Source organism: Hetaerina americana, unplaced genomic scaffold, assembly GCF_022747635.1.
Source record: "Hetaerina americana unplaced genomic scaffold, ioHetAmer1.1.p SCAF_1, whole genome shotgun sequence".
NCBI classification, from domain to species: Eukaryota; Metazoa; Arthropoda; class Insecta; order Odonata; family Calopterygidae; genus Hetaerina; species Hetaerina americana.
The window spans coordinates 7,318,371-7,606,728 of record NW_027286069.1 but is presented as its reverse complement, the minus strand read 5'-3'; the positions used below and the strand labels follow the sequence as shown (position 1 = coordinate 7,606,728).

General features: G+C 39.8%; 2 protein-coding genes across 13 annotated transcripts in view; both read left to right on the top strand.

Moving 5' to 3' along the window:
* Nucleotides 1-77,444: 77,444 nt before the first annotated feature.
* On the top strand, nt 77,445-180,569 carry Mhc (myosin heavy chain). Of its 12 annotated transcripts, XM_071585087.1 has the most exons (42): nt 77,463-77,535; nt 90,704-90,865; nt 93,495-93,732; nt 95,928-96,071; nt 98,131-98,287; nt 98,805-98,832; nt 101,354-101,459; nt 102,114-102,206; nt 102,367-102,430; nt 103,501-103,599; nt 112,618-112,721; nt 113,636-113,773; nt 114,051-114,170; nt 114,528-114,677; nt 115,681-115,851; nt 127,933-128,112; nt 128,675-128,831; nt 131,686-131,738; nt 132,944-133,031; nt 133,603-133,720; nt 134,697-134,814; nt 140,287-140,423; nt 140,985-141,111; nt 147,380-147,589; nt 163,193-163,321; nt 163,810-163,953; nt 164,340-164,440; nt 166,014-166,215; nt 166,676-166,732; nt 167,306-167,559; nt 169,214-169,292; nt 172,107-172,352; nt 172,616-172,812; nt 173,165-173,372; nt 173,755-173,896; nt 174,188-174,428; nt 174,753-174,894; nt 175,337-175,648; nt 176,130-176,570; nt 176,968-177,120; nt 177,983-178,049; nt 179,045-180,569. In XM_071585087.1, the coding sequence occupies exons 3-41, from the start codon at nt 93,526-93,528 to the stop codon at nt 178,007-178,009; spliced, it is 5,844 nt and encodes a 1,947-aa protein (XP_071441188.1). In that variant the 5' UTR covers nt 77,463-77,535; nt 90,704-90,865; nt 93,495-93,525; the 3' UTR covers nt 178,010-178,049; nt 179,045-180,569. The 12 variants fall into 12 exon arrangements, with proteins under 12 accessions (XP_071441106.1, XP_071441137.1, XP_071441163.1 ...); XM_071585036.1 differs by lacking the exons at nt 115,681-115,851; nt 177,983-178,049 and adding an exon at nt 120,664-120,834 and having other exon boundaries at nt 77,462-77,535; XM_071585062.1 differs by lacking the exons at nt 134,697-134,814; nt 177,983-178,049 and adding an exon at nt 137,804-137,921 and having other exon boundaries at nt 77,462-77,535.
* Nucleotides 180,570-270,672: 90,103 nt separating this feature from the next.
* The window catches only part of LOC139694527 (diacylglycerol lipase-beta-like), a 211,106-nt gene continuing 193,420 nt past the window's right edge, over nt 270,673-288,358 (top strand). The window contains exon 1 of the mRNA XM_071593054.1: nt 270,673-271,026. The gene's annotated coding sequence lies outside the window, so the exon portion shown is untranslated. The remainder of the gene's footprint in view (nt 271,027-288,358) is intronic.

The window sequence follows — 288,358 nt, the reverse complement described above, 5'->3', positions numbered from 1 at the left end:
TCAGTGTGGCTCGGGCGACCTTTCTGTATCCTATTCGATGAGACTGAGAGCAAAAATAGTTTCCCTTGTTCCACTACTTCTTCTGAACGCACATTCATCCTCACTCTAATGCTCTTCGGCTTTCCTTCCCGTTCCTTATGAAAACATTCTCCTCATAAACTTTGACACATGGGATGACAGACCTACTTGATACCCATCGGCATATCTCCTCTCATAAACAGTCATGTCACCTTTTAGGTTTTATAGTATATCAAATGCTTTACCTGAAAATTTCAATCGCTTCGAGAGCATCTGCTTCCTGCTTTAAATCCAGTCTTCCTTTCAATTTACCCTTCTAACGTCCTTCGGTGGAAATCTGTCAATCGTGAGAGAATGTCTGCATTGGGAAAGGATTTTGCATAAATTTTAAGTCGACAACTTTGAGTTTTACCAATTTTTACAAATAGGGGATAGTCAGGTGACCAAATTGAGCACTCTGGTTAGTTTTTCGTAATTAATTTCTCTTCATAGCTCACTGCACACTGAGTATGATGAACGACACAAGTTTTTTGTGGAGATTATTGAATTCCAAATATCATCGTCAATTCCCCCGCTTCACGATCGGCATAACTTCCGTAGCGTCATCTGATTCTCCACATAGATCTTGTCCTTTCTTTTCACTGTTACGTAACCTATAATCATTTGTTTCTATAATTCGTGAAAATAATCTATTACCCACTCAAGAACGGATTTTTTAAATTTCCACCAGCAGCTGTAGTTTGTTCTTTCAATATTCATTTTTTAATCGACGCATACACCCTTGATGTAATTGAATAGGTGTATGCATATTTGATACAATTGAAAGTTTTTGCCTTGGTCTTTTCAGAAAGCTGCGACTTATTTGGTATTGTGTATCTTAGAATCCCTTTGGGTAAATTGACTTGAAAATTTGAAAAACAGTGAAACCCAGCTGGTAAAAAATTATATGTATCACTACTTCTCCTAAAATACGCCATTTACGGTTGAAATGTGCAACCAAAATCATGAAAATATATTTTCGGAATATAGCTCCGGAAACACACCATCCTTTGATTCCATTCCTGTAAAAAGCCGTCTCGGATTTTTTATTAGCTGACGTGTTTCGTTTGTTGGTTACTTCAACAGTGTGGCTGGATATCTTCAGGATATGTTATCGTTGCCGCCAACGTTAAAAATTTTAACTCAGTGAATTAATGATGTAAATAAATTATTATAAATTAAAAACAAACCCGAACATTAGGGCAAAACCTCGAAAATATTTAAAACTCAAAAATAGTAAGAAATATTCATCCAAGAATCATTTTACAAAATCTAATTTTATTTATGAATCTCTTTTTAATTTGCATTAGTCTGGCCCAAAGTTAAACTCAAAAAGTTCTTTTTCGCTGAAAGATATCCTAAGATCGTTACTAAAAATATAAAGGTGTGATGCCGAATAGATTACAGAATCACCAAATTAAGTGACGGTCCCCTGCGAATGGATTACGTACAACAATGACGTGGTGGAAGAGCTTATGCATTCTCCAGACCCCTTGAGCTCCAAAGTTCTCAGGTACCGTAGGCAAAGTAACTGTAATTGAAATGATCTACATTATTTGAGTTACTTAACGACGCTACATCGTGCAAAACTACATACTTTTTTCGAGCTAATAAATTTTCAAAAAGGCATATCCAAGTCGAATCTAGCCTATGTTATTTTGTAAACTTTAACCTTTATTATTTTTGCGAAATATTAGAGACCCTTTCTTTGTGCCGCCTTTTGCGTGAATGCTCTTCGTAATTTGAAATACTTGACAAAGCTATATCGTTACTAGAAAAAGAGAAAAACATAATTTTTGATGCTGCAAGTATAGTGCAATCATCTCCTGGGTGGCTTCTGAGTACCAGGTAAATAGATAAATAGATTTAGCCAGGAAAAATGAGCACTGAAGTCGACAAGGAATGGAAAAAGGTTTTGCACATCACATAAAATTACAAAAATATGTTCCATTTTCTTCTTGGATCTTTACATCATGTACGTTGCCCTCTAAAGGCTCAAGAAGACAATACAATATGGTTTTCTAATTTCATGTGATATGAAAAACTTTTTCTTCTGAAACTCTAGCCCTTCCTGTCCAATCCAAAAACACATTATTTCACTCTCCGTGGTAAAATGGCTATAACTACAATAAATGTTAGTCCAAATGCATGGTTGGGAAGTGAGTAGAGGTTTGGTAGCTGACCTAAGGGATCGGGGTTCGAAATTGCTTCTTGTCTCCGGCACCCTCAAAATTCACACCCAAGCTGGACCGCGAAATGGGACGATGCAGGCGGCAGGAGGGTAAATGGACTCCTCCCCGTTCGGAATGTGAGAATTTCATTCTGCGCAGGGCACAACATCTCGCCAGGGTACGCTCCTATTGAAACGGCCTTCGGGATAAAAAACATTTCTACATCTACGTTATACCATACGGATCTACATGGAGATCATAGCACGGGGTGTTGGGGTAATCTTATGTGATGAAAAACAGGTGAAATTGATGTTCTTGTAACCGCGTTTAAATTGAAATTCCTTACCTACCCTGTATACGGGGCTACTGGTTTTAATGAAGGCTAATGATTGGTTCATATGCATTTATTAACATTTTATTTTGTCATATTTATGACGGGCTTATTTATCTTAAATAAAAAAATACCTTATATTCTCATTTTCACTCAATTAAGGACATATTTCTAAATTCCAAGAAACCTGGGGAGATGCCGCGACAGTAACGTTTGACGGAGTCAACCGCTAATATGCATTACAATGCAATAACTTCAGAGTGTAAAATCATTCACCTTGACCGGGATCCCGGGCAAGGCGAATAATTTTAATGCTCTGAAATTGTTGCATTGTGAGACATTTTTCTATATATTTATCGCCACTATGTCCAGTAAACCTAGAAAAGAACGTAACTTTAATTTTTGACTAAAGTGTTCGTTAGTTAATATAAAGTAAATGACACTGATCTAAAAAGTAACTGAAAAAATAGATATTCCAATTATTTCTGTCTTCATACGCTTTTAAGGAATGCCGTAAGCTTCTAGATTTGTGCATCGTGCTCAGCCGAAGAAGTATGATATTTGACCGACATTTTTTTCTTAAAAAATAAAATCATCTACGCCAGAGCATTTATTACAATCAATAAACTTTTTCAATGTTCGCTTTCGTGTTAATATCTGCATTGTGTATAATATTGCTTTCGAGGGACCTACCCTTCTGTTGCCCTAATGCCCTCCCCGGAATATATTTGAAGCAGGTTTTATTTGACGAAAACATTTGGAAATATTACAATGCCACTCATGATCGGCGTATGATAAACAAAAGGAAACAAATTTTAAATTACCTTTGCGATGATGTTCATCACACAATGATGGTGACCGGATTAACAGTTATTTTGTATTCGTACTTTTTAATTACTACTAGTCGTGGGGCTCAAATGGCGGTTGGCGTCGTGTCGATAGGCGTTAGTGTACCACCTCGACTGCAGTCATATTTTTCGGTTGGAAATGATTCCGAGGCGGTGACTCGAGGTGCGTTTTAGGTTAACGCAAAAGTATTCGCGCACTTGATTCATTCCCCGTGCACCCTCTTGACGTCCCCCATCTGCTCCCTTCACGCCGCTTCCGGTTCCCCTCCTCCCCCTTTCCCCTCATCGCTCCCTCTTGCGTTCCCCCTCGCGCATCATTCGCGCCTCGAAGCGCAGAACTTAGCTACGACGTGATGGGGTCTAGTTATCTACACTTTGTTCATATATTATGTCCAAAGAGCCACCACGATGGCGTACGAGAGGGAGTGTTTGAACATAAGCCGTAAAAATCGGAAAAAAGGAGCGAGTCCGGGAAAAGAAGAGGAGAATTAGTTTGCCAATATACGTGCATATCACTTTCTGCATACAAGTAATTCGTTGATCGGCAATTGTAGAAGAGATAAAAGAGAATACAATACCCGAATATTTTAACGAACTTAAATTATATATATATATATATATATATATATATATATATATATATATATATATATATATATATATATATATATATAATATATATATACATTCAAACACGAAATCCCGCCAAACGGCGAATAAATACTCATATATACAGAAACAGATATAAGGAAAAGGGATAGGAACACATATAAAGGACGAACACAATAGAGGTGGGGAAGGCGGAATCGAACGGATCACAAGAGTAAAAATATTTCCTCAACCGGGACTCGAACACCGGATCTTTCCACTTGCCGGGCGGATGCTCTTAACCACTTGAGCTATCGAGGATAGTCAATTTACCCTGAGATCCGTGGGTCTAATATGTCGCCAAGCGCCCCGATTCTTTCAGCCAAGAGATGGCGTCAGGGGGCAGTTTCACCCACCAAAGGAGAAATAGACAATACACAAGGAAAGGAAAGGACAGTGGGTTAGAATTCATACAACATCATACAGGAAAGGAACAGTGCGTTTCGTGGCACGCATAGCCAGAAGAAAGAGATGAGCCACATTGGCCAAATACACATTCAAACACGAAATCCCGCCAAACGGCGAATAAATACTCATATATACAGAAACAGATATAAGGAAAAGGGATAGGAACACATATAAAGGACGAACACAATAGAGGTGGGGAAGGCGGAATCGAACGGATCACAAGAGTAAAAATATTGCATCCGCCCGGCAAGTGGAAAGATCCGGTGTTCGAGTCCCGGTTGAGGAAATATTTTTACTCTTGTGATCCGTTCGATTCCGCCTTCCCCACCTCTATTGTGTTCGTCCTTTATATGTGTTCCTATCCCTTTTCCTTATATCTGTTTCTGTATATATGAGTATTTATTCGCCGTTTGGCGGGATTTCGTGTTTGAATGTGTATTTGGCCAATGTGGCTCATCTCTTTCTTCTGGCTATGCGTGCCACGAAACGCACTGTTCCTTTCCTGTATGATGTTGTATGAATTCTAACCCACTGTCCTTTCCTTTCCTTGTGTATTGTCTATTTCTCCTTTGGTGGGTGAAACTGCCCCCTGACGCCATCTCTTGGCTGAAAGAATCGGGGCGCTTGGCGACATATTAGACCCACGGATCTCAGGGTAAATTGACTATCCTCGATAGCTCAAGTGGTTAAGAGCATCCGCCCGGCAAGTGGAAAGATCCGGTGTTCGAGTCCCGGTTGAGGAAATATTTTTACTCTTGTGATCCGTTCGATTCCGCCTTCCCCACCTCTATTGTGTTCGTCCTTTATATGTGTTCCTATCCCTTTTCCTTATATCTGTTTCTGTATATATGAGTATATATATATATATATATATATATATATATATATATATTTATTTATTTATATGTTTGTCCTTTATATGTGTTCCTATCCCTTTTCCTTATATCTGTTTCTATGTAAATGAGCGTATATATATACACATATCCACACGCACACACACATATTTATATATATATATATAATTATATATATATATATATGTGTGTGTGTGTATTTGTATTTGTATAATCATTTGCATAAATATATATATTTACACACATGCATATCTACGATGCGAAGGAAGAGAAATATTTTCCTGTATGTCTCCTCCGGAGAAACGACTTTTATTGATGAAATGAAAATTTGAAAAAAATAAAACGGCAGACTATACATATACATATATATATATATATATATATATATATATATATATATATATATATATATATATATATATAAGAGCAGGTTAACTTTCTACTTTTAACATTTTCGTTCAACTTGCCAATGTAGAGTGGGACGAGGGATAATTTCCCCAATGCTGCAGTAAAATCACGCCATTGCAGTTATGTTTTGGGAGTCTCATTTCCTCAACGTATCTCTTTTCCAAGGGCTTAATTCCCTGGTCAATGGGAGCAGATTTGTGTCACCTTTTAGCCATTTTATAATAGTTTTACACAAAAGGTAGGTTGCGCTTTACATTCTCGAGTCCTTAGAAAAATGATAATTTATTTATGCCTTAATATGGCATTAATCAAGCCGTTGAATGACTGGAAACAGAAAGACAACGCAGGAGATAATGAAAATATCCAGGTACCCAGGGAGAGGGAGAATTTTCCCGTCATATCAACACTCTGGCCAGGGAAGTCCTCCGACGCGAATTTAGTGAGCGCCTAACATTATCCGCAGCCGCAAAGGAGCGCCGAGTTGTGGGGGGATTGCATGACGGTGGTGTTGTAAGCACGAGCGGGAGGACGTATGAATGCGTGCGTCCGGCAATGGTGCGCCTACTCGCGTGCCACGCTCGAGTGATGGAAGAGAGTCTTAAAACGGACGCGATGGAGAGAAGAGGAAGATGGGGGATTGCGGAGGCCGGGGGGGCAGAGGGACGGAAGGGGGAGGGGGAAGAGGGAAGAGGAGAAGGTGGGTGCATCTCGGGTGGAAGCATGATGTAGAAAGCGGATAAGGGTGTTTCATTTTCCATTCATTTCCTGGCAAATGGATAGCGTGTAATGAAGGATGTTCCGCGTTCGTGTAAAAGGGGAAGAGAGGCTGGGGAAAAAGTAGCAAGGAGCAGAGTGTGGGGGGGGGGTGGAGAAGTACGGGCTGCGGAAGACGAGTCGTATATTACGGTGGGCACGCGGGGAAGGGGGCGCGTCATGCAATTTCGCAAGTTGCGACGGCTTCTGGGGAGTTGGCAAGGCCGTGCAGACGCTTCTTATATTTTTCCGGCACTTTTTGAGGAGTGGAGTGGACGTGTGTTATGACTTGATTCGAGTATTTTCCCTTAGCTCCGGGGGAAACGAGTAAATGCGTGCGTGTGTGTTTATATATATATATATATATATATATATATATATATATATATATATATATATCTTATGTATGTATAATTTGGACGGTAAATAGAACACAAAATAAAATATGTAAAACGGGAACGGAAACTAACATTTTAGATTCTTTGACCTTTCAGCCTTCTTTGAGGCCTTTCTCAGGTCAGACGTGTTATCTATTTTATATTGTGTTCTATTGTGCCGTCCAAATGTTATATTTCTCTCGCGACTGCTTCTAAATCATGTGTGTGTGTGTGTGTATATATATATATATATATATATATATATATATATATATATATATATATATATAATATGATGATGAGTCAGAATGGACTCCCTGATTTGACAGGTAAATTGTAAAAAAACAACCAAGATAATTAAAAAAAGGTTTTATTTATGAAAACTACATTCAATTTTATTTTCATTAGGGTTTAAAAATTATTTAATCCGGGTGGCGACCTTCGAGAGCGATGCGAATGTTGAGTCGTTGAAAAAGGTTTTTGAAAACCTTTCCCTGGATATCTTACGTTGTTCCAGCGATGACGTCTGTAATTGCCTCCTTAAGAGCTTCCAAGGTCCTTGGTTGAAATTTCAAACCTTAACTTTGAGATATCCCAAAGAAAAAATCACATGGGCTCAAATCCGGAGAGCGCGGGGGCCGTGGAACATCCCCTCGTAAAGAGATTCCGGTGGCCGGGATATTGTTCTTGCCGGATTTGGCGTGAATGACGGGTAGTATGAGCCGAAGCAACATCCTGTTGAACCAAAAGGCTTCTGTGTCATATTCCTCACCATAATCTTCCATTCTAAGGAGCAAAAATTCTTCAGCATCTCACAATAGCGCACAGAGTTCACAGTAACAGTTGAACCTTGAGACCCAAAAAAGTAAGGGCCAGTAATGCCCATGGAGGACACAGCGCGCCAAACTGTTATTTTAGGACCATGAAGAGGTCTTGGGTGAAGTTTGAGAGGGTTTTCAGTCGCCTTGTAATGAAAAGTTTGCTTATTTACTGAGCTGTAAAGGTTAAAATGCGCTTTATAGCTAGACCACAGTGCCCTCTGCGTCGTCACCACACTATTATTTTTGTTGAATAACGTATCTACGACAAAGCCTCGATGCTTAATTGATCACTAAATGGTAACCAATAAAAATGACGTAATTTCCCCTAGCTAACGCCACTACTTCCATTTCGCTAATTTACCTGATGTGTATATGTGTGTGTGTGTGCTATGTGTGTATGTGTGGTTTGTATGTGTGTGTATAAACTCTTCTACTTCCACCGTAAATTCCAATTCTCCCGTGGGCTTCTCTCTTTTTCCCTACTTTGTATTTTTCTTTTGTTTTTTGTGTCACACCTGTTTAATCAAACATTTGCATCGCTTCGCAAGTCTTTCATGTACATTTATAGAAAGGAAACTTGGCTATTGTAGCTATGCAGGACTTTTGTCCTCACAATAATGCGACACACCGAACAATTAATAAAAAATACAACCCACTTTTCATATATTTTGATGGCCTCTGTAAGTTTTGACCTCGTTGATTTATATTTCCATAAAAATGATTGGGAACAGAGAAAGGGGGAGAATACCACAATACCATAATTGTCAAGACAAAGTTTAGAGGAGAACAAATTAAGAGAAAAACGAGTATTTCAATCCATTTCTCTTATGTGATCATGAAAGAGGGTGAGGTTCTTCAGCTTAAAGCATCTCAGTTAAAAGTATTGCTGGTAATGAAGTGCGCTATCTCTTTTCTCCCATTCAAAAATAAAAATACGAATTTACTCACTCTACCAAAGTATCTTAACTAATTTGTCAAACGTCGCCACATATATTTATCTAATGAATAGAAAAGCATTTAATTTCAGTGCGTTCTTTTGCTTCACTGAGCCTACCCTTCCCTTTGACAAATATAGTGGACGTAAATGAAGTACAAACAAACTCATTTATGCAAACCGCAAATACTGACAATCCAAAAAAAGAGAAACAGTGTTGAATTAACAGCCGACATATTACGAGTCTAAAATCCGACGTACTAAGAGTCAAAAAGGCACCTACCTTAATAAGAGTATTTGAGGGCAAATATTAGTGTTATTTAATTTAGTGTGCAGTAATAATTGTCTTATTTAATATGAAAGTCACCGATTTATCCAAAACCCCTCCAGTTCCCGGATCACATAGGTGTGCCAAGGCGCCTTTGGGAAGAAAAAGAACCTCGGCGGCATTCTGCCCGAGATGAGTCCAGCAGTGTCTCACATCTTGCATTTTATTTTCGAGCTTTCGTAGAATGGCCCATTTATAGTCCCGGCCGCTGCCCGCGCTCCCGGTGAGGAGGGCGCCGAGGAAACAAAGCGACTCCTCCGATCTTCCCTCGGCAACGGCACAGTCCTCCTTCCCTGCCGGAAGTCTCTCTCGAGCCCTTCGTTGGAGGGTGGGTGAGATTCACTGTCGGCGGGTGTGGGAGACGGGTGACGCCGGAGCCACCTCTCCAACGTAAAAACACATTCCCCTGCTGATAGATTAACGAATTTCAAACCTTTTAGACTCCTCAATTCTCACCCCCTGCATATCCCCAGGTATGCAGGTTAGGTCTCTCGGAATGGTTTAGTTCATCCTAAGCAATCGGACGGAAGAATGACTATCGAACCACGTGACTTTACAATTCTAAATCAATGCTCTCGCCACCTGTCATGTCTCATCTCAAGCAAATAAAGGTTGAAGCAAGAAGCGTCTTCTTTTAGTGGGCTAAGTAATCGGCGTTAAAATTACGCAAAATCTGAATTTTTTCGAGGTAAAGATTTTTGTTACGTTCTTAGATAGTTTGAATAGTTTACAAATGGACTGGGGTGTCAAAATAGATGGTATTTACTGTTACTTATTATATATATATATATATACATAGATATGTATATATATTTTATATATAAATTCGTATGTACACACGCACTTGTGATGCTCGTAATGTATATGCTTTTACATATATATATATATATATATATATATATATATATATATATATTTATTTATTTATTTATATTTATATATTTATATAATATTATAATATTATACTATATTTAGGTAATCCAGAAGCAAATAGGTATTATCTGAGTTATTGGTAGATGTTATGAGCCTTGTGGAATTCCCGTCACTTAGTTGCTGTTTGCCATGGGATGTACTCGCCATTTTGCTCACCTAATCCTCTTCGCCAGTTTGGTTAACAAGGCTACAGATTTCGTAAGCCAATGATTTTTGGAAAAGAAGAAAATTAAGTGGGGCGATAAAGAAACTCATTCTCAAGTTTGGGTAAAATTGGTGATGTCACTGTCTATTGCTCCATTTGGATTTGGTTCCTAGCCATCAGAATACCATTAGAAATTGATTTGTAACCAAAGAGACGGTTTTAATAAACACTTGGCAGAAGATGCAGGGAGGAACACGCATTTGCCAGTCCTCCAACTTATAACACCTAAGTTTCCAGAAAGGCTGTCGTAAGTCTAAATGACGAATTTGAGAGTGATTTCACCAGAAACCAATGAAGGAAGAAATGCTACTTTTTCTTGATAAAGTTACACTTTTAAGAAACTGTTGTTAACTGGATTGGCTATTAAGTTTTCGCTGAAAATCTGCCAACTTAGCTCGTAGGTGTTAGACAAAATGGATGCATTTTTCATGAAAATCAGACACTGGCCCACTATGAAATATGCGTCCATAGAGGATGTTTTATTAGATTGTAAACACCATTCCAGTTCGATTTTGTTAAGTCGCTCAAAATAAAAGCCTAAAATGTAATTCATGCTAATTGTGCGTGCTTACGAAATTGAAATTTTCCACTGACTCTGGTAAATATTTCTATCTTAGATTTTTTTCTGATGCTTTCTCGGCATCAAAATTTATGTTACACGTACTAGAAAGAATCCATTTAGGGTAAATCAAATGTCATTATTCGCATTTACCTACACAAATAATTACCACTAATGAGGCATGTGTATTAAATCTTACACCATTCTCATTTCTAATTTTTTGTCGCCTTTGCTGTGGGACATAACGGTATCCTAGGGAAATTAAGTTGATCTCAATCTCGTACCATCAATGATTGCGAAATAAAATACGTGACATAAAAATTATCTGTAGCACCTTGCTGCTTCATTTGTCAAATTACTTTGGTACACCCTAGATCTGGGATTCAAGTTCCACCGGGGACCTTGATTTCGTGTTGTGACGTTCCTTTCTCACCAAGTAGAGATAACTCTATCCCTTGTAGCATCTAAAAACACAAATACTACTAATAATGTTTACCAAACAAGGTTGATTTGGTTATTTTGGCAAAATGATGCTTACTTAGGTGAAATTTTGGTCCGTAGGATGGGACGCAAACATCTAGGATTATCTAGATCAGGGACATTGATTTATAAAGACTCATGAAATCTTTGGTACTCATAAATCCTATATCCCCCACGGAAGTGCCGTTCGTGAATCATAAACAGATGCACCCGTCCTTTTGTGGGACAAATTTATTCCGTCTCACTTTCATACCTCTCACATTGCTATTGTTCTATTTTTGTAAAGAATTTAGCTTTAAATCACTTTGTGCACACGTTTTTTTCATGCTAGTTACAGAACACTATATACAAGTTGGAACTTTGAAACAAATACTGATCTATAGTTAACAAAAGTTTTGAGAGCGATGATTGGAATTTGTGGCATATTATCTTTTATTTTTTATTTACGCATTTTGCTTTAATGACGTCAAAATAAAGATTATCTTCTTCATTGCAAGTAAAGGGTTGGGAGTCAGCTTTTAAGCCAAGTCCAATGACATCGGCCTTCCTTGTTGAAATTTTAGTTCATTTATTTTTCTAAAAACTACATTTTTTAAACTAATTTTTTTAAGTTACGAATTTTGTTTTAAAATGAAACGGTCAGATTGCATTTTTTTATCGTTTTAGTTCAAATTGTCGCTGAAATCTTTTCCAGCAATTACGATTAATCGATTCGGCGATTTTTTACTGCGTAAAGTTTGTTTCATCCTTTATTTTACAAGTTCAAGACGTTCTTAGACGTAGTGCATTGTCTACTCAGCGGTGAGCTCGGGTTCAAGTCCTGGTGACTTTGATCACCCTAAGTTTCCCCAAAACTTTATTTGGGTATTTGAGTATTGGATCTGGTTGGAAAACTGCAGGTGTCGCAAGAAGACGAACTGGCGCACCTGTCCGGAACAGATGTGAAATTGTCACTCCCCGCGGGGCAGTGAGAGGTGCTTTCTGCCTTATCATATTAAAACAGCCCTCAGACTACTATTACGGTTTGAATTTTTGTAAAATAAGTTGAGCCTGTGTTCCTAGGCTATGAAATGATTCCTTTGGCTTCTTTTTATTATCCAACGATTTCGTGGTCACCCCTGCGATACAGAGAGGCAGTTTAGACCTTAAGCATTGTGAAATATGGTTTAAAGACGGCCCTATAATTGTTTTTGCGAATTATATATATATAATATATATATATATAGTATATATATATATATATATATATATATATATATATATATATATATATATATATATATATATATATATATATAGTTAGAGCATCGGCCCGCCATTGGCAATTGATCCTCAAAATTTACTTCTGACGGCCTCAAAAGTTGTTGATTTAACTCCACGGTGCTAAATTGAAAATTACCACTGTGACCCAGATTATAGGATTTACTGATAAATGTATGCTCTCGACTCTAAGTGAGAAGGAAACAGTGGAATATCATTCAAGTGTTACCGAAGGAACATTCAAAATTCACCCATGGTTTGCACTTAATAGTTTATGCCATCGTGGAAAACGATAAGTATATATAGAACATATATTATGCTTTTGTTATTATCTTTTTCTTTTGTTTTTGATTTTATTTTATTATGTGCTTTTTCCAAGAAATGGAAAAGTTTTCCTCGAGAACTTCCTCATGCTGTATTATTGGAAGGTTTTTCTGCTATCGCTGTCATTTCGACTCTCCTGAGTCTTTTGAGTTTATTTTCGTATAATGAGTGAATAAAATCAATAAGCGTTGTGATAGTCTTCGTACCTAATGTTTCCATATTAAGTTATTATAATGAATTAATTTCCTCTTGTTAATGGCTTCAAAAAATAAAGATTAAAATCCGAAAGTGAGAAAAAAAGCAGTAAATCGTGTTTTAAAATGAATTTCTATAATTTATAACCTTTGATCAATGTATACCTTTGATCTGTCTATGATAGGAAGAAATTATATTTTACAAAATTAATTTTCCTTCGTTCACTTCGGGTACTCGATGAGGTAAAATGACAGATAATGAACCTCCCGACCTCTTTCCAACAAGAAGCTTAATGGTATCTCCTTTTCTTCTAATTCTTACTTTGCCCAAATATCCCACCTATCACGCGTGTGTCGCAGACAGCTCCAGAGTGGAGCTATTCACAACGTGACACCTACTTTATTAGTATAATCTATTTTTGGAATCGGCTACAGGTGTTTAAATCTCTGTCAATGAAATAATTACGTTAAAAAAATGTGGAAATGAGATTTCTTTTGGGATAATACAAATGATTTGTTCCATTTCTCTGTCTTTATCAATTATTTGTGGATATCACTTATTCATTCATTCGCATTAAGTTCTAACTCTAAATTCCATGGTTGAATATGGTAGAGTACCTCTTATTTTTTTGAGTATCGGCATTGAGGAGGGTTCACTAATTGATGGAATTCTCTTGATAGCCACACCATATATTTTTTCACTTATTCAAAATATAAACCTATTCGGCGTTTTTAGGCCTTATTTATCGGCCCGCGATAAACATATTTGTTTTTCCATTTCCTTTGCATGAATTGCCTGTCGTATTCTCGTGCCAAATAAAATCGAAAAATGACGACCATGTGAAGAAATTAGTTGGTTAATAACTCCTCAGGCACGTATTTCGAGGGACATTATCTATATTCGGCTTCCTGCGTCATTCGGAAGCTAATTCGCCACAAGCACGTGATTGAGAATCCTGCGAGGGCTTCAGTTTGTGCTCCGTCGTCTCCTGCTTGTTTCAAGCCTTCTCATCTGAAACTCCTTACACATTTGATTTTCGTTTCTTGGCTTGAAATCTGAAGTTCAGCATACGAAATTTAATTTTCACTTCCAAATGAGTGAATTAACACTGAAAATGCTAATTATAAAAGTTGAAAATATTCATTTTCAGGTCGCTTTTTTCAAACGTTTATATTATCACAAATGAATATAGCAGCCAAAAAGCACATAAATATCATCAGAATAATAACTTCAGTCATGGTTACACTCAAATAAAATGGCTAAAAGATTGGAAAAATGATATAATGATGCGTATTGGCGGTTGGTTAGGTTCTTAGCCAAGCAACAATATCCGCCCGCCATATTAGAAAGAAATCCTTCCTTGAACGAATATGCAGACTAGCTGTCTCAGTAGAGACTTTGAAAATGGAATTTTATGTAGAAGTGAAAATTTATAGAAAAAGTAACTGTATTTTATATACGTTGAGACTTGACAGAGTAACCTGTGAGACACGGAAATATAAGGTTGGAAATCTGTGGAACTAATCTCTGTATCAGTTGTTTGATGTCCTTTCACAGTAAAATATTCCATTTTTGTCGCAAAGAGTTCGAAGAACTGCGGAGAACGTACGAAACGTATTACTGTCACCCTCTCAAATCGTATTACTCTTACAGCTCTCACTTGCTGCTCGCTATAACGATATCAAAATTTTCCCTTTTTTCTCCTTTAAATATTGAATATCAAAATTGTGTTTAATATACTTTCATCGCATGTCGATAGGTGCTTCTATGCACTTATCTACATTTTCATTGCATATATCTTCTAGGACGAACCTATCTTATTATAACATATTTCCCCTTGAACTAATTTCAGATGCTAATTATTTTGATAGGATCAGACCAAATTGGTTAGTTTTTACTGACTTGTTCGTATTATCTCCGTGTGTAATATCAAATTTCCTTTATGATAAAATTATATACATTCCAGCGTATGTGAGTGATGATAGTCATGGCTGCCTGTTCACATACTTGCGCCGAATTTTTAATTTGAAAAACAAGGCGCACTTTAAGGCTTGTAATGGTACTGGTAGCATAACAAATCTGCGGTTTAACGTATCGGATGTACACTCTAAATTAGTGACGTCATGATTTCATAGCCGCAATCCCGTTATCTGTGTATTTTTTCACAAAAGGAATTTCATAATATTTTTTTGATTTTGTCCACGTTTCCATCAGCGGGCCGTGGTATTGGTACATATGTAAACCTCGATCACATAGTGAATCTTCTTACATGTCAACTGAAATGATATTTTAGGCCTTAAAGGGAATAAGAATATTAGTGTAAGCATCGTAAAATACTCTTAGATAGGGTTCAAACTTGCAGCTGGGGAAAGATAGAAATTTTCAGCCCTCTTTAGATGTATCGCCGTCACTGCATTAAAGGTAAAATAGGCTTTGAAGAGCATTTCCGTTCCAGGCGAAATTTTCACCTGTGCGCAAATCATTTTATTCTCGAGTAATTTGGAAATTTTCCTAATGCCGATCATATTTCCTATACACATTTTTATATACAAGACCATGTTATACGTCCCCAAGTTGCATTTCCAATCTAACGATTGCTGCTGACAATTTGTTAGCTTTCTGTTCACAGTGTTTTAGGCAGTGTGGGTAGGCTTTTTACTCTAAAAACTGCGAGAAATGCCGCAATAGTTACTTTAATCAAAGCCATCCGGTGATGTGCATACAAATGCGATTATTTTCACGCGCTTTGAAATATTTTTCCCAAGTGACGTCTAAGTCGTAACGATAATCACGAGATGGATGTGTCTCTTTTGATATTCATCTCATCAGATTCGATCCTTATCTCAAATAATCGTTATCTTAAACATGAAGTTGACTATCGAAAGGAAATAGCGTGATTGTATCGATCAAAATGAAATTTTGCTCCGTTGTGATTATCTTCACGGTATTTTTTTGTTGTAATACATTTCTCCGGACGTTAATTTTTGTTAATTAAAGTATTCGTCAAATCATAAAAAGGAGCTGGAAGGTGCATTTAACCGTCATGCCACCGAATCCCTTCAAATATTTTCTTTCGCGGAGTTGCATAGAACCGAGTTATAGTGTCGGCCAATGAAATTTTTACAGAAAGTAGTTAGCAGCTAGAGGGATGCGGGTGATTTTCGGGGGACCCTGGAGGTGGAAAGACCCTCGAAGATCTCCCGCTAGATGTTCCCTTGACATTACGGTTTTTTGAATTTTGAACGAAGGCAGACTTAGGCAGAAGTCTATATTGAACTTACTTTAAGCAGAATACTACCTTAATATTAATGATATTATGTAATTAGCAAATTATTCATACAGGGCCCACTCTAAAAGCAATGCGCATTTTCTGGGAAAAAAAAAGATTTTTTGCTTTTTGATGTTTTCTATGGTCTCCCAATGCTTTCCTTTCAGGGAAAATGCTCTTCAGTCAGGGGAAACAAAACAAAATCGCACGGAGACAAGTCGGGACTGTAAGGGGGCTGGAGGACCACAATGCTCCGGGTCAGGAAATTGGTAACGATAAAAGACGTGTCGTTGGAGGCGTTGTCATAGTCAAGCGTACCCTCGATCGCGTCGTGTCACAAAGACAAAAAACACTTCACGCGGTAACGCGTCTTTCCGCTCAGAGCAAACTGTCGACCGGCTTCGTTGGAAAAGCATACCCCACACTACTTTTCCCGATCAGTTTTACCGCACTTCCAATGCATAGTCTTGTCACAATAAAATCATGCGCATTACTTTCACAATAGAGCATGCGTAATGATTCATTCATTGCGCATACTGATCCGTATTCTGTTAATACATCGGTCAAAAGGCGATCAAAATTATCTTTTCATCTTTATTCAACAGAAGATGTCGTCGATCGCTTAACGAAAGCTAGTGTGGGGATAGTTAGAATTAAATGTCTCTTAAAGACGATAATTAGTACCTTAAATGAGCCTGCAGTAATTCTACTGTATATTTATGTCGACCCAAATAAATGGGCACGTGCAAAAATTTGATATGACATTTCATGTAAACAAAACCATGATAGATAACCATGATGACGACGACGAAATGCCTTGCCGTTTTTTAAGCGGCTTTATTTTTCAGAGGTCACCTAGTTGGGCTTATGCTCTGTGTCACAATATTTAGTTCCTATATCTTCCTGGAGCACCACCAGCGTCGTTTTATTTCCCTCTTTTTATTTATTTAATTATTTTTTCGTATTGTTTAGGAGTGTAACATTATTTGGTCTCTTATGTTTGTCATAGGGGACGATTTTATTTTGTTTGGTGTATGTCATAGCCCCATTAGTGTTTTATTTTAATTTATCAAAGTATATTTTACACTTTGTCAGTAAGAATACTGAAAGTTTTGCTACATTTGTTTTTTGGTATACCATCTCGTTTTCTTCCCAGGGGGGGAGACCAAAAGCCAGCCTCAGCGTCTTCCTTTCTGTACTATTTAATTTATCCATCAGGGATCTACTGAGTAGTCCCATCCACGCAGGTGCCGTGTTGGTCAATACTGGTCTTATTACTGTCGAGTATATTAGTACTTTTATGTCTTGAGGGGTGGCGTTTTGTCTGAGAATCGGGGCCAATTGCGACCTTATAGCGGCCGGCTTATCTCGTATCTGTTTAATATGTATTTTGAAGTTCAGTCTGTCATCTATGTCCACTCCTAGATATTTGATGCTTTTACTCCATTCAATAGGCCTCGGTGGCGGCCTCCATTTGCCGGCCTCGGTGGCGGCGGGGTAACGTCCTGGCCTACCAGCCCAAAGGTCGCGGGTTCGATTCCCGCCTAGGTGGATTTTCCTCCACCTAGGGCTTGGTTGTATGTAATTGTCTTCAATATAATGTCTGTAATGTAGGGTTAGGTGGAAGAAGGGACAATTAGTCTCAACCTCGCCCAATTAAGTCGATAAATAAATAAATAAATAATAGGCTGTTGTCCAATCCTGATACATTCGCAAGATATTTTAGGTGATCTTGGGTGGGCGAAGAGTATTGCTTTAGTTTTTTTGTGTTTATCTGCAATTTCCATTTTCTGTACCATGATGTTATCTCGTTCAATGCCTCTTGTGCTCTTTCTTTGGCTTAGTTGATATTTTTCCCTTTTACCAGGATTGCGGCATCGTCAGCGTAGAGGGCAGTTATACTTCGCCAGTCATTTCTATGCATTGGGAAGTCGGCTGTGTAAATGTTAAATAGCAGTGGGCCTAATATGGATCCTTTTGGGACACCAGCTTTGGCAGTTGCACTGCCGCTTATTTCTTCTCCCCATTTAACTTTAAACATCCTTCCATCTAAGTAAGACTTCGTCCAATTTGTCATCCATCTAGGGAAATTCCACGACTGCATCTTTTGAATTAGGCCCCCATGCCAGACCTTGTCAAAAGCCTTAGACAGGTCAAGGAAGATTCCAATGATTTTTTCTCTTTTATTATAAGCATCACTTATGAAGTCTGTAACTCTATGAATCTGTTGTTCGGTTGAGTATCCCTGGCGAATTCCGAACTGTTCTTGCGGTATGACCTCCTTTAGCTCCGCATTTCTCTTGATGTGCGGTGCTACAACCCTTTCGAAGAGCTTACCCAAGCTTGAGAGGAGGGATATTGGTCTCAGATTTTCCTCTTTAAGTGTTTCCCCCCCATTTTTTGGGGATACATTTGATTAAAGCCTCCTTCCAATTTTTCGGATAGTATCCAAGGGTGATTGACGCGTTAAAAAGTTTTACTAAATATTGGCCGGCCGCTTCCAGAAGTCTTTTTATTATTTCATTCGTGATGTTGTCCTCTCCCGGGGATTTCGAATCTGGGAGTTTCGCTATTTCTTCAACAACATCATTTAGCGTGATTATTAGTTGCCCCTCCGGTGACCCGACGTCATTTTCGTTTTGTTGTTTAATTTCAGCTTTTTCGGCCCCCGGGCCGTAAAAACCTTTTCATAAAATTTTGCCAAATGTTTGGCTTTTTCCAGGGACGTCATCAGGGTCTCCGTTTTTGTTTTTATACTTGGGTCACTGGGTGGGAATTTCCGCAGTTTCTTTGTTAGCTTCCAGATGGAGTGATTGTTTTTATTTAGTTCTGCTAATTGCTGATTAAATTTGGCAGTCCGTGATTCCTCCATTGAAGTCCTGATTTTTTTGTTATGATCTTTAACCCTATTTTTAAGTACTCGGGTGCCTAGGCGATAGTATCTAAGCGCATTTCTTTCTTTAATGAGGATTTTCACTTCGTAGCTAACCTTAAATGAGCCTGCTGTAATTATATTGTATATTTATTTCGACCCAAGTAAATGGGCACGCGCAAAAATTTGATGAGGTTAAGATGATGATGAAGGTCAAAGTTGACATATCAAGCTATAGTCGTCCTTTGAATGCGGGTGTACAAGCTTGATATTTACACAATATTGGGGACATGCCTTGGGTAATTTTGTAATAATGAGCTTTTCTCACTGTTGATGGATATTAATCGAGCCGACCTTTATCGAGATAGGCGCGTGGCATGGCATCTAATTTGCCTCGAGATGAATTTCTTTTCCTCACCGGCACGATATCATGTGCTGACCTCCCGCGGCGGTGAAGTTAAACATGCAGTGGAAGGGAAGTGCATCCTCGGCCGGCCGTCGGATTTTCAGCTCGTAAGACCCACCGCTCTCACCCCAGTAAGTCCGGTTGCAGGCTGTGAAGGAAAGAAGTAAATTAATATGAGTGCCTTCTGACGCTAAAGCCACAAACGCTAGTTATTTCATAGTGATCAATCACTTTAAATCCGCAGGAATTTTAATTGCGCGCGACCCGGGTTTTGCTGACGACTGACTGATCTGACGACGTCGCACCCAAAGTGAAAAGAAGTGCTTTCCATTATAAAGTTTCCCGGTAGGACACAAAGAACTTTTTCATCATGAAGAAATATTAACGTGTGTTGACTAATACAATTAATTTTACAACTGGTTGGATTTGCAATGTGTCCATTCAGTCCCACAGATTTTAGATGGTCAGCGAAAAAATTTAACTTTCTTGTTCCCCCCCCCCCCCCCCCCCCTAAAATTCCTAAAAGACTCCAAAATGTTTCCGCGCCAACTCCACCCCCCCCAAGGTAGTGATGACCATCGACCGTACTGTAATGTGGGTCAAATAACTGCGGACAAATACCCCCCCTCATTAAATGAACAACAAAATGATCCAACTTCGTGCGGATCCCATATACTTGCAGCATATTCTAACTGAGGCCTAAAAAACGACAGATAACATTTCTCTTTGACCTTTTCATCACATTAACCATTCTCTTCTCTAACTCTTCTAATTAATTCTCATTTTTTGTTAGCTTGTCCGCATATTCCCCGTTTCGCCCAAGAGTGATCGTGAGTGAGGGTAACGCCTGGATGTTGGGTCTACACGTTCCATTTCGGTGTTCCCAATGCAGTTCCCCTTCGGGTTGGAATGCTTTTTTTCCAAAAATTTCTGACTACGCACGTGACTAGGGAAGGGAGCAGGACAAACTGGGAAGGGCGAGAGGTGAGACAGGAACGGTGGAGGCCGGCGGCAAGAGTAAAACGAGGCATTCAGGAGGGACGGAATACTGAGAGGAGAGAGGGATTGAGAAGGGTAAGGAGGCTTTCGAGCCGAGGGTGGAGAGGAAAGGGGAGAGGGGAGAGTCGGGCGAGAAGAGAAGGCCGGGATGAGTGAGTGGGGGCGGTGGAACCAGGAGAGACGCGGTCCACGTCACCTGAGGGGGTGGACTTTGGGATGGGTTTTGGAAGGGTTCCTATATTGGATAGCCACATGATCAAACAATGGCCTCTCTGCGGACTAATGAGATTATTGGAGAAGACTCTATTTTAAAAAGGCGAACGTCTCCTAAAATGAGCAGATTGGGATGGATTTGCGGAAGTTAAAGTTTGATTTCGAAAAATGTTGTGAGAATAATTTAGTCATTCGGATAATTTGTTCACCTGAGTGCTATGATGTGAAATTGAGGTTTGTGTCACAGTGTCATTCATTGGCTTTCAACTCCAAGGACTTGGGAGGGATATTTCCTACCGTTCCTTCCGGGTTGGGTTGTTTCATATTGTTAGTTGGATCACATTTCCTTCTAATGATGTCGTTAGGAAAACAATCCAAGTCCATAATACTGCCCAAATTTTAGGAGATAAAATTACTGCGTGGCATTATTTCATTCGCTATCACCTAATTTTCTCGCCTGAAATTAGTATCTTCCTAGTTTATCTTCTTTAATTTGATTGCAGATATGACCTAGTGGGTACATGGCTTCCACAATTGCTGCTACCATTGCTGTTGATGTAATTAATACCACGTATTTTACATGTAAATCTCTTGCGGCAGAAGTGGAAAATTCACCTACTATGTTTGCAGTCAGCCACAAGTAAAAAAGTTACAGTATTGTTCCGAAAGGCACCCTTGAAAACATAGGACATACTAGAAAAGAGTACTTACTATGAAAGGCACTAGCGCTCATGGACAAACTTACTGATTTTTTCCACTGTCACGAATTTTATAATGTCCTTTTTTATCATCCGGTAAAATCACAGAGGAACTTGGAGAAGTAGAAAAGTTGCCTTCAAATAAAGAATGGGAGATTATGGGGGCATAGCGACTTTAAATAATAAATAACTCCCACCCAATCACCTTTACTTTGAGCAGAAAAAAGGGATACAGAGCATTTTGACTGCAATAGACTTTTGTGATAGTGCTGGACAGTAGTGAAATGTTATGTAGACGAAGTAGAGGCAGAAAAGGAGTGGGCATGTTGGACGGAATGAATGGAGGCTGGAAGTTCTGGGATTTCAAGTAATTCAAATTATTTTGGTGGATGGACCGAAAACTGTGGTCAGATTGATGAATGTTTCTCGGGTCCTCCTCCATCAGGTCAGGGGTTCCATATTGACCGAAATTTCGATACTCGACTCATGCATCGTCCTCAGGGTAGGGGAATGCCAGTCTGCATTTGGCAGAGAAATCTTAATCAAGCGAATACGCCCGGGAAAGCACCAAATCTTACTTAAGGTCAGATTGCCACGCCCACAGGTCTATCACTCGAACATGCACACATTGCAAGGAATTACATATCGTAATGCAGCTTTTTAGAGTATTCGTTTAGTCTTGGGTTAGTTGGGGCTTAGAAATGTAGTCAAGATTGGTTGTATGGATCCGTCAATTACCTACCTTGACCGATACATTTGACAGGTAAAAGGTGAGCAGAATAACAAGACATGAATAAAATTATAATAGATGGATTCGGACTCTTTAGATTGATGTAAACTCCTGAAGTGTGCTATTTTGTGTGAACAAATAAGCATTCGTAAATTTGTTGGGTGCAGGATCATTTCTCTTGCTATTGCTACCAGTATAACCCATTCGAACTGATTTTCAGATCAAAATCAAAATCTAACCAATTAACATCATTTATCGAAATCATAGCCATAATATCAGGTGCTATTGATTATTTTCCTTTGCAGCTTAGAGTTCCTACCTGTGTAATATTGTCAATGATTATTTTGTTATAGTATTCATTTATACATTTTTTCATTTTCTGCTGTTTTCGAAGAATTGTCTTACGCTAATCATAATACAGGATTCATCAAGCAGATGTAAATCTATATATATATGTGTAATTCAGTCCCCCAATGCGTCTTTGATTCATGGAGATATTGAGGTCGTACTGACTCGTGCCAAATCAATTTTCCTTTAACTTCTTATATTTTTTTAAAATTGGCAGTCTACCGTATAAGGGAGGTTTCGACGGAGGCGCATGCATGACTGCTTACGTTTTTTAAGCCTCCCCTGAGCGGACACTACCAATACCAACCTAAACTACAATCGCACCCAATATTCCACCTCATAATTTTTCAATTTCATGCTTCATTCCGTTTAACACGCCTATTCTTTTCCTTACCCTAACTCGCTTGCTTAACGTTTTCTCATGTATCACAAGTTTCAACATTCCACAGCCAATCAAAACACTCTGAATCCACCTTTATAGCCCCCTCCAGATTCCTCCCAACAACCCTCTCTCCTTCCCCACATTAACATGTAATTCTTCTTTTGTATTTATTTCCGTTCACTTTATTCTACCCAGCCTCGTCTAAATCTACATCTCTAAAGTATCAATTCTACGCCTAACTTATGGCTTCAATGGCCAAGTTTCTGTGCCGTAAAAACCACGCTCCATATTAAAGTTTTCACTAATATTTTCTTAACTCTCCCTAACATCAATTTTCTTCTTTTCGCAAAAGTTCCTTTGCCTAACGCAATTTTTCTTCTGATGTCCCTATTACGAAATTGATTCTGTTTGCATTCACACCATACTAATTTCCAACGCGTCCAGAAATAGTTGTGGACTGTTTGGATGACTGGATAATTAAAGCCGGATCATCCGCAGTTCTTTTTTTATGCATTGCCGGACGACTATCATTCCAGTCTCCATATCTTCCCGTGCCTTTTTCACCCCTTAACCCAGCCTTTGAAAGGATGAGTTGATAACGCACATCCTGTCTTACTCTCTTCCGATCACTTCCCATCCGACTCTGCATCCATCACACGTGACTGAACGCTCTGTGGCGTATATAGGTTCCCTTCCTCAAATCTATCTAATCTACTTCTATCTGCTCTAATACTAATTTCTCTTCAGTTTACTCTATAGGAGCCTTTTCAATGAAATCCACGAAGCAAAAAAATGCATTCCGGTTGTATTTTGTTTCTTTCCTTTAATTATCGGTTATAGTATCACGCGTGCCTCTCCCCTCTCTGACCCCTCACAACTGATCTTACCCTAAGTAAATATTTTACCTCCTCTCTATTTTTAAATTGGTGGCTCTAAGTTGCCTTGGCTATGCACAGAATCAAATCTATTTTTTTTCCATCTTGAAACTTAATGGAATGTATGGACTCGATTAAATACTTAGGCGTTTACTCTAACCTCACTCACGACCTCTCCTGGGTGAAACATTCACGGGGAATATTTGGGCAAGCTAGCAAAACATTGGAGAAGTACTGGGTTAATGTGATGAAAAAATGCTATCTATCGCTGGTTAGGCCTCATTTAGAATATGCTGCAAGCATATGGCATCCTCACGAAGTTGGATAAATTGCCGAATCGGATCGCTTGCGGCATAGAGAATGCCTTAGTGGCGTATCCAAAATATTAGAGGACCTAGGCTGGAAATCACTCGCAGTTGGTTGGTTAAATGACAGATAAAATCTCTTGCGTTAATTGGAAGGGTGTCTCTTTAGCAGTGAAGTTAAAAATGTATTATTTACTCCATCGTACTGCAGCAGGAGAGATCATGTCAATAAAATTTGAGGAATTAAGTGTAGAACAGATAAATTTAAGGTGTCACTTTTTCCACGAACGAATGGACAAGAATAACATTGTCCGACTGCGGTAGGGGTCATGTTCGGATCAAAATTAGTCTGGTGTGTATTCACCCCTTCCCATTCACCCTAGCGGTGGCTAGCAAGGTACTAAAATAACGTATCTAGAAAATATCTTGCGCCGATTCAGTTGAGTCCTCTGGCTAATTCTCTCTCCCTCATAAACGCTACGAATTAACCCATAGAAAACTCTCCTTTCCACGTTTGCGTATAGCCTAGGGATTGTTATCTATCCCCGCCGTCTAATTTGGTTTCATATCCTTAATGCCCTTTCCATCACGCAATCAAGTATGCTTACATCTAAGCTATCCTCGCTGTTAATTTTACTTTGCATATGGCTGAAATTCCTGACCTAATATAAATTCCTGTACATGTATATTCCATCCATCTCTCCAGAAGTATTGCGGGGTTGATTAACAATTTAATAATGTATCCTTGATAGCAATTATGCCAACGCGGATTATATTTAACATCCTATCAATTTTGAAGTTTCTTCCATAATATAGAATAATGAATTGTTTTCAAAGAACATTAAGTAGCGAAGAAATAACGGTAATGGAGCAAAGTGCAAAGAAGTGACACATTCACCCTCAAGAACTTCGAACACGCATTACGAATTCAGGAAAAATAAGGAGACCACTGAAGATAGTTTTTTTTAATTTCAGTTTTAAAAATCAAAGGAAATTGACCATTCTCACTTGAAATTCCTCCACTTTTGATGCTGCCCTGGTAAATAATGATACTTCCCTCTTATAACCTTGAAGGGTACTCAAATTCTTCTGGATTCCCAAAATACTCTTTTGAAATCGCAGTGAGATTTCTCCTAAGAGATCAACTTAGATCGCGGTCCTTCTACATGTTAAAGTATTAGCAGTGGGTCATAAAAATAAGCGTTCTATCAGGTAGCCTGGTTTTTTCGAAAAAAAAACAAAATTTTGAAATGAGAATAGGCCCAAAAGAGGTCCTCGGACCCTATTACTCTACTTATTTTTCTGCGAAAATGCATGAATTTCCTAGACATCAAGTATGAGACACAATTTTATTAAAAATTGCCTCAAAGTTACCCTTTAATTATGCCTCTGACTGAATACCAAGTGTGAGTTGATTTATTGAATAGTATATTTCCAGGCAAGCTTCGCCAAGTTTTCTTTTACAATTCTGTAAATATTAATATGGGTACAAGTTAATATAATGGGCATAATTTAATATGGGCGAAACAATTGAGCATTAAGCTTACGTATTGTTAGTACTGTAATAAAAACTGTATCTTGAGAATTTGAGGACAAAAGTAAGAGCCACGGGAAACTAATATATCTGGTTGTTGTTGACGTGCTTTGTGAAAAATATTAAAATTACCTTCTATTATCGTAAGTATAATTTGTTGTACATGTTTTATTCTAACCAGTGTTACAAGCGCAAGTTAAAAAATGCGCTCCTCCGTCTCCATTAAAAAGATTCTGTCTTGGTTGAAATTTTATGGATTGAAATATAAGTTTATACGAATAGGAAGATAAAATAAAAATATCAATGGCGTTAAAATAACTCATTTGGAAGATCCGAAAGGTTTTCACTCCTATTTAGATATTTAACTTAGCTTTTGGCTTTCAGGAACACCACATAAACTTTGTTTTCTTTATATTTATCCTCATTCTACATCCAGCTTACTGACTTCTTTCCAATGCACTCAGCATGCTTTCAACGCCTTGGCTGACAGACAAACTAAAGCTTGATCAACTTCAAACCCAACTGATTTCATGACTTGTCCACTGACTTTCATTAATTTCTCCAATTCTTCCCATAACTATTTTACCATTTCTTTGACGGTGAACAGCTCAGGTGATAATGGACAAGCCTGCCTTGCTCCTCCTCTTATCACTGCCCATCTATCTATCTCTCCATCCCACATTCGAACCTGAGCAGCGTGAGACATGCATAGGCTGCCGATAAGTCTCCTATCTCTCCGATCTACCCCTGTTTTCTGCGTAACATTCATTAGGTTTTACCAATTCTCTCGGTCAAACGCCTTTTCGAAATCTTCACAAGAGGCAAATATATTCTTATTGTATCCTATGTTTTTCTTTATCAGTGACCTCATAACTGCATCACGGTATCACGGCATAGTCATGGCATCACCCGCGCCTCTCTCCTTTCTGAACCCAAACTGATCATCCCCATAGCAATAATTTGCCTTCCTCGCCATCCATTTATCGATGATCCTTAGCTTCAGCTGATTGCGAAATTTGACTTATGATTTTGAAGTCCTCACATGAAGTAGCCTGTACCTTTTTTTGGAATAGGAACTTACAGTGATTTGACGAAGTGCGCTAAATTGATTCTATCATCTATTGACTCCATCCAAATTGAATATGTAATGAGGTGTCTACTTATCCTTTAATACATCAGTGATATCAGTCCTAAAAAAAAGCATCATTAGATTTTTCTCTGACGATTAAGAAACTAACGAAGAAATTACTATCCATGCAGAACGTAAAATGCTTTCCAGTGAATACCATTATGGTAAACATAATAGTTTCAGGCTTAATTGTGAGGAATTCCTTCATGAAGAGGGCAGAAAAAGAAATTTTGCACTCCCACATAAAGATTCAATGCTCCACACCACCATATTTTCGATGTTGCGCATCATCATCAGGTGACATGCATGGAAATTTTTCAACTTGCATATAGCCTGACTCAGAGAGGGGAGGAAGGTAAGGGGGAGGGGGTAAGTTGAGTACTGGTGTAGAAACCTATTAGCGGGCTAGGGGAGGGGGGATTGGTATTCGATGATTTCTGGCTCAACTATTTGGAAGTTCATGTCCACTAAATGAAGAACGCCATGTATCCTTCAAATAATCTTTAAGAGGACAGCGGAGAAACCAAATTGTAAGCTTTATTTAATGAGGTGGGAGGGTATTCATCCGCAATGTTTTGACCCTCATTAAAGGAGGATCGATGGTCATCACTACCTTGGTGGGGGTGGGGTTGGTGCGGAAAGATTTTGGAGTCTTTAAGGAATTTTAGGAGGGGGGAACGGGAAAGGTATATTGTTTCGCTGACTACCTCAAATCTGTCTGATTGAAGGGATTGACAAATTTCAAATCCAACTAATTGTAAAATTAATTGCATTAGTCATCACACGTTGATATTGCTTCATGGTGAAAAAGTTCTTTGTGCCCCACCGGGAAACTTTATTATGGAAAGCACTTCTTTTCACTTTGGGTGCGACGTCGTCAGATGACATCAACGCCTGATGATGTCACACCGCAGCAACACCCGGGTCGCGCGCAATCGCAACTTCTGCGGATTATGTAGTGATTTATCTATATGAAATAACTAGCGTTTGGGCCTCCACCGTCAGAAGACACTCATATTAATTTACTTGTTTTCTTCTTTCCTTCATAGCCTGCAACCGGACTTACTGGGGTGAGAGCGGTGAGTCTTACGAGCTGAAAATCCGACGGCCGGCCGAGGATGTACTTCCCTTCCACTGCATGCTTAACTTCACCGCCGCGGGAGGTCAGCACATGACATTGTGCCGGCGAGGAAAAGAAATTCATCTCGAGGCAAATTAGATGCCATGCCTCGCGCCTATCTCGATAAAGGTCGGCTCGATTAATATCCATCAACAGTGAGAAAAGCTCATTATTACAAAATTACCCAAGGCATGTCCCCAATATTGTATAAAAGTCAAACTTGTACACCCGCATCCAATTGACGACCATACCTTGAAATATCAACCTTGAACGAGGCGAGCCTCCCCTCAAGGTTTTCATTCTCACGTTGGTGGAAAACTGCTTATTTTTGAACGTGCCCAATTGGTTTGGGTCGAAATTACTGATTAGTTGATTGCTTTAATAGCTGATTGAAGGTGTTGGTCATCGTCTTGAAGAGAGCACACGTGTATACCAATGCCAACATCAGTTTTCGTTAAGCAGTCAACATCTTCTGATGAATATATATATAAATATAATATAATATGACATGATATATGATATTATATATATATATATATATATATATATATATATATATATATATATATATATATATATATATATATATATATATATAATATATATATATATGAAAACATAATTATACATTGCCTTTTGACCAATGTATGAACAGAAAACGGATGAGTATGCACCATGAATCAATTATGACCCATGGTCTATTACGATAGTGATGTCCATGTTTATATTGTAACTCGACTATTCATGGCAGCGCCGTAAAACCGGTCGGACGGAGCGTTCGATTGACCATGACAATGCCTCCAGCCTCAAGTCCGTTATCGCTACCAATTTCCTGGCCCGGAGCACCGTGGTCCTCCAGACCCCTTACAGTCCCGACCTGGCTCCATGCGACTTTTTATTGTTTCCCCTGACTGAAGAGAGAGATGAAAGGAAAGCATTGGGAGACCGCGGAAAGCATCCAAAAGCATATTACAACGTTCCTGAGAGACGCTCCCGCCGATGAACATAAGGGTGCCTTCCAGGCGCGGCAGACACGTCTCCGCAAGTGCAGTGTTGCAGGGGGAGAGTATTTTGAAAAATTTTAAGCGTTTATACAAGTACGATCAATAAAGCTGTTTTTCCCAGAAAATTCGCATCATTTTTATAGTGGACCCTGTATGAATAATTAGCTAATTACACAGTATCATTAATATTTTGGTAGTCTTCCACTTAATGTACGTTTAAAAAGAAATTTGTACTTAGGACTGTGTTTACGTACATGTTTCCGTTTTCTCCTATTCTCCAAGTTCCTTATCATCTCGTCTGTAATCCAGGATTTCCTTTACCATTTCCTCCTCCAATTTTTTCATTTATGCTTTCGAAATCCCTTTTTTGACACTTTCCGTTTCCTCTTAATCGATTCATATCCTTATCTTTATTACTAAGGCATTCTACTGCCTCCTGGTACTCCTCCAAACACAGGAGATGTTGGCTTGTGTAGGTTTTCGCGGCGGTGGTTTGAAGGATTCTGCATTCTCGGGTTTCACCGCGTCGTTGTTTAATGCTGACAACAGTTTCGCCGAAGTTGCACATGAAGACGCCGAATGCAACAGCGACGCGGTGAAACCCGAGAATGCAGAATCCTACAGGAGATGTTGTCAATGACGACTACTGGGTTTGGACTGTATCCACAAGACAATTTTATGACTTCGTTAAAATCTTTTGATGATATATATATATATATATATATATATATATATATATATATATATATATATATATATATATATATATATATATATATATATATATATATACATACATACGATTCACGAGTGAGTTGGAATCAGACGGTGCCTTGAATTTCCTGGATTTGAATGTGAAAATAATTGATCAAAGGTCCGAACTTTCCATTATCAGGAAAAAGTGGTACTCCGACCAAATTATCCACTCCACATCCAAGTATCACCATTCACAAAAACGTGCAGCCTTTCATGCTATGTTGCACAGAATGAAATATCCAAATGTCACCACACAACAAGCAAGGGGAACTCCTTATTATAAAGCAAATTGCAGTCAACCATGGTTACTGGAAAATAATGATTGACAATATGTACAACAGAATGCAAACACAGATAGTCCAGAAAGAAATATACCACACATTTAAACTTGACGGGCACCGATGGCGAAGAATTCCATTTCTTGGCCACATTTCATTCGGGATACAACAAATATTCTCCAAGGAAAAAATCAAGCCAGCGTTTTACAACACATACACTTTAAAAAGCACAATGGGTTCACCCAAAGACAAAATTGACGTAGTGCAACAAAGCGGGATTTGTAAACTCAATGGCACGGACTGCAACGTCATCTACAGTGGACAGACAGGTAGGACATTTGATATAAGGACTATTTTATTTATATACACCCTGCAAGCCACCGCCAGGGTGTGTGGTAGGGGGTGAGCGCACACCAGAATAATTCTACCCGAACACGATCCTATCGTGGTCGGCCAATGTAATTCTTGTCCATTATCGTTCGTGGAAAATGTGACATCAAAAATCTATCTGCTCCAGACTTAATCTCTCTACCTTTATTAAAATGATCTCTCCTACAGTAGTATGATGGGGTAGTAATACATTTTCAACATCACTGCTAAAGAGACACCCTTCCAATTTATGCAAGAGATTCAATCTGTAATTTAATCAACGCTCCGTGAATGATTCCCAGCCTAGGTCCTCAAATATTTTGGTGCATCCAAAATATTTGAGGACCTGGCTAGATATGTAAAACGTTGTTTATCATAACAACGTTTTACAAGTCTAGCTCCTCTACGCTGCACGCGATCCGATTCAGCGATCAATCCAACTTCGTGAGGGTCCCATATACTTGCAGCATATTCTAAATGAGGCCTGACCAGATAACATATCTCTTTGACCTTTTCATTACATTCACCCAATATTCTTCTTATGTTTTGTTTGCTGATCTACATATTCCCCGTTTGCGTTTCACCCAGGAGAGATCATGAGTGAGGGTAACGCCTAGGTATTTAATTGAGTCTACGCATTCCATTTCGGTGTTCCCAATGCAGTATCAGTTCGGGCGGGAATTGCTATTTTTCCAAAAAATTATGACTACGCAATTTTTAAGTTTAATTCTAATTGCCTAGTGTCACACCAGCGTTGTATAGTATTTAGGTCATCTGAAAAAGCTGCTCTGTTCAGGATCACAGATATCATGGTAAACCACTGCATCGTCGGCATACAAACGTATCTTACTAGTGACTACGGAGTCAATGTCGTTAACTTAAAGTTGGAATTAAAGAGGTCCGATGATTTAAGAATACCGATCAAGCTTCACAAAGAGAGACAACAGATCCCAATTCACCAAACACCTCTTGGAAAATAATCATACCAGTGACTTCACAGTGGACGTTCTTCGCGCAGAAAAGAAAGGACGCAGGTTGAATGCTTTCAAGGAGTTGGGAATTGGGCAATCCCTTCAGTCAGACAGATTTGAGGTGGTAAGCGAAACAATATCTCTCCCATTCCCCCTTCCTAAAATTCCTAAAAGACTCCAAAATGTTTCCGCCCCTACCCCACCCCCACCAAAGCACTGATGACCATCGACCGTCCCTTGATGAGGGTCAAACCATTGCGGAAAAACACCCTTCCTCTCATTTAATGAAGAACACAGTGTGTTTTTTCCGCTGTTATCTCAAAGAACAGTGGAAAGGATACATTGCGTTCTTCATTTAACGAGCATCAACATCCACAAAGTTGAGCCAGAAACCATCAAATACCAATCCCCCCCTCCATTAGCTCACTAATAGGCTGCTGCACCAGTACTCAACTTACCCCCTCTCCCGTACTCCCCGTTACCTTCCTCCCCTCTCTGAGCCAGGCTATATGCAAGTTGAAAATATTTTTCATGCATGTCACCTGATGATGCGAAACTTCGGAATCATTGTCGTTTGAAGTATTAAAGCTTTATGTGGAAGTGCAAATTTTCTTTTTCTACCCTTATCCATTATGGTTCACTAAATGAGTCCAAAGTATAAGATAATATGTTTCTTAAAGTAAAGAATAGACTAAATGATTTACACCTTCTCGGAGAATTTCTAATGGGCGTTTATAATCATGTACTTGGAATCTCTAACTAGCGGAAAACATGTGCACATTATATTTAATGTCATCTTAAAGAGGCTAGGATTTCCGGAATATTAAGTATGGTTACTTAGCTGCAAGAAATATTGCTATTTACTTTTGGATGAGCATCATGTTGAGCACACGACGAGAATTTTGAATTTTTTTTCCAATGTTTCAATTCAAGATGTAAAAATTATATATACAGAGAGAAGCTGCTCTGGTTGTAAAAAGCAGTTGTGAAAAAATAGTGTCCCAAGATTAGTTCGTTACCTGGTATAGAAACCTCTGGGAACTTGATGTCCAATCGATAGATTAAACTTTAAGCGATTTTACTTGCGACACCATAGAATAAATTCTTCGAATTTCAGATATAAACACCAAGATAAGTGGTCTCGTGGAAAACTTCCCACAGCGTCACTGGAAGAGTTAATATCCCAGTTATATATTTAAATTCACTTCTTATAAATGTGTATCGCATCAAGACTTCCTAAAGCCAGCCCTTTTGGCCAGTAAGTGACCATTGTGTACATAAAAATAATATAATCCCTGAGATATGAATTTCTTAAGCCAGTAAATCCATTGATAAATACAGCATTAAAGGCGATTTCCCCTAAACGATAATTTCTCTCTAAATAAAATACTTAAATAGTTCCAATGGAGCCAATGTAAATTAAAGGACTTTTCTATAGTGTACAAGAGTCTCGTGAATTTAAAACGAATTGCAGTTAAATATACACGGTAGAGTAGAATAGCCTCCCTGATTTGACGGATAAATTCTAAAAATAAACAATCAAGATAATTAAAAAAAGTTTATTTCCAAAAACTGCATTTAATTTCATTATTTTCATTATGTTTTGAAAAGTATTTCATCCAGGTGACGACCTTCGAGAGCGATGCAAATGTTGAGTCGTTCAAAAAAGTTTTCAAAAACTTTTCTCAGCATATATTACGTTATTCCAGCGATGACATCTGTAATCGCCTCCTTAAGAGCTTCCAACGTCTAACTTTGTAAGCGTCAACTTTGAGATGTCTCCTAAGAAAAAAATCACATGGGCTCAAATCTGGGGAGCGATGGGGCCATGGAACATGCCCTTGTAAGGAGATCAGGCGGCCGGGAAATTGTTCTTGCCCGATTTGGCGTGAACGACGGGCAGTATGAGCCGTAGCACCATCCTATTAAACTAAAAGGCTTCTGTGTCATATTCCTCACTATACTCTTCCATTCTAAGAAGTAAAAAGTTCTCCAGCATCTCACAATAACGCACCACAGAGTTCACAGTAACCGTTGAACCTCGAGATTCAAAAATGTCCAAGCAATGCCTATGGAGGGCACAACGAACCAAACTGTTACTTTGAGACTATGAAGAGGCCTTGGGTGGAGTTCGCAATGGTTGTTAGTCGCCCAATAACGAAAAGTTTGCTTATTTACTTAGCCGGAGAAGTGAAAAAGCGCTTCATCGCTAGACCCTCTGCGCCGCCACCACACTGTTATGTTCTTAAAGAACGTTTCTACGACAAAGTCTCGAAGCTTACTAGACCATTAAATGGTAATTTCTAAAAATGGCGTTGTTCTCTCTAGCTATCGCCACTACTTCAATTCCGCTAATTTACCTGCGCGCTCTTCCATGATTTTTTGAAAATAGGGAATCCATTCTACCTCACCCTGTGTAATGACGCACATATCAACCTATTTTGAGAATTATGAGTGAATTTGAAAATAGGCCAAGAAGATCGTGTATTTCCGTGTTAATAATATTTGAAGTATGTTTGCCAGTTAGTGATTTCTTAATTAGCTGTACATGCGGTTATAATGTGAATTAAAATTATTATTATATTGCTCTGTGCAATCATTCCTCGATCCCTTTACTTTCAAATTTATCAATGCCAACGCTGCCTTTCTTTTTTCGTCGTTGTATTGAATTCGTAAAATATTAGTTAAATGCCGAGGTATCATATCTTGATATCTAGACTTGAATTTAGTAAATGCCAGGATAGGTAGCACAGCTTTTGGACTTTCATACTTCTGGAAACTTATCAAGTTAATTTTAATAATTTTGAATCAAGCGGCTTTTGCCACAATTGAACTCAGATGTGCACCAAGGAAATTTTGCCTTTGGATATAATAGCCTTGAAACTTTAATTTATGAGAAAGATCGCCTTCACTAGAATGGCTCCGAGGCATTAAGACCTGCCCTTGGCCTTACCTTTGAGCCATGTTGCATTGGCAATTATTGTTGTGCTTGGGTGACGAGAAATTACTTTTGTCTTTTAATCGACTAAAACGAATTTGACTGTATAGCACCTCTACGGGGAAGCCTTCGGACGAAGTTGAACTTTGCAACGAGTCTCTTAATGCTTCTCTTAAATTCTTCTCTCTTAAAAAAATAACAGATTTCTTTTAGAGGTAAAAAATAAGATTAAGTTCAGCGTGTTGTTGTTTCTAGATTTTCTCATGAAATGTCAGAATCTAATGACTTTTTATTTTATTGCAAATGGCGAAAGTAGATATTTCCTTGCAGTGTATTTATACAATTCTCAACTGAAAATATAGAGTTTTTATGTTTTACAGCTATCTGCTACCGAAAATCAATTTTTTTAAAAATTAAGTTTCGTTTGAATAACTGAAGTCGTTGTTTTACATTCAACTTTATGCTTTGAAATTAAATTAATAAATTAAAGATTACTTCAGCTATATGAATTTAATGATTATGGGATTATATTTTTTTTTAGTGGAAATTACTTTGAGTATCATAGCCTCTACATAATATTGTTCCGAGATCAAAATTCTGGTATTTTTGTAAGAAGGGAGTATAAATGTAGATGAAGTGTGGTATTCATATTACTCAATATTTAAATCTGATAGTTTATAAGTGTTTTTGACCTTAGAAGAGGTAGCAGAATAAATACGCCGATGGACATCTTTATGATTTCTTTATCGTTACTTACCGATTGAAAGAAAGTGTGTGCGAACAGAAAAAATTCCAAAATTAATGTAGTGTAAAGATAAAATGTGCAGATGTATATTAAGGTGACATCGTGAGTCATCAACATACTTCGAGAAATACTCATCATGACATTCGCAATAGATTTAGCCAAGTTAAATTTTGGGATTTTGGCATAGGGTTTGTCCTTGCTTGTAATATTTTTGTTTATGCTTGTTAAGTGCGCTCTAAATATTAGTTGGAGGATGAGAAAATACTTTGGATTCGGGAAGCAAAATGATAATGCTAAGTGGCGGTGGCTCCCTTTGGATTAATCGCGTGCAACGGCAATACACTAAAAAACAAACCGAGGAAGTAATCAGTTGGATGTTAATTTAAATTCTCCAACAAGGTGAACATGATTTTAAACAAACGCGGTAAAAATAGTTCCCCTGTTCAAGTTCGCAGAAAACTTCTTGTTCCCGTTTGCTGAGAAAAGGGGAGTGTGGTTATGGGTGTTCTCATGTGTTTGTCCGCTTGTGTGTTTGTCTGTGTGACCTCTTGGACGATTTCCACCACATTTGGCAGCAAGACAAAGGTGCTCAAGATGATTCCAGCTTCGTACAGAATATCCGGTTACCTCTTAAAAAGCACTGTGACGGATATTCGATTATTTTCCCTAATTTCCCCCTCGTGGTTCATTTTGCCTGCTTGGAATAAAATCATAACAGAATAAAATTACGATTCGGCTAAATTCAAGTCCCCCCTTCCCCCTTTGCGAGTTCCAGAGGTGGAAAGGGGGTGAGACGTCTCGGAAAGAATTCACAGTCTCGCGCGCCGTGTGGCAACACGGCCTCCGCGGAGAGGGTGGCCCGTGGGCGAGTCCGCTCGTTTTTTGTTGCCCAATCTTCCTTCCGGGGCAAATATCATCACGCATCGTTGCCCTCCCTCCCCCCACCACCCCCCTTGTCTAATGTGTCCGCAGTGACTAAGGTGGAGCAATGCGTCCTTGAAACGATCACCATCGCGACCGTTTGATCTTTCGTGCATTTCGGCCTTACGTTTGGCAAAGTGTCGGACGACGTTGATTAAACGCCGATTGCCCGATAAAATTAAACGCCGATCGCTGCCCGTCGTCCGACCGCAGGGGATACGTCGCGAGGAACTCTTTTGCGTCGACTGCAGGGAGGCTCGTTCGAAAGAAGAGAAGTAGACCCATCGGCATGCGTGGTAGAGGTTTCCGCTAGTGACAGAAGACGCGGGTATTTCGATGAAGCGATCCATTGCATCTTCGACCAGTCCAAAAATCTTCTCTTTCCCCCCCTCGACCATCGCTCAGCGTCGCTCGCTTGCGGTCGAAGTAGAAAAATATAGTTATGCTTCGCTCGCCTCCCTCTCTCTCTTTTCCTCTCGCATTTCTGCCTCCTTCCCTCTCCTGAGAGCCCGGCCTCCGCCCGAGCTCTTCTCCCCGTAGCCCGTGTCTACTCCCCACCCCACTTCACCCGCCTCCATCCCCCCCACCTCTTTCTCGGCCACTGAATCCGCCTGGAGGGTGGCCAGCTCTCCACAACCTCTCTCTTCCTCCCATCCCCATCCATGTCTCCGCTGCCCCCCCCGCCTCCGAAAGCTCACCCTATCCGCCCAAATTGCCGCGAGCCGTTCCAAGAGCGGTGCCTAATTGATTGGTGGGTGCTTGTTCCGCGGGGTAAGCGAGGGACGCCGGGGGTACAGAGCGGAAAAAGTAAACTTGAAACCATCTATGTCAAACACAGTTCATCACTTATCTGCCTCCACCCTCGACCTACGCGTCTTCCGCCCCCAGGGCTCCCGTTCCATTGACCTCTCCCTCTCTCTCTCTGCACCTTCCCTGTCCGTAGGATGTCTCCGGCGGTGGGAGACGGTACCGCGGAGTGACTGTGTTATTAATCGAGGTGGAACGCAAGGCTGGGGAATGATTTTAAAGATTACTCGAACGAGGTGGGCCCTGTTGGATGGGGTGATGACCTGGGTGCACGTCACCGCGAATATTTGACATGAGGTGACATTCTGCTGAGATGCAAAACAAGAGGTTTGGTTTTTTCCTGCCACGAGGGAAGGTCTTTGAGATCTCTCAGCGTCTTGGAGAAACTTATGCTTTTAGATATATACCTGTATGAAAGTATTAATGTAAATACATATAATATATACGTTAATTATACACATATATATACATGTGTGTATATATCATATGTATATATATTTAATATATTTCACACATGTGTATATATATATATATATATATGTATGTATATATATATATATATATATATATATATATATATATATATATATATATATATATATATATATATACATATATATATATATATACATGATGTTAAAGCATTCACAAGACCAATATAACATTTAGACGGCACAATAGAACACAAATAAAATAGATAGCACTTAAAAGGACACTCACATTGTAAATTGTTTGAGCTTTCGGCCTTCTGCGAGGCCTTCTTCAAGTAAGACTGACTCTTCTAGTTAGTCTTACTTGAAGAAGGCCGAAAGTTCAAACAATCTACAATGTGAGTGTCCTTTTAAGTGTTATCTATGTTATAATTATATATATAAATATGAATGTATTTTTATTTATTTATATAGCCCGGCAAGTGGAAAGATCCGGTGTTTAAGCCCCGGTCCAGGAAATATTTTTGCGCTTGTTTTTCCTTACATCTATTTCCATGTGAATGAGAATATATGTGTGTGTATGCATATGTATATATATATATATATATATATATATATATATACATATAAATATATATATATATATTTATATTTATATAATGGGCTGACACAATATAACACAAATAGAATAGAATAGCAACATTTAAAAGAACACTCACACGGTAAATTGTTCGAGCTTTCGGCCCTCTCAGAGGCCTTCTTCAAGTGAGACCTTTTAAATGTTGCTATTCTATTCTATTTGTGTTATATTGTGTCAGCCCATTATTGTGCCGCTAGTGTGAGTTTTCCGTACAATCGTTATATATATATATATATATATATATATATATATATATATATATATATATACATACGCATACACACACATATATTCTCATTCACATGGAAATAGATGTAAGGAAAAACAAGCGCAAAAATATTTCTATATACGTTATATATATATATATATATATATATATATATATATATATATATATATATATGTGTGTGTGTGTGTGTGTGTGTGTGTGCGCGTGTGTGTAAAACCTATGTAAGTGAAAGTCTTCAGTGGTCACGGATTTAAGTAATAATATTTATGAAGTTGGCACCCGCGAACAAAAAACAAAAACACAGAAACACACAAGAAAAGGAAGTCACCCGTTTTCGAATTGTCGGTGGCCAAGCCACCTTTCTCAAGGAAGAAAAGAAGTGCCTTCCTTGTAAAATTAGGTTGCAGTGTTTGTTACCTCATTCCAACTCCTCTTTCAGACGAACTACGGATCTTAAGTAGAGCTCGTTTGCGATATGTAATAGTTGGCTGAATATGGTAAAGGGTTTCGAAACCCCATTTCATAGTCTTTCATAGAACAGCCCTCTTTTAGATGTTCTTCTTTTCATCGCGCTATTTGAAAACCCATTGAATTGGACTTAGTGATAAGCCCTTAGTCAAAACTCATGGCAGAAATTAGATAATGAATCAGAACGATGCATTACCTCCATACCGTGAATTCAGAGCACTCAGCAGCAGGAAACTATTTGCTGTAATTAAGAAAATAAATTTTCATCTCAATATCAGGAAGGTGAACTAAAAGTGCTATGCGCAAAGTCGGTTTGCATTCTAGAATCTCAGGGTGAAGATAATTAAAGTAGCTGGAAGTTGAATATTGGACGTTTGTTTTACTTTATTATAGCTAGACGTAGAAAAATCTTTCTAATTCCCCCTATAAAAGTTTTACGGCTCTTCGGTTGTGGAGTGAACGGCTATATTACATCTTGTGGTCAAACTCATCAAGGAAGTAATTTTTTGGGTAATAACCTTACAGCACCACAAAAGAAACAACTCCTGACCCGGGTATCCATTGGTGATAATCATCATTAGGTCTGAACATGATGGTCATTTACTGAAACACGGGTCTGAAGGGGTGGTTTGTTTGGTTGTGGTGGAGTTGTAAAAATATATGCGCATAATTTATTGGCGTAAGATAGCAGACAGCTACCGCAGAGCGAATTATTTGAATTAGGAAGGATTATTAAAAAGACTAGCTGCCAAATTGTGGAGGTCGTTGTTTAATCAATACGGGGACTGCCAATGAACAAACGGGTTATGAAAGGGGGCATTAAACGTATTATGAATTTGCCTCTGTATCTGATTTTAGTTAAGAATTCAGAAATGTATATACTGTAATTAAGTGTTTACTTCTAAAGACAAAAAAGAAAGAAATTCCCTCCAATTGTAATTGAATACCGTTGAGCAGAGCGTCTTTGCATTATTCCACGGGTAAAAATTAGTCCATATTACAAGAAGCGAAGTTACTTTTCTAGTTTGTTTAATACTGAGTGTCATGAAAAGTACACTTGAGCATTAACGATGGGAAACAGAGATATTTTTATCAATAAATACTATCTCTGTGGCCGTTATTTCATTTCGATCTAGCTAAAATATTGAAAGTCTGCACTTAGTCATTGATAGCTCTCACTCCCGTTGATATACTGCTATCAATTACACAGGAGCTCTTTTAAGAGTAAAATGTTTGCAGAATGTGAATTGATATTTTTAGTAAAATGGTGAAAGTACTGTGATTTGAGCTCGGTAAGGAAAAATTCGCTTGTAAAGAGGGGGCAAAAGATTTTTCAGGACGGAATTGTGAGGCACCCATTAAAAGCAATACCTTCGGAAGTATTTATGGGTACTTCCTACGCGGGAAAAAACATTGCATTTAAATGAGATTGAAGGTAGAATGGCTTCGTTCTGCAGAATTTCGCTTCCCTTTATCGTTGATTTTCCTTCTCCCTTACGCGTAACTTATCTTTAGTCAAAATTCCTTTTGTGACGAGAGACCAGGCACATTTACAGCTACCCTTGGGGAGTTTTTTCTCGGGTTTTCCGGCGGGAAAGGGAACATTTCTTCACATCAGACTTTTTTCGATACTCGATATGATTATTTTTAGGACTCCTGAACCCCGATCCTCGAACCATTTAGCGCAATGGAAGAATTAATTGTACAATACTAAATTTCACCAGCCTACTTTAGAGAATTTTTACGGTCCCAGGAACTGAACGTTGCTTTTCTTCTGAGTCCTGCCTAAAAACCCTGAAACCTTATATTAAAATAAACTATTTTTCACTCCACGTACCAAATATAAACACTTTCTCCAAGTAATCAAATCTTTTGCCGCCTTCCACGCTCAGCTCCCATCCTCTTCTCTTTCACAGTCTTCAACGTCCCATTACTATTCAGTGTCTCCTACATTCACTTCTATTGGCTTCCTCAAATTTCTCCCAACATGCTTGACAATGGAGGAAGTGGCTCGGTGGAAATCCTAATAAGAGTTTCTTTTCACAATCTGTTTCTGAATTGCTCGGTTGAGAGTAATATGTCTGCAGGAGAAGTAGTACTTCACCTGATATCTAAAATTGCACACTTTAATTTATAATATAATTCTACAGTGGCCTATAGATTACCTTAAATATGTATGTACTGTATTTAATGATACATTTTTCATATTTATTGTATATAAGGAATTAGGGTGTTGGCAGCAGCTCACAGTGAATGAATAGTATGTATATTTTAATGACCACTTTAACTTCCTCTAGCTTGATTACTTCTTTGATATTCAAGGTCATGCAAATTCGTTGAACTATGTTGCAAACGGATCAATTGATAAAATGGTGTAAGATAGGTGTAAGATATTGTACGAATTATATTTGTGCGTTGCGAGAAAGGTGTAAGAGATTCATCCACCTACAGTTGTATGACTAATTAGGCGAGCTGCCCTTCCTGGCGTGCTGAGTAGATGTAGTTGATACATTTCAGTGGTGTACGTTAATATGGTCAACTTTTGTCTTTTCCACAAAAGAATATGCGTAAAAATTTAATATGACATTTATCTCAATATTGACATTAAATTATATTTTGAATTCACGGTCTTCCCTTTCTGTCCTTTCCTTGTTTTTTTCTGCTCGTTCTTTTTTCATTGTCTGATAGATCTATGTTGTTGCAGATATGTTTATGTGATCACACCGGTACAGGCATCTTGCGCCAAATTAAAGATTAAGTTTCAAGGAGTATGATGATGACATTCAGTAATATATTTTTCCTTTTTGTCCTTGCTTATCCTTCTTTTTGAGGTTGATTAATTTGAATCTAAAAAAATATTAATTAATTTGGTCAGAGTGTACCTCCTTATTTGTAAATACAAAGGTAATAGCTGAGAATCAGCGCAACATGTCAGTCAGAGAATATCAGTCTTTTTTGCAACACATATCATTGGCCATTGAGCCATGGAGTTGTAAAAAGGCATTGTGTTGCAAGGTGCAATTTAAGCCAAGTAAACTCATATTTTTTAACAAAAGTTAAGTGTTTGCACGTGATTTTTTTAAAACCTTTTTCTCTCTACTTTTCTTTGGGTCGAGGGTTAGCAAAATGAGTTTTTGTTGTAAGGGGAGCTTTTTTAAATGCGGAATCTTTCTTCAATCGTTTCTGTCTTCACTGTTGCCCCAGAAGCTGATGTAACTGAATCTTCCGTACACCACGAATGCTAACACTCCTTGTTAAAAAGCTCGCTCGATTTCTGGCGCGATCTGAACGATGAGTTGGCAAATGGTGACTCCAAAAGATAAACTTTGGATCAAGGGTTTCAACCTCGATGTGTGTGGTAATTGTCACTGGGCGACTTAAATTTAGTCTGCATAACAGGCCTATATGACCAAGTCGCTGTTGAAGGGCCGGTGAACATGAGGTTACTGCCACCAATACTAAGACTGTGCGTTTTAAATAGCGGACACCACTGACGAGATTGTGAGTTGCTTTTCAACACTTCACTTCCGCATAGCGCCCTTAACGATCCGTAGTCTACAAATATAGCGACAGCAGTCCTCGCAAAAATAAAATCGGCTTTCTTTCTGTCTCGATTTTTCTTTTCGCGTTCGCAGCGTTTGTGCTAAAATTCAATTCTAAAATAATTTATAAAAAGTAAGCATTTCTAAAAATTACATCAATAGCTTAAATCCTCGTGCCAATTTTCCTGACACTCCAGGGAATCGATAAATATTATTTTGGGTTAATGCAACAAATCAGGGTTTTGAACGTATTGCAAGAGGAAGGATGAAGCCACACCTCCGTATAACTCCAAGCCAATACGGATTTGAGACGCAGCGATTGCCACCAAACTTTTATTCGTCTTCGTTTTTTGAATTTCCGCTAACTTTGAGTTATACTGTCGTTAATGGTAAGGTATACATTTTTCCCGTATTGCCTTTAAATGTCAGGTCAGGTAACGTAATTTTTTTAAGCATACTTTGAGCGAAATAAGTCAGATAATAGGCGATAATTGTGTTTAAAAGTCGTAATTTCACATTAGATAACAATAGTAAATATTAACTGTTCCAAAAAGTATCACTTTAAAATCATCTCTACTATAAATTACATCTCTGTTAATATCCATAATTGTAATTGTTTGACCAAATAAGGCTGGGAGGGAGGATGAATGTTAGAGTCAAGTTCCGCTATTAAACAAAAACCTGTTCATTTACTCTATAACATATTCCCTGTTTAAAATCATGCATTTGATGCACGGGTATACACGTGCTTCATAATTTAAACAGTTTTTGTATAGTTCTTTGAGACCATTGAAATAATTAAGTATTTGAAGTGCATATTATTACCTCGGGCCGACGCGTAGATGACATTAATACAATGAAGAATTCAAAGTAATAAGTACTATTTCCCAAAATGGAAACAACTCACCTAAGATGTAATTACAGTATTCATCAAACAGATTAAAATGTATCTTAAATAAAAAAATGTTCTGCTGCGTAACATTTCGAAAAAACAGGGGTTTATTTTGTTAGAATGTAATTGATAATTTGCATAATTTTAAGAAAAATATTTTACAAATTAATGCAGGTCATATTCGTAATACTAAATGTGCTGGTATATCACGGTTCGGTTCGTATTTTTGTCTCTTGTCGTTTTTGTCTTGATTTCCCAATAGACACAAAAACAAATCCACGATACGCTTGCAAGAGAAACAAAAGTAGGTCTGTTTCTTGTGTGTCTGGGAAAGTCATTATACATAACGATAGTAAGAGATGGTATAAACATAACAAGTAGTGACATACCGCAACTCCCGGTGAAGTGAATGTGCCCTGAAATCCATTTGTAAAATGAAAATATTGCATCTCTCTCTAATGCACGCTTACTGTAGGTCACAGCAGATATTTGTAAAATGTCTGGACAAAGAAGAGTGGCAAGGTGTTGCATTTTTGAGAACCGAATTCAGTGAAGGCAAAGTAAAAGAAAGGCATCTTTATTGCCCCAGGAGTGTGAAAAATAACGATAGATTATTTTAGGGCACGTTATAAATTTCAGGACACGTTGACTGATTCTGAAAAACAAACCTGACCATGCATCCTAATTTCATTGGTAAACAAAAAGATAGTACACATAAGGAAATGGTAGAGGAAACTATTAGGTATTTCCATAGAATTGAGGGTACGTTTCAATTAAACTGTGTTTAATTCCAGAGTTCTGGACTTTTTTTTCCATACGACCGAGAGTAATTTGGTGATGAACACAATAGACGATCCAACCTCGCAATTTATCTCTTGGAAAAACTTTAAAATGAGATGGGACTGTGGTCTATTCCCCAAATATTTTATATCTTCATTTAGAGAAAGAGAAAATGAAAAAATCAAAGAAAATATTTTTGAGATAATCATGGTTTTGGTTAATTATTATTTCATTAGGTCAATTAGTATTTCATATTATCATGCATTCGTTTTTGTTGTTTTTGCTGAATGTCTGAATAGGAAGAGCAACTCTCGTGCTCCTCCCATTCCTCCTATGGAATTATAAATGGTAAAAATGAAGGTGTCACATTTATATCTTATTTTGAATTTTACTTGCATTATTCCATATTTTACTTTCATTAATAATAAAGTTTGCAAAATTTATTTACCGTGATGAAGCATACTCGTAAGGCAAAAATTACAACGTAGTTCATAGGCAGTAGATATAAATAATGAATTAAAATCTTTGCTGAATTTATCGCTTTTTACACATCCCTGCCTTTGACTTTGATCGTTATTTAGACCTAATTAGTCGTTATGCCACAATATCGCTCATTGGAAAACTGTCTTCAATCCAATGCCATTTTCACAGTATGTTTTTAGCTTAAAGACTATATAATTAATGTGGATTGGAATTTGCCCAGAATAATTAACATTTTTCCGAGGCAGGTATTATTAAGCAAATAAACTACATGATCAGCTGTTTTTAATGGAGTCTAACTCCCGATAGTAGTTAAGAGAGCTTTGGGAAACCAGTATTTTGGGAAAATATATCTTTACTCTGCCACAAAAGCTGCTATTCAGAACTTCCAGATATCTCATTTAGCAAGTTCATGACATAAATATGTCCATACTATTTTCAGATGTTTCGTTGACTGCATGTTTGCGCTATTTTACATTTTGATCGGATTTATTACGGAAATTCTAAAGGTACCCGTAACATTTTTATTTTTTCAACTGCAGACTCCAAAATCAAAATTGAGATATTATTATCGTGTGCCACCCAGAAGTTTCATGTGACCCAAGAGGAATATAAATTGGAAGATATGCCAATCTGGTCAGAAGTTTCATATAGAGACTGTTGTATTAAATAAATGCAGGTGAAAGGAAAAATGGATGTCAACATTTTTCAAATATTTTTAATGATTAGGAAGTTTGTCGACATTTTTCAAATAGTTTTAGTGGTCAGGGTAAACATTAAAATTAAATGGGCCGTAACTGTTCCTAGCCACGCCATCTTACATCCGTTTGTACGAGCCACTCATGCCAAATTTTGCTGCCCGCATAATAGAAACACTATATGAATCTCTTTTCAAAACTATTTATGAATACCTGTCAAATTTTCGAGACAATACTTACCAATTTTTTAAAAGTGAAAAATGAATTATATACGCAAAAGCAATTTCTTTCAGCTAGCGTGGACACCGATGCTACAGGTATATCATACTTTGACTGCAACGTAAATGGATGTTTTTTGTTTAAATTTTATTGTTCGCTTTCACTAAAAGACTGAAACATCAAGTTATTTTTGACGAGGAAAACTTTATGCACATTTTAATTATTTTCACACTCACGTTATTAATCCAAATACTCCTTGTTATTCCTACTTCAAGTGAAAAATGATACCATTGGCTTAGACTTGTAGAAAGTTAATACCAGCCAAGATGTGCTACGTACGTTAAGGGAAGGGAGAATGCTGTCGGGATAAAGCGTAAGAAGGCAGAAATTGTATATGGAGGGACGTTAAAAGTCGTAGGCTGTCGATGTCTGTGATGAAATAGAGAATGCTGAGTGAGTAATGTCGAGCGGGGAAATTTATCTCTTTCATCTTCGATACCATGAATTGAGCTAGGAAGAATTCAGATTCGAAGAATATTTTGTTCCATGAAAATGTTTACTGCTTAAAAAATTGGTTAGACGTGTTTATAAGAATCCCACGGAATTATTTAATAGATTTCAGGATTTCAGACCCAAAAATTCCCTTGAATGTTGGACTGTTCACTGTCAATACATTTTATAGGGTAGGCCGCGGTAGTCCAGGTGTAGAGCGTTGGACTACTAACCGAAGGGCCCGGGTTCGATCCCTGGGAAAGCCCCTCTGAGCACCCTCAGCTTCACCCAAGCTATGTGATTTTTTGGGCACCAGATCCTCCTGGGACATCATAACCAGTACAGGGAAAGGATCTGGCCCCCCTACCCTGAGGTGTGAATTTCACACGTCGTCAGGCTTAGTACTGAATGAACTCTACAATCACCTACTAAACCCACCTTCGGCATTTCGTAATAAGTTTTTAGTTTTTTTGGGGAAGCGACCGACAGCTGAGGTCATTTGCGCCATTAGGGATGGATGGGAAGGGAAGGGTGGAGACAAACCCGGCGCCGGCATTAGCCTACTCTTATCGAAAGGTACCAAGGGGTCCGCAGTTTAACGTCCCATCTGACGGACGTCGTACTAACTCCAAGTACTTTCCACAAAGCACCTAAATAGGGATCGGGATACCACTGAAAAATATTTTTTGGCTCCAGGAGTTTTGTAATGAATACGTAAACATTGGTAATGGCATGCTAGTTGGATATTGTTTGCCTTTCTGATGCATACGAATCTCGCATGGCGTTGATTAATTTGAACTACCTTTAGTGATTTATAATTCATCCACTCGGAACCTCGGTTCCTCTCATTCCTTCGCACATACATCCATCATCATCACCTACTTTAAGGACTTGATCTCTCATAGGTCAGCGGCCATAGCAGATTAAAAAGCCCACTTTCTCTCTCTCTCTCGGGGATCGTAGTCGTCAGCTGAGCGGCTTCGGATCGGGGCGCCGCCGCAGAGACTCCTCTCTTGCCGCTCCTCACAGCTGCCTGAGAGGGAGAGCGAGACGTATTCATAGACCGTTCCGTTTCGTGATTGGGGTCGCTGCTGCGTTCTGCTTCCCTTTCCTCCACTTCTCAGCGAGCGGAGGAGGGAGAGAAAGAGGCGAAGTTAGAGAGAGAGTTGGAAATGGATGAAGGGGGAGTGAGAGAGGGAAAAAGAGAAAGAAGAGAGGGAGGGACTTGAGGGAGCGCACGCTTCGCAGGCAATTGGGGAAAAAACAACGCTGGTCGCTGGGTGTGGGGAAACTTGGCGAGCTCCTGCCACCCGCCCGAAATACCCATGTTAGTACGGAATTCCGATTTCTTCCGACTAACTCGCCGCTCGAGCTCTCAGGGATTGCTCCTCTGCTACCAACTAATGCCATCCGCTGGCTCTGTTGTCGTAATATTTTCTTAAAAACAGAGTAATGTAACAAGTTACCCTTTGTTTAATGTTAGATTACGTTTGCATCAATAGCCAGCTAAATCAGTCTTCAAGTTTTGTCTTTTTCACCGTTGAATACTGTTCAGATTGAGAATACACTCCAAGGATAGAGATCAGTAGGATAAAATAATAGGGATAAGTAGGAAAGAATAGATGGAGAAGAAGAATAAGTGGAATACCATAGGTGCTAGATAGCGTTTGCTGAGGTAATTTTCGCGTGGATACAGCTATGTTCACAAAAGTAAAGAAGAAACTTTTATGAAGGAAAAACTGTAATTTAGTAAAGTCTTTAATATTAAGAGGGTAAGAGCAAAAAGATCTCTTATGTTTTTCAGTTGCATTATCTGAGTCGTCTTTGCAGTATGACACAATAATGACTTTCTAGTCGAAGAGGTAGTCCTCAGCAGAGCGAAAGGATGAGAAGCAAAACCATAAGTAACAGGAAATGATGCAACCAACTTTTAAATTTCGTTGTTGTGTGATTGAAAGAGATAGACATATGAAACTAAGGGAAAAAGACAAACCGTATATGAAACAGGTACCGAGGAAATGTAATCGCATCACTCATCAAGAAGGTAAGCCGGTCTGGGGTATGGAAGACTGGGGAAGATAAAAAATTTCTCCTTTGGGATTCAAAACTTGATTGCATCCTTTCGCTTGAGTCACAAGGTTTATGTGTCATGCTCGACTCGAAAAATTCCCGCATTAGACAGCCCCTTATTTCTGGAAAGGATATAGAGGTCGCGCGGAAGTCGAGGAGTTTTTTGTAAGTAATTAATGGTACCACGTTTAGTTTCGCTTGTTTACTGACGAGAATATTCCATTACCAAGCGGTGAAATGTCAGCTCTCCACGATCAGAGAACAAAATTAAGAACAGCAGGGATGCTTTGGAGAGGACTTTTATATCATTAACCTTTTCTGTTATATTGCCACTACTCTAGGCCAAGGCGTATTTTTAATGTATACCACCTACCTGTATTGCAGCAGAACTAGGTTTCTTCATATTTTAGATGTATTTATTCTGACATTCTAGAGTTCCTTTCACAGCTGTTCGTTATTATCTTAATATTTCGATTCCCGAGGGTCTCACTTTCTCTCAAGAGGTTCTCTATTCTTCAGTTATAAACCTAATTCAAACATTTTCCATGGCGGAAAGCAATTTCTGGATGCTTCCTGAGATTGTTTAGCATTATATTTATCGTCGCCACATTTGTGTTTTACCAGTCTCATATTTTTCTGTTTCGCTATTTAGATAAGCCTCTTGACCCACTTTATTTCTTTTACCATTATTAATATAGACAAGATAGTAACCAACAGATTTTGCAACAGATGAACTTAATTGTTCGACCAGGTTTCGATGCATTACATAATCTTTAGGCCGCGCAATTAAACTTATCTAATGGAAAATATTTAGTATCTGTTCTTCATTATGTTCGAATTCCACCACATCACGCCTGAAACTACTCAATTTATCATTATTGCCTCCCGCAAGAATCTCTATTACACAGTGCTCAACACCCAAATTGCTGGAACAACCATCGAATCAATTATTATTAAAAGTAATTGGTCAAAGCATAATGAAACACATTTTTAATTTACCTTGAAGTTATGCGAGACAAGAAGAGTACATTTAGACTCAAATTAGAACTCGTCACTAGTGTATACCACTAAGTTTGCCGCTTAGCCATGTCCAACATTCTAATATATGCAGGTGATAATTGAATGCAACCTCACCTTATGGGTGTCTCATTGGGAAATAGTTCAATTTGACAGTGGGGAATAAAAATTTAAGGCATTGTTATGTCATTAAATTTTTGCCTGGAAACGTTATGGCTAAAAACTATTAAGGGACACCTGCCAAAGGAAATCATATCTATTGGAAACAAATTACCTGTCACCATTAATTTCATTAAGTCTTAAAGACAAATAGGAGTTTTAATGTGTTTGTCTAATGGGTTACATGTACATACGTGGGTACATGTGGCTGCCTTACGTGTGGCGTACATTGAAAACGATTCAGCGTCTTGGATTCTTCCCCGTGGCATTGGTTAAGCAAGGAGATAGGCATAATACATTTCGGCTCTAAAAGTGATTTGCAAAGTAAGCCAATGACAGACCACGAAAGCTCCAAAACTATTTTCAAAAAGTGAGTCACACTAAGCATTTTGTTACTCTGTAATTCACTAAAGAATGATACGATCAAAATTACATGTTTTGATTCCATTGGACTTAAATAACACCAACAGTGCGAGGATTGATTTCATGAAACTGGTCGCCATATGCATGTATTTATTCTCCTCTTAATTTCCATCTTAGCGTCTTCATAATTACTTTCGTCCTAATTTAACTCATCAGCTATAAAAGACCCAAAACTATTAAAATGAGTCCTTGATACGGTAGTTTTCTCCACTCTATTTTGATGAAACTCTTTCGCACTCTTTTTTATGTAGTTTTGGCCAAAAATCCTTCTTTGGTAATATTATCTTGGAAACTATCCAATATTCCTTCTTTGAACGGCTTTTTGGCAACGCCCTTACTATATATCAAGCTCATTGCAAGGCATGAAGTATGGGATGAGTTCTGTAATGGACATTAATCGGTGGTTTTACTTCAAAGTAAAGAAGCTCAAATGGCTTGTTAAATTTAAAAATAAATGAATCCCTAACACCCATCTGGACATTTAAGCAACTACGAGGAAGATTAATTTCTTGCATATTGACGTCAAGGAGAGAATCAGTTATATATTATGATTAGCACTAATATTGGGTATTAAAACTTAATGCCTAAAGATTAAAAATTAAAATAGATTTGCTTGTTTCGCTTCATCCTTGATATAAATGCTATAAGTATTGAAATTATAAAAAAATAAGGCTTGACACGATGAAAAAATCATGGAAACTACTGCTTTCATTGCAGCAAAATAAGCAATGAATGTTTTGATGAAATTACATTATTATTATTACATTTTTATGATAAAAGATAGCTAAAAAGTAATAATTTGACCAAGTATAGAGAACTGAAAATTTGCTTAAAATTAATTCGCAATTAGCATATTTCAATACATTTGTTGGTGTGAAGATTGGAATATATAGGTTGATAAATGCACAGATTAGCTGATTCGGAAGGGGAATCAAAATGTACGCATGAAAATAGGTAGTTGTGAATTTGTTTTTATCTCAGTGAATTGTGCACAATTGTTCATAAAGTTCTTTTTTAGGCTAGTGGCCTTTCAAAAGATAATCTTAGTAACTGTAACACTGCTATCTTTGAGGAAAGCAGTGTTTATGGAATTGCCACTTCATTTTGTCTTGTGTTCATTTCATGCAAAAGGAGTGAGGCTGGAGGTAGACGTAAGAAGAAATGACAAATGAGCGATATGAAGTAATATAAATGGGTAGGAACTTTTTAAATAAGATTTCCTATCGAGACTTTTACTGTAAACGTAAGTAAGAAATTGAAAAATAATGTTTGAGCAATTAAGAATATTGACGTAAAAGTTATAAATAATCGTAATTGCCATCCAGGGCCTTAACAGAAAAAATAGCCAACTGGCGGTAGAAGTAAGTTGACTGTAACACATTAAACAACTGAAGATAGACAAATATAGGAAAGGTATTTAATCAATTGTATTTTAAGCGCATAAATTATTTACCTTCAAAATTTGCGTGGATATTTTGTACCGCAACTAGTGGTGAGTTTTCATGACTTTATCTCGATAATAAGCGGTTTGCACAATTTTACAAGACGTATGTAGAATTTTTAAGTACGAAATGTGAACGTTTTTCGTCTCCTATTTTCCTGTTTCTTTTGAGCGGTGGAGTCTTTCCCACAGACAACTTATGTAATGAGGGATTTCTTTATTGTAAGCAATGCAAACTACAAGCATAACTAGAATACATATTTAATTCGTCCCGACCTTAGGTCACTCTTGTTCACGAGAATGGGCACTTACACATGATTTTAAGGAGAAAAATAAACGTATTCATAGAGAATCATTGGCAATCAGTTCTAAAATTGATTCAATTCAGCTCTCAACTCAATTTTTCTATCCGTCTTCCTCTCCGATGCCACGTAGTTCTTCTCCTTGGCTAATGTTTATTCTCTGTGCCATATATGTCTTCCAGGACCTCATTATGAGTATGCCATCCTTTTCTCCTTTCCTCCTACAGTTGTAAGGCCTTCAGCTCTCAAAAGGTGGCAAATTATGTAGATCATGCCTTCATCTTTTTCTTTAAAGATTTCAATTGAATATTGTATTAATTTTCCTCTTCTCTATTGATACAGCTCTTTATTACTAACGTATTTCGTAACTTTCGATTTATTCCTTTGGTGTCCATTACTCGCCTGAAGAAGTGCATTTCCAGTGCATCCGTTCTTCTTGATTCTGATGCCGTTACTTCCCTCCGCCATGGGCCAGCAGTACTTAGATAAATCTTTTAACGAAGTTCTTCCCTAAATGCAGACTTAATGTTGAAGGTTGTGAGTATTAGTGATTATTTCCAGATAATCCTTCTTTGCCTAAGATACTCCATTAATTTATTCTCGCTTCATCCATAGTTTCTAATCCTACCACGCAAGCAAAAGCATTCTTCGGCTCCTCCTAGCTTTTGATTCCTTAGTGTAACATATTTGCTGTCTTCCGCTCGTATTCGACAGGAGAGCAATATTTGTTTCAGTATGCTCTTAAGTTGATACCGTTTTGTCATCTCTCTGATAAAAAGTATTTTCTTCCCCGGTATAAGAGGTATTTCAAAAGTATGTTGATGTTTTCGAGGGTGAAAACTCAATGCTTCATTGTTTAATAAGCCTTATCATAATAGAAATGGAAGGTAATGCCAGTGAGCCCACATTCCTGTGTTACTCCTTTCTCATGCTATTTTTAGCTCCTTCTTTATTCTTAATTCTGCTCCGATGATTCCATGTATAAATACAGCCACTTGCTCTTTGTACAAGTTGTGGACCAGAATTATCATTATCAGAAACCCCTAGCGTAATTTAGAGTTTGTCGTTGTAATTTAACAGTTTTTTGAAATTGCTAAAACTGTGGTATTAGGCCGGTGGGAAAATGAGAAATATGCTTGCGCCAAGAAGATGATTACTAATGGCGCCTCAGTGATCCTAAATTTGGTGAAATATATAAATTTCCGGTACTAGTACTATTCCTGGCAGTGGTTTCGAATCCATGTGTCAGCGGGTCTGTCTGTCTCATTACAGAGCCCTCATTTCACGGTGAATAGTTCGCTGCTATATCTGACGCCAAGGTGTTCATCACGATTTGGAAATGCGATTTCTTGGAGTAGCTCATGTCTTATGAGTATCATGCCATACTTCGTACCATACCTGTTACTACTGGGCCCGAGTCTTGGTATGTTCGAAATAGACTAGGGTTTTCCAATTGAATAACTTTATTTTAACTGTAATTCTCATGGACATCTTTTTTTGTTTTATACATAAAATTTTTGAAAACTTAATGTCATATTTTCTGTCATCGGAATGAGTGATTTCATCTTTTTTTGTATTTTTTCACCAAAAATAGAACCTTTTTTCTTTTTAAACCATCCAGTACTTAATCTTATTGCCATTTTATTTTAAAATCGGTATTTTAGTTCATATGAAACTTAACGTTTTGATTTTTACGTTAGAAAGAAACGTAACATGCAAATGGTAATGCAATCTCTTGCACCTGGTGTTGAATAATTATCTTCGTAGCGGTCTTTTGGAGCTCACTTCAGACAAATAGCAGAAGCTTGAATGGCATTTACCTCAGCTAAATGTATTTAGTCTTTCAAAAGAATTTATCATTTGGAAAGAATGTTACGAAAAGATGCACATGGCCTAACATTATTAAAAACTTAGGCTAAAAATTGATACTCAGGAACAAATGGCGATATTTCATTAAGAATAAGTGCTGTTAGATAATACATTATTGAATTAGAACTGTCATAAACAGTTTTTTTGGCGTAAAATTATTTTTTATTTGTCAGTTTTAGTGCGTGATATGACACATAACAAGTGCTACGGAGTCGTAGCAGTAATCAAATCGCACTCCGTTGCCCCATCAGAATGCAACGCCAACTTCGTCCAACGTCTTTTTTGGTACGTCATGCAATCTGGAATCGTTTCATCCGGATTGATCGAGTGGGTTTAAGTTTCAAAAACGAAAACTGATCTGAAATCTGGTGAGATGCTGATCCTACGAAAACCCTCTATCAATCTCATCGAGCCAAAAGTACTTAAAATGACGAACCTAATTCCTCATATAACACTCTAGCAAGTTTGATCTAGTCAGGAAGTTTTTCTTGTGTAATACACTCGTGGTGCTTAATCTTATTTAATTGGTAAATAAAACTTTAAAGATCAGGTTATTTAAATGCGAATCATCGCGTCCTTGTTTATGTTTGTGTCGGTATTCCCGAGTTGAGGGTACACTAATCCTTACTACTATTTGCATCCGGGTGCTGGTGTTCCATTATTTTTGTGTTGAAGCCGAAGTCATGATTTCCGTGCAGCTTGATGATTTTTAGTGTGGTATAGATGTTTATTATGAAAGAATTTGTGCATTAGAAATAGCCTTTTGTACTATACTCCATTGCGCATAACCTTTTGTAAGCAGTCACTCCGCTGGAAAACGACCAAGACCATGGTCCATCATTCTAATTTGTCTATAATCCATTGTTTCATCATTTGTGTTCGTTTCTATTGACTGTTCGAGTTTAATTTATATCTTTCGATATAAATAAAAACCATCAATGCAGTGATCAAACTGAAGGTCGGCTTGGTAGGTGATGGCAGAATTCACCTTGTGCCAAGCCCGGCGGCGTGTGAGATTGACACATCTGGGTAGGGGCCCGATTCCTTCCCCTGTGCCGGCTGTGGTTTCTAGGATGATCTAGTACACAAAAACACACAGCTTAGGTGGAGCTGACGGTACCTGAGACGCGTTCCCGAGAATCAAGCCAGGGTCCTACTCCAACGCTCTAACCCTGGACTACCGCGTCCCCTCATATATACTCGTATCCTATATATAAATCCTCGGAGAAGGCCGAAAGCACACTCTACAATGTGAGTGTCCTTTTAAGTGTTACTATTTTATTTGTGTTTGTGTCCAAGTAAATAAATATATATATATATATATATATATATATATATATATATATATATATATATATATATATATATATACATTCAAACACGAAATCCCGCCTTTATACGTGTTCCTATCCCTTTTCCTTATATATGTTTCTATATATATGAGTATATATATATATATATATATATGTATATATATATGTATATATATGTATATATATGTATATATACACATGTATATATATTAAATTTATTATATATATATATACATACATACATACATACGAGGGTCATCCGGAAAGTAGTACCCGTTCGTGCCGCATGAAGTGCTGACGACGCGAGTAGCCGCTGGACGAGGTCAGATAGCTTCAGTGGCTTGTCTGCCTTCTCTGAGCCAAGTTGCGTGACGCTAGCATTGCCTGTGTTGTTTCTGTGATTGTTTACAATGTTTAAAAAAATTGAGAACGCCGCCAGTTGTGAAGTGAGGGCAGTGATTAAATTCCTCAATGCAAGAAACGTTCGCCCATGTGATATTCATCGCCAATTAAAGGAGGTGTATGGAGACAATGTAATGGACGAGTCGTCTGTTCGGCGGTGGTGTCGCAACTTCAACATGGGGAGGGGGAACACACACGACGATGAGCGTTCGGGGAGACCGTCTGTCATTACAGACCAACTGGTGAGCTCAGTTGACGAATTCGTGAGGAACGATCGGCGCGTCACAATTGATGACATCTGTGAGCATTTTCCCAATGTTTCTCGAACAATTGTTCATGAAATTGTTAAACACCATCTGCATTATGCAAAAATTTGTGCAAGATGGGTCCCTCGCGTATCTCAATGAGCTGGCGGCGAAGGACTATGCAGCAGGAATACAGAAACTTGTCACACGTTATGACAAATGCCTTAATTTGCTTGGAGATTATGTTGAGAAGTAGTTTAAAGTATCCTCTTTCAAATAAAATTTTTTATGTTTGTTAATATTTACTTTTGTGTCTTTATTTCACGAACGGGTACTACTTTCCGGATGACCCTCGTGTGTGTGTGTGTGTGTGTGTGTATATATATATATATATATATATATATATATATATAATGTATAACACTTAGCACTAGTGTACACAGACAAAAACACAGAAACACCCGAAAAAGAGACTCACTATTTTTCGAACTTTCCTTTCAACTTTATCAAGGAAGACAGGTACAGAACTGAAGGGAATACGAGGGCTGGAGCGATGGATCCATCGCTCCAGCCCTCGTTATGTATATATATATATATTATATATATAATATATTATATATGTATATATATATGTATATATACACATGTGTATATATTAAATTTATTATATATATATATATATATATATATATATATATAATGTATAACACTTAGCACTAGTGTACACAGACAAAAACACAGAAACACCCGAAAAAGAGACTCACTATTTTTCGAATTTTCGGTGGTCGTGACCACCTTTATCAAGGAAGAGAGGTACAGAACTGAAGGGAATACGAGGGCTGGAGCGATGGATCCATCGCTCCAGCCCTCGTTATGTATATATATATATATATATATATAAATTATGTGAATAATAATTTACACCAAGATAGCACTAGCGAACAAAAACATAGAAGCACAAAAAAAAAGAAACACGTATTCCGAATTTACGGTGACTATCACCACTTTTCTCAAGGGAGAAAAGAAGGGAAAGACGTGACGCTGGGTGAAAGGGGAAAGCGGGGAAAGGTTTCGGAGGGGAGGAGTTGGGAGAGAAATAGTTGAGAGGGGAAGGTGGGATTGTTATGTAAGGTTTTAGGAGGGGAAGGTGGGAATATTATGTAAGGTTTTGGGAGGGGAAGGTGAGATTATTATGTAAGGCTTTGGGAGCGCAGGGGGATGAAAATATCTGGAGATTGGGGTAAATAGTGTCTGATATTAATACCTGGCTCATTCCAGGAATTAAGGAGCCAGATCTATTGTTTTCAATTTGAGTGGAGGGTCAGAGGGTGGGAGGGATGCTAGAATGGAGACACTATAGCGTTTATCAAAGGGAGCGTTATGTTCGGGAGCCTGTTTTGGGATTGGGGGCGTCCCAATCGGGGAAGAATTCTTGCATGAGGCACGGTGAATATTCATTCCGAAATTTAGGGGTGGGGTACACTTTAATATACCAGGCAGGGCATAGTTGACACTTCAGAAGGTGAACTACATTGCTGGAAATACACGAAGAGTAGGGAATTGGTGGGAGAGAGTTAAAAATCAAAACCGCTCCTACCTCCAACGAGGTTATCCTGAATACCTCCTAAACAAAATAATTCGAAGACATGTATACACTCCCAAACCTTCCCTTACCGCAGAAACCCGGTGACCCGGTGAAACTCTTTCAATTTGTACCGCATACTTTCCTGGACCTACGACCGCGGAAGCCGTGTCTCCCCAATTGCTGGGCACGAAACACAGCCGATTGGGCCGAGTCCCGTAGTTACCAAGACTGATATTCTCTATACTGTTCATCATAAAAGTCTTGGGAACAATGATTATTGTGTTTTCCCGTTGCCTTCCCAAATAGTGTTTTAACGCGACATCATTACTTAATGGCAGCCCCCTGGGGTCAGACGCCTATGCTGCCGTCTTGCTGAGGAACAGACGATGCGTGGACTACCTTTCGTCTGGATCCTAAACTTCGACTAATCGGTAATGGGTGACCCAAACAGGAGAAATTATCATTACTTCCGCCAGCACAGGCCTAGGGGTCATCGGAGGTCCCTCCACCATGTCCAGGTGTAAGTCCATGGGAGGCCCATATTCCATTTCTCCTTTGGTAGGTGAAATACCTCCCAAACCCCATCTCCTGGCCAAAGAAGTTGGAAACTTGGTTGAATAAACTCCCCCCCCCCCCCGAGTTTCAGTGTAACTATTTACGTCTTCTCGATGACTCAAGTGGTTAGAATATCGGCCCGGAAATTCTAACGATCCGTGGTTCAAGTCCCGGTCAGGGAAATATTTTTGCGCTTGTGATCTGCTCAATTCCGCCTTCCCCATCTCTCCTGTGTTTGTCTTGCATGCGTGTTGCCATTCCTTTTATTTATATCTATACCCATGTGAATGAATATTTGTGGGGATCAGAATATTGGGATGGCTAACATACTTACTTCCCACCCTGAGGGCCCGGGTTCGAATTCCGGTGACGACAGATATTTTCAGTGGTGTCCCGATACCTACTTAAGTTACTTTGTGGAGGGGACTTGAGAGTGAGTACTCCATCCTTCGGATGGGACTTAGTACTGGGTGAACTCTACCATCACCTACCAAAACGTCCTTCGGGTTGGTGATTTCCACATTTTTCGGGCTGCGTCCGCGTATGTCGTTTAAATGTACAACAGTTTCGCCAGCTATCCTGCTGGCGTCCTCAGGTCAAGGATGAAAAGAAGCTTGTTGTCCCGTCTTATATAGGAAAAATCCGGCGCCAATACCGGGAAATTTCTTGGCCAATCAGGGAACGTCCTCATATTTGCGCGGAATTATTCGTTTCCACGCACTGTGGAGTGGATATCCATCCTCTCTGTTAAAATTTTTTGGCCTTTTAACGATTTCAATGGCCTCTCTGATTATTCTCTGGAAGTATTTTCCTTCTTTCGCTATTATTTTAGCGTCGTCGAAGAGAATAGAGTGTCCAGGTTCACTCCAGGCGTGCTCAGCGATGGCCGATGCTCTAAACTGTTTGGCCTTGGTTGCCCTCTGGTGTTCACTCATGCGTGTTTTCAGCGCTCTGCACGTTTCACCGATGTACCATTTGCCACAGGAGCATGGCACTTGGTACACGCCTTCTGATATTAACGGTGAAATTCCATCCTTGGGTCCGGGTAGGGTGTCAGCTATCTTGGTGACGCAGTTGAATCTGGTCACCACATCATGTTTCCTTAAAGCCCTCGCGATTCTTTCCGAAGTCCCTGCGATGAAGGGGATGGTGACGTAAGCCTTCGGACGTGGTCTGGAGTCTTCCTCTCTGTCAGGAACAGCGGTGGTTTGTCTCTTCTTTTCTTCCTTCTCGGCCCTTTTTTGGATCATATGAGCGCTGTATCCATTCCTTTGCAGGGCATTTGTCAAGTGTTTCTTCTCGTTGGCAATAGAATCGGAGTCACATATTTTATATGCTCGGTTGACAAGTGTGTCTACCAGTGAGGTCTTCTGACTGGGATGGTGGTGCGATGCAGCATTAAGGTAGCGGTCGGTGTGAGTAGGCTTCCTGTATACTCTGTGTCCAAGCCTCCCATTCCCTGTATTTCTCTTCACCATGACGTCCAAGAAGGGCAGTTGATGATCCTTTTCCTTGGCTTGATGGCTTGATGCTGTGAGTTCACACGGAGAGGAAGAATTAAAAAAGTTCCTGAAACATCTGAACTCACAGCATCAAGCCATCCACTTCACTATGGAGGTGGAAAAGGATCATCAACTGCCCTTCTTGGACGTCATGGTGAAGAGAAATACAGGGAATGGGAGGCTTGGACACAGAGTATACAGGAAGCCTACTCACACCGACCGCTACCTTAATGCTGCATCGCACCACCATCCCAGCCAGAAGACCTCACTGGTAGACACACTTGTCAACCGAGCATATAAAATATGTGACTCCGATTCTATTGCCAACGAGAAGAAACACTTGACAAATGCCCTGCAAAGGAATGGATACAGCGCTCATATGATCCAAAAAAGGGCCGAGAAGGAAGAAAAGAAGAGACAAACCACCGCTGTTCCTGACAGAGAGGAAGACTCCAGACCACGTCCGAAGGCTTACGTCACCATCCCCTTCATCGCAGGGACTTCGGAAAGAATCGCGAGGGCTTTAAGGAAACATGATGTGGTGACCAGATTCAACTGCGTCACCAAGATAGCTGACACCCTACCCGGACCCAAGGATGGAATTTCACCGTTAATATCAGAAGGCGTGTACCAAGTGCCATGCTCCTGTGGCAAATGGTACATCGGTGAAACGTGCAGAGCGCTGAAAACACGCATGAGTGAACACCAGAGGGCAACCAAGGCCAAACAGTTTAGAGCATCGGCCATCGCTGAGCACGCCTGGAGTGAACCTGGACACTCTATTCTCTTCGACGACGCTAAAATAATAGCGAAAGAAGGAAAATACTTCCAGAGAATAATCAGAGAGGCCATTGAAATCGTTAAAAGGCCAAAAAATTTTAACAGAGAGGATGGATATCCACTCCACAGTGCGTGGAAACGAATAATTCCGCGCAAATATGAGGACGTTCCCTGATTGGCCAAGAAATTTCCCGGTATTGGCGCCGGATTTTTCCTATATAAGACGGGACAACAAGCTTCTTTTCATCCTTGACCTGAGGACGCCAGCAGGATAGCTGGCGAAACTGTTGTACATTTAAACGACATACGCGGACGCAGCCCGATAAATGTGGAAATCACCTACTCATCGCCGCGGAAACCTTCGAACGAACGTCCTTCGGGTTGATTACTGTGTTTATGTATAAACCGCGACCCACGTGTTTTTGTACATGTATATATATATGTATGTATGTATGTATGTATATATATATATATGTATATATATGTATATATATACATATATATATATATGTGTGTGTATATATATATATATATATATATATATATATATATATATATATATATATATATGTATATATATATGTGTGTGTGCGTATTATTTGTAAGTCTACTGTTTAAGGTGAGTAGGTTTTAGGAGGAAAAAACTGTACACTCGTGTGTTTTGTAATCTCATGTAACCGGAAAAAATCGGACATTCTACACTACATTTAAATTTTTTTTTCCATTTCGAATACTTTATCTCCATTCATTATGTTCCCCATGCACATGATTTTCTCTCTTGCGTCGCTTGCCTTACGCCCTCTCCTCTTTCATAGTCTTCAGCATTCCACCACCAATCAAAATACTCTGTATCCACCTTTCAATCCTCCTTTAGAACTCTCCCAACAGCCCTCGTTCTCTTCCCCCGCATGCCTAGCACTTACTCGTTGGTTTATGTTTCCGTCCATTACCGTTTTATCTTTCTTCACAACCACATTTTAAACAACTCCCAATCACAACTTTCATGTTTCTTCAACGACCAAGTTTCCGAGACGTAAACGCTCGCACGTAGATGCTCCATTCCCAAATTTTGTTTAAGCTTTACTTAACGTGTTAAATAAACGTCCCCGTCATAAATTCCTTCCCTTTTTGTGTAAGCTGCTTTACTGAACGCAATTTTCCTTAAAATATCCTATCTACTGCCTTTACTATCTTGGTCCAAGACACTCCCAAGATATGTAAACTGTTCCTGCAGCTCAAGTTTTTCCCCTCCGATTTGATCTCATGACTTAGCTTTCCTATTTTTTAAAAACTCACAAATTATTTTTTCCATTGATTCTCATTCATTGCCTATGACATTGATTTTAAAAAGCTTCCATTTCCCACTTTTACTATTTCCTCAGCATGCAAGTTGAAATGCACGGGTCATAGTGGACATCCCAGTCTTACTACTCTTTCTGACACTGGCCTTCCTGACTGGACTTCTATTCCGTCACACGCATCTAAGCATTGCGACACATATACAACTTACGAATAAGTTGTTCATTCCTCCAGTATACTCCCATCTTCTGTAATACATTCATTAATTCTACCAATAAAATCTATCTAAGTCCACCTCGAAAAGTACGAAATGAACTAATACATCCTACTCCACGTTCCTTTACATTAGTTATTTTAAACTCATACTGCTACATCTGATTAATATTACAGCGTTACCCGTGCCTCTCTCCTTTTCCCTTTCGTAAACCCACCTCGTGAGTCCACCAAACAACCACATTTCTCAACCCACGCATTGGTGTGATGGGTGAGGGTAGCGCTCACCAAGTTCTTAGCACAACGGCGTGTGAAATAAGGGTAGGGGGGGCCAGTTCCTTTCCTTGTGCCACTGATGTTTTCCCAGGAAGATCTGGTATCCGAAAAATCACATAGCTTATGTGGAGCTCTGGGTGCCGAGGAATCAAACCCAGGCCTTTTGGTTAGTAGTCCAATTCTCTGCCCACTGTCACCCCCTAAACTTTCAATTAATCATAAGCCTCTCTGACTGCATGTGAAATCAAACTCATGGTTCTGTAGTCCTCACCTGCGGCTGCCTTTCCCCTCCCTGAGATGTGAACTAACACTGATCTTGAAATTAACACTTACTGAAAATATTGCACGAGTTCCTCCCTCCAAAATGATGATGACTAGCCCTTCAAAACCTCTTCTTTCCACCTATTTCTAAATCCTCAGTTAGTTCCGGAGCAATATTTATATTTACACGGTCTTATTTGATTTAAATTCCCTCAATACCTTTTCTATCCTGCTATCAAGTATGCCTGGACTTGAGCTATTCTCATCTTTTTCATACTCATCCTATATCTAAATATGCTGACCTAGTAATTCCATCTCTCTTGGATCTTTCTTGCTTAAATTAGTAAATTGTTTACTTACTTCTAGCAGTGTGCACATATTGTATCTTCGTCCTGATAAATTTTTCACCTCTCTCTACAATGCACTCATTTCACCCTTCGTATACTCTCCATGTCCACTCACTGCGTCCTCCACTACGTTTCTTCTTTCGCCCTTGTAATTTCCCGCCTCAGTTTATTATATATATATATATATATATATATATATATATATATATATGTGTGTGTGTGTGTGTATATATATATAATTTTTTTTCTTTTTCGTCCTTAGTCTGTGAAAAGTGAGCGCAAGTATCAAAGTTTGGATTCAAACCAAGGCAAGAAAAAAGTCTGGTCGACTCGCCAGTGAAGTCAGGTTTACTCTTTTTCGCTTTGGTCTCCATCCAAATTCTTCGGTAATGTCACCTACCGCATTGAAAATACTCACTTTGTAATAATCCGTTGTTGCTTCTAAAATACATTTAGGTCCAATTTAACAAAGTAATTGCTGAAGCGGTTGTGTTTTAACCCGGTTAAATAGCTTTTGTGATAACGTACCCATAACGTAGGTTCTTGAGCAAAACACAACGGTACGAGCCGTGTAGCTTCATCATAAATAATCGATTTAATCAAAAAAGTTAATCTAATTGTATTTTAAAATATTTTGGAAACGGAGGATTTCGAAAAACCTACCTGAATAATTATCCCGGGTGTAAACTTGCCAGAATCTCTTCCTACACTATCCCCGCGAATATTATTCATTCGTGAAGTTCAAACCACGTCGCTGCTTTGACAGTAGAGTTTAAAAATAAAGTCTGGGGCTTGCGCTTCATGCAAGGGAGCTAAGAACTATTTTCTTCTCCCTGCCGAGACCAAATCGGAGCAGCATGATTCCTTTATTACCACTTTACGTTCACAATTTGTCAAGGGAAAGAAGATTCGACAGAAGAATACATATTTCTTATAATACGATCATGTTTAGATGAACCCGGTTCAACATTTAAAAGTTGCTTTAGGGCTATAGCAATTTGTGCGGTGATTATGTTTGTTTATAGTTCAAGAAATTATTCGAAAAGAGCCAGTTTTGGTGATAAACATCCGATATTTAACTGGTAAATAGCGTTAAGAATAATTCCTAATACCAAAACTCTTAGGTGGAGGAAAATCCACTTAGGTGGAAATCAAACCCTTCGAACTCAAGTTTAGCGGGTGGAAACTTTATCCCGCCAGCGACGGAGTCGGAAAAGGTCTTCGGATTTGTAATAATGTCTCATTTAAATGGCAATTAAATCAATTACATCAAAGTTCTTTTGATATGAGGCGCCTGATGCGTAACACTCAATCCAACAATTCATCTGCTGTCTATTCTCCTCAAACATAGCATCTAAAATAATTTTCATCCCATCTCTACACTTGACGAGGTTCACTGCAAGTTGGCTGGCTTCGGTTGTATTGCCATCATTACTCTTTGGCAAGTCCAATTTAAACTAGTGAAAAGGTTATTTTTATTTTTTCCTCGATTAATCATCTAATTATAATTTCGGTTCAATGGTTGATAATCAAATATGGCTGAGATTATCCCTAAAATGAAGAATGGAGGTCTATATTAAAACTATTTTGCTTACGAGAAATGTGTGAGCTAAAGTTCGTAGTTGTGGCCATTTTATGTCGTTTGTATCAAAGGAAATTCAAAGTAACGGTGGCACTTATCCAAGCAAAGTAGATTACAAAGGTCAAATGAGAAACTCCAAATTTTAAGCGAGTGTTGCGAAATAAGAAAAAAATAAAATATAAGGTAGATTTCTCGTTCGTCCTGTTTGAATAATGGGATCGGGTTGTGGACCTTGGTTGAAATTATGGCTATGAAAATGTTCATTTAAGGTGACGTGTAATTTACTAAGCACTAAAGCCTTATATTTTTCAGAGGGGGCACGTGAAAAGAAATGGACGTCCATTCCTTTGATGCCCGTATTTCATCTGCAATTGGGTTTAACACTAGGGCCAGGGTCCGGTAATTTTGAACATCCTTAAGTTCACCCGAGCTCTTTTGTTCCTTCGATACCTGAAGCGACTGGGGGAGAAGGAACTAACCCTCCTACCATGATGTGTAAATATTACACGACATGGAGCTTAGTACGAGTTGAAGTCTACACCTACCTACCATACCACGCTTCCTGGTGACAACTGTATTTTTGGGTTGAGCTTAAGACGTGGTAGCTCTCGAATTGAAATAACATTTAGATTACCGGAATTTCTGGGGACAAACTGAACATTTGTTAAAATATTATGTATTCATTCTCTACTTGAAAATATTGTAATGATTGCTTGTGAATATAATTATCAATTTCTATGAAGTCACCGGAAAGTAAAATTTAGACTGTGTTGAAGTCATTTATGGAGAAATATGTCAAAAGAGATGATAATGAGCGAGCTGTATATAAGTGGAAGTGCATGCAGTAATAGAAAATAGCGACTTGGAAGCGACATCGTGCATTACTTATGCCTATTCCTTAGCATGAAAATGACAGTTGGCTTTTTGCTCTTTTGACAGCAAAATATGGGACATGACTGTGGGATGGATATTTTATTTCTAATAGTCGTTATAAACTCCGCCAGCTCCAATAAATTTCTCCTGGGACGGCCAATTGCGTTGCAGACGGAGAGATGTTGCCTTCCGTTACCTAATGGACCTTGTTACTATAGTGCTTTCTAGTCGGCTTTCCGCAGATGTCACTAATGCCTTTAAGATTGCCAGCTCAGCTTCCACGATTGGGAGGCTTTGGAGAACGTGTACACCTCGTTTTAGCGTGAAACGTTTAATATCTGATGATAGATGTAAGTATCCATTCATGAGTGACCGGTGATATACTGTCGAAGCATTTCAACGAACATTGAAACACGCATCAACTGAAGGCTCAATTTCCAAAGGTAGACTCGAATTATAATTGTACCATTAAAAAAATACTCATATGTGTGGGTGTATATATACATATATATATATATATATATATATATATATATATATATATATTTACATTAATAAATAAATATATATATATATATATGTTTATATAAATATATATATATGTTTACATTAATAAATAAATATATATATATATTTTTTTTCTATATATATCAGTCTTTAATGAAAGCGGGGCCTTTAGTTAAACGATTGGATAATTTTTGCTATATTTGCATAAAATAAAAAAAGGAGAGCTTAGTAATATAAGTAATAATTTATGGTAGAATAGAATAAATCCAAATAAATATTTTTTTGAAATTACAGAAATATGTGTGGGGCAATGATGCCAAGAAAATTATTTTAGTTTTCTCAAAGCATCTTTAGAATACCCTTTTTTTTCAATTATTCAATTATTCATAAGATGAATTTTTTATTTTCTCTTTGACCTCACCGTAAATTCTACGGCATTATGATGTTAAAATTGATGTGATTAGCTTCATACTAATAGGGGTAAAATGGTAAATCAATGGATAGAGCATCAGCAGGTTCGATGAAGAGCTCTAGTTCGGATGTGGGTAATCCACTTCTTGAGCTGTCCACGGTTAATCTCTGGGAAAAACTATAGACGAGGAGAGAGACGAGGAAAGGAATTACACTCCTCACCCTGAATGTATGTTTTACAAACCGGCGTAGACTTTATACAGAAACCAAGTTTTCGGTTGAAGGTAGAGATTGGTGGAAATCTAGAATGAGGGTAACTAAAAGGGGAGAAATAGTTACGTGAATAAAAGGAATAAGATATAGGAATGGGCAAAGATACAATAGAAATAATTAATACTGGATACCATATAGCAGAGATTCGGCCAACCTTAGAATTGAAAACTGATGAAGCACAATTTCATGAATTTTTTTTAAGTCTTTGGAGAAATAGGAGGCAATTATTTTCCGCAGTAAACCCACATGATTTATTATTGTTACCGTTGTATGTTTATTGTTATAATAAGCGAATGAGTTATACTGCTTAGAACCTTGCATTATAATGAGACTTGCGAGAAATAAGTCTTTAGAATCATTCTTTAACCATAAATTTTGTAAGTCTATGTAGGTGGCATCAGTACTCAATGAATGTTTATGAACTAATAAATATGCTACGGGAAAAATTAGACGTAAGCATGTAATTTTCTCGGCCTGCTATCGGCAACGGATCATTTCACTTCACGAACTAGAAAGTGAAGCGTTTGTGGTTATACGAAAGCTCAGATCTATGACTGAATTCAGTAGAAAATAGATTTTCCTCTTAGTTATCAACTTATAAGACCTTTTTCATTTTGAGGCTTTAAAAATATAAAATTTAAATAGCCCAAACTAATATGATTTTGATTTTTCCTAAATTTATAATTTTTTTGAATTGCTAATGATTAAAATTCTGCCGGAGTCAGGAAATTAGTTGGAGTAATAAAGTCATGAAATTCTAACTGCAGTCTGTCAGTGCCTCTTTCCTTAATTTGGATAAAAACCTATTTACGTACTCCAGCGCTGGGGAAGCAGTAGTTTCAGATGAGTTGATATTTGTGGTTATAATAAACGATCAGGGATTGGGTTTCATGTTTTCTAAGAATGAGAACAGTTTTCTTAAGGTTTTGGACCGACTGTTAGTGTAGGACTTGCATTGTACGCAGACCAACATGATTTCTTCTTCGTTCAGTAGCCATCATCAAAGGAAAAAATACACGGACCGGGAATCGCACCACATTCATTGAATTTCGATTCGAAAATCCTAACTCTATCTAGTATTTGGATCACAGGTTTATAAATGTCCTTCTTTGTTAGCTCCACACAGAGATAAAAACAAGGTAGCACAAAGCGTCCAAAATGTTAAGAATCAGGAATTCCCAGCAAATTAGTTCCAACAGGCAGAGGTCTCTTCCTGTGCCTCGATCTCCGGCGCAGATTAGCTTCATCCTTTGGCAATCTCACATGGCATTATTTGCCGCTTTCACGGTTGGGACTATTATCTCTCACTTTTCCACTTGGGAATGGCATTAGGAATGTTTTCCCAGTCGTTAGGAATGTTTACCCAGTCACATGGAAATCCCATATTCGTACTGCCAGCCGTACGAACATATGCACTAAGAAACTGGAAAACCACGTGACATCCTTCCAGCATCATTTGCGATATTCCACTTAGTTTGGTGGGCATTCAGAAGTCCGAATGTCCTTAAATTGAATTAGCCCTGAATGCTTCTTTTTCATGCAGGTAGAATAGCATAATAATTAAATATAAGAATGAATTGGGTGGGTTTTAAGGTAGAACCTTTTACAACCTAAAACACCTTTTACAACGTAAAAAAATTCACAAATTCATGGCAGAGGGACCAGTTATAGTCGATTTGACTCTATGGTTGTTCAGAAAACCGAATATGGTTATTTGATTATATCTGAATATGTCCAAAGATTTCAATTAGGTGTGATATGAGTATCCTTTGGTTAGAAGTCGAACGGCTTGAAGCATGCATGCACGGCATGCTTCAGGTCGCCCTAGAAGTGGTGCTCCAACGGAATTCAATTATTTTTATTTGCACGTATGTCGTGGCCCCTGTGCTGGGATGATCCCCATACTGAGTTCCCGTTTTTATGATCATTTACCCAATTTTTAGAATTAACTAAGAATATTGCTTTCGCCTAAAATATAGATACAATTTTTATAAACAGGTTTTTTATCTTTTATTCACGCTTGTTCAATTACAAATAATCACATGAAATTTTAAATACAGTCATTAATAGGGAACACACCCTAGTCTAGTTCCAGTGCAAATACCTTACGTGGGGGATTATATGTCTGAATAACGAGACCCAATGTCACGATAAGTAATCAGGATTACGGCTGTCTGGGATCCTGTATCATGGGTTTCAAATCGTCGATTGGTCAATCGGAAATATCCTCCTGATACCATTGCCAAACTCAAGGTTTTGTGTAGCGAGTGCTATTGGTTAATGTCAATTCACTGCTCGTGTCATTTGAATCTACAAGAGAATGTTGGGGAAAAAGCAAACTTGTTACATTCGCTATACACCAATAATTTGATTTAATTAAAAAAAATTATAAAAATCAAATTTTCTTATGAATATACTCGTTCATTCCCCAATTTCCTGAGCAATTAATAGTAGTATTGTGTTTTGCTTATTTCAGCGCGTGATGAAATTTTGTAACTTTGTCATTAAGCTCTTCATTCCTCTTCCCTCTTATCTGCTTTCTTTCCATTACCCCATCAACTGGAGATTGGTTAGCTGCAGCCTTCAAAGCTTTTCGGTCCAATGGTAATTCTCTTATTGATAGCTCTTCCGTCCTACATCCCTCTTCGTTTGGCCTACTTATTTGTCCCCTTGGTCTTCCTCGTGCGACCTTTTTTTTCAACCGTTCTATTTTTGGTGAGGTCTCTTTCTGGTGAAATTAACTTTTTGCTAATTATTCACTTTAAATTTCGAGCGGAATAAATTGACAACTACTCTATGGTTTAAAAAATATTCAAGCATAATTAAGCTATATTTCAGATACATAGTCAATGGAATATAGTTCTTTAATTTCTGTATGAATTCTTTTTTATTGTGAAATTTAGCGCATTAAGCGAAGAAGAGCAAAAAATAACGGCGTTTGTCTTATTAATTTGTTTTGTCTGTGCCTCGCTGTCGAGGGCCTGGTCTTCCCAAATCAAGACCAACCCCCACTCCTTCCCCCAGACGTCCCTCCCGCCACCTTGGCCATTCGTTTCTCTGCCCTCTCCTGCTCTTCTTCGCCCACCCTCCTCTCCTCCTCTTGTTCTCATCGACGGCCGTTTCATCCGTGTACCTGTATCCACTCTTGTTCGGTCGTTGCTTATCCATTCTCCCTTTCAGCCGTTCTTGTAGACGGTTACTCGCAGTCCCGGACAGTTACCTCATGTCTTTGTAATTTTCTTTGCATCGAATCAAAGAGAAAAGTGGTAGAAGGAAGTAAAATATGTCTAAATGAGCCTTTCTGTGAAATTCTCAATTGAAGCAGTGGGTTGATCGGATCGAGGAGTCTGGAATAGCGCTAAAACATTTCGGATTCGCATGGAAACGAATCGCGTCCCCTAGTAAACGAGTTTCGTGCGTAACTTGGAAAAACTGTTTTATGTTGAAATATAAAGAACAAAATACGCATCGTCCTTTTTGGAGTAATATTTATTGTGACACCTTACAGTTTAACTCTGTGGACGGTGTTAGTTTGCAACGAAGTGTTGGTCGCGGAGAACGAAATATGATTTAGGTAATGGCCGAATTTTTCTTATTTGAGGAACTTGTCCTCGTTAGTTTTGTGCGTGATTGATAAGACAAAATGCTGAGTTCAGTTTTGCACAAATGATAATAATATTATGTAATTACAATTCTGTAATTAATATTATAAATATCACAACCGAAATGTTTGTGACTCTAAATCAATCAAGCTAGCACTAAACGCATGAGTATGTGTAGCTGGCCGATATTATTTTGGACAAGGCTCATTATTTGGTGGTAACGTGATTTTTTGGATGATGAAATTATCAATATTTTCCCTCAAAATATCGTCATCCTAATTTTGGCATATCACTTTGCTCTGGTGGATTTTATATTTTTACATTGCTTAAGTCATGTTTCAGAATCATATTCTTTCACCTTTCGACTCCATCGCTACGTATTAGAAATATTGGTGAAATTTATTGTAAAAGGATTTTTCTTGGTGGGGATTAAACAAGTTTACTATGAATATTTAAGAATTTGTAATAAGAAGTAGTAGTTGATATTTTCAGAAAAATATAAACTGAATATTTTTGGGAGGTATAAAAATGAAATTCCATTAAAGGAAATTTTTAATAAATTTACCATTTATTTCGAACTCTAGCTACGTGAAAATACTTTCAGTCACATAATAAATAGATTAGCGTAAATAATTTCATGTTAATTTTGAATTAGAATTATTTTATTGAAGATACTGATTTAACTTTCGAATTTGAATTTTCAATGTTTTTAGTAAATAGTCTCATGGAATCACATCTATTGTAACTCACTTGGGATTACCCCGGATCTCACGTTGCTTGATGCGCTTTCAGGTCCATTTGAATGCTGCTCTTCACACTTCACTATAATTACGTGCGTGAAAATCTCAAATAAATCCACAAATGAATCAATAACTCCATTTAATGAGTGAGTATTGTTTGACAATACTGAGCGGGCTGATCTAACTTATTTTCGAGGAGGAAAAGAAATTCATAATTATTCCACGTATATTTTATTAAACACGACCTAGGTTTCGACTTTCAAAAGTCATCATCAGGTAAAGTACAAAAGATACACAGCTTTATATAGCTGACAGAGAAGAGGATAAGGGGGTGTTTGATAAAATATATATGGAATAACTATGTATTTCTTTTCCGATATGAATCGCTTCCACAAAGTGACGCGTCAAACCATTCTATTCATTTACGAGGTTTTAAACGAGGTTTTTAAGAATCTCGATAAATTATTTTCATCGCAAGGAAGAAGGTAAAAACTTCCATTCAATGTCAATGAGGACCTTAGCGCCGTTTCCTTTGAGCATGCTTCGATTCAAACAGACCGAGTGCTCCGTTGCTCACTTCCCTTGCTTGAGTTTTATCGTTTCGCACCAAAAGGACTTGAATTCCGTATATCGTCGACGGTTGTATTTCGGAAATGTGGTCTAATTTGGGCGTCTTCCCCTTTCCAGCGTGTATCTGCATCACGGTGCATTTCGCAAAGTCAGGCAAACGGGAGCACATTCGGGTGGGACATTCCTCCGCCGTGACTGTGCGCGCGCGTCCACATTCTGGGAGAGCGACTGTCGCCGGCCTGGGACACCCTCCTCTCTGTGTGGCACGGTGCGGCGGAGTGGGGTGGGGCGGATGGTCCCGAGCCAATGCGATGCCGTCGAAAGTCGCAGTTGCGGGAATTAATATAGAGCAAGCTATGTTTGACGGTTAGTCCCGACCCGACCAGATTCTGTTGATGAGGCATGGTTTTTAGTTTTGGAAGTAATTTCCCTCTGATTAGGAGGGTAGAGTGCGCTGTCACTCCATTTGGTTCGCTCAGGCTGCCGTCCAAAATGACGATCGACTCATCCGCGCTTTCTTTTTCTCTGACTCTGCTATCTTCTAATTCCCTCGAATGCGGAATGACACACATCCATGGACCAGACGATCACGTTGACGTTTTGCCCGAATCCCCGTTACCGTCATCATCCCTAGCATCCCTATTTGCAACCACCGAGCTGATCAAATTTTACCTCTCCTCCAATTTATTCTTTCATCCATTCCATGATCAGAAGTATCCAATCTTATCTCCGAAAAGATTGTTGGGATATTGTCCCCTTAAACCTCCTACCATTATTTTTTTCACACTACCCTACCCACTTTGAGTATCCACCATCTTACCTTTTTATCTAAGCGTACAGTTTTAGGATTAGCTCTGTATAAACTTTCCATATTGAAGAAAATTGTTTTGTCAGCTCAGCTTTTTGTCAGCTCAATCGTTATTTATCTAAGTCCTTTTGTTTTGCTATAAAATAATTAATACAGGGCTTAAACTCGGAAATAATTTATAACTAATATACACTTTCTCGTGGAGACCCTATTTTAGTTTTCAAGTCAACTGTTACCTCCTGGGTATATTTTGTCCTCAAGTTTCAGATTTTGAGATTTTTGAATTCCGGGACAGAATGGAATGTTTTCGGTTGCAACTTTCCCCTCGCATCAGATTAAGTACCTCCAGGATCGAAACGAGAAATACTTTGCTAGTACAGCCCTTTGCAGGAGCAGCAGCCGTCGGGCCATTACTAGCTCTGAATTTTGTCAGGCTGGAAAGTCATCCTATCATCGGCGAGTTGCAAAGGAGACCTTCGAATAATGGTCGGAAATGTACTCTCAAGCCTTTCATTACTCTAAGAACACAGTGATACATACATTGTTTCAGCCTTCATAACGTTTTTATTCATTTTTACGGGTCTCAATAATCTTAAGTAGAGATAAAATGATCGGTGTTCAGGAGCAACTTAATATTGATATAATTGTTTTGGGGGTATGGAAGTCCAGTGGGTAGAGTACTGAACTACAGATCTCAGGGTCCGTGTTTTATTCCGGGTGGTACCTCTCGGCCCCCTCAGCTTCTCCCATTTTGTGTGATTTTTCTGGTGCCAGATCTTCCTAGGGGGTCATGCGGTGCAGTGAAAGGAACTGGCCTCCCTACCCTGATGTGTGACTTTCATACATGAAATGGGCTTAGTACTAGATGAGCTCTATCCTTACTTAACAAATCAATCTTAGAATCGATAGCTGTTATTTGGTCATTACATTGATCCAGTGGTGATTGATGCAGAAACAAGACACTTATTAAAAAGCAAGTTAATCACTAATAATCAAAGATAAGCGAGGTGTTTTGCTCGTATGAAAGCAACCCCTCATGCAAGAAGACAACCCATCACCCATTGATATTCATCACTCCTTAAGTGCGTATTCGTTCATTTTTCATCAACCTGTTCGTTTGAATCAGGAGCATCACGACATTTCATAATACGAACCGTGGATTTTGTATGAAAATTGTTTCGTCTTTACCATTCTCATTCAATTCGGTAAAACCTCATGCAATTGGGAAGTATCGTAATTAAGTTTACATATTGGGTAATAATATTATGTGATTCTGCATGCAAACGAAATGTCTTAACAAGGCACTGCAATCCATTGGCACTGGAAGGAAATCGTGTGTAGATTCATTGTTTCTGGCGGCGGGTCCTCGACACCTGCACCCTTATGGCCCCACACATACACACTCGGACGACAATGAAGACAATGAAATGGTTTGCCAACTTTCACCTGGCCTTGGCGTTTTCCGCGAAGATTAATTGCCGATTAGATGGTGACGAGTTTTGACCCGAGTTGGAGGCACCTTGCTGGCACCTCATTGTGCGCGATATAGTTTGCGGTTCTAAGATGTACCCTATTTCATTTTTCAAGCTACTATTCGGATGGTTTCTTGAACATCTTACTTATAGAGTTACTAGAGATGTACAACATGAGTACTGAGTCTGCAATAGCATCAATTTAAAATATTTGAGAAGACTTAGTCTAGAATTTTTTATACTGACTTTTGATGTGGCAATTTGCGGCTCCGAAGAGCCAGGTTCCGTTATTGAAGCTTGAATTTGTCTTCTGCCGTCTCTTTACTTCCGAAATTGAAGTCTTTTAGGCACTCTAATCCAGTGTCCGGCGAATGTAATACCGGAAATGTGGTTTTCCGGACCACTGTTGCCATTAATTTACATCTGCCATTGCTTCCCCAACATCGTCATGTTCACTGTAATTCAATTAATTGGTAAAAGTCACCATTGTCAGTATTGCCGGCCTCGGTGGTGGCGGGGTAACGTCCTCGTCTGCCAATCCATGGGTCGCGGGTTCGATTCCCGCCTGGGTGGGTTTTCTTCCACCTAGGGCTTGGGTGTTTGTAATCGTCTCCATTGTTTTTCTTTGTTAATAGTCCGATGTAAAGGCCAGAGTGCTGTTTTCGGACTAATGGATAAATAAATAAATAAATAAATAGCCTTAGCTGACTAATTAACAGTGTGAAACGAGTTTTGGATGTTTTCACTGAAGACTCGATGTTGAAACATGGAACCAAATTGTTTTGGCCTCATACTCTTATCGTTTTATTATTAATATCAGTTGAATCTTCGAATACTATTACCACCGACCTGAAAAACTTTCAGTTACAATCTCTATTGATGACATGTGGTGCCCAGAGGCCTCATTTGGTGCACAAAGGTCTCTGGTGTTTGCTCTATCGAAAATGGTTACTGCTAATTCAACCAAGTCATGTGTCCTTATTGAGTTCTTATAAATACTACGAGCCTACTTCCAGTTTATCTTAAGCTCTGGCATTATATTGAAAGTACATTATGTATTTATGCTAAATTCGCCTTCTTCTTCCGTGATTTTTCAATCACTCTATCGGCATTCCTCGACTTAAGATCGAATACTATTACTACTAATCGACTATGCCTCATTCCTTGTTGTATACGAGGGTGGTCTGAAAAGTTTCCGACCCCAGAAAATTTCAGAAAAAATATCTTGTACCTTTGTTAGGTTGGAAACTTTTCAGAAAACCCTCGTATTATATGGATCATTCCATGCGACTTCGGACTGGAATTAACTCTTGACCTCTCGGATTTAGATGAAAATTTCATAACATTTTGACCTTTTGGAAAAATTGAATACATGGTCGTACCTTGGAGCATTTTGCAAAAACAGAGAAAATAGCCGAATAATAGTCATTTTTCAAAACAGCGTGTTTAAAAAACAATGAATTTTCATGAACTTATAACTCAATTTAAAATTTAATTCCAGTTTCTAAATTTTTAAAAACAAATATTTGCTTAAACATATTAAGTTAAAATGTAAATGCTTAAGGTTTTCATTGGGCCTAAACTAATATTTCGCTCATTTAATTATTAGTATATCTTATAATTTAAAGTTCCGCAGATTTACTCATTACCATTTATCTTAGGGTGGGTTTAGCGTGAACACGCAAGTGATGACTCTTTTTCAATTGCAATCTAATGCCACATTTGATCACTGTCCCCGAAATTTTATAAAAAATTCATTGGAAAAAAATTTCAATGTTAAAAATTTTGAATTTTTATTTTCATCATTTTTTGTATTCTTTTGATATGGATTAATATGTATGGTTATATCTTTTAAATTAGATCTTTATTTTATTGTTTTTCAATTCGGAAGAAAAAATGTTTGATTTTTGTTGATAGCGATTCATTGATACCTATTAATGCAGAAATTCATGATTTCCTTTCATAATGCTTATTAGGTATTCTGTGTTTTTAAAAAGGAATTAAACTCAAACGGTTAAAATTGAAAAACAATGCCATTGTAAACAAATCTATCGCACACTTGAGTGAAATAATCTCAGTTCTTTCGCCGGGTTAATGTCTCTATTGCTGGTGTGCACTCGTTTATTGCCATGATGGAAGAGAATTTTTATCTTTGCTAAATGAGGACGATTTTTCTTGATTTATTCGCGCAATTCAATTCAATTGGAGCAATAACGACACAAAATACTTTCCATTTATGTTTTCTGTTTGCAAGTGATCGATGTAGTATCACGAATCCCAAAAAACCGTGGCCATCACCTTGTCGGCCGATTTCACCGTCTTCACCGTCTTCGGAGCTGGATCGCCTTTAGAAACTCACTACTTAGACTGTACCTTTGTCTCTGGAGTTTATTACTGCCTCTGTGATTTATCCACATGTATCAACGCCGAAACTTGTCAGGATTACGACGAAAAAGTGCGAAACCAGCTTCCGAAACGATCACATGATTGCGTTTGTACTCCACCGTGAGAAATCGCGGCACCTATCTTGCCGAGTTTTCTTACACCCAATTTTGGCCGTTGAAGCCATAGGAACATTTCGCGGACTTTCATTCGTCGATCACTTGAAGCCACATCCTGGATTTTTTCGATCATTTCGGAAAAAATCACTTCCACTGGACGTCCAGAACGTTTTCATCATATATGGACGTAGGCCGCGTTGAAACTCCTTTTCACAATCGCAAACACAGGGGCAGATGTGCCATATAATTCATCCAACTCGGCTTTCATATCTTTCGGTGTTAATTCTTTTAAACAGAAGTGTTTAATGACCGCAAGAAACTCAATTTTTTTCCATTTCACTGTATGAACAAAATGTTGTTACTTCAATTGACAATGAAAATAAAACAACTTGATGGATGTCACTGAATCTTAAACAGCAGTCTGATGAGAGATGGGGTTTACTGAAAACAAACCTTTTTCGTTCTACGAGCGCCATATCTAGGATTTTCCGAGGAGTCATTGAGCGACCCACGTATGTTGCGTACTGGTGGCTCCACGTCGAGTCCAAATGCGCCCAAAGACTGACCGTCTCAAAAGCTGAAACGCACCTCAATTGCTGAAACGCGCCTCGATGACTGAAACACACAAGACATCAACTTGTCATTGTGAGCAGTTCACTTACTTCATTATCGCTGTGCATCTTCAAAAAACTCACCTAATGAATTCATGGAAAGAATACTTTTGTGTTTACCCGTCGTCTTCCTCAACGTTGCTTCTAACGTCTTACAATCGCATCATCACGTAAATGGCCATCATTCTGGAAACAATGGCCTTTGCGTCGTCCTTATTAAGAGAAAAACCATACCTGAACTATCTTTTATGTGCCGCCCAACATTTTACTGGTCTCGGATGGACATTCATAACTGAAGTAGTCATCTTTACTCTCTTCGGTACAGTTTCGGAGATCATTGGAAGGCACATGCCTTGCATGACGTCAAGTTTGTAATAAGAGGAATAGAATGATTAGGAGGATTAAACCGGTGCGGGTAATATTCTGTCAGCGTTTAGTCAAATTATGTAATTGTTTCATGTGAAAAATATACAGAACATTTGAGTCAGAAATAAAATTATGTTTAATTAGGACTGTGCAAGAAAACTTTTATTTAGGAACCAATTCGATTTTTCGGATTTTTCGTCACCTGTTTGTGGTTAATTTAAAGAGAATCCCATTTTTCCCGGAGAAAACGAAATCATTATAATACAGAATTATGTGTTTCGTTTTAAATGGGACAAGCTGAAACGGTGCCTTTCACACTCGAACTAATATTTCTCCTGCCCGTGTATCTGAGAAACTTGTAACTGAGTGCCGACTAATGTCGAAACGATTAAACGATTGTTTTTTTCAAGCATAGTATATACTCAGGAAATGGAGGAATGTGATTAATGGCATTGAATTTAATAGGCCTACATTTTATGTCCCCGCTGCTTGAAGTCACGATAGCGGATGTGTCACTCAAACGTCATGTTTCGGTTGGGATAGCGCAAGACACCTTTCGTGAAATATTGGACACAAGTCACCCAAATAACTCATATCAATATCCTCTCTCCACGCCACAGTTACCATTTCCTTCTGTTCCTAAATTACCTGAAATTAATCACATGAACAGGTATAGAGTAATTTTGACTTGAAGAAAAAAAGGAATAATTAGAAACATTTGCAATAAATACAACCAATATTCATTTGTAATTTGATTTAAAATGCAACTAACATTAGGTCTGGGAACAGTCAATCCCAACAGGTGTCCGGCTTCTAATTTTCAGGTGCCATCATGCTGTTTGTTGTCTTAAAATAATTTACCTCATAATGGGAAGTTGTTTTTTATTTGATGTTCTCGATCATTTCCTTCCATAATTCGCTGGTGCTTTGAAATTACTAGTCTACCACTGCCGAGCATAACGTTGAGAAAATCCCTTCCGATCTATGAAGCAACGCGAAATGCGTGAACATCTTCAAGCGATACGGCGATACGGTGATCAATCGGGGCACAGGCGATATCGTGTCCTCTGCAGTTAAGATGCGTTATTGAAATATTTCCGAGAGAAACACTGACCGAATGCGAAGGGTCCGAAGCGACCCTTGGACGAATTCTCTGTGGCTAGGCCACCTTTTCTCTGAGGAGGGTAGTCATAGATGCGGCGTGGTCAATCCTCGACCACCGTGATCGCAATCCTTCGCGGAGAATTTCGCAGAGCGTGGAGGCGCTGCAGCCGTGGAATCCATTCTCCGAGGATTTTCGCCTCGGGAGATCGTGGCGTCGACGTCACGGGCGTCTGCCTGAGGCCATTCCTCGCGGACAATACCTAACCCGCCGCCACCCTCCTCCTTCCTCCCCCTACCACACCTCGCCCGTCATCCCTCCTAGCCCTCCACGATCCCTCGACACATCCCGCCGCCCCCTTCTCCCACACCTCCCCCACGCCCGTCCTTCCACCCCGCAGACTAAAAAAGGCCACCCCGCCTCTAACCCAGCGGCCTCTGTAACGCCGCCTCCGATTGGTCGCCGGCGTGCCCTGAGACCCCGGGACTCTGGACTCCCGCCGACCAATGGGAGCGGTCCTCTCAGGCGTCACTAAGATCGAGTGTCCGGGCCTCGGCCCTCCCCTATATATCCCACCCGAATCCTGAGGTCCTCGCTCACCCGGAAGCGGACCGTCGAGGCAAACGTAAGTGTACTTCAGATTAATTTTCCTACGCCGCGTGCCGTTCCCTGCCTTCTTCTCGTCCACCTGTCCATACTCGTGCCACCCACCCAAACCACCCACCCAACCCCACACCCCCACGAACCTCAAAGCCAACCTAAATCGCCTACTTACAACCAAGCAACCCACGGAAATCCTGTAAATCTCGCGAACACATCTTGCCGCGAAACAATTAGGGCCCGTGAACACAACTTGTTACTTGGAGGAGGAGAAAAAAAAGGAAAGTGGTGCTCGTCTTGGTGCGAAAGTGAGAAAGGAAGGAGGAAGTATTAACACACACACACACCCGGGGACTGTGTCGGTCTGTACGTCTCTCCATAGGGGAGGAAAGTGATATCAGCAAGGACGGAGGAGAAAGGATTATACCACTGCCCTTCTCCGGCCTTCTACTGTACTTGGTTCTTCTTCTTCGCCGGCTGAAATCTTCCCTCGCGTGCATTGAGGAGGACGGAGAGGTACGGGAGTGCGTAGTGAAGGAGGCGCCCTCCCCACAAGGAGACTCCGCCTCGTCGATGCCGGCCACTGCGGCGGACATTTGTGTGCGACCTGATCGGATATACTCTTCGATACGTATCTCTCCCTCTGTCTCTCTCTCTCTCTATCAATCTCAATCCGTCCGTCGATCTCCGGTTGACTCTCGGCCCCATGTCGTTCGGCCGCTTGGATACGACGCTGTTTCCCTACCCGATTGTTGCTCTGAGGGAGGGCCGCTAGCGACCACTGTGGGGTCATTACGTACCGTTTGAAGAGTTTTAAAAGCGGGTCGGTGAGTGGCCCTTCGCGAAGGAAAGTGTCCCAACCCCTCAAATAGAAAGGAAAAAATCAGAGACGCTCGGGATCCAACTTCAGTCGAGCATTTCCTGTGGAGCATCGTTTCCTTCGTTTGGATATCGGACCGTGTTCGCGTAAATATTTAAGTCATTGAGTTATCTCAATAGATATTCAGTTGATTCTTGATTTTTTTCAAACTTATTCTGAAGGAAAATTCATACTGAAGAAGGGGAATTATAAATCGCGAATGTAGAAATGGTCTCGGGGTCTCTACATTATGTTTTAACGATCTGAATTTGTGGTTTTGGGTCCTGGAGTGAGAATTTTAAAATTCGTTTCAGTTACGAGTGAATTCATATTTTTTAATGGTTGTTAGCGTGTAGAATTCGCCTTTTGTTTGTTCAGTAGTCGCATTTATATCATAAAATCTTAGTAGGGTACATATTCACATCGTTTTAAATTTTGCTACTCTTTCAAAATGTTTTGCATAAGTAAAAGTTGATTAATGTATGGTTAATCGTATTTTTCACTTTTCATGAAAATAGCAACGAAATTTTTCTGAACAATATTAACCGTAGTGTTAAAATCACGCCTTCTCAATTGAATTTTTCATCGATATTAATTAAATATTCTTAATTCGTAAAGCGTCATCTATAAAAATTATGAAGCCTGATATTATAGAGCGAACATTATTTTGTCTTAATTTAGAAATTCCAATCTGTAAAATGATCATCAGAATAGATACCATAATTATTTTATTTCTGCCATGTCCTTTGGATTTTAAAACTTTTAAAACTCTTCATTGGATTGGTCGACAAGGTGGTGACGATGGCGAGCGAGTGAATTCTATTGGATGTGACGGTTGCCCAGGGAGGTAGCATAAGATCTGTGCCATATCCGTAGGCCCTTAAGCCGTTTATGAGGCTGGGGTGACGTGGAGAGATTTCATGGCGGAGGTCATTCGAATAACAATGAGGGATGCCCGTTCTTATATAAATAGGTCGGCTGTGGCTGAAGTTGAGAAGGAGATTGGGTGTACCCCGGGATAATGCGAAATTCGAGCCTTTCCCCCCTCTCACTTTTCTTCTCTTCCCATCTCTATCTCTCCCGAGCGAGACAATTGCTATTCAGCATCCACAGAGGACTTTGTGACTGACCTAACTGCGATTATACATGAACTTCCATTCATTGCAAATTCAGCATTCGAATGGCTATGACTACACAAATGAATTCGAGCCTTATATTCTTTTCTTATGTTTTTGCAATTGTTGAGAAGTGTGGTGCGTTCCTATTTCAATATGTTCCGTGCGTAGAAGTCAATTTTGCAATCTTATTTAAGTGTTCTGGTGTTTTGTCATCCCCCACCTATACCCTTAATCGTACTTATCCCATCCCTTCCCCTCCGGTGCCCCACATAAAATTCCCCAGCCACCCTCCCTCCAATCCCAGTCCATCACCCGTTTGACGCCACGTTTCTCCCCCACTCCACCACCGAAACAAATTCCCACCCCCACCCACCCACCCCTCTCCAGCGTTCAGATCACTCCGATATCTCCTCCTCGCCCAACCCCCACCCGCCATCCCTCCCCCGCCCCCTCCAGTACTGGGTGGGGGAAGGGCCCCTCTCCCCGCATCGGCTCCCTCCCGTTCTCCCCTCCCCATGGAGACTGCCTGGCTCCTATTTTAAACTCTTCCCCCTCTCAAGTATTAATACCCGAGGGGCGGGGAGAGATGGGTCTTGGGTTTCAATGGGCAACAGGGCGCATGCCCAGTGCCTTCTCTCCCACACAAACCCGCCCCTCTCCGCTGCCCTGCCCCTTCCTGGAACCTCTTTCAACCCTTCTCCCTACATTATCGTACCATAAGGGAACAAATGGTTTTGCGTTAATGATATAGGAATGAAACTTAATGCCGCCAAACAAACTGTTCTCTCTATGAAGGTGCGAAGCAGTGAGCTATAATAGGAAATAAATATTCAAACTTTGCGTTCTAATCTGGGGGACGTGTATTTCCGCAACCCGGCTCAAAACCGTAATAGATCAGCTACTTATTTTTGTTATTTCGCGAAGAACTTAGTTTGAAGAGATTGGAGAGAGAGCATTCAGCTTAAATCTCCACTTTTTTAAATAAATATTTTCTCTGTTAGATCTGACCCTGAATAACATACCAATAGTTATTCTGCTTGCTCAAAAAACCAGCGTATTCGAATGCTCATTTTCTGTGTGTAGTCACGTGACTTTATGGTATTATGTGATGGAAATATTTTTTATTAAGCTTTTCAGTATTTAATTGTTCACACTCGCAAAGTATTTTTCATAATTTGTCTGAGGATACAGGATAAACTGAATAAAACTTCAAAAGCCAGTTTTACCCATGCGCTATAATTCCTTTAATTTATGCGTTGCGTTCGAATCGGTTCCGATTCTTTGGCTCGATACGGCATTTTGAAGGCCATATACGCCTTTGGAATATTAAATCGTGATCAAACTTATAAAACATCCTCGATATCTGGTTTAGACTCCATTTAGTCACTCCTACATCTCGTACTTCAGCATACGTGATCATGCCTTTCCGCATTCCGGTAGTTCATGCATTTTTCTCAGCAGAGGATTTGGGGCAGATGACCGTCGTCGTCGTGTCAGCCTTTGGTCCGTACCGTAACAGCCGGAGTCACTCGTCTCCGAGATGGTGGCTCCGCTAAGCCGTCCTGCGTCTTCTGGAATGTTCCCGATATACGCACTGCTCCCGCCGCTCGTCATCAGGTTTATTTCGGTCGCTGTGGGGCCCCCGTCACACCCCGGGGCGCCTTCACGCGGTGGCCGCCGGAGACGAGGGCGGCGGCGGCGGCAAGCGACGGGCCGGGCGGGCGGGCACATCCGCGGGTGGCGGGGTGAGGGAAGGAGAAATATGCGCCACCGGGAGCGCAGAGAGAGGGAGGGATTAATTCATTTGCCGGAGGAAGGAAGATTCGGCGACCGAAAGAGAGAGAGAAAGAAGCGAAGGTAGGAAGACAAGGAGGCGATGTTGAGGGGAGGAGGGAGTGGAAGGCACCAGAATCCCGCGAAGGACGAAGAAATCTGGATGCCGAAATCTTAATTAGCTCGAATGACGATCGTGTGTGTTGCGTCCGTTTGCCGTCTCTATAAATAGTCGCTTGTAATTGAGTTCTGATGAAAACCTCTTCCTATCGGGTGGAGTGAGTTATGCATCCGGCGCGTTCGCGAACGACCCATGGCGAGGGGATCAATGGGCGAATAATGATGCATTCGTCACCCCAACGCCTCTTCCAGGGATTATTTTGCCAGTGCGTAGGCCTAAGTGGTCTCAGGTGGCCTGCCAATGAAAGCAAGCCTCGGGCCCGAGCCCCCGTTTGAACACGGTCACCAAGGTCTAAGTAGTGGAGGGTGAGCCAGGGGAGAGTGCTGAAATGAAAGATAATGCCTTTCGCAAAAAAATAAAAACACGGCAAATAGCGGAATCAATCGAAAATACTATCATAGCGGATAGTGTTACGGTCAATGAAATGCATCAAAGGGTATATTTTAGTATGAATCCATCACATTTCTTCTATTTGTTTTCATTTATCGCTATTGCCACAAATAATTTGTTATTGATTAATGGCTGATTTGATTTCAATCAAAACATTCTTCTATTAAATGTTAAAATTTATATCTGCAATTGGATACGTTTGGTTAATATTCGGAGAGAGTAGCAATTAGTAATACCATCACGTGTTGAAGGCATCTTTTCACGGAGATCTAATTTAATAAAAAAATTCGATCTGCAGAAGTATGTATACTATTTTACAAAAATATTAAACATCGACGCTAAGTTTTTTTCAGCTTTTTATTCTGAGTAGGTCACTAGGAACAATAAGTAGTTTCATTAAATATTTTGTTGTCTATAATTTCATTTTCTTTTGAAAATTATGTGCCAGCGAAAAATATATTATTCTCACTTAATAAATATTTAAACTACTATTTAGATATCAGCTTTTGTATTCAGGGAGTAAAAATGTACATCGACCGTTTTAAAAAAAAAATCTCTTTTTAGCAGGGTTAACTAAAAAATGTAATGAATAATAGTTTTTACATGAAAGCTTCTTCAGTTTCCATCGCAGTGCATAGATATATTTGCTATTCCTATCAGGAAAATCTGATTTTATGTGAAATGGGGGGGAATACTTTACAGTTGCAATGAAAAGTTATATAATATACAATCCCTACAGACACTACATAATCACTCAGAGCAGGGAAGACATTCTCATTTTAAGATGCAGGTCAGTCATTCTCTTCTCCGCCATACTCAAAATTTTCGTCGGACCCCAAGGGAGGAGAGCGATCGTTTAGTGAGTGACAGCTTCCGTTGCAGTCCGCCAAACTTCCCGTCCCGATCAGCCCACCGCACCATCGCGGCCCCCCACCCCCCTCGGCTCGACGACCCTCCCCTCCGCAAAAGGGCATCCCCCCGCCACCATTACGCCTCTTCCTCCTCCCCCCCTTCGCACCCACTCATTACGCAGGGGAGCATCAACTAGCTATCCCACCGCTTTCATACCAACGTCTCTCAAAACCTCGTCGTCCAGGGGTGTCCTCGTTCCCACTAATTGATGTCATGCACCCCTAAGTGCAATCACTACGATTGTCCCCCCGCACCCCACGCGGGTGCATGCGCTTTCCACCCCACCATCCCGTTCCCCCGTCGTCCCCCGCAAGGGCCGAGTGTGGGCGCGTGGACAGGTGAGGGAGATTGCCGTGGAAGCGGACGGACCCCTCGAAGCGTTTCACTCAATCCGGTGGAATTCGCCATCGCCGAAGAGACGACCTCTCCTTCCCCCCCTCCCCTCCTATCATTCATCAATGCCTCTTCCTTCCCTCCCTCCCCCTCCCCTCGCGCACCCTTCTCCCTCCCTCTCACACCCCCTCTCGCCCTTCTCCCCTCGATCCCCCCGAGAGGGACTGGCGGCGCCTCCTTAAATGGAACGTGCACGAGGCCACGTGGTCCCTCCTCCCCAGCTACCCTTCCCCGCCGTGGCCCCCCTTCTACCCCCCCAGCACACCCTCCCGCCCAGCCCCGCCACACCCATCCCCCTGCTAGCGGTTTAATTTTGGCCGCGACACCCGAGTATGCCTCCTCACCTCAAACCCCGTTCTCGCTCTTCCCTTCGCACCCCCCACCCCTTCCTCATCCCTTCCCTTTCTCCTCTTCCCTCCTCTTTCTCCCCTTTCACTCCTCCCTCTCCACACTCACGCGCTCTCTTTCCTTGTCTCTCTGCCTTCCCCTCACCATTTACATTCGCACCTATTCCTTGCCGAAATGACGTCCCTTGCTGTTATGTTTTTTCCCAATTTCCTATTTCTGCAACTTGCTAGATAAGCATATGTTTTAGACTTGTTACAACATTTTTTTCTGGTTGTATTGTCTGTAAAGAGTGAACAAAAAGTAATTTAATGATAATGAAATTAATGAAACTCGTCATCATTTGAGTTAAGTTAAATTTTACAATTAACATTGCATAAAGTCAATTATATTCATTTTATAAAAAATTTCATTTTGACTATTAACAATGAAGGTTATTCATTAAAGTTGGGAGAGTGTGCTGGTGTCATTATTTTAAAGCTGAATGATAAACAATTTTCTGTTGTTTTAACCTTTCAATCAGATGGGAGACGATTAGATCATGATAAATTGCGTGGTCATTAGCTCAGTAAGTTCTTATCAATGACGTTTTGCACAGGGTAAAATGACGTGAGTCGAAATTTTTCTGATAAATTCAATGTAAATTTGGCATTCAAAACCTGTTAACGTCTGCGAAGATTATAATTTGCGCTCCCAGAAAAGGAAATTTCACAAGTTTTTGTAGAATGCTCGTCGAGGTATGCATGTCATTTCAGCATTGTATTCTCCATCTTAAAACATATGCTAACGTCAAACTGTAAACATTTCTCTGAACACGCCAATCCTGCCCAATCCTTTAACACACAAAGGCACGTGGTGTTAATGCAAATCGCAATTTTTCTTGTGATTATGAATTTGTTTGGTAAAATTACCTTGTCCGTGTGCTTGAATGAGTTGCCTGCTTAGTTATTTTCTTTAGAACCATGCATTAATAATTTTTCGAGTGTGCGGTTGATACGATAAGATTTCATCTCGTGAAAAAAAGATTTCCTTTCTGCGAGACATTTTCTCCCGTCGTTATTTCGCCGGTCCCGCCGGAGGGAGGACGGACGGACGGCTGGCAGTGCGGTTCGTTTTATTTTCCCTCCCGTCACCGAGTAAGGGTCCCTTCCCCCGGGGAGGACCTGTTTCGCCGAATATCTATTTGAGTAGCGTCGCCGTGTAGTCACGCCACCCGCCTTCTCCACACCCCCCCTGAATCACCCACCCAACAAATTTACCCCTCCCTCCCTCCCGCATACGTGATACCTGGCGAGTGTCTAACTCAACGGATTCCGCGCGCGACTCACCGGATTTTAAAATAGATCATTATTCCTTTCTACACCCTTTCTCACGCGAAACCTCACCTCCAAGAATTAATGCTCCGTGGAAATAAAAGAGGGAGGGAAATTTTAGAGAGAGAGAAAAAGAATGTTTACAGGTCTTGAACATTCATGAAAACAGGTTGTGATGTTTCTTTTTCAATTACCTAGGGAAGGGATTGAATTTTATCTCTGTTGATGGACTTGATAGGAGAATTGAATCGATTATTCCGCCTCACCCCCATTCCCTTGCTCCGCTAAACCGACACCGGCTTCATATTGCACACCCAGGGTACCAAATGTGGGTTTTTCCTCTTCCCGAAATTTCAAACGGGACGAGCATGCGTGAACGATTCGTTTGTAGGAGCGAGAATGGGGATCCGGGATGGGGGGGGGGGGGGTTGGAGTGGGGTGGACGGGACCCCGCGGGGGGGGCACGGGGTATCGCAGTATGGTTTTATTCTCTCAACAACGCGTTATTCAATGGACGATTGCGCGCCTCGCCCCCGTCGCTGGAGTTTCTCGCTGGAATCTATGGCCGCGCTTTCGGCCTCCTCACCCGCCCTCGCGCCTTGGCCAGGGGCGGCCGGCCCTCCACTCTGAGTCACGTTAGCTATTATTAGTCTGGCGTCGAAAGACGACGGTAGGCGCTCACGCACACGCGGGGGTCGCCCCTTCAAGAAAAGGACCCCCTTCTCCTCCTCTTTCCTCTCCCCCCCCCTGCCCCAACCTTCCCGGTCAGCGCCCCTCCTCCTCTCTGCATCTCCCCCCTCCCTTATTCCTCTCTCTCCGTCGCTGCGCAACTCGTACAGACCACAGCGGCTATTCTCGGACTCGGCGCGGAGAGAGAGATGGAGCGAAGGTGGCATCCGCGAGTGGATGTTTGACGGGGAGGGGTTGGTGGAGTGGGCGCGGGAGGGGACGCCCCCGCAGGAACACAAAAACGAGGCACCCCTCTCCCCCTCATCTCTCCAAACTCCCCCCTCCTTCCGCTCACCCCATTCCAGCCGCAGTGCCCAAACGATGGCGCAATACTAACCGCCGTAATCCAAAACTCCCTTCTCGTAATACATTGCCAATTGTGTATGTCCGCAGTGGACAAACAATGTCGTTGCGCCTAATGTCATCACTGGCGAGAATTCTGTAATGAAGGAAATTGCAGTAAGAAGTGAGAAGGAAGTGCGTTTCGCGATGCTTTGTCTTGACGTAACGGAGATGTGTTACGTTACCAACTTTAACTTTCTGTCCCCGGGAACTCGATGTAGGCCATAATACATTGAGGACTTTCTGTTAAATACTCGGTGAATATTTTAGCCTCGTATATTTTTCGGTATTCTTCGTCATGAAAAATAGCAGTTAGCTTGAAAATATATTCACATAATATAAAAAATATATATATATATAAATATATATATATATATAAATATAAATATATATATATATATATATATATATATATATATATATAAATATATATATATATATATATATATATATAAATATAAATATATATATATATATATATATATATAAATATATATATATATATATACATATATATATTTATCATACCGTTTTTTCCAAGTTATGATGTTGTTTGTAAAAGAGACAAATTTTTTCATTTGATAAAACCGGAGTATTTGAGCCCGACCTGTTTTTCATTAAATCAGCATTGAGAAGGTTAGCAATACATTTGACTTGAAAGCAAGCTTAAAACGATCATAAAATATATTTTCTTTTTTTGCTTTTACAAAAGGAATGTCAATTTTTTTTCCATTTCCAATTTAAAGGCAAATTAAAAAAAAACATTTTCTTTAAAAAAAACATTTTTCATTTAATGACAAAGATTTTATCGTGTGAATACGATAAAAAACACGTAATATTTCCCAGATTTCAGTAAACTGGTTTGAGTTAGCCCATGTCGGGTCAGTTGAAACCACTCTGAGAGCACTTTCAAAATTCGATCACTTCCATCGCCATGTCGTCAAACACCAGGAAATCAGCTTTTTGTTCGCACTAACGACCGTAAAAACCGTTAAGACGGCAATCTAAGGGGCGAATAACGATCGAATAGCAGAGTTCACCGTCCCTTTTAAGGATTCTCGCGTCGCGAATGCCAGACGCGACCGCGGCCTGCAGCGCATAGCGAATCCTTCGCTTATATTCTCCTCCCTTGTCTCCCTCGCTTTATTGTTTTCTCTGCGTGTGCCGAATTCTGCACCCATCTTCCGCCAACTATGGAATCCTTTCCAGACAATGGGCCACCCAAACCCCCTCTCTCCCCCCCCCCCTCCCCCGGAAACTTCCTTTCTCAGGTCCCTGGCCGAACTATTTCCGTGGCCGCCTTCTCCACCCGCTACTCTATAGCACACCCTCGCCGCCAACCCCCGCCACCCCCTTTGCCATCTCCCCCCCCAACCGCACTCCCCCATCGGCCCCACCGCTAATTATAAGGGCGCAGATATACGGGGGGGTGCGTGCGCTTGGACCACTGCCGACCACCCCTTCCCCCCCCCCCACGCTCCCGTCTCTTCGTCCCTGCCCCGGTGGCGGGAAGGAAAAAAATGTAAGCCGCCCGCACAATGGGCATGAATTAATAGTCAGAGCAGACGGTACTTTCTGAGGGAAATCCGCTCTCCGAGTGCAACCAGAGAGAAGTCTGCGAAGCACCCGCGGCTCGATCTCACAATCCAGAGAGGACTCTCGCTCCATTTGAGGCCTTGCCACTCTGAAACATTCCCCGCTTGTCCACGATAACGTTTTGCATCCGGTTGATCAATCTGCGTCCCCGCGAACGCTTAATTAATCACGCCGTCACTCGCGGCCGCATCGCAAATCCCGAGGGACCATCGATCATAATGACTTAACCGTCGTCTCGTCGACTGGAGCGGAGCCCCCCTCATGCCTCGACATAGCGACGCCCCGCGTCCCCAAGACTCCTCTCGCCGGGCGTGGATGCATCGCCGGCACAATTCGTCCATCTATCCGTGTCGGAGAGGAGAGAAAATAATGTTTATCTCGATGTCGTTTGGACAATCGTAAACAACATATGGAAGAATTGGCTCTCGTGCTCGTCACTTGTTTTTAGTGTCCGAGTAGTATCGCGATCGGAAAATTTGCGTCGAGAAGAGCCGTTTATTTATACACAGGCACTCCGTCGCATCCATCCCGGGGGGGAGGGCGGTTATAACGGACTACCCCCTCGGGCGTGAAAAGAGTCGATTGTCGCCCCCCACCCCGCGCTACCATCGGCGAACCCGAGGCTAGTGCCCGATTGGTGGGAAAACACGTCCGGTGAGGGAAAGAAAGGGGTGAAAGATTTCTGGCCTTTGGGGGTGACGAGAGGGGGCATCGCGATCTAGAGTAAATGTTGTGGGAATTGGGGCGAGGTTAGGGACGCACAAATCGTGCTGATGACCCCGGGAGCGCAAGACGCGAGCGAGGGAAGATTTAATGTGAGGCATGGGAACTGGGCGCGGGGGTAGGGGGTGTTGGAATCTAGGTTGGGGGCCCCGGGGGTGGGGGTCGGAAGGGAGGAAGAGTTCTGCGGAAGAGTAAATGGGACATGTTGGAAGGGTGAGGATGGTCAGGGGGGAGGAGGAGGGAGGGGAAGGGTGGGGGGGGAGGGTTACGAGGCTGGAGGAAGGGGTAGGGGGTTGGTGGGATGAGACCCGCCTTGGTAAATGAGAGGAAGGGTTGCAGAAAGAGGGAGAAATGGGAAGGAGAGGTTGGTCGTGGGTAGTTATGGATGAGAGGCCATGTGTCCTCGGGCGGAGGGTGGGTGAGAGGAAAGGAAACATGGCCTTATCCTGCGTAAACGCCATCCAATCATGATTCCGCAGGCAGAGAGAGAGATATAACCTAGTAAGAGATAGAATAAATACGTCGGAAAGTCCAAAATATGAGTGTCTTGGGCACTATGTCAAAACATTCTTGTAAAAATGCGGCGAACGTTGTATTAACCTTAAAAAATTTAAAAGGAATGCCGAAGAAGTAGTCCACCCATTCCGTAAGTGAGCGAAGGAAATTAATTTGTATTCAAGAACTTCAAATGATATTCGAATAGATGGAAGGATTATATATATATATATATATATATATATATATATATATATATATATATATATATACATATAAATTTAGAAGCAAATGAAAATTAAGAGAGTAAAAAGTTTTTTCGCACTCACTATCTATTGTTTTCTGAAACGCCCATTTCTGGTATTTCGTTTGCTTTTTCGATTCCAGCTGATTTTGAAGATAGCTGACCGTCGGTCAGGAGTTATTTTCCATAATCCTTTTAAATCACCCCTGTGAACCTGCAGGAGAAAATAATCCTGATATGCGTTATGTTCTATCGGTCTCGTATCGTATTCGATTGTCAAAAATTTGAGACAAGGTGTTTAAAATGTTTTAAGTCTTTTACTTGTTAGTGCGTATTCAAGTTCTTTCATGTAGGCTCTCGTGCTATGGAAGATCGAATTGGAGACCACTCTTAACTATCTCTGTCTAGCTGAGATCAATAATATTCCAGAATAGTATTGCATCATTCAAATGTAGCTATTAATTGTTAATTTATTTAAAGATTAAGGCTATAAATATATTTTCTTTTATAATGAGGTTGGACAGGATAAGATGCAAAAGCAAATTGTTTGAACGTGATAATTTAACAAAGAAGAGTGATCGCAGTCGGGCAACTTTTTCATTTTGAATACGCAAAGAGTGGCTTGAAGCTACATAGAATTGCGAATGTTTTAAGACGATATCTTTACCCAGATTTCACAACGCAAAGCCTTATGATTCTAATAAATCTGCTAACGGAAGGCCCTTGTTTCATTCCTTAATACAAAATATGTAAGATATTTTTATTTTATCAACAAAAGACATCACTTGCTATTATTTACGTTCGCATTTCTGTCATTTTTTGACTTTTTCCAGCACATGCACAAATTTTCTTCAATCGCTGTGGGAAATTCCATGTTTTCCAGAGGAGAACACAAGTATCCCTCGAAGAAAAATTAAGATAAAAGATACATGTTTCATTTTCATTTTATAAATAAATAAAAACTCGCACCAGCCAAGTAACTTGCGTTAAAATAATTAGCGTAGGAGCAATGACGTTAACCGTCACGTATAGCCCTTTGGTTCCTACGTAAGCCTTCCTTCATGCCTTCTCTCAAGATGAACTCGAAGGACGAAGGAGATCTCTTGGAGGAAATCGGAATTGTCACCGAACACTCGCGGGTCCCCGCGCGGAGGCGGGGCAGAGGTCGGTGTGGTCGAAGGTAGTGGAGGGATTAGGAGGGCCGCTCCTTCGGACCCTATCCTGTCTCTTCCTCTCGCCACGTCTTCTCGCCACCGCTTAGGCGTTGCCTTATTTCTTCCAGTACATTCTATTCTCATCCGGGGAGTGAGATTTTGGAGAGTGGGGGAGATTCGAAAAGAGAGAGAGAGAGAGAGGGGGTAGATGGGGAAGGGAGAGAGAAATTTTGGGTGTTTGGGCAGAGTGGAGAAGAGAGAGGGAGAGGCGGTGGGAGGCTGGGAGGGACGGGTGGGACCGTGGGAGCGAGACGTGATGGAGGAGGAGGGGATGAAGGCGGTGAAAAGAGGGAGAGAGTGGCAAGGAGTGGACGTGCATCCTGGAGGAAGGGAGGTGGGCGGGATGGCACTGGAAGGACGGGAGATGGTAGGGTATTGGGGGTTCCAGGTCCAGGGGGGAGTGGGAAGAGGGGTGAGGTAGAGGGGGGAGACGGCGAGTCCCACTTTAATTCCCCGTCCGCTCGCACGCGCTCAAACACACGCACAGTCGACCCTCGCGCCCTCTGACGCAGTCTCCCTCTCCCGCCGCTCCTCTCTCACCCTTCTCCGTGTGTGCCTCGTTACAGGATTGCTCCGAGTGCTGTTCTGCTGTGTCCGTGGTTGCCACCAGGTCACTCACCCTCGAAATAAAACGACCCACCCTATCCGAAAAGACTGAAGGAGTTGTTGCCCACAGCGGAAGCGTGTGCAGCACACGGCGTTTTAGCCGAGGAAGACGTATTTATTAGGTGAGAGGGAAATTTTATCTTACGCTTTTAAACTGCGATCTCCGAAGTGATTAGCACTTCGGATAGTGAGTAGTTCATTAGTTAGCTAGCTCTGTTAGGCTCAGAGTAGTCGTTCCTTTAGTAGTCTGTGGAGATATTCTAGTTTTAAAAGGGCAGTGGGGTATTCTCCATTCACTTATCGTCATAATCTCCCTTTCCTCTTAGCATGCTGTGGTAAATTTGATCTTTGTTCAGTTAAGTTGGTCGGCTAAGAAAATATCAAATCTTTTTAGAAGATGAATCATCAGGATCTCGTCAAGTTTCATTTTCGGCGTCAGATATCGTAGAATGGTTTACTCTCCTATCAAAGAGCTATGAAGTTGTGGTAGATCCGTTACCACATTCAATGAGCCAAATAATATACTGTGTTTTTGTGCTAAGTACGATTCGTATAATCTAATCGTGAAATTGAAGTAGTTAATACCCTAAAATTTCAATCGTCCTCGGCATTATTTTTTCTACGCTGAGGATGGTATAACGTTTTTGCTGCGTGTTCTGATGTTCGACAAGTTGGCACGAAATTATGCGTTAACTCTTCTGAGATAGACGAGCAAGCGCGGTGATAATATATTGTTTCTGATTATACTCTCTTTCTACTGACTCTCCTGGTCGCAGTCACGTTCGAATTCCAGATGAATGAATAGTTATGATAGAAAATTTTTCGGCTACTGCGTAAATTTGCAAAAGTGACGCTGCACATTCTATAACTTTTCCGGTGACGGGGGAAGTTGGCATCCTATTGTCGATTTATTCCGTCCCGCAGCGCTGTCATCGAGGCGTTAGAGATGTAGCGAGTTTGGTGATGGCCTCCTTCATCCCAAAATACATCTTCCGAGCGGAGAGAAGCCTATGGCGGTCTCTTCCCCGCCACACCATTCCCACCAGAAATTACACTGCCTGACCACTCTCGTCCCACTCATCATGCTACAGACTAATTGTCAAGTATACGCATGTGCTCAAAAAAATAAACAACCGTTGCCTTGATTTTTATGATTTTATGACTTAACTCCTTTTGATAAGCCAAGGGAATCAATATGGCAAGGCCATATAACAGAGTTCTTTACCATGCGTTGACTTTATCAAGTAATAAATGCCGCATTTTAAGGACGTTGTTTTACAGTTTGAGCATCACGTAAAAGTTTTATTAAAATGCCACTTTCGTAGAGAACGTTTCTATGTATTTTTTTACCTAACTTATTGTCACTTTTAAACTCACAGGATAATACAGGCGTTCAGTATATTTTTAATTGAGAGTTATTTTACACATCTACATCTTACTTGTGTCATTGGTCGTAAGTTTGTTACAAGTCTTCATTAAGGTCGTCATCTATGCAAAACTCTAGCAAAATTCGTATGTCACAATAGTAAAAGCGAAATACTAGTGATAATGGAGTGGATAATTTGATTTTCGACGAGTTTTCATCTTAAAAAAATAGCATATTATCGGAATCGCTAGAGTGAAAAATATAAAGGATAATGAAATCATAGAGAGAACCAGATACAGCCTCGTTTTTCAAAAAAAGCGCTGGACTCCTCTGCGGAAAATGTCTTCCCCCATTTCACCTCTAAACACCGTCGGCTGAGGGAAGGTCGTGTTTTGGTTGTGCCGTGGCAGGGGAGGGGTGAAGCTCTCGAAGAGGGCAACTGTATGTAAAGACTCGTACATGATATTTCCCTTTTTATCTCGTCATCGAGTAGGCTTACGAGTGTCCTCTCTATGTTTCCTACTCGTTCGCGTACTGTCTCAGCCAGCCACCGAGTCTTTTTACCGCAACCCGTCCTTTAATCGGATATTATTACCCGTGTGAGCATGCAACGAGCATTTCAACTGAGCGACTGCGGGTCATCTAGATTAACGGCGTAACACGAGCGCACACTGCGGCAACTCCAGATCGGCGGCAACTCCCTTTAAACCTGCCTTGGCCCGAGGGAGGGCAGTGGGGAAGGAAGCTCGCCTACCAGTGGCGTCCTGTGAGAGACAGGTTCCTTTGCTGGAGGCCAAGTGTTGGCTTCCTCCTCTCATTCACTGTTCAAATTTTCGGACGGATTTAAATTAACAAACCTGTCGCCGAGGTACGCGACATATTAAAATGCTCAGAAGTCGGAGTTTCATTCCCATTAACGTAGTATTGACGCTATTACGACTATTAGTCCAAAGTTTGTGTGAACTCTTCCCTGGATCTTTTTTTAATGAATGCAGCTCTACTATTAAGCCCTTATCTTTTGTTTTCTGCGCTATCGATGTACATTGTGTTCTCAGAGAAATTCAGAAAACGTAAGCGAAATCTCACACTTCATCTCGCCTTTTTTTATTGTTTTTCTGTGGTCTCCCATAGCAAAATTTATGTTTATAATATTTCCCCATAACGACGTTAATTACAAAATTTATCATTTCCAAAAATCTGCGAATAGGTATTGCACTTTTTTGAGCATGCCTTTCGTAAATCCTCCTTTTCTTTTTCATCACTTAACCCTCGTCGTATCGACCTATCTTCCTTTCCTTTCCCCTCATCCATTATAATTTTAGTGACAATTTCACAATTGGAAGTCCATAACTTAGTATATGACCCGTTATTTTTCTTCCTTTCAGATTTAATCGAGTGAGACCGCATTAAGCAGTCATGCCGAAGGTTGTAAAGCAGGAGGGTGAGGACCCCGATCCAACCCCATACCTCTTCGTGTCGTTGGAGCAGAAACGTATTGACCAGACCAAGCCCTACGATGCGAAGAAGGCATGCTGGGTGGCCGACGAGAAGGAGGGATATCTCCTTGGAGAGATCAAGTCCACCAAGGGTGATATGGTCACCGTCTCACTTCCAGGAGGCGAGGTGCGGAGTTAATTCACCCTCACGTGCACTGCACCACCCTTCACTCAGAGATAAACCAATTTCTCTTGCCCCTCCTCTTCAGTATCCACACTCTGACCCATGCCTCCACCTTCATTTTTCTTTTTAAAATCCTCAAGCCACCTTCTTCTCCAGTATTTCAAATATGGATAAGGGCCCGAGCGAAATTTAACGTTCAGATTTTGATAATTTACCTCTCACAAAATCATTCTCTCTTTTTGACCCCAACTTTTCCACAAATATTTTCTAATAACAGATTTAAATAGCCAATTCATTTGTGGGTTTTTAATTTTCATTGCCAAATCTAACATTAATGAATTTATTGGATAAGAATAACTTTCTAGACTAATCTCATATTTTTCATTCCAATGGTGAAACTTTTCTGTGCACTTTATCTGTAGAGCATTTTTCTATTTCAATTCAAGCACTTTCGTTTCTTCTCATTCCTTCATTTAAAATCATATCAAAGCCTTAACAGTTCTTAACATTCCACAAATTCTCCCCAATTATCTTTCAAGTAACGCTCAATAGTAACATACCTTCCCATCACTCCTCATTGTCTCATGGGGCGTTCACCATAGCTCTGGAAAGTCACGTCTCTGTTACATAATAGATAATTCACCATTAATGACGGATTTTTTTCCATCATAATATGGCCAATAACTTAGTTTAAAAGAATTTTAATACTCATGGCCATGAAGCCAAAACAAAAGACCTTTCCAGAGCTACGGCCATCACTCTACCTTCATACTTAGTTTTAAGGTCAAACAAATGTCTCATTTAGTGAACTGTGGCCAATAAAATGTGTTGGCTTAAATGATCAAAAAGGCTCAAGTTAATTCAATCTTTTCAAGATGTTTCTCCTCAGCCTTACTGAGGCGTTAATGTCAGTTTTACTTGTGAATTTTGCATCCAGCCATTTTTTAAATATAACTATTGTGCATTGAATGTATATTAAAAGTTAATCAGAAGTGATAATTTGTTGAAAATTTTGCCATCAAGGATTCATTTAAAATGTTCATATAATTATGAAAGTATTATTTTTTGATTTTACATGGTTTTTCAATTTCATAATCTAATATGCATCTCATTTACAAAACACTCATCATCATCGTCACCATCATATCACGTTATACACACTAATTTTGTGAAAAAAAACGACCATTTTCTCCATTTGACACACGCTGTTCATTCAGGTTAAAAAGTGATCATAGCTTGCGAGATATTTTTTCCCTTGTGTTTTACTTTCGAGTTTATTGCATATTCACATCGGTTGCTTAAAAAAAAACACACCCGCACGGGTCCACTCGGAAACATGACACGAATTCCTTGGTGCCTGGCCACGTTGGGACCTCAAGGAGAAAACGCTGAAAAAGGACCTGATTGGTCAGGTCAACCCACCCAAGTTCGAGAAGGTAGAGGACATGGCCGACCTTACCTACCTCAACGAAGCATCTGTCCTTCACAACCTCAAGCAGCGCTACTATTGCAAGCTGATCTACGTGAGTCCAAACGATAAGGAGACATGAAAGAAACACACGAAAGTAGATGAGACGCTCGCTCATGTCCAAACTAGAACAAAATGCGTTCCACTCCACCACGTAGCTCACGATATCCTAGACCGTCAAAGTCTCCCCAAGACACTGCGCGTGAGTCAGTCAGGAGTCAACGCCTCGGTAAGTGGGCGTTGAATATGTTTTGATGATTGAGGGGAAATATGTTCGGAAGGCCTCCCCGTCCCTCCGGGGATGCCTTCCTTCAAGACGGGGACGATTTTGTTCTGGACAACGAAACTAATATGAAATCTTCTTTTTGCTCTCCTCCCCCGGATTGTCTCCCCGTGTCTTGTTCGTCTCGTGTCTCCCGAATCCGTAAAAAAAATGCCAACCTTTGCCATCGTGTCAAATCCTTTCAACCTCTTCCTTTTCATTTCCGCGTCAAAATAAAAACCCTCCCCAACTCTTTTAAAATCTCTTTGATTTCCGTCCCTGTCCCCGTGATGATTAAATATCACAACATCCCGGCGATCCAAATTCCTCGTTCTCTCTCTCTCTCTTTAACCTCAATTTGTCGTCCGTTCCAAAAATGTTCCCTTCATATTCGTGACGTTCCCTCTCCATCCAAATCCTTTCCCTTCGGCCCTATCACGTTCTCTGGGACCCGTGTCCACCCTACAGGAGAAGACACTGAAGAAGGACTTGCTGCAGCAGGTGAACCCTCCTAAGTACGAGAAGGCTGAGGACATGTCCAACTTGACCTACCTAAACGATGCCTCCGTTCTGCATAACCTCAAGCAGCGTTACTACCACAAGCTCATCTACGTAAGGCAGACTGTGCTTGGAATGTGTCCAATACCATCTCTGAACCCGACTCTTTCACCTTCCCTTGGAAACCTTGTTCATATATCATTTCCTTGCTTGCTCTCTCGACAACCCTCATTGCCTCATGAGAGTAGTAAGGGATTCTGGGCAAAGATAATAAAAATTGAACGTTCTTTAAAATATGTAATTAATCGGAGTCCCGGGAGGCTCGTATTTTACAGTTGTTATATCATACTTGAATTTTAAAAAAATATACCTTACTCATGAAATTGAATTTCTCGTAGAAATTTCTCCCTCTTTTTTCACTAAGAAGTTTAATGTGGCATAACTCAGTCCTGGTTCTTCTGGACTCTTGTTTTATCAATACTGATTATCCTCGGGAATATCCTGGAGCGTCATAATTTTTAAGGACGTTTCATAAGTAAAATCGTAATATTCTTTGGCTTGTAGATATCTGTGATAATCTTTTCAGCCAGTTTTATTACGACTTTGGTCTTTGCCCTTTCATCCCAGATCACCCAGTGCTCTCAATAGTACCTAATGTTAACTTCACCACTAACTACCTGGATAATATTCTCATTTGGGTAATATCCCATTAATAATGGTGTAATAACCCTTTAGCACTGCAAAGCATTTGCTAAGCGTGCACCAGAAGTAGCATTAACAAAATAAGTTTTGTGCCTGTGTTTAAATTGCTTATTTTTATTTACTGAGAAAGTTTAAAGCCTTATTCCTCGCATCACATAACTCACTCTTGATGTTAACTGAATGTTTGACCGTTGATTTGTCACATCACTTGTTGGATGCCGCACGTTTTAATTTCAAGTTCACCTGAATACGTTGGAAAAGTAGGCGTTAGGCATACTACATTACTTTTTATTTCCACTGCTGTATATATTATTTTGCTTCATCCGCTATAAAGTGTCGCCTCCGACATCGAGCCTTACTTGATTAGAGGGCTACATCACGCACACGCTCCTCTGCCTCTGCACCTCGACAGCAACATATCCCTTCCCGTTTTGCCTCCTTCGGCCAAGGCGCATGCTCACTCCACACGCAATTTAAACCCACCTCTCCTTCTCTCACCAACCAATAAGAAGAGCTCCAAGGGATATCTCCCCAACGGCCGATGAAGAAAGGAAGAGATTGGACCCCAAGGATTGATCCAACTTCCTACCCACCGCGTCAACCTTGATATGCGACCATTTCCGAGTATTCCCTTATAAATCCCATTCACCTAAGAGGAAATAAAACATGAAATACCCAAAATTCCCAACACGAAACGACGTGTAAATATTATACATACATATATGAACAGAATTAATGGTGTGAAGAAAGTGTGTTTCTCTTCATGTGGTAGTATTGTAGTATTTTACGTGATTATTGTTTTTTTTACAATTTTATCTTTGTCTTTCCACAATGAAGGAGTTTACGAATTATCAAGTTGGTGTTCTGTAACTGTTGGCAACTATGTATCTTCCTTTCATGTTCGATCTCACCGTTCTGGTTACACTAAACATTCCGTGTGATTGTCTGTCGTCCTGTTTTGTCTTGGTTTGGTCGTCATTGTCACGACTTTCTGTATATATTTTTGAAAAGAGTGATACATTTTAATTTCCAGATCCTGTTATACTAATGGTTTTATGTGTGTGGTGAAAACTTCATTATACATTTGATTGCTAAAAATGAAGGTATACCTTTGAATTGCCATAAAAAATATAATGTATTATTTATAAATTTAGTCTATCTTGCTTTAAATTTTGCCTTATTCATTTGAAATTAATATGTGAGTCTAAAAACGTAGTATTTGTCTAAAACTAAAATGAATTTGAAGCATATAAATGCATTTTGATCAATTTTTTCTGAATTTTCTTAAATTTTTCATTACTAAAATTTAAATAATAAGATTACTTTCTAAATTTGCTTTCTAAGTAGTGTACGTATGAAATATTGAGTCTTTTAAATTTATCCCGAATGAGAAAAGAGTTTGATTCACAAGGACCAATTTGTGAGTCCCAGCTGTCTAATCTCTTGTTAATTCTCTTCTGCCTGGCTGCAGACCTATTCTGGCCTCTTCTGCGTGGCCATCAACCCCTACAAGCGCTACCCCGTCTACACCAACCGTTGCGCCCAGCTCTACCGAGGCAAGAGGCGTAATGAAGTCCCACCCCACATCTTCGCCATTTCCGACGGCGCTTACGTCAACATGTTGACCAGTAAGTACTTTTGACAAACGCAAACAGCCTTGTTAAGTTTTACTAAGTTTAGGTTAGTAATTCAGAATTTGTCAAAGAATTCTACTCATTAATGACTTCGGAAGTTATAGGCTCACATTTACTTTGTCACGAGAACGCGGTCCCTGTTTCATTTCGCTCCCTTTAGCTGAACACCTTGCAATCCAGCTCCAATACACGGCAGGAGAAAGTATTGTTGCCATTAAACTGCTACCCATGCCACTAAATATGACAATCATTAAATCATTAAGTCGACATTTATGTAAGCAACTACACTAGATCAGGCTACTCTCGAAATGGCTAGTACAAAAATATTAGTTATTGAACTTAAAAATTACTGTTTTATTTAAATGATATCAATCAATTTTTTGCTCAATAAAGTTAATTTTTCCTATTAAAACATATTTAAAAGATAAATTCACTTTAAGCAGTTTGTGATGCTCTCATTAGACCTAAAGGAAGGAAATTGGTTGACGCTCTCTTCTTTGTTTCATTTCAGATCGCGAGAACCAGTCTATGTTGATCACGTAAGTATAATCTGTCTCACCAAAACTCTTTGAGTTTCAACTTAACACCATGGCTACACCATTTAACTTTCATTAAAAATATTTCATGCATAAGAAGAACCAATAATTCAAAAATGAGAAATTTTCAATGAGCTCTTCAAGTGTTTGCTTTGTTATAATATTTATGGAATAGCCTGAAGCTTAGTGATGTAAATTATTTTTGGCCTCTCATTAAGCTGGTAAACTAATTTCACTCGGATCAAAATGCCCTAGTAAAAAGAATTTCTGCATTACTACGTAAGTTAATATCTTTTACTATAAATCGTTAACGTTCTCACATCGAAAATAGCTACAAAAAATATTTAAATTGGTTCACATTTGTGTGTTTCAACATCAGTTTTGTTTACCTTAGTTTACTTTAAGTGTGTTTTCCCATGTTGTATACCCTTCGTCCAATGACCAAGTTGCCACCCCACCCCAACCCATCGCATCCCACCCTTCCGCCGTCTCCCTCCCACCCTTATTCCCTTCTGCCTTCCCTGTCACCCTCTGCCTCTGTTCGTCTTAATCTCTCCTCTCTTTCCCAAATGTGTTCGTTTCTTTGTTTGACGTCACCGCATCCCTCGACTCCTGATTGGCCCGCAGTGGGGAGAGTGGCGCTGGAAAGACTGAGAACACCAAGAAAGTGATACAGTACTTTGCTCAAATCGCCCCCTCCGGGTACAAACAAACTTTCTCCGCTGGCGTAAGTCAATTTCGACAAAGGCCTTGGGTTCTCGTTTTGCCTTCCTCGGGGAAACACGTGGATGAAAATATTTACATACATAAGCACGTCCGACCGTGTTTGGGAAGCTTTTCTCTTTCCTGGTCAAAATCGAGGCTTTGGAGTCACAATCAAATAGTCTATAAACTTTTTCTTGACTATAATTTTATGGTTTAATCAGTAAAGAGGAGATTGAAACAAAAAAATCATCATTGCGTTTATTTTAACTCGTCACGACTCGGATGAATTGATATACTCTATGCCAAATATGCTCCTTCTTGTGTCTTCGGTAGATCCTTAATCAATGTTATTGTCACCTAAAAATAATATTAATAATGTTTCCAAATTGCTGCAAACAACACAGTACGTTTCAGTCAAAATTTTTGCTTAAAATTTGTTAAGACACTTTTAGACTCCTAGAAACCGTGGAGCGAGGCTGTGTTTAATGTCACAATTTTTGGACAAAGAGCAGAGCTTCCATGTAAATTTGGAGAACAGAAACCTACGGAATGGTCGCAAACATAATGATTGTGGTTAACTACTTCACTCTGCAGAAGCGATGGCATCTTTATCGCAAGTCTTAAGCATTTCTTGGAGAACCACAGCATTTTCTCAGCACGCATATTCTGTAGCACGTTCTTCGCAAACTAACATAAATGCAAATAAACTCTTTTTCACTGGATCTGAATGGGAATGCTCGCGTAAAGATAATGCCGCTTTCATTGTTTTATATCAATTGTATCTTTGGAAGAAAGGCTTATCGCTTGATTGTATTAAACCTTTTCAAAGGTCTTATTCTCTTCAAATACTTGGCTTTTCCACTTTCCATGATGCCTTTTAATTAAAAAAGTAATTTCAATGTTATTCCCCACACGCACCTTTTTTTAGCTTGTTCAAGCTACTTATAGAGCTTTACTTCTCTAGTGTGTGATCATTGGAGGCTTACTTGTTCTTTCGTTGGCAAGTTCATATCAAAGGTCGGTCTTACGCAGAAGCGAAATAAAATAACCATCAATGGGGAGAAGTTGGGCGATGGGGATATCGCTATTTGAGTCACGTGATCAGTGTCGTGTTCGCCCAGAGAACTGCCAATCCAAGAGACACGGAGGATGAAACTCTGCCTCACCGTTCGAGACATCCGTCGAGGGACGGTTGCCCTCCGCCGCTCCACCCCCAGCCCTCTCGCCAACGCGCCCCACTCCTCTCACGCGCCGTCATCCCAGCTCCAATCCTTCCCTTCCGCACCTCCATCTGTTGTTTCGTCCGCCCTTCGCCTGTCTCGTGTCCGTCCGTCCAGTGTTTATTTTTAAGGTGAACACATTTTTATTATGTTTCCTCTCTTTTATTCATTTCTCTTTCTCTCTTCTCTCATTTTCTCTCATTCAATCCTATTATTCTCAACCCCTATACACCTTTTCCATCCACTATTTTCTTTATTATAAACGCGGTTTCTTTGAATCAATAAATAAAAATAACTCTAATTAACATGCGATCCGTCAAATGTCATATTTTAAACCGTTCTCTTTGTCTATGTCGCTGTAAATATCTGCACACTCGGTTTGTGCCGTAAAATGTATTTGCTATCAATTCTCCGTTCTCATCTCTTTCATTGGATTCATTACCTGGGAAACGATGGTCTTGCCATCGCTTCGGTTCCATTTTCATGTCCGCCTTGACTCCTCTTTATTTCTTACCGCCATTCTCCCCCCCCTCTCTCTCTCCCTCTTTCTTCCCCCTTTACCTCTCTTAACACTTGCAAAACCTCTACAACGCCCACAGAGGAGAGTCTGGTGCCGGAAAGACTGAGAACACGAAGAAGGTCATTGCCTACTTCGCCACCGTCGGTGCGAGCACCAAAAAGAAGGAAGATGAAAGCTCAAAGAAGGTAACGACGGCCAAATAAGAAACATTATAATAATACAAAGATTGGAGTGCCGTTTCGCCTTGCGTCCGTCCTGTGGTGTTTTGTCCAAGAGTGCCAACCCAGGGAACGAGTGAAGTCCGTAAAGATTCACCGTTATCTCCCCTCCGTTGTCTCTGCATTTGTGTTTGTCTGCATGCAACTTTCTCCCGTATCACGGATATTGTATCCGTAAAATTCCGTAACCTAAAAAACCACATTTTTAATTGAGTGCATAAAAATTAAAGGAAAGTTGGGAAAAAAATCTCATGTTTTTTTCCACTACGTAGTCACTGCAGTACCTGAATGGTGGACATTATTTCCATTAGAATTAACAGTACAGTAGTACAGCTTAAATTGTCTCTAAAACATAGTATTTTCTTACTTTGGTTTCGTTTGCTCATGCATGACATAAGAATAACTCAATTTCATCGTAACGCTGCCGGCTTTTGTATTGCCGCAATCCATGAAAAAAATCTTACTCGTGAACTGTTTTGATTCATCAATATTTTCCATATGCAAGTGCTAATTATTCCGTAGCGGAACTTTTGTGTGATGTGTTCCTTTATGTTTTACCGTAGTTCATTTTAATTTCCCCTCACAGGACTCATGTGATTCTTCTTTTTACCATTTCCACAGGGTAACCTGGAAGATCAGGTCGTCCAGACCAACCCTGTACTTGAAGCCTTTGGTAACGCTAAGACCGTCCGTAACGACAACTCCTCTCGTTTCGTAAGTAACACTTTATACTTTTTCTGAATTAGCTATGTTTTAAATGGTTCTCTCGAGCGAAGGAGCACTCAATACATACAGAGACTCCTCGTTATCGCTCGGAGTTGTCTCAAATGCCGAACTTGACGAGATCTCTTTTCTTCCTTATCGTCTCCTCTAGGGTAAGTTCATCCGTATCCACTTCGGTCCCTCTGGAAAGCTGGCCGGTGCCGACATTGAGACATGTAAGTTAAAAAAAATAACATGGGGTTGTCGCGGGAAATAGTATTAGACGTGGGGGGGGAGGGGTATGTGTGAGCGGGTACCCTTGCCGCGACTCGCTATATTCGTCCTTTGGATCTAATAACTTCCGCCTTCCCTTTATTTCTGACGCCGCCTTCGCCCCGTCCCCTCGGGGAGACACCTCGACCGCCGGTCCACGGTCTTCGCGACGCCTTCCCCACCCTTCATCTCACCACCCCACTTCCCATCGCCTCGCGAGATTAAGACTTTGAGTGATGGTGGCCTTTTCAACCAATGCAAAGCCATACGCCTTTACGCCTTCCTTCTGAAATTCCTTCCCAAATAGGAATCTTGCCAATCGGCCCAAGCGGTCCACCGTAAACACTCACTCGTATATTCCTGGTCTCCCCTTTTCTTCCCCACCTCTCTCCTTCCCGAAAATCCCTCCCATCCCATCTCCCGCCCAAGTGGCCACTGCCTACAAACCAAGGAGTTCCTGTGGCCAGATGGCGGTTGTTTGGTTTAAATGCCTCACCCACGTGTATAACGGTGTAAACCAAGCGCGTCGCCAGATTTTCCCTCCATTGCTATGATTCCAGTTTTTCCAGTCTCTATGCATGGAAACTAACTCTAACAAGAACGATGAAAACAGTTTGGGAAGTGTCTCTCAAATGAAACTGGGAGAATATATCGCTCCTATTAAATTATGAAAACATAACATTCTGAAAGACAATGGCAAAGTATATTCTTTGGGAATCGACTGTTGGGAGAAGTAAAATTTATCTTGTTCCAATTAAGTAGAGTGATTTTTTCATCTTAAACTATTTTCAACATCATATCTTAGTATATTCATGGGGCGTCAATTTTTTTGTTCGTTATTTTCAGCTTTCTTTGAAATAATTAAAAAGACTTTCAAAAACTAAAGCCATTTTAGCATTTTTGTATGGTATTAAAGTAATTGTGAGTGAATAATTTCATGATGTTATTTCATTGCTTTTTGTTTTCAATAATTCATAGGAAACGGCGTGTATATTGAGTGGTGTCTGACACTTCCATTGTTCTATTCTTGCAGATCTGCTCGAGAAGGCCCGTGTCATCTCCCAGCAGACCCTTGAGCGGTCCTACCATATTTTCTACCAGATCATGTCTGGAGCCGTGGAAGGCCTTAAGCGTAAGTTGAGACTTGGGTCGTATTCCCCATTCCAACTCCCCTCCCATCCGGCTCCATGTCCTTGGTTCCACTTGTGAGAACGGACGATTCACTCGGATGACGCAGGTGTCTTGAGGAGGATGAAGTGACTTAAAAATAATTCCTCGATGCCGATCGAAACTTAATATTTCCGTTCACACGACGTCTTCCCGCACATCTTGGAGAAATTCAAGCTTTGCGTCGGAAATCAAAGTGAAGCCGTGGACACTGATGATGCCGGAAATTCAATGATTCCTTAGAATTTATGATTTCTTTTAGTTTATTTTAAGGCTAATATTAGTAATCTATTTATTCTAAACGAACAATGAAAGTTTGCTGTACTCGCTTCGCATATATACATCAGATTTTCCATGCTGAAAGCACTTTGCTTTCCATTAAAAAATACCGAAGCTGCAGAGTATGCACTACGTTTGCAGCATTCTTTCTTGTAGATTATCCACTTGTATTCGAAAATCAATTCTTTTTTATCTTAGAAAGTGTTGATTGTGAATTAGTGTATAGATTTATCCATATTTAGTCATTAGATCATCTAGCCCCGTGTTGGGGAAACTAATCATTCATCTCTTGAATAATGCATTGATTTTCAGGCATAATTCTGTGCAGATATGTGAAGAAATCAGATTTTGCTTAGTAATTATTGTAAAAGTAATTCATAATCATAGTTTATTTTCGCAGGAGAATCCAAATATGTCGGAAACATTTGTTCTTTCTTCATGTAGCGGGATTCTTGTTTCCAAGTTTAGCGAACTTTGTTTTGAAAGCTTTGATCCTCTGTGTTATTCCATCGGTTTCGACGCACGGGGTCAAATCCGTTGGGTCGTTTTAATCAAGGGTAGGGGTGATCACTAAAGTGATTCAAGTCAATATCAAGCAGCGATCATTGAAAATTGGGTTCATAAGTGGGGTAGGGTGAATTCCCCTTTGACTTCCGCCACAGGTGACCTCACTTTTTTTTACTCTTTCGCCGTGTTCATCCTGCTCACGTAATCTGATTTGACTCGCTTCGCATGATGGACTCTTCAGCGATGTGCCTCCTCTCCAACGACATCTACGAATACCACTTCGTGTCCCAGGGAAAGACGACCATTCCTGGAGTCGATGATGCTGAGGAGTTGACCCTCACTGACGTAAGAATTCGAATGTCAACGCAGTCACGAAAGCAAAGAAATATAATAAGGGGAAACGAATCAAAGACCTTACAGACATCACACCAAGCATTTCTTCACTGCTGTCGCTGGCTTTCATGACACATCGATCATCATTCGGACGATGGTTGCCGAAAATTTCGTATCCCAAATATTTATGAATTATTTCTCTTTCGATAATTTCAGATTTGAAAAATTTAAATTTTTAGAATCCGTTTTTTCCCCGCTACATAAATATGCCCTGGGCACCACAAACGGACACTACTTATTTTATACTGGAGTTATATTTTCAACTCATTTCGCGAGTTCGCCTCCAGCATTTTTCATTTTTTTGCTTTGCTTTTACTTTAACTCAGTTTTTTTCTTGCATCTCATTTTTTCGCATTGTCGTCCGCTTTCTGTTTTTTTTTCGTCGACTCCGATCGACTTCCGTTCTCTGACCATCGGATCGCCAACCGTGTTCGCTCTTCGATAGGAAATGATGGCTCCTATCCCTCTCAGATGGCCAGCGGTGTTCCAGAAGAGATCCAAGCGGGCCTTGTGCCTTCCTTGTACGGCTGGTGGGGTGTGTGGCGTGGACTCGCGTTTGCGGTGTGCGCCTCAACGGTGCTCGGGATCGCAAGGCGTCCCTCTCTCTATCCCATAGTATTCTGTCCGTCTGTCTGTCATGCACATGGGTTACCGCATGAGACAACCCCTCTTTTTACCCACATGTCCCAAATAGAAGAGAGGTTTGAGCGTGTTTTTTATTCTCTCTCTCTCTGTAATTAGTTTTTCTCGACATCATGTACTTAGCGGCATGTCCCCATGCAAGGCTGTCGTCATCTATACTCTGCCCGCTCGTGTAATATTTGGCAGTTGGCATTCATTCAGGGAGGGGCTGAAGGAGTAATTTGGAGCTGAGGGAGTGCGTCTCAATACTTCTTTCATTCTAGAATTCTTTGCAGCAAACTCTTAAATGACGAATGCACTACGCGATAAATATTATTACTCACTGCGAGGGAATAAATCATTGATAAATCTCGCTGATTTAAGCAGATCATTTTTCGCATCATTTATGATAAGTGATGTTCTTCTTTTCTGTATCAATGATATCCCTTCTCAAAGATCTAATGTAAATGGCAAAAGGAGACGTTCATATAAAGTGAACCAACTGCCAATTTATGCCGAGCAGAGTTTAGACAAGAGGTTATGGTGCTGACCATCGGTCATACTTGGAGCCTAATTCCGTGAAAGTCACTTATCGTAGCTTTATAATTGTTCTTCTCCAATCGAATTACACTATCGAATGACGGAGATGAAGCACTAGATTTTTATTTGAATCAAAGTGGTTTATGGTTTTAAAAGGAGTATAAGGAGGTACTCCCAATTTCTGGCTTCCAATATGGCTAACGGTCGCAGTTGCCTAAACCTTGCCAATGCGTGCGGTCCTGCCCTGTTGGGAAGGCCGTGATCTTGGCCGGTCTTGCTCCTTTGTGTGAATTCTGTTTACCCTCTATCATCCATTGTATATATATATATATGTGTATTTATAAATACACATGTACATAGAAAGATATAGGCGTAGCCCTTTTGTCAAAATATGTGTGTAATCCCTGAAAACTCGCTGTTCTCAACTGGTTTCTTCAAGGCGAGTCCTGTGAATATAAATTTGTCCGAGGCTTCTTAGGCCTTTTTATAGTTTTTCTTAAGGTTTTTCACACTTGAGAAATTCTATCGCCTTCTCTGGAAAAAGCTATATAAGATGATGGGACTTCCTCTAAATTGGTCAAGGACTTGAGGACTCGGGACGGTTTTATGCTGCAAAAATGGTCTCCTTTTAGTTTATTTCGGCTCATTTTAAAGCAGTTATGCAGTCATTATTCCCTTTTGAGAACAGCTTCATTACCACCAAGGCGTTAACTTTTGTATTGACTGATGTTGATTTGTGGTTGATAGAAGTTGAAACGTTTGGATGGGTTTTTATTTGATGTGGTCAGTTCATGGATTTGAGACTCTCTAACTTAGAATATTTTAATTAACATGTATGGTTTTATCCCCTTTAAATTGGTATTGTGATAAGTCATACCCAAAAAGTGATGGTCCTTGTTCTTTTCCCTTCGTATTTATAGTGTGATGTGTTATTTATATGGTGTTCTTTTCCATGTTCCTCATTATCACACCTGGCTAAACTCTTTTGTTGCAGAGCAGCCGGCAGTCCCCTGTACTTGTGATAGTTTTCCATTTGATACCACTCCAAACCTGTTGTGGGAAATGTCTGTTCCAACCCATTCAAAGCCGTATATAACTGCTCCTTCCCTCTTGTATGTGACTGAAAATCGCCCCCATGAATTTTTTCACTGCTCGTCTCTTGACCATGCATGCCGTTGGTAATTCCTGGAGTATATATTTTTGGTGCCCTCATGTTGTCTTTTGGTGTCCATAAATCGGCGAGGTAAGGCGTATTTTGGGTCACGGTTGAACACTTAACACAGGAATTCTCTCTAAATGTTTTTGTCTCTTTCTCTCCCTCACACCTAATCCATATCCCAACCGGCCGATGCCTTCCCTCCCTCCTGACATCGATACTCCTCTCAATTCCCCAAACACTTCTCCCTTCCCGTCTAAATACAGCCATGTGCCTTCTTAGCAACAACGTCAATGACTACTACTTCGTTTCCCAGGGGAAGACTTCAATTCCAGGTGTAGACGATGGTGAAGAAATGAACATTACGGACGTAAGTGTGAATCAAGCACGAGGGCGAAAATATTTTTCTGGGTTCCGACGATCCGTTCCCCTTTTGCGATGCACTCGCCCCCCCTGGGAGGCGATTTCGAATTGGCGCGAAAAACATATTCTTCCACGGGCTACGCTCTTGCCTTGTTTTTCGTTTTTTTCTGATTTCTTGATACAAAGTTGTCATCGGAATATTTTTCAAGGAAATTAAATATCCTTCACGGATTTTTATGAAGACGTTTTAACTCTCACCTTAAACAGGTTGTCTTCCCTTCCATTTCAAATTTGAAACTGTAATCTATATTGCAATGGAAAATAAGAGGACTATAAACACCATTTATTTTGATATTCGTGATCGAAAAGTCTACAATTCCGTTCAATGACGTACGAAGCTGCCGCTACTACACACGATCAACACAGCCAACATTTTAAAGCCTTACACGAGCCCTCTTCCTTTACAGCATTTTGCCCTTGAACCTATTTGATGTCCACTTGGAGAACAGAACTATTTGTGTGAATCCCCATCCAAGAGTGAGCTTAGTGTTGCTGTCCTGCAATGTTTTCTCTTCGAGAAAGCACATGTTTACCTGTGTTTTTTTTGTTTGTGCCGTCTGTACCCGTGTGCATTTAATCTTTTTGAAGGAAGGTATAGTCGAAATTTAGAATAAATTTTAAATAAATGCGATTTTTCGGTCATGCTACTTTATTTGAAAATGTACCGTAGTAAAATTGTTTGCAATAAAATTGAATTATTTTTAATAGATTCCTCGTTGATCCGTATTGAAAACAGGAATTTGCTTAATAAAATTTTATCGAAAAATATTTTAAATCGATGGCCTTAGTGAGGTGGCATTAGTTACCTAGTTTGATTGATTATATGCTGACGAAAAATGCTTCCTCTAGTCTCACTTCGGGTGATGATTTCAGGAGATGTTTATTTTTCAAAACTATGGCATTTGTCGGTGTAAAAAACGCATTATTCTTATGACTAGATTGGAATATTGAGGAGAATATGAGTTCATTTATTGACTTTAAAAAATATAAATACTTCATTTTTCATATAAAATGGGCTATTGTTGGGAGTATTGAGATTTTCTTAAAATTTTATTCAATTAATCTGCTAATTAAATTCATTTGTATTTTTATCATTGCCAACTTGCCATCGATTGAAGTCTTTGTACAATTGCGACTGATATTTATGCCAATTTGCGGTCTAACTTCATTTCGGTTTATTTATCATTTTGAAAGATACCTAATTTTCGTATATTGTCACGCTGACTAAACAAAATAATTATATTGTACAAATACGTGACTTCATTTCGCGAAATCCATGACATTTTGATCTCATCTTATTGATGTCAATATGTAATAAGAGTTTATTGCGTTTATTTCTATCCTTAGAATTGCCCCTAAGTCTAACCTTTTGTTAGTAATAGTTTTGCCTGTTTTGTAAGTCGTCTTATTTGTATAGATTTAGTTCGTTGAATGCATAAATGTTAAGACAAAATACCATTCAATATTTTCTTTATGCTTTTATGCGAATTTCAAAATTAAAGTATTGAAAAATGATTCTTCAATCTTTTAGCCTGTTGAAATTCATTAAATACCAATTGTCAATCATTGAAAAAGACACTCAGATTTAATGGTATTTTGTAGTATTTTGTGTTGTTTAACAAATTTTCTAATACCCAACCATCATCTGATTTGGAAGTACCTTTTAGGTTCTCTCTTCGATTTTTCACTCATTCCCTAGTGTGAGAATAATATATAATTGTGTTTTTTTACCCTACACCGACAGTGATCCAGTGTCACAAGTTAATTGCTCTAGTGAAAACCAAGGAACTCACGTGTAACCATTCATTCCCATGTGTGTTTTGTGTTATCCTTTGCTATGCAGATCCAGAAGTGTGTGTCGTGGAGTGAAACGTTTTGAAATATGTGAAATGTTATCCAATATCTGGATGCAACAATGTTTTTGGAGATCATAAAAACCGGCAGCATAAACTTAAAACGGCAGAAATTCAGATCTTTAAATGAGATTTTTCGACTTAGCTTCTGTTACTCCGATTTCTCGCCATTCAGCTCGGATTATGTTTGCAATTACGTCTTCTAAAATGCCATAGCCTTCCAAAAGAATTGTTGCGCACAGAAATATTTTGGCTTTCCATCGCATAGAACGCTCCCCTCTCCTTCCCTTTCCCACTTCCCTCTCCCCCTCCCTTTGTTCTGTCTGCCTCTAACTTTAGACGCATCGTTCTCTTTCTTTCCAATGTTCCGTCTACGTTCCGGATCTCCTGCTTAACCTTATAAACCTCACCCTCTCCGATATTCTCGTGTAACTTCGAAAACGACAAACACCCCAATTCGCCACCACAACACCACCACACTGCACTCCGCGTTTCGCATCCGTCCACAGAGAAGTGCCTGTTGTCTCAACGCGTGGAGGACTATCACTTCGTGAGTCAGGGTAAGACCAAGATCCCTGGAGTGGACGATGCCGAGGACATGGAGATCACAGATGTAAGTTGCGAAGCCCGTGGGAAGAGCGCGGAAATTGTGTCGGACGCTAAAATCATATATTTCAATCACTCAAAAATGTCAATCGCCTTAAGGTACCCGAGAGGCGAAAAAAGACAAACTCGAATCACCACGAACGATCACCTAGAAACTCGACCCCTCGTCGATATGAACACATATGTGTGTGTGTGTATATATATATATATATTCGTTTACATTTTTTATTCCTACTTTTTGTTGTTCGTATGCACATCATTATTCATTCTGCCTCGCATGACCAAAAACCTTGCATGCTTCTTCTTAGAGTTAACAACATGTTATAGTTGAGCACTGCTGCTACGCCCCTCCACGCTACCACCATGCAAAGCGTACGAATTGATTTACGCCGTTAAAGAGTTCCCGGCTACATTTGCGATGGTGGGTAATATATTGCGCCGCCGCAGCTTGGCCAAGGTTAAAGCTTCTGCTGCGCTGTGTAAGAGCAATCCACTGGCGTTCTGCTGGTCACTGAATGTGTGAGACGGCGGGGAAGACGTGCTTCGAACGCTTGACGCTTCTTCCCCAAACTGGACAATGGAATGGAAACTTTTTTATTATTATTTTTTTTCTTTGCGGGGCTCGCTACGCTTCGTTCTGCTTCTTCGAGTGGGGGAGGGCAATGGGTCAATCGCCCACGCCCACCCCCTTCGACTCGCGCCTGGGTGCTGGTCATTAAATGCGTCGCGCCATCTTGCTTGGCCTCGCAATGCACGAATCGCCTCACCGCGCTGCATCGCCTCTGCTGATGCTGCATCCACGCTGCTGGAGCCACGAGGCGGTTGACTACGACGTTCATCCCCGATGCTACGTTACAGTGGCATACCTGCTTGAAAGGCGGGGGTCTCTCCCGCCAGAAGCTTTCTCGTTTCAGCTCTTCTTTTTCTCTGTCTCTCTGTGTCGTAGAATCTAATATTATTCATGACATGGAAGGCACACAAAGCTTTGGCACTTTTTTTCTAAGAGCAGGGTGCTGCTGCATTGGCTGATAAACTGACCTCACTTTCTTATAGCCGTGAAATGTGAAGCTTTTTGATGCCCAGCTCGTAGTGCACATGCTGGCTTGAAGGGTATTGCTTGACGCTGCAAGGGGAGTTCTCTTCCCCGATGAGTGCCATATGCTGGCCTCAAGGCTTTCTTTGTCGGAGAACACAATGGAGCAGCCAACTCTGATCGCAGTTTATGCATCTCAGACTTGGACGTGATCATTGTCGCTTTTCATTTGCACAGCGTGAAATTACGCAGCGGTCTCAAAATATTTTTATCCGGCTAATTGTTGAAATACAAGAGTGATGTGAAAAATTCAGAACTCTTTCATTCGATTCTTTGATCTAAGCCGTTGTGTAATTTCTAACTTGGCTAGTTTTTTTCTGAAACCTGTAGAGCTTAGTAGAACTAGTGCTTATTAAATGCTAATCACAACTTAAATTGACCTTAGCTTGGTAGAAAATGCTTTGTGTGCTGGTGAAGGACATTTTATTTTGCTACTAATTTGGTAAAATGATGATTATTATATTTCAATCATTTGGCTTAAAGTAACTCGCGTTAAATCATTTCTTATGCACTGAATGCCCGCTTAAAAGCTATATGATCAAATTTTCACCAGTACATGTTCAGCGTAGTTGCTGCTCAATGCTATATTCATATGGAAATAAGCTTCTCTTGGTGCATGATATTTTGGAATGAAATTCCCTTCCTCATATTTCTGCTTCGATGTTTGTTCTAAAACTCTGAGTATAAGACAGTTCTGATATCATGTTGACAGCGAAAGCGGAATAAGAGGAACTATTTCCTTGCAAAATATCATATCTTCTGTGTAGTATAATATGGCTTTGGCTTGTTCACTTGCTTAATTTACCGCTTTTTGTTCGCTATTTTGTGAAATTTATATTTATGAGCATACCGAGGGGATTCACTTTGGTTAAATCGTAGTTGAAACTGTGATATTATATTATGTAAGATGTGAAGATATGTCATATGGAGATATTTTCAGATCAGTTGAGACATTGAGTTTTCTCAATCGAGAGCCATTTGATATAGTTTCACACAGAATAGCGAACAGTACCAGCGAATATTGTGTAAAATAATTCATTCATTGGTATGTTTGGCTTATCTCTTTTTCCTCGCTTCATATCGAGCTTCTTTGGCTCAATTTTGCTTTTGCAATGCTATTCTGCTGGATCTTTTGTGTTTGCGCATGTCACTTGCGCAAGCATATCATATCTGCTTATCGAGTTACTCATCTCATTCTCTCTTTCTCTTTGCCTCCTCCTCCCCTGCCTCCGACGCGTGCCGCTGCTTCCGCTTTCGCCAAATCGCTCCTCCTCATCGTCCTCCTCCACCGCCCTCGCCTCCTCAAACCACCTATCGTCCATCCTCGACTCTTTTATTCGATTCTCTTTCTCCTACTTCCCCAACGCGCCCCCCTTTCCCTTGCTGCTTTCTCTCCTTTCTCCCCCACTTTTCTCGTATTCCCCGCCGTTCTCCTCCTCCTCGCAACTCTCTCTCCCCCTCCGCTTCCCTCCGCTTTGATCGCCCGCCGGCTGCATCGCTCGCATTAAACAGCAATGTGCTTGCTCAGCGACAACATCTATGACTATTACAATGTGTCCCAGGGTAAGATCACTATTCCCAACGTGGATGACGGAGAAGAAATGACCCTTACTGATGTGAGTATTCATTTCGCCGAGAGCACGCGCGCTGCCTATCGCACGCTAACATCTCACTCTCATTTTACCACCATTTTTCATTTTTTTTTCCTTTTAAGTGCACACTCGTACCTCTCTCACTCTCTGTTAGCAGAGAGCCAAAAAAACTGGTAAATTACAGGAAGATTCAACAGGAAGTCTTAAAATCTTGAGGGCACACGAATTTTCCTGCATTCTTGCAGAAACTAGGGTTTTTGACGATTTTACGACACTAGTCTTTTTTACACCACTTGTGACGTAATACCACACAAGATTACACGAAAAAAACAAACGATTTGAATAGTGTAGTGCAAAGTGAAATGGGATATTTTCACTCTGCAGAAAACTTATACCTACATTTTTCCATTGGTCGTGTACATTCGACGGCCATTTTAAATGAACAAGTCTATACTGTGTACAGATACACTTTAACTTGAACAAACGTCCCATATTTGAACATTTTTGAACGTAATGCCATATCCTTAATCTTCAATATTTTTAAGCTTTTTCTTCGTGTGATTGACTTTAAAGTAAAATAATAAAACTTATTCCTTGATACAGTTTTCATTATTTTATAATTCAATTATAATCATTAAAATTTTGAAGAATATTCAGCTGAATGCACTTATTATATTATGATGTAACTTTAATTGATTTGCGCATTTCAATATCAATCATTAGTCAGAACAGTGTATATTAAATGATTTTTGCCAAAAATTCTTGCTCTAGTAGTTCTAATTTTTGTTGTTCCTTTCAAACAAGTCAATCATTCACTTCTGATTCGAGAATCAATCGCTGCTTGCAAATGGCTGACTAGTCTATTCAGGGATGTTGCTAATATGATTGTTCCTCCTTCCCTCGACTGTCTCCCTCTCCGCTCCATTAATCCCGAGCAGCAAGCCTTCGACGTGCTGGGTTTCACCCAGGAGGAGAAGGACGACATCTACAAGATCACCGCCTCTGTCATGCACATGGGTGGCATGAAGTTCAAGCAGAGGGGCCGAGAGGAGCAGGCTGAAGCTGATGGCACAGCTGTAAGTGTTCCCTCTTGCCAAATCTCGCCCCCTCTCCATCAAACGAAGTCTTCTATCTTATTTTCCAATCAGAAATTATTTTGCCTCTCTTTCAAGTGAACACTTTTACGGAGGCGTGAATTTATTGGTTGTTTCTCCTTTATCATTTGCGAGAAAATTTTCAATCTAGATTCCTGTAGCATAAAGTTTCGGCAAACCTCAAAAGTGAATCCTAAGAATTTAATATTCTTGATCTTTATCTTTCGTTTCGTTTAAACAATGTTTCCTCGTCTTACAGGAAGGAGAGCGTGTTGCTAAGCTCTTGGGTGTTGATGCCCAGGACCTGTACAAGAACTTGCTGAAGCCCAGGATCAAGGTCGGAAACGAGTTCGTGACCCAGGGTCGTAACAAGGACCAGGTGAGTAAACTGAGATACACGGAGATGAAGAAAAGACACGCCTTAAGTTCATATTTAAGTATGACTCATAAGATTGAATAATTCAACAAAACAATAGGGCATTTACATAGCAAAGAACCTTGAATTGATACTAAAGCTGATTGCGATAGTTTAAGAATACTGAAAAAGAAATTTCTCTAAAAAATACTTTCCTGTTCCTTAGTAAATTCCTTTGCGGGTTTTTGAATCCATTCCTTCTCGAAATGTAACTGCACAAGAAGCTTTTTTTGCTAAGTATTTCTTTCTGTGAATATTTTCAGGGAAAATCTTAGCGGCTGATTTTCGCCGGTGTTGTCATGAAAAATTTATCTCTTTCAGGTATCCTACTCCGTGGGTGCCATGTCCAAGGCCATGTTTGACAGAGTGTTCAAGTGGCTCGTGAAGAAGTGTAACGAGACTCTGGACACCAAGCAGAAGAGACAGCATTTCATTGGTGTACTGGATATTGCTGGTTTTGAGATTTTCGACGTACGTTTCCTCTCCTCACACCCTTAAAAGAGATGATGAATTCATTTCCTTTGGGATTCTTAAGACTTCAGTCAATCATCTGGTCAAAGTTTGAAATGATTTTAAAATTCAATGCAAGTATAAAAGAAAGGAAATGAAAGACTTCTTGCATTACCTATCTAATGCTTTCACAAGTTCAAGTTTAAATTCAATTATTTTTTCAATTCACAATGTGTCATCTTTGATACGTATCAAGTTAAATTATCCAAGATGAAATATATCGTAAGAGATTTGTATCAAATTCCCTTCCCATCCTTCCTACTCCCAACACAAATGCCATCAATTCTGCTAATGGATTTCTTTCAGAGCCTGGAGCAATTGATAACAAACGAGTTCTTTCTGCACAGCGTTTCGCCACGGATAATTGACATCCAAATTATTTTAACACTAAAAACTTTTATTTTTATTTAACTTGCATACGTTTTTTTTCATTTTCCCCTATTTGTGAAATACTTTCGAGTTATTAACTCGAATGGTTTTTCATAATCCCCTATTCACTCTGTTTTTCTTTCAGGGTTTTGGATTAACTATATCACCAAAAATTCAATGAGCACTGTAGCACATACCGGCAGAGCAAAACATTTGGGTCATTTTTATTAATTCCTGTAGTTTTTCCCTTTATTTACCTCATGACTTTACATTTTATTTTTTACCACGTTACAAATGTAATCCGGCTACATTTTAAAAATAAATTTACTAAGCGTAAATAAGCTGAGAATGTCCCCTTAAATTAGCTTTGGTGATTTAGGGTGGGAATCGATTTCAGAGAAGCGTGTTCAAGGGATTCATTGGAGGGTATTAAATTTATTATTGAGAATCAGACCGTTTCATCTTGAATGCCAAATTGATTTGGAGATCCCTAATTTAATTTTTTCTCCTTGGTGCTCACTGGATTTGTTTCTCCCTCGTTACCAGTTTTGCCTTTAACTGAATGTTAATCGAATGCGAATGTTCCCTGTCTTAGTACAATGGCTTCGAGCAGCTTTGCATCAACTTCACCAACGAGAAGCTGCAGCAGTTCTTCAACCACCACATGTTCGTACTCGAGCAGGAAGAGTACAAGAGGGAAGGCATCAACTGGGCCTTCATTGATTTCGGCATGGACTTGCTCGCTTGTATTGAGCTGATTGAAAAGGTAGACCTGTGGCTCTACCCTCATACAGCTACGATTCCCTTCTCATAAGATTATCAGTCCAGACTAATAATACTTATTAAGGTTCCCTACACTATTCTAACAATAGTTTTAAGTTTATTTTTCGGCGTTCTAGGTCCGATATGTGTATTGACAATTCTTTCATCCCTTCGAACTTTTAGATGAAAGAAATGCTCTTGTTTGAGTCAACCCACGTAACAAACTTCGTGACCTAACCAACATGAGGCGTTGGGAGAAATGATCTCCAACCTCAATCCACGAGTGCCACGAACGTATAGCCCGGCACCCTTTGAACTATGACGCAAAGGTGTGCCGATGCATGGTTATTCTGGACGTCTAACAGCCTCCTCATTTTGGACGAAGCCGAAAGACACTCACTTGCGCCCCACCCTCAAGGAACAGGTGTGGAAGGCAAGGCTTCCATCCACCTCGATATAACTAGCGTGCTTATTATTTGGCGTACTCGTCGCCACAAAGACGAGGAACTTACTAATGTACGATAATCGGAACGTGCATGAGGACTACTTAACGTGCATCGTGGTGTTCAGGCGAAACGCAGGAATTTTCGAAGCCTTCCGGCGGAGGAGCTCAGTCATCCCGGAAACCAAAACCTGGAGCCTAATACCACCTCCCATACCACCGCGTCCCAGCCCATACTTTTCCCAGCACTTGTCTCTGATCCGTCCGGCTCAAGAAAACGCATCCACCGAGTCAGCATAATTTTATTCCTATGTGTTAATCAGCCTCTACGCCTGAGGCCTGATTATTGATTTCATTTGAGTGATGGATTTATATTTCCACGGGTGTCGTGCGCTTTATACTTTGAGAGATTTTAACGTTAAAGATTTCACAGAGTTGTTTTAAATAGAATATTAAGTAATGTCTTTTGCTGAGAACAGATGAAAACCAAGATTAATTTTAGTGCAGTTGCTTAATTAATAATCGTTTTCCTCAAATAAAAATCGGCACGTCTCATTGCGGAGTAGTGATTCAAATTTATTGGAATTTATATTTACAATGTGAATATTTTCAAGGGTTCAATTATATTTTTGTATTAAACCGTGTAGTCATTGCCCGGTCTGATAAATCCGCACACTCTTCCTCATACCTTTCGTTTTCACGAGAGACTTTTCTTGCGTCGGACGTTGAAAAGAGGACCACCTTTGTTCGACTTTCCTTTTTTGCCTTTCAAATCATCCCAGTTCCAAATATTTTCCCTTGTTCATAATGTCTTAAAGTGTAGTTTTCCTCATAGTTTACTTACCAAACTCTCTCTCTCTCTCATTCTTTTTCCACCCTGTTTATCCCATTACTTTCCTGTAAAACTCTTAAAACTCACATTCATTTTATTCTTACCAAAACCATGCAAACCAAACCCTTCTCGTCCTTTGCCATTCTTCCACTTCCTTGTGACTCCGCTCGAATCTTTCGATTAACCTCGCATACAGTACAATGGCTTCGAGCAGCTTTGCATCAACTTCACCAACGAGAAGCTGCAGCAGTTCTTCAACCACCACATGTTCGTACTTGAGCAGGAAGAGTACAAGAAGGAAGGCATCAACTGGGCTTTCATTGATTTCGGCATGGATTTACTTGCCTGCATTGACCTCATTGAGAAGGTAATCAAGGAGTCAAAAGTCTCAGGAGTTCATCGATCTTACAATTGAATTTTAACTATATAAACGGTAAGGTGCGACGATAGAGAGGTAGCCACTTCAATCAGCGTCGGTTCGAACCACATGCAAAGGTCTCTTCCGTCAAAATGATATAATTGGAATGAAGAGTCTTTATATTCAGTAACGGCGCTTTGATTAAATAGGAAAGTGAAGCCTCCAGATAGCGCTTGAAAGATATTTCGCTCGAACATTAGAGTGAGGGACCAGAGGGGTCTTTGGTCGTCTTTCACCGAATGGATATCGTCCACATACGATATGCAATCACAGTTCGACACAGCATGAAGTAAACATCCTTCTGTTGACCCAAATATTATCGAACATGTACTCAACTACATACTCATTCACTTTAAACATTTATGATTATATTTTTGGACTTACGTGAGTACACTTTTTACCAGGTTTTGTCTGACCATAACCCTGTGAGGTGATATCTTTTCAGTAACTGTATTTTGTATTCCTACCGTATAATTACGACCATTGTCCAGATTGGGCTAATTATCTCAGTGGACGTCTTATTTATGCAATGCTAATTACATTATTTTTTCTCTTTGTTAGTTTTTTGGCGTGTGTGAGCGTCGTTTGTCACCCAAGTCCTGTTGATTGCAAAATATCTTTCCCTCTGCTCATGGTTTGTATCAGGAATGTAAACCAATGTGATCGTCTTTCTCTCTTCACCACTAATATTGGTGGATTTAAATTAATTCTGTCCCAATTTCTTTCGTACCAGTTAATATTACGTGATGTGATTGTCTTTTTCTCCTGTTTTTATACGAGTCTTATAGACATTGAATCTTTGACGACTTGTTTTAATTTTTCAGAAATTATTTTTATATTCCAAACTAATTTCTACAGTGAATGTGGTTGCATTTTTTTCCTCACCCATCTATCTCTTTCCACATGTATAAAAAATACCTTGAGAAGTGTGGTCGTTGTTTTTTTCACCCATTGACAGAGTTTGTAACCCCATTGCAAGTTATCTTCCTCTCTCATGCCCTCCATTTATCTTTAAAACATTAAATATATGTATTGTATTTTTGAGAAAAGATAATTTTATTTTTTCTCCCTCTTCATCTCTTGCAAGAACCCTCGAGTGTGTGATCGTCGTTTGTTCCCCACTTACTGGATGTTGCCCCGAGTCTATGGTGGCCCTTGAACTGTTTTGATCCAACAAGCCAATCGGATGATTCATTCGCAGTCCCTTATGTATATTTATTTTTTAACTTTGAAATTCGATTGCCAATCTTCAATTGTTAAAGTCTGTCGTGTATATCTCGAGTATTTGAGTGACGATCGTACAAATTGAAATGACTTTTGGAGTTTCACAGGGATCCAATTTTCATTTCAAATATAATTTTCAACCCTGCTCATAGATCCATATCATAAACATATGGACATTGAGTCACTACGGCAATTGACGAACTGAACCTTAGTTTTTTTCCACTCAACATTTGGAGCCTGTAACGTTCACATGGTCATCCCTTTTCAGCCGGAAGCACTAGAAAAGAAATAATGCCCTGCAATCAGCAGTGGCGTCGGAGGTTTCGGTCGCTTTCCTTTGGCCTTCACGTAAGAGATCCCCTTGGCTTGGCGGACCAATGTCGATCGTCCAGCCCCATATTAATGTTCTCTTGCAGCAGCAGCAGCCTCGCCCTGGATGAGGAATGCCGCCACTGCCCCCTTTTGTTGTGTCCCTGCCCCGTTCCCCAGTATCGTCTCTCCCTGCCGTGGGCCACCACGAATACTTTCCACCCCCCGCCCCCGAGTCACACGTGGCGCCATCCGCCTGTCCGTATTACAAAGTAGACGCTCACAACTCTTTGAATGTGCCCACGCGAACTTGGAAGCGCTCCGAAACGCTCGAAGGCGGTGAATAAATCGAACTTGCATCCAATGTACCTATTCTTGCTGGGCCTTAAAGTTTAACCAAAAAAACATTGGTTTCCGCCTGTTGGTTAACTCCAATCAACGGGCGGAAGCCGAGTGAGTGGTTTGCATTTCGGCATTTGTTTGGCGCCTCGTTGATAATCGAGGGAAAGACTGTATATTCTTGCTTGGATGTGTTCCATTTCTTTGATGGGTTGGATAGTGTATTGAGTTTGTTGTTTGCTCTCCCTGCACCTCACACCCGGCATTATGAGTCAGGGTGCGGGTGCTTCTCCTCATCCATATCACCCGATCCTCTCAAAGTAGGACCCTTGTCTCTTTCCTCGAAAAAAAATATCACCTTCCCACCCTCTCATTAATGGTGCCGCATACTTCACCTCATCCCTTCGAAGCACGTTTACCCTTTGCTCCCTCCACGAATCATACCATCCCCTCCAACCCGATCCCTCTCCTCCCTAGCCTCGCAACCCAGAACATTCCCTTCATATTGTTCGTCTTGCCTGAAATGTGCCCCAGTTCGTTTAACGAGAGTGTTTTCTTTTTCTCTTTCTTTTCCGTTCCCTTTTACCCTTTCTCTCGCACATCGTCAACCCCTTTTCGGTCGAATAACCAAATTATCTTTTGCCACCATTTTATTCCCTGTCGTCCGTCGCCATTTGAACGTAAATGGCTTTGATTTATTTCAATTCCCGCATCCCGGAATGCAAACCCCGCGTACCTCGACGGACTTGTTTGCCTCCCCGTCTTTTTTATGCCTCTCTCTCTCTCTCTCTTTCTCTCATGATAACGACTTCGATATAAAAAAAATATTTTATATATATATTACTTTGCACGCATTTTTTTACACTTGAATGCCTACCTTCATCTTCAAACAACCCCCCCCCCCCCCGTCCCCCTCGACTCCCTTTATCTCTGCCTCGTATTTTGTTTTGGTTTACTAACACTCAAAACGAACGAACACTCATCGCTTCACCTCTCCGATTTTCACGTCCTTTCATAAACATATGCAACATTTCTCACTCTGCTACTTACGCGCTGCTTCCTCTGGAAAATTTGGCGCTGAAACGAATAACTCACGAATGAACTCAATGATATCTTTTTTTTGCCTTCTCATCCGCGCACATTTCCCCCTATTGAAACTGGAATATATTACGGAAACGGTCCTCCTCTTGTACTGAAATCACACCGAAAAACTTTCCCAATCCCATAAACTTAAAAACAAACAAAAATACAGTTCAACGGCTTCGAGCAGCTGTGCATCAACTTCACCAACGAGAAGCTGCAGCAGTTCTTCAACCACCACATGTTCGTGCTTGAGCAGGAAGAATACAAGCGGGAGGGAATAGAATGGACCTTCATTGACTTTGGAATGGATCTGCAGGCGTGCATTGAGCTCATCGAGAAGGTAATGCGATCGGGGGTCCGAGAGTTAGACCAGAGCCACGCAGGGGTAACGGCCGCTCCTCGCAAAAGTAGAAGTCCTTCTGCAGGATCTCTTTAGGGAAACAACACGAGAGTTTATGCTCCAGAGGAAAGGGGAAAAGAAATGGATGGAGTGATTCCTCGCCTGTCGCGGCACACGTTGCCTTTCGATCAGTGAATGGATGCTTTCATTCGGACACGGTCGATTGGTCAACGGGGGAATAGGAACGGGGTAGTTTTTGGCACGTCGTTACCATGCGACGGTCGCGGTGTTCAGTGGCGAACGGTTGCGACGCGACTCCATTTCACTCTCGGGGATGTTGATTGGGGCGACGGCTTTAAACTTTCGCTTTGCCGAGAGACAGTTCTTTGCCGGTGGGGACGACGATGGGGTAGGGCTGACTGGTGTCGCCCCCGCAGCCAGAGTCGAAAGTGATCCCGGGCTCGCACGTGCGGTTTGATTTTTTCCGAAGGTCATCCGCTGCCATGCTCCCTTTTCGCTGCCCTCTAATCGAGCACTGAAAGGTCGCTTCCGTCTCCCTCGCGCCACTCCTATTACCACCCGCCCCCCACTCGCGGCTAGAGCGAAACGAAAGAATTCAAACCTTGGTCAAATCGGCGACACTGCCCTCGCCAATCTCTCTCTCTCTCTCTCTCCGGTGGACCCGCACGACCAGAGGACCAAACCCCGATCCCAGAAGGTATCGTGCCGTTGCCTGTTTTGCGAGACTATTGTTTTCTATGTTGTCATGATTTTACCATTTTTGCGTTTTCAATGTTTTTTACTCTCCTTTGTTTTTTTTACTCTCACAGCTTTTCACCTTTTTTTACGTTTGACTCGTACGTGGATGTGGATTTCTAATATTGCAACTGGGAGTGCTGTTGTTTCCTCTTTTCATGCAGAATCTCCTTTTATTTTTGTGGAAAAGATTTTAGTATGGCCGACGCGTGCCCGGGTGCAGGCGTGCTTTGGAAATATTTCTTTGAATTCTTGGATGGATCGCAGAATTACATGCATTGCAAAGCTGTAATTTTTTCCGGGCCACGGGTGATTGGAGGTCACAGGGGTTGGCCGCTCTCGCCATGGGCAGCCACTCCCTCCCTCCACCCTCGGTTCGGACTGCGGCCCGTTTCTCTTCCTTTCGATTGATCCTCCCTTGCTTTGGAGACTTTCTCACTGTTGCAAAGCACGCCCCCTAATCCGCGCCGCAGAATGCACTCTTTAAAAAAATTAAACTCATCCCGCTCACAAAACCCACAATCCCACTCGGGCGGATTTGTTGTTGTTTGCCAATTAACCGAACGTGACACCCAAAATACCAACTTTCACTGTGAGCTCTCTCATGACCTGATTTCCTTCCCACATTACCTCATCTTCCTCTTGGCCTATTTCTATCCAAAGAACAGAGAAATCATAGATTGGAACAATTCTTGGCTCGTCACATGTGATATTTGACCGTGACTTGAATAAATACTTTGACTAAAATTTTCTAAAGTTACCTCTTTTCGAGTTGTTACGTGATGACTTTTGGTCATAGTATTATAGTCATTGGCATGAACTTGCCGAATAAGAATGAATCGATAGCGATTAAATGCCTCTTATACAAAACGGGAAGTAAATGATTCACCTCAAATAACCCTCAGTCGGCCGTAACCTCTTTGATTTTTTCTAAACCTTGATCTTTTTGATGTTTTCCCCGCATCGAATCTTTAAATTCGCAATCTCTTTAATTATTTTTCACCCTTGAGGTAAATAATTAGTGCCAAAATTCATTAATATTGTTCCAAATTCTAATATTTTTTATTTAAAAAAATTGCGTCAACTATGCTTTTCTAATAACTAAAAAGTTCACAGAGGAAAGAGTAGAAAATATGCAAGTGTTTACATGTACTTGCCTGGCCAACATTTAATTCTCCTTGCTTTCACCAATCTCATGCCCTTTCACTTGCTCCACCTTCTTCACAGCCAGTCCTCTCAACATTTCCTAAATGTCGCATTATTCTTCCCTTTTGATCCACCACTTAGTCTCTCTCTCTCTCTCTACCCTTCTCTCTTCCTTTCCTGGTAATGCGGCCTCAAATTCTTATTTCTTCCCTTTACCTTTTCACGCGTTCTGTGATTAGTGCACATTGCATTTTATCTCTCTACTCTCTCTCTGTTTTTTTTCAATGCAATTGTTTTGTTTAACATTTTTCTCTTATTTTTTTCATTTTTATGTATATAGCTGCCGTGTATATACCGTTGGATATTGTTTTAATTTCTTCTCCACTTGGTGCAATATTTATGGTGAGGACCACAAGCAGGTGTCTCCGCCTTGCGTCTTTCATTAACTCCGGAATTGATCAAATCATTGAATACTGGATAATATTTGCACGCTCTCAGCATCACTGGCATTCTTCTCATTTCCTTTTTCGACTTTTCTCTTAACGCTCCGCGGCGGATCAATTCCTGTTTGCCGTCCTCGAAAAAAAAGAGTTCTTTCATTTTCCAACCCTGAATTTGCTGTGTGCTAATATATTAGGGAGCGGAACGCAGTATAAACAGCGGCGCTCCTCTCCCATTCTTTTGTTTCTCTACCTTGTAAATATTAAATGTTATTTGTTTATAGATTGGTAGACCTGCTGATCGATGCGGTGTTTTGTGTTCACCTTTTTACATTTATAGATATCTCTTTCTCTCTTCTCACGCCTCCTCTGTCCCCTCCCTTTCCCACATAACCCGTAGCCCACTTATTTTCATGTAAAAATAAACTAAGTATTTCCCAACCATTCCCAAATGTGTCCACCACAGTGTACATAAAACTGACAAAGTGGTGGGCAGCGTATGTACTCCTTCCAGTAATTCCTTGTCCACTCCTACACCTCCTCTTCATTGTACAAAGAATTCGGATGTTCACATTTAATGGCTAACTATAAAACATAGTCATAGTCATTCGATGTGTGTCATTCTCGTAAGAAACCAAATCTCCCGCTTGGCAGTTACATGTCTATAAAATGTTTCCTCTTTTTCACTAAAACATAAAATGTCGTCATTTTTGTGCTTATCTAGAGAATTTTCCATAAAACTATTGTGCGCAATTCTCCCAATATCATTTCATATTGATGTTGGTATTAACGCCTAAATACTTTCAACGCAATGAATTTAAGGTGGCTGCTTCAATGCAGGAAAGCGTTTGAAATTTAATTGAGAGCCAATCGGAAGGAAAAGAAATGTTTTAATTCAACGTCGAGTACATATTGTGGACAATATGTCGTTCCCTTTCTGAAAGCATCTCGGCTCTAAGTTTCCCTGCATGAGATGTGATAGATATACACACAATTCGTCACACTGCCATTCGGGAAAACGTTTTTTTTTATGTATCTGATAAAGTACATGACTCCACGGAATGGTTAGGTTTATTGAAATCAAGAAACCAATTTATGGACGATTTTTTGAGGATTATAAAATTACCTAGTATCAAATTTTCTTATTTTCTGTGTCTCTCTCTTTCTTTCCTCTTCGCTTAAATCCTCAATTTATATCCTAAAACCTTCTCCGATCATTCCGTCTGGATTTCGTTCTCTCTTTGATTTCTATATGCCAATTTCTACACTGTTCAAACCTCTTATAATCTTTTGCCTTATCAACATTTCCTGTACCTTATACTTTTTTTCCTTTTTCTTCTCTCACTTCCTCTTCTACTATTCTTCGTAATTGTATCTTTACATAATATATACATTTCTACTCCCCTATCTATCCTTCTTTTCCCCCTTAACCTCTCACTATCCTCGAACATGTCTGCGTCACTCCTCGCATCAGATCAACAGCTTTAATCAGCTCTGCATCAATTTCACCAACGAAAAGCTCCAGCAGTTTTTCAACCACCACATGTTCGTGCTGGAACAGGAAGAATACGAGATTCAAGGGATTGCTTGGACTTTCATAGATTTCGGGATGGACCTCCAGGACTGCATTGATCTCATTGAGAAGGTACTCGCGTTGGCCGAACAATTGAAGCTCTCTCCACAGTAAAATTCGTTGTTATACATGCGTGAAAACTCGCACTGTCACAGTACATTCCAATTTGACGGTTTCAATAGAAAAGGCAATCTCGAACTCTTCGCAGCAAATAATCGCGTTCATTCGGAAAATTCATTTGCACAAAATGGCCGCCGAAGACGAGAGACAAGATGGTGGACAGGAAAGAAGGAGAGTGCTGGGGCACACGCCGCCCTCCCTACAGTCCCGTGGATTTTGTATGTGTGTGTTTTTTTGCGCTTACTTTCGCTTACATCATAGAGCCAAAGCCACCGCCGCATATATGGCTGTGAGAACTAACGCAACAAGCGAAAGATATTTTCGGTATTTATTCAATAAACGCTGCAATTTGCAATACGCAAAACTTGGGCCTGTCGCTTGGATGATATGACAAACAACCATAGAGCACTTGAAATTTCACGCAACAGCTTTAATTGCGGCTAAAAATGTTTGATTACCATTTGTACAAGTATGTATTTAGATTAACACAATATTTGCTTTATGGGTAGTGCTGAACATTTATCCCATTCAACAGACTTCTATTGGCTAAGTGCGAATTAATGGTTATCCCTAAATTAATTAGTGACAGCCGTCAACAAAAACTTCAAAACTTACTCCACGTCAACTTTTTAAGATTTTTGGAGAGAATTGCCGCTCGACTTGGGCTAAGAATTAAAATGTAGAGAGATGCATCTAATCATTTCTGCACCTTCTTATATTTCGCGATTGAATTGAAAGAAATAACTAAGGAACTTAACAAAATAAATAAGGGCGATTATTTGATAGGGAAAAGGTTGGGTACTTCGGACCAACCTCTTTTTCACAGCTGAATGAAGCTGGTGTTTCGAAAACTATGAATTTGCGCCTGACGCAAACATTTTTCTAGTTGATCATGTTCATTTAATGAAGTTCCCGCCACGGTACAAATTTCTACAAGTTAAAAAATAAAGACATTACATGTAATCCCTTGCTTGTTAATATCGTACTTCATAATAAAAGTTAATTTTGGTGCGACTTTTAACCTAATCCAAAAGTCATTATGATTAAAGCTCCCGAACGTAGTAAGAATATTCATTTTGTTCTTACTGAAATAACAATAGGTATATTTGATTCTAAATATTACTACGTCGTTATGTATGTGACTAAGTATTCATTTGTGTCAGCGATTAATAACACTTGAATTATAAAATATTTAACGCTATGTTAAACGTGTATTGTCTTATATGCTGATTTTAAATGAGGGGTGTAGATCCCTTTTCTACTCTCCTTTCAAATGTCTTTATTTCCATGTCACTTAATATCCTTTACCCTATCCATACCTAATTGTCTAACTAAGCTTTATAATTTTCACACTTCGGCAGTTTTTAACCGAAATAGTCTTTATGAAAGTCATAACCAGAAAATGTCCAAATTAACTAGTCAAATATTATTTTATGATTTACTAGACTTTGCTTTGACAGTATTTTATTATAAGTCGTTGTATAACTTGTTCCTGCATGAGCTTATGACTGTTTTAATTCAAAATATATGTTGATGATGACAGTTTGATATAATATCCAGAAGTATCCCATAAATCCTCGTCTGAGAAAATATTGCCATACCCACACAATTCGAAGTTCGTCTCCCATAACACCCTACAAAGATTTCCTAATCCTTCTGGATCTGAGTAATCAATTAAATTTCATTATATCAGGCAGTATAAAACTGGAAAACTAGCCAGTTATATGCTGACCAAGTGACAGATGGTTCGTATCTTCGTAACGACCATCCGATTATTTGATCTCCAAGTCTTTCATTATTTTTGCAATAATTTTCTCCTTCATGATTTCATTCTTTGAACCATTGGGAGAGACCATTCTTTCACATATAAGTAAAAATGTCATCGGGAAATTATTTCCACCACCTTGGATTAAAGAATAGATCGCGCGGCTGGGCGGATTTTCTCAGTTTCCTGTTTTCCCTTACGTTTTCCATCTCACCGCATGACTTAGTTTCAGTAGCTCACAGCTTCGCCAAGGGTAATGGTACTTCAGAAGACAGCCTGGATGCAAATGCGGAGAAATTATCTGGTAAACGACATCTACACCACTGTGAATGAATGTGAGTATTCGGAGAAAGGAAATTGACTCCTGTCTCCATCCGTATCCCTTTCCACCATCCCTGAGCAGAGCGGGGGCGACCTTCTGCAACCACCTTCTTAGAATTTTTGAGTGGCAACGTGGAGAAGCTTTATCGGGATCATTTTTTGACAATTGGTTAACGATAAAATGAAAACAAAAGCCTAGTCATGATAGAATGCTGATAGATTTTTTTCGACTTTTTCCATTCAAGAAGGAAACGTCAGTTACTTAGAATATTATTATTTAGCATATTTTTAGAAAGTAAGTTTGGGAAAATAACAATTTTACTGTAGTACTCCTTAGAATTTAGCTACTACTAGCTTACTACTAGAAAAATAGATATACTTGTGAGTGTACCACCGTTCAAGCTTGTAAATTTTTTAAACTGCCTAAATATGTATGATCTATAATGATAAGTAAAAAATATGTATGGGGAATATCTTCATATTCATGAAATTTCATTCATGAAGTAAATTTTGGTAAGAAAATTCATTTCCATTAAGTTACTTTCTTGAAGAAATTAGTGTCAAATGTCATTATTAAGTATTATCATCATTTTATCCTTAAATTTGCTCTAAATTCAAGTTTTGCTTGATAAGTCACAAAAATGCTCTTTGAAATATCAATTCAGGGCAAATCATTTTATACGGTTGGTACTTTTAATTGAGGAAACCCTTTATGCTTCCCACCTTCAACATCATGAAAATATCGGGTTATTGTCCTTGCCGTTAATTCCCTCAAAACCAAAAAATGCGTCATTGAATCTCTCATTTGCCTCCATTTGAATTATGTTTCACTCTTGCCAAAATGCAACCATATGACGTTCATGTTATTTTGAATGTGGGTGGAAAACAGGGTTTCCAATACGTGTGTCTGGCAGATCAAACGTTAAGCGTCCCGGAAACGTGTCTCTCATACCGAGAAATAACTACCTCTCCCGCAGCCTATGGGTATCTTGTCCATCCTTGAAGAAGAGAGTATGTTCCCCAAGGCCACCGACAAGACCTTTGAGGAGAAGTTGAGGAACAACCACTTGGGCAAGTCACCCAACTTCCAGAAGCCCAAGCCACCCAAGCCAGGCCAGGCTGAGGCCCACTTCGCCATCGTCCACTACGCCGGAACTGTGAGTATGCCCCGTCCATTCACGCATTCCACACCCTTCGAAACTGCCTCCTTCCTCATTATTATCATCTGCCATTCCCAATCATCCCTTTGCCTGATCTTATTGTATTTTGTTTGTTTGCTGATTCGATGAAAAGAATAAAGTCCATTTGAAAATTGAATGAAATCAACCCCATTTCAATTTTGCGATAAAAACTATTATTCCATTTTTTTGATAAATCAAAAGAAAATGCTCCTATACTTGGTGCAGCATACTAGTATTTTAAATAGTCTTTTAATTACTGCCCGGATTCTTAATCCCCAGTGCAAATCACCATAGGACATAAAACGCTAACTGACACTGCAGATGCATTTTGATTACCAAAGAAAGTGGTAAAAGCAAAAAATATTCATTCCAATAGAATTTTTTTACGAGTAATCTCAATGTCCTTTCAAGTAGATCAATTTTAAAATCAACCAGACTTCTTTTCCCTTAGCGTAAACCCCCGCTGGTTAATTGAATCTAGGGAATTATTCGACTAGACGGATAGTGAACGCATGCCTTGTGCTCTCGCCACAACCAGGTCGCCTACAACTTGACTGGATGGCTTGAGAAGAACAAGGATCCCTTGAACGACACTGTTGTTGACCAGTTCAAGAAGGCATCCAACAAGCTGCTGGTTGAGATCTTTGCTGACCATCCAGGCCAATCTGGTGGTGCTGATGCCGGTGGCGGCAAGGGTAAGATCTGGTGGAGCCCGACCCCCAACCCCCTTATAGAGCCAGCTCCTCTCACTGGAAGCGGCTCCCAATAATTCCCTTTCATAGTGGACCGTGCATTTTAATGGACATCTTTATTGGTCGTACTGATATTGCATCTTCAATGAAACATTGCTTTATCTAAGTTTTTTTTTCTACAATAGGTGTATAAAATCTTGATATGATTATGCAACATTTCTTTTCAAATACATAAATATATCCCTTAGCTGTAAACTTGAAAATAGTAATAGCTATTTACATTTATTGCATTAAGATGTCAAAATTTCCTTTTTAATTCTTTTTAAAATATTTATTTCTAAGTATACACTAGTTTTTATTTCACCTGAAGGCAGTAAACTTATTGTTGCAAGATATTACAAGCAACTTGTTGCAAACTATAAGCGTTAATTGACTTCATTCCGCATTAAACGCGTAGATACATTTCCATTTATAATTATAGTAAAATTATTATTATCTCCTTTATCTAAGCTTAACATATTTTCATCTGGATTAATCTTGCAAATGATGCCGCTGAAAACAATTCCACGCTCATGAACATTCCTATGAATAATTATTCAATGATTCTAATTAATAAATAATTCTTCATATTTCATTTCAATCACTACGCGAACTAAGTTTTCTGTTTAAGTTAATTTAATCATTAGAAACATATCAATAATTAAGATTTTAAATGGTTTAAAGCAGATATATAAAACTTTCGGCACAATAACAGCTAGAGACAACGTTAGTTAATTGGTAATACCTTTGTATAGACCATGAAAGCAACTTGTACATATAGGATAAGGTAAGCAATCAGATATGTGACTCATAAGGCTGGAAAAGGGAAGAAACGGGGAAGAAAGGTGTCGTGGACGTGTTGAAGAACTGTTCTCCAAGTGCCCTGTGTCGCTGCCGTCTGTGTCCAGCGTTTTAATGTTTGTCGTCTCTCATTCCCCCCGGCCCGTGGACGTCTTTACCAAACAACCAACCTCGCCCCGTGTATGCCGTCACCCCCATCCCACTTGCCGCTCCTCTAGGTGGCAAGAGGACCAAGGGATCTGGCTTCCAGACTGTCTCGGCCCTCTACAGGGTAATTTCATCAAGCGGGAAAGAAATTATTTGAGACTCTTTACGTTACCAAAGCTCTAGGCCTTCATGCCAGCCTGCGGCTGTGCGGTTTGCTTTCTCCAGCTTCCCCGTGTCGAATATTAGGGCTTGATCAAAACACTTCCATTCAATTTATAGAGCTTTCTTCTTTCCCTCCAGGTACAATAAAATAAATTTTTTTGCCGTTGCATAAGATAAAACAAAATATTTGTCTCTGGAAAAACATTCAATCAAGAAATTAAAATCAGGCAAATTTTGCATTGGAATTTTATGTGCTTTCAGTTCACGCGTACGAATATCACTTAAAATCAATAACGTGAAAATATTTAACTTTGGTAAAAGTAAAATTAAAATTTCATTAATAATTGTATTCATACAAAGAACTCTTTTTTGGCCTTCGAGTAAAAATGTCCTGCGCCATTAAGCAATCGTGCGCGAATTGCTACTTTTTCGCCTGTATATCCGTCGTGTTAATCACTTGAGATAGAGCTTTGGTCTTCATCGGGTATAAAGTGCCCAGACCTCTCCTTCCTGTTCCTTCCAATTATTTGTTCATCCCTACTCCCTAGCAACATATACTTATATATGTCGCTGTGTGCGTTTAAACTCCTAGTGCTGTTACAGCCGCCTACCTTATTGTGCCTGTCTAGACACCTTTTGTATCTCTCCACGTCTTAACTCCTTTCTCTCGCTATCTCTATTGTGGCTGTCAATGTACTGTTGTGCCTGTTTCTGTTCGTTTGTATGTTGTAGTCGTCTTGCATATGTGTTTAAAGTGTCCAATATCGTTTCCTTCCTTATCCTTTGCTCTCTATTTTGGTGATGTCTTCTGTGTTGCACGTTCGTCCCTCTGACACTCCTCGTGCGGAATCGAGCGCCAAAACACTGCTATGGACAATCACTCGTATTTAGATGGGGAGGGTGGCAACGAATGTCGGAAGATTTTTTTAACTGAAATAATTTTGTTTTCAATGAACATGGGAGAATCAGATTATAGTCAGAACATGTCTGAAACTCTCCGTTTTTCGGAGTAGCTAATGGTGTTGTCTATAACAAATTTCTCATCTCTGGGAATTGAATAATATTTTAAATGATTTGTCAAGCTTTTTATCAGTAAAGTAAAATTTGGGGCGCATACGTAGGCGGTGAATAATGAACTCCATCTTTTTGGGACATAGAACACTTAAATTTTTACATAATGAGCGCTTAAAAGATCCCAATATTTATTTGCAACCAATTGCATCTTCCGAATCTGTGGGATTGCTGTTACATGGCGCACCTTCAGCGATTGGAAAAAAATCCGCTAAAACCTCATCCTTCATTCATCACTGCTAGTTTTCGGATCGATGCGGTATGGTTTGAGGGATGCTTTCAGGGTAGTTGTGATGATAATGGTGTTGCCTTCCTGTGCCTAATTGGTAATTATATATATATATTTATATATCTGTTTTTATCCGTGTAATTAAGTGTGTTGCTTACTTGGGCATCAGCTGCCCCATGCCGTAATTGAAATGCCAGCGTGACTCAGTATACCCGCCTTGATCCATCGGGTATACTTGAGTGTTCGTTGTCGGATGGCCTGCCGGGATTGCAGTCTCTCTCTCTCTCTCCGTCTGTCTCCGCTGTGACCGCCACTCCATTGATCCCTCTAACTCTCTCCTTGCTTCTCTCTCTTCCTACGCTCTCTCCTCCTTATATGTCTCCTCTGCGCGCTCTGGTGACTCCTAAGGCGGTCGTGGCAAGAAGGGTGGTGGCTTCGCTACGGTGTCCTCATCATACAAGGTGCTGCTCAATGCTTGCGATTGCACTCACTCACCAACCAAACAAATTCTCAAATCAATTCCCACTCTCCTTAATTCCAGCACCAATTTCTCTGCGTTTTGACCTTAATATGTGCATTTATTTACACTCTACTTGAGTACATGCACAAACAGAGAAATAAATCGGTGCTGAGGGACTTTTCTTTTTTAAGAAAGTCCTCGATGTCTCCAGTGACGGAGTGCATCCAAATGGTTTTATTTACGAAGATACCCACTGAACATAACCATCCCGCGGTTTTTCCCGCTTCCTCTAACACGCTACTGTGACTGACACTGATAACAAGTAGATTCAGGTGTGTTGTGATTAACTGAAGTGCATGGTGTGTTTGCCATCTTTCACTTAATTTGAATGACCAAATTTGTTCACTCCATGGCTGATTGAACAGTATATCGGAAATGATCACTGATGTTCTTTGCACTGAAGTCAGTGTTGTATTGGCTGACCAATTAAATCATATTACTTAAATGTATGCCTCTCTGAAGAAACTTCATTCACTATTGAAATCTATTTTGTAGTTGTAGGCTCTTAAGTTCGCTCAGCCATTTGGTGAATCCGAAGTTTGGGTCGGTAACGTAGCGCCTTTTTAGTAAGAATATTCGCTTATATTTCAGGCGGCAAATATAATGAATGAGTAGGTATCGCTGTTTAAGCTTAATGTAACAAACTAGCTGACCTCTAACACGAATCCCTACCACCCCATTCCCACATTTGAAAATATTTAATTTAATTAAATATATTTCACCATATTTCCGCTGACTTGACTCCAGTTAAATCCATCTGTGTTCATTACCAGTATTTGGTACTGAATATTCATGAGAGAAAAAAATGCTTCAGTATGCATTGCTATTTGATCTTAAAAATTGCTCTAATTTTATTAGTACAAACTGAAAGTTTAGTGCAAAAGCATTGCTTAGCTCTTTTCTGGGAAATAATCTTATAGTTACATAGTATAGTTGAACTTTTGCTCTCTGATATTCAATAAGATATCTAGCTCAAGTAATTTCACCTGCTGATTAAGCAATTAACATTATATTCTGCGTAGTAAATTTGACTAGTCTGGCCCCATATGAATAAAACTCGAGTGCTTTAATGAAATTCAGAATTGCTAACGCCGTTATATTTCCTTCCCCACACCCTCGAAATGGCCTCTTCCCATCACGCTACAGGAACAATTGAACAACTTGATGACCACCTTGAGGAGCACCCAGCCTCACTTCGTCCGTTGTATCATCCCCAACGAGTTGAAGCAGGCCGGTGAGTAAATTTTAGTTTTCATGTCACCATTTTGTGTCTGAGAATACCAAATTGCAAAGGAAGATCAATCAAGGGTTTCAAATCAATCGCTGAAATGATCTTTTGATTCCTTACAAAGTCAGTGGCATCCATTTTCCCAGAACTTCATTTAATACTTTTCACGCAAACCTTCTAGTGCTCATGGACTTCTTAGAGAGTTCACTAATTAGCACTTAATGTTATTTGTTCCATCTTAAATCCTTAGTGCCTTCAAATTCATAGTAACGTTCATTATTTGATTTTAAAACCACATTTGTTTTAAATTCATATATTTTCTTATAAAATCGCGATTGGTTTATCTTTTTGACATGTAAATTGTGGAATATGTTTCCTTGGTTATATCTTCTTTTTCATAATTTTTTTCAACTAGTTTTTGTGTTCATATCCACACACTCTTTGCTCATATTATTTATCGATTACCGCTTTTGCTAAGAAATGTGTTAAACATGTTACTTGGTTGATCTGTGTGTTTTCGTGATAGGCTTGCCAGATCAGCCATATCAGAATGAACGTTTTCTTTTGTCCCTTATAGGTGTTATTGACTCCCACCTTGTGATGCACCAGCTGACTTGTAACGGTGTACTTGAAGGTATCCGTATTTGCCGCAAGGGATTCCCCAACAGGATGGTCTACCCTGACTTCAAGCTCCGGTAAGGATACACAAATATTTATCGCCAAATTCCCATTAACTGTAAATTTGACCTCCTCATCATTAGATAATAATGATAAAGTGTAATATCATAGTCACTTTAATATTCCGTTTGTGTTATAAATAATGATGATGGTTAATGACCAATTTTGCTAAGTCCCTCAACATTTTTCCTTTTGCCATTTACTTTATATTCATTCAGCTTTTCATATATTATAATGTAATTTAAAAAAAAATTAAGTAAATATATCAAGATTTTATTGTTCTATAAATTTTAATGCGTACAATTTTCATTCGCTGACTACTACATTCTTTATGATTCTGTTCTCAGAATGGGATGTATTATAATATAATTTTTATTGTATATTTATACATACTATGCATATATATTACTCATGTAGATGTAATGAAAATCATTATTTTGATCAACCATTCCGATGGGTAACAAGCAGGCTTCCATTCAGGTGCAGCTGACTTTCTCCTTCCTGCAACAAACATTCATTCGCAGGGAACAGATTACATGACTCACCATCCATGGACATCCAGATGAAATATTACTTCCATACGTATAGGCATTGTGACTGACATTACCTTATTCTTGGAGGAAACGAATAAATAGTAGTTTTATCTGAAAGAGTAATTTGGATTCAAACTGATTGAATGGAAACAATTATTTCAAATACAATCAAGCAAAGTTCAATTCCAGTAGTTCAAGCATTGCAATATCCATTATATTTCTTATGTTTTTTTACCGGGACACGCAATCATTTGATTTAAAATTGTTTCTTGGACATTCTAATTTAACGTTGATTACAACACCATTTCGTAGATGGGCGATGCCTAATTGAAAAGATGCTCAGTTGCCTGAATTCAAGGGATCACAGGGTATCAACTCATTTTATCCAGGAATGATCGATTCTCACGTTATGGCTTCCCCTTTTCGTCCCCACTTTTCTTTCTCCCTCCTCCTCGTGAAGGTACATGATTTTGGCCCCTAAGACCATGACTGAGGAGAAGGAACCTAAGAATGCTGCTGCCAAGTGCTTGGAAGAAGTTGGATTGGACCCTGACTCATACCGTATCGGCCACACCAAGGCTCGTCATGTTTTGAAATTTTGACCATTTTATTTCAACCCCACTTCCCAAAAATCCCCATCGAGAGATCTGAGAGGTTTTTTATTTTAGATTTTCCATCTCTCTCTCTCGAAAACAAAATCCCCTTCCCATAAACTCTCACCACTGAGTAACGGACTCTCCCCCTCGAGTCTCTCATAGCACGACCCCCTCTCAGCCCCTCTCCCTTAACAAAGCACTTCGTTAACTCGTCCCTTTTAATTTTGCTCGCTGCAGTTGGATGCTACTTTTTGGGATGACCCCGTTATGCCAAATGCAGTGAGTGTAGGTTGTTTTTTTCTTGCGTGGGTGTCCGTTGATTTTCAACCCCTCCCCTCCACACCCGATTGAATTCCTTTCACAGATATAATATTAATAATAGTAATGGCTCGCGTTGTGCATAGACCCTCGTACTTCGTCCACGTCTATGATGTCCAGAGTTATCGTGTCGTCTTTTTTTATAATCTACTATTTTAAGTATTTTTAGTTTTAACTGTTTGCATCCTATTGTCGTATTGTCTTCTGTCCGTCAATTCCCGTCCACTAGGTAGCACCGGTGTCGTCGAAGTTGAACGAGTTGTTTTTATTCTCCAATTGTGGCGTCAGATTTTACCCTTCTTTTATGACATGCACCCGACTACGAACTTCCTCCATTATTTTCATATGCACTGCCCTGCCCTCTTTGCACGTACCATGAAGGAAGTACGCAGTTGTTCCCATTTTCTTTTCCAGCAAATATTTATCGAATGCCCTTAGTCTATTGAAGGTTCTGCTGGGCATAGTATCCCTTCCGCTTACCTCATCCGTGGAAGACCGGCGGCAGTTTTATGTGCCCACGGGAAGAAGCAGTCTTGTCTTTGATTCCGAAAAGAGATCCCCTTGGATATGCCCCGCGGAACCTTTTTGCTTGCATTAGTCTGTAGGTTTGTCCACTTAGGGCATCGCATTCTGAGAGGCATTTGTTTTTCAAAGACGTCTTCCACGGTTTGATCTGGAAGAGTCAGCATGATAACGGTGGCCTAACCCAGAAGGCAGGTCATGGCCCCTCTTTCAGAATGCGATTCCCTCATCACACCTTACAGCGTGCCAAAAAATTATGCGCTCAAATGCTTCAGCAATAAAACAATATCCTCATAACCGTGTTGTCCATCGCGACCTCCGCAGCTATAAGATCCTGTCTCCAAAGGCTGTGTCTGGCGAAGATGACCCCAAGAAATGCTCTGAGATCATTCTGGATAATGTGGCCCTGGAAGCAGAACAGTACAGATTGGGTCACACGAAGGCACGTGATGTCATTTTGCCGGCGGAAGGTTTAAAAAAAACACCACAGTAATTCCCCGAAACCCATCTCCGTCGTCCAATGGCCCGGCCCGCATGCCGCCGCTACCTTCCCCCGAGACCGAGGTGATGATGCAAAGGTTTGGAGGTATAGTGGCGGGATGTGAGGTCCAAGGGCCGTCCTCACCAGCTAGGCGAGGTATCCCTCGATGAGCCGAGGGCCCTGGCCCGGCCAGCAGGCATCCCAGTGTACATATTCCCTACTTGTTCCGAAAGTTTAAGGCAGCCAAGTTTAGGCCCATTCAATTTCACTTCCCATGTCAGGTTTTGGCGAAATAAAATTGGAGATCCCGATCGAAATCAATAAATGACATTAATCGGTGCAGCAACTAAATTATGTTAATATATTAGACTTCCCTTCACTTATCTTTTTCAAATTCCGTTGAAAAGCTAAAAGAGATCTCCTTTCATTACCAAATTTTGACTGGCTATCACACTTTTGTGAGGAGCCATCTTATATTGCCATAACTTGTCTGTATAAATGTATGGGACAACCTTTCCTCGTGTAAAAATGTATATAGAAAAAAATCATGTACATGATGAGCCCCCACAAAAACCTTCCGTCAGCAGTGAGTTATAAATATGTGAATGTGATGTGTATTGTTTCTATGTGTCTTTGTTTATGTGAGTTACAACCCAATCTTTTCAAACCCATGATGTTAAATCCTAAATCTTTAGCAAGTTGAATGTTCCTCACCTGAACCCATCTTTTGATTGTAAACTATTCCTTTTGTACATATTGTTATTGAAATGATGTCCGTGATTGGCTGTGTTGACGTCATAACCTTTCTCCTTCATTCCGACCTGCCTCTCTCCCACCTTTCGACCATTTTGTCTCGACTTTCCAAGATCGTCAAATTCTAAACTCTCATTTATTCTCAGCTTCAATCACTTTGCCGTGGCATCCTGCAAAGTAAAAAAGGAAATGAAAGTCACAGTGGAATGATAATCAAGTATCACGGAGCATAGAGATTGCTTAAGGCTACGTTCAGGGTGTCACTCTTCGTAACTATCATTCATGCAGTAGATAAATCGTTGCAATTTTTAATTTTCAAGCTATCCCTGCCATCACTTCATTGAAAGTATAATTAGATACGACCTTAATTAATGTTTTGCTCAAATGTCAATTTGGGCATCCATAGTTGATGCCATTTGATAATTTATACGAATCTGCAGCATTATTAATACATTATCAAAATCGGTTTGATATTTAATTTATAGTAAATCGAGTGAAGCTTTTGCCAAGTTTAATGACTTACATTTGGAAAGATACTAATCTCGCTATAAAATTACAATGAATTTTGATTTCAACTGTGACCGCACAATATTCTTACTGGGAATATTTTCATTAAGAAGGGGAGTCAATTTTAGATGTCTGGCTTAATCGCTCGCCTTTGCGTTTGGGATTTACTCCAATGGTCGAAAAGGAATCAGCTCAACGTGACGGGAAAGTAACGGCAGTCATAACACCCTTCGCTGCAAACAACCGGCCCATCCTTCTCCTTCCCCCTCCCTCCCCCATTTGTCCCCATCCTTCGAATGGCCGTGAGCCAACACCACTCTCGGACTTGTGTCGTCGAAACGGTCCTTTGGTCAAATCAACCAAATGAATCAATCCGTTCCAACTCCGCAGCTACAAAATCCTGTGCGCACATCGCATCAAGGAAGACATGTCCATGGAACAGATTGCTGAAACCATTCTGGAGACCGTGAACTTGGAGCCAGAGCAATACAGAATGGGAAAAACAAAGGTACAGACAGATAGGGTTTGTCGTCATGGAGGTACACGACTGGGACACAAGATTATGAGAATGGCTCCGCGGGACAGCGTTACTAAAAAAGAGATGACAACCACTTTGCGTTGATCGCCTTTTTATCATAACAATTCGCAGCGATGCGCTTCTTTTATTTTTCAGATAATTCTTTAAAAAAAAAAATTTAGAATTTTGTTTGCATTAAGCAACATTCATGGCTTTACCAGTTTTGAAAGCTAAGGAATTGCACGAATTCAAATGTAGAGTTTAATAATCATGACATTTACCTAGACACGCAGACATTTCTAGACTAAGCATAAATATGAAAATGCACGGCATAGCTCGTTGCTCAAATTATTCGCCTCGTTGACCGCTTTTTGCTGCATCTCTAATGCTGAAAGTAGATCGCTTTACGTTTTGAATATTGCTGCCAAAAGTTGTTATATCCTCCGATCGAACTTTCATATAAAGCTGCCGTGAGGAGATTTACGCTGGCGTCGCTTTATTTACACGAGTTTTTCTTTAGTTTCCCCCTTAGCATTGCAGAGCACGTTCTGGTAAATGAAAAAATTACAAATAAAATTCACTCACTCGAAATAAAATTGATACACCAATGATATATTTCTCTCGCTTCGGAAACAAGCAAAAATGTTAAAAGACACCGTGAAAAATATTTGCATCCTTTAATGAATAATATAGCAATGGATCTATTCAAGTTTATATATTACATTTTTACAGTGTAATGCATTTGCTCCTTTTAAATGCGGCTTACCTTACATGGTTACATAGTATTTTTCCATTCTACATACTTTGCACGAAAATTTAATTCACGAGTCGGGTTTGCAAGAAATAAAACTTCATTTCAACCGAAATTACCGAGCGTGCTCTTTGGTACCTGCTTCAACTGAGAACATTAGTGCTTCCGAGGTCGGTTTCCTCGGTTCCAGCCTTAGGTGAAACCTGTTGAATAGTATTTGCGCCACACTCAACCTTGCTTTTGAGTCTACTAATACGATCAAACTCTGCAACAGCGCTCCTTCACATGCCATTAAGCAGCACATGTCCCCTTTGTGCCGAGCACACATTGGGAATCCCATCCCCCTTTCCCTACCCTTCTTTTCGACGGGGCTTCCTTCGCCAACAGCCCCTGTCATATGTGTCCGTGCCGTCAAATGTATTCGCATCCGCAGGAAGAGGTCAAAGTGCTGCTGCGCTGCCGCTGCTGCTATCTGCTGGTCTTCCTGCACATCACTCGAGGCAGAGGCGCAAAAGCGCTCTGCCTCGCCTCTCTGTGTGCTTGAACTCTCTCAAATATTCCATGTTTCACCTCATGTGAAATTAAAATACCCTCATCCTGCCTAACGAAATATATGTATTTATGTTGTAGATAAATTAGTGTATTTTCCAGCCCACAAGTAGCTCCCCTACATGTTTATCCAGCATGGATTAGTGACCTGCACTTCAAAGGAAATATCATTTGTTTGCAACCGTTTCCTTCATTTGCATCTTGAGAAATTATCCCTTGCTTGCTTTTCTTGCACGCTTGATTCTTGCAGCTCTGCCTTCCGTCTTGGGGGGCAAGCTGTTTCGAGTAATCATCGTTTTCGAGCGGAAAGCAATGCTTTGCTTTGCCTATGCTTAGCATTCGTCCGTCTACTTTTTGTGGATTCATTTAAATATACGATGGTGTTGTGTGAATATCATTACTAATCCATACTCGTCTTTGCGCCTGATTTTTCCTCGGACGACCTTAATTATAAATATATGAATGAGCACTCATTTTTTTTGGAGTGTAATCAATAAACCGCCATAGAATCACTAGGCGTGTCCGCTGATCGGAGTATCTTGCTTCTGGGAATATAATTTTTGTAACTCAAATGCCACCTCATTGGATGATACTGATTTAATATCTAAATAAACTCAATTTTATTCTTTTTTTATCTGCAATCTGTACGTCTTTCTTTGGAAAAAAACTTACGGGGAATTAAATTTTCTGGTTTATCATTAAATAAATGCCTCCATTAAAATAAAAAAGTCGTCTGAGATTTTTCTTTTTTAGTCCTCGTTTCGATGCGAGAGTCGCGATGATTTTTTTTTTCATTTTGAGAGCCAATGGGAAGCTCTTCTGACTTTGCTCTCTTCTTTCTCCTCCTCCCTCTCATTCCTGATCGATGCGATCGATTCATCCGTTCCCGCGTGCGAACGATCCCACACTTTCCCTCTCACCCACTCACAAATCCCCCCGCCCGTTATCCTCGACACGCCTTTGCACCCTCTCCGCTGGAAACCCTCCTCCTTTCCGTCCCACCATCCCGCAACCTTTGCCGTCGTGCGTCGTCGCCGATTCCTCGCGATCCAACAGGTGTTCTTCCGTGCCGGAATCTTGGGAACCATGGAAGAATTGCGTGACGAGCGTCTTGGAAAGATCATCTCCTGGATGCAGGCTTGGATCCGAGGTTACCTTACCCGCAAGGAATACAAGAGACTGCAAGACCAGAGGTGAGGGGGCAAAAGGGCTGATCTTTCCGTAATCAACCACTCGTAACTTTTTCCATATGCGAATGCCGGTGTGAGCAAATGATAGTGTTCTCTCTCCCTTCATTTTCTTTTAAAGAATTCTGCTCGATGTCGTCGGAAAATGAATATCAACTTGCTGCTTTTGTTTCATTACATCCAACCTAATTTTTTTTGAGAATTCACATTACGTATTATGATAGAATGTTAACTCTGTTTGATTATATTTCGATAGAAACCCAATCCACGCGATCAGCTGTTAATACTTGGTGCTTAACCTTTCATCTCAGCCGAACCTTCTCAAATATTCTTAATAGATTTCATATTTTATTGTAATTTAGCAACGATTCTGAAACTATGCCCGTTCCGTGCTTAAAACCATTTCTTTGAATGGAATAAATGTAAATCACTTCTAACATGGTATATGGAAAAATTTATGGATATGAATTGATGTTACGTGCTTATGTGTGTGGTGTCAGTGTCCGGTGTCTCGAGGAAGCTTCTTATCTCGACCCCTTCCCTCCGCCTCTCTTCTCTAACTCGCAGGATTGCCCTCCAAGTCGTACAGCGCAACCTCCGCAAGTACCTCCAGCTCCGCACATGGCCCTGGTGGAAGTTGTGGCAGAAGGTCAAGCCTCTTCTCAACGTCACCCGCGTGGAGGACGAGATGAAGGTGAGCTAGGGAATGTCGAAAGATAGCGTTTTTAAAATACTCGGAGGAAGGAGGTGAGGGCCAACGGGGAAGAGCTCTCATTTGGGAACTCTCTCTCCTCTCTCTCTCTCTCTCTCACTACATTTAGCCTTAAATTTAGATTCCCCGTCCATTTCACTTCGAGCCGCTCTTTGGCGCAAATAGCCCTCACCTGGTCGACGGAGGTGACGGCAGTGCGTTCACTTTACCTTCACCTACCGAGATGCGACAAGAAATACTTTTAAAACTCTTACACTCTCGAGAAACTTCTCGAGAAAAGTGAACTCGTAACTCACCTAAGGCTCTTGAAAGCACCTGTGCTTTGCTGTAATCATTAAATAAATTAAGAATAATGATGAGGCCCTAAGGTTTTAAAAAATTTATATAATGGCTCACAGTTCATTTAGCATTGTATTCCTATTGCACTTCCGCATTTGCCTAGCTCAATTTTTCTTGAAGAATTTGTTAACCCTTTATTTGAAAGGGACTTTAAATGTCCCCAAATATTGGAAAATAAAATTTAATATTAGTGAAAGGTTTGGATATTGAACAGTGAGTAATGAATAGTAAATTTAGAAGTCCATTGGTCGTGGGTTGACTAGCTGCTTCTCGAATTGAAAATTCTGTTGCTAATTTAAGATAAATCATCCTTGATTTTTAAAATTTATTTTACTACTCCATCCTTATCATAGTGTGAGCTTGAGTACCTCTGGAAATGGCCATTTGCTTCTCGAGTCATACTTTGGGATGATCTATCGCGCACTATATGATATAAAAATTAAACTTATGTTTTTTATTTTATAAAATCAGAATAAAATATAAAATACATATATATTTTCCCTTATTACTGGGCATGCGGAAGTGGAATGAAGCCAAATAATTTCTTGCGTTGAGAAATTTGTCTAGCAGCTGTGACCTGGTATTAGATCAAAATTTTGAATTATTCAGAAATACCTGTATATCACTTTGGTCTCTAAATTAGAGTAACGTGAGGAATATTCTACTCTATGAGCACTCCGAAACCATATGCCTAACGACACTTAACGGCAGATTTCTTCCTAAAATAAAACAACAATTTGACAAATGTGTTTCTTTATTGAACCTCTTACACTCTTTATACCACCTTGCAATACTTAACGCTTGCCACCTTAAGCCACATTGCATATATAGTTACAAGGCAACACATCCCCTTCAGGCAAACGGTTACCCACAACTTTCAGCTAAAGGTGGACTGAGCTATTAAGTGGACTGGAATATCGCCAAAAAAACCAAACAATATTTTTTCATGATGGAGCAATACTCTGGCTACACTTTTGAAAAATCGGGAAGAAGCCCTATGCACAGTCAAAATATTATTTTTATTAAAATGTTTGAGTGCCAAACACATCTTGGAGATGTCACGAGGGTAGCTCAAGCCGTGGTCACGAATCATGAGCTGAGGCGAAGGTGGCACAACCCCAGGTCGACCTTCGCCCCCTGTACGGTGACCCGCAAGAATTCCTAGAAGATTAAATGAGGGTTCGAGTTCTCCTAAATCCGGTCTCGCTATATTTCCCATTTAGCGTGGGACATCGCCCACGCACACCTGAAGAGCGAAAGCTTCCTCAACCGCTTCTAAAGATCCGGTTTCGCGAGATTCTGTCGCTTATCCGACACGCGTGATCGAGCACCCTTCGTGCTTTTACCATGCGAGCACCCGCCACCGAATTCCATTCCCCGTGTTTTTACCTGGTTGGTTGGACGTGGGAAGGAGGCCCTTTTTTAAGCAGGAGGGAGATGTAAAGAAGATCCCCGGGGGGGGGGGGGAGACTGTCCGCCACAGCTGACGCAAAGGAGAGGATCGGGTGGCGGTGCACGGCGGCGCCTTTGAGCGGAACGTCCTCGCGATTCCGGCGTATAATTTTTATTTTCATATTTTACGACCAGTATTTTCAACTTTTCACAAACAAAAAATAATGAAGACCGGAAGGGAAAGAGTAGGCGGTGACGGGCAAGGGTGGGTGAGCGGTGAAAAGACTGTGGGAGCAGGAAATTCCCGTTTAATTGCGTCCATTAGTATCCCTCTGCTTATGGAAGGCGGAGATGAGGGAATGATGTTGGGTGGGGAGAGGGAGGTGGGGAGAGGAAGGGGAGACCTCGGAAGTGGGAGGGAACTTAAGTTAAATGGAAAGGATTCGCAGTCTCACTCCTCCGCCGGTTGTGGGCTATGGTTTAAAATTATTTGAGGGGTGGCCGCGGAGACGGGAGGAGACGTAATACTGGTGTTTCCATGGCAAGGGGGATAGGAGTGGAAGAAGTGTAGAAGGGGGGGGGGCGATGAGGTGGAAACAGACGAGTTGAGGGTGCGGGAAGAGGAGGGGATCGAGTGCCCCTCCGCCGCTGGGAGACTGCTAATCCGATCCGCCTCCAAGAAGGGAGCGGAGTGCCCCGACGGGGGTCGCCGTCGGCGGGGTGGAAGGAAGGCCGCCGGGCGCGATTGCTCATGTGTGCGTGTGTTATTTCCGAATATGACAGAAGTGTCCAAAAATGTAACTACCTAGACTTGATGAAGAGGGGGGGATGGTGGGTGGCCTCTTTGGGAGCCGGTGGGGGGGGGGACCGGGAGAGGTGATACCTGGTTTGGGTGGGGGGACGCGTGTGGCTAAGGTGGTGGAAGGAGGCCGCTCTTGTAGTTTTCCCAGTTGGGGTCGTGATTAATCATCGAGAAATTCGTCTCAAAACGCGATGCTAAATTGAAATGGGATTGCTTGAGGGCCCCCGACCCCTTCGACCCAGTCGGGAGGCGGGTTGAGGCGGAGCGGTAGATAGGAAAAAGGCACTTTGCCCCGCCGCCACTTTGGGAATATCATATGGAGTAGATCGAGGAACCTGAACGCGAAAGGTTCAAACGATTCACAAAATTGGAGCAGTCGCCTGTAGAGATCACTCTAGGAGCGTTGCAAAAGTTGAAAATTCAAACTTGGTAGCGGTAACTTACATTTCCAAAGGAAACGGGACTCTAAAAATGAGGCATCCCTTCCAATGCTTTTAATCGGACGGGAACTCATCTTCACTCTGGGTTATCTCCTTCGTCTTAGGAGGAGATAAACCCGAAGTGAGGAGGAGCCCAGAGGAGAAATCTCCCGACGGAAATAACTCGGGGTGGAGATGCAGAAAATTACCGGGATGCGTATTTTCCCTTCTAAATTTTTTTCATTCGAAGCATTCATCCCTCCGCCGTTGAGTAAATTACCACTCAGCGAGGGATAGATGTGCTCTGATCTCGCACCTCTCAGCTCGAACTGCATAAGGGTCTTCAAACTCGAGGATTGGCTCGGGCGAGCGAGGATTCTGAGCCTCGTTAATCTTTGAACGGCTGAACGTTTTGGCGTCTCCCTCCACTTTGCGGGACACCTTCCTCCCCATCTCTCGGACCGCACGTTTTAGCGCGCGGTGTATTGAGTTACGGACTGGAACGGTTTAACGACTTTCGCGAATATTCGCCTCGGAGGCAGTGGGGGGCGGGGCGTTAGGAGGAGGAGGATGGGACGGGGAGGGAACGTTTGCGGGGAGAGGGCCTCCAGAGAGAGTGCAATGGAGGGAGGCGGGCCGGGATCTCGATGAGGAAGAGGCAGAGGGAGCGAGATGGCTGTCTTTCTGGGGGGGGGTCTAAGGAAGATCTAAGGGGGGGGGAAGGCTGACTCGTGCCCCCCTTATGAATTCTGGCGCCGCGGAGAAAGATGGTTGCGGTTGGTGAGTCACCGGGGGAAGGGGGGTTGGATCACGAACGCCCACCGCTCCGCCTCTTCGCTCCTCTTTCCGTCCTCCGTCCCCCATATCTCGTGTGGGGGAGGGGTCGCGCTTGGAAATTTGGGTGTGGGAAGACGGAAGTGGAGGTAGGAGATGGGTTTCGGAGAGGTTGGTCGTCAGGGTCCCCTTTAGCGGCTATAAAATGGGCTCCATCCAATTGTAACCTCCCGTAGGGTGCAAACACGCAAACTCATCATATTTACTTCAGGCTCAAAATATTGTGGAAAATATACTTTACTCCCATGTATTGCAGTAGATTTTCATATTCATGATCCAAAACTATCCAATCCGTACCAGAAAGGATCCATTGATTGTTTCATCATCAAAGGCTCATGATACTTGAGTAAAAAAAATATGAAACCTGAAGTCCTAATAAAGTTCGCATACCCTTGCTCAAAAATTGTTCCTTGAGACGATCGCTTACGGTCCCAGAATTCCCACAATCACTCGACTGAAATCTCTCAATTGATATTAATGGAAATTACGAAGAGTGGATATGTTTATGTAACCGAAAAATTAAGGGAATATCATATGGGTCCAACTGGTGGATGGTAAACAATAGGAGGATTGTTAAAAATAATATCACTTGAAAATTTAACTTGGGACGTTGAGCTATCTACAGTACTCCTAATTTTCTATTTTCACGCGCATTCATCGCATTAAATTTTTCTTGGGCATTAAAAGTATGTAATTGGCTAAGTTGGTCTCTGATAACCGAGTAAATATTTGAGAGAGTAAGTGATCGGGAAATAAAATAAATCATCACGGATCTCATTATTATTCCATTGCTGTTACTCGCTCATCTCTGCGAACGAGAGGGGTGGAACGGGATTGGTTAGCGGCGGCGGGCCATAAAAGGCACTTGAAGCGGTTTGGAGGGGTAGTCATTCTCCTCGACGGGCTCGAGATGCCCAAAACCGATACGTGTCTCCTCCGAGGCACGATCACCCGGGGGGCGGGGGTGCAAGAGGGGAGGAACGGGGACAGGAGGGGGAGATGACGGTGGGGCTTAAGGGATGTACGCTCGGAAAAGAGAGGGACGGACTGCGGTTAAAAAGGGGGAGGGGGACAAGTTTGGATTGGAGAAAGAGGAGGTCCCAGGTAGTTGAGGATTCCAAAAATATTCGTGGGACTGTTGCGTAGGAATGCGTGCGTGGCTGGGGAAATCACTCATGCAGGCGAGTTTGGGGAACCGAAATGAGGGACGAGGACGACCGGGGGGGAGGGGGGGTTGCGGAGGTGGGGAGGGTGCTCTCGACCAGGGGTATGGTGCGTTGGATGTGGGGCATTTCGTGGGGGAGGGGACGCCTACCTGAATGAGGGGCGGGAGGGGTGAAGGGCTTTTTGATATACCTGGCCCTCTCCCCCTCTCTCCTCGAGAGGAGACCAGTGGGTGGGGCGCGGCGTGTAGGGTGCGGGGGAAGGATGGCGTTTGGAGGGTCCGGAGGAGAGGAGTTGGGCCGGAGGAGTGGGGAGGGGCCTGCAGGATATCCCTTGGGACGCTCGCCTCCTCCAGAGGCAGTCTCCTTTCTTAGGCGCCCCGCGCGCAACCGATAGCCCCGAATACCTGCGGCCCTCTCTCTGTAGCGGAAGGAGCGGCGCTGCTCTCGGGATATCGGAATACCGTGCAGTTAAGACACCCGTCCGCCCCGGCAAGGAAGGAGTGAAGCTCTCGCACATAACGAATCGAACGCGCTCAGCAAGCACACATCACATCATCTCTCTCTCTCAAAACTCAACTCTCTTGCTAACATCAGCCACACGAAGGTTCCTAAGGGAGAGAGTGAAAACGCAATACACGAAGCGACTCCTCAATACCTACGTCCATCCACACACCCTGCAAAGCAAGTGGAGGAGACTTTCGCAACATCCCGTCCATAATTTTCCGGCTTTGGATTTGTTGTGTTTTGTTTTTTTGTTTGGTTTTTCGAAGTGATCCGTCCATTCACTACCACCGTCCACTACCGTAAAACGTCCACGAGGCCAAAGTTTCTACGAGAAGGCTCGAAACAAAACCCGAACTCTTCGTGTTAGTATTATTCGCTCACGATCACCCCCTCTTGAAACCGACGAGAGCCATTGCATTGACGAGGCCGGTCGGGAGGGGCTTCGCGACAAGAGTTCTATCTAAACCCCGTATCCACACACGTCAGGGCGTCCCTTAACTCCGATGGATCCCCCGGCAAAGACCAGCGGCAAGAGGAAGAAGTCCTCAGCCGCGTCGAAGGGTTCCTCCGTAGAGGACGACCCACCAAAGAGCGTGCTCGTGCTGGAGGAGGCCGTGGCCCCCCAGAAAGAGCCGGTGTCGTCGTCGTCTCCGCCAAAGACCCTGGAGGTCGCGGCGGAGCCGTCGGATCCTCCGGTGGTGGAGAATTCGACGGCTCCGGAGGAGGCGGCAGAGTTCTCCCCCAGGAGGCTTACCATGGCCGATTATGATGACCCCTGTGATTCCCCTCTGCAGAAACTCGAGGAGAAGGCCGCCAAGATGGAGGAAGCCTTCCTCAAGGAGGAGAAGATGAGGAAGGAGCTCGAGACGCTCGCCGCCAAGCTCAAGGATGAGAAGATTGCCCTTATGCAGCAACTCGAGGGCGAGAAGGGATCCATGGCCGACCAGGCTGAGAGGGCCGCCAAGTTGAACGCCCAGAAGGCCGACCTGGAGGCTCAGCTCAATGTGAGTACCAATGCACCTTTGATCCCCCAAATCAAAATCGAGCCCCGAGATTTGGTGTTCATCTTCACTCAGGTCGTTCTCTCGATCAGATCCTAAGTGTTGGACTGCGGAAATTATCCAAAAGTCATTTGCATGTGATTGAATTTCTTGGTCACATTCTACATTTCCTTTTTCCTCGTAACCCAAGCAATTGCTGAGGTGAAATGATTTACGCTATAAAATGTGGAAATGAACACCTCTCTCTCGGGATACCCACTAGTTTTAGTCTAGACCAGGCAGAAGGAGTTGTTTGCTATAGGATGCACGCCTATGTGAAATATTTGACGAAAGTCAGCGATAATCAGAGCTATAGATTTTTGTTTAATCGACGAGGTTAAAATCATGATGTCAAAGAATCTTCCAAGGATAAAGTAAAAATATAATGTTTAAAATGTTAATGATTTTAAAGAATTGTGAGATATCAAATAGTATTCTGAGATTTTGCCTGGCAGAGGAGCATTATCTTATGTTTTTTATTCAAAATTCCTCTTCATATTACTCCTTATTTTTATGGAACTACATTTTTAGCTGTTTTAGCCTCACGTGCGCTTGCCAAATCGAGATCCGGAAGAGCTTAGTTTCCGTCCAATGCTAATTTGATACGCTTTACCTTCGAATCTCAGCTGCCAGAGTTTACATTCATGGATAATTATATTTTATAATAATATTTCAAGTTTCAATTTGAATCTTTTATCCTGAAAAAGTCGCCTCGTTAAATAATTTTAAATTAATAGTTTTTGTTCATGAATTCGGTTTCTTATGAATTTATTTCCAGGATAGAATATATGTATTAACTGAAAAACCAGAAAAAAATACTTAAAATAGTTTTTCTTGGCTCAGTTCTTATACAGAATTGCGAATTATATTAAAAAGTCGCTTGTTTTTTTATTTTATTTTACCCAGTAATGGAATACGCGTGTTTTAATAGCTTCTAGAGAAAGCATTTCGTCGAGTCATGTTTCTGTTCTAGCCACGCAGGTGCTGCTAATTTTAGGGAAAATCCGCGTCAACGATGATCTAGTGATGTCATCAAATTTGATACATTTTGACTAGAAATGGCCTGGTTGTTCCAATTGGTTTAAGAAGTATAGTTGAAGAATTTGAAGCATGAATTAATGCTTTTAATAGAAATTTTGCTATGGTCGTCAGTGAGCACTTCATGTGCATTAGGAAGATGTAATAGTATAACGCATTCACTGCGAAAGGAGATTATGCTATATAGAAGACTCGAAACATGTTATTCAATATAGCTGTGATAAAATAAATATATATATATATATATATATATATATATATATATATATATATATATATATATATATATATATCAATGCATATAGACATTTATTTATTATGCAAAATAAAATTCGTTAGTTTCGTCTTTTATAAATCATCTTTTATGTAATATTATGAAAACTAATCCCCATAAATTCCTTCCCTTGGTACAGTTGAAGTTTATTTTCACAGATTTGTCAAATTTGACGCGGAAACTTCTCACTGAAGTCAATAATTTTCCATGTTAACATTGTCTCAAATATTTTTCTAACAAATAAACGCTCTATACTCTCCATAAATCGTGAATAATTATCAAAATATCTATATAATTGCTAATCAGAAATTAAAATCATAATTTTGTTTCTTCCGAATTAATTTCATTATGAGCTAAAGATAACAACGCCTGGGAGCTATATCAAATGTTAAAATGTTAAATAAGAAATTATTTTGCGTTCCCATTTCGAAAATTCCACTACGGAAAATTGAATGGCTCATAATATGTAAGAAATTTGCGCTTTTCCTCGCCACTTAAATTCTCTTTAAATTCCAAGAGTCAGGAAATGTATATTGTTTAAAATATTGGACAGTAAGCTTTTGATTCTATCATTAAGAAGAGCAAGGAACAATCTTTTGTGTCTTATGCTTAAGTTCAACAACATTTAGCTAAACTTGTTCGCTTCTGCATACATAGCAACGATTTCGGTGACCGGGAACCAACGTCTCCACCCTTAAAGAAGGAAGACTTTCCCCGGTACCCATGCCCATGCGGAATCTAATTTCGCCCGAGTGATCGTACAATCTAAAAGCGCAATTTCCTATTCCCCCCCACCCGACCACCCACCCCCTGAACGAGAGACCCCCCCCCCCCACCTTCTATCATCGTCATTCTCATTGTTCCCTTTCCTTCGCACCGACACCGTGTCTTTCAAGCCACCCTTCCCGTCATGCACCTCTCTTTCTCCGGAAGGATATTTTTTGTGCCCACAGCGGCGACCTCGTCTCTCCGCTTCCAAAGGAGCGAGTGATGTGCCCGTAAAACTATTAATGGGCCTCATTATTAATAACCGGTATCTGACCCCCTTCTCCTTCACATCTCCACCCCCTCTCTTCCCTCACCCCCTTTTCCCGCCCCACCACCGCCTCCTGTTCCCTGGGTGCTCCGTCATATTTCAACTCCCCTCCCCGGTGCTGGGGAAGGAGGAGGAGGTTTTAATCTACCCGGCACATCCGATCCCGGGTTCCCGCGAGCGTGGAGGGGGACCACCAGGGGGCCATCTCGCCAATTAACCCAGAGGGAAGTGGGTGAGAGCGTGGGGGAGGGGGCACGTTTCCCTCCCCTCGAATCTCCCGGCCTCAAGCGGGTCCTTCCATCCTCCTACCTTGGGCTCCGTCCCAACCGGCGACATTTTTCACCCTCGCTGATACTCGGATACCAGCTCCCTGACGTTCTGAGTCCTCTGCTTCTTCATCCTACGCGGAGGAACGTTTTCGGGCTGTCCCGGGCCTCTCTCGGACTCATCAACCCACTCCTGTCCCTCTAAACGAAAAGACTTCCTCTTCTCTCGTTCCGCAAAGAATATAAATCAAGTAGGATAGATAATATAATAATCCCATTTTATATTTTGAAGCGGCCCCTTATATCGGAATCAGTTTTTATATTAGTCAGTTAATGTCTGGGTATAACAAGACCATTACAGTTGTCTAGCCCTCGTGTAATTACCCCGGAATGAACAACCGTCCTATGCGGTAACATTTTATGGTAAAACTTAATCAAACGGAGTGGATTACGGGTAACATCAGGGCGCATCAATAAAATAGCCGATTGAGTCTGAGAAAGCCGGGAAGGAAACCCACAAATTTGCGTGAGCATTCGAAGTTTTACCAGTTTATAATTTACATGTACTTACCATACTTCTATAAGCATTTTGGCTCTTTAAAATCTCAGAGCAACTTCCCAGGGACTCGTTTCAAAGCTTTTTCCAACGGCGCGCGCCTAATAAAATAATAGTTGTCGCTGGAGCATTTTTTTACTTTCTGCACCGCTATAGTTGATCTAAAAGTAGGGTCACTTGGATTACATGCTTCCATTACCACAAGAGCGAATCTTTTCGCTGGGAAATGGACCGCCCGCCGTCACGCACGGAAGTTGCCAGGCATTCGACGTCCCGCGGTTACGTGAAAGTAACGTAGATTGCATAACCTCAAGGATGACTGAATTGTCATCCTTTCATTTTCCTGGCCGGAATTCGATTTGTGTTGGTCATTTAACAGAAAAAATGGTTCGGTTTTCGGCGCTTCTTGCACAATTTTCGGGGGATTCTTGTAGAGAAGAGTACCAAATCTCTCCCGCCTCCACTAGTCATATCATCGGACTTAGCCTGCGCGCACTCGAAAACCATATTCGCCAAGTGCGCGAGTACTCTCATCCCAAAGTACCAATTCAGTCTTTACGAATAATTGAGCATTCCCATGTCTTCCCAAATTATTATTTCCCTCTGAAATCACTCCATAGACTACCTTCGGAGGTACCATCACTTTGAAGCTTTCCGTCCACTACATTACCGTTGTTTCAGATGCTCTTATCGGATGCTTATATCAGCATTCACTCCCAATTCGCCCACCCCAATTATATCATCCTTTAGTACGCCCGGGCTCGCTTTGTGACTTTCGGACGAGGGACACAGCAGCAACGCACGTGCGAGCCGTGGGGCTCTCAAACTCATTCCTCCCTCGCGAGCTCCCTCCCACTTCGTGAAATTCCTCCTCTCTGCTCCTCCCGAAAGCCCTTCCTTCCCAGCCTCTCTTTTGCTGGAAGCGCTTTTTGCCCGTGCTCTATCCTCTTTCCTCCGCCCGCGACTGAGGACCCTCTCCACTCCCTCCCCCTCCTCCACGAGCCCCCTCCATCACCCCCCTCTTCTCCAGCGGCAGCCTCCTACCCCCTTCCACCCCCCCCGCCCTGGTGTTAGAGACTCCAGTTATTTCAGGAACACCGCATCCATTTCACCCCACGCTCTCCCTCCTCCGACTCAATATTCCTTCATATATCTCCCTCTCCCACTTCCCCTCCCCCTGGATCAACTCACGACGCACGAAATATCGTTAGCGTGTCATCTTCTCTTCCAAACTTCCTTCTTTCTCTCGACTCATCGTCAAAAGACCAAGAAAAATACGTATACTTTGTCTTTCTTATCATCTTTCCGATTGCAATTCAACCCGAAGAATATTAAAGCACATAGAAAAAGTCGGAGTGAGATAAACAAGAGGTTTATTATGCAGGAGGGAGGAAAATCCGCTTGATCATTGAGAGATTGCCAAACGTAGTTTTGGAGAACAAAAACATCATTCAGGAATATTTCCAACCCACAACCCCCCCCGGTCTCCCTCCCTCTTCCGCTCTTCGCTCCTCTCAGCGCCAAGTGTTTCCCATCTCGCGTTTTATTCTCCCCATTTTCTCTCCGGACACCCCGTCGTGGTTTTGCGTGACACTGGGGAGTAAGGAGGGAAAGGAGATGCCATGAGATTGTTTCGTCTTCATCGGATTGGAACAACTCCCCTTGTCCGCCATCCCTTTCTCCCCCTGCGACACGTTGCGGCCCTTGATTTGAAGTTTATTTTGGGGACGGTGGGGATTGGGTACGAAACCCTAAGGGGGGATTTCTCATTCCTTTTGAGGGAACGGTTACAGCAATTGTGGTTCAGCGCTCTCGGTCTAGAGCGTTACACTCTCCTCACACCCTGCGACGAACGCAAGTATCCCTTCTGGTTTTCATACATTCAGCTCCTTGTGTTTTTGACAAAGTGTTACAATGTTTCCTGAGAATGTAGCTTAACTTTTTGTTGTGAATTACGCTCTTGGAAAACGCCAGGGAAATACGCGATGCAGCAGATTTTCAATGATTCCTTTACCAAATAATTTAACTTGAATTAAATATTTTGAAAATAATACAGCTCTGTCGAATCTGACAAGAGTGCTATCAGCTGACAATCATCTCAGTTTATCTGCCATAAGTTAAGCCAAGATATAAAACTATATTCAAATATCATCGTCAAATGGGCTGACTATCTAACGCAATCTCATCCAGTGCAAATTTTATTAATTTTAACTCTTTTACGCGTCAAAGATTACATTTAATAATTTTTCTAATGAATAAAAGAAGCGGAATTTAAAGGAAAGGGCGAAAAAAAAGAAAACGCTGTCACGTGTAAGTACGGTTCGTCAGTCCACGGATCCGAGCTCCAACCCCATGAAGATAAGCGAGCATCTCTCTGCCCCACCTCCCCGAAATGCCACCCCTCATTCCTCTTGCTCCCCATCCCCTTTCTTCCTCTGCCCCCCTTCCCATTCCTCCCTCCCCATCCTCCTCCCACCGCCCCACTCTTCCGTCCTCCTGTTTCCTAAAATAGTCGGCGAGGAATCATCGCACCTGCCCTTCTTCATTTTTCCCGTCTAATGGTTGAACCCAGTCGCGGGAGCCAGTCCAGCTAGGCTCCGCCGCCCACTTCACCCACGGTAACCAGCAGAAGCCCACTTCCTCCCTCCCCCGCCCTCGAACCCCCCCTTCCCCTTATCTCAGCCACACGCCCTCCCTCGCCCCTCTCCCCTCCCCCAACCTTTGCAGAAAACCTTTCCGCACTCATTATCTACCCCCTCCACTCTTTTCCTCCGCAAACTTCCCCACTTTCTAGGCTTGCACTAGACAAGAACGCGAATCGCCGTCCCTTACTTCTCCCTAAAAAACTCTCTCGCCCTTCATTCTCTCCACTCATCCCTTGGAAATAATATGTATGTATATACGAGGGTCATCCGGAAAGTAGTACCCGTTCGTGCCGCATGAAGTGCTGACGACGCGAGTAGCCGCTGGACGAGGTCAGATAGCTTCAGTGGCTTGTCTGCCTTCTCTGAGCCAAGTTGCGTGACGCTAGCATTGCCTGTGTTGTTTCTGTGATTGTTTACAATGTTTAAAAAAATTGAGAACGCCGCCAGCTGTGAAGTGAGGGCAGTGATTAAATTCCTCAATGCAAGAAACGTTCGCCCATGTGATATTCATCGCCAATTAAAGGAGGTGTATGGAGACAATGTAATGGACGAGTCGTCTGTTCGGCGGTGGTGTCGCAACTTCAACATGGGGAGGGGGAACACACACGACGATGAGCGTTCGGAGAGACCGTCTGTCATTACAGACCAACTGGTGAGCTCAGTTGACGAATTCGTGAGGAACGATCGGCGCGTCACAATTGATGACATCTGTGAGCATTTTCCCAATGTTTCTCGAACAATTGTTCATGAAATTGTTAAACACCATCTGCATTATGCAAAAATTTGTGCAAGATGGGTCCCTCGCGTATCTCAATGAGCTGGCGGCGAAGGACTATGCAGCAGGAATACAGAAACTTGTCACACGTTATGACAAATGCCTTAATTTGCTTGGAGATTATGTTGAGAAGTAGTTTAAAGTATCCTCTTTCAAATAAAATTTTTTATGTTTGTTAATATTTACTTTTGTGTCTTTATTTCACGAACGGGTACTACTCTCCGGATGACCCTCGTAAAACCCTTCGCTGCGACGACTTCGGGGATGACTTGACTTTACGCACCGATCGAATTATTTTGTCTCCGCGAGGGTTGCATGCAGCAGCAGTCCCCGTGGAGTCCGCCCATTTCAGGGTATTCTGGCATGGGGCGAGGGGCGGTGGGGAAGAGGGGTCTCGAAGAGGCGTGCGTCGAGGGCGTGGGGCTGGGAAGGGGCGGGGGCGCACGGAATTAGCACGGCGGCGAGCGAGAGCGCGGATCCGCCCTCCTCTCGCCAGCACGCTCGCCACCCTCCCCACCCGCCGCCCCCGTGCCGCGTATCATCTCTGGGGAGGGGGAGGGAGAGGGGGTTGCGGAGCGGGAGGGAGGAAGCAGGCGCGCGTATCCCCCTCCTCGCATGCATTCCTCACGGGTATCGGCTTCCTTCCCTCCCTCCCCATCGGGATGCAGTCGCATCGCCGCCGGAGGAAGGAGGAGGCCGGTGCATCCCAGCGAACGCCATCTTTACATCCGCTGGGGTTATCGCGGTGGTGCATTTTATTCTTGAACACAACCTTTATCTCCTCTCTTTCCACTAAATACCATCAGATTGGTCGGGAGAAGAAACTATTAAGCAATAAAGATAGAACCAAACCGCACAAAATATTCAAAATTGACATACGTGCCATTTGTTACGCTTCATGAAGCGTTTATTTGGATGCTTACCTTGGGCTAAAAGTACCTCACGAAATTAGCGAAGGTTAGCATTGTATAACAGCTCTGTATTATTCACTTTTTATTTCTTTTTGTTACAATTCACGTACATTTCTATCATATATTCTCTGGCAGAGTATGATGAAAAAACCGAATTATTCATGGCTAGTGAGTAATGTCTGCTGAAACTGTTTATTCTATGACTATTTTGTGCATAAATTCGGTTTTTCTCATCGTTTGAATATTGAAAACATAATATATAATGGCTTCGCTAATTTTTATTGCCACATATATCCAATATAGCATAGTAATGATCTTTAGATGTAATTCAAATATATGCTTTAACTATTTCGTATGGCATTTCGGAACGAACCGACTTAATTGCTATTTAGTGCAGAGGAGCGTTAGAGCAGACGATTTCTCCTAGCAGATTTAAGCCCTCGCCAGTTTCCCTTGCCCTATACCTATGAGATATGTATTCTTCGCTCGTATCGTATCAAAATTCTCGGCTTCCCTATCTATGGCGCCTCACTCCCCTGCAATTTCAGCGTGCTTTTAAAGAGTGAATCATTCCCCTCCTGATATTTAATTGAAGTCTACCCGGAGTTTGCATTACGAAATTATGGAGTGAAATTCAGTTCGGTGACGTTTATGACCAGAACTTCGAATACTATATTAAAGAACGCAAGACTCTTCCAAGATTATTCATCTTCTTCCAAAATCACCTTTCATTTCTGGTTTAAAAATAATTTTGCAATTGGTCGTGAATCTCGATAGAAAATTCTTGTGTTCATGCGAGTGATAGCTTGAAATGAATCCTTAAAGCAATTTCAGTCCTCGAAAGAGTACCGGTAACATTCTTGGAGTGAATTAAGTGATTAATATAATGAATGATAGAAAGAAATGAACCTTAAATACCCACCGAATGACCAAACTTTATTTCTTTTTTCACTGCCCGCATATCACAAGTTTCTGAGTCGGAACTTCCTACCGGTCTTTCTCTAAATCTTGTTTTCACTGTTACGGTTTGCCGCTTTCTCAATTGTAATTATGCCATCCTCCTCTTGACGTGGGAAAGCGACAGAATCTTTGAAGTAATTTTGATACATTCGTCCGTTTACCCAATCAAATTCAACTTAAGAATTCTGATGATGTTCAAGTTCTACCCCTATCACCCCATTCGTTCAAAACGTTGATATTAGGCGTAATATAGCGAATATTTCAAATTAATAATGAGACGTTTGAAGTAAAAGGAACCAATTCACTCATGACTTGGCTAAATAAATTTAATTGTTTTTCCCCTAAATATGGAAGAAAGATGGCACTAATCTATCAAGATTAAGATATGGATGTTTTATCGTCAATACAAATCTCATTAGAAAGTATTTTGGAATACAAGAGCGTCGGAAAGAAAGAAAAAAATACTTGAAGGCGTGACTGGATGGAGTGGGGGAGGGTTGGTTGTGGGCAATGCATCGCCTCCTCCGACATCTCCTGGCTATGGAAACTGGAAAGGGGTGAGCGGGGAAATAATGACGGAGATGCGAGGCGGTTACTCGCTCGCCACCGGGAAGCAACTAACCGGTATTGGATTATTCCCAGGGGTAGGGAAGGCTGAACGCGGGCTCGCTTGCCACCCCTGAGGCAACGGAATCGAAAGCCAGAGGTGGCAGAGAGGAGGAACAGCTCCCGGAAAGTTTAAAGGGGGAGGGGGTAGAAACGTAGGGGATTGGAGGAAATCTGTTACTAACGCGGAGGAGAGGAGGAAGGGGAAAGTTTTCCGGGAAGGAGAGCTCTTTTTATTTTTTTGTTGACTCTGCCGTCCGCGCGCCTCTCCCCCGAGAGCCCGAGATAGTCGAAGCCGTAAAGTAGACAGCGTGCAGTTTACGTATTCCTTTGGATGCGCAAGTCCTCTGTTCTTTTTTCCCCACCGCCCGCCCACAACACGAGGATCCTCCCGGCCGCCGTGCCGCCGACTCCGCGCCGCGCCTTGCGACCGCGACCTCATCATCCTTCCTTCTCATCTTCCAAAACACTCTCCCGCCCTCCCACCACCCCCGGACTCCACCTCCTCCGAACCCCCGCGACCCCGTTGTACCCACACACACACAAGCTATCCTTCCCCCCCTCCCCCCTTCCCATCTCTCGCGATGAATCGGGTCCGGAAATATTCTCCGCGACCCAAAAATATGAACGTGCGTGGGGGAAAGGAGGGGCCTTGAGGGAGGATGGGGAGCCAGGAGGTGAAAAAAAAGACAGAACATGCTGGGTGGGAGGTATTGGGTGTGGTGAGAGGGGTCGGGAGAAGTACGGCGTCGGAGGCGGTGTAAGGGGGAGGGGGTCGGTGGCGGTGGAAGAGGAGAGGGTCCCTTAAAGAGTTAAAGACGTGGCTTGGGGCGGTGGACGGATGGCGGAGAGGGGGGATTGAGGGAGAGAATTGAAAGGAGGGTGAGGAAGAATGGGTCTGGGAACCGTGACTGAGTGAGAAGTGATATTTTACACCGTAAAAGGCGGAGGGGTGGGGCCAGGGAAAGGAGAGGGAAGGGAGCGGTGGGTTTGAACCTCTCCACCCTTTTCCTCCCTACGAGACATTCCTTCCTCCCCTGTTCCCTCACTTCTTTCTCATCCCTAAATCTGCCGCCTCCTCTGCAAAGTCTGCAGACGGGAATCCACCCTCTCCACTCCCCTCTCGCTTCCCTCCGCTCTGAGAAAGCCCTCAGGAAAGTAGGAGTTCACGTCCAGAAAGATAATGCGCATTCATTTATGCATCGAAACAAATAGCTGCGTTGTATTTGTGGAAAATTGGCTTTCCAGGAATATCTTTCCCTGTGGTGTGTGTCTGTTTGAAAGTTATCTTATTTCTCGTATTTCATACTTGCCTAAGGCCTCATGTTTTTCCATTGAGCCTAAAATATTGCGACTAAATGATTTCTTTCATTCTTGGACCCTGGAAAAGTAACATTTAGGCAGCTACAATGGCCTATTACATTTCTCCAGGGTTATGTTATTCGTGTTTTTGATGTCTTTTGAGATAAACAATTTTTATAATCCCATATACGCATCAAGGAGAAATTAGCTTTCTTATTGAAATCAGAAACTATTATTTTTCCAATAAACATATTTCTTCTTTGAATCGTGAATAAACACCGATGCATAATCTTTATGTTTCAAGCAAAAGGAAATGAATTTAGGTGCTCGAGAATCAGAGTACTTTAGAATTAGTATTCATATTCGGAATCCTTTGCGCGAAATACAAAACCACATCTCTCTCTCCACGAATAATTCTTTGACTCGTAGTTTCCAATTCAGTGACTTAGGAAAAGGCAATGTCAGCGTTCCCCGTGGATGTCAGGCGGTAATATTTATTAGTTTTCTTAGGAGTATTCTTCCCCTCGTTTTCCTCTCTTTTTCTTTCCCGACCAACAAAAAAAACACGTGTTCCCCTCCCCTCCGTGTTGATGATTCCTCCCGAATCTTCCAGGAGAGTCGCCCAATAGTGTCCCAGGATCCCATGGAAGGTGACGAGGGAGGGGATGAGGGCTTAAAGGGGTGGCGGAGGGGAGTGGTTGGTGCTTGTGGGCGGTGGCGGAGGAGGATGGGATATCAGGGGTCGTTCTGTGAGTGGGCGATCAGGGAAGCCCAATGGCGGAGATGGGCCTTTTGGTGGGGAAGGAGGTGGGGGCGGGCGAGGGTTTTGGAGCGAATGGGGGGGGGGAATGGGGGGGTGGAGGGGGTTTCATTGGTAGAGGTGAAGAAGAGAGAGAGAGAGAGAGGGGTCCAGGGGTCGTTTTTGAGGGGCGGGTCGCTTCGGTGGCGCCTCTTCGCGGTTATAAGCAGCGGATCGTTGCGGACGGATAGGCACTCGTTCGGCGTGGTCGCATTGGTGCTTGCGTGAGTGGGTGTTTGTGTGTGCGTGTGTGACTGGGCCAGTCCAAATAAGGGTTCCCGCAAGGAAGAGACGAAGCGCCATGGGTTCTCTCACGATGGACCCTCTCCTGATTCTCCAGGTACGAAGGAGACGCTAGTGCGACGCTTGGGGACACTTAACCATAACCACGTGATACAGATAAATGCATGTATATATAAATATATACAGGTGTATGCGTTAATATATGGATTAATATGCTCATATATGTGCGTGTGTCTCCTGTCTCCATCTGTCATCCGCGGAGGTTTCGTTCTCTCGCCCGTTACATTTTCCGCTCGCTCTTCGCTGTCAGTGGAGAACTAAATAACCCCTCTAGGGGAGACAGCGTCGTCTCGTGTTCCAAGTGACGTGGAATGCTGTTTCGTTAACCGGATTAATTACTTCCGGCGGTGCGTGATTGGAATTTTGTTCATAACGTCAGTTCCAATGGAGATGAGACATTCCGAACCCAGAGGCTAAACTCCAAGAGGTGCCAGTTTTCTTACAAGTAATAGTGTGGTCGCCGCTTGAATGTCAGTGGAAATTTATTAAAGTGCAGTTATGCTCGTTGAATAGAACGTAAAACTCGTGGAATTTATTAAAAATTGGGCCGGTGAAGGTTCCCAGTTTCACTCTCATGTTAAAGTCGTGTTTTATCCTCATTTTCCCCAACTAATGCTTTCAGTACCGGTTGTGGAAAATCGTCCGTGCAGAGGAAAACGACCGACGCAGTGCTTTTTGTCGGAGGCATTAAAGTAAAAACCATCTCGTTCTTTGTCTCAGGTGAACACCAAGTAGTTTTATCATCTAGTACATTAAATATAAGGCAAGGAAATTTCGTCTTTCGCCGCAGAGGTGGATTATGTGAATTCCTGGGTTTTATTCGGATACCATCCGCATTTTTCATCGTTCGTTGGGGTTTTGACAGCCATGGAAAGATTTTCCATTGAGAGGAAGGTGGACAGCAGTATCGGAGGGGATAGTTTTTCGCATATCACATGATGGGGGAGAAAGCAGACGGGCGGGCGCTGGGAAGGTCTGGATTATTTTAGTATTTGGGCTATGGAGCGATGGGATCAAATTGAGACTCGTTTGGAGACCCTCGCGGATCCACGTGCGAAAAAGGTGTCCCGCTCTGCTTGCCAAGTATGAAGTTAATCCCTCATTAATGTGATCATATTCCTCGGAATTCTCCCAAAAGTGACGCCATCGGTCGATTCTTTCCTTCCTCATTATGTGCTGTAACCGGTGCTGGATATTTGACCGCACTGAGTACCTACCTTGGAAGTACAGCAAAATCACGCTCCCCTATCTCCGAACTCAGCGATGAGCAGGGATCTTTGCTTATTAATATTCCGCAGATCGTCAATTCGATATAGTTTCAGCCTTGCGTACCAATGCTATTTTTTCATCCAGATATTATTTTTGCGATGAAATTCGCAAATATTTGCCTTGGTCCTTTTCATAGAGCCAACATTTTGGGTACGAGGTATTTTTCAAGGTGTCACACCGTGTCCCAAAATCGCAGGATGTGAATTTTTCGCATTCCACGGCATCACCTTGGGATGTATCATCTCTTACGTCTCATTGGTGTCCTCCAGTCAGCGTCATAATCCTATTTTTGGGTACTCCATATCCAAGGTCTAAAATTAGTATTCACAAAGGTGGGTGGGATATGCTTAAGGGATGTAACGTGACCAGAAAGTAAGGTCCCCGCGATCGTGTCTACGTTCTTTTTTTGTGTAGCAAAGCGACCACATTTATCGTAAGTGGTATTTTTTAATAACTCCACGAGACGGCGCTTAACACATTGCCACGTTTATTTTTAGCGCTTTCCCTAAATCTCACGTTCCGAGTGCGCCTTAGCGTCCTAAAAAACCTGCGCTGAGGCGTCGGCCGCTCTCGTCTCCGGATATTCCTTCCACGCACCCCCTCCCCCCCTCTTCCTGCCTCCGCCCTCTTCCCCCTCCCCCCCTCATGTGAAACTCCACGCAAGCAAGGGTAAGTAGTACCCTTCCCGCCTCGCTCCACTACCTCTTCCTCGCGCCCGTTCTTTCTTTTATTCCGCCCTGCGCAGGAAAAACAAAAAAAAACGGCTTCTATTAATTCATGGTATTTTACCTATTCATGCACCAAATCGTGGTCTTATTCAATGCCGAATGAAAGTTTTATTTTTTGAAATTTGGACGAAATGGTGTTCTATGTTGAGGTGATATCCGCGGTTCGTTTTCCCATCGTCGGAATATCCGCTTCATCCCCTTCACGATCGAGAGACAAAAACTTGATCTTCCCCTATTTCGGCAGAGCCGCATTTAAGAAAGAAGACATGTTTTTTTATTTAATAGGATGAATACCTTAGGAATCCGTTAATTACCAGAAACTAAGCCTGATGTGCCATATATAAGAAATCATCACCTTGAATCCGTAGGACTAATTTTCAACGGGGGTACGAAAGCATGAGAGAAGTTTTTTTGTGTTTCTTCCGAGTGGATGTCGAGAAATACGCGAGGGTCCTGACGCGTGCTCGCAGGGTTTAGGCAGGGGTGGCCGTTAGTGCCGGCCCTCGCCACGTGTCCTGTCGGGGGCCGGCGCGGATTCCTTCGTCTCGCGCCTACTTGTAAGGAGGTGGAAAAAAGACACGCGAGCGACTTCCCTTTCACCCTTGCCCTGTCGGGGGATTTTCGTCGTGCGCGACGGTTGGGGGAGAGGGGTGCGAGTGAGAGGAGACGCGAAAGGGAGGCGAAGGGGGGCAGGGATATCTGGAATGAGTGCGCGACGATAGCGGAGGGAGGGTAGCGAAGGGGACTCCAGGAATAGTTCACGGGAGTGTTGAAGGTCCGTCCTCCCCTCTCTCCCTGGAAGAGGGGGGGGGAGAGACAGTGGAGGGTTGGGGCTTTGAGGTCGCCTCGGGGACGGAAGATGAGTGGGTAGGTGTCCCCGTCGCCTCCCCCCCCCCCACCAACGTACGATCCGTGAGAGGGGCTCTCTCTCGCCCGTATCGCTCGGCATGGTCCATCATCGCGAATCTCAACGTTGGCGAGCGACCCCGTTTGAATCTCGCAGGGAAATCGGACAGTTTGGAATAAGGATTAACCAAGGTCGCGGCTTGAACCCTCTTCGGCTCGTTCGGTGAGTTATACTGCTCTCCTCCGAACGAGATAATTCGGTACAATCACTTCACATTACGTTGTCGTGCACGATGAGATATTATTCCATCGTTTCTGATTTCCTCCCGTGCTTCCTGGTTCAAACCATCTTGTAAAATAATATTTTGGCTGAAAATATGATTGGCAAAATTTCGTGAAATAGTAGGCGGCCCGTTGAAAAACTGAAAGCATGTATAAATGTATATAATGGAAGGGCTGCACTGCCATTGTCCGCACTCTTCCTATCATATCCTACCATAACTTTTAATCGAGCGAAGCCTTAGAAAAAGTTTTTACTTCAGGACATTTTCATGTGTGTGTGTGAATTTAGTTGCCATCGATGTGTTTATAAATAGACAGATTAGCAAAATGTCTTAGCGTTAAAGGAATATTGTATGATGTAAAATCCTTTCGAAATGCTTGGTGAACTGGGCTGAAGAAAAAAAATTCTTCACCTAGAAGATGAAATCATTAATGTCTTCAATCTAACACTTTTATCCAAATGGAAACGTAGCTGGTGGTTATAACCAACGTTTAGCCCAACTAATGACACGATTCCACTGAATAAATCTGATTCGTTTAAAAATGAGTGTTCCCTCATGTCTAAGCAAAAATATGTTTCCGATAGCTACAAAGTGATGTTAAAAATAATGTGTACATCCCGGATAATTGTTTAAATAATTGCCTTGTGGATTTTATTTGACATCAGATTATATACGGACCTTTGACTGTGATAGTTTGGTTTTTAGCTTGTTATTTACAACGGAATCTCACCTGCCTTGAAGAAGCAATGGACATTTTAGTGCTACAACAGTATGAGTTTTAAAGTTTGTTTAGCGAATCATTTTTTCTACTAGTTTTCTCTTTTACATATGTATTTCTGTCATTAGCACAGCATTACATTTGAACGCGGCGTGTAGCTTAATCTAAATCCAAATAAATTAAATTTGATTAGGCCAAATTTGTCTCTATGTCTTCTAAACACACATTTTTCCCTTTTCTGTGCTCTCCAGGACACACAAGAGCGACTTCAGCAGGAGGAAGATGCCCGCAACCAATTGTTCCAAGGCAAGAAGAAGTTGGAGCAGGAGATTGCTGGTCTCAAGAAGGACATTGAGGACCTCGAATTGGCTGTCCAGAAGGTATGGGGTCAACCACGCTTTCCGAATTTCTCTCCTCGCGGTCTCTTATACCCCACTCGATAAATCATTAAGTGCCTGTAATGTTTCTTTCAAGCAGAAAACTCTGAACAGGGATGAATAAATACAACTTATACATAACTTATCTAAAAAAATCAATGGGCATTCTAAAATATGTCTTGCTGGCTAACGTTTTTTATTGCTGTTTGAACTTCTTGAAAATACTACAATGCAGCGAGAATGTGATATAAATGTTTTTGAGCTAACCTTAATGATTAATGATGCTCGCTCTTTGAAATTGAAACTTTGACGCAACCCTACGCTAGGCATTAAAGACATTTGACGCCGGCTTACATATACCAGTAAGCGGCCTCAATTTATTGTTTTAAATATTTCCGCGATCAGCCGCGGTTCCATCCCCGCGTCAAATCCCCGCACTCAGCATTTGCCGCCTTTGCATTGACCATTGCGGTTCTTCTCCTCCCTAACAGTCTGAGCAGGACAAGGCCACCAAGGACCACCAGATCAGGAACTTGAACGACGAGATCGCCCACCAGGATGAGCTCATCAACAAGCTCAACAAGGAGAAGAAGATGCAGGGCGAGAGCAACCAGAAGACCTCTGAGGAACTCCAGGTGAGCACTTGAATCAACGACGAAGATATGGGGAGTCACTGGGGACGTGAGAAAGTGTCATGATCCGTGACCTGTAACCCATCTCCATTGTATTTCAAATAATGAGTTACCACTTTGGCTTAACTGAAGTATGGTGTTCAAATGTGACAATTCTATACCTCCCAACAGTAAATTCCTGTCATATTGACTGAAAATATCAGGATAATATGTAATCCAATCTTATTTGAATTCCCCCAGGACTAGAATGTGTTAAATACTTTGCTATTTAATCGTTTCAGATTAAAATCAGTTCCATTGTATTTTGGTTTAATTCACTCTTTCGCATTATGGCGAAGGGAGCTTTAAGACAGATCAATCATTTGGGTTTTCTTTGATTTCAATACTAGGCTGCTGAGGACAAGGTCAACCACTTGAACAAGGTGAAGGCCAAGCTCGAGCAGACCCTGGACGAACTCGAGGACTCCCTGGAGCGCGAGAAGAAACTCCGGTAAGGGCACCCTGGTTCCCTGTAGGATCACACGAATATTCACCCCGGCGTGGACCTAGACGTTTTCAAATTGGCTATTTTCATTGTGGATATTACGACCATAGGATTTCAATAGAAAGAATTAAAAAGATTTAATGGGGCAGTTTAAATTCAGTTGAGTACGGCATTAGTAAACCATACATGTTTTTTTATATTAAACCTTGGGGATATAACTCACTTGTGTATCAAAATCTGTAGCATCAACTTGTATGGAATACTATTTACGAACATTAATTACTTAAAATTAAGTGTTGAGCAAATCTATCCATGCAATATTTTTCATGGTGACCAGTGAATGTAAAAGATTAAAAAATTCAGCTATCCCTCCTTTGTGGCTAGGTGGGCTTTTGGAGCTTCCGGCCACTTCAGCTTGGCATCCTTTTTACGGCTACTCGTATTTTCTCTGGGGAGAGCGTGAATGGGAGCAACAGAAGGAACAGATGCTTCATCTCTTTGTTCATAAACATTCCTCTGTTTGTGTTTACTTCGCGGGTGTAAACTGGGAAACAAATCCGTTAGGCCACTCCCGTTTGACGTGCACGCAAGGCGTCCGTTGCTGCACGACTCGAGGAATAAGATTAGAAATGAATCACGCAGGACTTTATGACCATCCCAAGGGTACTAAAACTTTTCTCTGATCCCAGTTTCACTTCGATCGGCTCTCTTTTTGATATCGCAAGTCTTCCTTCGGCATCATTTCGAATACGTGTTTTGCGAAGTCGTGCAACAACTTCGGGCTTTGCGGGCGAGGGAGGTGCAAGCTGATTCGAAAAGGGAACTTCAGATGTGTTCAGAGACCTGATGGAAAACTATATGGCTGACTTCACATTCACGGACATATGAGAAAGACTAGAATAGCCTAGCCTCAATAGCCATATTGCCGCCGCAATGAATTTGACTTGATGATTCAATAAACATTCGTGTCTGTATTGTATAAGTGAATGTAAGAAGTTAAAGTTCCTGAATGGTGGCGTTTGGTTATTATACCCGCGTATTAATGAAGCGGTTTAAGGATATTGAGCAATATTGGAAATTTAATCAGAGAGTATAGAGCAAACTACTATAGGGTATGTGATCATATGCAGTAGAAAGTTTTAATGTCGCCGAATATCTATCTATAAGCAAGGTTGAGATTAACGCCAAATTACATATCTACGTAATTAGATTTCCTGAACATCTTTCTCTAGTTTTCTCCAGAGAATTATTAGTTCTGGAAAGTCTGACGTCGAAGTTCATCCCTAGCTCTCTCTCTTTGACTTGATTCTTAACTGAGAGTGAACCGCCGCAAAGAAATGAAAGTGGGGATTTGGATACCAAGCATTAACTTAAGGGACAGAGTACGGGAGGCCATAAGGGGAAAGAGTTTTGATCATTTCAAAAACGATAATTGTTGGAGAGAATTTTTTCCGAGTCATTAAGAGGGTACGGCTCCGTTACCTCCAAAGAGAGTATACATCCCGTAGCTCTTGTTCCAATTCACACGGGCACACTGCCGTACAAATCCTGATCACCATGTCCCCTTATCTCATCTTAGCGGTGACGTTGAGAAGTCCAAGAGGAAGGTTGAGGGTGACCTTAAGCTGACCCAGGAGGCCGTCGCTGACCTCGAACGCAACAAGAAGGAACTTGAGCAGACCATCCAGCGCAAGGACAAGGAGATCTCATCCCTTGCCGCCAAGTTGGAAGATGAGCAGTCCGTTGTTGGCAAGAACCAGAAGCAGATCAAGGAACTCCAGGTAAGCATCCATAACTCGACACCGAAGGGTCATCTGGCTTCTGTTTCCAAACATGTGAAATCATCGCCAACATAAACTACCAAGGGGTTGACGTTCAATCAGAAGTCACACCTTTCAACGGCATTGGCCTGAGAACTTTTTCAATCGCCTCACCTTACAGGTCGGCAGCAATTAATTAAGGTGACTTTTTTAAGTCTATTCAAATAATCATACATTTTATGGGCTGCATTAATAATGGGATACCGTTTTCACTTGATAAAAACAGTTGCTTTGTTTCTTATTCCAAATACTTCAATTTCGATTTTTATATTTATTTTTTGGTGAAAAATGGTTCTTGCTCTTGAACGTTTCTGTTTGAAAGTTATATCCTCATTTTTCTCAATTCCGTTTCCTTATCAAATATGAGGGTTCGATTTGTTTGAGTTGATCGCTAATACACTTTCCTCTTGTGAATTTTCAGGCCCGCATTGAAGAGCTCGAGGAAGAGGTCGAAGCTGAACGCCAGGCTCGCGCCAAGGTGAGAATCCTATCCATGCCTTCGCACTCGGTGCATCCAAAGATTTTCTCTTCCTTAAATTTTCATCCTATTCTGAAGAAGTCAATCAACCAAAGATTTTTAAATATTTACCTCAGCCTATCAAATTTTTACTTTCTCGAGAAGCATACATATCAAGAAAATTAATTTAATAGGTGATAGTTTAACAATAGCCGTTACGTTAATGTACATGACACCAAAAAAACACAGGCAATCCCCAGTTTTTGATAATTTGATAAAAAAATGATATAATATTTTATTTTGTGCTATAATGCTAGAAAAAATCCTTAAGCTTTAAATATTTCATTAATTCATCAACAGCTTATTTTAAATGCCTCTCATTATCCGGAAATTATGTTTTTACTGGGAAAATGTTCCTTGAAGATTCCTTTCAAAAGTAGGATCCCACAAAGACTCCATCCGTAAAGCGTTACGCATACCCATCTTTGGATGAGAGTTAAAGTTTCCCAATGAGAGCAGCCCCGGAGGCCCGCTCTCCCTTCCTCCAGCGACCGCCCTCGCTCACCTCTCTCCGTCTCCTCGCTCGCTGCGCAGGCTGAGAAGCAGCGCTCCGACCTCGCCCGCGAACTCGAAGAGTTGGGCGAGCGTCTGGAAGAGGCCGGCGGTGCCACCTCTGCCCAGATCGAGCTCAACAAGAAGCGCGAGGCCGAGCTCAGCAAGCTCCGCCGCGACTTGGAGGAAGCCAACATCCAGCACGAGGCCACCCTCGCCACTCTCCGCAAGAAGCACAACGACGCCGTGGCTGAGATGGGCGAGCAGATCGACCAGCTCAACAAGCTCAAGGCCAAGTGAGGCTCGAAAACCAACATTACCAAATCCCCTCCTCCCCGCACACTCCATCGCCGAAACATCACTGGAAGACCTCAGCCCTCCCTACTCCACGAAGTGGGAATCACCATCCCCACTTGCCCGTGGGAGGGCTGGGGGTCTTCCCCCGATTTCGGATGAGGGCATTTGCATTCTCCACAATCTGCGGCGGCTCAAGATGATCTCCACCGGCTTCCGAAAAGTTAGATGAGGGATTACTTTGGAATTAAATTATGGATCCTCCCTTCTCTTCTAGAGGGAATGGGCTCGCTGGGATTTGATGCTCTAACATTAAAGAGATCCCTCATTCATTTGACAGAGCGAAGAAAAGGATTTCTCATTCAAAATCCGGTTCTAAAATGTATTTTATTCCTCGCAAATGCGTTATTGGCCGACAAATCAATTCAATTAGTGATCTTTGTGATATTTTCTCAAATCGCCATCCATATTTATGATTACGGGATATCATCTCACGGAGACGACAGTCTCATATCTCCTATTTAAGCCGGTGGTCGCCGATCTTGGATTGGCGAACTTTGCAAATGTCCTCAGGTGTGCGATAGCGTCCCCATTCCTTAGAATAATCTGTTGAACAATGCCTGGAAGCGATGATAATTTTAATATTTGTTTAACGTTTGCAAACTATTAATTTTACTCAAGGTGTCCGTTGGCAAGTTTCAATGTTATATTTTACAACCAACTGGTAAAATATACATACTTTTCAATTCGATTGAATTTCTGTATCTTATTATGTAGATTAGTGTTTTGAATTTCTTTCTTTTAGTACTATCAAACAGTTGAGTTATCTAATTTTTAAAATATATTCCGAGTTTGTGAAAAACTACACATTATTAAATTTTCACTTCCATGGCAAATTCAACGTTACCGTAAAAATGTGCAGTTGGTTTATCTATATGTTCTTTTAATGAAAATTCAATTGAATTTCATTCATTAATTTTCCTAAAAAATCAAATTAAATTAATATCAGTCATATATATATATATATATATATATATATATATATATATATATATATATATATGTTTGTATATATATGTATATATATACATATATATATATATATATATTTACGTATATATACATATAATTACGTTTCCTAGTCATTGTAGTTACCCTTCGGTATAATTTTTCATAGTGAGTTTCTTTCTTGAACTTTTGTTTTTCAAATTCCTCCCTGAGTAAAATCAAATATAAGAACAGATTATATTATTAAATTCCCTCATTTTCTGTTTTTATCGAGGGATAATCCTGGAGAATCACGAGGAAAATTTATGTTTTCCACCCTATTTCCGTTTGTGAAATCTATTGATTTTCAGTTTCCCTCTCATCCAAAACAGTGGGGGTTAGATCTGAAATCATTGCTGTCAAAGTCTTAAAATTTCTCCTATTTACTCTGTGCTCCTTCCAGTTTTTTTTACCTTACATGCCCCCAGACCTTCATCCCTTATCTTCATCGACCCCTATCTCCACGCTACTTTATATCTTCATTCTTATTTGGATTTATTTATAAATATATGTTTTTATTTACATCGACCACGCACCGTCATATCCTGTTTCACGCCTTCCCCACCCTTGCTTGCCATGAATGACGCTTTAATCTCCCGCACCTCGCAGGGCTGAGCACGACAGGTCTTCTGCCCACAACGAGCTTAACCAAGTGCGCGGAGCTATCGACCAGCTTTCTCGCGAAAAGGTAATGGTTTACAATCGACCCAGAGATTGGATTTCCCGGTTTCAGAATAGCAGAATAGCATGCTGCTGCAGTGCGCCCTCTTGAACGCAACCCCTCCTCCTCTCCTGCAATCCTACCGCATCCACTTCTCCTCCCCATCCATCACCGCCGCACCGCCCATTTTTTTTGTCTAGAATGCACTTTTTTATACGTCTTTAGAGGATACCGTTTTTGTGTAGATTGATCCTATTTCACCTCTTCCTCTTCACGACTACTTTGTTTCAAAGTAAAAACACAAACACGCCACAGTGCAATTTTTGTGTCCCCATTTTTCATCCATCATCCAACCTGTGATTTGTGTTTCCTTTTATAAGCGATCCATCGGCATCGAGCATCGAAGACTTTCTTTAAATAAAATATTAATTTTTTCTCTGGATCTCTCCCTCATTATAAAAGCCCGGCAATCGTATAACTATCTTTAAATTCAAGGATTTTTCAGAGTAAGATTTTTATTTTTCATTAAAACTTATATTTTATGCATGAAAATATAAAGTAGTTGGTTCCTTTAACGATAGATACGAGAACATTTTAAACATGTAAGAAGGAGGTGTCATTTCACGAGCAAAGTCACTTGAGGAGTAAATATTTGAAATTAGGATTATGCAAAATTGTTAAATTATTGGACTCAGCTATGTAACAGCTCATGATAGCTATTCTTGCAATATCCAGCCTTTCTGTGGGGTAGGTAAAAAAATAATTGCACGAGGTCGTTCTAACTTTTCATTGACCTCAAAAGGCCATTTGCAATATTTATTAAAATTAGGTTCCTCGGCTTATTTCAAGCATTTTATTTTCAACGCACCAAGTCTTCCGTCAATTGAAGGTTTGATTACAGAGTTATATTTTGATGATCCCTTTTGCATCTAACTTCACTTAAAGAGCCGCGTCACCTAAACAAGACAGGTTCGGTAGAGTCGTCTCCGAAACCCAATCAATTGCTCACTACCCTTGGCACCTCTGCAAATCTCATCCCTTCATCCAATCAGCATTCTTGAAACTGCACGGAATGACGTGGAAAACAAACGTTTTTTTTTAATTGTTTTTCGTTTTCAATCCCGTTTATTATCATCGCCTTTTCCCACCTAACTCATCTCGCATCATCTTGTTCTCCTTCTCTCCTTCTTCTTCTTTTGTGTTTCTTTCCATTCTTTTCTTGCCTCATTTTAACAGCCACCTGGAACCAATCACTTCAACCTCTTTATCTTTTCTTCCGCGTACATTTTAAAACCACCTTTCCACCTCCTCCCCCCCTCTCTCTCTTACTCGCACACACGCAATGCGGAATGTCAATACAGTACACTCGGGCACCCTCTCATGTGATCGCTCTCTTGCACTCATCCACTGTACACAGGGCAGAGAAGGACAAGGCTCAGTACTTCGGGGAGCTTAACGACCTCAGAGCCAGCGTGGACCACTTGGCAAACGAGAAGGTAAAAGAAAGTGACCGGGACGGGTGGGTGAGGTGGCGTGAGAGAAAAAAGAGGGAAACTGACAAATGGGCTAATGGTGGGAAGACCATCTCACGCCCACCTCCGCAGAACTGTCTGAAATGGCTGGCTTCTTTTTTCTTCGCACACATAATAATAAACCACTGTACGGCCATGACTCGTAGCTGGTCCCATGGTGCATGGTGGGACGAAAAAAAACAAGCATTTTAATTGCAAAAAAAGCAAGCAAATTTGGTTTTAAAAAAAATACGCCTAACAAACGCTTTTTTAAAAACGCTGAAATGATACTACACTTGTAATAAGAGTTTTACTTAGTCGTAGGCTCAATTAAAATATACAAGCTTTATCTCAACTGCAAAAATCATTATGTGTGACGCATAGGGGTTCATTAATGTGGGACTTATTCATACAATGATAAGATATATAATATATAACCGTTTGTGTACGCCATGTTTTCTCTATAATTTCTTGTGAACAATTGTAATGCCTCTAATGGGACTGGGAATAAATTACATGAATTCTTTTGTCCATTTCTAGTGAAGTTAAATTAGACATTTAATTGCCTAACAGTATCACATAGATACCTCTCCCTCAATTCACCAAATATACAACCCCAGAAAATGGCACGAGTTACCATATAACACGAGTGACGCTTCACTTAATCTATGAACCTTGTAAACTAAATATTCATGTTTTGCCTGAATATTGATCCAACATTTTCACCATTATAACCTATTCCTACTCCATTTTCCGTCATCATTGATGTGACTATTCGAAAAATAACTTAAAATAGTTGAGCTTTATACTAATTCCAGTGTGATTTGAGACATTAAATATTTTTCTTTATAACAGGTTCATTTGCAATTTTTAAAGAAATCTTTTTTTGGAATAGTAATCGCTTTATTTTATGAAAGCTGTTTCTTATATGAAATTTATGTTTTCATTCTAAAATAAATCGAATAGAATTTTCAGTTTTTGGATATTTTTCTGATGGGCTCAGTCAACTCTGTTAATTATTTTTTACTTGATTGTTTTGAAGACCCTTGGAGACCTGTTTTACCGCCCATTTTGGTTAAAATCCTGACAAATTGAGTGTAGCAGCTAAATTTCATTTTCACTTATGTGCATTAAATTCAGTTTCGACGGGTCATTAAGGCAGGATTCATAAATTCCATAATATGGGCCAATTAAGCCTTTCTGACATTACTCGCCGATCGATGGCATTTTGAAACCCCCTTCACCTCTTAACCCAGTATACCTTTCTATGGCAATGCTAACGGATCCTTTTCGTGCACAATTCGTGCTCGTTCACCGTTGATGCACGCAGGCCGCAGCCGAGAAGGTCGCCAAGCAGGTTCAGCACCAGCTCAACGAAGTCCAGGGCAAGCTGGATGAGACCAACCGCACTCTCAATGACTTCGACGCCGCCAAGAAGAAGCTGTCCATTGAGAACAGCGACCTCTTGCGCCAGTTGGAGGAAGCCGAATCCCAGGTGTCTCAGTTGAGCAAGCTGAAGATCTCCCTCACTACCCAGTTGGAAGATACCAAGAGGCTCGCCGATGAGGAATCCAGGGTGAGTGATCGTTGAATTATTTCGAGGAATATCGCCTTCCTTTAAAACCTTCAAAATTTCGATTAGATGATCTTGTTGATAAATTCTTATTAAACATCCGCATTTTTTGGCATTAAAAATATGTTTAACGCATTTTATTGGCGCAGAATCTATTAGATTCGTAATTAAAAAAAATAAAATTCCCGAAATCAACGTCCGCAACATCAGTTTCTGACTGAATACCGATTTTCCCGATTACATATTTTTTCTTGTTCGACCCACAGGAGCGCGCTACTCTCCTTGGCAAGTTCCGCAACCTCGAGCACGACTTGGACAACATCCGCGAGCAGCTTGAGGAAGAAGCCGAGGGTAAGGCTGACATCCAGAGGCAGTTGAGCAAGGCCAACGCCGAGGCTCAGTTGTGGCGATCCAAGTACGAATCCGAGGGTGTGGCCCGCGCCGAAGAGCTCGAGGAAGCCAAGTGAGTACGGGGAAAGAGACGAGTGCCGAAGAGCGGCGAGCTCTATTTCAAGCATTTGAGTCGATGTTGTCCAAATGGATTTCAATAATCAAAGATAATCTTCAATCAAAGGATAAAGATAGACATATGAATGTAATTGTCCTGTGCATACTGGTATTTATCGCTTACTTGCGGTTTTGAATTCTATAATAATTTTCCTAATTCACTAACACAACTCGTCCGGTTCAACTCCCTTATGTATCAGAGTCAACTTACTTCTGAAATTATCATGCGTGGACGATTTCGGAACTTTTTACTAATAGTCGCAATACTCGTATGTCATTCTCAATCGTTTGCGTGTCTATTACTTCAGGCGCAAGTTGCAGGCTCGCCTTGCTGAGGCTGAGGAAACCATCGAGTCCCTCAACCAGAAGGTTGTCGCTCTCGAGAAGACCAGGCAGAGGCTGTCCACCGAAGTCGAGGACCTCCAGCTGGAAGTCGACCGAGCTCAGTCCATTGCCACCGCTGCCGAGAAGAGGCAGAAGCACTTCGACAAGATCGTCGCCGAATGGAAGCTCAAGGTGAAGTTTCTTGACCATTGGAATAATTAACTTATTAAAGAGAAAGACCGCAACTCCAATGATTGAGACATAGTTTTGCCACTTGCGTCCAATAAGTGAAGATAAAACGTGATTTCAACATTTGGAATATTGGAGGAAGAGCTGTATATTCTAAACGATTTTCCCCGTCCAATTATTATATTTTACTCCCTTTAATTCGTGGTTTTTCATACACCTCGACCGTTGGAATCACCATTTCTATTTTATATCCCGAATGAAAAATATTATTAATAATTCAAATACGTAATTCCTCCTTGTCATATATATTTATGAACTTTAAATTGAAGTCTTTGGATTTATTAGACGGCTGCTTTTTATTGAATCCTCTTATTGTGTGTATTAGGTTGACGACCTCAGCGCTGAACTTGATGCCTCCCAGAAGGAGTGCCGCAACTACTCCACTGAACTCTTCCGCCTCAAGGGAGCATACGAAGAGGGACAGGAACAGCTCGAAGCCGTGCGCCGTGAGAACAAGAACCTCGCCGGTGAGTTCCCTGGTTATCTTTAACTATCATGAGTCACCACTCCGAAACATCTCAGTGAAAGACTTAAAAAAAGGAAAGCATTTTTGATTCTTCAAATATGAAATTAAATGAAAAAAGTGAGAAAAATATTATAAATCAATCCAGCTAATCATCTCTATATTTGATGAAGTTCATCAGGAAGAGCTTATTCCGAATGCATGTCAAGTCACAATAGTCTCCCTCCGACCCATTCTTACATTTGCTTGGGAATTTGCCTTCTAACTTGACTCGCCTTCTTTCCGTCACCCACAGACGAAGTCAAGGACCTCCTTGACCAGATTGGTGAGGGTGGACGCAACATCCACGAGATCGAGAAGGCAAGGAAGCGCTTGGAAGCCGAGAAGGAAGAACTCCAGGCCGCCCTGGAGGAAGCCGAAGCTGCACTGGAGCAGGAAGAGAACAAGGTGCTCCGATCACAGCTGGAGCTCAGCCAGGTGCGACAGGAGATCGACCGCCGCATCCAGGAGAAGGAAGAGGAATTCGAGAACACAAGGTGAGCGCCTCCCGCGACACTCTCCCACGACTCTCACTTCCCCATTAATTAAATCCCTCCAAAATACGAATTAACCAGAAAGACATGCGCCTTCTCATAGACCCTAAATTTATTTTTGATCTCGAAGAACGGCTATGATTTTTACCATAGCATCCCCCTCTCGTAATTTTGTAAAATAGTATTCTTTGCTCTCTTTATTCCCTCATAGGGAAAGTTCGAAAGTTAAATTTAAACTCTCAGTTGGTTTCCTGAACATATTACTTTCCCTAAGATTTTGAGGCCTTCATTAATTTCTGCGTCGCTTATATTTTTTCACCAAAATAGGAAGAACCACCAGCGCGCCCTGGACTCCATGCAAGCCAGCTTGGAAGCCGAAGCCAAGGGTAAGGCTGAGGCCCTCCGCATGAAGAAGAAGCTCGAGGCTGACATCAACGAGCTTGAAATCGCTTTGGACCATGCCAACAAGGTGAGAAGCTCTACGATCATATTTGCCAAAAATCCTCAAAAAAGTTGGACTCGGGAATTTTGGTTAAAAAATGAGTTAATAACATTACAGACGAAGCTAATAATTCATTCCAAAGAGAATGTTTTTGATGAATAGTGACATTTCAAAACGCTTTTGCTTTAAAAACTTAAGAATTCTCCGTCTATCCGGAAAATTTATGGATGTGAAATTGTTATGACTTATGTCACTAGATGAAGTTTGGGTACAAGAAAGACCCGAAATAACTTCCTTTTTATTTCGACGAGAAGTTATTCCCGTAAGTTGTATCTAAAAATATACCCCGTGGAACGTAACGAACGGGCTTTTTAGCTTGTGGACAAGCATTCAACGAATTGTCCTCCGTAAAGAAAAAGGGAGGGTTTTCCGGCGAGTTGGCTCACTCACTCTCTTCTTCCCGACGCAGGCCAACGCCGAGGCCCAGAAGAACATCAAGAGACACCAGCAGCAGCTCAAGGACACACAGAGCGCCCTCGAGGAAGAGGTCCGCTGCCGCGAGGAGGCCCGCGAACAGCTCGGAATCAGCGAGCGCCGCGCCAACGCCCTGCAGAACGAGCTCGAGGAGTCCCGCACTCTTCTGGAGCAGGCCGACCGGGGCCGCCGCCAGGCCGAGGCAGAGCTTGCCGACGCCCACGACCACCTCAACGAGCTGGCCGCCCAGAACACGTCCGTCACTGCCGCCAAGAGGAAGCTGGAAGCCGAGCTCCAGACCCTGCACGTGAGTTCTCGACACCTTTCCCTTGTACTTGAAGCACGCGGGTTCGACATAGTAGAGGGCATCAGAATTGAGCTCTTAGGACTTTTAAAAGCACAGAAGAGTCACATTTTATAGTGTTACACCTTGTTTATCTTTGGTGATTAGAATTCCTTTAAGAAATGGGAACATTGGTCTTGGATTTCATTCATGAAGATCTCTAAAACATGGGGTTAATGGAAACATCATAAGTCACTATGGTATTTGAGATAAAATACTCGTAATAATAAAAAAATCTCAACCAAAGTAGGAAATATCACATGAAATATTCAAGGGGATTAATTTACTGGAATACCTCTATGGAGAATGGGCCATTTCCCCCCTGGAATTGAATTTGACATGTTGCCAAGTGCAGGCCTATAAAATTGTATGGCCGCTATTATTACTCTCAATGATCGGTGTTTATTCACAATAAATAAACGTCGTCCTCCTCTCTCGACCGCAGTCCGACCTCGACGAGCTGCTCAACGAGGCCAAGAACTCCGAGGAGAAGGCCAAGAAGGCTATGGTCGACGCTGCCCGTCTTGCCGACGAACTCCGTGCCGAGCAAGACCACGCCCAGACCCAGGAGAAGATGCGAAAGGCCCTCGAGGTCCAGATCAAGGAGCTCCAGGTCCGATTGGACGAAGCCGAGAGCAATGCCCTCAAGGGAGGCAAGAAGGCCATTCAGAAGTTGGAGATCCGCGTCCGGGAATTGGAGAACGAACTGGACGGAGAGCAGAGACGTCATGCCGACGCCCAGAAGAACCTCCGCAAGTCCGAGAGAAGGATCAAGGAGCTCAGCTTCCAGGGCGAGGAAGACAGGAAGAACCACGAGAGGATGCAGGACCTCGTCGACAAGCTGCAGCAGAAGATCAAGACATACAAGAGGCAGATCGAGGAGGCGGTGAGTTGACTGCTCCCATTTGTTCTTCTCATTCCAAGCCACCGTGACTCCCTTCGTTTACCACGCTGGGCATCCGGAATATTTGTCGTGAGATGAAATATCATCATGTAGCCACCAAGATCACTTTGACTTTATCATACTTGCATACAATTGGGGTAAATTCTTTGGAATTCATGGAATAATTCGTCCATTTTTAATTAAATTAAAAGAGATTATCAATTTGTTGAGTTTTGCTAATGAACAAATTCCAGTTTATTCAGGATTTATGATTAAGTATTGGGGAGATTACCTATACTTATCATTAGTGGTGGCTCTGACACATTACCTTGCCTCGTTGAGTTGAACTTGAGTGGCGTTGAGTTGAGCTAATCATCTGATGTTCCCGTCGGCCCCACAGGAGGAGATTGCTGCCCTCAACCTTGCCAAGTTCCGAAAGGCACAGCAAGAACTCGAGGAAGCCGACGAGCGGGCTGACCTCGCAGAACAGGCTATTGCCAAGTTCCGGGCGAAGGGCCGGGGCGGATCTGCAGGAAGGGCGCTCAGTCCAGTGGTAAGTTCACCAAAACCTAACTCGCGGTGACCGGCTCCATCGACATCCGCTCATCCTCTCTCAGGGCTAATAGCCGTCTCGTTCGGGCACCCTTGCGACGATCGCTAAAGAATACCTTGCAGAGAAAATGCCAATCCTGAAAATAAATCCTGATTTAAAATGAAATGAAAGATAAAATCTTAAATAAATATTAAATAATCTATGAAATCAGTCCAATATGCTAATTTTCTCCTCGATAAACGTAAAATTTTCTTCAAATGCCGTATCCTTCTAGAGGAAACTTGATTTTCCTCTCTTCCTCTCGCTGTTCAAAAAATCGGTATTTCTTTCCTTATTTCATTGCATTAAAATTTCCTAACTTATTCTTTTGTCATCTTACATGCTGGATCCAAGTAATAACTCATACCGCTTTCAGTTAAAAATGGTGCTTCCTGTGGTGACTGAAACCGCGAGAGTGATTGACGGGCACCAAATTTTTTTATAACGACTCATAATGAACCCATTCATATGCACAAAAAAGTTTACAGAGCACTTAATACGTCAATATGTGCTTTCGCATTCCTTCATTTACCATGATTGCTTTATTTAATCCATTCGCGAACTGCTTTCAAACTGGGAAAACTAACATTAACTTCATCGATTGATTTCACAATCAATGTCAATACTTCATAAAGATCATTAATGTGTGGTTCCTCTCTCAGATGAAAGACTCACTCTTTGTCCATTGTGGCATTGAGGGATTTGGAACAAGTAGCGCTCTGAGCTTTGCATAATTTTGCTTCCACGTAGAAATCCTATTCAGCCCAATGCCAAGACTAACGCTTGTCGTTTTTCTTTTTCTTTTTTATCCTCTCCTCATCAGCCGGCAAAGGCCGCCGCCAAGGTGTAAAGTCAATTACCAAAGTAAACAAAAATGCCATCTCTTCCTCGTAAGTTTTCATTCATCGTCTCTCATTATGACCTCTGTTATGTCCGTGTTTGTTTTAGTTTTAAAATGGATGCTGCTGAGACTTGTGTGCCGTGGATCAGAGGGGACGGGATGCGCGCTGCTCGCCTTTGACAGTAGCAGTGGCCCCCCCGTCCCCCGATACTCTCCTCCCCCCCCCCACAACCCGATTGTGCCCCTCCCATAGATAATAAATGGGTTAGCTCTCCAACCTCTCCCTACCCACCTCCCCCCGATTAAAAGAAGCTGTGCTTTGCCGTGAAACCCAATAACTGCACGAGTGATTTCTTTGTCCTCGTCCGTGATGTATCGGTTGGAGAAGACGTCTGGATCGTGCCATATCTCCACCCCATTCCCGATTTCATCATAATGTTTTCAGTACTTCTACTCTAGGTTTAGTGAATCGTACCCACTAAAAATATATCATTTTCCCCGTACTGACATTAATCAAATTTATCTGGAATGAATTTTGAACCACGTGTTCTTCATTCGTTAAAACATCCCATTTTCACCTCCTAACATTTTGAAAATCATGATTTGTGTGATTGAAAGAAAATAGGTTTTCTTTTAGAATTAGCATCACTGTTGTAGCTGTCTATAGCAAACCCTGGAGAATCCCCTAGCTCAATATTCTCTCTCTGAAATGTGATTGCGTTGACTGTTCAGTAAACAAGCGCTTATTTTCATTTCATTCGTACATTCACTCGGTTGCAGAGCTGAATGATAAGGATTGCTGTCATAATTTATTTCCCTGAAATCAGATCTCTTGGCAATGAGTCAACCACTGCAATCCCCACGTAAGTCATCCAGCTATTCATGGTACCTTTTGAAATTCCATTTGAACGTTCAATATATATGCGCTTTGATCTAAAGATTTCTCGAACTTTGATTGCGATGAACTCTCACCTCGGCATCCCCCGATTGCACCCCAAATGCGTTTCTCCCCACTCAACTGTCTTCTGTTTCTCTCCGTTGCAGCCTCACCGCGCGCCATCCCAGAAACCAGCCTTCGACGGTGGCGTCTTCCCTCCCCGCTTCGATCTCCACCCGGAGTTCGACGCCTAATCAAGTGGTCGTGACGAAAATCGAAACAAAGGAGCGATGGACGCGCGTGGAAGAGGAGATGAACAACTTGGTGAAAAAAAATGCAAAAAAATTGGAAAAATTCTTGAACCCACACTATTAAAATGAATAAAGGGTTTGAAAAAAGAGAACTAAATTAAATGTTGATATGAAAAAGACGCCTCGCCTTGCTATCTGTCGTTATCGTTAATTTAAAAAAAAACAATTGAGACCACACCGAGGGAAATAACATCCTGAAAGAAAAATACGCAAAGCGACGCTTTCCAAACGAGCGACTATTCCTTCCTTGACACCCCCTGCCAATTCCCCCAAGGAAACCAAAATCCCCTTCCCTCACTTCCTCTCTCTCTCTCTCTTTTTGAACGAGCCTTGGACATCCACTTCCGGTGCTGAGCTGACGCCTCCCAATGAAGGCATATAGAGAGCATAAAGCGATGGAGGCTAAAGCCCAGAGAGATCAACGAGTAATAAACGTGTATTGTTATTGTAAAAATGAGTCAGATAAACAAAAAGGCGAAAAGGAATGACTCACTCTGTGGAACAATGATTAAGAGCGTGAAACGAGTTTATATATAAATATACATGATAGGGAAAGATAAGTAAATAAAGGAAATGGTATTTGATGCAAATCGTTTGCCGTGCAATGGAGCGAAAGAACGTTTTCGATGGCCGAAGGTGGTGGTGGTACACGCACATTGATCTATGTTGTTATTATAATATTATTATTATTTATTTTTTGAATCATTCGAGGAGTGTCGAGTCCCTTCCGCCATTTTGAGTCAAATTCCTTCCGCCATTTTGTCGAATCGATGCCCCCGACCCCCTTCCGCTGCTCTCCTCCCCTATCTCTCCCTCTTCTCCCGTCTCAAAGGCACGAATTCCACATGAAAAACGAAGGTCCGGGTCCCACGCCGCCGCAAGCGTCGCGAGCACCGATCCCCCGCATCATTAGCCCCGCAAGTCAATTTGCTATCCGGGGAGAAGGATTTGCTGGGCTGCGGGGGAGGATCGCATGGAGATGAAAGGGAAAAATATCAATGAATGAATTGATTAATTCACATGTGGTGCGCTGGCCCGCCGTCGAGAAACAAGAGAGTGAATCTGCGCGAATAAAAGGGAGATGCAGGGCGGGAGGGAGAGAGAGAGAGGGGGAGGGGGGGAGGGAGAAAGTGAGAAAGAAAGAAAGCATGAGAGGTTGCGGAGAGAGAGAGAGTGCAAAAGAGAGAGAGTTGAGCGAGAGAGAGAGAGACGCTGAGAGGGAGAAACTTTTATTATTATAATTATTTGGTATGGCAACCATCGTGATGCTCCCGAACAGCTCTTAACTTAAAAAATATAAATATATATATATATATACAAAACAAAATGTATGTGTCATAGAAATAACAACAATAAAAATTATAAAATCATCATTATTAAACTGTTTTTTTATTTTAATTTCATATTGCTTCTCGGAACATTAATGCTTCACCAACACTTCAGGTGTCCTCAACTTTGAATATTTATTCGTTCGCGGCTCCTTCGATTACATGGATTCCAAAATAGTCATTTTACTATTGGCCCAGAAGTAGTGAATAGATTGTTAAATTTAGTACAAGCGTTCAATTGATTGGTGGCAGAGGAATATGAATTAGTCCTAATTCTCCAATATTTGTGCCGTAATATACTATTAGCTAACTGATAGAATAGAAACATACGGAGTTTAAATCGCCTGCAGAAACTGTGCTCGCTCTCCTCCCCCTTATGAATTTGGAGGCCCTAATCAGGTCCTGGATCAGGGATACTGCGCAAGCTGCTTGAAACTTCACCCAAAAACAGGAGGCAGTTCAATAAATACTCTATTTTAGATCACAGGTCGTATATAGGAGTGCGTCAACCTTGTAATGTGTCGAGGTTGAAGCACAACGCATTGTCTCCTCTTACTTAAATCTGGTGAAAGAGACGCCATACATATTTCTTACCTGAATATTATAACATTCAATTGAATGAGTGATGAGAGGGTTTTTGAGTGATGGATCGATAGAAAAATATGAAGAGAACTTTATTCAACATTAGAATATTAAAAATATGGAAAAACTCATTAAGCAACGATCTGAGTTGAGAATTACTTCATCTTGTAGACTTACATAAATTAAAACATCCAAAAATACCTTCTCTGCATAATAATACAGTTCCAGCGACACTTTGCTCGAAGTATACTATTCCAGGAACTGGAATTTTTAAGCATTGTTTGAAGCATCCTTGGCAACAGATTATATCTTCAGTGATGATTATCCACAAATTGGCTAACGGTTGGCAACTATCGCTTCAAAGTTTCTCAGTGACATAACCATCGCCTCAAATTCACAGACCATACTACAGAAGTCTGAAATCTTTTAACGTAAAAGATACTTTTTCTCATTGTTAACAACGCAGTAGAGTATTTTGAAACTACCCCGGCTTATGATGGAATTTGAACAATTGCGGCAAAGAAGCACCTCTTCAAAGGATAAGTAGTTCATCAGGAACAACAGCCACTTTCTCCCTGTCAAAGGTGATAGTTACAACGCCTCCTATGGGATGGGAGTGGCAAAATAAAACTAAATCTACACATTGAAGAGACTAATATAGAACACCTGTTTTGAAAAGGCGTTGAAGGACCCAATGATGAAATTTATTCCACCTACGAAGGGGTTACAATACGCCATACTTGCAACAACATTTTGAAATATATCCCGGTTGGAAATCATAATGTACCAATCAGCATCTTATTAATAATCATTGCTTAATAGTATTTTTTCCATATGTGAGCCATACCATTGAAGTGGTTATAAAACACAGAGAACTTGCACTCACCGGTAAAGTTAATGGATCGCTCTAGTACATGTTCTAGGACATGCTCTCGTACAGTTTATCGTTGAAACCTTTAAATGGTGCCGGAATGCGCGCCGGTAGGTGAGAGGAAGGCAAAAGAATGCTTTCTCCTCATTCACCACCTTCCCTTTTCTCCCTACTCCCTTGTACAGCAAACCATTTTCTCCAAAGATAATTGCTTGAATGGCTGAAGTTACTGGCTTAACTTAGTTCATCATAACGTATTTAAATGCTGAACTGACATGACAAGTCATTTGGTGGTGGGTTTGGAGGTGGTTTGATTCCCAGTGAATTGGAGCATTCCCCACATTACGCGACCTAATTTGTCGGATGATAGATATTTCTGGAAAAACAAATCCTTTATAAGAAAAGGGACTGGTCCCTCTATCATAATTTCTTAATTTCACAAGAGCTTGGAATTTGGTGAGCCTATCTTAACCTACCTAATGAACATTTACTACAGTTTTGGGTCAGAACGCTAAGATATCACTAGGTGGGAGGAAGGATCCATGCCCACCTTACTCCTCCCTGCTAGCGCTCATGGTACATAGGGTCTGAATATTTTAAGATCCCGTGCCCAGCGTTACTGGATGCTACGTGTATTATAGAAGTAAGAATAAAACACCGGCAAAAGATGTATCATGAACGAATTTTTAGAAATTGGGCCAAAAAGCATTGTAATATAGAAGCCATAATATGCCGGACCAAACGTATGCAGAATATATCACATAAATTACAATTATTGCACAATTGCTTGATGTATCTCGTCTAGTTTCAATCGAACTTCGCGCTCTTCACCAAGGCGGCCATAATCAAGTAGTTTAACCAAATGGCCAAAGATGTCGCACAACAGCGATTGATGTGACACCAACGGCTACGAGCGGAACTTTGTGGTAGGTACCGGAAGTTACTTCTGTTCTTCGAGTAAATAAGTCAACAGTGTCATTCCCAGGTCACCGATTCATTTAATGAACTCATGAAATATTTCATGGGACCAAAATTTATTTTAATGGATCACTCAAGAGTTGTAATACCATTTAAGGTTGTTTCAATGGAAGAACGTCTTAAAAGAGGTAGAAATTGTCGTTCAACGGTTACATGCCAAATAGCTTGCAGAGAGATCGAGGAAAACCCTCTAGTAATTCAAGGTATGATTACCGTCTGAATGTACGCTGCCTGGCAGTTGTAACTTATTTGGTTGGTCTCATGATTTCATTTAATGTCAGTCGACGTTGTTCAGGCGATTTATATAATATAGGTACTTGAATAACTAATTGTCGTTGACTTAAAAGAACATCAGTCGTAGTAGTTATTATGCATCAAGTAACATTAAATTATTGACTAACGTCGTTGACTCTTTGAAAAATATTTAATTGATTTTTAATTTCACTAGTTATGTGGACTAACTTGGACAGAGTCGTGTTTTATGGCCGTAGTCGACACTTCGAAATATATTGCATAGGTATTATTGCGTAATTTCATAGCATGTTGTATTATCGAGTGATAAAATTGATATCATGGTTGATATAAACATTTTTTTAATCATTTCATTATTTTGAATTTTACTTGAGTTGATTTTTATGATTTTGACAGTGAAAAGTTATAGCTGAGGGAATATTCGTTACTCAACTGTGCATTGGCTACTATCTCTCTCTCCATTTAAAATTAATCATGATATTTCCTCCTCAAGTTTGTCATGAAATTATATCAATTAAATGATTGTAATTTTGTAGTTTTACATCGATGTATTCTTTTGATGCGACTCAGTTTCATTTTAGTTCACTCGGTCACTGTCTTTGAATTGGCGTTAAGAAGAGCTTCGGCGCAAGTCGGTAGGAATGGATGGGTCCATTATGCAATAGCTGGTATCGCGAGTGACGTGGAGTAGAGGACGGAAGAGTCGCTGCACATTCTTTTATTCCAGACCTGGAATTAGTCAGTGTTGTTATGTTTTCGTCTATGTTGCTTTTCTTTCCATAAAACAATGGCAGCAGTTATTTCGAATTCGCAATTGCGATGCCGGCATAGGTGATCTTTCGCATGGTCCCTTTCCGAAACCTGAATCACGCGGTCTGTTTTCACAGTTCAGGGATCGTGGGGACAAGATCCCCAGTGAAGAGCTCCACTTACTTTTGAAATATCCCATGGCGTGATCGTTTTGAGGTCTAGCCGGTCGGTCTCCGTTGCGGCCATTTAGTCTTTGGATGATTTGAGCTCGAAGAATGGTTACCCTTGGGGTGACAAGTTATGCTAATAACAACTTCTAAGATACATTGAAGCAATTAATCCTGCGAAGATAGGAAAATATAATGAAAGCAACGCAAACTATTCAACCAAGGCTGGATCGTTTTTGTTAGGTAGGAGAACTCCCGGAATAAGCATCTTGGATAAGGCAGTTCACGCATTTAGGATTTAGTGGCTCTTTTCCTTGGGTCACATACGGAGGGTCTGACATATAAAATATTACGCAGATTGCGCGAAGCAGATGGCATGGAGAGGTGTTACCCGGGATCGAACCCGGACCCGCCGGTCATTAGTCGAACCTTCTATCCTCACTGAACAAATACCTTTGCGATCTCTGTACGAAACTCGAGGAAGGAATTGGCCTCTAAGCAATACGATATGGAATAAATTAAGCGATAACTAACAATAGGATTTCACGTCATATTGATGAGTGATGTTCGTTCGAAGGTTTCCGCGGCGATGAGTAGGTGATTTCCACATTTTTCGGGCTGCGTCCGCGTATGTCGTTTAAATGTACAACAGTTTCGCCAGCTATCCTGCTGGCGTCCTCAGGTCAAGGATGAAAAGAAGCTTGTTGTCCCGTCTTATATAGGAAAAATCCGGCGCCAATACCGGGAAATTTCTTGGCCAATCAGGGAACGTCCTCATATTTGCGCGGAATTATTCGTTTCCACGCACTGTGGAGTGGATATCCATCCTCTCTGTTAAAATTTTTTGGCCTTTTAACGATTTCAATGGCCTCTCTGATTATTCTCTGGAAGTATTTTCCTTCTTTCGCTATTATTTTAGCGTCGTCGAAGAGAATAGAGTGTCCAGGTTCACTCCAGGCGTGCTCAGCGATGGCCGATGCTCTAAACTGTTTGGCCTTGGTTGCCCTCTGGTGTTCACTCATGTGTGTTTTCAGCGCTCTGCACGTTTCACCGATGTACCATTTGCCACAGGAGCATGGCACTTGGTACACGCCTTCTGATATTAACGGTGAAATTCCATCCTTGGGTTTTTTTCACCGTTAATATCAGAAGGAACGGAATTTTACGGAATCTTTCAGGTTATCCTATTGGGAGTAGAAGAGGTGGGAAGAATTACGTCGAAGCAGTAGCCCGCCAGTTTTATTATTAAATGTTGTCTAACTGTTATGGTAGGTTTTTGGACCCAGAGACAACGTTGCTAGAATTTTAAGCTTTGCACTACTCTTAAGCTTTTTTAACTCCCTGGAAAACAGCGAATAATACTTCGCATACTCTTACTGGACTGCAGTTTAACTTACTGAGAGTGTAAGCACAGCATCTAAATTTGTTTAGAGATACTCTAGTTCAACGGCACTTCATGTTACGCAATTAAGCTGACTTGTGATGGAAATGCATTGAAATATTCCAACGCGATTTTATGCACCGCTGCTGTAAAAATTGCGTTTTCTTCTTACATTTAATGCTTATAACGAAGTGTTGATGTAACTAACGCGTAAAGATAAAAAAATTATAGGTTTTGGAATCAACAGTGCAAGAGTAACTAAAATGATGAGTAGGTTGATTTTTATTAATAATTAGCTGTTAAATCAATCTCAGCGCTACGGTTGTATTTATCCTCTGTGGTTTGTCTATTTCATCTAGATTTTTAATGGTTGATTCTTCTAATTTAGTAGTCTTTTGGGTTGATTATAACAATATTTTGTTGACTCATGCAACTTTTTGGGAGAAGTCATCACATTTAATCCTCCTTTCTTGTATTAATCCCCTATGAAGGACGTCAATCATATTAATAAATGGTAAAAATGTCGGGCTGTATGTAAAACTGTGTTTATCTTCGAGAATATGTATTGACATATTAGTTTTACAAAACTTGTAATAGTAGCATTTTTACTTAGTAAAATTTATAGCATTTTAGTGCAATATATACTTTAATGACGAAGGCCACTAACATCAGTGGGCCAAAGTTAATGCTTTTGTTTCATTATCGCCCCAAACATTTTCCAACGCTAGCCGGAGTTTAGGAGAAGGTTAGCTCAAAATTAAAAAAGATTAGGTAATCTTAATTTTTTTACTTTTCTCAAGATTTGGGGCCATTTGTGGGACAAAGGAGCTCAGATAGTTTGAAAATAATCAGCTCAATTTTCACCTTGTGTGTGCCTGCTTTTTCAAAAGTGATATCTCTAATTTATCGATAATCGGCACTCTTAAATTTTACTGACTTGCGATGCCCTCTTTGCGAATTGCGTGGGACTATCAATTAGCCGTTGGGCTAATAATTTGTCTAGACAGGGATTCGCAACCGGATCCTTCGAGTTCCGGACGTAGAGGATCCGGGCTCGAATCCCGGTCAAGGCGAATAATTTCTACCTTCTGGAATTGTTGAATTTTAATGCACATTTGACGGATGACTTGGTCAAAAGTTATTGTCGCGGCATCACCCGTAGTTTCTTCGATTTTAATTATTTCCATTCATAATTATGTCATCCTCTCCCAAGTATGTATTCTTTTAAATTTCCTTTCTTTCCGATGGGACTTGGGATACTTTTAGCCCTCCGAGAATGACCGGTGTCGAGGAGGCCCCATCGCAAAGCCAAGTTAAAAATGCAGAGGCGAAAAAGAAAGGTAGATTAAGTATCCGCGATATACATATATGACTATCCACGTAGAGGAGGGTTGATCTCGTCATTAAAGTTTCGTATGAACCTCAATTACGATTCTTTATTGAACGCGAAAAAATTCCGAGGAAAAGCAAGGCAAGCAAGTCGTTCCATCCTGTTCCTGCGGTCGGATAATTATTTATCAAAGGATGGATGACTGAGGATGCTGAATGTGTGGTTGCAAGTTATCAATTTGTTTGTCAAGCTGTCAGTGTGCCAGTCTGATTTTTCAGAAGCCCTTTCATTAATTGATCACACGGAATGCCATATCAGCTGCCTGCTCTTGTAATTCGTGTTCACCCACGAGGAAATACTTCAAAAGCTTATAAATCGCTAACTACAAGGCCCGATTCACACTTTCTGTGACATTTGTATTTATCAATTGTGTGCGTTAACGCATGGTTATGCTGAGTGTGTTATGCATGAATGCTGCTAATGGCGTTTGCTTTCGGCGTAGGCGAATTTAAGGGGCCTGATGCTATCCATTCTAGGAAAATACTCCATAGTTAATATTAATTTCTTCCTTACGGCCATTTCCCTCTCTCACCTGTTTCGCTTCCATCTCGTTCATACTGCATGGCTTCATGCAAGGTTTACTCTTGGTGAGACTTCCAATACTCCATATACTTATCGCCTCTTCGACCTCTTTCACCAATAACCCTTACGCTCTATCTCTTTCTCTTGTCATACATTCTCTTAAAACGACCAAATCAGGGTCCACACAAAACCACTTCTTTGTTACCTCTCAATCACCGCTATATCCAATTCAAATGCTTCCTGGATTATATATTCCTCTCCCTACTTCTCCCATTTTACTAGAGTCACACCTAAACTACGCTTTTTCCTGTCTTACTCAAGTTTCATTTCAATAAAGCCATAATAAAGTAAAATGGTGAGGGATGAACATTTATGCACTGGCAATGTCGTTGACTTTAAAAAGGATTTGTTTCTCATACACTTACTTCATATGCAATTAACACCATCAGAATTTGTGTGTATTACGTCTTTTAATATTCTTACATATCCTACTATCTTTCGCAGAAAATCTGCTGAGATGAACAAAATTATTTGCTTGTACAGTTATTTCGTCGTGTACACTCGCAATGCACTTATTCTTCCCATTCTCCTTATCAAACTTTCGTTTTGGAAGCATTTTTCCTCTATTACAAAATTTAACCGTTCTCAATATTGCATCCTCACCTCTCATTCTCTTCGCCATTTCAATGTATGGGTGGTGGCCTATGCGCCTGTGTTAATCGTATCCTAGTACTTTATAGCTTATATACCTTTACCTCTGTACAAAAAATTGTATTTCTGTGCTCAAAAAAGAGACATGAAAACCCAGGGTACTAGAAAACTGCCCTTAGAAGTTCGCTGCGCCGCTAGCTGTTTCTGACTTCGAACACACTCATGAGGCTTCCAAGTCATAAGCACTTGATTGATGACTCCGAAGTGACTAGTAAGATACGTTTCTTTGACGAAGATGTAGTGGTTTACCGAGATATCCGTAATCCTGAGGACACAGCAGCTTTATTAGATGACCTAAATGCTAATGCAACGCTGATGCAACACTTGGAAATTAGAATTAAACTCAAAAAAGTGCGTAGTGATGAATTTTTGGAAAAAGAGCAATTTTTTTCCGAACACCTACTGCACATCGAAATGGAATATGTAGAGTCGCTTAAATAATTAGGTGCTCCCCTCATTCACGACCCCTCCTGGGCGAAACACATCCGGGGAATATGGGGATGAGCTGGCAAAAAATGAGAATTTATTAGAAGAGTACTGGTTATGTGTGATGAAAAGGTCAAAGAAATCGTTTTCTTCGCTGGTTAGGTCTCGTTTAGAATATCCTGCAAGTATATGGGTTCTTGAGGAAGTTGGATTGATTGCCGAATTGCATCACTTGCAGCGTAGAGGAGCTAGATATTTTTACATATTGTTTTGATAAACTCAATAATTTACCCAAAATATTAGAGCAGCTAGGTTGGGAATCACTCACGGAACGACGGTTAAATTACAGATTAAATACCTTGCTTAAATTGGAAGGCTGTCTCTTTAGCATTGATGCTGAAAATATTTTATTAGCCCCATCGTCTTACGATGAGAGAGATAATATCAATAAAACTAGAGAGGTTAAGCGTACTAGCAGATAGATTTAAGATGTCATTTTTTTCCACGAACGATAAGGGATCGAAATAACGTCCGACCGCGGTATGAGGAATTATTCGAATCCAAATGAGTCTTGTGGGCATTGAGCCTGCCGCACAATCTAGCGGTGGCTTGCAGGGCACTAAAATATAATAATATCAAACTTCATTTCTGGTCATAATGGTCTTTTGCAATAAGATTCCCGGATAAACTTTTAAAGTGTTGTTTCGATTACAAAACTGTTATTTACTGCTGTGGGAATTGGACTTGGATGGGAATAATCCCCACTCCGTCTCACGTGATAGTCCGTTCCCCTTGTGGCCACGTCACCTCCGCCCTCTCCCTCCCTTTTGGCGGGATGATTGAAATAATTCCCTCTTTGCAGCAATCACGGAGCTGTCTACGATTTGATAACTTTGGAGGCAAACCAGCCTCGAGGCATTAGGTTCCAATTTTACCTCAGACTACGTATCACCGCTGAAAGTTCCTTTTAATTGCATTTCATGTTAACATTTAAATGCCTTCCGTTGAGCGTCAAATTAAACTCACAGTCGGAGAGTCTGATAACTGGAAACCTTACAAACCTGTTCACACTATTTGTGGACATCTCAATTTCACATAAAATACATGACAATGAGGAAAACGTTTTTCGATAAATTGCGATAAAACATCGGCTCGATATCTACTCTACTCTTGTATGAAATAAAACTAACCTAATGCTTATTTTCACGGAAGCCTTAAAACTTTTAACATTTTATAGCTCCTGTACTCTTGCGTTTCAGTTTATCTAATTAAACTAAACCGTCGTCCGTCAGAATTTTAAGATGCTCTAGACATATTCGACTTAATTTTTCTCTTAGGCAAAACGCTTCGTTTTAATACTATTTTGAAGTGAGAGTGGCGTCACTTTTATGATAGAATTATTAAAAAAATCAGAAGCTGGTTAGATGTTTTATTAGTTCCTTGGAAATCGTAGTATAACATCTTGGTTCATTGATTGTTTTATGCATTGGTTCAGTATTAAACATTTTGTCTTTTTCGACCCTTAAAATTAGGAAACATTCATCCGTCTTGTTTCTGCTATGTTTGTCTTTAAAGAGGATAATTTAAAAGTTCTATTTTTATATTTTTAATATCTTCTTTCGGAGAAAAAACCAACTGGAACGACATGCATACATCTCTTTTTTCGTTATTATTTTTCCACCAGCAACCACTCATGCACTCTCTAGTCAGTACTTTGATGTAGGATAGGAGAGTATTTTGTAGCTTAGATAGTCTGGGAAGCTTCATTATATGGTTTTTCTTTTATTTGGCCTCTCTCCTTTTGCTGTGTGACTTTGGTCTGCGTCCTTTGAAAAGGAGAAATATTTCAAACACATAAGATGCGCTGCCGGCTTTTTAAGTTTGGCTCCATAGGTGTTTTTGTGCTGCATAATTATACTTCCTGGCATTGATATGAAAGTAACTCCTTTCATTATTGCATGAATAGTCTATTCTAATGGAGTTATTTTCCGGAAACTGATGAAGTTTCTGGAAACTGGTGCCTTCTTTTAAACTTGTAAATAAAGCTTCCCGTTCTTCCTTCGAGCTTTCATTTGTGATGAATAATGGCTCAGCACTCTCTTTGAGAGAATTGTCTTTTTTAAACGGCATCCCAATGGTTCATTCCTGCCTATTTAGTTACGTAGGTGCCAATGTCTTTCCCTTTAGGTTCAGCTAGGCTGTGCTCTCCCTCCAGTTCGACTCTCCCCCTTAGTTCGACTTTCCGCTTAAGAGTGGTAATGTGAAAATTAAATCTGGTAGAATTTCATCGTGTGCAGCAGTTTTGATCGCAGGGACAACCACAACGAGGCATCTATGTTGTAATAACTTGTTCCACGTATTTCTGTGAAACAGCTTGCCTTACGATAATGCCCTGAACTCCTTTTCTTGTGAGAATTAAAATGAACTTTGAGTAGCCATTAAAATGGGTAGCCATTCTAGCGTCACGGTATATAAAAATTTCTCCATATTACTGGAAGTTTTGGGGATGGAAAAATTATGAACCATGAATGTCCATTGCCCTCAATTCATAAAGATATTGGTCCCCTAAACAGGTCGCTGAAAAGCAACACTTATATCCATTGAGCACTCGGACTGGACGTTCTTGCAGAGATTTTTTTGGATATATTCACGAAGTTCTTGTTGGAGTGACCTTTTAATAAATAGGTAAATTTATTAGGGAATTTGTTTTTGGTAGAGCTAAATTTTCTGCGTTATTTTTCGCAAAACTGAAGTGGATTAATCGCCAAGTTGTTCCTTGGAGAGTGTTAATAATGACTATAATGAATGTTATTTCTTTAATAATAGGAAACTCAGCGGATTGAGTTCTTCGTGAACAATGTCCTTTGCCTAATCGAAAAGAGTACCAACCTTCTGCAGTGGCAGCTAATTCCCGGATCCAATATGTCGTAGTGCGTGCGGGGGCGCCTCCCTTCCCCGCTTCGACCTTCCTCCCTTCACCGGGGACGACGATATCAATAGCGATACCAGATTAATCCTTTAAGGACCCTATGAAATTATGTACATAATTCCTCTAGAAAAGAAACATCATGGAGGTTTTACCTCTTTTGTAAGTCATTTTATTGACGCACAATGTTACATTATTTGCATTGTTTTGAAGGAGGTCTATCGATTATTGGAGTAATATTGGGAATTCCAGGTATTTTAAGGCATTCATTGGGAATTTCGGGAATGCATTGATTGGTAACTCGTCTTTACATTTTTTACTCCGTCGATCCCAGTTTGAAGATGGATCTTCGACCTGCTATTAAATGAGTTTTACTGGTAAAAATATTTCCAGGAATAGAATAAGGGTGTTCTAATATTCCCGAGCTAGTCTTGTTTTTCCAGTCGACATCTAGGGGTTGCCCTAAATAACTACGTATATTCAACAGTATCAATAATATATAGGGCATTATTAGTTTGGGAAATGGGTAAAAGCTCGATCTAAAATGAATGTACTCATGGGATGTGAAATAATAGGTACATTTGAATGATATTAAATGCATGAACAGGTTTTACTAACTACAACTTAAAATAAATGCGTATCATGGAAGTGTTGTTAGGTCAGGTAGGTTAGAGATCATGAAATTACATCGTGTATCTTACGCTTGGATCCTGAGAAAATATTTTAGGAATAAATTAATTGGATATGGTATATTTCATGAATTATCACTTTAATGCCATTTATTAAGACTCTTGCGGCGGCAAGCAAAGTTAAATATTGATCGTTTTCCTCTGCATTTCCCATTTTCTGAGGAAGTGAAGGAAACATCAGTGTATTTGCTAGATTTTCTTTTTTTGAGAATATTTGGCAGGACGGTGTCATGTTTAGACCTTCAGCGGAAACGTTTCCGTTAGAGGTGTTAATTAAAAAGGCAAGTTTGGATAGTTTTACAATGAGAAATTAGTGTTTGAGATACTGATTTTCTAAAGAGAGAGCCGTTCGTTGATTTATAAATATTTGAAATTTTAGTTTGAAAGTTCAGAGAATATAGTGATTTCAGAACTTTAAACACATCCTCGCTGGTATTCTGTTTTTCTTTTGACCGTGCGTGGTGACGTACGGCTTGCCTTACCTTATTGTATCTTATTTTTAATTTGCCTTATTGATTGTAGATACAAATGGTGACAACGTGGTGGTTGCAACAGAAGGAATGTGTATTTGACAAAGAAAATAAAAATGCGGGGATTCTCAAAAGGGAAAAAGACGACACATTTCCATAAAGGAGTCGAAGGACATAAATTTGAGTGGGCAGAACAGTTTTGACGCATAAGCGCGGCGCGTCCAGCGAAAATATGGGTGACTCCGCGACTTTATTACTTCTATTACTTTTCCCTAGCAAATTGTGCAAATTGTGTGACCCATGTGTGGCAAATAAAAGGGAGAGACCTGAAAACCGGGCTGCTGCAAAGAGAGTCATAGGCAAAATGTGCGAATAGATTAATATGAATTTATGGCATTCATGGCACGACGGAATATTGAAGGAAAGGGATGGGCGTTGAACGCAGACTTGTTTTATGTGGTTACAGATGGGACCGAAAACTGGAGTCGAATAAATGGAGTGACGCATGAAATGGTTTTGTGTCGGTCGAGGGAGAGAGGCGAGATTTTGGTGAGGTCAATACAAACAGGACAAGAAGATTTAGGAGACATTTAGTTCGAGTATTACCTTAGTAGATCTTATTTTTCCAAAATTTCGTAGTGGGCCGTGAAATTTGATATACTATACAGTCCAAAACCCACATCGACATAAGGTACGCCACCTGTGATGACGATGGTCATGTTTTCCACAGTATTTTGGGATGAATCATCAAGTTTGGTGGAACTGCATTTAGTTGTTTTCTCAAGTGAAAATGGGAATTCACATCGTTCGTACATAACACTTAACAGATCTTGAGATATGTTGTTTTCTGCTTTATAACCGATGAGACAATGGTGGGAGTTCAGTTTCGATGAGATAGCGACCCCAGGTTTGGCGCGCTATTTTCAATTTCACAGTGCTTAGTAATATAAGCGGACCCCTGAATGACCGGACTGGAAGTTGGGAGTCTAGCGAAGCACATCGAACCGACCAAAGAACGTATTTCAAGTAGGAAAGGAGTGCGCGGAAATGAAGCACCGAGTAGCCGTTCGACCCAAATTAAAACGACTGCCTTTGAAGCACGCAGCGTTCAAAGCACACTTGATGCCATTTGACTCTCAGAGGTATTATTTCGACTTTTCAAATATCTCTGGTCTTTCGTGCTTCTGAACTTCAAACTGGTCGTAAAACCATCTTGACTAATTTTCATCCGTGTGTGGAGCTCTCGATTCGTTTTGTTTCTTTGCCCGAGGACCCGATGGAGGTTAAAGGAAAACAAAATGTCGTTTTTCTCTGCGGTCGTCATCGGTATTGCATGATAACATGAGATAACGTCACAAAAGATCCTTAATGTCTCTGATCTGTTCTCGTGCGGAAAACACACTGAATTAAATCTAGCATATATTTTGAGCACACCCTCAGAAATCTGTTTTCTGTCGCATCAATGGAAATTATTATGTGATGTAAATATAAAATGGTATGGACCTAAAATTAATCTCCCTTTTATTCTATGAATATGTTGCTCTTATGGTGATAGATATCGTATATGGTTCTTTCTGAAGTAGTAATAGATGATGGTTTTTCTAAAGGGGCTCTGACACTCGGATTACATTGTGCAATTGAAAGAAGTTCCTATTTAAAAGAATTCATTAGGCCGACCTCAAAATACACATGTATGCCTTAATTTTGTACACGCACACTGCTTCCATATAATATCTACTGAATTTAATCTTATCTATTCCTTTATTTGGGGTGTTGACGATCGTATTTTAATCATCTTATAATTCAAGTTCAGTTAACGACGACAAAATATTGGAGAACTCGATTTCTAAGTATATTCCTCCATAATAAGCTGTGTCAATATCAAATTTCTTATTGTAACAGTAGAACCAGAAGGAACTCAGTGAATTAAAGAGTAGCAATTAAGAAATAAAGAGTCAGGTGAGAGTAATGACTATCCGTTTTTAAATGATGCCCTCAAGTTAACCCGGGGTGTATTCGTCCCCTGCCATACACCCTGGCGGTGGCTTGCAGGGTACTAAAAATACAAAAAAATACAAATACCAAAACTTGTGTGGTACAGTTATGTTGTGCTTAGTCAAAGCACTTATGCTTCCGAATTGATTTCGCTTCAATGCTTAAACTCCATCGTATATTTTTTGCTTGGAGTCAATGATGTCCTTCGAAAATTTATTTATTTTCGTCGAAATAAGCAAGGGTTATTTTCACATTAATCCATTTGCATTAGCGTAGAAATTTATTAATAGAAATAAACAGGGACAGTTTTATATCACCGGCTGGAAGGGATGGTCATAGTTGCAGAACGATGAAGAATTAAAATTCAAAATTTGAAAAAGTAAATATTCATTCGATGTCGTGAGATACAACACAAAACGAGGAAGTCTATGAAAATCTCAATCTGTGGGCATAATCCTACGGATATGGTTCAGCAAACTTTGCATTCGAGCAATTTCTTAGGCTTTGGTCGGAGCGCCTCATGTGCATCTCCCTATGCCTGATCGAAGTGAAATGTAATTATTTCATCCGATACCAATTCAGAAAAATATATGCCTATGCAAAGTTACCCAAAATTGGTTTTCCTCTGAGGTTTCACAGTAACATGACGAGCGTGCATTTTATGAGTTACGCCCACCTACTGCCTGCTGACAGACGCTCCACTATCACCTCCGAAAGAATATTATAGCCTTCCTGTTGAACCTTGCCAATCAACTCCAATTTTACTCAGATTTTGACGTGGACGTTCCCCATTGCACCTTGTTGGTGCCTCATACTGGAGTTCATCAATACTAGATCTCTAGGTATAGGTTTATTAGTATCAAATGCAAGAGGCAAAAGAGAAAAAAATACTGAAAAGAAGAAGAGACGAAGTCATCAGATATATTTGGAAGCAGTAGAGCATGCTGAAGGCAGTTTTGGGGGTGACGTGTACGGAGAGGAGCGATGCACATCAATGGCAATGGGGGTCACTAAAGCGGAGAAATGTGAACTTATGCAGGCACCTCAAAGAATTTATTCAACCAATCCGCTGACCGATGACGTTGATAATCATGCGAGAGGGGAAATAGAGAAAACTAGGGAAATGGAAAATCATCAGGAGATGTCATGTTTAAACTATTGATAAAATTTTGCGGAATATTCTCTTTTTCGCCTCTACACAGGATTAATATTAGACAAATGTAAAAATTACACCATTAAATATTTCCATCTTTGTATCGTGCACATGAATCCAACACCGTTTTTGGTCACTTATTTTCTCATTTAGAGGTTCCCCAGAAATTCTTTTTTGTTTTATTAATTATGAATCAATTTGATATATCATACAAAACTTTCAAAATAATATTTTTATTGTAAAATATTTCTGAAAGCGCAGGTAAAATGAAGTTGAATGCAGGAGATAACTTCCTGATTCCTTCCATTGGATAAACAATCACAGTGATGAATCAGATGTTTGGTGTCATTTCCGTTTGATACATTGTACAAAATGGTTCTCACACTCAAGGTTAAAACTGGATAAATAAATGAAAATATTATATGAGAAATGCGTAGTACACGATGGGCTAATGGAAATAATTATAAATTAAATAATTGAGAAGTTGGGGGCTGGAATTTTGCATTTTCAACTGCGTAACAATATTTCAAAACCAGCGTCGTAAGTCAACCGTTCACAGCGGTTAACTATAAGTCTTATATATTCTAATTTGTGTCGGAGTTCAGTGACACAGCAGATAAGAAAAAAGAATTTTACGTAAGATATGAGGATATCAAAGCGGCCTTTTTTAGAAGTAAATATTTTTTTGTCTTCTCTAGGGGAGCGCTTGCAAGCACAATTTTAGGTTTCAATACTAGAGGTGCTGTGAGGTTTCTAGCAACGGATTTCCCTCATAATACTCCCTGTAAAATGGGTCACCAGGTATTTGTTCGAGTTTTTGGAATGTTGGATAAAGCTTCTTGCATGTGATTGTTTGTGAGCAAAAAGATTAGCCTTCACACTTTTTGTCGTTTACACGGTGCTTACGGCAATCCATCTTTTCACCAGCATCCGAGCAGATTAGTCACGAATACGCGCCCCTAAAAAAACGCGTTTTATGTATTACTTGATGGAGAGCACATACATGATTTATATGGTGCCATTGACCACATTTTTTTCTTCATCGTATGATTAAAATAAAAACTTCAATGTGTGTATATATATATATATATATATATATATATATATATATATATATATATATATATATATATATATATATATATATATATATATATATATAACGCGTGATAACTAATTGAGGTAGTTTTCGGTTGCCTTCCTCGGTAGTGTTTTTAAAGTAATATCATAACTCAAATGGCCCGATGTCGGTTTATGTTGGGCAAATCCTATTGATCTGCAAATAGCTAATTAACTGATTAAAGGCGAAGAATGCGAGATTGGAAATATTTTAAACTTTGTATGCCTGTGATAAATAACCCATATTTAAAGCTTTTAATGGATAAACAACGACTTCGGTTCGAGGAATAACTAGGAATTCCTACGTAATCTCATCTTCGAAATAAGGTAATGAGAAGGCATTTTGGCTTAATAATGATATAATCCATGTGACTTCGAGTATTTTTATGAATTTATGGGAGGCAAAGATAGTGACCTTGAAAGTTAGAGTTGTCACGCAGTTCCTTTGATTAAAAAGAAGCCCGAATACCGTCTAATCTAAGTCTTGCGGATTTTCCAGAATAAGTCCGCAAACATTATGACGCCATGAACGAAAGGTTTTCTCCCGTGGTTGTTCGATTGGCACCTCGTCAATCAATCAAATCTTTCGATTACGTTCCACGTTTGCCAGATGAGTCGAAATCTGATTAACTAACCGAAATGAGGCGGGGATACTCTGCTGGCGAATGCTTCAGAAAAACAATTTTTCTATATGTCATTTTCACAATAAGATCTCTCAAAACTGTGATTACTTTATGAGATTAAAGAAAGCTCTGATTCATGCTTTCACTCCGTAACGATTGGATAAATAAAATTTGAAATGGTTCAGTGGTAATCGGGATCTCTGTGTGACTGCGGCAGTGGGCTCTTATAATTAAGATTCCCTCAATTAAGGATATAAATGATTAATTCCTAATTGTTTCTTTGCGGATGATGATTGATTAAATTTAATCAATCGATTATAACTTTTAGTCTCGAGTAATTTTCGCAATTTCGTAAGTTCGTCATTATGCTCGCAGCAAATATTGGGAACCAAAAGAATGCTGTGGGATAAATAGAAAAACAGAAGTTGATACTTAGATACTTATTTTTTGAAAACTTGGTTTCATTATTAACAATCAAGTTAAATCATTTTTTTTAAACAAGAATGTTTCAAGCCATGGATTACTCACTAGAGCGTTAAGTATAAAACTGCATAGCTTCCTCCTCGTATCTCGCCGCAAATATTTTCGTGCAGCTCATTGAATATGGAGACTAACCCAAGTAGCGCGATTGGCTCAAGTTATAATTTAAGTCATCATAGTATTGCTTACTTTAAATGGTATTCTGGATTAATTGCTGGCATAATAGGTTCCTACAGTTTACAGGTCTCTGAAATTTGTCCTATAATATACGTTAGTATTTCATCGATCTAGGGATAAAAGTTTAATATTCTGATATAAGAGACGATGGGATTATTTTTCTTTTAGTTCTAACCATCGGTACGTATGTGTCGCAGGTGGGATATTTGTGAGTGTCTTTATCGGTAAAGACTTCAACAATGGCTGTCGTACCAGCTCGTGATATTACATTTTATTTCTGGTGATAACATTGCCCTAGAAACCCCGATTAAATACCGCTATTTCGAACACCTTTAGCCGTCACAAAAATAGCCGTCTCAGACGTGCCAAAATCCCGTTTTACTACTCACTTAAGCAAGAGTGAAGGGCAGTGATATTGTCAGAAAATTTAACTGTCAAAAGTCCCCTACGACATAGAAATAAAATATATCGGAAAACATTTTCTGCGACGAACGATTTTTAAACTGGTAGAAGGTTGTCAGCGGCTTGCAATTCGTGTTACCAGGTTTTTCACATAACTCTACAATTTATGATAACGTATCAACTACTTTTTATAATTAATAGGCTAACGTAGCTATCCTTATTTTGAAACACTCTGGATTACGGTTATTATTGCGATGAAAGGCTTTAAAATCTATTGAAAGATAAATGAAATGAGTAATTTCTCGGAAAAATTAACTTATTGATAAATATTTTTGATAGTGGTAGTCAGTTTACACTTTGACTCTATCCGTACATGATTTCCGGCCTGGTTACTCTTGCGGACCTACCAGTGTAAAGGTTAAGGATTTGTGTGTGACCGAGGGCATAGGTGAGGATTGAAACAAGATTCATCTCTGGCTCAAGTTATAATTTAAGTCATCACAGTATTGCTTACTTTAAATGGTATTCTGGATTAATTGCTTGCATAATAGGTTCCTACAGTTTACAGGTCTCTGAAATTAGTCCTATAATATACGTTAGTATTTCATCGATCTAAAGATTTCATCGATGTAAAGGTTAAAGACTTGTGTGTAACCGAGGGCATAGATGATTTGAGATGTTTTCTGCCAACGAGAAAACAAAGGTCCCAATTCATCATTGAAATAAGATGACGTATTTGATACAATTATCCCCAAGCTAAAATTTCTTTTCGTGCCACTTTTGGTCCGTATTGATTTTGGAATTTGAGCGATTATTGTCACTTGTGTCTAGGCTTATGTCTACTGAACTTCATTTAAAATATCTTTATAATAAACACAAACGTATTTTAGGATGCATTCCTGGTAGTCTTAATATTACAAAAATGAATAAATAACCTTGAGTGCAATACGAATAGAATTTAAATGATTAAATTTAAATACTCTTCAGTGCCACATTTATTTCTTTCATCCAATTAGCGCTCATTTAATCTTGCAATCAATTATCATGTCATATGTCCCTCCCACCTTGATGTGTGAACGTCACACGCGTTGTATGGATAAGTATTAGGCGTGTTTTACTTTCACCTATGAAACCGATTCTGAGTGTTGTGGTTTAGGCATAGTGAAAAACCTTTGTGGTGAATGACCGCTAATGTTGAAGCACCTAAAAAATTGCACTGAAAAATAGGAGGGAGTTATGAGCATAATATGCATACTGTTAATCATAATATATAAATATTACACACTCATAAGTTGCATATAAAATATGAGTGTGTTATTCATTATTTATGAATTATGTACAACAGTATGCATGTAATGCTTAAAACTCTCTCCCATTTTTCGTGCATGCGGTTGCATCTGGTGGCCAGTGCGCCCCTTTAAAACCGGATCAGTGCTAATTTAGGTTTCCCATAAGCCGAATCACCCGCTTTTACACAGCAGCCAAGCCAAAGGCGAGACCGGAAACCACAATACTAGCAGTCGCGTGCATTACTCATTATATCGCTTGACTCAAAACCAAGATATCCCCATGATACAAATACACCCTTGAATGGAGCCTACCTTTCCTAGGGGAAAGAGAGTTGTTAAGGGTGGAGAGAGGTAAAAGCCATTTGGCACGTTTGAAGCAGATTTTAATGTTAGATTTCAATACTTCTTTGAAATTTGCAGGGACATAGTTCTCATCCCTGCCATGTTACTCCCTAAGCTCCGGGGAAATTGATATTTATCCGGTGGTTATGAAAATAACATTTCAAAATTCAACTGTTTAGAGCCATAATTTTTATTTTTAGATTTTGAATCGGAGCGACGATTATCATTTACAATAAATTGATTTCAATTGCTGATCAAAATCATTAATTTTAATTGCACTAATTGTACTCTGCGACGGGAAAGGTGTGACCACAATGTCATTATCCGAGCAAGTCGTCGAGTTGATTAGAGGGCCAATAATATATTGTTTACTCAACCCTCTAAAGGTTATCCAGTCCACATGAAAGCTGGTACTGAAACTCAATTTGCCCTGATGTTCTATTTAGAGTTTCTCTGTTCATTAAGAATGTACCTTCAACGCTCGACACTCGGGAAAGCTGGTAAAGATTGGAACAACTTATTAACTTCCTTGCATAACATAGTGGGTAAGATATTGACAATACATCTACATCTATATCAACCTTCTAAGGCATCGTCTGCGATGGATGAACGTGAGAAAATGGTGCTATGTTGAGAATTGGATTTTATACAAGTAATTAGTTTTTATTTTGCCCGGAATACATGTTGGTTTCAAGAAAACAGCCGGAAATTACCTTCAAAAGCGAATGGGAGGAAGGTCATCCAAAGACTCGAGAGCTAATACAAAAATTTGGTGTCTTCTGCGAAAAAGCTGTTATTCAGACTGCATTACGTCTTGAAGAGGAAAAATTGTACATTAGGTCGTCTTCAGATTTTTCATTTTAAATTTGACAGATCCAGGTCAATTACGTTTTTGTTTTTCTCCTCTTTTTTAGGGATAGTCTCAGGAGATGCATCTGAGACGCCTACTATGTGTAACTGCAAAAAGTGAGCTCCTTACTTAATTCGGATTTAATACAACAGCGCGTGATCCGTGGGTGCGACGATTTTGCCAACTTTTCTCAAATGGAAAAACAATGGACGGATAATAGCGCAATTTCTGGTTTACCGAGTAAAACTGAAATTTCATTATATTTAAAAAAGAAATTTCCCAATGGAAAGTAAATATTCTTTAAATTTTATAAGATTACGATTATTTTTGCAAACTCATGGTAAAAAAATATGACAAGTTGAAATGAACGTAACGATAAATGAAAATAAAATGGTTTTAAATGTTTTCCTTGTTAGGGTGAGTAGCAATCGTAAATGAAGTACCAAAGTCTGATTTAGAGAGGCATACATGTAAACGATATCTAGTGTTACATCATGTACGTAGTTTAAGGGGAGGCGACCGAAAGCCGAGGTCATTTGCACCAATGGGGATGGGCGGGAATGGAGGAAGGGTGAAGAGAAACCCTGCGTCGGCAAAGCTCTATTAACCAAAGGTACCAAGGGATCGGGAAAAAAATCTGTCGTCTCCAGGATTCAAACCCGGGGCCTCTGGGTGGCAATCCAGTAGTTAGTCACCGACCCATTCCAATCATATAGCTTTTTATATCGTCGAAAAGCGATATGAAAGTTTCTTTTTAATTTTTAAACTTTGTTTAATTCATCCAGCACGGCTGTTAATTATTTCAATATATATCATGCCAAACTCGTATGTTTACCATCTTAGCTTAAGGAAGTAATGGATAAAGAGAACTGAATCTGGTCTCGTAGTCATGCATACTCATATGTTCTAATGTCTATCTCTTTCCACGGAGCATGTTGAACATTAAGTGGCCACAATTACACTTCCTCCTTTGGATGATGATTTTTCGTTGTTTCTCACAACGCGCGCTCGTAAATGTTTTCTCTCAACAACAGATGCAATTTTAACAATTTTTTTGAAAAACGATGTCGTATAAAATAGTTTTTAAATCCTTTGAGTGAATATTATTTTACTATGCTACCTTTAGTAATTGAGAAAAACATCTCCGCTCTGAGATATGACGGAGAACGAATGTCCCAGAAACACATGCGTAGCGTGAACTCCGTTCCAAAGAGGCGGAAATGCGCCATTTTTATTTCTTTTTTCCCCCCGTCTCTCGTGGTGAGCGATATTATTAGATCGCATGCGCACAGATGTTGGGTCAAACCTCTGATTCGAAAAAAAGTAATCATCGGCGAGGCTCAATGAGGCAGCCGTACGAGAGTCCCAACGTCACATGAAGGGAGAGATGAGTTCAAGGAGAGGTCTGCGATGAACCCGTGACACAGGATATGCTTCCATGTCCCGAGGAGAAGGCATTGTCTGAATCCTTGGGTTCCGCTCACAGTCGGATGTAAAAAATCTTGAGGAAGTCAAACGAGGAGAAAAGGAGTGGAAGGCGAAATAGCGGCTATCCATCCCACTCTCCCAGACTGTCCTCGCAAAAAAGAAGATGAGGACACGCTTCCCTCAAGGTTAGATACGAAGAAGCGCTCTGTGCGTCGCGCGGCGGTTGCCCGGGAGACATACTATATTTTCGTCGTGGCGCTGTGGGCTGAGAGAGAGAGAGAGAAAAAAAGCCAGTAGAAGATCCAAGAATGGCTTCCTTACCGTCTGGATTCCAGAAACTTTGCAAGGATAAATGAATGGGTGTTTGCTACGGCACATAATTAGCTCTTTCGCATTTTACGTATGCTGAGACACTATTAAAAGGGGAAACATATATTCATCCGTAAAATAACCTGTAAAACAAAAGTCCATCTCGAGCAATGGGTTCAAAGATCGATTCATTTGAATACTCGTTTATCCCTCGGCCAATTCGCGATTAAATCAATATTTCAAAGGTTAGTCACTCCTAAACTGAGTATACACGCATGTCTTCTTCCATTCACTTTTTATTTATTTTCAAGAATACCTAGTTTTATTACTTTAAAGGTCGGTTGTCTAATATCCCCAGTCACGGAAGAATAAGTTGGAGGAGAAGAAAAGAGGAGGCACATGAGATGAATCAACCATGAGGGTAATTACCTGAGATCAATATTGAACACTTGTCGATACTATAGGGGTAAATCGCAACCTAATTAAAATAAAAGAAAAATATATTTTTAGTTTGTAATACTCGCCTCCGGCAACAGGTTTTAATGGATTCTATTCCGGTCTACTTTTTGCTTTTCTAATGGTCTTTGATTCACAAGATTCCGCACTTCGTGTGAAGCCTTTCACATAATTCGTGTTGCTCTTTGAGCCACAATTGGAAAGATTTTATCGATAATACTGTGCGAGACAATTCATTTATGAATAAATTTCTGCTGATGGGACAAAGAACTTCATTTACTTGAGTTTGTTCGCGGGCTGTCTTCCAGTCCGTGAGCTCATTTATGGTACATACGAAAGCCATGCAACTACCTTCCAAATCTAAAGAAATTCGAAAGGTATACTTATTATTTTCTGGAATGTGTCGAGAAGAATGGTCATGTTGACACTCCATTTAGAGATAGCTAGCCGATCGGATAATGTGAATCAGTTACATCATGATTTTTTACTTATAAGCATCAATTGAGATCCGGGTCAACGTTTGCCCTCTGAAAATCACCGTTAAAAATTATATGGGACCAGTGCGCGCCTCTATGCTAACTAGGCCACCGTATTCCAAGGTGCTGATGTTTAGAGCCATGAAACATTGACCGGAGAGCGATGAAAAAATTGTTTTGAGCGTTCCAAGGGGTCGCTAAATTTCCTTTCAATATCGCCTTCGGCTGCCTTCGGAAAGCACACGCACCGTTAACCGGAACAATTTTAGTCTCTTACGAAAAAATCTGACTTAACTTAATATTTTGTCTTTTCTTTGAGAAAAATTACAATATATACACTTAAAAGTCATCATTGATAGAAAATTATATTGCAAGGGATGGGAGTAGCATACGATTTCGTCTTTTTTTGTCTTCAGCTGTAGTCTGCTAATGGGTTCTAACTTTGCTTTACCTTGACTTAAAGACATTAATAATAACGGGCAAACAAATTCGTCGGGAATTTAAGCCATGAATGGGATTTTCAACAGCTAAAAAGAGACGTTTCAGGCGTGATATGAGGCAATATCATGATTAATTAAAAATTGGCAATTTTCAACAAAATAAAATTTCCGGCCGACCGAAAAAACGACCGGTTTCAATGTAATTACATCGTCATCAGCTGGAAAGCTAAACATCTAATTACACGGAGAATCAAGATTGCAAGTATTTTTATTATATTGATAGGGTAAGTTGTAAGGCTTTGGCTACAAACAGATCAACACTATATTTCGTACCTTCGCCTAAAAGACACTGCCTGACACCCCACACTACGTTAAACTGTGCTTCAATTCCGAATACCATCTATCTTCCTTCGTTATGTCTAACTTACCTATCCTTTTCCTTCCATTACCTTGTTTGCCTTGCGTCGTCTAACACAGTGTACAGCATTCCATCGCCAATCAAAATACCCTGCATCCACTTTTCATGTCTCCTTTGGTCCTCTCCCAACAACCTCTCCCCCCCCTCCCCCAAAATGTCCCCCGAATCCCGGCGGTGGGAGATAGTTTTCAGTGGTATCAGTTATCTCAGCTGTCAGTCGCCTCGCCTACCACTATGGGTATTTAATCGGGCCCGGAGGATTCATTAGGCTTAATAATTTCAGCAAATATTCTGTTCCATTATATGCGATTTCAATTTTGAGCATCAGTCCCCGGAATCGATTTTATAAGCTATCGGAGAGATTTGGTAAGACATCTGTGGAGACATAACAGTTTCAGGTTTAACCTTGTCTAATTCGTTCATGATGAGGGAAAAAAAGAAACTTTACACTTCCGACATAAAGATATAATATTTCACGACCATGGTTTCGATGCTGGACATCATTATCACCTGATGATGGCGCGCAGCATCGGAACCATGGTCGTGAAATATTAAATAATTATTGTGGAAGTGTGAAGTTTCTTTTCTACCCTCATCATCAATGGAGACGCTTTGAAAGATGGAATTTAATAAGTTAGTTTTTGACGTCCAAATAATTTTCTAGCATCCGCGTGGTACCATCTAGGTTCCACTTTATGTTTTACAAATTTACTTGTGATGAACCTGTTGATTGCATTGCGCGCAATGTCGAGGAAGTGATTCTATGTATCCTCAGTATTTCGGTGTTTACTGTCTTTTATAAAATTGGCAAATTAACTCTGTAACACGCACTTTAGACCATTACAGTCCTCCTTTTTACGCAAGTAAATGTTTCTTGTGGGCTTCTTATTTCGGACCTCATTTAGGGAAAACATAACGTATACCCCTCTGGGATCACTAATTCCTCTAATAGTTTATATATTTAATACTTTTTCGGGTAAGTTCGTTGCTAAAAAATCACAAATAATATCGGCCATAGTTGTTGAAGTTACGTGGCGGCGCATGGAGTTCATTGTAGAGAAATATAAAAGCGACTCGCAGTTATCTTTGAATTTTCCCCGTTTTAAATCCATATCTGCTCCAACCAATAGATAGGACATTGAAATCTCCACCGATTATCATGTCACGATCGTTGTTTTGGGATGAGAAACGTTTGATTTGCCGGTCTAGTTCTAGTAGAAAATTATCTTTTTCATCCATCGACCTGTAAAATGTGCATGCATAGATTCTTTCGGTTTCAGGATTTTTAATTGAACATCAAATGCTATCCAAAACGTTATCTATAATTATCTCAGCCCTGCTAGCGCAAGAGTTTTCAACTTCAATAAAGATACCGCCGCCTATTCTATTTCCTCTGTCATTCTTATAAACGGAAAAGGATTTTGGAAAATGTTACTCTCGGCAACATCAGCGGATAACCATCTTTCAGTTCTAATGATTATATCTGCGCCTGTGCTTTGGATAAGGTGATATTCAGCGACTTTATTTTTTAAACTTCGGCAATTAACTACCGATACAGATAATGTTTCTTTGACTTCAGGGTTGCTTGAGTATTTAACGGGGGTCGTGTTAAATCGAATCCTTTATAAAATTTGCCGTCCGATGGTTTCTGATCAATGTTAAGTGACCTATGGTATGCATATCTAGCACTGGTGCTCACTTCATTTTAAGTGAAATCATTTGGCAAAGAAGACTTTGCAAAGAAGTAGAGATTCGCTACTTGACCTAAACGCTGACCTACTCGTTAACTCTAATGACTACAAAGCCATGCATACCTATTGAATCTGCGGCAATTATAAAAGACAGGAGTTACCAAAATATGTCGGTTCATACTAAAATTTATGTCTTTAAATGGCTGTCAACATGTTTCGATAAATCAATTAAAGATTTTCCATACCTACTGATATTGTAGGGAAATCTGTTAATTTACTTTAAAATACCAAAATATTTCAAATTTAAACAACGATGGAAAGAATCTTTTACGAGGGAAAGTTTGTCAACCAATATTTTAACCAAAATAACCCATGGTCATAAATGTTCCGACTCTCCGAATTCCTTTGAAAAGTTAAGCATTTGAGTCTAAGCTTCCACTTGTTGACTTATGACTACATTTTGATGATTGTTGACTTTTGAGTGTAGTTTTATTGGACTGAGCTTCAGCTGTTTTTGTAGTGTTGAGACACCTCCGTGCGTCAACGGATAATATATTCGTGTTCATTGTTCCGCATCCCAAGTCATTGATATTTCCCCAGTGAGCGCGTTTAAATGTAATCGGTGGCACCTTTTTTTTTAAGAATGAAGAAAATGATTTACGTCACTCGACTTGACATTAAGGTGTAGGTGTCTGTCATCAGTAATGCGTTTTCACCATTGTAAAGAAAACTTGTTTGGTGGGTTGTCGAAGTGGCATTGAAAATTACTAAGGCAAAGTTGTTTACCCGTGGAGGCGCCGGACACAATGCTGACGTCACCCTCTCACCCCAAATCTAATTAACCGATGAGCGTCCAGTCGTGGAATTATGATAATGTTTTCATGTTTGGTCATAACATTTTTCTCGTATCTCGATCAGAAATACGAGATCTTGAATAAAAAATTCAGAATTCAGGCGGAAAGTGTTGGAACACCTCTAATAAAATCGTGTTTTGTAATTCTTTACGATCGTAAATCAGTTTTATTCCAATACCATATATTCGTAGTCATTCGCTAACTTGAGCCTGTTTTTTCTCATTATTTAAAAAATATGGCAATTCCCGTTGTTTTTAGTGTCATTCTTTCATTAAGACTTAAGAGATTCTTAGGTTTGTGGTACTTTGAGTAGCTTCAGGCGTAATGTGGTGGAATTCGAACATAATGTAATACTTTTCCACTTGATAAAATTTTATTTTACGACCGGTTTTCGGTGTATTAAATCATCAGTGTGGTATTTTATTCCTAAATTTATTTAACAAAAAAAACCGCATTAGGTTTGAGAGGTTCCCAACTATTGATTGGAAGAACAATGGTCGAACTTTAGTCAAACCGTTCCTGATCAAGTTGCATCAGGAATAATAATTTATTCAGAATGAACTTCTCAGTGTGGCACAGCATCTTAACAAAATATTCAGAATTGCACCGGAGTACTTAAAATTTCACTCTCTCGTGATTAAGTGAAATTAAAAGTAAAAGTTCTGGGTAGTATCTTTCCAGAGTTAGGGCTTCTCATCTACTTTTAGGATACCCAAGCTCATGATGGGATGAAATGATTTCGCAATTCTTGCTAAACTGTGAATATGTTTCCGTGAGCAAGGAGACAGTTCGAAGATGAGATATATTTGCTATTGTCCTCTCTCCGTAAGGTAGATACCATGAGCCGTCGATGTCAGGAATTTAGATTATTACGTCCTATTACTTATATGTAAGTTTTCACAAATATATTTCAATTATTAAACTCTTTGATTTTCCTCGCATGACTGAAGTATTAATCATCATGTACTATTGACATTATGCATCCCTGCATTCCAATATACTTTGAAATGGTCTTTTCCTCTCTACGAAGCTCCCAACACCTTCAACCTCTAACAATTACTATTCAAATCGTATCCTTTCACAATGGTCATTTATTTCTAATATTTTCTCTTTATATCCAATTATTTTTAATTCAATTAAAAGGGAATCAGCATCAACACGATTCTCGTTAAAGAAATCTTTTGTGGTCAGCACACTATTCTCCCCCGATGTTTTTTTATGACCAAGTTCCAGAACAATAATTAATTAAGGCCTATTGTTAGATTTTCCGTGTGCCCATACGGTATGAAAAGTGTATTAGTCTCAGAGTTATATCCGCCGTGGTATAATCTTGAGCATTTAAGGAGGCTTGTCAAATAAAAGCGATCATACATTTGTAATTCTCATGACGCTGTTTAGCTTAGTACGCTCTGGATTAATGGTACAAATTTCATTGATTTGACTCCAGTATTGCGTCAGTGGGAGTCGTTGCAAGTTGAAACATGTTCAGTTCGTCTATATCTGATTTTGATGAGGAACAGATCTTTTCAGGAGTGTGTATATTCGAATTTAGGGACCACAAAGAAGTCAAATGAAGCTAGTTCTGGATTGTAGGGAGGAAAAGAACAAAACATTTTTTTTGCGAGATATTCAGCAAAAAAAATGCTATAGGCAGCATAATCATGCATGCAGCAGTCTTTTCCGATTGTATGATCTAAGAGAATATTCCCATAGCATTCTTTATGTACAGTCGTGTGCGGGTATGACATGCGAATACACCATTACCTGAATATCAAAAAATGACATGACCTTAATTTTCCCTGCTGAAAACATTACTTTGGATTATTCTGGTGTTGGAGATGCCAGATGTTATTTCCCCTCGGAGCTTTGCCCTGTGCTTTCAGGTAAAAAATGATGTAGCTAAGTCTTAATGTAGAGATAATATTTGATAGAAATTCCTCATCTTCTTGTAGCATCAACTTCAGCTGCAAACAAACCTGCACGCGGACGAATTATTGTTCGGGCATGAATAGTCTCGGAATCCACCACACGTAAACAATTTTTCTGTTAACGCATGGGTGATATTCAATTACTTTTTCAATCTTTCCGTTAGTACGGAACGTTAACCCACCATCTTTTCTCACAATAGCAGGATCAGGGTTAATGCTTACTTCCGTAACATCAGTGACTTTAGCTCTAGGTATAACTTCCTTTGAAATGTATTTCCTATCTTATTTTGACCATCTAATAGCTGAGATACAGATAAGAATGTATCCTTACAAGCCTCCAGCAGAATTAAATAGATTTTTTCGAAATCAATGATTTTTTGAAGCGAAATCAAAATTTCAATTCAGCGTATATCTCTTTACGCGCTACTACCATCGTTGCCTAGGCAAACTGACATGTTTAAAGTTGCACTGACGCCTAAAAACACAATACTGGAGCCAAATCAATGAAACGTGTGCCGCGTTCAACATTCTGCATTGAGCTGAAAATATACCAAAACAGTAAGTTTTATCGCAGTTAGTAATTCGATGAAAATTGTGTGGTACTGCCAATATTGTTTTTAAAATTAAAAGATATTATCGGCATTCGGCCTAAAAAGGAGAATAAGTTGGAAGCGAAAATGAAATTCTATGTTAATCACATTCAAGAGAGCAATACGAGCATTGAAATTTTGCATTTGGAGGACGTTTTATTATTTTGGACAGTAGGGAAGGGTAAATGGAGAACATAATAAGAAACTTCAATCCTTTATTAGTATATTTATCAATGCCCTCTTTGAAAAATCACTTATTTCAGAGAAAAATATATCAATTCAAAACGGAAAAGTCATTTCAATATCATGAAGAAATAATTCTCAGCTCTACCGCCTTTTTAAAGTCTTTTCCTTTGGGCGACGGCTCGGTTATGTCGGAAAAAGGTCGAAACGGTCGTCCACGGTGGGCAGATTTTGAACAATACCTTATAACTTCATCCACTCTTGTAATATTTTTGTTGGGTAATGTAATATTTTTTGTTGCTCGGGTTAATGTTTTTTAAGGTACCATTCCCAATTAGAACTCGTACGTACATTATTCGAAAATAAGCCAAAAGGTGCTTTGGGTATCACAAAACATACTCATAAGTCGAATTTCCGTGATTCACACGAATAATAAATTACGCTCACGTTCTGTAAATTTCATATGGCAAAACTCTTGTATATCTCGAAGACTGTGACTCGAATTTGTCTGTATCTTGAAACATATTTCTCGTCCCAAAGACCAATATTCCTCTTTGACTCGAAGTGAGGTTCCATCCTAATGACCTGTGCAAAAGAGTCAAGATTTGAGGGAGGGGAGGGGACCCCTCTGAGGGGAACTCCCACTTCCATCATTAGAGACTACCCCTTCCCAGTAGGAAGTCGACAAATCCCTTGGGTGCATTTCATCTTTTAGTGGCGTGTATCGAGCACCAGAAAAGGTTTTATGCCTGCTTAATTCTGTCTTTAGAAATTCTTTAAAAATCTCTTTTTTCAAGGAATTCCATTTCTCTAGCAAAACAGCACCCAAGTAAAGGGAGTTGAAACATTTCAGCCATTGTCCGTACACCCGAGCGGTACGTTCAGAATTCATTGATTTTTGCCATGTAGTGTGAGACATGGAAACGAATAAACGTGTACCAAAGCATTGAAGAATTAATGATAAAATATGAGTGATCAATGAAGTGGAGAATGGATCGAAATAGAAGAAGGACATTGCGATGGAGTTTGGAATACCTGTTAGCACTTTCTCGACGATAATAAAAGATAAAGAGAATATTCGTCAAGCCTTCGAAGTATCGAGTTTCACCCCAGATATGAAAAGACTAAATACTTTGAACCATTTCCAATCAGAGGAAGCTTTGTTTCAATGGTTGAAGAATTTCAGGGATAAAATATTCAAGCTCAAGGGCCTATATTTTGCGAGTCACCGGAAAAAATCGTGAAAGAGATGAGAATTGAATCGATTCAGTCGAGTACCAAATGGTGAGATGATTTTAAAGGTTGAAGTGAAATATTTCAAAAATAATATGCCGAGAGAGTGCAAGTGTTTCTGAGGCCAACTGTATCTAGCACCATAATTATGTGGTACCCCCAAATCTCCTGAACACTATAGGCCAAATTATATCTTTATTTCTAATGAGATGGGTCTTTTCTTCATATGTTTTTCCAGCTATTGCGTTGGCATTCAAGGGTGAAAGGTGCTACGGGGAGAAAGAAAAAAGGAATGAGTAACAGTCGTACTTGGAATTAACATGACTGGAACTACAAAAATTAACCTTCTGATGAACGGCAATTGGGCGAGCCCAAGGTGTTTTTCGTGTGTTTAAGATCCTTATCCACAGAGGACGCCCACGACCAGAGAGCTAGAATGACGTCGTCAGGTTATGAACTTGTTTACCCAAATTAGATGTGAAATCAAGTATACAGAAAAAATCTTTCTCGCCATGGATAAATTAAATCTTTCTCGCTTTGGGCCCTGCTCACTCTTAGGTCAAAAAAACCTCATGGCAATACGGATCAGATCCGCGCATTCAAAGAGGATATCCAAGGTGCAATCAATGGGTCAAGGAATGATAAATAATTAAAAGAATATGTACAGGAAAACATTCATGCAGCAAATTATTTGTGCCATCGAAAACAAAAGACCACTTAAACACATCAATTTGTTGGAAGATATGGTTTTACTCCGTAAAAAGTGGTGAGAAGTGAAACATGAGGGAATGGCAAATTACTATCACGAAACTGATTTTTACAACAGGCATTTTAGGACCTGATAAGAAGATACCATTATCCAAAAGTCGATGGTCTGATAGTTAAACTTCCTTACAAGCAAGGCATTATTGCTTCATTGTCTGCAAAAGATGATGGTTTTCAAGTTTAAGACAAATTTCATGCTTCATTACATTAGTATTTGAGGTGGTAGTTACCACATGTTTTCCTGAGCCTGGAAAATATTTTGATCCAAACTACTTCGAGTTAAGAATATATGCGAACAATAAAGTATTTTAGGCAAGCGTTATTACTGTTTTAAATGGATTATCACAATTTTCATAATTACCACTTGACTGGAAGTCAATATAAAATTATTTCACCCAATTCTCTGTAGTATGGAAAAAGGAAAAACAGCAGTGCTGCTATGCTATAAAAAATCGCAGCCTTGAGCCTAATAGTATACTTAATATATTTTTATTACACTAACCAGCTAGATCACACTAAATTAAGCTTCCTCGTACCATATGCTGTCTATTGTGATTAAATTTCCACACACACTCCAAAATTTCATTAGCTTTTCTTGCTAATTTGCTAGTACCACGGAATATAATTTGGGGTAATTTTCGATAAAAAAATAGGGCATATGTATGTACGTATATGTGTACGTGCATGCAACAGTGCTTTATAATATTAGCTATTATTAGGTGTAAAATGGGCTGAAATTCATCCTATAAGTTTAAAAAATACGTCTTTGTGACTACTCCGCACCACGATCTTTCTTCTGACATATTCAATCGTCTCACCAAATCTTACGCTAAAGAATTCTTAAGTCATGCGTTAATATTTAGTATGCAACTGAAAGTACAATCAGTTTTCGAACAGACTGTACATAATTGATAGATCCGAATAGTTCGATGATATAATTGACATATTTGGAATTACCACTAAATCATATTGACAGTTTGGCAGAAATATATTGATTTTTCAACAGGAGTGTCAGCTAAACTCACACACGGGTTACAGTATAGAAAATAAATGCTCTATCTAATGTTTCGACATAAAGACCTGTGTTTTGTCATGGAGAAGAAAATGTTTTACCCGGAGAGCAAACTGTATGAAAATAATTTTGGGAATATGGAAAATAATAAATGGTCTTCACTCTGTTTTGAAGCTTATTAGTGGTGTCTACAAACTATTTCAGCGCATAGTGTTACTATTACTGTACCAATACGCTACCTACGCTACTTATACCTTTAGCTAAACATTTCATTCAATAAGCCATTCAATTCATTGGAGCCTTAGCCGATTGAGGGTCTTTGACGGTCGCTAAAAGCAGCCATAAATCCCCGTGAGCAGTCAGGTGTCTATTTCCTCTTTGGCTAAACTCAACTGGTTCTGCGCCATTTCCGTCTTCATTTCGTCATATTTCTTTCATGCCCGTACTCCCATGACCACCTCAGTACTGAGTATCGTGGTGTTCATGGTACACCACACCCATAGATGGTTCAAAATGCCTCCTCTCTTTTACTATCGCCTTCCATAGCCTCCTTCACGCCCTTCGGCTTCCTTATACGTCTCAATACCTTCCGGGTCCACTTTTTCTACCTCCTGCGATTTTTCACGCGGCTTTCCCTCCTTCATTATTTTGGAAACATTTCCTAGTTTTTCATTCTGTCAAAATTATTTTCTCCTCTCTTTCCAGGATCCATAGCCTAGGAGCCTTTAATCGTAGCTTATTCAATACCCTAAAAAGACCATACAATATTTTATTCCATATTGAAGTGTTTACTAATATTTCATTATACCTTAAGCATGTAGTGCATTGTAATATTACTTCCTATTAGTAAATGCATGTTTAGTTTGCTCAATTTGTCTCCTAATATCCTTAGTATTTTGGCCATTTCCTTCCAACATAATACATACGTTCACACATAACACTTATTTTCCGGACGAACATAATACGTTCGTCCGGAAAATAAGTGTACTGAGCTCAGGAAAAAAAATGTATTACACTTTTACATATCTTAAGCTAATATTCCTCAAAATACGACCCTTGTGAGTCGATACACTTGTTCCAGCGGCGTTCCCATTCCTGGAACGCTCCCGCGAAGGCATCATCGGGAACCTCTCGAAGACTCGTCGTCGACCTCTTCTCTGCCCTTCACGAACATCTTGTGCCACCGAAAGATCATGTTTCTGGACATGGCTGACTCCCCGTAAGCCTGGTTAATCATACCGACAGTTTCGGTAGACGATTTCCCAAGCTTTACCGCAAATTTGATGGAATAACGCTGCTCCAAAAACTTCGGCATCGCGTTCCGTGACGTGGGTCGAAGCGTGGAGGTTCGCGTTAACAGAGCTCCTCACTACACCACAGCTCAGAGCCGACTTCCTTTTTCAGCGTCGCTTGCCAACATACCCCCCTCCAATCGCAGCCCGTCAGAGCGGTGCTGGGCGCGCCTGGAGCGGCGCGCCCAGCCCAGGAGTCAGTACACTTATTTTCCGGACGAACCCTGTATCTCTAGTATCTATGCTCAATTTTATTTCCACTGGCCTCCGAGCTGAATTTAGCTTTTTAATTTCATAAGCCTTAAATTACTTCGTATTATCACATTTTATTTTCATCCCATATTTCAGACACTTGTTCTGCAATTTGTCTAACGGTATCTGCAAACCCAGGTTTCAATGGCCAACTAGTACGAATTACGATACATACACGTATGAAATTACACAGCCCCCCCCTCCCGCCATCTGGTCGTTTTGCCCTGTAATGCTGACTTCTTTTGGATTTGTTAATTCTAATTTTCCTACTGTTGCTTGCTTATATTTCTCTCCGTCTTTCTTGAAACCCCCTATCTTCTACACGTAATTTTACTGTTTTTTCCCAAGTAGGAATGATCATTTCCCTTCGTTATTGCATGCCGAAGGTTCCATCATCTTATACAGCCAGTCCACTTCTACCGGTCGCTATATTCTCTCCACAGGATCGCAATGCTATTTTTATCATTTTTCCTTCAACATCTTCATTTCTTAACCACTTGTTTTTTTAATTATCAGTATATTCTTAGCCATTATTCTTCATTCAAGTTCTTTGATTTCCTTCTGTCTTCCACCGTCTTCATCTAGGTTTGTTAATTCTTTTCGTACTTAAAATCCTCTGTTTCTTTTATTATTTTTTGTTTTATTTTATCTCTACAACTCGTATTCCTTTGATTCAACTAAAACTTAACTTAGTAACCTATTTGTACCCAAAAGTAATGCAATCCTTGATAATACGGAGTTTTCTCTAAGATATACCATATAACATACCAATACACTCAAAACATGCATTGAGTATATTGAACTAATAAAGTAATATATCATTTTTTCGGAACACAAATGTATTCAATTGATTTTGTTTCTTATCTTTATGAAATAATAATCCAAATAATGCGTTTTTACTTGTATTACTATTCAAGATTTAAATAAGTGTTGGGACCAACTAGCGGACGATTTTGGAAGCAGAACAACAAGTTTAGGTTGGTGAGCTGATGCTGAATGAACACGATGAGAAGCTGTGGGCAACGTCGAGTTCCAAACTTAATTTAAGTTAGCTAGATTCATTTCTATATTACATATTTTTAATACCGCAATACATTTCTAGCTACGAGTAATAACGGTAGTTTTCGGGATTTATAAATTTTTTACATGGTAAAGGTTAGTTTTGGTACGTTTCTTTGTCGGAATAGCAGTGGGTTGAAGCTTATCATTTGTATTCATTTTTACGTTATGTTTAGCTCCATATTCTATTGTAATGCAGATTTTTTTAATTTTGTCATTCATAGGTGTAAAAAGTGAGGGATAATCTTTTAAAATAATAATTAAAATTTTTTCCGTTCAGTTTAGCTTAGAGTTAAGTTGAGAATCGGTCATTTAAGTTTTTGTTTGATTACTGCATTAATACTATGACTTTTAATAGGGAGAGTTGTTTATATCTTTGATTTGCGCGTTTGCAGTATATTTGCGAAATATCGTAAATCTTAATTTTGTTGGCAAACTTGTCAACGACTGTGGAGCAATTATTAGCAACTTTCTAGCATGGAAAAGGCGAGAAAAATACATGCAAACGGAAGCATATTTTTCCCAAATGATGGTCGCCGTGGGACTAAAACATTTTTGAGTTTTACAGGGAACGTCTGAGAAGTGTTGGCTAAATAATGATTGAAGATAGATCTGTGAATAAAACTGCGAAATACTTTGCAAACTCGTTGCACGCTGAATGACGCATTGTCATCCACTAGTCTCACGAATGATCCCATTAACTCTCCGCCTACTTGATTCTGACTTCCAAACCCTTTCACCTTTCCTACCATTCTTACTTGTGCAATCTTTTGATGTCAAAAGGACCATGCACGTTATGACTATCACTCATTATGATATGGTTTCCTGAAGTCAAACTTATTCATATATTTGATACACTATCACTACTCTGTGCTTAACCGGCTGCGCCTTGTGATATCCCCTTTATCCTCGAAGTTTCGTTCATTCAGAGAAATGATGTCAGCGCCGGCAGAAATGCAATTGGTGATTTTGAGTCTCCAATATTTATGGTAGACGTGCAGCTTCTACGTACAGTTAGACATGCAATGAGCACGTGATGAATCAAAATCGGCTGGAGGGCGCGCAAAGCAAGTACGGGAGGGAGAGAAATGGTGATAGGGGTGGTAAAGGCGAGATGGAATGTTAATTCGGGGAAAATATGTTAGCTTGAGGAGCACGGTAGAGTTAGACGTTTGAATGAGATTTGCTGGCGTGTTCGTCGCTCGTGAGGCCAGAGGGAATAGGGGGCGGAGGCCGGTTGCCCACTCATCTGCTAAATATAACTCCGCTTTAAAAGTAAGACTGCAACACAAGCATGGGTTTACCGTCTACACTTACAGTCGGCATGCTGAATTCATTTAAAAACCCCGAATTTCCACTAGGTGAGGCAATTATAAACTTAAATTTATTCATGTTTTGTGGAAGATATATATCCGTCGAGTAAACCAGTGACTTCACTTTAGCTTGCTATTTTTTTCTTCATTATTTTTCCTTTCACGGCAATATTTTTAGAATAAATTGATTCCCTAGAATAAACTGACTGGATAAAATTCACGGTTTCATTCATTTCACGAAGTGTAGTGTATATCCTTTCGAGATTTTGACAGTCATCAGGCAGAATATCCTTTCGATGACACTTTCGTATTTCCCAGCGTGCAAGTCATCCTACACCTCGTGCTCACTCCGTGTTAAGTTCATTTATCTCCCTTTCAACGCCTCCCTTCACCACTCAAGGCTCTCCCTCAATGCAGAACCTGGATTTGATGCAGTAAATCCGCAGCTTTATTCGTTTATATGTGAATTTGGCCTTTGGATACGGCAATGAAAAGTTGTACTATTCATTTCCATCAAACATTTTTTCCGAAATATCTCGTATTTTCACGATCAGAATCAAAATCAATATATACGGCGTTAAAGAAAGCATTAAAGTGAATATTTTTCCGCGAACAAATGATATTTAGGCTATAGTCTAGTGTATCTGGCCTAAAGTTGCGGAATTTGCGGAGTGGAGAATAAAAGATAGTTGGTAATTTGTCCTTAATTATATTATATATTAAATAAAGAAAAACAGAAGTTATTTTTATTCGTAACAATTGCATGAAGTGAAATTTTATAGAGGTAATATTGAAGCGTTGATCAATAATACATCATTGAAAAACTTAGATACGAAGCTGCCAAATTGAATCCTATCGATTTCCTGCCGGTGTGCTGTCTCATTTATGCTACTGAGTTTCGAGTTTCACTCCGCTTACCTTGCCTGCATGCATATTTAACATCTACTTGTTATCATGAGGTGCTTGGTCGGCGGAAAAAAATATTGTTTATCGACGGAATTCTGTAAAATGTTGTATTTGGGGATTCATTTTAGTTTATGTTTTTTTCCTTCTGTTTCTGCGTTGATTTGTTCGAGGGTTAAAGTATTCCGTACATCGCTACCTTCTACAATCAATTTTCATTACATTTTCATTGTGAGATTGCCTACCAATGGAATATGGGGATAAAAATATCCTCTTTCAGTTAAACTCGAATAATTTATATTTTTCTTGGCAAGTTGTATAAGTCGTTCATGTGATCTTCATGTTTCCAAAGACTCCCTACGAGAGGCTTTCCAATAGTAATTGGACGCTTTCTGTTCGTTCATAACGAGTCTTCACGAAACGGCAGATTTCCTCTGAATCCTCTCCAAATTCCAAATCAAAGCAAAATAAAGATCCATTGGGTCCAAGGGATCCATTTGGGATCTTTGGATCCCAAATGCTTGGAAGCGTATGTGAAGTTTAATCAAAATGAAATGAGACCTCTTCTAAATATTTTATTGGAGTATTTTTCCACTATTCATGGAAATATCGGAAGAATCTGTGAATGGAGATAAGGTGAATTGACCGTCTAAATTTCTGTTATTGGGGAGCGGACAAATTTTAGGTCAATATCAGGGTCAAGAGGTCAATTCAGGGAGCCAATCATGTTTCAACCTGTCTTCAACAAAATGAACTGCCTAGAGATTTTCGTTGAGTAATTAATATGCCCTCATTAAAGCATATCTAGATTGGAAATTGTTCATATAATATCAAAATGAAACAAAAGAATTGTTAACTGCGAAATCAGTATTAGCAATTACGTGTATACAAATATAATAAATAGAAAAACTAAATAATGACGTGTAAAGAATCCATTTTATCCACTCACGAAGCGCAGACGCAAGATTACAGCACTTATGTCAGGTGTTTGCACAGCCCTATGCCCTCACGCCATGATCATTATGGCTGTCATCCATACGAGATAGCCATCAGGATAAAAACCCTCATCTTCTGACTGAAAATTTATCAGGTCAAAATCCATCTAAGAAATAGCTACTTAATAGATATTAACACGAAGAATGGGACTCACCCGCTAATCGAAATATCGAGGATTAGAATGCTGCCCAAGTTATTTTCAAAGGCTGATTTGCTACCGCTAATGTTTAGAGTTATGAAAAGCTACGTAAGCGGTGCTGCCAAAGGTTTGCATCCCACGTGTATTCAAGAGATGCTGCCACTCGAGTGTAGTGCAGTTGGGTCAGATTACTCGGCCACCCCGTCCTCTCTCCGTCTAACCAGGTGTCCGTGAATTAGCATCGGATCAAACAGCATCACACCTGCGCAATTCCACGCGACCAACCGCAAGGGTGTGCGGTAGGGGAATTGAGAGGCAAAATGGCGAATAGGTAGAGACCATATATATGTACCAACTTTGTTAATTATTTTTCGTTTAGTTTTTCCTTGTTTTTGTGTTTCGATCGTGAGTTTTGCATGAAGAATGAATACTTGATTTTCTTTTGGAAGAATTAATCTCTAATCATGTATCTCTATCCGGATGGGAAGAATATCGGGTATACCCGAAACATCGCATTTAAAATATTCTATAGATGTCTATCAAAAAATTTAAATCTGAAGCTGATTTTTCGAGTTTCTAGAAGTTCTCATTCTGAGAGACTCTGTGATTGTGACGCTCTAATCGTTGCTTACCATTTCTGCGCAGCCCTGTCCACTTGTTTCGGTATTTTTTTCAACTCATGATTGATTTTTTTCTAAGATTGGACCCTTACCTTGGCAGTATATTTGTCATTATAAATTTCCCAGCGATAATTTCATCTTCACTCATTTTAAATCTCCATGTTACGTGAAATATTATATTTATGTTTCTTAGCGAATTCGCTATTTCTTCTTCGAGGAGGTATCTAATATGCTCTACTTGTATTTTCTGATGGGTCGTGCTTTCCATAAAAGCGCTACACGAAACAACTTGGGCTATGTAGGTTTGGCCTGTTCATCTTGGTCGTTGTTTATGAATTACATTGAATAAATCGTTTTATTTTTAAACATTGTACTAAAATTCAACTCCCTCTGCATTGCTAGTTTTTATACAGAAAACTCTGGTATCACTGGATGATATTCTTAAGCTTTTTGTCTTTGAACATTTAATTTATTCGGTCTCTATGAGGAAATCCAGCAATCCCTTGCTCATAATTGGATGTTGAATGAATTGAATTGCCTCAGATGATAATACTCATCAGTGGCGGCTGGATAGAGGATTGTAAATCCAGTTTATTAACTTTTCATACATTTAGCACTCGCGCAGTTCATTTTTCAATTCTCAGTACGGGTTGTTACCATAATATCTATGAAAAAAATAAAATTATCGCATCCACATATTTCTTCATTTTTACAGAATGACTAAGGAGTGTATAATACATTCTAATACCTTGACCAATTTTTTTCAAATCCTGTACTGGTTGCCAGATATTAAATCATGACAAAAAGAATGTCTTAAGGCGGTTAAAATTGATTTGAGAAAGCATTTCGCAGGCAGGAAGTTCTATCATCTGAAGGTTGGCAACTAACTTTGGTCAATCTTTTGCTAAATTCCAACCTCAGAGTTAAGGGTGAGTAGACTGCCTTGTGATCCCGGAGAATGCCGCCTGGAATCGACTTACTAATTATATTTTTGAAAAACGATGTTATTTCTGGATTGTATAACTGGAATCTCCGGTTCAAATAAATTGAAATGTATATCTTCCATCACTCAGTAATCCTCGGCACCCCATTTAGTTGCCATGGCCGGAGGCCGCTTTTCATTTTTGGGCCCTTGTACGTCATCAACTGAATTCTCAAATGCTCACCGCTTTAGATGCGTTGCTTTGCGAAATTTCACGTTGAAACAGAATCATGGGAGTGAGAGGAATAATCGGATGGTTGGTGAAAATCGACAATTATTTGAGAGGAATATCATCTCTCAGCTTCTCCTCTAGGCGAGGGGATAACTTCACCTGAAGTCCTTTGTAGAAATAGAAGACTTAATTTCTCAATATGGATTCCTTATCTAATCCAGTGTATTATTAGGAACTGAAACTGTTGGTATCTCAATTCTGTCCTGTGCGCTCATGAAAGACTTTTTTACGCTCAGGGGGTTAGGTAACAACCAATTTCTTCAGAAATAATAATAACGGAATGACGCGCAAGGATGAATATCCGGTTTTCAGACGTTGCGTAGTTCACTTAATTATGTTGAACAATTAAAGAGAATTAGTATATTTTTGTATATGCCTATAATTTTTCGGCTGTTGTTCCGAATAGACAGTCATGTTTAAATTAAAATCTTTGTGTAAACTATACCAATTGGGGATCGAGATGTTGCGGTAGCTAAAGTACACGCTTCCCACTGAGAGGGCCCGAGTTCAAAGTCTGGAAGCAACAAATATTCTTCAGTGGTGTCTCGATCCCTACGATGAAGGTGCTTTGTGGAGAGCACTTTGAGTGAGCCCGTCGGATGGGACGTTAAACTGCGGACCCCTTGGCGCCTTTGGACTAGAGTAGGCTAATGCCGACGCCGGGTTTCTCTAAACCTTTCCTTTCCCATCCATCCCTTATGGCGTAAATGACCTTAATTGTCGGTCACCATCCATAGAAACTACTACTACTATAATAACTCCCTGTCATTATACTAGGATGTGCTGATCTGAAGGTTACAAGTGGCACCCGTGTACTCGAGTGGTCTGGGAGGTCGTTAATGATTTATACTCGAGTACACCCTAGAAATTCTGGCGCCCGTGGATGTTTGCTAATTCTATGGCCCCCCCCCTCCTCCCAAAATGGAAATGCCAACGGTCTTTTCAGCCGGCCTCAGGAGAACGCCTACAGTTCATTTTCGAGAGGTGCTTGAACGTGAAGAATTGATCCCTTCAAAATTGCACTTTGTAAAATTGTTAATTAAACACAGAGACGTCTTAGTGCTGCTCAACACGGCTTTTCATCCCCCCTCGTTGAAGTTTTGCAAATATTGGCAATGAAAATCCAGTTCTACCTCCGGGATACAAAGAAAGTGAAAGGCAAAATGGTAACCCCTGTAGCGCTACTTTTAGAAATATTCTCGCCTGTGAGTGATAAAGCCCGAAGTCAAGCGTAAAATCTGCTTTATGAGAGAAACAAAATCTGCATTTCCACACGTTTAGCAATTATCGGTGCTCGCTTCAAAAATTACGGAAAGAATAGCACGTAGCTAAAAATAGAGATTGGCTGAAGGAAAACTAACTTCTTTGAAAGCTAGACATCCAGGTTTAATTGATGTCATTTTGTTACAAACTCAAATTTAATATAAACATACTTCGTTCTTAATATATTAATTTCAATTTTAGTAATAATAAAAGAACCTGAGCCGAAAAAGGATACAAGTAAAAAGAAATTAATGAGAGAGCAATGTGATTTTGAATAAAAAATATTTTAGTATTATTATAATTATATATTGATTATTTTCCATGTCAAAAACCTCTTGAAACCAAATTCATTTCGTTAAAATACATGTGTAAATATTAATGAAATCAAATTATTTTAGACATTGATATAAAAGATAAACAAATAGTTCAAAAGTATAATGGCCATCATTAATTCCACCGGAAACTTAATTCACTGTCAATTAAATTCCTTAAGAAGCTCTACGCAGTGTTATTATTGGTAGAAGTAGTCTGCCGGCTTAGGATAGGTAATAATAGACTATATCACCACATACTACTGTACTCCTAATCCCTAAATGACTGGATACAAAACATCCTCAGACACACATAATACATATTGCAGTGTCCTTCCTTCGCACTACATGCATCCATCCAATATGCCCACTCTGATCCCCACTCTGCCTCACTTTCCCAACATTCTCCCCTCTATTGTCATCCCTTCCATCTCACTATCTCCTGCATCAACTTGTACTGTGTTCTTCGAATTTTTCCTCACAATTGTATCGTTTATGTCCAGAACTTTTTCGTTAGTTTCCCTTCCTATCTATTTTATTTTTTCTATTCTTATCCACATCCTCATTTCAAAGGCCTCCAATCTACGCTTATCCTCTTGAAATGAAATGAAATAACTTACTTTGTAATTCCACACAAAATTTAGTTAAATTACAAAGTAAATTATTTCATTTCATTTCGATATGTTATGCAAATTTCATAAAGTTACGCCTGAGACAACAAATCTTATCCTCTTGGTTCAACGAGCAAGTTTCTGAAGTATGTAAAACTCCGTGTTAAAATTAACACAATCTCTTCTTTAGAGCTTACTTAAGGTATATTTTATTTTTAAGTATATATAGGTACTTAAGGTATATTTTTTTTATCCCACGTATTTACATAATTTTATTTCCCCACCTTCTTATACAGTTACCTCAGATTAGGTGAACAGTTATGCCTGTTTATGTCCTCCAAGGTTAACGCTTATGTTAGCTGTCTGATTTTCTGAGAATTTAATTACCTTCGTTTTCTTATGATTAATTTTCATCCAATAACTATCACACTAATTCTGCAAATACCAATAAAGATTGTAACCCCATGTTTGACGGGCTAACTAACGCTTTATCACCCAAAAAAAACCTAATTTGATGAGTTCCCATACTGGGTACTTTCACTCCTACTCCCAACACACTTAACAAAATAACTTAAATGAGAATCTTAAATATTTTAAAAGATCATATAAATTTCAATTCCGAAATGCAGTATCACACCCTGGCGTGACATTCACCCTGAGTGATCCCTGCATTTTCTGAAGTCAATATTTTTTCAGCGACAAAAATGATTCACTTTGGGTTAACTACGAGGTCTATAACAGGAAACTCAAAAACTGTGGTTGTCATTTAGTTCGGACACGAAAGGTGAGCTGCGAAAGGAAGACAGTTGTAACACGTATATTGGTGGTTATATTGGCACTTCTCAAAACTCTGGCCTAGTCTACCGAGCAAACGGCAGATATTCGACAACATCTAAAGCAGGTTAATTTAGTATGACTTCGGCAAGAGGGAGGGATGAGCCACTCTCCGTCCCAAGGCAAGAATTTGGAATGTAAGTGCTAAGTGGGGAGTGCACGACGAGTGGGTGACTGACCGCCGCCCCGCGATGGAGACAAAGCGTCCGAAGGGCGTCCATTTCTCCACTTTCCCGCCGTGCTGCATAGAAGAGTGTAATTTACGCACGCAGGGGATTGCTCTGGGGGAGAGTGGAGTGCAATCAATCCGGCATGCCGTACCGTGAATTCCTCCAGGAATTCATGCGGGAGCGGCGGAGTGAAATGAGCGCCGAGCGGTTCGGCGAATCACTCCCGGCGGCAGTTCCCCGCTGGAACAAGCAAGCCGGCGCTCGAGGCATTTGGGCCTTGGCGAAAAGATCATGTGACACAAACACACCCGACATCAACGCCGCCATCATCAGTGGTTATCAATCCCAGGATTTGGCTTTCATCAACTCCCCACGCTCTCCTGTCGCATTCCCAATCCCTTAATTCATTCACATTCACTTGTGCTGGCGTCTCCCATCACTTGCGCTCTCGTGATTCATCCTCGCCCTCCATCCCTACTTCTTCCATTTCCACGGTTCTTCCATCACTGTCTTCAGTAAATTATCATGTCGCAGACTACGCCCAAATAACTTTCTTCTTTTTCATGAGTCCCACCCGTTTTTCTTCACCTTCTTCCATTCATCATTATTTCTATACTATTTACTCGATATTTTCATCTTTATTTATAGTTCTTTACTTCCGCGACATAAGGAAGCGATTCATCAAAACATCTACAGCTACATAAATACACCGCAATCCACCAAATAGGTGTGTGGCAGGGGATGCGAACATCAGCGTTCCGACAGCATATATATATATATATATATATATATATATATATATATATATATATATATATATATATATATATATATATATATATATATATATATAAAATTTCTTCGAAATGGAACGCTCTCCGGCGACGCACAAATACATAAAAACACAGATGTAGATTTTTAGAATATAGAGACACAAAGAAAGGACACTCACAATTTGTTATTTGACGTTTCGACAGCACGGCTGTCGTCTTCAGAATCTGAAGACGACAGCCGTGCTCTCGAAACGTCAAATAACAAATTGTGAGTGTCCTTTCTTTGTGTCTCTATATTCTAAAAATCTACATCTGTGTTTATATATATATATATATATATATATATATATATATATATATATATATATATATATATATATATGTGCTGTTGGAACGCTTATTTCCAAAAAAGTGGTGATTGATTTAAGTGTTAAGGACTTATGATGGAGCCTTCATTTCCATGGAAATGCAATCTGGACAATAGGAGCGGCCGAGAAATGAAGCTTGGAGGCGATGGGAATGAGGTGAAATAAAGAAATATGGAAACAAAATGGCTACACAGAGAAGAAGCCCATGGAGGGCACTAACCAGTAGAAACGGAAAATTGACTGGACGCATCCAGAGTCATGACACATGATAGTTTACTGGTGAGCATTATTGAAGTAAACAAAGAGGAGAAGAGCTGCGAAGGTAGGGAGCAGTAAGTAATTTTATACGTTTATATAAATACATTGATTGCGGGTTGATTTATTTGCGGCATTTGCCAAACATGTATGATGGCCATTTTGGATTTTACTCCGGGAAGATAATAATTATTCAAAAATGTTTAGGTACTAGAATTTATTAAATTCCTAAAAGCTTTGCCTTGTATTCATTTAAGTTCTTTACAATGATTGTGACCTATACTTATGTATTCACAAGAAAGGGTATTGATCCAAACACTTTTTGAAAATTATTTATTAATGTACTTATTATGGTTGTTCGGAAATTGGAATTTAGTCCACTTCCCTCGAAAAATTTCGCCGTTAGAACTATTATTGAAACTTGGAGAGATTTAGCAAATTTTGTAAGTTTTTGGCATGCTTAGTATATCTGCACAATTGATTTTTTTCCCTTACACTCCAGGCTTCCCTTCGGTTCAGCAGACTTGAAAATGTATTGAAAATGCTTGCAAAATTACTGAGAGAACCTCAATATCACCACAAATCGCATGATAGTTCCTCTGACAATAATCAGCTGTTAGTTGTATGCTCCAAAATTATCCATAGTGATGGCAATCTAATTTGGAAAATGAATACTTGCCAAATATGTGCAACAGAATTCTTGATAATCCCAAGTTAAACAATGTGTCAGAATATCATAGTTGGTAGACATTTTGATATTTGCGTTAAATCACTATTTTCCTATTTAAATTCGTATTATAAGTTGACTGAATGATTCATTAAGAATTTGCTTAAATCTTTTTGCGATGGAATTATTTTGAGTATTTGAAAAAAACACTAAAGTTAAGTCTGGAATGATTCTGAAAAATCATTTTCAAGCTTATGCATATGTTAACAACGCGCGCAACTATTGAAATTATTTTGTCTGTAAGTGGGTAGCTTGTGGTAACGCTCCATTTGATACTCCGTTCAATTTCAGGCTTGCCACGGATTTTAAGTCTTAACGCAACAGTCGTAAACTCTGAACTGGTGTTTCAAAGGTGTCATGACCTAAATCTCGTCTCGGTCGCAGTTATTCTCTTTGTCTTAAGGTCATTTACTTAGGATGGACGGCGTGAGATACCACTGCCCTTCTAAAACTCTTCATTACAGTTTCTGCCGATTTTTTTACAGCCCACCCATAACTAGCACCCATAGCAAAGACCGTTCGTTATTTCACGCTTCCCTCTCGATTGCGTGTCGGTGCCAAATCCCCCCCGTCGGCATTCGGCATCGCCCTCTCTCCTCTGCCGCGTTGGCAGGCAGGCGGCGACGGCACAAGTGTTTGCCCACACCCTACAAAGGCTCTTGCCGGATGTTTGCCCTCCCCTTGCGACACGTGCGTGTTTGTAATTGTTGGAGTGTTCTGGGGTTCTCCACGGCCCACTCCTCCATTCCTCTTTACCCCATTCTCACTCATTCCTCTTTGTTTTTGATGGAATCAATTAGCGCGATGTGAAATATCCCCCCACGCCTCCAACATCCCCCCCCCTCCCCCCCCCGCCCACCGCACACCAGTCATCACAAACCTCATTCATTACCACATTGCAGCCGCCATTTGTACTCCATCCGCGGCTTCCTCTTGGTCGCAGGGTGTTCCATTACGCTTCCTCATTCTTTTTTGAAACAGTAAAAGGACGGCTGAGGGTTTTCCTTTTTTCCGAAGATTTGATAGGTAGGCTTAGTTTTTTTCGCTTAGTTTCGGTTTGCGGCCATGGCATTAGAAAGACCACATTCGATCTCTTCTCGTTATGAATTAAAAGATAGTTCAGGTTCTGTAAATAAAAGGGACTCTATACTTGTACATTTAACTGCAAGGCAACGCATCATTCCACGATAGCTCTCGCCATTATGGAAATCGACAGTCATAAATATTTATCAAGAAAATGTAGTCATCAGTAACAAGCATGTTAGCTCACGTTTAGAACGTTCATTCATTAGATGTTTTAGAAATATCTTTTAATGTGAAATAAAACGGTGCAAAATTTTTAATTGAACTGGAATGAATCATTTTCACCATGGAGAAACGGTTGTTTTATTCGCTTTTATGAAAAGAGTGAATTCAGGGCGTAATATTTTGTAGTTAAAAAATTACTACCATATAAATGTAATGTAAAAAGCCATGTCGTTAAAAAAATTCCATCTTAAATTGCACATTTTAAATACTTTACTGTAAATCAGCTCATGTATTTTTCCATAAAGGAGATTTCATTGCTATGTGGTTATTTCATTAAGATCTTTCTTACGGTACAGCGTTAACTTCCTAATGGGGTTACTGAGCTCATCTTTTGAATCGTAAAACCGTCCAACTTCACGGTCGCTATATAATAAAAAGAGCATTAAGTTATGCAAATAACCAGTACCAACACACTTAAGTGGCGGAAAATTTCAACTTTGTGAATTATAATTTAACCAATAGTCGTGAGGTGACGATTAACTGATTGCTGATTTTAACGCCAGGGAAGGCAATAGATTTTTTTCATTTATTAAACAAATGTAAAACTGCCTTCGTGTAGATCCTTGATTCATATAAATTGGTATAACGTTTACTGATTTCCTTGAAAGTTTTATTGAATCACTGAAACGAAATTGGATATGTCTTGATACAATGTGCGTAACCACCGAGAGAGTGAAATACCCGAGAATCACATGCTCCCTTCAAGGTGCAAATGTCCTCCAGGGTATTAAAAAATTACTAGAAAATATTTCGGCACCTAATGCAAAACTTAGCATTAAGCCTAGTGTGTTAATCCAACAATGATTTCGCTAAATTGGAATTCAAATATGGGAAAATTGATATGGTATGAAAATTTATATATTCTTGTTTACTAGCATACTATATTCCGCTGGAGAAGAATTTGAATTCGCTATGCACTTATATAAGATGCTCGTAGATGAAAATCTGAGATATAGTATTCTTCATGGAATAAGAGAGGGATAGCAAACATTTGGTGGTCTATCTTTCACGTCCAACTTCCTTGATCAGGAAGTTGGACGTGAAAATATTTAATATTTCAACTCAACTTGAGTTGAAATATTAAATATATTGTACTCTTGTTGCAGAAAGAAAAAAAATATTAGTGTTGTTTTGTAAAGAATTGCTAGAAAATATAGTTATGTAAAAAATTCCATTTTACAATTAATAAAATATGGCTCCTTTGATTTCTACTGTTAGCTTCATTATATTCATCAGTCTAGTGAGGTAACTGTAATGTATCAGGTCAGACGGTGAAAGTTGGTTGGGTGCCAAAATAACCGCGGTAATGGCGACGTGGTTAAAGGGATTTGGCATGTTTCATCTCTTGTCATAGGAAATGATGCGCGAAGGACAAAAGCCCTTCCCCGTAATTTCAGTTCGAGCGTCTTTCCTTCCACCTGCGATTTAAGTCACTCACTTTTACCCGTTTCGAATTACTACTAAAAGATTTTAATTTTGTTAATTATTCCCTTAAATTAGTTCCACTACGTGAATACCTTCTCCAAATTGCATAACTCAATCTAATTTTGTCTCAAATTTCATCAAACTAGAATCGTTTTTTGCCCTTTGGGTGGGTAATATTTTCTTCAAATTATTATTTCCCGACATACTTCATCTTTACTTTTTTCCTTACACTGCAAGGTCTTTATTTTAATATTAATTTCCCGAAATTCACCATTTAATAGGGCTGTTATCAAAGTGTTACTATTCATCAAATATCCATCTTGAATATTCCAGGATAAAATTGATTATCAAGGAGGAGCTTTTATTTTGAAAATAGCATGTCCCTTCATTTCAACCTTATTTCAATTTCGATGACAGCTCGTTACCGCCGTTAGAAGAAGATCTTCACGGTCGCCCCGCTACCGTGAAGATCTTCTTTGCCCGTCAAAATCTTTTGTTATAAAATGCATCTCATCATTAGCTCTAGGTTTTAGAGGTGAGCTTATTGTAACCATGTACCATTAGAAGGAAGTGTAGGTTGATTCTTAAATTAACAAATATTTTCATTACTTTTCTAACTGTATTATTAATTATTTGGGTCCATTCTAGTATAATAAAAGCCTCGGTGAATCTAGTGCCGCTATCTCATAAGTGTGAGACCTCTTCTGACAGAGTGTGTTAATATCGGGTTGTCTGCTTAAAGCTGAACACCAAGGCATAACTATTCCTTAATCTAAATTATTACCATGAGAAATATCAGCCGCGTACTGAAATATCTCCGGTTAATTGGCCTTTTTAGCCAATCATAAACTTGTAAATGTGCGATTAAAAATGTTAATTGGAACGGAATCGTTTTCAACGTAGTTAACACTTATTTTTTACACAGAATTGAATTTTCTATACTCCCCATCTTCTCAAATACAATACTCATGACTGGTAAGAAACTCAAGAATGAATGTGAGAAGTATTCATGTTATTATTAATGATGATGATTTATTGCCGATCATGAAAGTATTTTCGGGCAGATGGAATAAAGTGCTGCAAACCGAGAAGTTCATGCTACAGATCCTTATCGGAAAATTAAATAAGACAGTTTATCTATAACACACATAAGTAATATATATATATATATATATATATATATATATATATATATATATATATATATATATATATATATATATACACACACACATACACACACACGCACACACACGAATAAGTGTGTGCGTGCGTGTGTGTATGTAATGAGAGAGAGAGACGGGTTGTGACATAGACATAAATACCCCGTCATCCACCAAGAAGGTTTGTGGTATGGGGTGCGAGGACCAGGTGGGTAGGGGGTAATTAAGGAGAATTTGGGAGAGGAAGAGACAAGGGAAAATTATTCATTAAAAACTCTATTATAAAGTGCAAATTTATAGTCATGCTGGAGGAAGACTTAATTCATAACAAGGGTTAGTTCACCTGATAAATTAGTCATTTGTTATGCAAAAAAGGGAATAAAATGAACCAAAGCTATTTATTTATACGACATGCCTCCATAATATTGCAACCATTTCAGAGCGTAAAACGTATTCGCTTAAAAGTTACTGTTACGGCATCTCCCACAGTTTCTTGACATTTGAAGGCCTCCATAAGTTAATATTTGATGAAATATTTACATTCGGGGAGATTTAGAGGAATTGTTCTCAAACCCAGTACGGGATGAGCATCTTTAGACGATATTTAGATGCACGAATGGAGGGTTATTCAATGTGTCGAAAACGTCATTACCGAACCATCATTATCTTTTTATTAATTTTACGAGTACACGAGCAAAATGATTAGTTTCTTGCACAAGGGCGACTCGAAGGAAAACAGTAAAGAAAGAAAGATCATTCAAACGATTCATCGATGGGTGACCAAGTGATTGGAATTTCAGGGCCCCCTGCGAACGCCAGTGCACATTAAGCAAAAAATGGTTGGAAATATGACGATAGACGAGGGTTCCCTCAAGGTGCTTGTCCCAGCGATGGCGACGAAGCTCCCGTCCCGTGACTTGGGCGAGGTTGCGAAACCCACCGCCGTCGCGGGGCACAGTAGTAGAGGGGCGAACGTCACCACACCCGGCGCCCCTAGGCCCCTTTCTCTCTCTCTCTCTCCCTCCCGACCGCCCCCGCCTCCGGCCAAAGCGAATTGCGAGCGCCTCCCCGCGAAGCTGATTTCTCACGGATTGGCCTCCCGTCTCGAGGACGGACGCCCCTACCTCAGCAGCCAGCTACACGGATCGAAACTTCCTTTTCGTTCGTGCGGATGTTTTGAGAAGTTACAAGCTTTCTGACATTTTATTTCCAAAAATATCTTGGTGAGGATCCTATTGATCATGTAAAAATGCTAACTAATGGTTTTTCGCGACGGCGGCTAGGTTTTGTTTCCCTTTGGGGGCGCACCTTTCGGTGACTTATCTACTCAGAGTAAGGTCAATAATGTTAGGGTAAAGAATTCGTGGAATCTGCAGCAAACCTTTCGACTTCTAGGGGCTTGTTTCTTAGAGCCAGTCAATCTACGGGCCCGCCATTCACAATAAATAAATTTACCAATAAGAAATTTAAACATGTGTGCCAATGTATTGCAGGGAAATTACATTATATATATATATATATATATATACATTAACACACATATATTTATACACACACATACTTCGATAAATTTATGTGTGGGATGGACGTGCGAAGGGGTGGGTAAGGGACAATGAGTGAACGGACAAGGAGGCGAGATAGAATGTCGGCTGTTGAATTATTTCAGTCGGCCAATTGCTGCTCTGGAAGTTTGAGCGATAACGAGTAGGTACCCAGATATGTGTCATCTCACCTATTCTGGTGGAAATATAAGCGTGTGTGTAGACACACACACACACACACACATATATATATATACGTACACACACTCATATATAGTATACATAAACAGCTGCCTGATAACTAGCTTCGAGAAGTGTGTGATAATATCAATAACCGTAGAGTAGGAAAGCTGACTCAAGCAAAAAACACAGAAAATTGAGCCTGATGCACATGTATAACGAATCAGAAATACTTACTCGGGTTAGCAGCCGAGGAATAGAAAAAAATATGGAAGAAAGACTGTTGGATAACCAATTCGGATTAAGTGTAAACCAAGTAATTTGAAAGGCAAAGGTGAGAAAGACTTTGAGAACACTGGACGAAAAAATTATGCACGCGAACAAGCTGCAATGTGTGGTTTTCATAGATATGGAGGGGGAGGCTCTTAGCAACGTCGAATGAAACAAAATGTCAAATATACTAGAAGGGCCTGAAATGGACCACAAAGGCGAAGAAAGAACCATTACCTCTGCGGGAATCAGGTTGCAACCATGCACACGAAAAACGGTAGGGAAATAGAAATAAAAATTAATGAAGGAATTAGTCATGGATGCAATTTCTCGCCTGAACTATTCAATGTTTACCCAGAAGAGGTAATAAACTCGTAAGTAGATTTAGAATTTGGCTTCAAAGGTGTCAAGGTGAATAGTAAATACTTTAACATTCTCCGGTTCGCAGATGACATCGCAATAGTAGTAGAAACATAAGAGGAACTGTAAGGAACTCTGAATGCTATGCATCAAATAAATACTTCCGGAATTAAGTACGAGCATCATCAAGGAGTAAACTAATATCTTCGTGTTTTGAAGAGGGAGCTGGAGGTAGGTATTGCAATTCGAGGAGTGAAACTGGGGCAAGTGAAATCCTTCATCTTTCTGAGAGCAACCTGAGTGTAACCTGTGATGGATGACGTTCGACCGACATCAAACGAAGAAAAGCTCCAGCTTAGAAGGAGTTCATGAAGAAGATGCAACTACTATGTTCAAAGAACACCTGAGGCTGTAAATAAGGAAGTTCGTATGTAGTGTGGCACTCTATGGATCAGAGACAAGAAACTTTTGGAAAAGTGGGCCAGCAAAGAATGGAGGTCATGCACGCAGTAGAATGGGCACTCGGACAGTGGTAATGCATGTCAGCCAAAGATATGGTAGATAAATAAACATATACAATGACTACATCTACCTCTTCCTTGCGTCCATCAGTCATGCAACTAGACATCATGATGGCATTGAACGGCTGTGGAGAGATTACGTATCCATATTTTACAATTTTATAATTTTGCTTTATTTTAAACCGGTCATTCCATTGAACTTGTTCTCCTTAAACGGAAAGTGTAGGAATGAATGCACTCTCATGATTGCCGCACTGCATTCGGATATCAATACAGGTGACAAAATTATTCACTTTTCACTCAGTATAATCTTAAAAACTACCTTCCCATTTCTTATCCTTTTTGTTCCATGCTAAATCGGCAAAATCACAATATACTTTCCTTCTCTTGTCCTTGCATTTCTTAATCAATTGCGGTAAGGTAGGGAGATAACATGTTAATTCCATAGTAAAGATAAAATCACACTATAATCCCCATCTTTGGTTCAATTTAACCTTCTGAAGTCTATCAATCAACGCTTTACCGAACATTTTCTTCGCATTCCCTAACGGTTAAATCACTCCATAGTTCGTCCATTCTATCTTTCTCATTTTCATGAGCCACCATATATTAACGGCCTTCTTCCAGCGCCTTGCTGCGACTAAATTTTGGGCGCGTGCATTGAATAACTCGTCTAACTTCAATATTTTCCTTTTTATATCGTCTGCACTCACACATTTTCATCTCAACGCATCCTATTTCATCTAAACTTTTATATTTTTATTGCAAAATTGATACTACTATTAATATCTCAGCATTCGTAGACACTGCGTATTTTCTCACTCCCCCGCCATACTGGGTTCACTCCCGTATGCCACACCACGAGTGTGTGTGAATCGACGATTTACTCACTCTAACAACTCAGACGAAGACACCTCTCGACGCACCATTATTGCATCAATCCCTTTGCTCCTTTTACCACCGTTTGAATGGATTCTTTTTTTTTTGAGCCCTTAATCGCTCTCGAAATGATTTTTCGATAGCATGTCGCCTTTTAAATCTTTACGAAATTTCTGCGTTCGACTCCTTTTCCCATAAATCGAAGGGGAGTAATTTAAAAAGGAATGTGAATAAGTAATAATGACAGATAAATTAACAACCATCCGTTTATTGGTACAATTTTTCCTGGAACTCTCCAAAATATCCCAGGTCAATAAGTTTACAGTAGCCGGTGAGGTAATTTGTAATGAATATTTTCTGCTTCCTGGAGTGTGATGGACTCCGATGTGAACTGCCATTGGCGAAAATGGAAAGCGCAATAGGTAGACTAGAGGTAAACCAGGCTGTGGTGTTCTGGGCAATAATCAATTAAGCGACACTAAGGTAAAATATGCGAGAGGAAGGAGAGGATCGGGGGTCGGAGGGTGGGGGCGGGGAGGGGGGGGGGAAATGCGGCGCGACGGCGATGATTCACGAGCAGTCAGTCGGCTTCGGGACGACACGAGACCATCATCCATCACGGGTCCAATATCTACATCTGCATATCACCCTGAAAGCTGCCACAGGGGGCGTATGGCAAGGTGTGCTCAGGTCATCAGCCATAATAGGGAGATATGATCATGAATCAGACTTATACTTGTACGGTTTGTATTTATTCAGTGGGTTGCTGGTCTTGCATATGATCTTCATTCTTCGAGAGGCTCCCATTCTTTAGAGTGCGTAAGCATATCCTCCGGGGATGGACAAATTTTAAAAAGTCAGCGTTTTTTATCAATTCAGAAAACTTACCTTCCTTTTACTGATATCATTCATGGTTTTCTGTCCTCATAGACTCCCTTTGCCTCTGGTCTGCGAGGAATTCTCACACGCCTTTACTATCATTGACATTCGCATATGCATGTCTTTAATGAAATAGTTCATAACATTTTAAAATGTCTACGATCAAAGGATGACTAGTGAGGCTATATATTACATCATCAATAAGAATTCAAGCACATATTATACAAGTATATTATACGGTATTTCTATCGATTATTGAGTTTAAATGGTTGGTTTTATGCCCTAAATTTCCATTATTTACTTCAAATTTTTAAAATTTTACAAACAATTTTGTGATTCAAAATTATTAATATGTATATATATATATATATATATATATATATATATATATATATATATATATATATATATTTTTTTTTTTTGGTATCCCTTGCCTATTGCATGAAGGTATTGAGAATTATATAAATTGGCATGTTTTTCTTTTTATTTTTGAATTTATAGTTTATCACTCTAAATACTGTACCTCAATTTTTATCGTGATTTTATTTTTAATATGTATGCTTTGTGATAGAGGAAATAAATGGAAGACTACCGAAGTCGTATCTCTAATAATAGATAGATAGATAGAGGTCTTAATTTGGGCGAAGTTGAGACCAAATGGCCCCTTCTTCCGTTTAACCCATGATAGTGCTACAGTAGTATTTAGTTTTATATTCATCGGCATGAACACTTAAAAAATTGATAATTATCCTTAAGACTGTGGCACTTAAAAATCTGTTGAAAATAAATGTGACTACTCACCTCTATTATAAGAAATATGATGAAGAAACATTAAACGTATGCTTTATCTTCTTCTGACACAAATCACTTTGATGTAATATAAGTGAAGGTTTTATCACAGAAGACATCCCATGAAAGGCTCTAACTATAGGTTTGTTGATGCAAAACTTTTATCAGTACGCTAAAAATGAGCTTTTCAATAGCATCACTTGTTTTTTAAATGCTGACTAAAAATACTTTTAAAAAAGTAGTTATAATATTTTTCATCCATCGTCCATGGAAATTGTCCATATTCACGAATTGTTTCATATAAATGTCTTCCTTCCTAATATCTCGAAAATTCCTGATCCTCAGTTCTCACTCTTTCATAACGTATTCGTTCGTCACTCAATCCTTCCATTTTTCGCCTTTTTCTCACGTTATCCATAGCTCCCATCCCAAGTTTTCCAATAAGTATTTCACATTTACTGTTCCCTCATAATAATTTTTCGCGAACCTAAAGCATTTTACTTCATTTAATTTAAAAAAGATTTTTTTCGATATGTGGTACATACATATATATATATATATATATATATATATATATATATATATATATATATATATATATATATATATATATATATATATATATATATATATATATATATATATATTTTATATATATATACACATAAACCATATATATATAAACCATGAAAAACCATAAACACAGTAATCAACACGAAGGTCGGTTTAGTAGGTAATGGCAGAGATCACCCAGTACTAAGCGGCGTGTGAAATTCACACATCAGGGTAGGAAGGCCAGTTCCTTTCCCTGTGCCGGTTATGGTTTCCCAGGAAGTTCTGGTAGCCGAAAAATCACATAGCATAGGGTGGAGCTGCAGGTGCTCAGAGTGCCTCGCCCGGGAATCAAACCCGGGACCCTCCGGTCAGCAGTCCAACGCTCTACCCACTGGACTACCGCGACCCACTATATAATTATATATATAGTATATTATATATATATTATATATATATATCTATATATATAATATATATATACGTATGTATTATGTGTATATATATATATATATATATATATATATATATAAACATAAATATATATTAATACTAATGTTGAAATGCATAAGGGAAATAAGAGTTCATATTTTTTAATCTGAAGGTAACTTGTCGAGTCGTTTGGGAAAGTTGAAAAACGATAAGTTTAGCATACTTGGGATATTATTTGAAGTGCAAAACAGCGATCAAATTGTATAACGCCCTTGCTACCTGGAGAGCAACATGCGTTTTCTCACCGGTAGTATTAGCATTCTTTACTCGTTCAAATCACGGAGAAACGTAAGGTCCCTCCGGTCCACCGTTCTGTGATGTCAGTGCAACTGTAAAGAGAAGGCGAGGGATGAGATCAAGCTGAGCGCGAGGTGAGTTGAACGTTAGGAAACCCGTCATGCGAGAATCAATGTCGGTCGCGTGAACTTCGAGAAGCAGTGGTGGCAATGTGCCGCCGTTGCTCCTATGCCTCTTGCAAGTACTTTGGCCTAAGCTTTCCTGTTGCTCTTCCTCGTTGAATGTGGGGTAAAGAAGTTTGGTGACGGAGTTAAGGGCTGAGGGATATCGAAGTGCAATATTGGGTCTTGGGAGTTGTATTGTGGTCCATCTGGAGGAGTGATATATGTGTGTCAGTTAAACTGCAGAAGATGCCAATCTAATGTGAGTCAAAAGTTGTAGAGCGCTATAGATAAACGAGACAAAGAGTGCTTCCCTCGTGTTCTTTGAGGGGAAAACATTCGCTGAGCGTTTTCTATCCGTCGACTCAAAGAACACCCCTTCCATGGATTATTTGAGATCGGGGTTTTTTCAATTTAAACCGTACGTCTAATTTTGGATTATATCTTTGACCGACCGCTCCTTGTGTAGAGATGACGCTTGGGATCGGGAGAGATGGGGTTCAATGATGAGCCCGCTCTCATCATCCGCTTTTCAGCGATCTCTCTCTATAAACCATGGCGCAAATAATGGCGTTCGCGCACTGCGCAATGAACGTATTCATTGAAGATTAGGGTTTTTAAAGAGGCTTTAAGCTGACGTAGAGGTCCAATAAAACACGTGTGTTTTGTTTGCAAGGCAGAATGGTTCCCTAGCTTTAACATAAAATTGGGACTAAAATGCTCTGTTTTCACCAGATGGCTATGATATATTTAACTAGCTTTGAGATTTAGTGAAGGAAAAATCTTTGAGTCTGCAATAGATTCGGAAGTAAACACATTTCTAGAATCTAAGGAAATTACGATACAGGATATTATGGCCAAATTCGAAATCGACCCGATAAAAAATAGTTTCTCTTTACGGATGGACTTCAGAATTTTTGTGATCGCTTGGTGAAGTTCTTCTTCATTAAATTACGTCTGATAAGTATCCATGTTACACCCTCTAAGTCTTCCCGTTGTAATAGAAGGTTTTTTCGAGTTGTCGGTGAATGCATCATGTCTCATCAAAAAGATAAATTTCTTAACCACATGACATGGAAAAGAGTTAAATATTTTCTATTCGTTTGGTCCCAGAAGACCTCTCTCTCACGTAATAAGGTACTAAGCGGCTTCCGCATGCATCACATTTCTCCTAAAAATGTGGATAAATCCAGGATGAAACGGGTTCGACGAATGAGGAAACCATTCAACTCTAGCTCCAACTTAAAGTAGATAATAGAAATCTAAAAATACTACATAGTATTTAAGAATAAACGGTCACAAGGAACAATATCTAGACTGTCTCTTTATTTCTTATTGAGTAGGGCAAAAGTTAAACTTTTCATAGACTAGAGTAATGAAACAAATTACCATCAATTTATAATGATATATCGTTGGTCATAAAAAGAAAAAACTGCATGGAACATACAATGTGCTGACTCCGCCAGCTTTTATCTTAATGTGAACAAATTTACTTCTATTTTAAATCTATCACATTTTTTTAGCTACTGATGAATAATTGATTTAAATGTGATTTTACGCGAGCATACCTGCTATTAGATACTTACTCCATAGAGAGTACGTAATATCGTTAACCTTATATTAGATGACAATTCTTTTTATCTAAACTCTTGCTTGAAATATTGAAATTAGCTAATGTACCAGTCACATCAACTTCTACAGAAATAGTTCATCACCTTTAACACTCGTTACAGCACAGCTCGTGAACTATATATATATATATATATATATATATATATATATATATATATATATATATATATATAAACACAGATGTAGATTTTTAGAATATAGAGACACCATGATTCTGAAGACGACAGCCGTGCTGTCGAAACGTAAAATAACAAATTGTGAGTGTCCTTTCTTTGTGTCTCTATATTCTAAAAATCTACATCTGTGTTTTTATATATTTGTGCGTCGCCGAAGAGCGTTCCATTTCGAAGATATTTTATATATATATATATATATATATATATATATATATATATATATGTCATTTGTGATAATCAAGAATGGAATGATAAACTAATGAAATTAGAGGCTATTTTAGGAAGCTTAAAAATTAAGGGTACTTAGCTATATGCTTGATTATCACTCAATAGCAATTTGCATTAACATTTTTTTAATAAATTAACTAGTTTGTTAATTTACAGGCCCTAGGTACTATTATTAATGATTAATATTTTATTCATCATTATATTTTTTCACTTATTTCAGTACAGATATTGTGCATAAAATTTATATGAATTTATATTAAGACATTTCATATCAGGGAGCATTTTTCTTATTTCCTTATGTACAATAAAAATGAATACTATGTTATTTTAAATGATTAGAATCATCCCGTTTACACTGCACCGTCCCTAATACAAATTTTCCTACATTTCCAGCGCTTAAATTCCGAACAGAAGAAAATGAGTTTGATAAATTGTGATATCAATAGGTGTTGATTGTCTACTGCATGTAGTTATTAACTCGTGTTCTCTAAGTGGTCAGATAATTTCGTCGTCAACATTTGTTATTGCCTTTAGCAGATGCATGCCTTCATTCGTCGAACTACGCGGCCATAATATACCTTTGGTAATAAATCTTAAATTATAGTTTTCCAAATAGTATAAAGGGCCCAATTATTCTCCTTCTTCTTTTTGCAAGTGCAATTCAGAATTCTCTGGCTTCGCCCTCGCTTATGCAATTAAATATTTTATTCTTCATTATTTACTTTTCTGCCAACCCAAACCGATTATATATTTTTTTTGTAAAATCACCTTAAGCTATGGTTGAGAAAAATTTATTCAGGGCGAAATTAATCCCGTCAATTAGTACCTAAGACTAAGAACCAGCAAATCAATGAACTTAATAGGATTTCTGATACTAATTATGCAAGAAGAATGTCGATAAATATTTTAAATTATTTACATTTTTTTCTTACCATTCAATGCAGTAAATTCAATATTCGTTTCCAAAGGGATTGAACATGTCGCTCATGCATACATTGTCTGAACTGACGAGCCAACTTTGAAATTCAAACGGTTGCTTATACTACGTATCACTCCCATTGAGTTACATGAGAAAACTCAGTTTGAGTTTCATCTCGAACCGTCGTCGGTCTCACTGCAATGAAGTTTCGAGGCCGCAGTCTGCTCAGAGGTAGTCAAAGCTGCAAATCGTAAAATTGACCTGATTTGTAGCCAAGATTTTAGTATATATTTTCCTAAATCGTTCGCTGCGTTGAAAATGAACAAAGATAGCGCTTTTTTGTGTATAATTATCTATCTCTTCAATGCATGCCTACAAGTCCACGTGAATCACTCTAAGAAATGTTCAAAGTTCTGGTTTATGTGGAAAATTAGAGTCAAAAATTTGAAAAATTACGACTTAAATTTTTGGCTAATAATCAAGTATTTACTTTGGTTATAAGTAAAAAGAGAAATGGCCATTATAATATATCCGTAGGCAAAGTGATTTAAGCATCTAGCATGTGGGAGTGGATCGTTCAAGAAATGTAAATGACGGCAACTAATTTTACTACTATTTGAGGAAGTTCCATCTAAGGTATTTTCCCACGTACCTTAAAGTAAAGAAAATATTAATGGAGGTAATAAGTGTAGAGTGAAGTCAGATTGCAGGAACGAATGAAATCATATCTCATTGGCTTGTATGGCAAGTGCGGAGAATTCGGGAAACATTATTCTTGCGTGCTAAAATGTTCTTGATAGGTGATAATTTATTTTTTATTTTTATTATTATCAAAGGTTTAAATTCGGAATATCACAAGAACGGCGGAAGTAATGTTACTGACTAAATGAGTTTTCATTTAATTCGTCGAGGACGAGGATACCTTATGGACACCTGACCTATAGAGCAACATACTTCTGGAAAATAATATGTTGTATGGCGCACATATATGCAGTATGGACCACTGAAAGTTTTCATATTACCTTGGTATTCAATACCCGGAGATTGAAAACCAAGATTTTGGTGGTTTGAGAATTGAGAATGACTTTAATTATTGATTTAGTAATAATATATTCCTATTAATGGTCAGAGCATTTTGCTGCTGACCCTCGACTATAATAATAAAAACTCGTCAGGTGCACTTCAATTATCCATATGAATATTGTGAGCAATGAAAAATTTCTTTAAATTTTATTTCTGTTTTTAACAATGTTTTTAATAGAGAAGATTTACAATCCAGAAAAATAAAAAAAATATGAGCGTTTGTAAAAAGGGAAACGGTTTTACAAAAATCATGGGTTCAGAAACATACTCGAATGAAAAATTACTCAATTACAATAACAGCTCTATTTCAAAGGAATCATTAATATAGAAGTATATGAAATCAATTACCTTTTAAATATAGAAAGATAATGTAGATGAAGCTGGTTTTTAAGAACTTTGGTGAGTATTGATGTTCATTCAGTGGGGAGTGAAACTTCTGCAGAAAGGCATTAAACCTCCTAAACCAACGTATAAGGGGAAGAAGTGAGATGTTGTTTGGAAGTAAACTGTCGGCAGTTTGTTCCATAAGATTGGGATGAATCCCGTAAGCGTAAGTTCCTGAACCAAACCTAATTTCATTTTCGGAATTCAATCTTTCAAGCTGGTGTTTCAAATTCAGGGATTACAACCTCCTGACGGAGGAAACCTTGGAGCTGAAATCACGTGTGATTTGCATGAATCTTGTATTGCATTGGATTTTACGCTAACTTGCGCTTTCTAATCTTTGGGTATTTTTTTGTCAATATAAACAATTGCTTTTCTTGGTCCCTATCTTAATTATGCTTCTGTAGGGACTTATGTAATAGAACAAAATGTAGTCATATGCTTTTATACTTTGACAAGATGTATACACGGTTGCCAAAAGTATATGGTAATAGATATCTGTTTACCATCATATCCCTAATTTTCGATTTTTATACCATCTTCATGAAATATATTGCCATCTACTTTTCGATTCTTCTCTGAGGTATAGCCTTCCTTCTCGTCGAATAGACCCTCTGAAGTTCCTTTCAAAAATACACTTCGATTGGGGGTTTATTGATGGTCTTACAAAACCTCGAGGCCCTCTAAGGTAACCATAGTTGGGGATAAAGGCTTTTATCAAGACTAATTAGAAAGCCAGTTGAGTCATTTGGGCCGCAGCAGACGGAGCAGTCTATTTTAGTGATTCAGGCGATTGCAATGAGAAGCCTTTTGAATAGTTTCACTCGCCATACTGGCCCCCTTTTTCTCACCACTGGACACAATTGGAATGTTTTTGGTATTTGAGGTCCAATGATTCCCTCACCACATCCAGTTAAAACACGTCTTTGGATTTGTCAATTTCTATGTTTATCAATAATTTTGTTCTTATTTTGGCATAGGGTGACCTTGTTATCTTGAAGACATCTTTTATCTTTTCACACCATTAGATTGATTTCACCTCTTTCATAGACGATAACTTCACTCTTTTTCTTTCTCTGACAGGGAAATGGACGTCTTTTCCGCTTAGCCTGATCACTGCTGCAGCATTTACACCATTAGAAATGCTGAATGGGGTGAGTAACGTAATTTTTGACGCAATTGGATATTAATGCTATATTTCTAATGTTACCGTCCTAGCAATTGTTATGTATTGTGTTATAATGTATTGTGCATGCATTGTGTATTGTATAATCTGCTATGTAATGTGTTACCTATCCCTGCCTAGCAATAAAGACTCAATTGAGTGTACTTTCAGTACCCTTTAAATTTTACTAGTGCTCACAAGACGGTTTACATCTATTAAGTAATCACCGTTTAATAAGCTAATTTGAATAAGTACTGGCTAAATTCATGCAGGAAAATCTTTAAGTGCAATCTTTGCTGGGTTTAGAGAAATGAGTGCATTGATTAAATTTTATTCACATAAGTAACTTCAATAAAAATTTAATTTCATATCTATTCCATTTGATGTAGACCTGTAGCATTTATCACTGAAAATGATTTGAGAATACATTTTCAATAATTTTGATCGCCTAACATTTTTAATTATTCCCAGAGTATTAATAATTTAAAATAATCTGAAATATGTTTGGTAGATTCTTGAAAACACCGGCGTGTGAAGAAAGATTCCTTTTGAAGGATTTCGAAGAGGCTTCTTCTGTTATGCGCTAGGGGATATAAATTTCTAACTTTACACGCGTCCTCACGGGAGATATCTCTCCAGATTTTCACGTGCAATCCAGGCCTTTGGGATGCCCGCCGGATGAATTTATGAGTGTAGCAATTTGCTTCTTTGCATATCAAATATACAGTTACATTATCAAACTAGCACTGTACAAAAACACGGTCCTGACCAGCAATTCGAAACCATTACAGTTTAATTCGGCATTCTGCCGATGGTTTTCAAGCACTTTGTATAAAGACATTAATAATTGAGTTAAGGTGAGGTGAATAAAGAATTCAAGATGAATGAATTTAAGAGGGAGGTGGATGAAATCTATTCATCATCCCTCATAAAACTCATTTCGTCCTATTCAGGTTGAAATGCTTTTCATGTTACCTTAAAAACTTAATCAGAATTTAACATTCTTTAATATTAATACCTAAAATAAATATTTCAATGCTTAATAGTATTTCTAAAAATAGTGCATGTAACAATCTTTAGTTGTGGAAAATCCAAGGGTTTATATGATAATAAAGAGAGCAATTTCGAACATTCATCCATAATTACAGGTTTATTTGTGATTTTTAGCCTATGGTAGGGCGCAGAGAAAAACTATTGTTGGTACATTCAATCAATTGGATGATTTTATACATCGCTTGTGAGACTGCTTTTCATCATAACTCTGATTCATCAAAAATTTCTCGGGACATATAATTACATCACTTGCATACAATCACATTGTTTTCATCTTCTCGAAATTTTGTTTTAAAAGCCACATTGATATTTTAGAGTAAATTTTTCTGCTCCCTATTGGCTATTGAGTGACTGCTTGATTTATGTACCTGAAGAGGTTGGTGTTTCAAACTCAATTACAGAGAGCTCGAATTTCTTTTTTCGTTTGTGTCCCAGAGATGTATAAAACAGCAGATACAAAAAAACTGCTCGGGAATGAGATCTGAAATAAGTTTATTTTTAAAATTGGGTCGGGACGACGTTAAAATCAAGTGATCTACCACGAATGATGGGCATTGATTGAAATGTTGCTCCATTTGCATGTTTCGTATCCTGTGCGATACTCACCTCCATCATCGGTGGTATTGCGTAATATGTTTGCAAAATCGACGGGAATGGATTTTTGCCTGTCTTCCGCCATAGCGCGGTTTCGTTATTAGTGGGCTGGACATTTTCACAATACGTATACATGCGTCCATAAATTAACCCGAGCGCTTGAAGAACCCATTGCAAATCTCTCTTTTTTTTCACTCCCTCCCCTTCCCTCTCTCCTCATTCCACAACAGTGGTTTGTATCGGGCAACATTTTCCATCAAGATAATGATGGCCCGAGACTCAAGTTCACTTTCACCCGCATGCCCACTCCTCCCAGCGGGCGATTCGATGCCCGCGCGACCGTCGCTCTATCTGATTTCCCCAACTGGGGAAATATCATATCGGCCCCGCTCTCTCTCTCTCTCGCCCAACCTCCCTCCCTCGCTCCATCCCTCTCGCTTTGGCATTTTGCGTCGATCGGGATTAATGGCTACCCTTTTGGCCCCGTTTCCGGGAGACGGGAGGTGAGAGAAGGAAGGATTGACATCGGAAACCGAATGCATTATATGACGGATTGATAACCGCAATGCCGTGACAGCGCGCAGATTGCCTTCGGGCATCGAGCGGCCTCTGAAACGCTATCCTTCGTCCGAAGATGTTATTTGGTACATCAGCGGCCGATATGTATGTGGGTACCCCATGGACACCATTTCATAGTACTGCGTGGTATCGTGCATTGATCGTTATAAATAGATCCCTAGAATTGGAATATCTATCAATTGGAAACGCATCCTATTCAACCGGAAGTTCATCCGTCACAAAATTTCCAAGAGCTTTGGGTGATTCCTGAAATATTCTTGTATTTAGTACTCTGCTGAACGCTTTTTGGGCTAAAAATATTGATGCCATCTGTACAGAGAGTTAATAACAATGAATGGGCATAGAGTAAATGAATGAATTACAGCCTACTGACATCTACCTTCGTCCTCTATTGTTTCTGAATCAAAAGTAACAAAGTTTGGGGTTTTTTAAAATCAGTATCATGCGCTAGAGCTACTTAGGGCGCTGGCTTATCCCCTTTACAGGTTTGTATAAAAAGTATCGGTAACAATTTTTTCCTGAGATGTGCGTGAAGCGCTTAATTAAGACCGTCGGTTTAGTGTGCGCATGATTGGAGATCGCATTGGCATTGATAAGATGACAGTGCATACCATTATCACTTAAAATTTGGCGATGCGAAAGATATGCGCTGAACTCATCCCGAAGGTCTTGCGACGGACGAACAGCAGATTAGAATGCCTACATGCGAAGAACTGCCATTGCATCGCAACGATTCCCCAATCCCCGCACAGTCCTGACTTGGCACCAGCAGACTATTTCCTATTCCCCAAAAAATCCTTCCTCAAAGGACACCACCATTGGATACTGAGTACCTAAGTCAAAGAAGCGTGTCCGCGTACCCTTAAGGACCTTACGGTATCCACCCATCAGGGAGCCTTCGAGTCGTGGGAAAGCTGCTGGCAAAAGTGTGTTGACGGTCAAGGGATGTACTATGAGGAATTTTGAGGAATCGTCGCAATATCTGAAATAAATCCGTTTTTCCGAATATTTCCCCGATAGCTTTTATACACAACAAGTACATCGCAGACTCTCCAACCTTCACCAATAAGTCGAACGAGAATATTAATAATCAAATTTTGAATGCGCATTCCATTATTCTATTTTCTATTCGTTCTGTTCAGATTTATTAAATTTATCCTGCTCACTCTGCTTGTTTGGTTCGTGGTTTCTATATTATATTTATTATTTCCCAAAACTTATTTTTTTAAATGCTAGTGATGAATTTTCATTACACTCCGGAGAATTTTCAACGGAATGTTCGATAAAAGAAAATATTTTCGCATATTACATAATTGAGGTGAAGCTTTTTGTGTCGTCTTGGCAGGGCAACAATCAAAATGAATGCCCCTGAAGGTTTTTAAGCATTTTCTGATGGATCATTAGCACATACCTCTGATTCTGAGTTCGATGTTTCTCCTAGTTTTTCATTGTTTTGCTGATTGGTGTCTTTAGACTTAATATTCGCTGCTCATCATGAGTTGTGACTTCTCTGACTTTTGTTCTGTCTCTCGCGAGTCCGTGTGGCTTCAAGTGATCGCCAATCCCTATAGAGAGATTTTCGTTGGCGTTTGGTAATAGGGCGACCATGTATGTTAACTAAATCCTTTTGCCAATAGAGACATCATCCCTAATACTTTTCATCATGGTATGACATAGCCTTCGGCTTCGCAATGCTTTTATATCATCCGCGTTTTACCGTCAAGGTCGGGTGTTATCTTTTATAAATTTACTGGGAATGAAATTGTTGATTTATGAGCATATAATCTCAAGGAAGTGATTCTACGTATCCTCTGTATTTCGGTAATTTTTATTATTATTCAAGAATTACGTTGCAATTAGATCATCACATCACCACATCACATACAAACAAACTTCCACATCACATACAAAATGCCGTCCACATCACATACAAACAATATTTTAATAACTGCAATGAAGTTTATCACCCAGTGGCTGCTTTATATTTTTTCTTAAAACTTCTAAAATTGGATGGAAAGGGCTCAAACAAACCTCCAGGCAGCTGGTTCCAATCAATAATAGTTCTATTTAAAAAAGAGTTACTATCGTTCTTAAAATTTGTGAATTGATTCTGTAGTACGCATGTTATATCATTATATTTCACTTCTTTTAACAAGTAAATTTTTCTTTTACGCTTCTTATTTTGGACCCCATGTATCGAAAACTTAGCATTTACTGCGCAGTCATGACTAATTCCTTCAATAGTTCTTGTATTTAAGACATTTAGGGGTATGTTCGTTGCTAACAAATTAAGAATATTGTCGCCCCTGGTTGCAAAAGTGATAAGTTGATGCAAGGAGTTGAACGTGAAAAAATTCAATAGTGATTCGCTGAGATCTTTGTATTTATTCCTCGTTTTAAAACGATATATGCTCCGAGATGGGACACTGAAATCTCCACCAATTAAAACAACTCGGTAAACTCGGTGGCATTGCATCATGTAGAAAAGTGACGATTGCCATTCGTGATCAGAGGAATTTATTTGGCAATTATACATAATAAATGAATCTGTCACTCTTACCTCTAACTGCATAGCGTCAGGCTAAAAACCAGAATGTATGAAAACAAAGACTTGGAATGTACTACTAAAAACAGCGACGCAATAACATTGCTTATGAGGTTATTAAATGACTATATCCGCGACGACCTAAATATGCTCCGGAGGGTCATAATTGCTGACAAATCGTGGGTTAATGGTTATGACGTGGAAACTAAAGCTTAATCATCCCAATGGAAGCTGCAGCACGAGCCAAAACCGAAAAATACAGTTTCCTTCTATTGCATGAGCGTGGTGCATCATGAATTCTTACCACAGGGTAGAACAGTAAATAAGGAATATTACCTGCAAAATATGCGCAATTTGCGCGAAGCAATCCGCCACAAACGGATTTGTGGAGGAACAAAAATTTGCTTTTGCACCATGACAACGCCCCTGCTCAAACATCGTTACTTGTGCGCGAATATTTGGCCAAAATCAACACACTAATGATGCCGCAGTCACCGTTGTCCCCCGATCTGGCCCCCAGGGATTTCTTCTTTTTCTCTTAACTGAAGAGGCCCATGAAAGGACGATGCTACGCTACGATTGACGAGATAAAGACTGCATCGAAGGAGGAGCTGAACAAGATCACAAAAAATGATTTTTCGAAGAGCTTCGAGGTTTGGAAAAAATGTTGGCATACTATAAGTGTTTATTATCAAATGGAGATTACTTGGAAGGGGGCAAAATAGATATCCATGAATAAATAAATAATTTTTGAAAAACTCAAGATGTCGTGATACTTTTTGAACAGACCTCGTATCTCTACTCCAATATACGTACGTACTACTGCCGCTGAAGTCGGCTAATCCTACATAAGAGTCGTCGGACTAGATAATCGAAAAGTTGCGAGGATTAAGGCTGCTGCGTGAATAATTCCCTCAAAGTTTTTATTTCCACAAAGATTCCCTGCCATACTAACTCAGTCATTATTCGTTTATTCAACCCCTCTCTTCACATGATGTTTCCTTCTTCGGCCACTCATTTCCCACTTCCGTACTTTTTTAACTTTCTTCTTGTCTCTGCTTTGATTTCCAAAAACCTTGTCTACCTTAACATGAACAATAAAACTAAGCAACTGACTCTTCACTCTTGAATATATGCAATACGTTTCTGGCGTTATTCTCTTTGACGCTTTTCACATTTCCGATCGTAGAATCGAGGACAACGCTTCCACGATATTCTTCTTGATTTTTAGCTACATTCGGGGCTGTGCGATCGATTTCTTGAGATGGAAGGTGCTGGCGTGGAGGCCCGAGCTGATGTTTGTTGAGTAGAAGCAAAGGAAATCCTGCGCACTTGCCAGATGCTTTTCTCGATTTATCTTATCAAGGGCCTTTTCTGCTTCGACTCTTTTTGAACATCTACTTCGAAATTCTCGATTCTCTGGTTCGGAAATATAATCCCTTGTTCAATTCTTCTTCAACGGGTCGATAGGCTTCTGAATTTTCTAAAGCTTTCTCTTCTGCGTTGACCTTTACTTTGGAATAAATTGTCAAACCCATTTATTCGGCATTTTCCAATTGATCTTATTGTCCTCAGATATTTGATTCTCCGCTTCATGAACTGTAACCAACCCGACAAAATAAACTCATATTTTTAGAGTAATTTCAAGGCATATTCTTTGTCATATAAAGAAACTTATCCTATTATATCTTGCTATAAAACATTTTAATTTTAAATGGTCAAGCTGTCTAGTTAAAAAATATTAGGCTTCGATTTTTTAACACGTTGGTTGTATTCACGCCAAATTTCAGCATGGGTTTAAATCCAATGCTTTTAAATTGAATCATCAATGACGCAATCAACGACACCCCAGACTCAGTTGGTTTACCCCGATTACTTCTGCACCAAAGTAGATAAATAATTTCTGTTTCACTATAATTTGTGATCAAGATCGAAACATTAAGGACATTTGTGAGTTTTACATCTACAACTTCAAATCCAGCATATTGTTTTTCTCATCATCATAAATGCTTCTATCGTAAGATTGGTTTACTGCTGTCCTCTATTTTTTGCTATTAGTGTTCATCCCCTTTTCCCCAATAGCTTTATCTATTTATGTTTATTCACATTCTTCTTAATTTTTCCTATGAGGTCTCATTATGTCTCTTGGTCTTCCACGTTGGATCTTTCCTTTATCTTTTATTTTATTTATATCTGATTTTTATAATGCTGAAAAAACCGTCATATTCCGACACATATTCGATCGACTCAAAAACCCAATGGAAAAATTCAAATTATTCGGGCATGCAATGATCCGTTTACTATCGACCGAATCAGTTATACCTACATATCAATAGGGTAGGTCACCTTACGCGGTGATGCTGGAATCATGAAAAATATATGACATCTCTCGTGCGAAATGCATTTTGCATTTTACGCAAAATGGTGGCTAGCGAACGACATTTCCATACCACCACAGCCTTAGTTTCCCCTTCAGAGCTTGCTTTCCAGCAGTCGCTTAGGTCCGGCTGTCAAGTAAGGTGAGCAAGTGCAGAGAGTCAACTCGGGAGAACGGTTGACCCTCGGAGGCCATCATTGGCAGTTCAATTTTTTTTCAAATCTGGGGTTTTTTATCGGGTGCGAGAGCCCTTCTTTGCCCAGCCTTGCCACCCAAAAAGAGAGCTTCGTTCTTCCGACATTGTTGGGGCGAAGGGGATTTTAACCTGAAGATTTTTTGCCTTATTTTATTCATCTGTTTGCCTTGATTCAATACGTTTATGAGGTGGGTGACGTGCATCCCTACTTAATCCAAAGTTTTGATTCCTACCATGAGTGCTATGTCAACTATAGTTGCTTGGTCGTTAGGAAGTCTGATAATGATACAAAAGTGGCTTTCACGAATACATCCCGCAGGAGGCGTCAAAAGAGTGTAAACATTGAATAAACCAAATGTTTCATTTCATTTTTATCGTGCATTTTATCACAAAATTATAACTTAAGAGACAAAAATTCATACGCAAAAGACCTTCAACCACAGGTTAAAATTTTAAATTTATTATTCATAGTTATGCACATACAGAGATGACTCTGGTTTATTTTCATATTGCATTTTCTTTCAATCACGAACTATTTATTTTTAATTTATGGACTTTACGGAGCATTGAGAAAAAAATATTATATGGGCATTGTTGGAGGCGATTTTATTCAGTTTTTGGGGTTATTTCAACTATTTCCGGGAATTTAAAGGAACCTTACAGAAATAAGGCTGCTATGACAAAGCGTATATTATTACGAAATTTGCCCCATGCCTTCATCTCACATTGCATTGGGTGCGATTGACACAATTCTCTGCATTGAATCTTGCTCTAAAATCTTTTCCCTAAAATTTGTATTTCGATATTTTTGTATCATCAGCCGTTTTTGTTTCATTCCTATCCTTCATTACAGGTATTAGCAACGACATAGTAAAATCTGCAATACATTTTTAATTTGTTACTTTATGTATTATATATTTATATTGCATCATTTTTATATTATATACATATATATTTATTTATTTACAATAATGTTAATCTGTTGTACAATATCACTCTTAAATAAATTGAAGGTAATAAACCTTGAAGCAGATAGCCCAGTTAAAATCATGGATACAGAAGTAGCCATAAATCTGGTTCCTTGCCTCATTATGGAACAAGACGTGAATAGAATAATTTTACAGAGAACGATAAGATTTTATTAAAACTGCCATTGTTAGTCTGGCCTAGTCCTTTTATAAATAGGGCTGCATACTGCAATCGAGTACTACAAATACTTACGACAGCCTACGACAACTATTATTAATAGCTACAAGAAAGATTTATATCTTTGGTCTATGATGCACAAAATTAACTCCCTTACTTCCATTGACTTTATTCCTTACTCACCTTATTATGGCCGGCTAGTTTCTGAATTTTATCCTTACTAGAGGAAATATTAACGATAGAAATAGATAAAGAACCCAATTTGGAAGAATGCCTTTTGCCAAATCAGTTTACAGAGAGGGAATATACATGCGATTTTCGATTTTCCCAAGTTTTAGTTGCGAAGCCTCCTCGTGTATTCCAGGGATTGCCCTTCGTACAAGCAAAAGTTTCTCTTACCACCCATAAAAAAATCACTCAATAGATACGCAGAACAACTGCACATCTAATTCATATTGATTGGCTTACCAGTCTCAGATTGTTAGAACGCTCAATACAGTTTTATATTAGCACGTGTGTATATTTTGAAGGTTTTTGGTTCCAAATCTTCCGCATGATTGTTTTACTTGAGTTTGAGAACAGATTATGTATCTTGCTCTGAACTTAGTGGGGTAAACAATTTTGGAATTCAATATTAGCGAAATATTAAGAATATTTGTGATAATCTTCACGTGTAACATGTGATCCCTGTACCATGTCGAGATATAATAAAGTCGTAAAAGAGAAAAAAGTAGTAAATTTGATGCTTGTTTAGTGGCACTAAAAAGACTACAAAGGAGGACATGGATTATAAAATATGCAAAGAATAATTTCTAAATGGTGAGAGATGGAAGAAAGTTATTGGAAGCTTGAAACGGAGACGAGGAAACTGGACTGGACGTACTATTTTTCAAAACACTGATTTCCGTCTCAAGTCAGTGGCAGGAAACTTGGATAGAATATTGAGCATAGGAATACAAAGGCTAGGATACATCAAGTATATTCTGCAGGATATTGGAGAGAAGGTAGTCCCAAGAAAAAAAGTAATTAGCAAAAACAAAGACATGGAACGGTAAAAAAGAGAAGTGGCAGGGGCTTCAAGAATCATGTTACACAAGACTCATTATTGAATTATTACAGCTAATACTTTACCGTAACATTGCTGTTTGCGAACTATTTAAGCGTTATAAACAATGTAAATAATCTAATTAATTGCTTCAGTTCAAATTTTGCAATCTTTGTAATGTCAAAAATTGTAGAAAGAAAAGTGAAGAGTCAGGCGTGATATTGTGGAATCGAGACATAATGAAAACTTCGTTGCAATTTTCCACAGTTAAAACTTTATTGCCGACCATGGTTTCGATACACTGTAGACCTGAAGATGATACAGTGTATCGAAACCATGGTCGGCAATAAAGTTTTAACTGTGGAAAATTGCAACGAAGTTTTCATTTTGTAGAAAGAAGTCCAAATTTTTGTGGTGGGATATCATTCACCACAATCAGCTAATTCAACTGATGTAATATCGTTCTGGAGACGATTTTGAAATAGCCGTTCTTTTCAGAAATGATCGGATGAAATCATTGTAATTACGTAACAATTGTAAAGCGAGACACACCGCACGATAAGATTCCACAAAGAAAATATAGGGGAGCTAGGTTACAGTGCAGATAGATTTAAATATGCGTCCTTTCTTCGGACAATCAAGAATCATAATTTTGAAAAATCGAAGTAATAGAAGAAATAGTTGAAATATCGAATTACAAGCGAGGACTGGAATAAACGTGCGTAAACATCTGGTTCATTCGTCGGTGCATGTTAGTTGTCTTATACACACACACACACACACACACACACACACACACACACACACACACACACACACACACACACACACACACACACACACACACACACACACACACACACACACACACACACACATATATATATATATATATGATATATATATCATTGATGTTGAAGCACTCAAAAGAGCAATATAACATTTGAACGGCAAAATAGAACACTAAAATAAAATGGATGACACGAAAAAGGACGCTCGTATTTTAGAAATTTTGAGCTTTCGGCCTTTTCTGAGGCCCTCTTCATGCCATGTGACTATTCTGCAGCCATGTGATTATTCTGTTTTCCTAATATTAGATTCCTCTCATCGTTATAAAATTATAATATATCAAATCTAAAACAATGAGAGGAATCTAATATCAGGAAAACAGAAATATCATATGGCTACAGTTCTTCGGTATTTCGAGGAATCCATTGACAAGACCTCGAATAACACAGGGACTCGCTTGACTAAATTTTGTTGGATTTAGGAGAACAACGTAATTTACACATCTGTCAGAAAGTAGGTAAATTTATGAGCAATGTGAAAGAGGAAGTTTTGTGTCTCTTAAGTGAGATCACATCAAGAAAAAATGGATTTCATCAGGAACCAATCAGAGAGGAATTGTCGAGGAATTCTATAACTTGAAACAAAATGAAAATAGCGGGAAAGTACGGGAGACAAGTGGGTGTGACGAAGTATTGGTCAAAATGTAGTTATGACCGTCCCACCGTCCACAAAAAGATCGTTTGTAATGTGACAGGGAACGCGAAAGAATAAACTTCTTGCTCCGAAAGGATCTTGCGCTAGGAGTCCACACGGTATCGGTAGAATACAACAACCAGGTAAAACTAGGAGCATAAAAGTCCGGCACTGGTGTGTTGATAAACACCCACTCCTTTTCCAGCGTTTAACGTCATCGCAACAAAACTGAGTTTAAGCGGACCGAAAACTTTAATCAAAAAACTTTGCTGTCATCTGCCTTTCCTTTTACGAACCACTCAAGTTTTCCCACAATTGCACCATAAAATTCTGGCGTCCTCAGGCTCCCGAGGCGGCTGGCAAGGTATGACGCAGTGATTTATGTAGACTTAAGCGAATCGCGACTCATTGTCTACCCTCCGTCAGCCTGGTTGCGTCATTTTCCTTCAGAACCATTTATTCCACGAGAGCACTGCGGTGTCGAATGTCGGCGTTTGAAATTCGATGTTACGCGAACACAAGGTCGCCACACCTCTTTCCCTTACCCTTAAGAGACGCAGGCGATAGCATCGGAAAGGTGTCAGGCAAGCTAAGCGGCACTAATCTGCACTGCTCACCGCATCACGTTGCCTAATCTCTTTGCGGTTGCTCCCCCTCCCGCCCCTTTTCCAACGCGTGCATTCTTCGAGGGAAGGGAACCCAGTCGTTCGGTTGGCTGGATTCGAATCTCGAGGCGTACGCACTCGGTCACACTTGAGTGGAGCCCATTCAATTTCCGTTCGTGGCAAGAGTTTTCAACGGTGTTCATGTTTCGCTTACTAAGGTGCGCTTCCTGCAATATTCGATATTATTTCGGAAGAGGCGTTAATCTCTTATACCTCTCACTCAGCATCTTAGAATTAGAATTTGTTTTCCCAGTCGCCGGATTGATGCTGAAGTTTCAAGTGAAGGTGACCCCCTAAGGCAAAACACAAACCGAATGAATTTGACTGGCGCCTTGCGTGTTTACTCCGATCCACTCAGGTAACTATATCGTTATACTACCTATTACCTTTGTTGCCTATTTGCAGATAAGCTTGAGAAGTGATTCATGAGTGCCAAACGAATTAGATTACCAATGTTGGTACCATTTATAGAATGAGAATTCGAGCATTCAATTGTTCGGGGAAATTAACTAAAGCGAACTTAACTTTCAATGAGTCCATTAATGCTTACCAATAGAAATTTTCAGTATAATTTGGAGGAAAATTATTCATTGATTGAAGGAAACAGGCTGAAAAACTTCGAGTAGTTGTGCTATGGGAAGAAGAAACATAGAGACGTAGGAGAAGGATATGGACGGAGAAAGTGATCAATGAAGAGGTGGTCAGGATTGTAGGTAAGGAAAGAACACGTAGGGCAGGAGGAAAGGACGAAAGAGCCAGGGCATGTTCTTGGAACACAATACAATATATAAATGAATAAATAAACTATTGGAGACGGAAGGATGCTGAAGTAAAAGTTGCCCAGAAAAATTGTGCTTTCATCAATAAATATGGTCGGCTATCGTAACCACTAACGGAAAGAGATGATCAGGCATGTTGGAGACCGAATAGCTTCCAATTAATATTATATTGACGAAGACATGCATACATACACACATTAAGTTCGTTTTTTTGCCAACTACGCAGTGGTTTACAGAGATATCTGGTATTATGAGGCTAAAATAGCTTCAGCCGGTGACCTTAATGCTATAGAACGTTGACGCAATAAGAATTAAGCTTAAAATAGTGCATTGTGTAGAATATTTCGGATAAGAACAATTCCCTCCCGAATGCCTAATGCATTGGGAATACCGAAATAGAGGGTGTAAACTCGGTTCAATACTTAGGCGTTACCCTCAATCACTACTTCTCATGAAACATATATTGGGATTATCTGGATAAGCCGACAAAATATTATGATTTATTAGAAGAGGATTGGGAAATAAGATGAAAGGTTAAACGGAAATGTTATCTTTCGCTGGTTAGGCCTCATTTATAATACGCTGCTTGTGTATAGGATCCTCATGAAGTTGAATTGATTGCCGAATTAGATCGCGTTCCGCGCAGAGGAGCTAGATTTGTAAAACGTTGTTATGATAAACTGAGCAGTGTATCAAAATTATGAGAGGAGCTAGGCTGGGAATCACTCACGGAGCGAAGTTTAAATTACAGATTAAATCTCGTGAATAAATTGGGGCGTCCCTTTAGCGATGATGTTGGAAATGTTTTATTATCCTCATCTTACTACGGTAGGAGAGATAATGTAAATAAAATTAAAGAGATAAAGTGGTGAACAGATAGATTTAAAATACCATTTTTCCCACGAGCGATAAGGGATCGGAATAGGGTTATTCGACCGCGCTGGGGTGAGGGGCTAAATATTTTGCGTCATAAGTATTCCGATATCTAATCATATGCCTCACGCCATGGCGGTGGCCTTCAAGGCACTTTGTAATATATAATAAAGGAAATTCGCTGCAGCCATTTAGACTTTACTGTCTACATCCTTACTACGCATTCGCCTCTTTAATTTAAATAACTCTTGAATCTTTCTTACTATGTACTTTGGATGAGGAAGAGACAGACACACACTCGTCACTTATCTTCAAGTGGAATCCATAATTTAGATGTGAAATAGAATTCCTAATTTTACTTTATACTTCGTTTCAATCCACAAATGGTTACTTGCGCAGTTTCGTCATTAATAATAACATTACTTTACTATTCTTTTTCATTTCATTTATCATAATAACTACATAGTTAATACTGTAGGGTATAAAATTCTTCTGTGTTTCCTCACCATAACTATCTGAACTGAAGTTAGCTTATGATTAGAGATAAATATTACCTATTCTGAAATATATAATAAACAGATATCCCAATAATTCTAATATAAGTTCGGCCATTCCAAAAAGTGAAAAAATACAAATGTAATAATGACATAAAGGTGGCAAAGCAATACAAAAAGGACAAACTTCGACATTCAACATTGAAGGCTATGTTGGCTGCACGTTTGATACCTCGTCCCTTTGATATATTTAGGTGGAATATTTATTATAATCAACAAAATACAACGGGAGAGCAATGTTGCACGGGTGAACTGGGAGTATTTTTCTTGACAGAAAATTTTTACTCAGAATTTTATCCGTGTTTTATCTTGTGGTCAATTTTTAGATTTGGGTCAGATGGAATTTGGTAATATTTTATTTTATTTCACCCTGAGATCATAGCGTACATGCATAATCAAGAGTATAATTTATTAATAGTTTGCGTTAATGGCCAGACATGAAATTATGATTAATCTCAATAAAACTAACGTAATTGGATTATCAGACAGTATAAAGGCAAAGTGTAATATTTATATGCAAGGGAATCAAAGGGAAGAAGAGATGTAACAATTACATATTTGGGTAGTATTTTGAAGAAAAATGGTCAAATATTGGGAATATAGGTAATAAATTGAATGAGCAGAGAATAATTGGTGAAATGATAATAATTGATGAAATATACCTCTTAGGATAAGGATAAAGATAAATAAATGCGTAAATGAAAAAGAGGTGAACACTTCAAAATAAAGCGCAGCGCTTCTATGCTTCCCAAACCTGATATTTGACGGAAGCTTTAGAGATATGGGCTTGGAGAAAAATGGAGGAAATAAGTTGGATGAGAAGGGAGATAAATGGAAAAGTTTTATACATATACGGTTGGGAGGGAGGAAGTTGCTGGAAGGAATTCGAAGGTTACACGATAACTGTGTGGAGAAGATATTGACAGGTGTTGGGATGCCGAATGTCGTGATAAAGGGTGAATGTTAGGCAAGGTAAGATAAAAGAGGAGTCTTTTTGAGGGTAGTAGAAAATATGATGAACAGGTAAAAAATAATCCAAGCGTAGAAGGGCAAAAAAGAGTTTCGGCTGGAAGTTCACGAATACATATATAGTAGTCGTTCGGGACCATCCACAATGTAATTCTAATCGGAGACTTTCTGCGATGGTGATGTAGCAACTATGACGAAACTTTCGCGTTATCTCACTGTAGCGATCTTCGGAGTTTCAATCTGACTGACGCGTTTTTGATACTAGCATTGAGTATATCTATTCAGTCGAATTCGTTATTTAGTCAAACAGTTACTGTATGAAGAAGGGGTTGCTTTTCATCATTGCTTCCCTGGAGTTTCTCATGAATATCTTAAACACAGAATTCAACCCATAGGCTGGTTTGATGGGTTAGGGTTGATCTCACGTATTACTAATGTCAAAGGCATGTGAAATTCACACATCAGGGTAGGGAAACCAGTTCCTTTCCCGGCGCCGCGTTTTTTACCAGGAAGATCTGATGCTCGAAAAATCACAAGGCTTGGGTGAAGCTGTGGGTGCCCAGAGGAGACGCCCGGAACAATATTCGGCCCCTCCGGTCAGCAGCTCAGAGCTCTACCCACTGGACTCCCATCGAATAAGTCATCTCTTAAATAAACCATTGCTAAAATAACACCTCGCGGCTTCAAATGCAATATCTCGTGGTAACATCGACAATGAATTACTGGGATGCAATTGCGTTAGGATTGCAGATGGAGAGTAAATTATTGATGACTTAAGGTTTTGGTCTCTTGTTTTTCATGTATGGCGTCTCTGAGCTTGTCTGCCAAAAAAAACCCATGCATTTAGACCCACTGAAGACCATGAATACCACCTAGTTTGCTCGCCCCTATTACTAATTAGACCTTTGCTGATATTTGTGGATGGGCGTACGAGACCATCAGTTAATTATCGCACCAAAAACTATTTTTGCAAGACTGTGGATCACTTTGGATAATGTCTTTGAGATTACATTGTCCTTTCTTGTTGACTAATAACGGAAGAACCCTTCATCTCGATTGGCTATCATTATTCATTTGTTTGTCTGAATACTCCGTCTAAAAACACGTTCATGTCCGGAAAGATATAATCCTAATTCTCAGTAGGTCTTGATAACAATGTATGCACGTCAAAACGTTCGATCAAAGCTACAATGCTAATTGTTTAGCACCAAGTGGTCGATAGTCATTCCTCTTGGCAAACTCTTCACTTTATTCATTAATAATATAATCACAATGAGCGAAAGGCCAATGAATACTTATGAATGATTCATTATGAGAATTTTATTTAATATCGCAAGGAATCTGTCAGGCCAGGGTTGGCACAGGAAAATTAATATTTTAAATGCAAGAAATAACGCCCAGGCAGTGGATTTATTGCGAATGCAATCCGGCATCTCTCTCTCTAGAATATTACCCTCTTCAAATATATTTTTTCAGGAATGTGGCATGAATAATGAGAATATTACTTCTGTGTATGTGATATTATTTTATGGACCCTGGCTCAAGACCTTGAAGGTATTCAATCGTTTATTACTAATTATGGTAAAATAGCCGTGGGCGAAATAAATGAGTTCAAATCCTGTACACAACAAATATTTTTCAGTGGTATCCCGATCCCTACTTCAGGTGCTTTGTGGCGAGCACTTTGAGTGAGCACGACGTCCGTTGGATGGGACGTTAAACTGCGGACCTCTGGGTGCCTTTCGACAAGAATAGGCTAATCCCGACGCCAGGTTTCTCTCCAACCTTCCTTTCCCAACTATTCCTAATGGCGCAAATGCCCTTACCTGTCGGTCGCCTCCCATAAAAAACTAATACTACTACGAAATAAACTATATGCAAATCTGACTGCATGGCGTTTGCATCATTTCTCGGCTTGAAAAAGGGAGCTTTAACCATGCTGGTACTTAGGATATCTAATGGGAAATTTTGTTAATGATTGATGGAGCAGCTTTTAGGTTTGAAAGGGTTGTAACGTCTTTAAAGTCACAACGGTGGCCGTGATTAGCGTTTTCTTTGGGATTACTCATGATCTTTGCTCTGTAATTTCCTTCACAGCTACATTTAAGGTAGAGGAGTTCTTCCAGTAGCGTAGACTATAACAATATCTGTGTTTACTTGCTTCTTTTAATAGTTTTTTTTAATCGCTAAGTAATCTTCAGAATAGTTAATCGACGTTCGCTAAAGCAGAAATTAGCCAGCAAAATTACCCATAAAACAAGTACCTGTCTTTTCATATAGTGCGCACGTAACGCCTTCAATTATAAGTCATCATAAGCTGCAGATGTGCAAAGGGATGTCCTGTAAACTCATCCAACCTTTCACAAGAATTTTTTCAGCTACCATTTTAATAATATTTGCTCGATCCCCTTCAAGTCCTCATAGAATTGAAATTTCCTCCGTTACAACCTCTCCCATTAAAGATTAGAATCAGATATCAGAGAAGGAGACGCAAATTCGTGTATATTAATTAAATCTATGGAAATGAATGCCTTTCGCGATATTTAATGTATTTAAATATAATTATTTCAACTCAGGAGTCAAACAGAAATGTTGAGACGTTTCAAGATCGCCAAACAAAGTTTTGAAGCTACTAGAAGGAAATTCAATATCTTTAAAATTATTGATTCAAAAAATGTCATCCACTATTGAGCGACATACGCATAGATGGAGTAACTTGAGTGTGAACCTCAAAATTACTCCATAGTCACATTTTTCTGCTATTCAACACAATATAACTTCTATCAATTACTTAACTTGGAGTACTATATAAACCTGGAATTAGAAATGCCATTGCATATAATAACCAATTAAACGTTTCGGTCAACAAAATAATTTAATTTTGCTGATCTAAATGTGTTAATTTTCATTCTTTTCTTCCATGAGCACTACTCACGGGTTCTATATCCATTGCAATTGAATGATTTTTGCTTTCATATGATATTTGAGTTCATGAAAATTGTATGAATTATCGAAAAAGTCAATGATTACTTCTTTATATTTTCCTAAAAGATAAAATTTGAACTGAATTATCTCTCAGCATCCCAAGGTTTTACTTTTACGTGTGTATACCATGCAATGACCATTTGGAAGCCAAAATGTGGTTAAAAAATATTTTGTTACCCGTTTATATACCTATAGCTTCAGATATTTTGTAATTTTTACGTAACTATCGTCGTGCAGACACATTCACCCCTGTTCTTGCCGTCCTTTAAACTGATCTCTCAAAGCCATTAATTGGATAGCTCCTGTAACCCTTATCATTTAAGTTTACACCTAATGGCTGGATATCACAAATGGGCATCCATTAGGGAATTAGGACCCTTAATACTAATTCATAGACAAAGTTTGTTCAACTGCACGCATTTTTTAGAGACATTTTCCTTAGAACAAGATAAATTCTACTGGGAAGAAACGCCATCAAGAATCCACCCAAGCGATCCCCTTCCAGTCGGAAAATCCGTAAGCGCATACTATCTTGGTTTAATGACTGGGTTGAATGGACCTTAACGGAATAGCAATCAATACCTGAATGAGGAGGAGGAATATGAAGGGGAGCAAAAAATGTGTAACGGTGGCAGCTTGATGCACGGTCACAAGTGAACTTTCCCACCGTGCAAATTCGAGATGAAGGATCCAGTATCCTAATTTATTTATAATTTGTCTACAATGCCTGGCGGTTGACGTAGGCAAGCCAGTTGCGCGTGGCGAAAGAGGCGCTTCTTCGTAAAACCAAAGGTAGTTGAGCATTACCCTTTATCGTCTATTCCAAATGCATATGCTCGTGCATTATAATGACTGCAAAATTATGATAAACTCACTAAAATATTTTTTTGCCAAACAATTATTGATTTAATGAAATAAGGACAATTTGCACTTTTCCACAGTTTATTTAACGTACGACGCGTTTCAACTCACAGAGTCATCATCTTGTACCTGATGATGACTCTGTGAGTTGAAACGCGTCGTACGTTAAATAAACTGTGGAAAAGTGCAAATTGTCCTTATTTCATTATGATGAACTTCCACGACCTCAAGCCTGAATCTGTTGAAATTATTGATTTGGCGTTTTCAACACTAAATAGCCTACCATTTTAAACTCATTAAAAATAAACTGTATATATTTTAAAATAAAACATCAAAAAAGATATTCACCACAAGACAACTGGCACTTACTACTTAAATAATAACATAAAATAGGAAAAATAAATAACATTCGCTTGGCAAAATTATACTGTATTATTAATTTTTTCCTTAATACACCGACCATGGAAATAACTTGTGTAAACTTTGTTCTATCGCCCAACTTCTTTCGAAATGAAAACGAATTGTCATCACATTGCAGTTACTACTGTTCTGTACCACCTCTTCCTCTTCTCTCTTCCTTGAGTATTTAATAACAGACTCCACGAATTCCTCCAGCAAATGCTTCGTTATCCAAAAGTCTTCTTCCACATTTTTTGACGTGCTCCACAGCATTATTCCAAGATGATACTGATACTAATTGTAGAGGTTGGAAAAATAACCGAATTAAAGTTTATATTTTGTGTATAACTCTTTTTTGCAACGCATTACTTCTTGGCTTACGTCCGAATCAATTACATTGAATTGAATTGGAAATGCGCGACAAGACACGTCCGGAGTTTGCTCCTCTTCCTTGTTTCATGTGCACTTGATGGTATCAAGAAGATAACTTTTTAATAATTAGGAGATAGATTAATAAACTTGCCCTCTTCCAACTCGAGTACTTTAGTTTTTGTGAGTGATTCAAAATGTATCCTGATAACCATCTTTGTTTACATCTGGCTCGATATGATTGTTAACAATCCAGTCAGTGACTTAATGCTTTGCCCACTACATGGTGGGATTCTTAGTTTGAGGATCTTACATACTGCTGTACGGTCTCTGGTCTATTGCAATAATTTAATTTTCATGTAGATGCATTCATAGCATCCTTCCGAAGTAATCCTCGTAATGCATGAGTGAATCATTTCAAATCGGAGTGAAAATGCGCACGTACTGTCCTTCCTCCCTTAAAATATTAACTTTATTTAAGAATACTATATACTCTCCACAAAACATTTTTATGGCACACGCATAGCATAGGCGTCATCCTCAAGTATTATTAAAAAGGTTTTGCGGAAAAGACATAGTATTTTTCTTTCATTCAAAAATGACTTTCCATGTAGTCAAGCCTGATACCATCGAGTGTATGAACGTTATTTCCTCCTGGGATTGTATAAAATTACTTTAACTTCCTTCGTAAAATGCTACAACACATCTGCCTGACCCTGAAGGTGTGAAAATTCCGGCTATTTACCCATTTACCTATTAATAATAAGTAACCACTTATTTTATCTTTAAACATGAAATACATTCACACCAAAAAATTTATTGGTGAGTTTTCCATTATCCATATAAGTTTAAATTTTATTTCGAAGGAAAAAATTATCAACTCTTACTCTAATCCCTTCAATTACTTCATGATCGAAGTCAATTCCTCGGCTGCTGTCGCTGACTTCCTGTCGCCCCGCGTATTTTACTGTATGGTTAGAGTCATTCGAGGTTTCATCGCAATAAAATACTTTCCAGCCTGACGTAAGCACTACTGGAATTGTTTTAGGAAATACTTGTCTTTAGTCAAACAACTCGCCGAAGTACAGGCTTATTTTTTAATTCACGGTAAACCCTGAGTCTCGTTGGCCAATATGGAAATTTATTGGAGTTAACGTCAGGAAAAACCTTCAAAATCCAACTCCAACTCGTCGAGTAGTTTGTCAACTTTGAAGGAAACTCTTTTCTTCGATGCAATGTATGCACTTTGCGGGAAATAATCTCTTGAATAAACTCGTCAAGCACAATGCGCGATCGGCCACGACTCTTTTTCGGCGAATTCTTTTCACTGTTCACACTTTCTCGCCTTTATTTAATAACATTCAAAACTGTTTACTCACTCACGCTCGCACAAAATTCTTCTATTTGACACTACTTCATTGGTAACTTTATTGGCTACACTATTTACTGGTATCTATAACTAAATTACCTGACATATCCCTGTCGAAATAGTCTTTAATTTTCTTAATAATATCACGCACTGTAAAATTCTTTGGTCTCCTTCTGCCACGGTTTTCTTTATCGGAGTCTTAAGGTTTGGTAGTCTAATTTACGAGAGGTATCTTGCCCGCACTGCATTTTTAGTAAAACTGAAAGAGCGAGTGACTGAAAGAAACATCTTTTCCAGAGAAAAAAATTGGTTTCAATTTTTTGGGCTAGTAGATAAAAAAATAAAAATGAAAAATATTCTCCGTTAGAAATGACAAAATAGCATGAATTTTACCTACCACAGATAATAGCATATGAACGGATCAGAATACCTGGGGAGGGAGGTTTTGGATGCAAGGCGGAGGGCATGAAGGAAATTAATAAGCCTGAATCATCAAAGTTGTGTCGAGGGGCTCAAAAGGAGGTAAGGAATGGTATTTCGCTCTTGCCCAAAGGGAGCGTTGCTCATTTACCTGAATTGTATGCTCGGTATCACGCAAAACTGGTTTTTCTTACGGTGTGAAACATTTAAGCTGATGAACGGAGGACCTTTTTCAATAACTATGCAATTATATACTATTGAAGTATTTCTTATTGCTTTCCTTGCAATGTTAATATAAGGGAATGTAATTAGTCTTATAAGGCTCGTTGGAAAATGATTCAGCCGCGGTGGAAGCACTGTTAATCCGTTTTGAGTAGCGCGCGCTAGACATAATGACGCAGCAAGCAGTTACTCCTACATATTTTCAAAAAATGTTCGAGGATATAATTTGTAATGAGCATAATGGTATATTTTAGAATCACATAAAGTATAAATTAATTAAGACGTGTTATTTTAATTTTTCGAATAAATATATGACGTAAAATACCCCGATCGGATAATTCATTTTTGGCCACTCAAAAGGTATCTCTATCACTGTTTTCATTTTTTAGATCGAAACTTAATGTGAGATGATCTTAGAGACGTCTATCAAATTTAGATTGCAGCTTTGCTTGCATTCCCCAGAAATATAAAGGAATCTCCTGCTCACCAAAACGACTAGGGTTTCCCCTCTCATTTCCCGCCCCTGGCAAATATGTTTTACAAACGTGGTGATTCGATCCTTAAATCCCCTTATTGCCAGGCAAGAGTAGTTTATAAAAATCCTATGAGTAGACCGGGTGCCATTTACCAACATCCGGAATGAAAATACGTGACTGAAGAAGTGCAATATAATCATAGCAGTCTGGAACAAAGGTTAATTAATGTTCTAAGAAGGAAACGTGCGTGGAAAATGCTTCTGCGTTGCACAAGAAAATAATCTCAATTATCTTCCTTAATTAGTTAATTAATTGGATAATTATCCTTCGACGGACTCCTTCTCACCCAACCATCCTCTCACCCTTCATGTGTGTGTGCGTCGCCCTGGTAATTAACTTTTTATCTCCATGGCCTAATTCTTGCCAAAATGCAATTTCTGATTGAAGTTACCTACGAGAAAAACATTTTAACTTAGTTTTTCTCAGGATATAAGATTTTTATCAAGTTTCATATTGGAGCTGATCAAGTACTAAGCCTTTAGTGATGGAGCTGAGGGAAGGTGAGAAATTATTGACCTCAAATTCGCTAGCTTATGTCTCTTCGGTGGCAATATGCAGCAGGAAATAGAAACGTCGGAGTAAGAGCCAGGGAGAGAGGTTCGGTGAGTACATAAAAATGAATTAAGGGATAAACATCTAGAAATCTTCGTTAAGATGAATAACCCCATCGAATGACATGAATAGCCATTATTTTCTTTGATTACTTGTTTTGTCTATTTTGCAGCAATCTTCCGGGCAACATCAAATTTATTTACAGCCAATTTGTGGTGCACGCATACATTGAACATAAAATACGAGTATAAAAAGATCTTTACCACTATATTTTCTCCAATTAACCAGCTACCACCCTTAGGTCTAAAACAGTGTTGAGGAAGATAACAGGAAATCACAGGAGATTATTTACCTAGGAATGCATGATGGGCACAAATTATAATATAAGTCCTGACAACTACGGAACCCGGACCGCCGAGCCTTGGGTTATGCCCAGCGGGGGAAGAGGCGAGACTTCCGCGGTCGTCGTTACAAGAAATCCTTGGAGAGGTGGATCAATAGCAGTCAGTAGCAGTGCATAAAACACAGGGAACAACCTAAGAAGTTAATATAGGGAAAAGATGAGGACCAGGGACATATAAAAAATAGATATAGAAAGCCGCAAACGAAACTATAGGAACAGGTATCAGTAAAAGGACGAGGACACTATAAATTGCTGACATTATCGTTAAAGCCATAGGTGGGAGAAGGAAAGAGGTGTAGATACAGAATGCTAGAGGATTCCTTCCTTCGTGCTCAGCGCATGGTAAAGAATTTTGGGTACAAAGGTTAGACGTAGTAAGAGAATATAATGTAAATTCGTACAGCTTATAGGCATACTTGATTGCGAGAGAGCATTAAGGGGATGAAATAAACCATGGGCACAGGTCATATTCCCGCGAAACTAATTAAAGGTTTAGGAAAATATGGAAGGGAAAACCTTTAATGCGTTTATTCGCTGAATTCGCAATTAGTTACCATCTCAAAATAGGGAAAGGCAGCCATATGTGAGTAATATATAACAAAAAGTTTGATTTCTCACTGAGATAAAGTGGTAATTACAATAATTAATAAGAGGATGAAGATAAGAGATGGCTTTACAGCCATCATGTCACCCGTCAAGGCTGCTTTATCCTCAGGATTACGGATTTCTCCGCAAACAACTGCGTCGTCGGAAAATAAACATATCTTACTAGTATACTACTTACTACTTACATATCTTACTACGGGGTTAATGTCGTCAACGTAAAGAAGGAATAAAAGAGGTACGATAACAATTTCCTGGTCAACACCTGAAGTGACCACTACTATAAGAGCTAACACCATCAATGACTAGCCTTCCTGCGCGACCATTCAAAAAGTCTTTAATTCAGCGCAGAATATTTTTATCAACGCTTGAGATTTAGAGCTTTTTGAGGAGGTTAAAATAAGGTGCATTTTTAAAAGATTTTATTAAATCTAGAAAAACTATGTGCCCTGGAACTTTGCTATCTCCTGAATCAAATATATCAACAAAAGGCGCAAGTTGTGTCTCGCAGGATTTACCCATTCAAAAAAAATGCTGGTTTTTCACAAAATCTCTCCAGATTATCGATAATTAATATTTTGATGATGGTTTTGTACGGCTCAGAAACATGGTCATAGGAGCAAGATGTTAAGTATAGATTGAAAGGTTTTGGAATGTGGGTGTGGAGAACGATGGAGAAGGTGGAGTGGACAGAAAGAAAAAAAAGGGGGAAGTGCTTGGTATGGTTGGGGGAGAGGGAATCGTTGGGAGAAATCCAAAATAGGAATGAAGATGGATGCAGAGCATTTTGATAGGCAATAGGATATTGAGGGCTGATAGAGGAGAGGACTTTAGACAGATGAGGAAGAGGAGGCAATAGAATAGGGATGTTGGACGGAATGGAGGGAGGAAGTAAGCCTGCGGAATTGAAGAGAGACGACTAATTGTAGTGTGCATACCAGGCTGTGTTTTGCTAGGAAAAGCAAAGGGATTGTCGCTGTACCGTTTGGTAGCTTGTGTCCAGTAGAAATTATGACAGCAACTACTAAACTGATATATTAGCCTAGCAATACTTCTACGGCGTAATGAACTGGTAATCTATGTTAGGACACTACCTGTAATTTAGAAAGAATAAAAACCGCACGCCGAAGCCACAAATACAGGTATATACTACCCACAAACAAAATATTGTATACATTCATGCAAGAAAACACCCCACGCACATCCAAACACTCGAACTACCAACTATCATACACATGCACCTACAAAAATACCTGATATCTATCTAATTCCCTAATAGATCTGTCACACTTGTGTTCTTATCATAACAGTTTTTAACGATTCTGTCGGTTTTCTCTAATCTAATTCTTTTTGCCAAATCTTCTCCCAAGGATCCAAAATACTTGCGGCATATTCCTAATGAGTTCTAACTAAAGCAAAATAACCCCTCTCTTTAACCCACTCATTACCTTTGCAGAAAAATTAACTCATCCCTGCATTCACTGAAAAGGTTAAGCACATTGCTCCTCCCTTCTTAAAGATGCTTCTTGTGTCCTCTCTTCTCATATCCCACTTTGATTACTGTGATGTAGTATACCAAGACCTTTCAGGCGTACTGAAAACCTAACTCCAGAGGACCCATAATTCCTGTGTGCGGTTCATATGTGATCTTAGGAAATACGATCATATTTCCGACTCATTTAATAGAATATCCTGGTTAAAGCTAGAAGGCCGCAGGAATATACATATTCTTTCACTTTTCTACGGAATACTTTCAACCCCCCCACCAAAATATCTAAACAAAAATTTTCTCTTCATCAGCTCAATCCACAGCAGAAATACTACGGGTAATAATAAACTTCATGTCCCACACCATCGCATGGAAATTTATCACAAATCTTTTCATGTTACAGCATGCCGTCTGTGGAAATCTCTCCCAGATGACATAAAAAACTCTTCATCAGCAACAACATTTAGAAGAGCACTTCACAAGTTCATTTTCTTCAGGTACTTAACTTAACCAGTATACCCTCCGTCATTCCACTCAGCTGCTATACAGATCACTAAGTCTACTTTTTTTCTGCTTTTTTGTTTTGTCATCTCAAGGGGTAGGAGTTTGCATCATTATTTTTAGAAATATTACGCTTCTTATTACTACGTATTTGTTGTCAATGTCTTTAATTTCTCCATTTCAATTTCAGTAACTTAATAATATATATACTATGTAAAAATGATTGATACAATGTACATGTATCTTTCCTTCAATTAATAGGGTTTTCGCAGGTTTTTCACAACCCCCTTCTCTTCGTGAGTGTTTTTCCTGCGTGGGTTTTTACTAGTTGAGCAATGCCACGCTCTCCTTAGCTTTTCCCACAGACCTCATTCTTTCCTTAGACTTTCCTCATTTTATTGTTCTCTATCTTTACTGTCATTTAATTTGAGTATATGTAGGTGTATTCTTAATTTATATATGTATATGTATGTATGTAAGGGTGTATATGTGCGTAATTATGTATGTATTTATGTATGCGTATGCGTGCATGTATGTATGTTTACGTGTGTATGTGTGTATGTATGTGTGTGTGGATATGTATGTATATGTGTAGGTATGTGTATGCATATATGTATGTATGTGTATGTGTGTGTGTATATATATATATATATATATATGTATGTATGTATATATATATATATATATATATATATACTTTTTTCTTTTCAATGTGCAAATCTGTGCTAGATGAATTTATGTCTGTCTATATGTATTTTTGTGTACACATGAATGTAACTATAAGTTTAATGCCTAATATAATATGTATACGACGATGAGTTAAATGGAAGAAGGGACCATTTGGTCTCAATTTTGCCCAAATAAAGACCTCTACCTATCTATCTATCGATCTACCTCTCCCTACCACCCGTTCAATGAAGTCGAGTTTCCTTAGAGCGGATCCGCATATAGTCCTGATATGTGCTCCCCATGAAAGGCGTGGTTTTAGAACTACCCCCAAATATTTAACTTGATTGGCCATAGTTGCATATGCATTGGCATAGTTGCAACTGTGCATTGGCATAGTTGGTAGTGAACCCTCTATTTCGTAGTTGTATGAATTATTATGTCCGGTTCGCTACTTCCTATGTTCCAAAATTTCAATACTGCCCATTTGTCTATATTAAGCATTAATCCCCATTTCTTACACCACCCTTAGTTTCTCGAGAGGCTCCTAATTTCCCTATAAACCACCGTGTCTTCAGAAAATAACCTCAGATTGCTACTAACGTGTGCGCTTAAGTCAGTATTGTATAATAAGAACAGAAGAGGCCCTATTACACTTCCCTGGGGGACGCCCGAAGTTACATCTCTATCCGTTGAGCACAACCCATCGGTGACTACGATTTGACAAGAAGTCTCTAATCCAATTAATAATTTTCTCATTGATTCCATAGTATTTAAGTTTGTGCAAGAGTTTATTGTGTGGGACTTTATCGAAGGCTTTTTGAAAATCTAGGAATAGTGCATCGACTTGTGTGTTATAAAAGATTTGCTCTTTTCCCGGCGTATCAGCTGCGTAAATTCCTCTCGGGTCCTCCACCGGGTTATATCGTCCATATTGGCCGACGTTTCGATGTCCGACTCGGTCATCGTCTTCAAGGCTTCTGAATGCGGCATTCAGAAGCCTTGAAGACGATGACCGAGTCGGACATCGAAACGTCGGCCAATATGGACGATATAACCCGGTGGAGGACCCGAGAGGAATTTACGCGACTTGTGTGTTGTTTTCGCCCGATCCAAGTATATTGTGAATGAAAAGACGATGTTGTGTTTCGCAAGTTCTGCTTTTCCTAAACCCGTGCTGGTTATGGGTTAGTATTTTCCTACTATCACGAAATCTCATAATGTTAGTTCTCATTATGTTAATTTTATTCAAGCACAAGCATTTTTAATAGAAGAAAGTGTGAGAAATATAATGGCGAACCTAGAGATGAAGGATTACAAGGAGATCTAGCAATACAGAGGTTATCAGGAGGTTACAAGGCTCTCTTACGAACATTTTTCCCGTCAACAAAATTTGTATTATTATTAATTCTAACAGAAGGAAAAATTTGGAGGAATTAACTCTAGCGCTGGTGTATTTAACTACTTCTTCTCTCGCATTTTTAATCTCAACAAAACCAAGGCTAAGTGCTCTGAAAATATTTATCGAAAAACTTCGCCGTCATCTGCTTTGCCTTATACGAACACCTCAAGGTTGACCACAGTTGCACAATTCAAGCTATTTACGTTTCAAACTTCCTTCCACGCCACGATTTGCTACCGCAATAAGAACAAGACACTAAAACAGTTTTCATCAAAAGACCACCAATTTTATGAACGTTAAGTCTTTCGAAATTATCGAAAAGTTTAACTTCACATCACCCCGGGATACATAGTAAGCCTCGGGATTCGGCGTGGATGTGAATTCTTTATTAAGTTATGAGACGCACGTGATGTGCGTAGACCACAGCGGCATTCGGTCGCCCGCAACTCTCGGATTCATTTGGTCCATCCCGCCGAAAGAAATTTGAGCGCACGGCCTTCCTACCGGCGCCCAATCGTAGTGCACGCCTCGCGGGCCACATCCTCTCTATCTGCAAGGTCCTACTCTCTCTCTCGCTCTCCAACCTCCCTTTCTCTAGGCTTCCCTCATCCTCCAGCACACCATTCCTCCTCCGGCCGCAGAGAAAGAGCAGTGTTAGTAGCAGCGGACGTTGGTGGTAGGGAGAGAGAGAGGCCTTCCTCCTCGCCGCAACCGACACCGCCGACGACTCTTGAATCAGTTGGCCATTACCGTCCGGTGTGGCAGGAGCTCTCTCTCCCCTCGACCTCTATATCCCGTTCCGCCTCGCCACGCCACCCCGCGGCGCGTGTGCTTGTGAGTGAGTGAGTGCTCTCCTCTTACCGGTCTCCCTCCGTGGGCTGGTGGTTCAGCGCGCGCGTTCCTGCCGCCATCGTGCCTTTCCCGGCCGGACGAGTCCCCGTCGTTCCAGAAAGGAGGAGACGGGCCTCGTCGTGTGGTGTTGAAAGTAGTTTCCGTCCTCTCTTCGCCTCCAATTGGATTAGAGTGAACGTGAGCGTAGAGACTATCGACCACTTCGCCGAGGATCCATCAACCCAGCGTCCCGCAGGAGACAGTATCCTATCGGTGAGTGAGTTCAACTACTTTGATATTCGAAGCGCAGAAATGACCGTAGGATTTCATTGCGTCGAACGAATGTCCACTTCCTCGGTAGTTGATTTCAGCTCTCGTGTTCAGCTTGGAGTCCTGCGTTTCGTTTCCCGGCAATGGGGGACGTCAAATCCGAACGACGATTCGAGGACGACTCACTGTTGACCAGGTGGTTGAACTTAACCGACCGGTCGGAAACGCAGCGAGTTTGCGAATTCAAAATTAAAAAAACGTCTGCATGTTTAGATGTTTTGGGTACCTAGACAATATTTTCGAATTCGTACGCTTTCACTCGATGTATTTAAAAAGGTTTCAGCTCACTATTCGGATTACACCGTGTTAATGTGAATGGGCACCCATCACTTTAAGGTTGGGTATATCCAACAATGTTTACACCCGCCGGGCCGTAGAGTGGGAGATTCCGAGTCGGAGGGGTCCCGTTGAGGAGCGTTCTCCGAAGTTATAATCCGTCATTAAACTCTCTCAACTCGCCGCTCCCGTGAGCATGACATCACGGTTGGATGTGCCAGGGACGGCCTGGGGTGAGCACAATCGGTATGCGAGCCCAATACTTACCTATAACCGCCATAGAGTGCGGCCATCTACTTGAGCTTCAAACCAAACGGGCGGCTCGGGTTAAGGAGAATAGAGACTACTCCCACTCGAGTGTTTGCCCTCAGGGCGTGAGTGATAACATTTTTACGCCGTTGAAGATTGGACAGAGATTCAACAACAATATTTTGTGGTCATTATTCTTATACTTTCCTAATGATGGTTTTCGTATATTCTCGATTTGGACTATTGGAAGTCCATCGCTCGAGAATTTTTGGATTAGATTCTCGGCGATTGGTAACTTTCGTCTCATCCGCAGCCACAATAACCGCTCTCTCTGGTCTCGTGTGTCATCAGAAGAGAAAGGAGGTGATAAACTTGAGTCGATGGAGTAGTCTTCCGGGTACTTGATTCATTCCGTTTGTATTTACTTGCTTCCGTTCCATGTTGTGCAGGAATGAATCGGCGAGAAAAGGTGGGGAAAAGAAATGGCGGTACATCATCATCATTACGCGGTCATCAACATTAAGACTGCATTTACGCAGCGCTCCACTCGGCTCTGATTCTTGCTAGTCTCTCCCGCATTCGCATTTCTTGTTTTTATACCACGAATTTAATTCTTTTGCCTCCTCTATGCTTGCACCTGGGGCATACATTGGTTTCTTCTATGTGAAAGAAAATAATGATGATAAAAATTGTTCACTGAGATAAGTATTGATAATGTCTAGATGTCAGTAAATTCACTGTTCACACCATTGATTTTTAAAAATGCCATAGCACAACATATATATATATATATATATATATATATATATATATATATATAATTACACATATATAATATGCATATATATGTGTATTTTATTTTTCCCTAACGTACATTTTTTCCAATATATGAATACATAAAATATATATGTATAAGCATGTGCGTGTGTTCATATATATATACATATGTATTATGTATATATATGCATATATATGTGTATTGTGTATATATATGTATATATATGTATTACGTATATATATATATATATATATATATATATATATATATACATAACACTTTTTGAAAGTCTCACGGATGTGAATAATAATGTATAACACTTAGCACTAGTGGATACAGACAAAAACACACAAAAAAGTGAGTGTCTCTTTTTTGTGTGTTTCTGTGTTTTTGTCTGTGTCCACTAGTGCTAAGTGTTCTATCTATATATCTATATATATATATATATATATATATATATATTAATGTTAGAATTGTGGATCTTTTTACCTTTAAAGTACCCTGAAAGAGAGGAATTACGCCTTAAATGCCATGTAAGGACATAAAAATGAATCAGTGGGTACTAATGAATATATTTTCCAATAAAAGTGACGGCGGATGAAAGCAAAACATACCAAAGGTGAACTCGATTTTACGAAATATGGTCATTTTAATTATTTCCTTGATCATATTTGTTCGTTTACATTCTTCCAAGGGCCTCAAAATATGCCCATGGGGACACACTTTTCATACTTTTCGTGGACGGATAGACGCTGGGGTTAAGTGTGTATCTGGGGGCCATAGTGTGGGTGTGTGTGCGAAGGATCCTCTTCCCGTCGACCGCAATGGACGCGACAGATCCCCCTCTCGGCTCCGAGGGCAGAGGCGCGATCGGGTCGCGGCGGCGGATTCCTTATTCGGGCCGCCCGCCCATGCTCACCTTGACTTTGTGCGTCTCCCGCATTTGAGGCCGCGCGCGAGAGAGCGAGTCTCCGCGGGAACGGGTTCAACGGGGCGAAGCCCTCCTCGACGACCCACCGGACGAGAAGAGACGCCCGGGGAGTCTCGGGCAAGCACCTCGATTACCAATCCTCTGCTGGCGTAGCACAATGCCTTGGATGATAACGCAATTTTAGACCGCTTCGGCAACAAGAAAATTATTGGCGTTTGCGTTTCTATTTCCCGTCATCAAATTGTGTTCCTTTGCGTGCAGTAAAAACAAAACTTTTTGTTTAATAACATAGGGATACGGAACAATACTACGCGTATGTTAGCAAATGAGCTGATGAAAATACGTTCTCCTTCCCCGAGCGGCAGAACTTGTGTGAATGCGTGGGCTCGAATGATTATCGTGAGGGAAAACTCGTGGTCGCCTCGGTCGGCGTGCCGGCGTTCATGTTGTTCCTCGCTGCAGAGTGTTCACTAGATGCAGAGAGATTGAGGCTCGCCGGGGGCGCCTTTCCTGCGTGACACGCGCTCTGCTCTGTTCCCTTCATCCTCAAGTGCGTTGGGGATCGCCTGGGTTCTCGGGAGAAAAGCGATCTCTGGCTCTCCATACAATTTGCTTCCCATTATCTCTGATGCCTGCACGCATATAATGCTATTATATATATACATATATATATATATATATATATATATATATATATATATATATATATATATATATATATATATATATGTATATATATATATATATATATATATATATATATAGAGAGAGAGAGAGAGAGAGAGAGAGAGAGAGTAGGGATGTATATATATATATATATATATATCCCTACTCTAAATCGTGATTCCAATGGAAGTAAACTTCAAAAAGAATCCCAACCTGCGAAACACAGAAGGTTGGCGAGTAGGTTTATTTGTAATTCGTCAGTACTTCCAATTTCCACGTTTTTGCCTCATTGTTTTGGTCATGGGGAATAGATTTCCCATACGAGCGATTACGGTTGAATTCACCTGGTGATTCCACCTTCCGGAGGCTTTTCAGATGTTTCTAGTGAATGACAATCCCCAGTTCACATGCACAAGTGTAATATACCCTGGTTGAGAAAATATATTTTTAAAAAATACGCACGGAATTTCCCCGCGGAAGTTTTTATCTTCTAACCAACGCAACCGGTTTTCTCAGCCGAGCGGCGTCTTCACGTGCCGCACCGTAACAAGTTGCGCAGTGTATTATCCATGAAACCTTTCGTTTTTAAGCGTGCCAGCTAGAGCTCCTACCTCTGCGCCTGCTTCTAAAAACAGTATCTACCTTTAAACTATACCACCCTCTAATTCTTACCCAGAAAGATGAATACTTGACTTAAAAAGAAATAATTCTGCCGAGCATCGATGCTGTCAGTTGCTGCACCGATAATCACCATACAGAACGATTTTTTTTCTAATAAGCGTTCGTTTTTATGGCTAATGTTGAGGGTGGTCTTTTAACATTCATGCAATTGCGTCAATACATGGATTCATTGCAAATTAAAATATGGACATATTCAGTCGTCCAAAGTAAAATGATCAGCTATAAAAAATGAATCATAAAATGTGAAAGCATTACTATTTATTAAAATATCACTCCAGCTCACATCAATCATGTATAAACGCGTGCTTTACATGAGGATTAATAAAAATAAAAGCGGAACTCAAGTAAAAGTTGTTCTTTCGTGTGTGTGTGTGTGGCCTCATTTTCCAGCGAGACCACGGCCGATTGCTTTATAAAGAGTGGAAAATTGCTAACCTAATAACGCTGTGTTTAGTAGAGTAAAGGCGTAACACCTCGCTAGGAAAATTTTCTGTGAGCAGCTCTCATTAGCTTGCCATCATATGCAAGTTAAACCCCTTGTAAATCACCGGAAATTGTCACGCCGACCATTTTGGGACACCTTTCTTCATTTTCACGATGAATCATGCTCAAAATAAAACAAATTGAAATGATTAATGTACATAATTACACAATTTCATTGAAATAAGACAAAAGTTTAATGTATAATGCGATATTTCAACGCATATGTTCAAAAATTACTTCGCTGCGTTTCCTTACGTAAATATTATGACTCAATTCTGAAATGTTACTTCTTTACGAGCAGTAACCGGTACTTTCAGTGGCCGCGTCCCCCTGAATTTAGATCCCCTGGCTATTTCGATGCCATATGCTGTTTCGCGGACTTACCAGTGAAAGCAGAGAAAAGACTTAAAACAACATTCAAAGTAATATTTATTTTCTGGGCATGCTCCTTTTTTTAATATTTCTTAAACCGAATGTGGTCATCATTTACAAGAGCAATCACTCTCATAACAAAAGTGACGATATAAGAGACGTCTGGGTAATCCAGACCAATATTATTACCTCGGAAAGATTGGAAAATATCAAAAACATAAGGCGATACTATTTTTATTAGCGGGAAGTCTATAATTTTTAACATTAAGAAACTTAAGATCAGTAATAATTACGGACCATCGAAGGTATGTATAAGCATAATTAAGAATATTTTGGAATTTATGGGCCCCATAATATCTGGGCCTCACTGAAGGAAAATATCTTTAAATTAAGTAGTTAAATTTCAAATAATATTCTCTACACTTGACATCTAGTTTTGCGAGAAGAACGTTAATGTTTGAGGTCATCGGGTACCCTTAAGGTGCGGTTACGCCCAATTGCGAGGAAAGCGAGGGAGATTGATACTTAGGAAATCTTAAAAGCTTTCGATTTCTCTTGTGACAGTGAAGAAGGCACTGTTAGAACTCATAACTATGCAGATTGGCTGACCCAAGAAAAACAAAAAAATGGCTTTTTATCACTGACACATTCAATAAATTATTTTCTTCACACAACTCTTCAGCTTGCTCCGATGTATGCCTCTGGCAGCAGTTTTGGTCAAAACACTTAGTTTTTCGTCATTGGTTTATGCACGCATCACACTTAGCCAACATTTCTTGCTAGAGGCTGCTGTCCAACATCCTCCCCGCCCCCGATTTATTTGACATGATGATGTATGGGTACGGAGTTATTTACGGTAAAGCGTATATTTTTGGTGGATCTAGGGAATAAGCTTCTCTATACCTGCATATCTCTCCTAGGCCAAACAACTCCACTCCTAATAATGCATATTGCATTAAACCAACGCTCAATTCCACATACTGTCATTCTCCCTTCGTGCTCTCGAGAATGCGTCATATTTCATATCATATGCTTCCTCTCCTCTCTGTATCACATTCTTCAGTATTCCGTCGCTTCTCAGGCGTCCCTTTTTCCTGCCATTTACGAATTCATTTATTTAATCTTCTCACTTTCCCTGCAATGCCCTGCACTTCTTGGATCTTTAACTCCACCTATGTTGCACACAAAAGAGGCATGCTGGCTCTAAGTGTAATCCGAATCCCTCGGCATTTACTCACTGTAATGTGGAATGTGGCCACTGGCCGTGAAACTAGGCGAGCTACCCGAGCCCGGTCACCCGACCACAGTGTTTGCCTGGCTTTATCTTAGCCTTGGACGTCCGCGCTCGGAACACTGCCCTCTCACGATCTCTCATTGTTCGGGAGACTTAGAGCTGACGTATTTATTTGACGTCATTAATTTTTTTTCCAAGTCATTCAGTTGGCGGTGAACCTCCTCAGGTACTCCTGAAAGAAAAATGTTCCCTTCCCATTCTTGGTGGAGGGATGATAGCTAAACGCCATCAAATTTCTGCAAACGATTTTTTGAAAAAAGGTCGTATTTGGTTTTTGAGTCATCACTTCTTTGATCCTCAATGTTGGACGGTGTCATTTTCCCATCTCATTGGTGGTACGACACTCAGAGGGTTGTTACTCCCAACAGTGCTTGGGTGGGTTGGATCAGTTGTATTTGAGGCGCTGTACCGCGCTTGCCTTGGCGGGGGAAGGGAATTGGGCTGAGAATTGGTTTATCCAGTTTTAATGCACTTCATGAACGATTCTGATGTATTGAGTCCCTGCATTGAACGATAAATGTAACATTTCAATGGAATTCCTATAGTTACTCCAACACCAGCCGTGAAAGTAACTAAAACCTATTTCTTCATAGTAATAAAGTTTGTCATTAATAAATGAAGAGAAAATATCGACGCACGCGACATTATGAACAACTTTCTATGTTTGGTTTAGGTCTAAGAATGGCAGAGAATTCCATAACAAATAGTCTTGCTTAAATGCCAACTCTTGCCTCTAAACGGAAGATTCTGTCCCATAGTAAATCTAGAATCAGCAATAAGGTAATAGTATATTATAATGTGCAGCTAGGCCTTGTAGAGACTGGTATTGATAGGAAAGTGATTCATATTATGCAAATTAACCAATTGAAGCTACGCTCCCTGAATCAAAGAGCAGTCATAGTTGCTGCTAGGAATGCGTACCTTCGGAAAACCCGTCCCAGAATGCAGTGATTTCCTCGGGAGTGGTTTGCCAATGTCCACTCAGTGACTTCGCATTCTCGGAATTCAATGACCGATAGCTTCAGAGGAAAGCTAAACAGGACTGCCCACCCAGTGTAATCAGATTTAACAAAAAATTAAGCGCAAAAATACTCTAGATGTGCCAAACACGGGAAAAACATCCGCATTGAACTGGTTACGTGGAAATTTACGTAAAACTTAACGTTTTGTTATTAATTTTGAATACTCCGCCGTATTTTACGTCCATATAATTTATGTTTTATCAAATATTTTCTTGCAGCAAAGCTTTAAAGTGACACCTTATCTTTTCGACCATCCTGACCCCTGGCGAGGGAACCGCACGGAAATAAGTGACGCTGAAATATTTAGATAGTCAATCTGATAATATTGAAATGATCGTCATCTATTTCATTGTTTATTCTTAAATTCTCGGTTTAATAACAAACTAAGACGAAAGGTTTTTTTAAATTATGATGTAGCAAATCCCTGAACAATTTTATTATCTCTTCCGACGATTTTCCAAGATGTAAGACTGTTGAAACTGAAAATGATAGAGGTGTGATTTCAATTTTAGATGATTAAAAAATCAATGAAATCTTCAATATTTTTTGTTTTTATTCACATCATATATATTTTCCCCCGAACAGTAAATTTAGTGAAAAAGCACACAAGTGGAAAAACGGATTAGTACGCGCTGTTGTTGTGCACTAAATCGCAATTTTAAGGATTTAAAACGTTTCTTACCCAAGCGACAGCTACACAAACCCTGTGCGGTATACTGTGCAGTCATCTATGGTTTTTGTTTATTGAGTGCCATATTTTAAAGGCAAGCACGAATTTAAATCTAAATCCATTCCCGAGAAAACATCAGGAGATTTTTGAAACTAAACGTACTTCGTGCGTGCATTACATAGTTGACTATATTTATTGATTTAAAACCGAGTCTTCGACATTTATTTTTAACACACACACACACAAATATATACGAGGGTCATCCGGAAAGTAGTACCCGTTCGTGAAATAAAGACACAAAAGTAAATATTAACAAACATAAAAAATTTTATTTGAAAGAGGATACTTTAAACTACTTCTCAACATAATCTCCAAGCAAATTAAGGCATTTGTCATAACGTGTGACAAGTTTCTGTATTCCTGCTGCATAGTCCTTCGCCGCCAGCTCATTGAGATACGCGAGGGACCCATCTTGCACAAATTTTTGCATAATGCAGATGGTGTTTAACAATTTCATGAACAATTGTTCGAGAAACATTGGGAAAATGCTCACAGATGTCATCAATTGTGACGCGCCGATCGTTCCTCACGAATTCGTCAACTGAGCTCACCAGTTGGTCTGTAATGACAGACGGTCTCTCCGAACGCTCATCGTCGTGTGTGTTCCCCCTCCCCATGTTGAAGTTGCGACACCACCGCCGAACAGACGACTCGTCCATTACATTGTCTCCATACACCTCCTTTAATTGGCGATGAATATCACATGGGCGAACGTTTCTTGCATTGAGGAATTTAATCACTGCCCTCACTTCACAACTGGCGGCGTTCTCAATTTTTTTAAACATTGTAAACAATCACAGAAACAACACAGGCAATGCTAGCGTCACGCAACTTGGCTCAGAGAAGGCAGACAAGCCACTGAAGCTATCTGACCTCGTCCAGCGGCTACTCGCGTCGTCAGCACTTCATGCGGCACGAACGGGTACTACTTTCCGGATGACCCTCGTATATGTATATATATATATATATATATATATATATATATATATATATATATATATATATATATATATATATATATATATATATATATATATATATATGTGTGTGTGTGTGTGTGTGTGTGATCATTCACATGGCTATAGATATAAGGAAAAGGGGTAAAAACATTAAAGACGAACACAGGAATGGTGGGGAAGGTGGAATCGAGTACATCAATTTATATCATTACTTAGCTTGGTCTTACTATTCATTTATCTCTTTATGGGTTAAATGGAAGAAGGGACCATTTGGTCTCAATTTCGCCCAAATAAAGACCTCTATCTATCTCAATTTAAATAATCCTTTGTTTTTTAATTGGATGTCGTAATATTGAAATTTATATCAGCCCTTATTTTTGTACTCTGTGGAGGGTTCATCAAAATTGAATGTCTATGCATGCACGTGTATACCCGATTATATTCCAAGGCCTCCGAATGTTTTACGAAGGAACCTGCCATAAGCTAAACAATTTACAAGATCAATCTCAAGGTCTTCAGTTTTAGTTGCAAACAACTCGAAACCTACCATGAATTTTGAGAACTATATTAATTCACGAAAACTTGCCCAACAGCAAATCATGTTAATAAGATTATATGGTACTCTTTCTGGTTCTCGAGCGACTTAATCTGACCTTTATCTCTTGCTGTGACTTGTAATTTTTGATACATTCTCTCTCTTCAAATGATGGAGAAAAAATTTATTCAGCCTTCTCGTTTACGAAATTTAATAGAGGAATGATTAACATTAATCGAATTAAAGACGAAAAAAACTCCTTATTAATATTAAAGATGAATAATAAATACACCTAAATGCTAAAGAGAAAAAAAGAAAAATGTGTACTTTATAATAATTTCATTATATTTATCCTCTTTTCCAAGTATCACTTCTACTCAAGTTGCACCGCTCAACGTTTATTTTTACCCCAAACTAGTTTACGTATAAGGGTTAGCGAAATATAATGATCAATTCCTAGAGTCCTGAATTATTCTTTTAACGTGTGTCCTTGCTGGTTAATGTGTAGAGTCCGAATGCTTCCTCGCGCGATTGCGTTGTAATATATTGCGATCTAAGGTACTCATAATTGCTAGGTTCATGGGACCCAACTTGGGAAACAAAGGCTTATCTGTGAGCCAGTAGAAAACAAATGGAATTATAACTTTGACGAACCAATGAATTTTAATATATATTTAGAGATTTCATAGATTTGGCAATTGCTTGCTTTCAGTTTCAGATGTCAGTTTTAAGAAGAGAATTTTTTTAAATGTTTACTAAAACAAAGTACCCCTATTGGTGTAGATATCCATTTTTCTGCCCATTAATCCATGTGAGGGTATAATTTGAGGCACATGCCCTTCATCTATCTCAATTGCGAGTAATGTGGATGAACTTTGGAATGGAAGTTATTTAAAGTTTGATTAAATGAAGGTAACGAAGAATAACTGTAATGTACACAACGCGTATTACCCAGAGAATACGAGTACGTGCGCTCTCGATTTTTCCTCATTGGCTCTAATAGTAAGAATCGGGAGTTTGAGCTAAGCACGGCCACTCATGCTCCATGCCTCCATTCCCTCACTATTTTCTTTCGCTACTGATATTAACTTACGCCTTCGTCCTTCTCTTTCAAAAATGTCTCATTTTCCATCCTGTCAACATCCATTATAACTAAACGAATAATAAAAAGAAGCGTGATATTTACTTTAAATAGTTATGAAATCAAATCATGTTGTTTTATTACAAAATCCGTAATCATACTATTTCATTTCATTGCCACTTTTGGGAATTAAACAGCGAAAAAAATTTGGATGAAAATACAGACTCTCTAGGCACAAATCAAGACGATAATTAACAAAGCAGTTCAAAGAATTTATTGTAATCATTCGGAAACTGTGAAGAACAAAATGAGTAATGAAGTAAAGGAAACAATAACGCGCATTTAAAATGAATAAACATGATGGAAGTTCCTATGAAGTTAAAAATACCAGTTAATGTATTGTTATTTTCTGTATTTTCATCCAAATACTTCAAAGCATAAGACAAATGGTCGCATGAACGTGCGAAGTTAATTTAAATTTTTCAATTGTTAACATGGTAAGGGATTCGTATTCACGATTTAGAGCATCACTGCACTTTTAATAGGAAAAGATAAATAATGATCAACTACCTAAACTTTATCTAATTTGTTATGTTGGCATGACAAATTCCTCGGATCCGCAACATATATGAAAGGTTGTACGCTGTATTTGATCACAACAGGTCAGGTGTAGATTACTTTTCTTAATCATTATTAGTACTTTGTATATTAATTAGTAACTTCTCTGTTAGGAATACCACTTTTACTAAAGGCACACGCCAAATCTTGAGGTTTATTTCCTTGGAGGCACATTACCGGTTTCTTTCCAAAAAACAACCTCAAGAGAGAGAGAGAGAGAGGTAGAGCACGCCAAGGCCACGGAGCACCTACGTCATCCATTTGTGCCCGCAGAAATTTCCCCTCCATTGAGTATAAACAGGAAAGCACGCCGTTTATTTTCGCCGTTCTGAGCACAAGTGGCGAACCAAGACCTCCTTTTCCTTTTCCATTTTAATGTCATCATGCAAAAAACATTAATCTGCGTGATTCGTAATTACAATAAAAACAATGCCCTTATGTCAATGGAGACATTTGTTTTTTCATTCATGTTAAATATTGCAACTGATGATTAGCACTTTCAAAAGGAAGGGAAAACATTTTTTTCCAAAATATATTCATTTAATGAAATAAATTTCATTTTTGGAGCAATGTAGCTAGTGTGCTCCTTCATATAACTTTGAAATTCCTCCATTGGCCATGAAGAACATGTTATGATATTAATGCCTGCGTTGATCTTTTACGCATAAAATTACATTGTTGCTTAAAAAACGACAATATATTATTATACATGAATTGGTATAGTATTAAATGTAACTTTTAGGTTTTGTGTTAAATTTTGTTGCTTGATTTCATTGTTTATATCGTAGAAAAAGGAGTTATTCACTGTGACGAATTAATTTGTTATTTTCCCCGTTTTACTAAAGAAATATGAAAACGGACTGTAATCATTCCGTATGAATAAACATCATCTACTCGTAAATTCCAATATCGGCGAAATTTCTGAACTCCTGAAAGACTTTTTGCTGAGATAATTAACAAATTAGCTATATTTAATTAATTTTTGGAGCAAGTTAAGTTTCAATTAACGGAGCAGCTGCATTTATTATTTAAAAATTTCGCGAATTTGGTATATGGCTCGGAGTTCAGAATATTGCCTCTAAATTACGGTGGTCATAATTCAAGGAGGAAATTTACCCGAAATGTTCGTTGAAAAATGAGGAAAAATGCAAATTCAGAATCGAGGAGATTTTTCAAATAATTTACATATTAGCAAACAATAACATTTTGAGCTCCTGTACTAAATCCCATTGGCCGGTGGAGGGATTAGGAATTTGCGCTTCGTTCGCTGAGCTTGGACGTGAGATTCGGGAGTGAGGGAAACAGGATCGGAAAAATGGTAGTCTGAATAATGAAAGGCCGTAATTTGTTTTTATAACTACTGCACCTCTCGATTATCCACAGTGGCTTGGCATTTCAAGGTGTGCACGGTGTGCTTCCATGCCGGTGTTCCTCACTGTCCTCCCCACTTCTCCCTTCCCCTTCCATTCCCCTGGACATCTCTCTGGAACTCGTCGGAGTGGAGGAATATAATGCTTCCCCTCCTCTTATGTCCCCACTCTTCACGTGAGCTCTCCTCGCGCAGATCCCACCCCACATTCAGTGAATACTCACACAGCCAATGAACAGCTTCGTCATTCAATGATCTATCAGGAAGACGAACGAACAGCTTATATGTAAATTACTCCTATTGGCATGTTGGACGCTCTAGAAATTCGGCCATATACGCGGAATTCTATTGAATTTGTGTTTTTCTCGAATCAATCGAATCGTGGCCAAAATCGATTCTTTTAGATGCAAGCCATTCCGTCTGACACTGGCGCCGCAAAACATTTAATTACTCTTCTTACACCCAGGGGCTCATGTGGGGAAATACTTGATGTAACTTAAGAAGACCTCCAGTGTTGTACTTCTGACGTAATTCCTCGCGCAGTGGTGGTCCGCCGTTGGGAAAGGATTAAGGAAGGCTCTCTCTATGACTAGGATAGTTCTACAAGCATTTTAAGTCATCACTGTTGGCGGCTGCTGCAGTCAGTAGCAGGACCCTTGTGTAAATGCTTGCCATATTTTTCCCAAACATGTATAGAGTCTGATGTGGAATTAATTTTGAGGGAATGAGAGTTTCTATGATGCACCTGAAAACCTTTTTTTCCTTCCACTGCACCGAACTTGACATTTTCACGATGATGCATATGCGTTCAGGGCGTAGGAATGATTATTCGCGTAGATAAGAATACCTTCCTTTTGTCGGCTTAAAGCTAGGGCATTGACCTTTTTTATAACACCAAATACAACTTCAAATGAGTATTTTCAAAATCAAATCCAATTTTCGCACATTATTTGGGCAGAAAATATGCGCATCCCAAAACAGCGGTTTTTAGAGGAATGTGAAGGTATGCATAGAATATATGAAAAGCGTTTAAAGATATTTATTTCTGAACGATTCTTGTTAATCTGGTGCATACATTTATGATAACGCAACGCACCGCGTTTATATGTTTGTATAACTATTGAAATGGGTTAAATTTATAAATTACCACTAAGCGCCTAATACTCTTTGTCACTTGGTAATTGATATTTTGAATAACAATTCACTACTCTAGTAAATAATTCATATCTTGTTTAAAACTAAAGTTTTTTCAACATTCTAGCTATATTGCACTCGAACTCCTTCTGTTATCTTCTCAACTCTGGTTGTCGTAAATACACACACACTCATAGTATACATACACACATACATACCCACATAATTGGTCAGTGTGAGTCCACCTAATAGTAGGCATACTATGCTCGCGTGCAAAATCAAATACGACTAATTCGAATCTCGACAAGAGTTTGTGTGAGGGGATATCCTTTTTGCACCCAGAATTTTAAGGTCTATAGCTTAGTGAGAAATATACGGCGGGACAACATTCCTTAAAGACCAGGAAACACGTAACACACGTTAGCCTTGGAAGAATATTCGCGAATAAAATTTGAAAAATTAAGGTGAAATAATCTGCTGGAAATGTTTTCGTAAGTTTAATTTCTCATGACTGTGTTTTTATCTCCCTTTTAAGTATTTCATAATAACAAATATGGGAAAATGCAAATCTTCTTGCCATTCCGTGTTCCGCCGCGTGCCCACGACCGCGATTTATCAAGCGACCGCAAGGCTCGAGACGAAGTTCGTTCGCATGGCGGAGCACTCCTTTCTTCGGTTCCGGAATGAAACAAAAAGGGGATATGCCGCTTGCGAAATGGAAGGGAAGTGAAACAAAAGAGTGTGAAGAGATAAGAAAATGCGCCCAATCCACTGAGCCCTAAATTTCGACGCGATTAAAATTTTTGAAAGTGAAATTTGTATCCGCCATTATCTTTCTTTTTTAATGGAATTTCGCGAAGACACCTTTTCGATACTTCCGCAGATATATTATTCGAAAGCTTTTTTTCTTGCCATCCGTTTGAATGTTCACTTACTTCAGCAATAAATGTTATTCATCGTTTGTTTAATCCTGCTTTTGATATATGTGATGAATCATCTTCACTTATTTATTTAGATTGGTTTGCTTAGGTATTTGTATAGTCTTTTTGTAGGAGCTTATTTTTACGAAAAATTGAAAAAGGCCATTGTGGGTCGAAAAGCTTTTTTTGATTTGTGTTAGTGGCTCAATCCATCGTTTGTGTTATTAAACTTGGTGCATTTTAATATTTTGTCGGTACGAATTGTGTTTTTCCAAGCATACGTAGAGTGCCTAATTAGTATTTGGTACACATTAATTGCGCATTAATTAATGTGAGCTCCTAAAAGTATTTTTTTACATTAACTGGATTTTACATGCCAGTATTTTCGTAAAATATCGGCCAATAAATATTCTGAAAGATTCAGAAAAGGATGCGATGAGCGGCTGTGAGATATGAGCGATGGGATTAGGTGAAAGAAGATTGGAAGTCATGGGAATGTGGTGTACTAAAATAAAAATGAAAATTAAATGGATGGGCTGTTTAGCGAAAGAAGAAGTGTTTCTAAGAGTTGAATGGTGGGAGAAGCATACGGAGAGGAGTTAAAAGAAAGTGAGGGAAGGTAAATGGACGCATCCTTATGGAAGATATTTTACAGAGACCATAATTGAAGAAACAACAGAGGGGATGAACTGCTGAGGGTCGCCAGAGGTGAATTAAGCTAAGCAGGTAATGGAAGTCGTCAGTGCAAGGAGCTACGATATTGCGGAAAGATTAACACTTTGCAGGGTACTTAGGGAAGCCACTACGAAATAATACATCGCTTGATAATGATGAACCCAAGGTGATAATGATTCCTGACCTCAGATAGTTAAACCTCACGGTTTTCGGTTTGCTTTTGGCTCGTTTGGTCGTAGGTTTGTTAGTTCTTGGTAGGCATAGAGGGATGTTGGGATGCAAGGTTTTAATAGGTGGTCGATTTGACAGGTAAAAAAATGAAACAACTGTGAGCGGATTGTTGGCAAAAGTGAATACTATAATGCAATAAAATGTAATGGTTAGCAGGCAGAGTAGGGAATAAAAGAATATCCGCGCGGTAGAAAAAATGTACTGCTACATTTATAAACAAAATCTGGCCAGGTGAACTACAAAAATGCTTTTCCATGATTAAATATACGGTTCGAATGTTGTAGCTGACCTGTTAGATAAGAGGCGTGTTTATAAGCCGTTCATAAATACAGGTACGCGCTTAATAACCTGTTGTATTGGCTTTGGAAAATATGATTGCGATATACATGTAAGTATCATCATGAAGTTTCTGCCAATTCAGCAGCATTCAAGAGGCTTAGAATAGGTTTCAACTAAATACTAGTGTACTTCTAGAACCTACCTTAAATGATGCAATGGAAGTCTTTAAAGCCCAAAATTAATATTACAGTATACTAAACATTAAAAATAATGTAATGTCTCCGAGACGTTAGGCTTAAAGAATACCTCGTCACAAGTTAAAAAAAAAGTTTATTTCTATATCGTTTCAAAAGAATAAAAATATTTAGGGAAACGACAATATATCATTTTATGGAATTCATTCAGTTACATTTCTTTTTGTCGTATTTTTGAGTTTCAACTTTCTTTTACAGAGATAGAGATGGTTAGTAAAAGAAGAGAGAGAATTGGTTTTTGGATGGCAAGAAGCCAGACAAGGCATGAAGAACTGAAGTAAGGCGTAATATTTGGAAATCGAGTTTATGCCGAAGTAGGCCCACGCGTTAAGAATACAGTTCTTACTCCGGGCCGTCCAAATATTTACAGGTTGACTAACGATAGTGATTACAGCGCCACACGTATCATGTAAAAACATTCGTTATTTATAAAATTTTAACTTAAAGATAAATTTGGTGAATTACGTGATTTACGTCTTTGTATGGTACAGACCGTTACGGCCACTATGTAGAGTACCTGTATCTAGATATACATTAGGATGCACTAGAGACTGAAATTAGTTTTTCCATATGAAGTCAACAAATCGTGGAAATCACAGAGTTTTTCTTTGCTTAGCTGTGGAAAAATCCAAAATAGTAATGCTGTTCCAGCAGCTCATTTGGAATTGCCTTATCAAATAAAACAGAGAAGAGTGAGAGATTTTCGGCCATATCATCGGCTCTAGACTTATAAAGTTCTTTTTGTTAAATGCATTGAAACCAGTGTTCCGCTAATCGTGTCCACGTTCTGGTATAACCAGGTTGACGATTACACTGTGGTAGATGCTGTTGAACTCGACAACTAGTAGGGCGAAAAGATTGAAAAAATCAATGGCACATGCTTTTTCACCGCCTCTCGTCATAAACAAAGGACACTCAACAAACTTCTGGGAACGAATTGTTTTGCGTCGGAAATTACGATCGTGTCCCGAAGGCGACTTGGGTGTGGGGCGCACGCTCGCGCAAAAACACGCTCGGCGCTTTCCAAAGCGAAAGGTGAAAGCGCAGTGCGCTACCTGTGTCCGTCCGTTCCCCTTGGCATTCGCATTGCCGGCCGCCGCCTGCGAGGGCGAATGCGGAAGCCGAAGAGCCCTCGATGGACGCCCGTCCCGAGTTGGCCGAGTTCCCCGGTAGAGGGGACATCCTTTCACTTCACGCACCCCCTCTCTACCCCTATCTCCCTCTCGTCTGTCTCTTGCGTCAAGTTTTAACGGCTCTCCGGGAGGGCCTGGCAGACGTGCCCTGCAAAGGGGGGAGGGGCGCGTGGGGCGCAAGTAAATCGTAGCGACGTCGGGGCACGATGCGATGAATGGAAGCCGTGTTTACTCGACCGCCGCGAGAGAATGGCGACTCAGTTCATGATGTCTCATGGAACACCAAATACATACCGTTTTTGTTACGTTGTTTACTTAATCAATGGTCACCATTGTCTTTTCATAATCCTTAGGGACGAACAGAAAGCGTGCCATTGTTATTGGATAGCCTGATTTGGGAGCGACTGGAAACACTAAGGCTACATGCACGAGTGAAAACATTAGATGAACACACACAATACGAATTTAATTTAATGTCGACAGAAGGAATAATTTTGTTCTCGAATTGTATTAGTCTGTGAGACAATAACGATTAGGTCTGGCAAATTGACTGTCGGACAAACCGATATGTGTATATATATATATATATATATATATATATATAT

Excerpts from the sequence above, each read along its gene's own strand:
- Mhc (XM_071585005.1), top strand. The coding sequence starts at position 93,526 with ATGCCGAAGGTTGTAAAGCAGGAGGGTGAGGACCCCGATCCAACCCCA. Across the intron at positions 140,424-140,984 it reads AAGAGACTGCAAGACCAGAG|GATTGCCCTCCAAGTCGTAC; the intron begins GTGAGGGGGCAA and ends TCTAACTCGCAG. Across the intron at positions 163,954-164,339 it reads AGACCTCTGAGGAACTCCAG|GCTGCTGAGGACAAGGTCAA; the intron begins GTGAGCACTTGA and ends TTTCAATACTAG.